Source organism: Bos indicus, chromosome 8 (genome assembly GCF_029378745.1).
Source record: "Bos indicus isolate NIAB-ARS_2022 breed Sahiwal x Tharparkar chromosome 8, NIAB-ARS_B.indTharparkar_mat_pri_1.0, whole genome shotgun sequence".
Classification (NCBI taxonomy): domain Eukaryota; kingdom Metazoa; phylum Chordata; class Mammalia; order Artiodactyla; family Bovidae; genus Bos; species Bos indicus.
Genome location: NC_091767.1, coordinates 10401643 through 10636221, shown reverse-complemented (window position 1 = coordinate 10636221; position 234579 = coordinate 10401643). Strand labels below are relative to the sequence as shown.

Genomic DNA, 234579 nt, shown 5'->3' with positions numbered 1-234579 from the left:
AGGCTGCTGTCCTTAGGGGGTCGCAACCCAGGCTGAGAGGCAGGCTTGGACACAAATAACTGTGACACTAGTGGTAAAGAACCTAGGAGACATAAGAGACACAGGCTTGGTCCCTGGGTTGGGAAGGTCCCCTGCGGGAGGAAATGGCAACCCACTCTAGTATTCTTGCCTGGAGAATCCCATGGACAGAGGAGCCTGGCAGGCTACAGTCCATGGAGTCACAAAGAATGGGACACAACTGAGCGTCTGACCACACACCTGTAGACCTCAGCATAGCTATGTTTAATGTGTAAAAACAGGCGCTCTCACCAAAATGTTGAAGGGGTGATTACCTTCATTCAGGTTGAGATGGTGATGGGAGAAGCATCAGAGAAATTCTAAAAACAATCTGAACCATGGTCCATGGTCAGTTTGTATGTATGCCCTCCCACCCCAGAAACAGAGCGCTGAAGGTCACGTTCATGAACATATGCCCGTTTATTGGTTACAAATTCAGCCTTAGCACTGGAGGGTCTGACCTCGTACCTGAGAACAGTCTGCCAGGGCTCAGCTCTACCCCCCATCCCACGCAGCCACGAAACCACAGCTGAGTCACAGAAGTCTTAGTCACTGTTAGTGACCCCGGGAGGGAGCTACAGTGTGGGGCTCCGAGGCTCTGTTTTACTGGAAAAAGCAGTAATTATATCGTAATGGTGATGATAATTATAATTGGAGGATAAGGAAGAGGGAGGAGGGGAGAGGATGGGGAGAAAGAGGAGGAGGCGAAAGGGGAAGAAGTGAGAGAAAAACATTTCATCATATGTTCCCTGTGCCAGGCAATTCCAAGTGCTTTTCACATATTAACTCATTTAACCTTGATGACAACCCTGTCAGGTAGGCACTGCTGTTGGTGGTGGTTTAGCCACTGAGTCATGTCCGATGCTTGCAATCCCATGGATGTAGCCCACCAGGTTCCTCTCTCCATGGAATTTTCCAGGCAAGAATACTGGATTGCCATTTCCAGTGGGTTGCCATTTCCTTCTCCAGGGAATCTTCCCCTCTGCAGGGATCAAACCAGCATCACTTGCATTGCAGGCAGATTCTTTACCAGTAAGACACCAGGGAAGCCCAGGCACTGCTATTATTCCCATTTTATAGAGACAGAGGAAATAGGTGATTTGCCCAAAGTCAAGCAGCCTGCAAGTGCCAGAGCTTGATTCTACTCCAGGCAGTGTGACTGTAGAGTCTGTGCCCCCAACCACTCCCCTAACTGCCTCTGATGAAAAAGAGTGTTTCAGTCACCAATCAAGTCACCAGTGTTCCTAGGAATGTCATTTTACAAATAGCAGGAAATGTGCTTAAAGTGTCATCTCCGAGCATCTTATTGCAGAGAATGTATGTATTAGCAATAAATGCAGTGATTGGTGAGACCCTGGTGATGTCCTACTTTATGTGAAATAAAGCATTTTTTATTTTTACTGAAGTATAGTTTATTTACACTGTTTCAGGTGTAAAGCAAAATGATTCATTTATACATATATATATTCTTTTAGAATCATTTCCATTATACATTATAAGATACTGAATATAGTTCCCTGTGCTATACAATAGATCCTTGTTGTTTATCTATTTTATATATATAGTATGTATCTGCTAGTCCCAAATTCCTGATTTATCCCTTCCCTACTCCCTTTCCCTTTGACAACCATAAATTTGTTTTCTCTGCCTGTGAATCTATTTCTACTTCAAAAATAAGTCCATTTGTATCATATTTTATATTCCACACGTAAATGACATCATATGGTATTTGTCTTTCTCTTTCTGACTTCACTTAGTATAATAATCTCTGCTGCTGCTGCTGCTAAGTCGCTTCAGTCGTGTCCGACTCCATGCGACCTCATAGACGGTAGCCCACCAGGCTCCCCCGTCCCTGGGATTCTCCAGGCAAGAACACTGGAGTGGGTTGCCATTTCCTTCTCCAATGCGTGAAAGTGAAAAGTGAAAGTGAAGTCGCTCAGTCGTGTCCGACTCTTAGCGACCCCATGGACTGCAGCCCACCAGGCTCCTCCATTCATGGGACTTTCCAGGCAAGAGTACTGGAGTGGGGTGCCATTGCCTTCTCCGATAATAATCTCTAGGTTCATCTATGTTGCTGCAAGTGGCATTATTTCATTCTTTTTTATGACTGAGTAATATTCCATCACACGCATATGTGTGTATATGTATATATATATATACACACACACACACATACACACACACATATAACACTGCGTCGTCTTTATCCATTCATCTGTTGATGGACATTTCAGTGTCTTGGCTATTATAAATACTGCTGCTATGAATACTGGGGAGAATGTATCTTTTTGAATTAGAGTTTTTGTTTTTTACTGGACATATGCCCAGAAGTAGGATTGCTGGATGATATGGTAACTCTATTTTTAGTGTTTTAAGGACCTTACTGTTCTCCATAGTGGTTGCACCAATTTAACAATCCTACCAACAGTGTTCAGTTCAGTCATTCAGTTGTGTCTGATTCTTTGTGACCCCATGAATCGAAGTACACCAGGCCTCCCTGTCCATCACCAACTCCCAGAGTTCACTCAAACTCATGTCCATCGAATCGGTGATGCCATCCAGCCATCTCATCCTCTGTCGTCCCCTTCTGCTTCTGCCCCCAGTCCCTCCCAGCATCAGGGTCTTTTCCAATGAGTCAACTCTTCGAATGAGGTGGCCAAAGTACTGGAGTTTCAGCTTTAGCATCAGTGATTCCAATGAACACCCAGGACTGATCTCCTTTAGGATGAACTGGTTGGATCTCCTTGCAGTCCAAGGGACTCTCAGAAGTCTTCTCCAACACCACAGTTCAAAAGCATCAATTCTTCGGCGCTCAGCTTTCTTCACAGTCCAACTCTCACATCCATACATGACCACAGGAAAAACCATAGCCTTGACTAAATGGACCTTTGTTGGCAAAGTAATGTCTCTGCTTTTGAATATGCTATCTAGGTTGGTCATAACTTTCCTTCCAAGGAGTAAGCGTCTTTTAATTTCATGGCTGCAGTCACCATCTGCAGTGATTTTGGAGCCCAGAAAAATAAAGTCTGACACTGTTTCCACTGTTTCCCCATCTATTTCCCATGAAGTGATGGGACCAGATGCCATGATCTTCGTTTTCTGAATGTTGAGCTTTAAGCCAACTTTTTCACTCTCCTCTTTCACTTTCATCAAGAGGCTTTTGAGTTCCTCTTCACTTTCTGCCATAAGGGTGGTGTCATCTGCATATCTGAGGTTATTGATATTTCTCCTGGCAATCTTGATTGCCTGTGCTTCTTCCAGCCCAGCGTGTAGGAGGATACAAAGCATTTTTCTTAACACTCCTACACTGCTGTGCCCTGGCCATAGGGAAAGGGAAGAATGGGGACGCCAGTGCAGCCCAGGCTCTTGGCTGAGCCTTCCTTTACCATTGGCAATTGATGACACAGACATGGAGTTCTCTGCAAGTGAGACCCACAAATGGATATAGAACCATTAAGCTATAAAATTGCAGGGAGAATGAAGCTTAGCCTTTTAAACTCAGCTTCAAGCAAGAGGAGGTGCCTTTCCCTTGTTCGTTTCTGATTTATTTCACTTCTTCCAGTGATAAGAGTAGTCTTTATTGTTGCCTGGAGCAGTAGTTCATTCTTTGTTTCTTCTTTTTGGCTGAGTAACATTCCATGTTATGCACAGAGCATGATTTGTTTATCCATTCTCCTTTTGATGGGCTTTTGGGTTGTTTCTAATCTTTGTTATGAATACAGCCACCCAAACAGCAAAGAGCTTTCAATCGTTAAGTATAGGAATGACCTGTGAGGCAAGATTTCTAGTGGGTGAGAGTCCTTCATAGGCAGCTCTTAGCTCAGATAACTTCTTGTCAGCTGAAATCAGCATGGTCCACAACACAGCTTGCTTCCATTCAATCGCAGAAGGCCTTTATTTATTTTTTTTAGCAGAAGATGAGAGTTCTGGTTGCTCTTTTTTTTTTTTTTTTTGGTTGCACCAAGTCTTGGTTGCAGCATGCAAGATCTTCGATCTTCATTGCGACCTGTGGGATCTCTTAGTTGCTGCATTCAGGATCTAGTTCCCTGACCAGGGATCGAACCCCCAGGCCCCCTACATGGGCAGCTCATAGTTTTAGCCACTGGACCACAAGGGAAGTCCCAAGAAGGCATTTATAATAGGGATCTCCCCACCCAGACAGTATTATGAAACTGATTTCCCTGAAGGAGAGTGGGATAAACTGAAGTAGCTGCATCTATGGATGCGGAGGCCAGTGAGGTCCATCAAGGTGCTCAAGTGCTTCCCACTTTTTTGAATGATTTCATTTGATTGTCCCAGCAACTCTCTAGGGTGGAGGTGGGGCGTTACCATCCTCAGTTTTCATATGGAGAAACCCAGCAATGCTGAAACTAAGGTCACAGTGCTGGGCTCTCAGACGCAACATCCACAGCAGTCTTCTACTCTGGAGCCTCTTTGTCTGCAGAGATTCCTTCCATCCACTCAGTTATTCATTCAACAAACATCTGTTGTGTAACCTTCTTGCAGCATATCCTGAATGTTTTTACAAACATGAGTTAGACCTAGCCCCTTCCTTCAGGATCTCAGTCCAGGGGGAGAGAAGGTCTGAGAGCCAAGAATCACAGCCTGGCAACCCTCAAGGGATTCCTCATGTCTTCAGGCTAGATGAATCTCAAACCTTCACCCTCAGGCCTGACTTTGTTTCCCTCCACCCCCGCCCAAGAGATTCTTTTTTTCCCCCAACCAAAAAAAAAAAAAAACTTAAAAGTTTAACATACCAAAGGAAAACTGGACGAAACATAATCCAGTTTGTACATTCTTCACAAACTGAATAGGAGCCAACACCTGAGTCAAAAGCAGAACAGACACTCCCTCAGAAGTTCCTCTCTGGCCCTCCTGGTCCCTAATCCCCCGAACACCGGTCACTACCATCCCGTATTCCATCACTATAGATGATCCTGCCGGTTCTTGAACTTCATATACATAGAGTCATTCACCGTATGTCTAATTTCAATAGTATGTTTCAGATTGTTCCCTTTGCTGGTATTTAGCAGGAGTTCATGCATTCTCACCACTGTAGGGCCTCCACTGTGTGAATATCCTTTCTACTGTGGATGGCCATTTGGGTAAGTTCCAGGTTTTGACTAAAGAGTGCCACCATGCCCATTCACATGCATGTCTCCTGGTGAACACATGGGTGTATTTCTCTTGGGTATATACCTTGGGAAGGCGTTGCTGGGTCATCGGCTGGCCCGTGTTCAGCTTCAGTAGATGTTCCCCAGAACTTTGCAAAGTGGTTGTACCAGTTTGCCATCCTCCAGCAAAGCATGAGGGTTTTAGACGGTTCACATCCGTGCCTGTGTTAGTGACATCTGTCTTTTGTGGAGGCATCATACTGTGTTTTGGGATTCCCTGGTGGCTCGGTTGGTAAAGAATCTGCCTGCCAATGCAAGACACGTGGGTTCAATCCCTGGGTTGGGAAGATCTCTTGGAGAAGGAAATGGCAACCCACTCTGGTATTCTTGCCAGGAGAACCCCTGTGGACAGAGAAGCCTGGTGGGCTATAGTCCATGGGGCTGCAAAGAGTCGGACACAACTGAGCAGGCACCTATGCAAACATACTGTGTTTTGTTTTTTAATTATTTATTTAGACTGTGCTAGGTCTGAGTTTTAACTTGCAGGATCTTCATTGTGGCATGCAGACTTCTTAATTGCATGCAGGATCTAAAATAAGACCAGGGATCGAACCCAGGCCCCCTGCATTGGGAGCTTGGAGTCTTAGCCCCTGCACCATCAGTGAAGTCCCAAACTGTGGTTTTAATTTGCATTTCCCTGATGACCAGTGAAGCTGAGCTCCTGTACCCATACTTACTTAGTCTGAATTTGTTTTTTTTAACCTGGGCTCTAGGCCTGAATTCCCAGCTGTCTGTGTACCTCCATTTACACCAGCAGGTCTCTGCTTGATGGATTTGTGTTGACTGTTGTATCTGTGTGCAGTGGTTCACTCACATGTTTCCATGATGAACTCTTGCCTCCTTCCAGTCTTTTCTCAAATGTCATGCTCTCAGCAGAGCTGACCCGAAGGTTCCTGTTTAAAATCACTCTCCAGGACCTGCCTGGAGATTCTCCATACCCTTGGCCTTTTTTTTTTTTTCTCATTACCCCATAGACTTAATTTATGCTTGCTGATGATTATTACTGTATTGTTATGTTCTGTGGAACACCAGCCCTGTGAAGGCAGCACACTCATGCAACCAAATGCCTACACCAGCGCCTGACAAAACAGCGACGGCTGCACAGACGAGCATTGTTGTTGCAGGGAGAAGTCAATTCTGACTCCATGTTGGAACTGTTTGACTTGCTTTCCATTGCTTTTCTTGTTGTAATCACACATAGTGGGCTCCCTCAGAGAATCCTGCCCCTCTGCCTGACTGTTAAAGTGTCTTTGTTCAGAACCCTATCCACTTGTGGATGGCAGGAAGGGAGAAATTAACACATCCTCCTGCCCTAGGCTTGCCATTCTAGGAGATTGTTGGCAAGATTGATGGCCTTTTTACTTTGTTTCCTCACTACCCCCACTCCATCTCGGATCCATAAAAGAAACTGGCATCCAAACTCTGGTAAGAAGATTATTTTGAAATATCAGCCTGCCGTCTTCTTGGACAGTAGCCTTACCTCCGTCACGGATGCTATCGTGCAGCGAGTAGAGCGAGCTTGGACTTGGTAACTGTGTAAAGATCTGGGGTTGAAAGTGTGTTCTAGGCACAAGAGACAAGTAGATTCACAGACCCCAGTATGGAGACAAAGTGGACACGCTGGAGGGGCAGACGAGGCCTGTGTGGCTGAGCACAGAGAATGCAGGAGGAACGACTTGGGTGAGTCTGAGCACAGCAGTTAAACCCAGGCCACTGCTCTTCTCATATCATCCTCTTTCTCCAGGGAGCTTAAAGGTCCCGTGTCATATATTTATGGGTTTGTTTTTTTTTTTTCATATATCTTCACTGTAATTTACTACTTATTTTTTTAAATTGAAGTATAGTTGATTTACTCTAGTGTTGCGCTAGTTTCAGTGTACAGCACAGTAATCTAGTTATATATATATCTAAAGGAGGAAACAGAACAGGCTCTATCTTGAAAGCAGGACTCCATCTTGGGCCGGACTGTGGAGTTTGAGCTATATGCCCAGTATCTATGGAAACGACATATCAACTGGAAAACCAGCCCCCACCCACCCAAGGAAGAGCCCCAGGGCTCTCCATCACCTAAAGTTCAGTTCAGTTCAGTCGCTCAGTCGTGTCCGACTCTTTGCGACCCCATGAATCGCAGCACGCCAGGCCTCCCTGTCCATCACCAACTCCCAGAGTTCACTCAGACTCACGTCCATCGAGTCAGTGATGCCATAGCATATTGGGCACCTACTGACCTGGGGAGTTCCTCTTTCAGTATCCTATCATTTTGCCTTTTCATACTGTTCATGGGGTTCTCAAGGCAAGAATACTGAAGTGGTTTGCCATTCCCTTCTCCAGTGGACCACATTCTGTCAGATCTCTCCACCATGACCCACCCGTCTTGGGTGGCCCCACAGGGCATGGCTTAGTTTCATTGAATTAGACAAGGCTGTGGTCCTAGTGTGATTAGATTGACTAGTTTTCTGTGATTATGGTTTCAGTGTGTCTTCCCTCTGATGCCCTCTTGCAACACCTACCGTCTTACTTGGGTTTCTCTTACCTTAGACGTGGGGTATCTCTTCACGGCTGCTCCAGCAAAGCGCAGCCGCTGCTCCTTACCTTGGACTAGGGGTATCTCCTCACCACTGCCCCTCCCGACCTTGAACGTGGAGTAGCTCCTCTAGGCCCTCAATACCCTAATTATCTGTGTCACCGAATAGAATCATACATTCTATTATGCTTATTGGGCTATGACCACAGGACTATTGATAATTGTCCACTGTTAACTACCTAGGCTTAAGGCATATGAATCACGGGTTAACTTCGATTGTCAGGGAATTTGGGGAGGTGGGTTTGTGCACTTAGGGTATATAAGGTTTTCACAAAAATTGGTCGGGGTCCTTGCCTAAGAGGAGACTCTGCCTTGGGTCCGCTGGTCATGTGGCTACAACACAAGGAAGTGAAACCCATGCTTTAGGCGTCCAGCTCTCAAATATTTATCAGGCTCTGCTGCAGGCTGGTGTGGCAATGGCAAGTGGAGCAGGTGGGACCCGGTCTCCCCCCGCCCCAGGAAGGGGACAGACAGGACTGAATGTCTCCTCCCCACACCCCAGTAGCATGAGCCATCTTCTACTCTTTGACACTCAGAGGAATAAGCCTTATAGTTTTCTGACATTTGTTTTTATTTAAATTGTAAACAAAGCCTTTTCACTACCTTAGCTCAGAATTTCCTTCAGCATCGGCTGTGGAGCACTAGCCTTGTTCTCTGTGTGCACTTAGAAAGGGAGAAACCTTAATACTTTACCCCCCGCCCACTTGGGAAGGTACCATGCTCAGTACCACCTTAAAGGCTCTGATAAGTCCTGCAGTAAGAGGACACTTTTGGTTTGAGCAGAGAACCCTATTTCAAGGGATTCTGAGGAATATCTCATGAAACTGGTGGGCTCACAGCCACTGTCCCATCCTATCTGGTCCTCACAACTGCCCTGTGAAAAGGGGTTATTATCTTTATGTCAGGTGAGAATACTGGGACCAAGAGTTTAGCGCTTTGCCGAAGGACATGCACATAGGAATTCTCCGATTAAGGTCTAGACTCGATAATATGAATCTACAACTTTGTCCGAGTTCAGCCTTACAGTGTCAGAGTCATCTTTTAAAAATGATTATTGGATTTTTCTGATTAACAAAGTATACGTACTTTTTTGGGGGGGGGGTGGATACAGAAAATTGTGCAGGAAGAAATAAAAGTCATACATGATACCAGTCCAATGGCAGAAAGTGAAGAGGAATTAAAGAGCTTCTTGGTGAGAGTGAAAGAGGAGAGTGAAAAAGCTGGTTTAAAACTCAGCATTTAAAAAACTAAGATCATGGCATCTGGTCCTATCACTGCATGGCAAATAGGGAAAAAGTGGGAACAGTGACAGATCTTATTTTCTTGAGTGCCAAAAATTACTGCAAACGGTGACTGCCACCATGAAATTAAAAGGTGCTTGTTCCTTGGAAGGAAAGCTACATCAAACTTAGAATATTAAAAAGCAGAGAGATCACTTTGCCAATAAAGGTCTAGTCAAAGCTATGGTTTTTCCAGTAGTCATGTGCAGATGTGAGAGGTAGACCAAAAAGAAGGTTGAGCACGAAGAACTGATGTTTCAAACTGTGGTGCTGGAGAAGACTCTGGAGAGTCCCTTGGGCAGGAAGGAGATCAAACCAGTCAATCCTAAAGGAAATCAACCCTGAATATTCATTGGAAGGACTGATGCTGAAGGTCCAATACCTTGGCCACCTCTTTGATGAAAAGAGCTGATTCGTTGGAAAAGACCCTCACACTGGGAAAGATTGAAGGCAGGAGAAGGGGACAATAGAGGATAAGATGGTTGGATGGCATCACCAGCTCAATAGACATGAGTTTGAGCAAACTCCGGGAGAGAGTGAAGAACAGGGAAAGCTGGCATGCTGCAGTTCATGGGGTCACAAAGGGTCGAACGTGACTGAGCAACTGAATAACGACAAAAGAGTAACGTAAAGCTGATCAGACACAGACTCTCCCAGAGGCCTGGGCTGATTCAGAAGCCCCCTTCCTTGGGTATATCCTTCCTCCCCCAACACTTAGCTCCTATGGGCAGGGGCAGTGAGGCCTGTGGCTGGAGGTGGTTGCTGGATTTCAGTTAAGATCAGTTGAGATAAACAGTAAGACGACAAGCCAGAAAGCATTTATGTTATTGATCAAACAAACTTGTAGAAAACCACACAAGCCAAATTCCTACATCATTTCCTGTGTGTACAATAACTACTTTTTAAAAAAACTCTGCTGAACAAGACCTAAATTGATTCAATTCACTGTATAATTAAACAATGTTTTCTTTTTAAAAGAGTAAATGTAAATTCTGGGTTTTGAGAGAGTATGTATTTTTCATCAGGACATTCCTACAAAGCCTACAATGACAGAGCAAAATAAACACTGGTTTGGGAACCATGGACAAGTTTGTGGGGTTTTTTTTTTGTATTTATATTTCACCTGAACCAGGTTAAAAAGAAATGAAGACTAAAGGTAAAAATTATAAAGCATATGTATTTGTAGACCAAGCCACAAATGAAATAATAACATATCTAGATTGTCACATTCATGGAGACAGAAAGTATAGATGCTGGCTCCCAGGGACTAGGGAAGGGAGTAAAGGGTTATTTTTGATGGGAGTTTCAGTTTTGCAAAATAAAACAGTCCTGTAGATGGGTCACACAATACTGTGGATTTCCCTAACTACTATGTATACTAATAATTAAAAAGTCAAGATGATGTATTTTATGTTATGTGTGAAAGTTTTAGTCGCTCAGTCATGTCCAACTCTTGGTGACCCCATGGACTGGGGCCTGCCAGGCTCCTCTGTCCATGGAATTCTCCAGGAAAGAATAGTGGAGTGGGTTGCCATTCCTTTCTCCAGGGGATCTTCCTGACCCAGTGACTGAACCCAGATCTCTTGCACTGCAGGCGAATCTTTACATCTGAGCCACCAGGGAAGCCCCGTGTTGTGTGTGTGCTGTGCACAGTCACTCAGTCATGTCTGACTCTTTGCAACCCATGGGGCTTGCCAGGCTCCTCTGTCCGTGGGGATTCTCCAGGGAAGAATACTGGAGTGGGATGCCATGCCCTCCTCCAGGGTACTGTAGCACAGTTAATTTAATTTTAAAAATGAATTAGGTGTTTGGGATTAACAGATACACACTACTATATATAAAATAGGTAACCAATAAGGACCTACTGTATAGCATAGGGAACTATATTCAGTGTCTTGTAATAACCTATAATGGAAAAGAGTCTGAAAAAGAATATATGCACAGACATAGGTATATATCCATATGTTGTAGCCGTAGCCACGCGTTCAAGGAAACAAACTCACTCAGAAGGACAATGCAGATAGTGGAGTGCAGTTTATTACTCTGGCAGGCCCAAGGCAGAGTCTCCTCTTAGGAAAGGACCCTGACCAGTTTTTGTGAAAACCTTGTATACCCTAAGTGTACATGCACAAACCCACCTCCCCAAATTCCCTGACAATCGAAGTTAACCCGTGATTCATATGCCTTAAGCCTAGGTAGTTAACAGTGGACAATTATCAATAGGCCTGTGGTCATAGCCCAATAAGCATAATAGAATGTATGATTCTATTCGGTGACACAGATAATTAGGGCATTCTTTTAGGCGATGGAGAGCCCTGGGGCTCTTCCTTGGTTGGGGTGGGGGGGGCGGTGCTGGTTTTCCAGTTGGTATGTCGTTTCCATAGATACTGAGCATATAGCTCAAAATCCACAGTCCGGCCCAAGATGGAGTCCTGCTTTCAAGATAAAGCCTATTCTGTTTCCTCCTTCACTTGATCAACGCTAGTGACTGCCACTCTCTCCATCCTGTTTTCTTCACCTTGATCCCCACTGACGCCAGTCCCTTCTCACCCCTCCCCACCCACACCCATCTCCCTCAGGCCTGTGCCCCAGACTTTCCAACCAGCCCAAGCCCTGCCCCTCACCGGAAGTATCTTCCGCCTTGCTCTTCTCTCATTGGCTTTTGTACTCAGGGGTTGCCCCACCCCCTCAGGTCCCTGAACAAAGTACTGTAGGGTTTTTTGAGCTCACGAAGGTCAGAGTTCATGTGTTATACTCGTGTGTGTCATCCCTCCAGCATCTAAGCCAGCATCAGCCTCAGGGCTGGTGGTAGCTCAGCACTTACTAATTGATGACCTGACAGTCAGCTTAAAGTTGCCAAAAACACTGGACCCCAAGGCAGGACACTCGACCTTGCCTCCACCTCCCAAGTGCTGTGGGTGTAGACAAATCTCCCAGCCTCTTCAAATCTTACAGTTTCCTCATCTGTCAGACTGGGTTATGACTCCCTGGCCTTCCTGTCTGCAAGGGTTACTACAAGGGAGAAGAATGTTGAAAACTCAAAGCAGTTCACAAATGTTAGCCATTGTCATTTTTCAGGGTTGATAGCTCCTGACAGATGGAGTATTCATCATGATGTGGTTCTCTCTCTGGTGTCCAGCTGCTGACAGCTGGCGCGGAGTCCCGAGACAGTGGGAGCAAGGGCCTCCGCCTCATGGAGTTCCCTGCTCAGCATCCAGTATGGAATCCTCCCAACCATCTGCTTCGTCCCCTTGTGTGCGGCTCATTTTCATTTCCCAGAAGGTGTGGGGATGATGGATTACAGGAGACAGCTCAAGTTTTCTGACACTGGTCCAGGGTTTTAGGCACTGAAGGCCATGGGTGCCTCTCCCCATCATGTGCATAGACCAGAGACCCAAGAGTAGGGCTTGCCTGGACCGCCTTGTCAATAACCCGGGGGACCCAGCATGGGTCGCATAGTGAGGGACTTGAAGAGAATCTGTCTTGGAGCTGAGATGATGTAAATTTTGTTTGGGAATTGAGTGATGAAGTAATTTTAATGTGAGCAATTTGTAATTGGGAGCCAAACATGTTCATTCAAGTGAATCATAAGGAAATTCTCAAAAGCTGGGGGGGGGGAATTGGGGCCAAAACTCAGAAGAAGAGACTTAGTGGGATAAATGTAAAACAGATAGCAGTGCTGGGGAAACTCATCTGTTTACATACAGGATATGGGATAGCAAGCCTCTCAGGAACACATAAGAAAAAAACATAAGCTTTTAAATGACTTCGAGGTTAAGTCAGCAGGGGTTGAAAGAAACAGATATTCAGCTACTTGAAAACTTAGGTTGCATCAACGGAAGTATGGTGAGCCGAAAAGGGGAGGTGGCAGCACCTGCAGTCTCCATCAGTGAGCTCACACCTGGTGAAGTATGCTCAGTTCTAAGATGCCTCTTATTGAAAGAGTAGGTTGCAACTCAGAGGGTGCCCACAGGGATGACTACGATGGAGAAGGGTCTAGAAACCAACAGGAAAGAGAAGTATTAAGCCCAGAGCAGAAACCACTCAAGGGGATGTGTTTTCTGCTGGCAGATACATGAAGAGCTGTCATGGGGAGCAATGTTTGTTTTGTTTTGTTTAAATAATCCAAGGGGGAGGCAGATTTCTATTCAACATATAGACGCTCTGGGTTTCCCAGATGGCACTATGATGAAGAACCCCCCTGCCAATGCAGGAGATGAAAGAGACACAGGTTCAATCCCTGGATCGGGAGGATCCACTGGAGAAGGAAATGACAACCCACTCCAGTATTCCTGCCGGAAGAATCCCATGGACAGAGGAGCCTGTCCATAGGGTCACAAAAAGCCAGACACGACTGAGTGACTTCACACACGTGCACCACAGTGCTGCGTGAGTTTAGGTTTTTATAGAGGCTCTTATTCGTAACAGCTGTTTGGATCTCAGTGTTCTGGCTTATGATGGAAACTTCACATTGTTTAATCACAGCCTGGGTAACCTGTGCTTAATGGAAGTACCACAGAGGGGTCTCCTACACCAGGCAACTGGCTGGAGCCAGTGACCTCCGACGTCTCCCCCAAGTCGATGAGCACCTTTACATGAAAAATTGCTCTGCCTTGTTAAAAAGTAACTTACACTCATTTTTCTGCCTAGATTGTTTTGGCTGGGGGAAGGAAAGAACATTCCATGCATGCTTTTCATATTAAGAACTAAGAACAGGAAACATTATCTTCAATAAATATAATAAGTAATAATAATAAAGATATTTTGGCTGCATATTATGCCAGAAAGAGAGAAAAGGAGAAAAAAGTGGGGAAAGTTGAAGAGAAATTGAGAAAGAATGAGGGAGGCAAAAGAGAGGAAAATGAGTCACATAAGTGGAAAAAAGGAAGGGGAGGGAGAGAAAGGGGAGAGGAAGGGAAAGAGTGAAGGAATCAGACAGAACATGAAGTGACAGAATATATTTCTTTTTGTCCCCCTTCCTGAAGCACTGGATACATATCATAGCTCATGAAAAATGGAGGTTTTCTTTAATTTAGGTTTTACATTTATCAAACGTATGCATGCATTTTATTTTTTATGCAAGCATTTTATATAGTTTTTTAAAATAATCAAATAGTTCTATAGCTTTATTATGAAATCAACAGATCCCTAAATGCTCAAACCCAAATCCTAATTCCCATAGGCACCCATTTCAACTTTTGCAGTTATTTGTTATACTTCTTTCCACTTTTCTGAATAACACAGTTATACTGCTGTTTCTTGATTTTTGTTTGTTTTATGCATTATCTGTTCCCACTATGGAGAGAAGAATTCTTTCTTTACTTCCCACATCAAATAATATTTCTTTCCCTGCTGTCCTAACAGAGCCATCTCATGCTTTTTTTTAAATATCATTTTCAGTTTAATTTGATTATGTAAATCAGTTCTGTTCACAGCCAAGTCATGCCATATATATTATTGCTTAATTTTCTTCTACAACATTTGATTTTTCCCAGAGTGAATAATTATCTTATTTTTCTGATTCTGTAGTTTTCTATTTATCTATCATGAATTCTTCTCTAATCTCCAGGCTCCCCCACATCATTTGCATTCATCTCTTCTCAGTTCAGTTCAGTTCAGTTCAGTCACTCAGTCATGTCCGACTCTTTGCGACCCCATGAATCGCAGCACGCCAGGCCTCCCTGTCCATCACCAACTCCCGGAGTTCACTCAGACTCACGTCCATCGAGTCAGTGATGCCATCCAGCCATCTCATTCTCTGTCGTCCCCTTCTCCTCCTGCCCCCAATCCCTCCCAGCATCAGAGTCTTTTCCAATGAGTCAACTCTTCGCATGAGGTGGCCACAGTACTGGAGTTTCAGCTTTAGCATCATTCCTTCCAAAGAAATCCCAGGGCTGATCTCCTTCAGAATGGACTGGTTGGATCTCCTTGAAGTCCAAGGGAATCTCAAGAGTCTTCTCTAACACCACAGTTCAAAAGCATCAATTCTTTGGCACTCAGCCTTCTTCACAGTCCAACTCTCACATCCATACATGACCACAGGAAAAACCATAGCCTTGACTAGATGGACCTTTGTTGGCAAAGTAATGTCTCTGCTTTTGAATATGCTATCTAGGTTGGTCATAACTTTCCTTCAAGGAGTAAGCATCTTTTAATTTCATGGCTGCAGTCACCATCTGCAGTGATTTTGGAGCCCCAAAAAATAAACTCTGACACTGTTTCCACTGTTTCCCCATCTATTTCCCATGAAGTGATGGGACCGGATGCCATGATCTTCGTTTTCTGAATGTTGAGCTTTAAGCCAACTTTTTCACTCTCCTCTTTCACTTTCATCAAGAGGCTCTTTAGTTCCTCTTCACTTTCTGCCATAACGGTGTTGTCATCTGCATATCTGAGGTTATTGATATTTCTCCCGGCAATCTTGATTCCAGCTTGTGCTTCTTCCAGTCCAGCGTTTCTCATGATGTACTCTGCATATAAGTTAAATAAGCAGGGTGACAACATACAGCCTTGACTCCTTTTCCTATTTGGAACCAGTCTGTTGTTCCATGTGCAGTTCTAACTGTTGCTTCCTGACCTGCATACAGATTTCTCAAGAGGCAGATCAGGTGTTCTGGTATTCCCATCTCTTTCAGAATTTTCCACAGTTTATTGTGATCCACAATAATATCTCTTCTAGATATAGTCAAATACATAAGATATCCTACCAATTCATATTCCTGTAGATATCCCCCAAACTTTTTGATTGCCTTCATGTGGGCCAGTTGCTCTCTACACTTGCTGCTTCTGTTTAGTCACTAAGTCATGTCTGACTCCATGGACTGTAGCCCGCCAGGCTCCTCTGTCCATTGGATTTCCCAGGGAAGAATACTTGAGTGGGTTTCCACTTCTTTCTCTAGGGGATCCTCCAGACCCAGGGATCAAACCTGTGTCTCCTGCATTGGCAGGTGGATTCTTTACCGCTGAGCCACCTGGGAAGCATCTCTACACCTAGTTCATGGATATTATCCAGAGATTTTCCTTCACCGTAGTCCTGGAGCTTCTCCTTAATTCGTTCTTAGGTTGGAACTTCTGCTTTCTTACTATCCTGCTTTTCTCTTCCTTGTTTGGTGGTGCACATTTATGGCAGAACACCTCTATGGAGACTTTGCATGGCTGAAAATATCTTTTACTTTTACCTTCACCCTTGACTAATAGTTTGGGCATAAAATTCCCATTGTATATCCAAGTTGAGATATTTTCTCCTCCAAGTGTTTAAAACATTCTACCATTGTTAGTTTCCAATATTATGACATTCAAAGCCATTCTTATCCCTGATCCTTACCTATGACCTTCTTTCTTTCCTCTTGAGAAATGTTTGAAACTTTCTCTGTCCCCAGTACTTTGAAATTTTACAAATATGAATGTTGATGTGGGCCAGTTTGTACCCATTGTTCCAGGCACAAAATGAGACCTTTCAGTCTGAAATCTCAGGTTCTACATTTTTGGGAAAGTTTCTTGAATTATTCCCTTCACTATTTCCTTCCCTCCCAGGTGCCCTCCCTCCTTTTCTCTTTCAAAACTCTTCTTATTCAGTTATTGTACTTTCTGGACAAGTTCTCTAATTTTCCTAGCTTTTAATTCCCAGGTTCCATCTTCTCATTTTTTGTCCTACTTTTGGGGATATTTCCTTGAATTTATCTTGCAAATATCCTTTTTAACTTTAAAATTTTTTCTGCTAGCAAATTTTTTATTTTTCTAGGAGTTTCTTACTCTGTGATACATTTTTTGTCATAGAACTTTCTTTTCTCATCTATGTAATATCTTTACATGTCTCCCTAAAGATATTAATGATGGCTTCTAAGAAATATTCTCTTCCCCTTCTAACTGTCTCTATTGCCTCTGAGCTGCTTATATTCTGTTTGTTTTGTTCTTATTCTCTTATGTGAGAGATTGTTCTGTTCTCTAAAGTCTTCATTGTCTCTCATATTTAGGAGTGGAGAACTGAAAAAGCTATTTGAAAGAATGGGTCAACTCAGGGTTTTACTGTAGGGTGATCTGGATGGACTATTTTACAAGTGAACCTCCTATATTTGTCTTTAATATTTTTTTTTCATGTTGTTTGATCATCTTCAGCCTTCTCCTTTGAGAGCAGTCAATTTTCTGGGAGCTGAAGGGAAACGAGGGCTGGCAACTGGGCACCAGCATCCTGCTGTGCACTTGATGTGTTTTCAGTATGATATCAGTATGATATATCCAGGCTTGACGTTTCCCAGTCTAGAAACTTCCCAGTGACCAGCCTACAGTTCTCTACTGGGGAGAGGAGGAAACAATTACTCCGGAGTGTGGAGTCAGTGAAGCTCGCTGGGCATTGAAATGCGTGGTGGTGGTGGTGTTCAGTCACCCAGTCGTGTCCAACTGTTTGTGACCCGTGGACTACAGCATGCCAGGCTTCCCTGTTCTTCACTATCTCCCAGAGTTTGCTCAAACTTATGTCCATTGAGTCGGTGATGCCATCCAACCATCCTATCCTCTACTGTCCCCTTCTCCTCCTGCCCTCAATCTTTCCCATCAGCAGGGTCTCTTCCAGTGACCCACAATGTGGTGGTATTAGGAAGTGGGGCCTTTGAGAGGGGACTTGGTAAGAGGGGAGCCCATGTTCTTTTTATTAATTACTCAAGTATAGTTGATTTACACTGTTGTATTCATACTAATTTCTGCTATACAGCAGTGTGACTCAGTTATATATATCTTTTTCATATTCTTTTCCATTATGGTTTATCACAGGATATTGAATATAATTCCCTGTGCTATACAATAGGACTTTGTAGTTTATCCATCCTATGTGTAACAGTTTGCATCTGCTAATCCCAAACTCCCAGTCCATCCCTCTCCCTCCCCATTGGAACCACAGTCTGTTCTCTGTATCTGTCAGTCTGTTCTGTTTTGCAGATAAATTCATTTGTATGATATTTTAGATTCCACAAATAAGTGATATCATATGGTATTATTTGTCTTTCTCTTCCTGACTTTTGTTGTTGTTATTCAGTTGCTAAGTTGTGTCTGACTCTCTGTGACCCCATGAACTGCAGCGCGCCAGGCTTCCTCGTCCTTCACTCTCTCCCTGTGTTTTCTCAAACTCATGTTCATTGAGTCAATGGTGTCATCCAGCCATCTCACCCTGTCACCCCCTTCTCATCTTGTCCTCATTCTTTCCCAGTATCTTACTTTGCTTAGTACGATAATTTCTGCGTTCATCCGTGTTGCTACAAATAGCATTACTTCATTTTTTAAATGACTGAGTAGTATTCCATTGTGTATATGTGCCACATCTTCTTTATCCATTCATCCTCTGATGGACATTGCAGTAGCTTCCGTGTCTTGGCTATTGTGAATAGTGGTGCTATGAACATAGGGGCGCATGTATCTTTTTGAATTATAGTTTTGTCCAGGGATATGCCCAGGAATGGGATTGCTGAATCATATGGCAACTCTGTTTTCAGTTTTTTTAAGGATGCTTCATTACTGTTTTCCGTAGTGACTGCATCCATTTACATTTGAGGGTGGAGCCCTTGTGAATAGGATTAGTGTCCTCGTAAAAGAGGCCTCAGGGAGCTCGCTTTTCCCTTCTGCCATGTGAGGGCACGGGGAGAAGGCCCCGGCTATGAACCAGGAAGTGGGTTCTCACCAGACACTGAATCTGCCACCGCCTTGATTTGGACTCCACAGTCTCTAGAGTTATGAGAAGTAAATTTCTGTTGTTTATAAGCCACTCAGCGTGTGGTATTATTATAGCAGTCCAAATGGACGAGGACACCAAGCACAAGCTTCTATCCCCACTGAAGTCCCATAACTCTTTGGACCTCTCTTTAGGTTTGGTTTGGTTTATAGAGGTCACCCCGACATCTTCACATGATTACAAGCTTCCTTAAGGAGGGATCAACTCTTAGGCATTGGAACCCTTCAGACTTAGTAGGTAGGCAGTATTTGTTGATGCAGTCCAAGCACGTGTTGGTAAGAATTTCCAGACACAAAGCATTTCAGAAGGGAGTGACTTTATCAAAAACAAAGAACAGAGATAATGTGGGCACTCCAACCTCCCAACAGACCAGGGAGATTTGACAGTTTTCATGGGTTAGTAGCCAAATGTGTAGCCTCAAGATGAAGAAAAATCCTGCTGGAAGGTTGGCATTAGGTGATTGGTTGGGGTGCTATAGGCTGATTACCAAGAGGGGGAATTTTTGCCCAATTTGGGTCCAAGAACCTGGCTAGTGATGATTACAGGGGCTCTTATTGGCAGTGGTTACAAAGGGGCTAAGTCAGCTTTGGAGGTGGCCTTTGTTCTGGGCTCTGCCTCTGTGGCCTTGGGGCAGGACTCAACGGTGCTGTGCATGAGTGGAGAAGAGCTGGTGAAGAGCACATGTTCAGGGCACAGAGGCAGCCAGTCTCAGATCTTGTCAAGGATGCACCAGTCCTCCCTGGGTTCTGGGAAGACTGGTCCATTGTCGTGGGCTGAACTGTGTCCTCTTCAAGTTCACATGTTGAAACTCTAACCTCCCCCTACCACTATCTCAGAATGTGACCGTGTTTTTAAAGAGATAGTTGCGTTAAAATGAGGCTGATGGGTAGTCTCTAATCCAGTCTGACTGGTGTCCATGACAAAAGAGGAAACTCAACAATATTATGTTGGGCTCTGCCACATGTCAATATTGTAGAGCAATTGTTCTCCAATAATTGTATTTTGTTCTATAAATATATATATTTAAGAAATCCTTTGAACAACCACCTTAACACAGCCAGTTTAGAATATTAGCTTCTGAAGGTGAATGCTCAGATTATGCCAGATACAGGGAGAACAACTGAATAGAAGCATTGGAATGGAGTCATTTCCCTTTTAATTTAAGGGAGTCCACATTCTTCATTTTCATGAAAAGGAATTCACCCAAAGTTTATTAAAAGTTCAAGTGACTGCGCTTTTCATGGCTTTTGTGGCTGCCATTTACGTTTCATTTTTGAAGAAATCAATTTTATAAAATCAAAAAAAAAAGAAGAGGAAACAAACTCATGGGGAGATAGGAGGAGAGTGCAGACAAAGGAAAAATGGTGTGAGGCTGCAGTGACAAGGCAGTCTTCTATGGAACAAAGAGAGGTCTCCAAGCAACCTTGCTGACACCTTGAACTTCTAGCCTCCAGAATTGAAGAGAATAAATGGCTGTTGTTGTAGCCACAAAGTCTGTGGTATTTTGTTACAGCAGCCCCAGCAGACTAAGACACCCATGAATATGTATAGTGAACCAGGTTCTAATTTACCAAGCAGACACTATTTTCATTTCTATATAGAAATTGGAGCAATTTCTAGGCTCAAATTGGCAAAATCTTCTCTTTGTTATAAACCAGTGATAGAAGAAAACAGAAGATTATGGAGAAAATGTAAATATTTCTCCCCACTGGAAAAGAAAGTGCAGTGTATCTGATTGTTTTGTGGCTGAGGTCTTTATTAGCATCTTTTACAGCAAGGAGTGTATATGTTCCCTTTTCCAGGCATAATGAGATTTCCATAAAAGCTGGAGAAAAACCACGGGGTAGGGTCTGATTTGATCTGTTGCTTATTAGGCCATCACCATTATTTCTAAAACTCTACACCCCAAGAGAACAGCACTTTAAATACTTTTAAAAGGTAGTTATAGATTGCATTCAGTCTCTCTCTCTCTTTTTTTTTTTTTTTATTTGGCTGGACGACACAGCATGTAGGATCTTAGTTCCTCAATCAGGGGTCGAACCTGTGCCCCTTGCGCTGGAGTTTTACCCATTGGACTCCCAGGGAAGTCTCACAATCTCTTTTAATTCCAGTTTTACTGTGATTTACTGTAATTGACACATAGCTCTGTACACATGTAATGTGTATATATATGCATAATGATTTGACTTATATCCATCATGAAATGATTATCCCAATGTTGAGTGAACATCCATCATCTCATATCAACATAAAATTAAAGAACTAGAAACAAAGGTTTTCCTTGTGATGAGAACTCTTAGGATTTAATCTAACTTCCATATATAACGTACAGCGGTGTTAATGATATTAATCATGTTGTTCATTACCTCCCTAGTATTTACTTATCTTGTAACTGAAAGTTTGTACCTTTTGACTGCCTTCATCAATTCTCCTTCTACTTCCCACCTCTGGTGACCACAAATCTTATCTCTTTTTCTATGAATTTTTGAAATATAATTGATCTGCAACATTATGTTCGTTCCTGTTGTACAAAATAGTGATTTGATATTTCTGTGCACTTCAAAATGGTCATCAAGATAAATCTAGTTGTAGAAGTCTGAAGATGAAATATGTTTCCTGCCCTTTTCTCCCTTCTCCCTCTGGGACTCTTATAATACAAATGTTAGTATGATTGGTATTGCCTCAGAAGTCTCTTCAGAGAAGGCAATGGCACCCCACTCCAGTACTCTTGCCTGGAAAATCCCACGGATGGAGGAGCCTGGAAGGCTGTAGTCCATGGGGTCGAGGAGGGTCGGACACGACTGAGAGACTTCACTTTCACTTTTCACTTTCATGCATTGGAGAAGGAAATGGCAACCCACTCCAGTGTTCTTGCCTGGAGAATCCCAGGGACGGCGGAGCCTGGTGGGCTGCCATCTATGGGGTCGCACAGAGTTGGACACGACTGAAGCGACTTAGCAGCAGCAGCAGCAGAAGTCTCTTAAACTGTCCTCATTTCCTTTTTAAAAATTAATTTACTTTGGGGTGTGCTGGGTCTTTGTTGCTGCACATGGGCTTTCTCTAGCTGTGGAGAGTGGGGGCTCCTCCTCGTAGCAGTGCACAGGCTCTAGAGCACAGGAGCTCAGTAGTTGTGGCACGTGAGTTTAGCTGCCTTGAGGGCACGTGGGATCTTCCTGTATCAGGGATCAAACCCGTGTTCCCTGCATTGGCAGACGGATTCTTAACCACTGGGCCACCCGAGAAGTTCATCATTTCTTTTGATTCTTTTTTCTTTCTTCTGTTCAGCTTCAGTGATTTCCACTACTCTGACTTACAGTGTGTTGATCTATTCTTCTGTATCACCTAATCCCCTATTGATTCCATCTAGTGTATTTATCTTATTTCAGTTGTTGGATTCTTCATCTCTGTTTAGTTCTTCTTTGTTTTCTAATTCTCTGTTAAAAGCTTCTAACTTGACTCCATTCATCCATGCTTCTCCTAAGTTCTCTGGGCACCTTTATGATGCTCATTCAAAAAGCATAAATAAATACCATTATCAAAATAATGAAAATTGAACAGTCTCAGTGAGATGTAAAGAAATACATGCATAGATTTATGTAATTGTCATCAATTACTGCTACCTACTGTTAGCTCCACCCAATCTGGGCTTGAGTAGGAATGTTTCGATCACACTGAACTGTCTCACCGGTAGTTCCAGAGTTTCAACAGTTCTACCACATTTTTTAAAATTTCTACAGCAGGTTTTGATTTCAGAGAGAGAAAGAGCCAATCAACAGGCATCCGGTTTCTTTCTACCTCTGTGTACAGCTTTTTCTCATTTCCTAACTCAAAGCAAAATCTGCCTTTTTCTCCATGTGATGCCAAAAGACAAAGGCCACAGTCACGTGACTTGTCTTCCTTCCAGAAGCAAGAACCCACATGTTTCTGCCAGGAGCAAAAATCAATAAAAAGCCCTGTATAAAGACTAGGCAGCATCACTTTAAAATTGAGAATTGAAGGGATTTTTATTACCGAGGGTGTCTAGAACACAGCCTCACCCAGATTTTATGGCTCATTATCAATTTTCTCTTCATCCCTAAATCAGATTAAACCATGTGGCTGGGAGAAGGGAAGATGTACTGAGTTGTAACGTGGTATTTAGATAGAAGAAAATAAACCAGCACACATTTATATTTTTCTGGGTAATTCAATTGGAATGGAGAGAAATGCAAAAGAAACAAAGGAACTGAAGGCCAGCTAGTAATACAGACTATGCATGGTAAGATGCTTTCAAGAAAAAGAGAGGTCACTTCTCAGTTCTCTCCTTGACATGGAAATCCTGATGCGGTTGTATTTTAATAATCACTCTTTTAGGGATTTCCCTGGTGGTCCAGTGGTTAAGAATCAGCCTTCCAGTGCAGGGGTTGCAGGTTTGATCCCTGGTTGGGACACTAAGATCCCACATGCCTCATGGCCGGAAAACAAAAACATAAAAGCAATGTTGTAACAAATTCAATAAAGACTTTAAATGGTCCACATTAAAAAAAAATCTTAAAAAAAGCACTTCATTTATCCCATATTGTCAGATCATGAAGTGCTCCACAAATTACACATTCCACTATGTTATTTAGCACTGAAACATTTTTATTTTTACATGTTTTAAACAAAAAAAAAATTTTGAAGTGTAGTTGATTTACTGTGTGGTGTTAGTTTCAGGTATATAGCAAAGTGATTGAGTTATAAATACATACTTTTTCAATTCTCTTTCATTACAGGTTATTGTTGTTGTTTAGTCGCTAAGTCATGTCTGACTCTTTTGCCACCCCATGAACTGTAAGACCACCAGACTTCTCTGTCCATGGGATTTCCCAGGCAAGAATACTAGGGTAGGTTGCCATTTCCTTCTCCAGGGGATCTTCCCAACCCAGGAATCGAAGCTGCGTCTCTTGCGTGGCAGGTGGATTCTTTACCATCTAAGCCACCTGGGAAGCCCAAGGTACTAAAGGTATTATATATAGTTCCCTGTGCTGTAAAGTAGGTCCTTGTAGAAACATTTTTAATTTTTACAATTTCGGTGCTGTGCATTCTTAAATGATCGTTTCTCTCCTTTTGTAAGCAGAGCTTCTTGGCATAATTTAACATTTTAGGTGAGTCAGAGTCACCATTTCTTATGATGATGATGTAACTGTGGCAGGATCCACATGGCATCTCCTAAGGAAGAGAGCTGGGGATGAGAAAGAAGTGCCATGAACTCAGCCCTGCCAGGTTGAGATGGGAATAGCAGAGCCCATTTCAGTTCGAGCAGTGGCTTTAGTGACATCAGCCCAGAACAGGGTGGATTAGAGGCACCTTAGCACAGTCTTGCCAAGAAACAGAGGCCAAGAGCAAGCTCTCCTCATGTGAAACAAGACAGTGTTGGTTACTACAAGAATAATACTAATAGTCAGTTTTGGACTTCCCTGGCGGCCCAGTGATTAAGAATACGCCTGCCAGTGCAGGGAACATGGGTTTTATCCCTGGTCCTGGAAGATCCCACATGCCTCCGGGCAACTATGCCTGTGTGCCACGACTACTGAAGCCCGTGCACCTAGAGCCCGGGCTCCACAACAGCAGAAGCCACCACAGTGAGAAGCCCACGCAACTCAACAGAGAGTAGCCCCACTCACTGCAACTGGAGAGAGCCTGTGCGCAGCAACAAAGACAGTGCAGCCCCCAGACTCGATTACTTTTAAAAAGTAATAGTTGCTTTGGAGAAGTGTGCTTGCTCACAGATGAGACCATAGTTCCTGCTGGTGGAGATGCTGGAGTTAAGTCTTTAGGACCCATTTCTCCCTGCTTTTGAACTGACACACTTGAGCAGAGGAGCGTCTCCATTACCCTCTGGCCAAACCTGGGCTCTGAGACTTTCCCTGGAAGGTAGACAAAGGGTGGCATTCCCCAAGGAGGGTGTGTGGGGCCTGAAGGGAGCTGCTGAAGAAAGAACGTGAGGAAGAGAGACCACGGGAGGTCAGGAGACGGGGCTGCTGGCAGTAGCAGTCTGGCAGGGTCCTCTGCGCATGCTTAGCTGCTCAGTCTTGTCTGATACTTTGTCATCCCATAGACTGTAGCCCGCCAGGCTCCTCTGTCCATGGGATTTCCCAGGCAAGTATACTGGAGTGGGTTGCGAATTCCTTCTCCAGGGAATCTTCCCAACCTTGAGATTGAACCCACGTCTCCTGCATTGCAGGCAGATTCTTTACCCTCTGAGCTATTAGCGAAGCTTGGCAGGTCCTCTGCTTCGTGGCAGAGGTCATGCCTCCTGCCCTCCTGCTGCTGTGCTCTGAGACCCACCCAGCCCTGCAGGAGGTCAGCCAGTCTGGAAAGTCCAGGAACTTGACCAACAAAGCTTTTGCCTCCTGATGCCACAGGCTGCAATGGAGCTGAGTGCCCCCTGCCTGCTTCCCCATTCTGCTCCGCATTGTGAGAGCGTCGTGGCAGTGCCCCCTCGTCACCAGCAGCCATGGCAGGCAGTATTCCAAGCCTAAGAGACTAAGAGGGTTATTCCAAATCCTCCTCAACCTCCCTGCCCACCCCGCCAAGACTAGCGAGGACCGCCCTGCCGGACAAAAAGGGAGGGACCCGCTTCGACACCCGGGTTAGACTCGCATCTGTGTTTAGTTTCTAGACGCCTCCCTCATCATTCAGCAGTTCTGACTCTGTTCATTAAAAAGGATGAGGCAATTAAGTGGTTGTTTTAGCCAAGGGTATCCAAGTCTAATCACGAAGAAACATCAGACAAGCCAACATTTTATAAAACATCTGGCCTATGTTCCTTGAAAATGTCTGAGATTAAAGGAAGCAAGTGAAATACTTGATCCTGGGTTGGATGCTGGATGAAAAAGTATTGCTCTGCCCAGGCCATAACTGGGCAGTTGAGGAAATTTAGACATAGACTGTGGATAAGGCAATAATATTATACTAATGTTGAATTTCCCGAATTTGGTCATTATACTGGGGTTATGTAAGAGAACATACTTGTTTTTATGGAATACACTAAAATATTATGGGGTGGAGGGGCATAGACATACAACTCCTCTGGAATAGTTGAAAAAGGTATGCACAAGCACACACATTCCCACTGAAGAATAATAAAGCAAGTGTGGTAAAATGCTGGCATATTGATACAGGGTTGATGGGAGTTCTTTGTACTGTTGCAACTTTTCAGAGTTTGAAGTTCTTTCAAAGTAAAAAGAAAAATGAGAAGAAGTGATAGCCACGCCAAAAGAAAAGATTATGAAAGGACAATTCAAGTGGGAGAAACTTCAATAAACACAAAAAAGGGTTTCAGTATCAGTAACAACCCATACAATACAAGATGGTAATATTAAAAATTTGATCCCGTGAACCTACTGAACAAAACAATAATATCCATTTTTTATTTTTTTTAAATGGTATTAAAAAATGGTAACACAGGAAATCTCATTCCTGCTAGTAAGCAGACAGGTTTTCTGGAACAGTTGAGACTTTAAAGTGCTCTTTTACTCAGATCCTATAATGGAATTCTTAAAAAATTTATCCTAAAGATAAAAATCAGAGGTAGAGGAATTTTGGAATTGGGACTCCTCAATTCTATAACTTATCAGTTACACAGTAGAAAACACATATATTTTTTATTTGGGGTTGCTTAAATTTTGGATATCTAAGCATAATTGGCGGAGAAGGCAATGGCACCCCACTCCAGTACTCTTGCCTGGAAAATCCCATGGATGGAGGAGCCTGGTAGGCTGCAGTCCATGGGGTTGCTAAGAGTCAGACATGACTGAGCGACTTCACTTTCACTTTTTACTTTCATACATTGGAGAAGGAAATGGCAACCCACTCCAGTGTTCTTGCCTGAAGAATCCCAGGGACGGGGGAGCCTAGTGGGCTGCCGTCTATGGGGTCACACAGAGTCGGACACGAATGAAGCGACTTAGCAGCAGCAGCAGCAAGCATAATTGGATACCTAGACATAATATGGCACCCCACTCCAGTACTCTTGCCTGGAAAATCCCATGGGCGGAGAAGCCTAGTAGGCTGTAGTCCATGGGGTCGCAAAGAGTCAGACATAACTGAGCGACTTCACTTTCACTTTTCACTTTCATGCATTGGAGAAGGCAGTGGCAACCCACTCCAATGTTCTTGCCTGGAGAATCCCAGGGATGGAGGAGCCTGGTGGGCTGCCGTCTATGGGGTCGCGAAGAGTCGGACATGACTGAAGCGACTTAGCAGCAGCAGCAGACATAATATGGATTTGAGAGTTGAACTATAAAGAAAGCTGAGCACCAAAGAATCGATGCTTTTGAACTTTGGTGTTGGAGAAGACTCTTGAGAGTCCCTTGGACTGCAAGGAGATCAAACCAGTCAATCCTAAAGGAAATTAGTCCTGAATATTCAATTGGAAGGACTGATGCTGAAGCTGAAGCTGTGATATTTTGGCTACGTGACGCGAAGAACTGACTCATAGGAAAAGACCCTGATGCTGGGAAAGACTAAGGGCAGGAAAAGAGGGGACGACAGAGGATGAGATGGTTGGATGGCATCAGTGACTCGATGGACATGAGTCTGAGCAAGCTCCAGGAGTTGGTGAAGGAGAGGGAAGCCTGCCATGCTGCAGTCCATGGGGTCGCAAAGAGTCAGACACAACTAAGCAACTGAACTGAGACATAATTCAAAATTCTTACTAGTTTTTCTTTCTTATAATCACTGTTCTAAGTATCATGGTTACAATTTTCTTCATAAATAAGTTGGAATACTCTCCTTTCATTCTGATTTTTAGAATACTGTGTGTACACAGGAATTCTAATTTTTAAAATTGTATTTGAAATCACCTATAAGGTTGTCTATCTCTTTAAAAAAATCAGAGAGAGAGACAGAGATAGCTGTATAAGAGCATTCTCTATAATATTATCTACAGTGGAGAAAAACAGCACCATCTAAACGTCCAGCAATAGAATAATGGTAAGATAAATGGTAGTATGGGCTTCCCAGGTAAAGAATCTGCCTGCCAGTGCAGGAGACACAGGATACATGAGTTTAATCCCTGCGTTGGCAAGATCCCCTGGAGAAGGAAATGGCAACCCACTCCAGCATTCTTGCCTGGAGAATTCCCATGGCCAGAGGAGCCTGGTGGGCTGCAGTCCACGGGGTCACAAAGATTTGGACATGACTTAGTGACTACACAACAGCAAAACACATCTATACATCAGAATACTGTGCAGCATTTAAAGCTGTGTTTTCGAAAACTATTCTTTTCCCTGCCCACCTCCCAGTCTTCTGAGCAACATACCTTTTCCTCTTGTCTCCTCCAGAATCAAGGGCTACCCTGAACCCCAGTCGTGATGTTTCTGATGGTAGCATTCTGCTTAATTCTAGCCAGTGTCCCATTTCCTGGGCAGATGGATCGGCTATGACTTAGAACTTGTGATGGAGTCCATGGGTCAGACCAAGAACCAAACTAGAGAGTCTTTTTTAAAATTATTATAATTGAAGTGATTATAATAACAATGATTCACAGTGTTGTGATAGTTTCTGTAGTACAGCAAGGTGAATCAGATATATATATATATGTACATATATACACACACACATATATTGTATACATATATATGTATACATACATGTATATAATATATATGCACACACATATGTGTGTATATATGTATATATTCTTTTTCATCTTCTTTAACATAATGGTTTACTACAGGATACCCTGTGCCATACAGTAGGACTTTGTTGTTTATCTGTTTTACATGTAGTATTTTGTATCTGCTAATCTCAGACCCCTAATTTCGCCCTCTTTACCCCACTTCCTCTTTGGTAACCGTAAGTTGGTTTTGATGTCTGTGAGTCTCCTTCTGTTTTGTAAATAAGTGCATCTGTGTCATATTTTAGACTCCACAAATAAGTTTTTCACTCTTTAGGTATTTTTCTTCGGTGAGGCACAAGTTTCTCATCCCTAAAACTTTAGAACTTCCTGAGGGTTTCATTGGCAATAGAATAAAAATGAAATGATGTGTTCTGTACTCGACTTTATGCCAAAAGTAACCATATACGGATTTTCTATTGCCTATAAAGTTCCCAAAGTTGGGTGATGTTCTTTATTAGCTTTTAACCAACACAAGTAAATCTGATTGTCTCTAGGCTGGTATTCCATCCCCTTGGGGCTAAGCCCCAAGAATTAAATCTTATGTTTTTGGGGGGCCAGCTTTGCTGGGGGACATTCTCAGAAGGAAGTTTTGCATGCCCCTCCGCAGCACTGCATTCTCAGCAACCTCTCTCAGGCTTCTGTGCAGCTTCTCCATCTCCTTGTATTCACTTTTGACATCTACAGAAGAGTATCAGGAGTTAGTGTCCTTTTCAGAAATGTCCCCAGGAAACAGATTCCTTGAGAATCCTGTTCTGACTTGGGTCAGCTGTCCCAGAATATGAGCTCAGGAATGGAGCTTAGAGATTAGATGGTCCAATCAGTGTATTTTATGAACAACTTGATCAAACCAGGCATTGTTGCTCTTAAGGCTTATCTGATCATAGTGGGCACCTTCAAAATAAACACAAACCTACCCATAGAATGAGTCTGGGAAATCAGTGGGTCTTGACCAAGGCTTCGCAAGTGCTCAGTGGAAGGAGATACAAAGCACACCCCATGCCAGACCTCCCCCAGTCTTGTCCAGCATCTCTCTCCTACTCCACTCCCTCTCCTCCCAGCTGTCCCCATTCTAAATTCTAGTGCATTTGCTCCATTTTGGCATCTTGGGTTTTTAGCCTATGGTCTGCTACTAGATGATATCCTTGTGATGGTTAATTTTATGTCTCCACCTGTCTGAGTTACGGTGCCCAGATAGTTGGTCACACACTATTCTGGATGTTTTTGTGAGTGTATTTTTGGATGAGATTTACATTTAAATCAGTGGCCTCTGAGTAAGGCAGATTCTCCTCTGCAATGTAGGTGGGCCTCATTTAATCAGCTGAAAGTCTGCCTAGAACAAAAGGCGGGTCTTTCCTGAGCAAGAGGGAATTCTCCTGAAGACTGCTTTTAGACTTCATCTGCAGCAATGGCTCTTCCTGGTTCTCTGAAAGACTGCTCTTGGACTTGAACTGCAAGTCTTTCCTGAGTCTCCAGCCTGCTGGCCTCCCTTATCACATGGACTCATGAACCTTTCCTAGTTGCATGAGCCAGTTCCTTAAAATGAATCTCCTTATGTGTGTTTGTGTGTGTGGGAGACATACACATCCTGTTGTCCTGTTTCTCTGGAGAATCCTGACACACACAGTCCCTGTGAAGGGACAGTTCAGGCTGACCTTGGGGTTGGCTCTGGCATTGATCCAAAAGCCTCTTCAATCCCCTTTGCACCTCTATGCCCCATAGCATGACTCAGACTCCCTACCTTGAGCTGGCCAGTGATGGGAGCCAAGACTGTGACCAAGAAGGGAGACCAGAACCCTGAGGCCGTTTGTCTTGCTCCCAAGTACACAAAGGTTGTATGTATTTACCTGCAAGTTCCTTGTAGAGCCCATCCCCTGGGGACGAAGCCAGGGTCAGCATGGTAGCGATGCTGCCCTTCACCTTCTCCGTGATTCCATTCTACATGACAAAGGACAGTCATTCTGTTACGATGGTGCAGTCTCAAGGGGAAGGAATCTTATGAAAGGGACCCCACCCCATTCCCCAACCAGAGAGTGTAGGGACCAGGGTTGCTGAAACCAAAGTCAAGTCCAAGGGTGGACCCCCTGAGGATACCCTGGGTGACTAGAGTCATCAGGACAACATTTCTGAGGGGTCCCACCTGCCTTCATAGCTCCTTTCCTAGACTCGGTGATTGTACTCTGATGCTGAAGAGCCAAATCAGGAGTAATGAGGATGCAGGGAGGCATAGTGGAGGTGGGGGTTGGGGGGAGGAGAACAGATGCCACACAAGCAGAAAAAGAGGCAAAGCACTGATCATCATCCTCTTGTCCCACCGTGAGTTTAGTCACTGCCTAAATGTTTGTCGACCTCCTGCTTTTCATAACAAACCATTAATACATAACTTTCCAACTGCCTGAGATTTGTCTCCTTGCTACTCTCAGTCCTTTTATCAGCAAAAACCATTTCCTTCTTCCAACCATCTCTTGCTGAAAAACACTCGACTCTCCACTATGCTGACAGAGCCTAGTTCTGAACCTTCGCCTCCTGGCTCCAGGACATGATCTTTTCACCAATGCATTGGACCAAAGTTCTAGTCTCAGCTGCATCTGTGAACCTTGTGCTGGTGACTTTGGCCCTTAGCTTCACTGTCTGTGAGATCGGAGAACGGGAACCCTCTGTGGTCTCGCCCAGTGGCACCTTCTTGCATGTCTGTCATTTAAGATACATTTGTACATGATCAATGTGCTCATCCTTTTTCAGTGCAATTGTTTTCTTAGGCACCTGAAAGGCCAAAAGGCCAGTTTTTATGTACTCAGTGGGGATAGGCAGCTATAGAATTTGGCAGATTTTCTGCAGGTATTTGTAGGCAGCGGTAATATGTGAGATGATGGAAACTACACTGCTACTGGTAAATGAGATACCTCTTAGCCCGATCCAAGAGAAATAACATGCTTCGTGTCGTGGAGAAAGGGATTTTCCAAAACTGCGGTGATGGGAGGAGAGGAGATTGTGCATAAGAGGTTGGAGATGTTTCAGGAAGCAGGTTGGTCCAGAGGTGGACGGAAATAGCAAGGAGCTGGGTCCTTGGGAGGCTGGGAGAGGTCAGCTAAGCCTGGACTGAGGCTGATGAATTTGGAAATGCTATTGGCCAGGGAGGGGCTAGCAGTAGCTTGGACTAAAGCAAAGAATTTATATTACTTGCAGAGGAGGCTGACAAACTAACAGACCCAGGACTGGGGCTGGATGTCCGGGTGTACTTGACAGAGCACTTGGTTTCGAGGAAACTGTCAGGAACTGTCTTCTGAGAGGGGACAGAATCTCACCAAAATCTATGCCAGGTACTGTAATGAGCAGATCTATAAGAGTTGGCTGGCATTTATCTATAGGTATTTTATGTAGACAAGACATTTTCCCTCATTAAAAAAAGATCTGGGGACTTCCCTGGTGGTCCAGTGGCTAAGACTCCATGCTCCCAGTGCAGGAGGCCTGGGTTTGATACCTGGTCACGGAACTAAATCTTGCAACTAAGACTGGGTGCAGTCAAATAAATATTTTTTTTAAAAGTATGTCTTGAGATAATACTATTTCTAGAGCCAGGTTCAGAGAAGGCAATGGCACCCCACTCCAGTACTCTTGCCTGGAAAATCCCATGGATGGAGGATCCTGGTGGGCTGCAGTCCACGGGGTCGATAAGAGTCCAACACGACTGAGCGACTTCACTTTCACTTTTCACTTTCATGCATTGCAGAAGGAAATGGCAACCCACTCCAGTGTTCTTGCCTGGAGAATCCCAGGGACGGGGGAGCCTCGTGGGCTGCCGTCTATGGGGTTGCACAGAGTTGGACACAACTGAAGCAACTAAGCAGTAGCAGCAGCAGAGCTAGGTTACCTGGTCCCAAATTCCCACACTTGTAACTTGCTAGCTCTGTGACCTGTTGATACGCCTCTGTCTGCCTCAGTTTTCTCATCTGTAAAGTGGGAACGACTGTAGCACCTTATCTCACCGACTTGTTGGGGATTCAATAAGCTCATATTTGTGAAGTGCTTAGGGTCCCCTCGAGATATCACAGTGATCTTAGTGATGACTCAGGAAAGAGAAAGATGCAGGAGAGAGCTGGAGGCACTGAGTTTCTGAAGTCACAGACTGAGACAAGCGCGAGCCAGCACGTGATGGCGGTAGAAGTGGAAGCAGGGTGGAGGCTGGCCCCTACCCCGGCATCATGGGCGTCAGTCGAGCCCACTTTGCAGAAGGCATTTGGCTCTATCTGGGCTCAAACAACTACTAATTCCTCCATCTCTGCCCCTCCTTCCCGTGCTCCCCAAGGAGTCCTCTGGGACCGGAATGCAAACTGCATAAGTCGAATACCTTCAGCTGCTGGAACTGGTGCTGCATCCTTTCTTGCGCCCGTTCGAACATGCCCTCAGCCACCTGCCGGTCCACCCCTCTTCTGAGGACATCTTTCATTCTTTCACATGCTTTTTTGCCTGTGATCTGTGCGGCCTCTGGCAAAAATGACAGCCACAGTAACACCTCAACAAGGACTTGCTTAGATATCCTTAGCATCAGAAATAAAGACAAGCAAACCAACTATACATACATACACATATGCATATACATACAGACACACATATAGACACACCTGGGGCTTCCCAGGTGGCACAGTGGTTAAAAAATCTGCCTGCAATGCAGGAGAGTCAAGAGACATGGGTTCAGTCCCTGGGTGAGGAAGATCCCCAGGAGTAGGAAACAGCAACCCACTCCAGTCTTCTTGCCTGAGAAACTCCATGGACAGAGGAGCCTGGTGGACTATAATCCATAGGGTCACAAAGACTCAGACACGACTGAGCACACGTATACACAGCTACATAACCATACGTATTTGTATATATATAGTCACATATGTAGCACCATTTTATACACTGTGGAAATGGAATAACATAATACAAAAAAATCAATATTTGATCATTTTCATGTAGAAAACCTAAGGAGTAAGCAGAAGGTTACGAAATTCCAAACTCCACCTCCCACCCCAGAACAAAATCAATGGGACCAACAAGCCAAGAAAAAGTTGACAAGTGAGTTTACAGATACTTAAAATAAGAACAAGAATTCAATAAATGGCTTTTATAGTTTAATTAGCTGTGATGCAACGCAGAGAGAAGCAAGATGTCTAGATGAAGGGTGGATGGAAAGAAGTGGAAACAGATAAAAGCGGTTCATGACTGACCTCTCCCCACCCGTTTGCAATTGTTGGGTTTTAACTTGCAGACCAAGAGTGTTATGGGGGCTTAGGACATAGAAGGACAAATGCTTTAAGGAGGGAACAGCAGACAGGACGCTAAAGGAGCTGGCAGACCCCGGAGGAGGCAGAAACATTGCCCTTGGGGCCCCCACCTTCATAACAGGGCTTCAGGTCGTTCTGAACAGACGTGGTGAGAGACTCATAGATCTTCCTCTTCTTTCTGAGGATGTGTTCCTCCAGGCCTCCCAGGATGGCACTTATCTGAGAATCCACATCAACAAAAGGCCATTTGTGACAGTCCCTTGACAGAAGCAAGGCAGGGGTTTCCGAGGGCTGTACCATTTCCCCTGCCCGGGTTCCTGTTGGCTGTTCCCATCTCCTCCGCTACCAGGCTGTGAGCTCCTCCCTCACAGGCAGGAACCTTGTCTTGTCTTTTTTTTTTTTTTTTGGCCATGCTTTGTAGCATATGAGCTCTTAGTTCCCCAACCATGGATGGAACCTAGGCCACCTGCATTGGGAGCACTGAGTCTTAACCACTGGACTACCAGGGAAGTTCCAAAACTTTGTCTTAAGCATCTTTACATCCCAAAACGCTTCCTGTAGTGTCTGGTGCCTCAGACAACTCAGTAAGTATTTGCAGAGTTGGACTCAGGGGCACGCATGGTTATGGGATGGGGCATCTGTGGGAAGGGTAAGGGGGCACAGGTGATTCTTGTGTAATTTGGGCTGGGCCTGTGCTGTGGGCCTGTGCATAGTCAGGTCTTCCAAAATTCTTACACTGAAATCTTAAACCCCAATGTGATGGCTCAGATGGTAAAGAATCCGCCTGCAGTAGAAGAGACCTGGTTCAGTCCCTGGGTCGGAAAGATCCCCTGGAGAAGGAAATGACAACCCACTCCAGTATTCTTGCCTGGGGAATCCCATGGACAGAGGGGCCTAGCGGTCTAGAGTCCATGGGTTGCAAAGAGTCAGACACAACTGATTGAGCACAAATGCGGTGTGATGGCTTTAGGAGGTAGGGCCTTTGGGAGGCTTTTAGGACTCAAGATGGAGCCCTCTCAGTTGGGATGATGCCCTTTATAGAAGAGACCCTAGAGGGCTTCTGTGCCCTTCTGCCACGTAAGCACACAGCAAAAAGACAGCCACCCCTAAACCAGCAAGTGGGCCCAAGCAGACACCAAATCTGCCTGCACCTTGATCCTGTACTTCTGGCCTCCAGAATACTGAGAAATGTCTGTTGTTTGTAAGCTTCCCAGTCTATGGTATTTTGTTATAGCAGCCCAAATAGACTAAGACAGCCCAGACTAAGAAAATGAGTCCCACATAAGAGTCTTGAGGATTCAAAACTAAAAAGTAATCTGCAAAAAAATGACATTTCTTTAAACTTCACTGCCGTGGATGGTATTTCATGATATTGGCAAAAATGAAGTCAGTGAGTCTGTTAAAAGTGGATTCAAATGTTTATATAGCTAAAGACTCTTCGAAGATACTTCCTGGGAACTGAGTCTGTATGACAATCTCAGCACTTATGATTGGCTGCTTTTCAGGGGAACAAAGCTTACTGCCTCCAGGATCACTTCTCTCTCCTCCATCCTGCTATGTTCTGGATCTCATGGCATCTGTTATTAGGCCTACCCAGAGCCTAGACACTCCAAGGGAACAAGTAGGAAAAACAGGCCCTCCAAAATCCTGCTGGGAAGAAAACCACTACCTAAACTCATCGCCCTCTTCACTTTATAAGGATCTTACCTCCTGGATCAGGAAAGTCTTTTTATAGCTGTCATATTTCCAGCCATTTCTTATCCCAATTTCAGTCATCTTCTCCTGCAGAGAGAGCTTAAAAGCATCTATGTGGGGGATCAGAGCTGAACCATCAGTGGGCTTCCCAGACCTACTGAGGAAAGCAAAGTAAAATGTTAAGAGATAGCAGCAGCTATTGTGGGATTAAAACAAAGAATCAACTAGCTGGTATTCTTTTACTCATTTTTAAGAGAAGGGGGATGAGATCATTAGTTATAAAATTTCTATAATGTTCCAAGCACTGTGCTGTGCTAGGCCCTTGATATAAAACCTATGAAGTCAGTGCAATGACACCCATTTTATGGATGAGGAAATTGAAGTTTGGAAATGGTTGCTAGAATGTGTTCAAAGTCACATGGCTAGTGAGTAGCAGGGTCAGGCCTTAGACACTGATCTGTTTGACCTCAAAACTCAGAGTCCTTCTGCTACTCAAATGTTCCCACTTGAAAGGGTGGGATGAACTACACCTTAAAAGATGGGCACGGTTTGCTGTTGTTTAGTCACTGAGTCATGTCTGACTCTTAGTCACACCATGGACTGAAGCCTGCCAGGCTCCTCTGTCCATGGAATTCTCCAGGCAAAAATAGTGGAGTGGGTTGCCATTTCCTCCATGGGATCTTCCTGACCAAGGATTGAGCCCAATGTCTCCTGCATTGCAGGCGATTCTGCAGATTCTTTACCACTGAACCACCAGGAAGCCTGTGTAAGGTTTAGGGAGGTGAAAAGGAGGAGGCAGCATTCTCCCCAGGGACGACATAGTGAACTAAGTTTCAGGACATCCCAGGGGTATGAGGTGAGCAGGTGAGCAGAGAAGAGGGCAGAGGCTTGAAGTCCTAGATCTCTACCTGTGTGTCAAGGGGCCGGGGAAAGCTGTGTGATTCCTCCCAATGGCAGTGTGTTCACTTGCAAAAAGACCAGAGCCACTTCAGAGGGTTCTTGGGAGGATATGATAACATGATGCATGCAAAGTGCTTAGCATAGTTCCTGGCATGTCTCAGTTACTCTCTGCTGCCCTCAGATTGGTAAAATGGCGGGGGGCGGGGGTGGCAAGGAGGGGTGGGAAAGGCCAATTGGAGGCAGGTGGAATGTCTTGAAGTCTATTCCAAGGAATTTGGAGTTTACCCTACAGACATGTAAACAGGATGAGTGGGCATAGGTGGAATGGCATCATGAAAAACAAATTTAAAGGAAGGTTGGGGGGCAGGGAGCATTGAGCAAAAGTTGAATGGTTCAAATAGGTGGCGGGCCAGGTGAAGGATGGAGACTGAAGACAGGTGAGGAATAGAAGACTCTGTTTCTGTGGAAGGAGGTTTTGGAGGCCAAGGAAGAAGGGAAGGAGCAGGCGCTGTGAAGGCTCAGGCCCCAAACCCCATGCCATGTGTCAAAGAACAAGCAAGTCATCCTGAGCCATTTTTCCTTTTCTCACTCAGGGAAATTTATGAAGACTGTGTGTTTCCTTAAGTCCACACTCTCCAACCAAAATACCCTATCCTGGGCCCAGGTCCATAAGAAAATGGATCCCCTGCTGCCTGTAGGAGATATTTGAAAAATAACAGGAATTATAACATTAGTCTCAAAGTAGTGTCTCCAGCTGCACTCCGGGTCACCACCGGAAAATTTTAAGTAAACCCAACCAAGAAGGCTTTTGTGTTTTGCCAAAGACTGAGTTTTCCTCCTCAAGTTGCAAGCTACTCTGGACCCTTCCAGATCCCAAGAACAAATTCTTGAAGATGAGACTCTGGCCCAGGCATTCTTAGGATGTTTGTTCAGAGAGGAGCCAAATGGATTCCTTTACCTAAAAATGCGCCCAAAAATGGGATCAATCTGTTCGTAGATGGGCTGTGTGATGGCTTCATTCAGATCAATTCTCGCAAGAGTCCTGGAGGCATAGATGCCATTTTTCAGGCAAACCGCTTTCAGAGTCTGGTGAAAGCCCTGGTTTCCTCTACTCCTCTGGATAAACAGTAAGATAACAGAGTTAGTGGGTACCTAGAATTCATGGAATCAGACGTACCCTGCCTCGTGTGTGTGTGTGCACGTGCATGCTCAGTCAGTCAGACATGTCCGACTCTTTGTGACCCCATGGACTGTAGCCCACCAGGCTCCTCTGTCCAGGGGATTCTCTAGACACGAATACTGGAGTGGGTAGGTATTTTGTCTTCCAAGGGATCTTCACAACAGAGGGATCAAACACACATTCCTGCATCTCCTGCTTTGCGGTTGGATTCTTTACTACTGAGGCACCGGGGAAGCTCATTCAATTAGTCTAAATTTTAGTAAAATGAAATTATCAATAATACTTGAGTACTAGTTTAGGATCTATTGGGGATGTTTTAGTCTAGATCCCAAACACTGTAAGCAAGAATTACTGGGAAGAGTAGAGACATGATCTTCCAATTAAGCTAGTCATTATTAAGCTACACAAGAGGATAGCAGTCACACCTCTGGTCAGCAGGAGCTTCCACTCTGAGCTCCCAAAGCATCCTCTACTGTCTTTGCTCACATACAGCAGCTTCACATTTGTCTCTTTACTCATCAGGCTGCTTCGATGGATCATCAGCTGGTTGAGATTAAGCCCAGCGTCTCATCCATCATGACGTCCTCACCGTCTGGTCCTGGCATATGTCATGCTTGGTAAACATGTGTTAAATGAGCAGTTCTTAAATACAAATGTGCTCTGACTCCACTGCAAGTATGTTTCAGATTTTCCAAGCACAGCCCAGAGTTTTATATTTTTTATTAAATATTTGATAAAATGTGATTTGATGTGTATATCTTTGTCATATTTTTCCCAGAAACATAAATTCACAAATGAGAAGAAAAAAAATTATTATGAAGCTAGAGCTTTTAGAGTCAACAGATTTTAGCCGCATGGTGATTCTCAGTAGAAGAATAAGAGAATATAAAATATGTTAGCACTGACCAGAATGTCAGTAGAGGGCCTTGTGATCGGCGTTGTAGTTATTTAGTTGCTCAGTTGTGTCTGACTCTTTGCAACCCCATGGACTGTAGCCCTCCAGGCGCCTCAGTCCATGGGGATTTCCCAGGCAAGAATACTGGAGTGGGTTGCCATTTCCTCCTCCAGGGGATCTTCCCGACCCAGGGATTGAACCCAGGTCTCCTGCATTGCAGGCAGATTCTTTTACCATCTGAGCCACCAGGGAAGCACTTGTGATCATTAATCAGTGACCTATGTTTTAGGAGAATATATTTTAAGTTAATGGCTGTTGTAGCATGGTACAACTGGCAGCATACTATATCTACCCACATCTATCTATCCTGTCTAGCTATCTGTATTTTAATATTCTGCCATTTCTCCTAATATTATAAAATGAGCATTTCCTGAATTCATTGCAAATACTTCCAAAAAATATTTTAACAACCACATAATATCATATGGATGCATCATAATGCACTTAACCATTCTCTTATCACTAGACATTTAGGTTATTTTACTATATCATATAACGTTATGATGTTAGTATATACATATCTGCCCAAATGTCTGATCACAAAGGCAAGTTGCTTATCCAATAGGAACTGCCCAGGTGTGTCTAGTCCAGAGAAAGAAGCCATTGAAGGGCTAAGGAGAGAGGGGATAGTTCCTAGGATAGAGCCCTAGTGACAGCTGAAGATACCTGATGCTGCTCCTTCCTCCCCAGGTACGTCATCTCAGAGGACTGGTCCCCACTTCCTGCCTTCACTTGCTCAGCACCCACTTACTCATTCACTGTTTTGATCTGGGATCTTCTACCATCCTATGGAAACAGTTCTCCCTAGGGTCACTTAGTTACCTATTGCTATGAAACCAGTTACCCCAAACTTCATGGCTTAAACAACAATACACATTTCTTATCTCCCATCCCTTGTTGTTCAGTTGCTAAGTCGTGTCTGATTCTGCAGCCCCATGGACTGCAGCACACCAGACTCCTCTATCCTCCACTATCTCCCAGAGTTCACTCAAATTCATGTCTGTTGAGTCGGTGATGCTATCTAACCATCTCCTCCTCCTAGCCATCCCTTAGAAACCACGCATAACTAATTAAAAGATAAAACAACAATTTGTACGCCAAGTGAGAGATTACAGGATGCTTTCTTATTGTGTATCTAATTGATACTTACATCAACCCTGTGAAACAGACTAGACAAGTATTTATCATCCCCATTTTATAGAAGAAAAATCCAACAGGCTTAAGTGGGTTTAGGGCCTCACCCAGGCCTACAGAAAGGGTGTTTGGTGGGGCTGGCATTCAAAGCAAGACCCTCAGATCCTAAGTCCCCCTAACCATGTACCTTTCCCTGCGTCCTTGCAACGCATAGTCAAACAGTTACTCAATATGCTTTCCTGTGTGCAATTTTCACTCTCTCCCAATCTCTTCTAGCTCTTTATTTCTCTGGAAAGCAATGGGATAGTAGAAAAGTAGGCAAGGGATCAGACAGACCTCACCAAATATCATGGTTTTTCCCTTTAGGGGGTCACTCACCACCAGGCACGCCCCAAGGATGCGTCGGTAGGAACTCCTGGCGTTCCAGATCCCTTCTTGCAGGGGCCGCGCTATGTGGGCGAAACACTGGTCAATGGCCTTCTCCAGCAACTGTATCTTCTCTTCCACAAATCTCCGCAGGCCACTCATGTGCAAGTATTCATTCTAGGGACAAGGACCATCAGGAGCGTGAGGCTATGCCCTCCCTATAGGCATCGGCTTTTCCAGGTCTGCTTCCTCTGAGCCTGTGCAGATTGAGCTTGAGCTAATCACCCACAGTGGACTTCGCCCCATCGCCCAGTAAAGCATCCTCCAGTCCACAGATCTCCTTAAGTTTTGTGGGATTGGCACACGTATGTGCTTAGTCTCTAAGTTGTGTCTGACTCTTTGCAACCCCATGGACTGTCTCCTGCCAGGCTCTTCTGTCCTTGGGATTTCCAAGGCATGAATACTGGAGTGAGTTGCCATTTCCTTCTCTAGGAGCTCTTCCTAACCCAATGGTCAAACCTTAATCTTCTACACTGGCAGCAGATTCTTTACCATCTGAGCCACCGGGGAAGCCACTTGTGAGATTGGAGAACAGAACAAATATATGCCTCCTACAACTTATTTTAGTGGTATAATCCACTAGGCTATTGGAAAGAGTAAATATTTTTAAAAATCCAGCCATTATTAAAAGAGATGTTTTCCAATGACATCTGATTTGACAGATATTTAATGAACTTGGTGCAGTTTGGGAGGATAGGATTTCTCAAATTTGTGTGAGAAAAAATGTGCATAGAACTCACTGGGCAAGTTGGTTCAAACCCGAGCACCTGGGATTCTATGCTTCTATCAAGTCCCAGGCTAACAGTGACCTTCTGGAATAAATAACAGAGCTATAGGACCACTAAAATAAAGACTTGGTTCCTGCTTCAAAGGAGAACAGCCTAATCAGGGAAGAAATGTCAGTTCAGATATACAAGGGAGTGACCACCAGAGGCTGTCTTGACCTCTAGGTTCCAAACTGGGAACTTTGTAGTGCCTGCCCCTGTATGAGAACCCTGGAGACCATGCAGTGTCCACCTGCAGTGGAAAGAAGCCACACTCCTTAGCTCAGCACTTAAGGCCCTTCTTGGCCAGAACTCAACCAATTTCTCCAGCATCGCCAGCTCTCTCTTTGCCCAAAAGGTCCTCCCGTGTAGCTGCCCATGAACTTGCTGCCGTTCCCCAAATGTGCCATCCTTCTGGCTGTGCACAGGCTCTGCCCACGTTCTTGTCCTCCCAGAAAAAGTTCAAAAGGCACTTCTCATGTCACGCTGTCCCTGACTCCCCAGCAGAGTTGGGGTGAGCAGAGTTGGGGTGCCCTTGCCTGGGCTCCCGTTGCACTTGGCACACCCCTGCTGTGCTGTATCTCCCTCAGGCCATGTGTCTCCCTGCTCTGGGCCAGGACCCTGCTGAGGAGACAGACTGTTATTCGTGCTTGTTTACTCCAGGCATGGCACGGGGAGTGCAGTCCATATACGTTTGTGGAATGAGTGAGTGGCATGGAGAAATGGCTGGATAGCATAGGATTTTAAATTCTATTCCAAACCGGATGACAGAAACAGCTCTTGCATTGAGGTGAGAGTTTCCATGGATGACTTATCATCCCTGAATCCTCAAGGGCATTGTCTGTGAACTAAGTGGAATGGAGCTGAATGATCCTGAAAATAGCCTCAAACTTCTACATTCTGAGTCTCAGAATAGATGAGTTTCAGAACTCTATGGAAACTATCCCATTTCAGGCATGCCCTGGGAAGTTTCAGAGTTTTCACTAGTTAGAATTCTATGCTGTAGCTCACCAGGCTCCTCTGTCCATGGAATTCTCCAGGTAAGAATACTGGAGTGGGTTGCGATTCCCTTCTCCAGGTGATCTTCCTGACCTAGGGATCGAACTCCGGTCTCCTGTGTTGCAGACAGATTCTTTACCACCTGAGCCACGAGGGAAGCCCCAGAATTCTATAAGCAGGACTTTTTTCTCAGAGTGCTTGCTGGGTTCTTTGAAATTTGTGGTGTCGCTGGTAAGCAAATGAAAGAAGAAAGAAGTCATGAAAGGGAACGCAGCAGGCAAGATTCTCACAATGGCTCACTCTCAACGAATCTTTATTGAAGAAGGAAAGAAAGATAAGAAGCAGAAGGGCTGGGAATGAAAAAGCTGGGAATAAAAAAAGGGAAAAAGGCTGACATCTACAATGAATAAATGCAGGACTCATTCAGCATTGAGATTGTCATAATCAACTTCCTATTGATTTGTAAAAATAAAGGTGAGATCCCTGTTCATTTAAAAACAGTAACTGGACTTTTCTGGGGGTCCGGTGGTTGAGAATCCACCTGCCAATGCAGGGGACATGGGGTTAATCCCTGGTCTGAGAAGATTCCACAGGCCACAGAGCAACTAAGCCCGAGCACCACAACTACTATAGCCGGTGCTCTGGGGCCTGGGAACCCCAAGAGAAGCCACTCAACGGAAAGCCTTCACACCCCAACTAAGAGCGTACCCTTGCTTGCCACACCTAGACAAACGCCAGTGCACGGCTGTGAAGACCCAGCACAACCAAAAATGAAATTAATTAATTTTAAAAATATAAAATAAAATAATTATTCTCTAATTTTTGAGTTTGAGTCACAATCTTAAAAAAACTGGTCCATCACATACAATTTTAGGTGTTCCCACCCCCGCCCCGCATACAAAGGAACTGACAAAACTCTGGCCTTCCAACTTTCGATCAAAGAAGTAAGGTTGAGACCGATATGTGAGGCCAAAGAATTTTGAGGAAGGCTGCTGGCAACCCCTCTAAAAGGCTAGGATAGAATTCCAGCCAGCCCCCGCCTCTGTGTCTTCTGTCGCCTAGAGTCTGGATACAGGGAGAGAACTGAGGCTGAACTTCCATATCTCCAGCTTGGACTGCAGAAGGCTTTGTCGCGGTGTGTATCAAGCAAACCAACCACACACAGCACCGCATCTGATTCATTTTCCATCAGCACTTCCAAAAGCAATCTTTGGCTGGGCAGCAAGGCAACTTTCACCCCGAAGAATTTTTTCGGGAAGTTGGAATGTCAAAACCTTCACTAGTATTTCAGAGGACAAAAGTCAAAATAGAAAATCTCAAATTCCAGAAAGGTGTGTTTTTTGTTTTTTTTTTTCTTGTTTTCACAGAACTAGAACAAAACACAGAGTAAGAAATATGAGGGAAAAGATGGTGAATCTTGCTCTATTTGGCACTTTTTATGTAGAATTTCTAAAATGGAAAAGAGGGAGGGATGCTGGGAAAGAGGGAGGGCAGGAGGAGAAGGGGACGACAGAGGATGAGATGGTTGGATGGCATCACCGACTCAATGGACGAGGGTTTGAGCAAGCTCCAGGAGATAGTGAAGGACAGGGAAGCCTGGTGTGGAGTCTCAAAGAGTCAGACACGACTGAGTGACTAAACGACAACAACAAAGATATTTGACCAACACTGCATGGACTATGGGAGAAGGCAATGGCACCCCACTCCAGTCCTCTTGCCTGGAAAATCCCATGGACAGAGGAGCCTGGTAGGCTGCAGTCCATGGGGTCGCTAGAGGTCGGACACAACTGAGCAACTGAGCGACTTCACTTTCACTTTTCACTTTCATGCACTGGAGGAGGAAATGGCAACCCACTCCAGTGTTCTTGCCTGGAGAATCTCAGGGACGGGGGAGCCTGGTGGGCTGCCGTCTATGGGGTCACACAGAGTCGGACACGACTGACGCGACTTAGCAGCAGCAGCATGGACTATTAAAAGTTGACATTGCGGATCTTCCCTGTGGCTCCCTGGATTAAGCTCCCAAAGCAGGGGGCCCGGGTTTGATCCCTGGCTGGAGAACTACATTCCACATGCCATAATGAAGACCTGGCACAGCCAAATAAATAAAATATTGTTTAAGAGTCAACATTGCTCACTTTTCACATTGAAGTCATGTCCAGACCAGCTGCCTCAGCTAGTCCCTCCACTGGGCCCTCCCAGGTTGACTGTCCCATGTTATCGGGACCAACGCGATTGTACATGGCTCTACCCCTTCCCTTTTCTATGTAATAACAGGTCAGACAGCTTGGCTGAGCAAATATGATAGATGACAGCAAGTATGGAAATAAAGAAACACCAACCAAATAAGAACGTCCAAAGGCTGTTAATTCAGAGCTTGCTGTAGTAAGGGAGTCAGTGGGCATCATCTGCATTTGGCAGATAACTCAGAGGCAGGCCAGGGGCTTCCCTGGTGGCTCGACAGTGAAGAATCTGCCTGCAATGTGGGCAGATTCGATCCCTGGGTCAGGAAGATCCCCTGGAGAAGGGAACGGCTACCCACTCCATTCCAGTATTTTTGCCTGGAGAATCTGGTAGACAGAGGAGCCTGGCAGGCTAGGCCATGGGGTCGCAAAGACTCAGACACGACCGAGCGCACAAAGGCAGGCAGAGGGGTGGGAAGGCTTTCAGCACCGTGAACAGAGACCCCTGGCGCGGGGCAGCCATGAGTGGGGAGACCCCTGGGCTGTGCGTCCTTTGCCTCCCAGCCTGGGCAGAACCCTTCCTCTTACCAAGTTAGAGAATTAACTTGGAATGACTTTTCTTCTCTGACCAGAGGAACACCCTAAACTCATAGGGTCTAAAGAAAATAATCTGAGGGTTAACATTGTAACCTTTGAGTAAGGAAAGAAGAGAATGTTTGATCTTTTTTTTTTTTTTTTTTCTTTTTTCACTTGTGACAGATAGGCAGAGAGGGAAAGTTAAAAATAGTCACTTTAAACTCTCCTGAGACTTGAATCAGGTAGACTGTGTTTAATGGTAGGAGAGATGTGTCTTCTTTTGCTGGAATAAGCTGAGCTTTCCCGGTGGCTCAATGGTAAAGAATCCGCCTGCCAATGTAGGTTTGATCCCCAAGTCGGGAAGAAGACTCCCAGCATACCTGCATGTGGTCTGTACAGCTGAAACTGTCTGTGAGGAGCAACAAGCCAAAAGCTTCAGTGACATACTTGGTCACCGTCCTCTTCTTCTTATCCAAGAGCCTTCTCCTGATATACTCTCTTAGCTTGGGGATTTCTGGAATTCACAGGCAACACAAACAGTTTGAAAAGGCCAGAGTTCATAGGAAACAGCATTCATGAAAATGAACAGATCAGGATGGCAGTCTGAATCAACTTCAGTTGAGGTCCTCTGGGGGTGGAATGCTCATGAAACCAACCTTTCTGTCTCCCCCAGTCTAGGATCAGCGACTACAGATGGGAGGTCAGCAGTGAAGCATCAGGAACCACAACAATGCAGAAACACACACATATTTGCTCGTAGGTGTGGAAACTGGCAAACTGGAAACTGGCACAGAAAGTTCTAGGATGGGAAACTCAGCATGCCAAGCTTATTCTTGAGAATTTTAGTGAGTGAGATAAAAATATATGTATTTATATAAGTTACCAGTTTCCTCCTCGGTGAGGACCGCCTGCTGCCAGTACTCCTGGGCGCTGACCGTGTACACCAACTCAGAGGCTTCCAGAACTCTGGAGTCAGCTGGCAGTTTTCTCTGGAATGAGAGAGGCACACAGGGAACAGAATCACTCAGCTGCCACAAAGGCAGCCATGCACCCGCTTCACCAGAGCCGTCAGCAAACTTGAGCTCATCCACTTTCCGTTCTGCACGAGCCCCGTAAAAGGTCAGATGTTCCCATCTGTCCCCCTCGCAAGGTCAGGGGTCGTGAGGACATTGTTGCAGAGATTCTCTGCAGAGTTAAAAAAATAGCAATTCTATTTTTGTATATGGAAATGTATACAGAAAATAGTTCAGAAGTGTATTTAAAAAAACTCTTTAAAACAACAAGAGTTACCATGGGATCCAGCAATCCCACTCCTGGGCATGTATCTGGAGAAAACTCTAATTCCAAAAGATATGTGCTCCCCAATGTTCATAGAAGTCCTATGAATGGATGAAGATGTGCTGTATAGATCCAACCAGTCCATTCTGAAGGAGATCAGCTCTGGAATTTCTTTGGAAGGAATGATGCTAAAGCTGAAACTCCAGTACTTTGGCCACCTCATGCGAAGAGTTGACTCATTGGAAAAGACTCTGATGCTGGGAGGGTTTGGGGGCAAGAGGAGAAGGGGACGACAGAGGATGAGATGGCTGGATGGCATCACTGACTGGATGGACATGAGTCTGAGTGAACTCCAGGAGTTGGTGATGGACAGGGAGGCCTGGCGTGCTGCGATTCATGGGATTGCAAAGAGTCAGACATGACTGAGCGACTGAACTGATCTGATCTGATATGTATATGTGTGTATATATATATACACACACATACACACACAGAGAGCAGAATATTACTCAGCCATTCATCTGCTGATGGCCACTTAGATTGTTTCCATGTCTTGGCAACTATAAATAATGCTGCGGTGAACACTGGGGTGCATATATCTTTTTGAATTAGTTGTAACCCCATTTTTTAAAAAATCTAGCTTTGTCACTTAAATCATTTTGCAGTGATAACACCCTGTCTACTTCTTTTACTTGTATGAACATTTTGATATGCACTCCTTGCACCCTAACCTTCATTTTTAATATTATTCTCTACTCTTGGGCTTTCCTGGTGGCTCAGCTGATAAAGAATCCACCTGCAATGCGGGAAGCCTGGGTTAGATCACTGGGTTGGGAAGATACCCTGGAGAAGGGAACGGCTACCCACTCCAGTATTTTGGCCTGGAGAATTCCATGGATTCATGGACTGTATAGTCCATGGGGTAGCAAAGAGTCAGACATGACTAAGCAATTTTCACTCACTCGTTCACTAAAAGAAACCCAAGTTTCTTTTATAGTAATAGGTCCATGTTTTGGGACAGAGAAAAAAAAATTGGTCTGAATATAAACTTGCTGCAAGGGAGCAAAGATAGTTTTATAACGTCTTGTTGTTTTTAGTTGCTAAGTACCATCCGACTCTTTGAGACCCCATGGACTGCAGGATGCCAGGCTTCCCTGTCCTTCACTATCTCCCGGACCTGGCTCAAACTCACATCCATTCAGTCAGTGATGCCATTCAACCATCTCATCCTCTGTCGCCCCCTTCTCTGCCCAGCAGATCTTTCCCGGGATCAGTGTCTTTTCAAATGAGTTGGCTCTTCGCATCAAGTGGCTAAAGTATTGAAGCTTCAGCTTCAGCATCAGTCCTTCCAGTGAATATTTAGGACTGATTTCCTTTCAGATTGACTGGTTTGATCTCCTTGCTGTCCAAGGAACTCTCAAGAGTCTTCTCCAACACCACAGTTCAGAAGCATCAATTCTTCAGCATTCAGCTTTCTTTATAGTCCAACTCTCACATCCATACGTGACTACTTTAAAAACCATAGCCTTGACTAGATGGACCTTTGTCAGCAAAGTAATGTCTCTGCTTTTTAATATGCTGTCTAGGCTTGTCATAGCTTTTATTCCAAGGAGCAAGCGTCTTTTAATTTCATGGCTGCAGTCACCATCTTCAGTGATTTTGGAGCCCAAGAAAATAAAGCCTGTCACTGTTTCCATTGTTTCCCCATCTATTTGCCATGAAGTGATGAAACTGCCTGCCGTGATGTTAGTTTTTTGAATGCTGGGTTTTAAGCCAGTTTTTATTCACTGTCTTCTTCCATCTTCATCAAAACATTCTTTAGTTCCTCCTCGCTTTCTGCCATTAGGGTGGTGTCATCTGCATATCTGAGGTTATTGATATGAGGATATTGATTTTTAATGTCTGATGCTGAAAGGATTCAGCTTAAATTAAGGGCTTCCATTGGCCAGCATGTGAACTTGAACATCAAACAGAACACAATAATTCTGTGAAAAGCAATGAGTTCATATGATCTATAAACTGAGTAAAACAAGAAGGTATTGTGAAATAATATCTGTCTCTGTGTCTGTCTGTCTGTCAGCTTCTGCCCTGAATTCCTGACACAGGGCTCCTGAGACCCTTATACAAAGAGGTGTTGGGAGAATCTTTCATTCTAAAATTTAGTCTTTGACCCCAGTTCCCGGCAAAGAACTCCCGAATCCCTTGGGATTTCTAAGCACATACCTCCTTTCTCCAGAGAGGAGAGAGGAGCTGGAAATGTAGTTCATAATTGATCATGTCTACATAAATTCCCAATAACATAGGGTTCAGAGAACTTCCAGGTTGGTGAAGACATCCACATACTTGGAGAGCAATGCACCCCAATTTAATGGGACTGAAGCTCTGTTCCTGGGGAGCCTCCCAGAGCTTACCCTATGTATATCTTGATCTGGCTGTTCATTTATATCAAATTCTTTATTAGGTAATAAACTGGTAAATGTGAGTAATTGATCCACTGAGTTCTGTGAGCTATTCTTGCAAATAACTGAATCCAAGGGAGAGGAAGTCATAGGAACCAATTTGTGATGAAGTCAGAAGCAGTGCGTAACCTGGGGACCTACTTCTTGGGATCCATATCTGAAGTGGGGGCAGTCTTGTGGGACTAAACCCTTAACCTGTGGGGTCTGATGCTATCTCCAGGTTGTTGTTTAGCCGTGTCCAGCTGTCTGGCAACCCCATGGACTTTAACCTGCCAGGTTCCTCTGTCCGTGGGATTTCTCAGACAAGGATACTGGAGTGGGTTGCCCTTTCCTCTTCCAGGGGATTTTCCTGACCCAGGGATCAAACCCACATCTCCTGCATCGGCAGGCGGTTCTATACCACTGAGCCACCTCGGAAGCCCTCTCTCCAAGTAGGCAATGTCCAACTGAGTTAAACTGTAAGGCACCCAGCTGAGATCAGGGAGAATTGTTCAGTGTGGGGAAAACGCCACACGTCTGCGGTCAGAAGTGTGAGCATGGTAATTGTGTGCAAGTTAAAAAGAGGGACACACAGGAGCACAGGAACAGTGGTGCAGGTTTTCTTTACAGGTTTGCAAAAACAAAGGCAAAATACTGCATAACAATCGCTCAAAAGGCATGCCTGAACATCAAAACCCAGCTCTCTCTTGCCTGCCACATACAGTTAGCCATCCTGAGCTGTGGAACGGAACTCCCTCTTGGCTCCTGAATGCATCTCGTCTGCTCTGTTTCTGTGGTTACTGCCTGACTCAGGTTCTTATCACTCCTATTTTTATTTTTGTAACACCACCTAGATTACAGAAAAAGCCTCCTAAGCTGATCTCTCTACCTCCAGTCCTCACCAGCCCCTCTTCCCACTATCCATTCTCCCTACTGGGCTTCCCAGGTGGCAGGAGCGGTAAAGAACCCGCCTGCCAACGCAGGAAACGTAAGAGGCGTGGGTTCAGTCCCTAGGTTGGGAAGATCTCTTGGAAAAGGGGATGGCTACCCACTCCAGTATTCTTGGCTGGAGAATCCCATAGACAGAGGAGCCTGGCAGGCTATGGTCCATAGGGTCGCAGAGAGTCGGACACGACTGAGTGACTTAGCACGCACATGTTCTCCATACTGAGAAAATCACCTTTCTAAAATATTTCCAAATTGAGATAAAAAAAATGTAGTCCCAGGAGTCTGTCTTTTCCATAAATATTTTTTTCTAATTTTCATTTTTGTAATTAAAAAAATAAGCATACACATTTCTATGAATGGCTATATAATCAAATTCTGCCTCATTTTTTCCATGGCTAAATTAAATATGCTCCAAATGAAGGCCTGCAGGACAAGTAAAGGTTTCACAACAATTCAAACTGAAAAAAAGGTGTCTGGAGAATGAAGGTGTTAGGTAGCCATCAGAGGGGTAGGTGTGCAAACCTCAAAGAACTTGTGCAATTAAGAGTCAGAACCATAGGCATCCTGCAAGCTGACATTTTTCACAGACCCTATCTCATACACACCAGTTTGCCACATTTATTAGCACTAAATATAATCATGAATTGTAAATTGAGGTATTGGGTTGGCCAAAAAGTTCGTTCGGGTTTTTCCATAAGATGGTACGAAAACCCAAACGAACTTTTTGGCCAACCCAATATTTTATGTTTCTACTTCCAGAAACAATATAATTATGTCCTCCACAATTAATGAGAACAAGAACAGCTCTTCTGAGTTACTGCCTCATTAAAATCAGCATTCAAAAATTGCCTGGTAGAAGACCTTGGCTTATGTATGAGGTCTGATTATTCTGAATTAGAAACAAAAGCTCTGCAATTTTCAGTTCCACATTGTACACCAGACATTTTCTGCATCACAATAATTGAAGTCAAAATACAGAAAGCAGTTAACTATAGAACTGGCCGCAAGGCCATATGCTTTTCCTATTAAACCCAGCCCTGGAGATTGAGTTTCAGCAAAGCCACCTCACCTATCACATCTAACATTGAGGTTGTTTTCTTTATATTTTATCTTCAAGTTGGTTTCAGGTTTAAGGTTGCATAAGACTCTTACAGGAAGGAGTTTTATGTTTGCAACTATTTTAGTAACAGAATAATAAAAATAACTTGAGGAACACCAAGATTCCCACAGACCAATTACTCAAACTTGAAAAACAGAGCTCAGACCTTATATCCCAACACAGCATATGGCCTTTGTTTAGCTGTTCAAACCTATTTGCCTGTAGTTCACCCAGCGTAGCAGATTTTTTTCAATCACGTTCTTCCTTCTGTCTCGAATGCCCTTTCTCCTATTACTTCTCCTCACCCAAGACTACTGGTTCTTTAAAATTCTGCTCAAGAGGCTGAGGAGTTTTCCCTGAACTTCTCAGCATCACCTACCCCAACTGCCAGCATGACTGAGGATCCTTCCTCTGAGTTCCCACAGCCCCTCTGCATCCCTCTAGCCAAGCACGCTTCAACCTGCATGGTAATCCCTGATTTTATCTGCTCATGGTTCTCAGTAAACTATATACTCATTCAATTCTTCCAACAATCACAGGCAGTAGATATTATTATTTCCCAGCTTTATAGATGAGAAAATGGAGGCTCAGACAAGTACAGTAATTTGCCTAAGGTTACAAAGTAAGTAATCAGTAGGACATATCGTCTACTTTAAAGCTTTTGCCCAAACAGGCACTTGTGTCTCAAAAGTCTGAGTGGTTGAAAAGCAGAAAAATGCATAGCAGAATCTGTTCACTCACCTTGAGTTTATCCTTGAGAATTTTATTCCTCTGTAGCTTTATCATTTCATTTCTTTCTAAAACAGCTTCTCGCTGACTTTGAATAGCTTCCTGGATTATAAGAAGAAATAACAGCATGGCCAAGAATGCAGAGTTATCAAGAGTAATAAAGGGATAAGATGAACATTTAGGGGGCTGCTCTTCATTTAACCCAGACAGGTGTGCAGGTGTTCAAATCATATAACACTAGTCATAAAAAGTGAAGTCGCTCAGTCGTGTCCGACTCTTTGCGACCCCATGGACTGTAGCTTACTAGGCTCCTCAGTCCACGGCATTTTCGAGGCAAGAATGCTGGAGTGGGTTGCCATGTCCTTCTCCATGTCATAAAAAGTATTATTTAAAAATAACTAGTCCGAACTTTGGTCTATCAATTATCTCTCAATCGAGCTTTAAAAAAGAAAACAATTAGTCCATACTTACATTTCCCACTTTTCTTTCCCTGAAATGAAAAATGGAATAATTACTTATCTCATGATGCATCACGGCAGTCTTGACTTCCCTTGAAAGCACGCCTTTGTTGCTCTCCCTAAGCTCTTTCTTCAGCCTAAAGGCTCTGGCCCACCTCCAGGGTCCATTTGATAATAGTATCTTAATGTCTATGGAATGAGGTTCATGACATTGTCCAGGAGACAGGGATCATGACCATTCCCATAGAAAAGAAATGCAAAAAGCAAAATGTCTGTCTGGGGAGGCCTTACAAATAGCTGTGAAAAGAAGAGAAGCGAAAAGCAAAGGAGAAAAGGAAAGATATAAACATCTGAATGCAGAGTTCCAAAGAATAGCAAGAAGAGATAAGAAAGCCTTCTTCAGCGATCAATGCAAAGAAATAGAGGAAAACAACAGAATGGGAAAGACTAGGGATCTCTTCAAGAAAATCAGAGATACCAAAGGAACATTTCATGCAAAGATGAGCTCGATAAAGGACAGAAATGGTATGGACCTAACAGAAGCAGAAGATATTAAGAAGAGATGGCAAGAATACACAGAAGAACTGTACAAAAAAGATCACGACCCAGATAATCACGATGGTGTGATCATTGACCTAGAGCCAGACATCCTGGAATGTGAAGTCAAGTGGGCCTTAGGAAGCATCACCACGAACAAAGCTAGTGGAGGTGATGGAATTCCAGTTGAGCTATTCCAAATCCTGAAAGATGATGCTGTGAAAGTGCTGCACTCAATATGCCAGCAAATTTGGAAAACTCAGCAGTGGCCACAGGACTGGAAAAGGTCAGTTTTCATTCCAATCCCAAAGAAAGGCAATGCCAAAGAATGCTCAAACTACCACACAATTGCACTCATCTCACACACTAGTAAAGTAATGCTCAAAATTCTCCAAGCCAGGCTTCAGCAATATGTGAACCGTGAACTTCCTGATGTTCAAGCTGGTTTTAGAAAAGGCAGAGGAACCAGAGATCAAATTGCCAACATCTGCTGGATCATGGAAAAAGCAAGAGAGTTCCAAAAAAACATCTATTTCTGCTTTATTGACTATGCCAAAGCCTTTGACTGTGTGGATCACAATAAACTGTGGAAAATTCTGAAAGAGATGGGAATACCAGAACACCTGATCTGCCTCTTGAGAAATTTGTATGCAGGTCAGGAAGCAACAGTTAGAACTGGACATGGAACAACAGACTGGTTCCAAATAGGAAAAGGAGTACGTCAAGGCTGTGTATTGTCATCCTGTTTGTTTAACTTACATGCAGAGCACATCATGAGAAATGCTGGACTGGAAGAAACACAAGCTGGAATCAAGATTGCCGTGAGAAATATCAATAACCTCAGATATGCAGATGACACCACCCTTATGGCAGAAAGTGAAGAAGAGCTAAAAAGCCTCTTGATGAAAGTGAAAGTGGAGAGTGAAAAAGTTAGCTTAAAGCTCAACATTCAGAAAACGAAGATCATGGCATCCGGTCCCACCACTTCATGGGAAATAGATGGAGAAACAGTGGAAACAGTGTCAGAATTTATTTTTGGGGGCTCTGAAATCACTGCAGATGGTGACTGCAGCCATGAAATTAAAAGATGCTTACTCCTTGGAAGGAAAGTTATGACCAACCTAGATAGCATATTCAAAAGCAGAGACATGACTTTGCCAACAAAGGTCCGGCTAGTCAAGGCTATGGTTTTTCCTGTGGTCATGTATGGATGTGAGAGTTGGACTGTGAAGAAGGCTGAGCGCCAAAGAATTGATACTTTTGAACTGTGGTGTTGGAGAAGACTCTTGAGAGTCCCTTGGACTGCAAGGAGGTCCAACCAGTCCATTCTGAAGGAGATCAGCCCTGGGATATCTTTGGAAGGAATGATGCTGAAGCTGAAACTCCAGTACTTTGGCCACCTTATGCGAAGAGTTGACTCATTGGGAAAGACTCTGATGCTGGGAGGGATTGGGGGCAGGAGGAGAAGGGGACAACAGAGGATGAGATGGCTGGATGGCATCACTGACTCGATGGATGTGAGTCTGAGTGAACTCCGGGAGTTGGTGATGGACAGGGAGGCCTGGCGTGCTGTGATTCACGGGGTTGCAAAGAGTCGGACACGACTGAGTGACTGATCTGATCTGATCTGATCTTAATTTCTTGTCATTTCGTTGTCGGTGGGATTTTCTGTGCCCCCACCCCTCTCCCAGTCAAGATGCAGACCTCTGCTGATGGACAGTTTAGACAGCATCATACAGTGTGTGAAGCAAGTCAGACAGAGAAAAACAAATAGAAAAATGGTACCAATGAACCTATTCACAAAGCAGAAATAGACACAGACACAGAGAACAAATGTCTGGACTTTAAGCAGGGAAGGGGGAAGTGGGATGAATAGGGAGATTGCGAATCACATACATATATGCACTATGTATCAAATACATAACTCTTGAAAACCTACTAACACAGGAAACTCAGTGCTGTGGTGGCCTAAATAAATCTGAAACAGAATCTAACAATTCAAAGCTGCACCACCCAGACTGTTATAGGAAGTGTCTCCTAGCTGTGGGGCATCTACGCTTGCCATATCCGTGGGGGCAGGCAGGTCCATTACACTGTGAAACACCAGGAGCTGCTGTTTGCATCTCAGACTCATGAGTGGCGCCCCTGGAGCTATGCAGAATTCAGCCTCTTGGGCATTAAGCAGCTGCTCTGGAAGATTCTCAAGACAACCTACCTGATGGCCCAGAAGTCACCCAGGCATCTTTTTCATCACCATTGGTCACTTGCCTGAGTCCACAGTGCCCATGAGTCAAAGCTCTGTCGTTACAGTAGTTACGGCACCTGGGACCCACAGAGGGAAACCTGCGTCCCTGCACGCCCAGAGCAGTACCTCAGATATTCCGGCAGGTGGAGCTTGTCGCTCTTGGTGACCACCAGGGCCAGGTCCCTGCAGAACCCTCTTTGGCAGGCCTTCATGCTCTCATTCAGAAGGTCCTCGTGGGCTCTCCCTCCAGAAATCCTTTCAATGTCACTGATCACCCAGATCACGGAGCACTTATCGATGGTCTGTGAAACATGACCACAGCGTGTTTAAGAGCACACACGGTGCCTCGGTTGTAGCATGTTAGTCGCTCAGTTGTCCAAGTCTTTGTGACCCCATGGACTGTAGCCTGCCAGGCTTCTCTGTCCATGGGAGTCTCCAGAAAAGAATACTGGACATGTTTCCTTAATGTGTCATGTCCATCCTCCGTGCTCTGCCCCAGCTCTCTGTCCAGCCCCATCTCTCACCAACCCCCGCCCGTACACTCTCTATGCAGCAGCCACATGAGCTTCTTGCGCATCCCTGGGTGTCAGTTGCGCATCTATCTTGGGGTCTTTGCTCTTGCCACAACCTCTCCTTGACCTCTGTTTGCCCTCTGAGATCACCAAGGGCCACCTGAGGCTAGGTTGGTCACCCCATCTCTGCATCCCACAGCACTTGTACTTACCTGCCCTGGTACTTCTCAGGCAGAGCTACTGTACAGCTACTATACTGTACAGGGTTGGCACTCTGCACCCCTCCCCACCTCCCCACCCAGACTGCCAGATGGGAAGGGGCCACATCATTCAGCTTGGAATCCGTAGCACCTCAAACACAGCACCTTGCCCAAACTAGAAGCTTCATAGATGCTTGTGGCATTAGTCATTGATAGAATTCAAGAAATCAGACCTTCAGCCCCAGATCCCTCACTAGCTTGATTTACTAAGCCATCCTCTAGGGAGAAGTCTTGTTTTTTTCTGGAACTAGTCCTGGTCATGCGTTTATTCCAAAGCTGTCACTGCCAAGCATTATTTTGATGTCTGGCTTGCCCTGCATATGCAGCTCACGACCACAAGGTGGCAGCAGGGAGCCAGAAACCCATATGATTGAATTGAACGTGAAATTGTAACTTAATGATTTGATAGCATAGGTATCGCTTTATCAAATATACAACTTTTATGTGACAAGCAATTGTGACATTTCTCTGACTGTATTGTTTTACCCATCTTATCTCTCCATATAAATGGAAAACTGATCCAACTCCAGGATTGAATTTGTTTTATGGTTCCTCAGAATAGCACTTTGCACATAAAGGTGTGACAAGTTTGTGAGTTGCTAACTAAATCATTATTTGCTCTGTGCCACTGGTTCTTAATTGGTGGACCTTCGACAACGCCCGGAGACATTTCTAACTGTTCAGACTGGAGGGGACGCTAGTGGGCAGAGGCCACAGATGCTGTAAACATCCCATAATGCCCAGGTTGGGCCCCTACAGCAAAGAATTTCTCTGCCCTCTCCACCCCTAAGTCAGAAGAGCTGGGGCTAAGAAACCATGGTGTAGAGCAGGGGGGTTCAAACTTATTTTTAGCAGTGGATCCCTTTTCCAAATGAAATCTTAGGAAGAACTCCAGTGGTCCAACTTGATTTTTAAAAGTAGAACAGCTTTAGTTGAATTTGAGGTGGAGGGTTTGGAGCCCCCATCTTCTCTGCACCCCCCATCCTCTGCCCATGAACCTCTTGGCCTCATGGATCATTGTTTTGAAAGCAAGCATCTCAAGAGTCAAACAGACTTCATTATTTTATGGAAAAGGTACATAGTAGACCCCACAAGGCAAAGGATTGACTTAAGGGCACACAAATCTGGGTTCTGAACCTCCTCCCCTACATGGATGGACACAAATTCAGGCAGGAAAATAAAACCCATCTCTCCCTCCCACTTCCCAAATTATAACCAATTCAGGGAAGCTTCAGACAATTCTATCAGTTGTGGAAGATGAAACCTGCCCGCTCCTCCTCCAGGGCAGGGTCTCTTTTACTTTTACATCCCCCTGGTCCTGGTAAATTGCTGTTATTGTTGTTCAGTCGCTCAGTCGTGTCCAATTCTCTGCAACCCCATGGACTGTATAACTCTCCAGGCTCCTCTGTATATAGGATTTCCCAGGCAAGAATACAGAAGTGGGTTGCCATTTCCTTCTCCAGGGGATCTTCCCAGCCCAGGGATCTAACCCAGGTCTCCTGCATCGCAGGCAGATTCTTTACCATCTGAGCCACCAGGGAAGCCAGACAAAAGAGGACCTCAATCATAAAAGTTGCAGTGGTTAAATTTCAGGCCCTGCCAGAAAAGGCCAATCTATAAGACAAGAGCCTCTGGAACCGGGAGGGGGTGGAATGGCCCCTGCCGCCCCCACCCACCTCCCTCCTTGCAATGAGAATGGGCCTCTGAGAGGCCAGGTGACACTTAGGTGGCAGCACGGGGGAATTTGAGTTAATGGTTTTAGTTTAGGGAGGGCACCGCTGGCAGCTAGAGGGGTAGGGGAGGGGGGTTGTATTCTGTTCTCCCTGGATGGAGGGGAGTCTAGTAACTTCTCCTGAGAGGATATCACAAAACCACAAGAATGTGGGGGAGCTGTTGCCAAAAAGAGCAGGCTGGGAACCATCGCCTCACTTCAGCCCAACCTCCTCAGAGCCCAGGTTCTGAGCCAGGTCTGCTGGCTCCTCTGTTCTGAGTGGCCTTTGATAAGCTGCCCAACGTGTCTGAACTGGCAGCAGCCACAGCTCCATCCTGTGCCAGAGGCCGGCCACCCCCTGAGGCTGTCACTCCCCATGCTGGCCTGGAACTTGAGGAGGTGGCGGATTCCACTCCGAGACCTGAAACCCTGCAGAAACAAAGGCTCTCCAGGCCAGGCCTGAACAGGCCACCAAGGATGAAGGACACTGGGAGACTGCCTCCACCTTAAAGAACTGTTAGGGAAGCTTCCCAGATGGCTCAGTGCTAAAGAATCCACCCGCCAGCGCAGGAGACATGGGTTCCGTCGCGGTCCAGGAAGATCCCACACACCATGGAGCAACTAAGCCCACGCACCACCGCTACTGAAGCCTGCCCCCTCCAGGGTCCGCAACTAATGAGGCTGTGTGTTGCAGCTACTGAAGCCCGTGCATGAAGCCCTACTGAAGCTTGGGCAGCTACTGAAAGCCCATGCTCTGCAACAAGAGAAGCCAGTGCAGCGAGAAGCCCACACGCTGCAACTGGCGACCAGCCCCTGCTCACCACTACTAGAGAAAGCCTGCACACAACAGCAAAGACCCAGCACAGCCAAAAATAAATAAATTTTTAAAAAAGAATCGTTAGGGGACTTTCTGGAGGTTGAGAGACAGAGCCTCAGCTGAGAAGGCAGGAATCTGCTCTCAGGTTTAAATTCTGCCACTCAGTAGCTGTGTGGTTCTGGGCAAAGGACTTCCCGTCTCTGAGCCTTCATTTCCTTAGCTGTAAAATCAGGGCACAGGCTGCTTATCTGTAAGCTGCCATCCAGATCCTTATGGAAAACCACAGTTGCAAAGCTCCCCTGGCCCATAGTCATTCATTTAGCACAAATCTGCGGACTTTAAAGTCTACATACACCAGGGAAGCAGCAGTCCTGCAAAGAGATTTTTGGCAGCCTCTGCGCTGATGATGACTCATGGACCTCTCCTGACCCTCCCAGCCCCTTCCAGCTCTGTCCTGTGCCCCGTGTTCCCCCCCACAATCCTGCACGCCTGAGCTCCTTCTGCCCTTCTTTCTCTGTCACTCACCCCCTTGGAGCTTCCCCAGGAAGCATGTATTAAAGCCCACCCCACCTTCCCCAAGGGCTTCCTAGGTGGCTCAGTGGTAAAGAATCTGCCTGCCAATGCAGGAGATGTGCGTTCAATCCCTGGGTTGGGAAGATCCCCTGGAGGAGGAAATGGCAACCGGCTCCAGTATTCTTGCCTGGGAAATCCCCTAACAGAGGAGCCTGGTGGGCTACAGTCCACAGGTCACAAAGAGTCCAGTATGACTTAGCAACTTACCAACAATTCCTTACAACCAAACCCAGGAGCAGCCTTCTGGTTCCTTGGTGCGTGGCTATTGGCTTCTCTGCTTTGTACCCAAATGTTGCCCTCCCTGTCTCACTCTGACCTTGTCTCCTCTGCTTACTTTTGGGCCCCTCTGTTGCTGGCCCTTCTCATGTACCGCAATTCCAGTTCCAGCTCCCAGGCCTATCTCGTGATTCCTCCCTCCCCGATGTCTCTTGCCACCAATATCCTACCATTGCCCTGAAGCTTAGAACATGGGAGAATTTAACTCTATCGAGCCCATAAAATCCATTAAGCGGAAAGTGGAACATTCTTTGCTGCTTTACAGAGAACGGTGGGGATGGAGAGAGAGGGAATGAAGCCCTGTGGAAGAGAATCACCTTTTTCCACATCTCGTCCCTCTTGCTATTGAAGTCGCCTGTGCCTGGAATGTCCACCAGCACAACCCCTTCAGGAATCAGCTCTGATTTGGGAAGGGTCACTTCCACCAGTTTGATCAAGGGCCAGATGTGTGTCTCAGCGGATCCTCCATCCCAGTCTCTCCTCTGGGTCCGGATGTAGGGGTCCAGCTTGACAGACAGCTCCCCTGCCTGAGGAAGAAGGACATGGTCAGGTACACAAGACAGTCTCCAGCATCTCTGCCCTAGGTGGGCTATGACTCGGGTTCAGCAGCGGTCCACTGAGTCATGTGAGATGCAGTACTGGGTGACAGGCCCCAGGAGGCCTGAGGTCCTACCTGGAAGGGTCTAGACTCAGAACTACAAAGAACACTGGGAGATCAGGAAGTTCAGGCTCCTATGGGCTTCCCTGCTGGCTCAGATGGCAAAGAATCTGCCTGCAATGCAGAAAATCCAGGTTCTATCCCTGGATTGGGAAGATCCCCTGCAGAAGGAAATGGCAACCCACTCCAGTATTCTTGCCTGGAGAATCCCATGGACAGAGGAGCCTGGCAGGCTATTATCCATGGGGCCACAAAGAGTTGGACATGACTGAATGACTATCCATTTAAACATAAGAAAGGGGGCTACTACATTTCTTTGATTTTCTAGATATATAAGAGCTAAGTGCCTTGAAAGGTTTAATTCATTTGACTTCTAAATATGCCTGGTGAAGTAGTTCAGATTTTTTGAGAGAAACAAATATGCTAAATTTGAACTCTTAAGTCTAAGGAATGTTGATTAATTGTGTAAGTAGTATTAACTTTTAAAGGATGCTTTTCTATATTAAGCTTAGGAGATATTTGGACATTAAGTTTTAGAACTGGTGTAAGTAATTATTCTTACTTTATATAAAAAGCACCAGATTTACAAATAGAATAACAATATTTTAAAGGTAAATTTTAAGATGCAAGAAAAACTAGGTTTTTGTAGTATGCAACGTAAGTAAATTGCATATTAGTTCCACATGTATTTTGGTTTAATTTAAAATTGAATTTTAATTAAAAAAAAATATTGATCATAAAAGGAGAGGCTGGTTCTACTAGTTGCTTATCTAATATCCACCCTGCCCCTCAGCCATGCCCCCAGCATCCTGACTGTGTATTTGGGAAGGCAGTGGATTGAGACTGGTCTCAGCCAGCCACAAGTCGGCTTCTCGTTTCCCGAGACTCCCTTTCAGCTCAGAAAACCCACATGGCTCAGTACTGACCAAGAAAATCTACATGGAAATTTGCTGGGTGTGTTTCTAGGAAAGCGTTTACTTCCCAATAAAAGAGGAGACGTGGTTGGTACCCCGCTTAGCCATTTGTCCCTTCCATGGAGCTAGCTGCGAAGGTCAGCACTTCAGTAGCCATCGTGTGACAATGAGGCGACAGGATGTAGAAGGTCAGGGGACCAGGGGTCTGTCGATCTTGACGTCGTTGAGCCCCTGAACCAGCCCACAAACCCAACTGCCCCCAGTCTTCTTATGTGAGAAAGTGGATAAATCCCCATTTGTTTAAGCTGTTATAAACTTGGGTGTTTTTTTTTTAATTATTTGCTGCAAAACACATCCTTAATCCTCAAGTAACTATAAACAGTCTTTCCTGTGCACAAAAGCTCCCCCCTCAGACACGAAAAATTCCCATTTGACTGCAAATTAAAAATCATGGCTACTTCTGATTTTGGTACCAACTTATTTCCAATAAAACACTGTGCCTTGGGACTTCCCTGATGGTCCAGTGGCTAAGACCCTGCACTCCCAATGCAGGGAGCCTGAGTTTAATCCCTGGCAGGGAACTAGATCCCACCTGCTGCAACTAAAGATCCCACCTGCAGCGCTGAAGATCAAAGATCCTGTGTGCTGCAATGAAAACCCAGCATAGCCAAATAAAAAAGTAAATAAAAATGTTTTTAAAAAGCGGAGGTGGGGGGTGTCCTTGGTGGCTCTGTGATAAAGAGCCACCTGCCACTGCAGGGGCTGTGGGTTCAGTCCCTGATCCGGGAAGATGCCACATGCCTCAGGGTGACTAAGCCTGAGTGCTGCAACTGCTGAGCCTGTGTTCTAGAGCCGGTGCTCTGCAACAGGAGAGGCTGCCACAATGAGAAGCTTGAGCACCACAGCTAGAGAGCGGCCCCCGCCTGCTACAACTGGAGAAAAGCCCCGCAACAGTGAAGACCCAGCACAGCCAAAAATAAGGAAATAAAATAAAGAGAGAAAGAGAACCTTGTGCCTTGCACCAATCCCCCAAACGAATTCAATGATTACCCTTGAGGCTCATGATAACAACAAGAGAAACATCTTGAAGCTACCTCTTCTGCCTTGAGGGAGATGACTCTGGAGGTGGGAATCTTTCCTCTGGGCTTGGCCCTTAGTAACTCCTCGTAGCTCTTTCCTTCTGCTCCGTTTCCATAAAACATTTGCAGCTTCCAAACAGCTTCCTCCGCTGCATCGCCCCTGTCCCACGCATCCTCCTCTTCTCCACCCGGCCCCTCCGTCCTGTGCAGGAGAGTTGTCAGGTTCTTCAGCTCCTCCTTCCACTCCTGCCGAGACAGAGGGGGGCCAAGCCCACCCCACAGCCATGACACAGATTCAGCAGACATTGACAAAGTCCAGTGAGCCTGTGGGGGGCAGAGGGCTCCAGGAAATCTAAGATCATCTAATCCAGGCAGGTATCATCTAACCCAACCCACTTGTATGGTCAGTGAGGAAACAGGAACCCAAAGTCCCATAACCAGCTGAGGCAGCACCCAAGCTAGAGCCCCCATCTCGTTCTTTTGGACTTTCTCTTTGTGTATGGCTTATGTTCTTTTCGTTTAACAAAGATGTGAGCTATGTTGACAAGGAATATAATGCGAATCTGTAAGAGAGAGAGAAGGAAGGAAAGAAAAGGAAGAGGGAAGACAGAGCAGGAAGGAAGAAGAAAGGATGGAGAGAGAGGAAAATAGGAAGAATGGGAAGGAAGGAGGGAGAAAAAGAGAGAGGAAGTGAAGGAAGGAAGGGGAGGAGGAAGGAGGGAGAAAGGAGAAAGAGAGAGAAGATAACAGGGAGAGGAGAAGGAAGGAAGGAAGGAGGGAGGCAGCTCTTACCTGGTCGGAGAGAAGGTGGATTTTGGCCTCATACTGCTCACAGCAGCCTGAGCTCACTTGAACGATACATGACGTACATATACTTTCTCCAGACACAGGTAGGAACATGGCTTGCCGGATGATGGCATTGATCAGGGAGCTCTTCCCAGCCCCAGTGCTTCCGAATAATCCAATGTAGATGGGGTCCAATGAAGGTTTTTCAATCAAGGCAAGAAGCCTGTTTCTAGATCAGTTTTAAAACACTCATTGTCAAGGTCATCAAAGCAAGGTTGGGAGAATGTCAGAACATACAGCAACTAATCTCCAATCCTGGTCAAGTCACCCCATCTTTCTGAGTCCTCTCTGCAGTCTCTTTGGTCAAAGGAGAATATTCAGCCCTGTTTACTATACAGAGTTGTCAGGAGGATCAAATGAGATTATGCAAAAAGGGATTTCCCTAATTGGGTGGTGAAGAATCTGCCTTCCAATGCAGGGGGTGTGGGCTGGATCCCTGGTCTGGTCGGGGAACCAACCACACGCTCCAGGGCCACTGAGCCCATGTGCCACAGCTAGGGAAACTTACGTGCCGCAACTAGAGAAGCGTGCGTGCCACAGCCAGGGGCCATGTGCTGCAACCAAGACTCAGCACAGAAAAAAATCTTTTATTTAAAAAAAAAATATGCAAAAATATTTGGCAGTGATAATTCTTCCAGGTAGCACAGTAGTAAAAAAATCTGCCTGCCAATGCGAGAGAGGCAAGAGACATGGGTTCAATCCCTGGGTCCGGAAGATCCCCTGGAGTTGAAAATGGCAACCCACTCCAGGATTCTTGCTTGGGATATCCCATGGACAGAGGAGCCTGGTGGGCTACAGCCCATGGGGTCGCAAAGAGAAGGACAAGACTGAACACACAAGAAGAAATGATAATTCTACACAAACTCTACAACGTCTATATAGATGTGACATCTCCTTGTTTATGTTCCATGAAAATTACACAGGCTTGATCTTAGACATGAACTTTATACAGTGGTGGGAAGTGTTATTAGGAGCAACCCTGAGGGTCTTACTGGGCAGGAGATGTAGCCTCGACCCCACTTAAATCTTTCAAGGCAGCTGGACAGGACCTTTGATGGCACAGGCTCAGAGTCCCACAGCCTGGGCTAGATTCCACCCCTTTTACTCATCAGCAGTGTGACTTTGGTCAATGTCTTGGACTCTTTGAGCCTCAATTTTAGGAAAATACTGGATTGATAATCATGGCTTCTACTTTATTGGGCATTTTGGGACAGTTAAATGGAATCTGATGTATGAATGTAAAGCACTTTCACTTTCCATTTTCAAAATCTTTAGCAGATTCCCTAGCAACGGTAACAGCGCAGTGTGGCAACCACCAGCGTTAACAGAAATGGCCCATAGCAACAGAACTTTCTGGCTTTCTTTGCTTAGTTCCTAACCAGAAATTCTCTTTCATTATTGCAGAAAAGCATCTGCCACCACCTAAGGAAAGACATCCAAGGAATATCTGATGGTAGCCAATACCAGACTCACATGAGGTACTTGATGCTGTTGGGGATGTTATCATCCAGGAACACAGACTGAATAAGTTTCTGGTAAGTGTTGCTCAAAACTCTTCTGGTCCGAGACTCCAGTTTTTCATCTGGAATCAATAGAGATGTATTAGCAGGGATGTATTAATACCTGGCAGGCGTTCCTGGTCACTCAGACAATAAAGAATCCACCTGCAATGCAGGAGACCTGGGTTCGACCCCTGAGTCGGGAAGATCCCCTGGAGGAGGGAATGGCAACCCACTCTTCTTGCCTGGAGAATCCCATGGACAGAGGAGCCTGGTGCGCTGCAGTCCATGGGGTTGCAAAGAGTCGGACACGACTGAGTGACCAAGCACATTAATACCTGGCAGGGATCAAGCACTTGGTCTGCACAGCAGGAGTCTGCTTAATACGGCAGAAAAGGCGGGGCGGGGGTGGGGGATGAAATGAAAAGCCAGTTAAACAAAAGAGCAAGTTATCTGATGGGAGAGGTCACAGATCGTGGGAGAGAGCAATCACTGATGACGAGAGCCCCCCAAGGAGCCAGGCGGCTCTGAAGCACAAGGTAACACAAGTCAGCGTCCACTTCACCATGGGCTACAGCACCTCTACAGTCTTCTCTCCTGTGGTCACAAATAGAAGAAAACTGCAAGCACATCCTATAAATACCCACAAAAGCACCAGACCAACCATTTTCAGTGTTAATCAGGAAGAGATTATTTTTGTAACAAGCCTTCTATCCAGATCTTGAGAGATAAACTGTCAGATCACAGTATCTCTGCAGAGACCAGGAGGCCTCCTGTTTTTTTTTAAATATTTATTTATTTGGCTGTATTGGGTCCTAGTTGCGGCATGCAGACTCTTGGTTGTAGTATGTGGGATCTAATTCCCCGACCAAGGATCAAACCTGGGCCCTCTGCACTGGGAGCTCAGAATCTTAACCACTAGACCACCAGGGAAGTCCCGAGGCCTCCTTTAATGGGATCAAGATCATTCAGAGATGTTCCATCCTGCTTCTGCTTCTCCAAGTACCCTTCTCTTCTTTTGAGGATGTTAACACATCTGGGAAAGGACAGAGCTGCATCAGACAAGCGATAAAGCATTTTCAGGACACTCACATTCCTTGAGGGCGCTTTGTTCCACAGAGGGAAATGCTCGAAACCTCTGGTCTCGATCGGATCGTCTTCTTTTTCTCATTGGTTCTTTAAATATATCATCATCCTCTAGAGATAAACAGAAGTTACATAAAATTACATATAAAATTATAGGTCTTGAGGGCATGGTGTACCGTAGACCAAAAACACAGTCCACTTATATGCAGATTTTCGACTGTGAAGGGGGGTCGTCACTCTCATCCCTGTGTGGTTCAGAGGTCACTGTTTTTGCCTGACCTCTATCGACACACAAACCCCAAGAGGCTAGAAGGATCCCTGCCAGCCCTGGTTGTTTGTGAGCTCATTTCAGAAGCAGCCCTGTTGGGTCATTCCAGTCTGATTTCCAATTCCCAGAGTCCCAGGACTTTGCATCTAGTTCCAAATGCAGCCCAACCTATCTCCCCAGAAGACAAGTCAAGATGACATGAAACGTTCCTGTTTGCGAATCCTGGGAAGCCAAGATGGCTGGATAGGGAAGCCTGAGATGGCTCAGTGTGGGGTGGAGAAAGGCCTCAGGGACATCTTTGCAACCCAGGAAATTGATCAGGAGCAGAATGAGAGAACAGAACGGGCCATGTGACCAAGGCAAATCCCTTCTTCTCCCCGAGCCTCAGTTTCTTCATCTGTACAATGAGTCAGTTGACAAAAATAGAAGGAATACAAGAGCTGTGGAGGGTACCCTCCAAGTGGATGTCCCTCTGAGATTAAATTGCGGAGGGTGAGGCTTTTTCCTCCTTCCTGCCTTAAAGATGTTAGTAGCTGCTTCCTTACATAGGCAAGGAAAAAAGTTGCCAAGAAGCAAATCTTTGTAGTCCTGCAGAGGTCTATTCACTTCAGTGGTTTCTGTTGGTTACCAAGTGAAGGACTGGGAGGCTCCATCATCCTCAGGAAAGGGTTTAACTGAAAACCAAAACAGTGTGTTTAGATGGTTTGGTTTTTTTTTTTTTTTTTTTTTGGATTGTGCTGGGTCTTGGTTACATGTTTATTCTTTAAGCCATAATAATTAAATATGAAATATAAGGAAATACTGAGCACCACTGCGACACAGTTAAATATACATTAAAATCAATTGTAGTATTTTAACTTTTTTTAAAGAAGAATTCATCTGGCTGCATTGGGTCCTTGCTGTGGTGCGCGGGATCTTTCATTGTGGTGTGACGGCTTCTCTCACGTTGTGGTGCTCGGGCGCAGTGGTTGCAGCACATAGTCTTAATTGCCCCACGGCATGTAGGAACGTAGTTCCCCAAGCAGGAGTCAAATCCACGTCCCGTGCCTTGGAAGGTGGATTCGTAATCCCTGGACCACCAGAGAAGTCCCTGGATGGGTTTTAGAAAACACCCCCCTGGCAGGATTCACCTGGTAAGAAAAGGACAGTACGGGGGTCTTTGGGGTCAAGACTGTTGGAAACGGCCGAACCCAGCGCTCCTGGGGGTGGTATAAACCTTAGCAAATGGCCGTGAGGTGACCTGGGAAAACAGTTGACCCCAAGAGTCATAACTCTCTAAGCTCATATAAGGGCATGAGGCCCCCAAACTGAGCGTGACACTGGGAGGTCATCTTCCCTCAAGAACCACAGAAAGGGCGCATCACTCAGGGACCCAGGATGGCAACCTGAGCAGAAGGCCCAACCTCCCGCATGGGGCTCCAGGCCCGAGTCTCCCAGACAGCTCAGGCAGCCTCAGTTGGGCATCTTCCTGCACAAATTCCTCAGTGTTCTGGAGCCAGCTCACACCCCAGGGTACTGCAGTGCAGGACGAGCTGTCTGCCAAGGCCTGAATCTTGGCCCGCTCCTGCTCACGCAGTGACAGGGAGTTGAAAGAGCTTGTCCGTAGACCCTTCCATCTCAGACATTCTAACCTTACAAGTATGCGCCACGCAAAGAATTTATCCTGGCTCAGTTTAAGGACTGCCTTAGAACTAAACACCAAGTGGTTGCTGGCTCAGTGGCTAGAGCTAGAGAGAAAGGGGCAGAGAAGAAGAAAAATGTACGCCACGAGCTAGGTAGTTTGGGATGGACATGTACACACTGCTGTATTTAAAATGGATAACAAACAAGGACCTATTGTATAGCACAGGGGACTCTGCTTAATGCTCTATGATGACCTTAAAGGGAACGAAATCCTAAAAGAGGGGATATAGGTACACGTATGGCTGGTTCTAGATAGCATATTCAAAAGCAGAGACATTACTTTGCCAACAAAGATCCGTCTAGTCAAGGCTATGGTTTTTCCTGTGATCATGTATGGATGTGAGAGTTGGACTGTGAAGAAGGCTGAGCGCCAAAAAATTGATGCTTTTGAACTGTGGTGTTGGAGAAGACTCTTGAGAGTCCCTTGGACTGCAAGGAGATCCAACCAGTCCATTCTGAAGGAGATCAGCCCTGGGATTTCTTTGGAGGGAATGATGCTGAAGCTGAAACTCCAGTACTTTGGCCACCTCATGCGAAGAATTGACTCATTGGAAAAGACTCTGATGCTGGGAGGGGTTGGGGGCAGGAGGAGAAGGGGACGACAGAGGATGAGATGGCTGGATGGCATCACTGACTCGATGGACGTGAGTCTGAGTGAACTCCGGGAGTTGGTGATGGACAGGGAGGCCTGGCGTGCTGCGATTCATGGGGTCGCAAAGAGTTGGACACGACTGAGCGACTGAACTGAACTGAACTGATGGCTGGTTCCCTTTGCTATACAGTAGAAACTAGCACATATTGTAAAGGAATATACTCCTATAAAAATTTTTTTTTAAATGGATAACTAACAAGAACCTACAGAGAACTCTGATCAATACTCTGCAACAACCTAAATGGGAAAAAAATTTGGAAAAGGACATGTGTACAGGCACAAGTGAATCTCTTTGTTGTATACCTGAAACCATCACAACGTTTTTAATCAACTATACGCCATATAAAATTAAAAGCTTTTTTAAAAAATGGAAGCAGTTAAGGTTTTCTGAAGTCCCCAAAGTATTTGATTATAATAAGCAAATATCAATATCTAACTTCAGTAATTTAGCTTAAGGAAATCCACTGTGGGTTAAACTTTTGAACCTTGATATTGATAACAAGGAGGTGACAGAATCACAGGATTTATGAGCTGGAAAGCAATGTAAAATATGTATGGCTTCAGATGTAGAGAAATCAAGAGACTTGTATGGGTGCGGAGCTAGCAAATGACAGAGCAATAACTAGAAGCCAAGAATGGATACCACATGTCCAATGTTTTTCGATGCACAATTACAGTCTTTTTACTTTAAATCATTATCTATTGTGGTTTAATATTCTGGAAGATGTTTATAAATTAGTCTTCTATTTTATTCGTCCCAGAGCTTAAAAAAGAAAAACAAGAATTTTAAATATGTTATGATTAAAGCTATCAAGTGAAATCCTAGAAAACTTACCAAAAAGTTTTACCAAAATAAAACAGATAATTTTTAACTACTAAAAAAATACTACTCCAGCCGCTAGGCCAGTGGTTTGCTGAAGAACACTTTAGAACGCATTATAAACGGTGTCTTGGAATTCCAGAGTGTTTTCACACCTGCTTGTGCAAAGAGTAAAAGGATGGAGGGCCTTGATCTTGACCCTGTAACTCAGGAACTCTTGTTTAAACAACATTTGCAGAGGATCTTAGCCACAAGCATAATAGAGTCTTAGTACAGCCCATGTATCCTGGCCTTTATTTCAACTTTGTAAGGAGTGGCAATTAGTCTGATCAAAGTTTGGAAACTTATTTCTCAACAAAAGCAAACACTGAGAAGTCAGATAAAGCAGGTTTTACACTTTGCCTTTAATATCTAAAATGAAAAAACAGGTGGAAGGGAGAAAGTAGTTCATTTGGGATTTAAAACACTTAATGGTAGTGCATGCAGGGAAAGTCGCTTCAGTGGTGTCCAACTCTCTCTGTGACCTACAGACTGTAGCCCACCAGGCTCCTCTGTCCATGGGATTCTCCAGGCAAGAATACTGGAATGGGTTGCCATGCCCTCTTCCAGGGGATCTTCCCAACTGGTTTCATACTAAATTGTAACCAGAATGAATGGATGTGAACTGGCCATTTCTCTTATCTTCCCTGTAATTGTTCAAGCACTCCTTTCCCTTTTCCACGATATTATACTGATTTATTGGCAACCCACTCCAATATTCTTGCCTGGGAAATCCCATGGATAGAGGAGCCTAGCAGGCCACAGTCCATGGGGTCACAAAATAGTCTGACAGAACTTATGGACTAGACAACATTGGAGGAAAGAGCAGAGGGCTGGGCGGGGCCGTCCCAAGAAGCCTGCCGTGGTCTCTGCTGCTATGGCTCCTTGCTGCCACAAGGTGTCGCTTTTGACAACCGTCTCTATATAGACGCTTTGATCAGATCCTTGAGGGAACCTGCCGCAGATTTTCCCAGCAGGACGCCCCACACCTTCAGGACTAACGTCTCCCAAGGGGGCCCTAAAGTTGCAATTCCTTCAGTTTGCTTGCCCAGCCATGTCTCAGATACCAGCACTACCCCCACTGACCCTTGCCGCTAAGGGAATTCATCCCCAGGGGTAAGAAAATTTTTCCTCTCCAGTTCTCAAAACACAAAGGATGTTTTGTAACTAGGGGTTACTTAAATGCATCTTCCCAGGGGAAGTTCCCTCCTTGTCTCTGGGTGTCCTCCACCCAGGCTTCTAGGAAGGGAGGCCACCCTCAGGGACTCCAGTGTGGTTCACCCTACAGCTCTCCTTCAGAAAGCATGCAAAATGATTCCAGGGGCTTACCTTCTCCATTCCGAGAGCGGGATGCCCTCGGAAAATCCAAGATGATTTCCTGGAACCTTCTTTTATTTATGTATTTATTTTTGAATTTTATTTATTTGAACTTTTAAAGGAGGGTGGGGGGCACAAGTTGAATTTCTGGTCAGATAACCCACTAGATTATTAATGGGCTTTTTTAGTTGTTATTGAAATAATTGATATTCATCCACTGTTAAAATACGTTGTGAGAAAGCAGCTTCTCAATAAAGAGCAGTGAAAAATGATACAGTCCCAACCCCTTTGCCCTTGGTTATAATGGCAAATAGATATTGCTCAGGGCTTCTCCAATGGCGTAGTGGTAGAGAATCCACCTGCAGTGCAAGAGATGCAATTTGGATCCTTGGGTCAGGAAGATCCCCTGGAGGTGGAAATGACAACCCATTCCAGTATTCCTGCCTGGGAAATCCCATGGACAGAGGAGCCTGGTGGGTTACAGTCCATGGGGTCACAAAGAGTTGGACACGACTGAAGCGACTTAGCACACACACACACACACACATATATATAATGGTAAATAGTTCTTGCTCTCTTCATCAGGGGATAGTGAAGGGATGTTACCTGGATGTAGCTCCCGAACCAGAAAATCTTCAGTTTCTGCCATTTCCTGTTATGTAACCGCCTGCCTTTGTCCACTTAGAGCATCAGCCTGAAAAATACAAAGTACAGAGTGGGGGTGGGGAGGAGTAGACGGCAGAAATTATAAATACAAAACAAAAAGATCATGTAATTTTGCTTACGCTTTGTCTCCCCAATTAGATACCAAGCTTCTAAAGGGCAATGGCTATTCTACCTTATCTCTGAATCCTTTATAACAGCTTGTCCACTGCGTGTTGGTTTAAATATGACAAAAGTCCATGTTTGACTCTTGATTTTCAGCAATAGTTGAATCCATAGAATTTTTTTTTTTTTTTGAGCAAAAGAAATGACTATTTATTGCTGATGGTGCTAAATATTACCACTGTTGGAAGACTGTCAACTTGTTACAATACTGAACATACTCAGCATTGATCTGGCAGTTATGAATCAGTATTTATACCAAAGAGTTGACAGCTGTGTCCGCACACAAAACTACACATGAATGTATATAGCAGATTTTTAAAAGAAATTCTTGGAATCTATTCTTTTCGTTGTTACTTTTTATTGGAGTGTCGTTGCTTTACAATGCTGTTACTTCTGCTGCACAGCAAAATGAATCAGCCAGACATACACATATATCCCCACCATTTTTTATCCATTGACCTTTAAACTGAAATGACCTGAGATCTTGAAGGCAGCTCAGTCTGAAAAGACAATAAGCCTCTAACGACCAGAGCCTTGAAGGTGAAGTTATACAGCTTTGCTGTTTTGGGAGACATCAGCGCCCCCATCAGGTAAGCCCGGAACCCCTGGGCCATTGAGTGACACTGAGTCCCAGCGGGTCTCAGCAAGTATCGGGGAGATGGATGGAACATTTGATATTCCTGGGATCCCCTGGAGTTGCTCCGGAGGATGCTGAGCGGGGAAGAAGAGATGCAATAACCGTTAGGTTCTCTGGGTCTTCCTCACCACCCCACCCGGCACTGCAATCAGGGAGACACCCCAGTTGGGGATTATGTCAGCTCTGCCTCATGGGGCATCTGTGGGGGGTGGGTGGGTGGGGGGAGGTACCTCCAAAAAAAGAAGGATCGGATCGAACCTGTCTCCAGCCCTGGGAGACAGGGACTGAACACAGAGGGAGAACTGGATCCACAAAGCCTCAGAAGAGCGAGTGCTGATGTCCTGGAGTGTTTCTGCCTCCACAGATCAGGGAGGATCCGGGGCACACAAGGCGGGGCACCCCACGTGCTTCCTCTCCATTTCTGATGCTGCTGATTGGACTACTCAGCTGCATAATTCAAAAGCAGAGAGTCACCAGCCCTTCTGAAATATGCAAAAGCTCAACTGACCTGTCAACCCCCAGTAGACACACGGCCGTTAGTTAGCAAGACTGTGCCTCATTTACATATCACTCCCAAACGAAAATCGCTGCTCCTCAGTCATAAGAGCCACTCACCCTTAGTTCGGCTCATGGGCATTAACAGAACAAATGCTTTCTCTTCCTGGTGGGTGTTGGTGAGTGTGGTCTGAACTCTGCTCTGTACACGTTCCTGAGCCTTTGCTAGGAGGTGCCTCATCTCTCCATTCCTCACCTGGGCTCAGACCGCCCCAAACTCCTTACAGTCCTCCGAGGCAGGGGAGTCAAGAAGAAATGTGCTCCCCTCTTCTTCCTGGAGAATCGCGACTCTTTCTTAGCATCTCGTTTGCACGTTTCCTCTGTGCAGCTGTGTCCCGGTTCCCATTCGTCCCCCTCTTGTGCCACCGCTGATCCGAGCACACCTGAATTGTACGCTTGTGATTCTTTCTTTACGTCTGAGCTATTCGAGGTCATGGCTGCTTTTGTTTCAATGTCGTATTTCTATCGTGAACGGCAATGATCGATCGTAGTGCTGAATTAATTAATTACAGTGGATGGGAAGCTTTTGATGAGATTCCGCGGCCAAGGGTGTCTAAACACCAAATCTGTTTTTAAACGTTTATGTATTTTGGCTGCATGGGGTCTTTGTTGAAGCTGCAGGATCTCCATTGCGTCATGTGGGAGATTTTCTTGTAGAGCACAAATTCTCTAGTTGTGGTGCTCAGGCTTCGGTAGTTGCGGTGCTCAGGCTTAGTTGCTCCACGGCACGTGGGATCTTGGTTCCCCAACCAAGTATCGAACTCATGTCCCCTGCATTGCAAGGCGAATTCTTAAACCACTGGACCACCAGGGAAGCCACTCAAATTCATTTTTGATAGGACTGCTCCATAGGAACTGGGAATGTTTAGCTTGAGGGAAGGAAGACATGGGCTGAAGCAGAAGATGTGGAGAGGACTGTGTGTGGTCTTGAAATACTTAACCTTAGAGTTGAATACAATAGTGAGATAATGCCTGTTTCCAGTGGTGCCAAGAGGGGACAACTAGATCCACTAGGTGGAAAGTATAAGAAAGTACATTTTTGCTGAACATTTCTCTTGTATTCGGAGTTGTCCAAAATGGAACGAGCTCCCTTAGTAACTAATGAATTTTCTGCTCCTAGAAGTGTCTAAACTTTCACTGTTAGGATCACCTAATAACAGCATTGAACTAGACGGGCTTTAAGGCTTCCTCAAATCCCAAGATACCGTGTTCTTGCTTGAAATGTTCATCAGTAAAGCCGGTGGTGGGAAAACTCTATGAGGTTACTAAAATTCATGACAGTTTCCTGGTTGGAAATGCTGCTGCTGCTGTCGCTTCAGTTGTGTCCGACTCTGTGTGACCCCATAGACGGAAGCCCACCAGGCTCCCTCGTCCCTGGGATTCTCCAGGCAAGAACACTGGAGTGGGTTGCCATTTCCTTCTCCAGTGCATGAAAGTGAAAAGTGAAAGGGAAGTCGCTCAGTCGTGTCCGACTCACTCGCCTTCTCCGGATTGGAAATGCTAAACCTCGGCAAAACCTAGGCAAGTTAGGAGAAAAAATATGATAGTGCCTACCAATAACTTTAGATGTGAAACTAGGAATTGCCCCCTGGAAAGATTTCTGTTGTTTTCTGAAGATGGCAACTCCATGAGCCATAGTCACACACACAAAATATTAAACGTTATATCACAATGGGCTCTGGAGACAACAAATGTATGGTCCTCCCGGGGTACAGATCCACTGTAGACCTTCGATTGGTTGTACTAGCCAGTGCCAGGAACAAATACAGAAGATGGATCAGGCTTCCCCGACTGCCAATGCAGGGGACACAGGTTCAATCCCTAGGTTGGGAAGATCCCCTGGGGAAGGAAATGGCAACCCACTCCAGTGTTCTTGGCTGGGAAATCCCATGGACAGAGGAGCCTGGCAGGCTGCAGTTCATGGGGTCGCAAAAGAGTCGGACACGACTGAGCAACTATACAAACAGTAACGATAGTCAAAAGGAGCACGATTGATAATACGGTGATTTCAGGTTCATTTTAAAGAGCAAAAGACCCAGAGTCCTTCCTCAAATTATGTTGGGCTCCACTTTCTCCCCCAAAGAGGCAGCAGCCGTGGTGTGTTTTGTGAAACCTGTTTCTGCAGAGAAGCAGTTGAAAACGTCCACACGTGTGGCTCACAGGGCAAAGTTTTGATGTGTGGTTTATTTCGCTTGTATTTCAACTGTGCGGTTAGCGTGTAAGTTTTGATTTGAGTACTTATTTACATTCATGTGCAGAGAGCCTAAGAATAGCATCTTTTAAAAGGGACTCTGCATATTTAGCTAGATGTGGGAAGGCTGCACAGCACCAGTTTCCTGTCAAGTAATTGTGACTTTTGACAGTTTTTCTTGCTTCTCTCACTCTCCCTTTCCTCTTTTTGTGTTTGCGTACACTCTTTTTTCCTTAAGAGAACGTAACAGAGGTGACACCAAGGCAGTGGTCACTCCTGTCCTAGAAGAGCTTCCTAGAGTGGAATGAAATAATGTTCTTGAGCCCCTTCTACAGATGTGGACACTGAGGCCTGGAGAGGGGAAGGGACCTGTTCAAGGTCAGACAGTGAGTCCAAGTTCAGGGTTCTCATCATTCCACCAAGAAACCTCTAACTGGTACTATTTAAACCATCTCTGGAGCTTCAGAGTAAGAGATGGAGAGAACAGTGAACACAAATGAGGGGTTCCCTTTAATGCACGAGGAGGCATTTGGGGAGTGAAGGCTGTTGAGTAGGAGCGAGAGTGGTAGCTTGATGAAACTGGGCTTAAGGACACCAACTGAAGCTAGTGACCTCAGAATAAAACAAAGCCAGACTGCCGGGGGCATTGGGGGGTACACGTGAGCATGCGTGATTGTGTGTGTGTGTTGGGGGGGCAGTGAGTAGTTCATTGCTTTCAGTCCATGTCCAGAGCAGAATTTAATGTGTTTATGAAGAATTACAAAAATCTAAGTCTCTTCTCCTTTAGTCTGAATCTTGTCCCACCCTCCCTTGCTTCACATCATTAACCTCTCCCCACACGATTCTTGTTTTCCTTCCATTTCCAGTCCCCGACCCCAGCACCCCTCCCCTGCCCCAAGGCCACAGTAACAGGAAAAAAATTAAAATACTTAAATTAGCAAAGTAACTTGAAGGGGCATTTTGATCATTAACGTTGGTTTCTTCCCTACTTTTAATAAATGTGGAAAGTGCTCAGTACATTGTGAGCGCTGAGTAAATATGTGTTGAATGACGTGTGTCTTTTAAACATATTCTTGGATGGTAAAATTAATAACAGCAGGAATTATATTCATTCATTCAGCAAACATTTGTGAAGTGTTTACTGTGTGCCAGACACGGTTCTAGGGCCTGGGGACACGCGAGGAAAGAAAATGGGCAAGGTGTCTGCACACCCAGGTTTATGTTCCAGGCTGTGAGGGATGCCATGGGGAAAGTACTCAGGATTTGGAGTCAGAATGCCTGGATTGGGGGATCCTGCTCTGGTACTGCAGTGTGACACTAAACAGAGCACTTAACCTGTCTGAGTCTCAGTTTATCCACATGTAAGATGAGAATAGAAAAATACTTAACGTCTGGAGTTCATTGCGAGGGCTGTATGTGACACTGATGCAAAGCTGGCCTATAGACACTTCCATGCGCTCAGTCATGTCTGACTCTTTTTCAGTCCCATGGACTGTAGCCCGCCAGGCTCCTCTATCTGTGTAATTTCCCAGGCAAGAGTACTGGAGTGTGTTGCCCTTTACTTATCCAGGGGGATTGAACCTACATCACCCACATCTCCTGCATTGGCAGGCAGATTCTTTACTCCTGAGCCACCTGGGAAGCCCCATAGACACTTATGCACCTGGACAAATGTTATTGACTTTCAGAATATTTGGTGAAGATAGTTTAACAAGAAATCAGTACTAATATTTACCTGGGCAAAGTCAACTTTTGTGGGCAGGGGGAACAGATGCCACCATAAATGGTAAACTGACCCCCATTCTTGTTCCCATTGATGAAGCATCTTCAGGGTTCTATGCCCTTGGTAGCATCTTGTCCCCTCCCACAGGGAGGTAATTGAAGAAATAAGAGCAAGGAGCAGATTCTTAAAAATGCAATGTTGTGGATTTATCTCCTCTCTCTATTTTTTAATGCTTAAATACTTTTGGTGATGGCAGAATTTCCTAACCACTTTATTGGACATTACACGGCTCTTCCAAACTGGGTACTCTCTAAAGGGACAATTTAAACACATTAGCTTAGAAGCGAAAGTGAAACAAGGGTCATCAAACCCCCGGAGGAAAAGAGTTATGTTTTCAGCATTAATGCATCAGCTTCTGTGTGCAACATTAGGAGCACGGCTGCCAGAGGTAGATTCAGTAGAGGAGGCATGGCTTTTTTCAGTCCTTCTCCCCCAGGTGACTAGATAAGTAAAGTAAGCAGATATTTTCATTACATACTTTATCAGATTTTACGGCAATGAACTTGAATCCTTTCATATTGCTCGCCCAAGCTTGCCAAACTTAATGAGGCATAAGATGACGTTAATACTAAACTCAGTTTCGTATTGATGCATTTAATATTAATGGTGCCTGGAACACAAGTTTTCTTTGGGGAAGAAGGATTGATGACTTGCCTAAGATCACACTGTTATAAAATTCAAACTAAGCCCCGATTCTCCAGATTTCTAGTTCATTGGCCTTTACGCAGCCATAAAATTCACTTAAGTAAAGTAAAATCACTTTCCCTCAAGAAATAACTGACTTTAGGAAAATCATGAGAAGGAGAAAAAATGAGTCTCCCACACAGAAAAATTCCAAACAATTTCTAAAGATGCTTCACCCTGAAGGAAAGGGAACTTAATCCCCCACTCCTTGGGCATGGGCCTCACAGAGTAACTTCCTTCCAAGGGGGACAGGATGGAAAGAAGGGGAAAAAGAGTCGCTTTACAGTAGAAAGACTTTGCAAATACTCCCTCAGCCAGACGACCAAGGTCAACAACAACTGTCGTAAATCATCTTGATGATATGTACCTTTGATGTGACGGGATGAGAATGACCTTTAACTCTCTGATCTTCCACCCTAAAGCCGAAACTCCAGTCTCTTTGTGAATCCTACAGAAGAGCTGACCAGGACTCCTCAAAACTGTCAAAGTCATCAAACACAAGGTCACAGCCAAGAAGAGACACAACAGCTAAATGTAATATGGTGTTCTGGATAGGATTCTTTTTTTAAACAACACCAAAAACATTTTGTATTGGGGAATAGCCAACTGACAATGTTGTGATGGTTTCAGGTGAACAGCGAAAGGACTCAGCCATACATATACATGTGTCCATTCTCTCCCAAATCCCCCTCCCCTGCTGCTGCTAAGTCACTTCAGTCGTGTCTGACTCTGTGCGACCCCATAGACGGCAGCCCACCAGGCTCCGCCGTCCCTGGGATTCTCCAGGCAAGAACACTGGAGTGGGTTGCCATTTCCTTCTCCAGTGCATGAAAGTGAAAAGTGAAAGTGAAGTCGCTCAGTCGCGTCCGACTCTTAGCGACCCCATGGACTGCAGCCTACCAGGCTCCTCTGTCCATGGGATTTGCCAGGCAAGAGTACTGGAGTGGGGTGCCATTGCCTTCTCCATCTCCCTCCCCTAGATAGGATTCTAAAACAGAAAAAAGACACTAGATAACAGCTAAGAAAATCTGAATAGAGGATAACCTTTAGGGTTCCCTGGTGGCTCAGACAGTAAAGAACCTGCCTGCCATTGCAGGAGACCCCAGTTCCCTGGAGAAGGAAATGTCTACCCAGTCCAGTATTCTTATCTGGAGAATTCCATGGACAGAGGAGCCTGGTGGGTTACAGTCCATGGGGGTCACAAAGAGTCAAACACAACTGAGCGACTAACACTTTCACTTTCTTTTCTTTTCACTGTTCTTCTTTTAGTTAATAATACTACTACAAATGTTGGTTCATTAATTATAAAAAATGTACCTTTACTAATGTAAGATGAGAGAGGAAGTTGGTTGTGAATTCTATGGAAACTACCATCATCTCCATTTTTCTCTAAAGCTATTTTTTAATCAGTCATAAGTTACAGCATAAATTGCATAAGAAAAACAACTTACCAGATGTCACTTTGCATGCTACAGCTCCAAGATTCCACAAAGACAGTGGCAACCTCTTTGCCTTGGTCGAGGTATGTTGAACCACCTTTGTGGCCCCTGTCATAAAGCCACATTTACACAAGCAGAAGTGAAACTGATTTGCCATCAGAGAGCTATTTATGACAGTCTCCGCCCTCATAAATAGTTACGTACTATCTGCGCCTTTCATTTAAACTTCAGTTGTATGTGAACTGGGGCGCTCATATTTTTCTCTTCCCTATGCCTACACATTAATCATTTTTCCTTTCCAAATGGATTGCAGCTTCCACCCTGCAGTATCCTTTCCTTGAGGATGAGAGTTATTCTGATGGATCTGATTTAACCTAAGCAGCAAGGAAAATCACCCCAGTCCCAAGAGAGACGAAGTATCGGTTCCCCCCGCCCCAAATAGAAGACAACTGGGAGTGATGGATAATATGAGATGATGAAGATAAGCTGATTCTTGATACACAATCCTGAAATTCACCAAAACCAAACGACATTGGGTCATGTGACTGTAGAAATGAGTGTCATACAGTTTTAAATAACTCTTTCTGGAACTTAAATTTTGCGTCCACATTTTTAAAAACAGAACATGAAAACAAGTATTTTTGAAATGCCGTCCAAGAGAAGAAAGCAGAACCTATTCCTCCTTGCTAACACCCAAACAGTCACATCAAGTACAGGGATAAAATCTGTTTGTTTTTTTTTTTAACCTTCAGCTCAGGTAGTGTTTGACCTTCAAAGACAGAGTCAGTCATTACTAGGGTACCCCTCAGTAACTGCAATGGCACCCCACTCCAGTACTCTCGCCTGGAAAATCCCATGGACGGAGGAGCCTGGTAGGCTGCAGTCCATGAGGTCGCTAGGAGTCAGACACGACTGAGCGACTTCACTTTCACTTTTCACCTTCAAGCATTGGAGAAGGAAATGGCAACTCACTCCAGTACTCTTGCCTGGAGAATCCCAGGGACGGGGGAGCCTGGTGGGCTGCAGTCCATGGGGTCGCTAGGAGTCAGACATGACTGAGCGACTTCACTTTCACTTTTCACTTTCATGCATTGGAGAAGGAAATGGCAACCCACTTCAGTGTCCTTGCCTGGAGAGTCCCAGGGACGGCGGAGCCTGGTGGGCTGCCGTCTATGGGGTCACACAGAGTCTGACACGACTGAAGCGACGCAGCAGCAGCAGCAGCAGCAGCAGTAACTGCAGGTATGTTTTTGGTCCAGAGTGGGAAAGCAACAAAAGGTCAGAAAGAATGTGGTCTTAAAAGTTGCTGGCAACATTTAGCAAGCTGGTGTGCCTCATCCATTAGAAAACCATAGAAATACCAATATGGAGTTCAAAACAAAGAAAATCAACATGAACTACCTTCACTAGAGTTGGATTTCTTTGGGCTGAAATCATAACATATGTTCATGTTGTGTGTGCTTAGCTCTCCCTCTACTGGCTGTTTCTCTACTTCAACAGTTACCTGTATTAACCAGAGGTACTACTGAAGTGTGTGCATGCTAAGTTGCTTCAGTCATGTCTGACTCTCTGCAGCTCCCGTGGACTATAGCCCCACCAGGTTCCTCTGTCCATGGGATTCTCCAGGCAAGAATACTGGAGTGGGCTGCCATTTTCTTCTCCAGGGCATCTTCCCTTGCCAGAGATTGAGCTCACATCGCCTGTGCGATTAAATTGGCAGGCAGGTTCTTTACCACTGAGCCACCAGGGAAGCCCCTAATAACTAACATGAATTTTGGTCATTTTTAAAGCTGGGTTCATTAAGGTGGCCTTTGATACTATTGGACACCTGAATGCTAGCTCCATTAGGAGTTTGGGCAAACTACCAAGCTGAGTTTTCACTGAACTCACTAGAAACATTGAAGCAACTGAAAGAGAACTTCCACAGAGTCCCACGGTCACACCCAACCGCCCCCCGCCCCCGACATGTATCACTGGCTCTGCCTTCCAGCCTGGATATAGATGAACTCCAAATACACCCCATCTTTGGGAAAGACTGAGGGCAGGAGGAGAAGGGAGCGACAGAGAATGAGGTGCTTGAATGGCATCACTGACTCAATGGACATGAGTTTGAGCAAGTTCAGGGAGATGGTGAAGGACAGAGAAGCCTGGCGTGCTGCAGTCCATGGGGTCGCAGAGAGTCAGATACAACTGAGTGACTGAACAGTGCCTACAGCCACCAAAAGCTAATCCTTTCTCTCGGGCACCAGATCCCCTTCCTTCTGTCCAACTGCAGGACAAGGTAGATTACTGCCCCCTCTTCATTCATCAGATTTTCAGTGTCCCCTGGATTATTCCCATCAGCATACAAACATGCTGTTACTTATTCCATTTTAACAAACGCTCCCTCTGAGCCCGGCTTCCCTGCCAGCTGCTGTCCCATTCCTCTGTATTTTATGGCGAACACCCTCAAAGAGTTGTTTCTAAAGCTGCCGTCTCAGAGCTCTCTCCTTTTAATCATCAACCCACTCCAGTTAAGCCTTCACTTCTACCACTCTGTGAAACTGTTTGTGTCAGAGTCTCCGGTGATCCTAGTTAATTTTCAACCCTCCTCTTTGTTGACCCATCAATGGCATTTGATCCAGGGGATCACTCCTTCCTCAACACACTTTTTCCCACTCGGCTTCCAGGAACCACGCTCGCCTAGTTTCCTTCCCACCTCCCTGGTTGCACCTCCTCAGCCTCCTTCCCTACTTATTCCTGTTTCCTGGCGATTATAGAATACCCCAAAGCTTAATCTTTGGTCTCTTTTCTTTCTGTCGCACTCTTTTCTTTCTTTTATTCTCACATCTGTATCACCCATATGCGCATCGCTCTCATTTGGTACCTCCAGCCCCGATCTCTCGCATGTCTTACAGCTCACAAGGTATCCCAAACACAACACATGCAAATTAAGCCCCCATTCCCCTGAAACCCCCCTCCACCTGCAGTGTTCCCCAGTTCAGCTCATGACAGCTACATCCAGCCCCTCCTACAAATCCCTCCATGTCACCCTTGATGTCGATGCCTGTCTTTCTTCTACACTCCACATCTGGCTGTCAGGAAGTCTTGCTGAAACCATTAAAGCATGTTCAGAATCTGAACATGTCTCACCCTCTCCACTGCTTCCTCCCCTACGCAAGTCATTATCATCTCTGGTCTTGGTCAGTGGTTCTCAAATTTTGCTGCACTTTGGGATTACCCAAGAGTTCTATGAAGACCTACATGACCTTTTAGAACTAACACCCAAAAAAGATGTCCTTTTCATTATAGGGGACTGGAATGCAAAAGTAGGAAGTCAAGAAACACCTGGAGTAACAGGCAAATTTGGCCTTGGAGTAAGGAATGAAGCAGGGCAAAGGCTAAAATAATAGTTTTGCTAAGAGAACGCACTGGTCATAGCAAACACCCTCTTCCAACAACACAAGAGAAGACTCTACACATGGACATCACCAGATGGTCAACACCAAAATCAGATTGATTATATTCTTTGCAGCCAAAGATGCGGAAGCTCTATACAGTCAGCAAAAACAAGACCGGGAGCTGACTGTGGCTCAGATCATGAACTCCTTATTACCAAATTGAGACTTAAATTGAAGAAAGTAGGGAAAACCACCAGACCATTCAGGTATGACCTAAATCAAATCCCTTATAATTATACAGTGGAAGTGAGAAATAGATTTAAGGGACTAGATCTGATAGACAGAGTGCCTAATGAACTATGGACTGAGGTTCATGACATTGTACAGGAGACAGGGATCAAGATCATCCCCAAGAAAAAGAAATGCAAAAAAGCAAGATGGCTGTCTGAGGAGGCCTTACAAATAGCTATGAAAATAATACAAGTGAAAAGCAAAGGAGAAAAGGAAAGATAAAAGCATTTGAATGCAGAGTTCCAAAGAAGAGCAAGGAGAGATAAGAAAGCCTTCCTCAGCGATCAATGCAAAGAAATAGAGGGAAACAACAGAATGGGAAAAATGAGAGATCTCTTCAAGAAAATTAGAGATACCAAGAGAACATTTCATGCAAAGATGGGCTCGATAAAGAACAGAAATGGTATGGACCTAACAGAAGCAGAAGATATTAAGAAGAGATGGCAAGAATACACAGAAGAATTGTACAAAAAAGATCTTCACGACCCAGATAATCACGATGGTGTGATCACTGACCTAGAGCCAGACATCCTGGAATGTGAAGTCAAGTGGGCCTTAGAAAGCATCACTACGAACAAAGCTAGTGGAGGTGATGGAATTCCAGTTGAGCTATTCCAAATCCTGAAAGATGATGCTGTCAAAGTGCTGCACTCAATATGCCAGCAAATTTAGAAAACTCAGCAGTGGCCACAGGACTGGAAAAGGTCAGTTTTCATTCCAATCCCAAAGAAAGGCAATGCCAAAGAATGCTCAAACTACCGCACAATTGCACTCATCTCACACACTAGTAAAGTAATGCTCAAAATTCTCCAAGCCAGGCTTCAGCAATATGTGAACCGTGAACTTCCTGATGTTCAAGCTCGTTTTAGAAAAGGCAGAGGAACCAGAGATCAAATTGCCAACATCCATCAGATCATAGAAAAAGCAAGAGAGTTCCAGAAAAACATCTATTTCTGCTTTACTGACGATGCCAAAGCTTTTGACTTCGTGGATCACAATAAACTGTGGAAAATTCTGAAAGAGATGGGAATCCCAGACCACCTGATCTGCCTCTTGAGAAACCTATATGCACATCAGGAAGCAGCAGTTAGAACTGGACATGGAACAACAGACTGGTTCCAAATAGGAAAAGGAGTTCATCAAGGCTGTATATTGTCACCCTGCTTATTTACCTTATATGCAGAGTACATCATGAGAAACGCTGGGCTGGAAGAAGCACAAGCTGGAAGCAAGATTGCCAGGAGAAATATCAATAACCTCAGATATGCAGATGACACCACCCTTATGGCAGAAAGTGAAGAGGAACTAAAGAGCCTCTTGATGAAAGTGAAAGAGGAGAGTGAAAAAGTTGGCTTAAAGCTCAACATTCAGAAAACGAAGATCATGGCATCTGGTCCCATCACTTCATGGGAAATAGATGGGGAAACAGTGGAAACAGTGTCAGAATTTATTTTGGGGGGCTCTGAAATCACTGCAGATGGTGACTGCAGCCATGAAATTAAAAGACGCTTACTCCTTGGAAGGAAAGTTATGACCAACCTAGATAGCATATTCAAAAGCAGAGACATTACTTTGCCAACAAAGGTCCATCTAGTCAAGGCTATGATTTTTCCAGTGGTCATGTATGGATGCGACAGTTGGACTGTGAAGAAAGCTGAGTGCCAAAGAATTGATGCTTTTGAACTGTGGTGTTGGAGAAGACTCTTGAGAGTCCCTTGGACTTCAAGGAGATCCAACCAGTCCATTCTGAAGGAGATCAGTCCTGGGTGTTCATTGGAAGGACTGATGCTAAAGCTGAAACTCCAATACTTTGGCCACCTCATGAGAAGAGTTGACTCATTGGAAAAGACCCTGATGCTGGGAGGGATTTGAGGCACGAGGAGAAGGGGATGACAGAGGATGAGATGGCTGGATGGCATCACCGACTCGATGGACATGAGTTTGAGTGAACTTCAGGAGTTGGTGATGGACAGGGAGGCCTCACATGCTGCGATTCATGGGGTCGCAAAGAGTCAGACACGACTGAGCGACTGAAATGAACGGAAGAATCTTATAAAATACTAATGCCTGGCTGCCACCCCCTTGATATGTTGATTTAATTGGCACAGGGTGTGACCTGGGTACTGGGATTTTTCACCCCTCTCTAGGTGATTCTCATGAGCATCAAAGTTTGGGAATCCCTGGCATAGATGTGATAATGACCACCTAACTGATCTCCCCACTCTGTGCTTCCTCCCTACAATCTACTCTCAACAAATAGACTTAAAATTTTTTTTTAATTCATCTATTTTTTGCTGCACTGGGTCCTTGTTGCTGCACACAAGTTTTCTCTAGTTGTGATGAGCAGGGGCTACTAATTGCGGTGTGCAGGCTTCTCGTTGCAGTGGCTTCTCTTGTTGCGGAGCCTGGGCTCTAGGGCACGTGGGCTCAGTAGTTGTGGCAGATGGATTTAGTTGCCCCATGGCATGTTGAATCTTCCTGGACCAGGGATCAAAACTGTGTCCCCTGCATTGTCAGGATTCTTAACCACTCGACCACCAGGGAAGTCCAGAGGTAATTTCAATTATAAATTACATTATATTTCTGCTAAAAAGCTCTCCAGTGGTACTCCACATGACTGACAGTAAAAGGCAAAGCCTATGCACTGGCCTACAAAGTCTTTCATGAGCTGCAGTGTCCCCCACCCCACCTCACCCCATCACCTCTCTGACCTCTATTACAGTTCCCCTCACTCACTGCTCAAATGCCAGCTACCTCTTTGCTTTCTGTGAACACATCAAGGATCTTCTCACCCTCGGACCTTTACACTAAGTGTTCCCTCTATTTGACAGCCTCTTTCCCCCAGATATCCGCATTATCAAATATTAGCTCAAATATAGCATTCTCAATTATAATTTAAAATCTCCAGCTTCTGTCTTTCTCTTGTGTGAGGTTAAAAAGTGATGAGGTAGAGGATGGTGTCTTCAGATAAGGAAGATTGGGGAAAGGGCAGAGTTGGAGTAAAAGTGTAGTTCCTTTGGAGACGTGTTACATTTCTGATACACATTACACACACAGATCTGACACAGCGTCAAGTAGGGGAGGAGCTGGGGCTGGGCTACAAACATGGGAACAAACAGATGGTTTTTAAAGCTTTGGTTCTCTGGGGATCACTTGGGGGAGACAATTTTAAGAAGTGGCCCCTGTGGAATACCTATATTTTGAGAAGATATACAGGAAGATTGAGAAAAATTAGAAGAAAAACTAAGAGTTTTTCTTGGAGGGTCCTAGAAGACTTTCTAGGTAGCTAACGTATGTCACTTGGTACTAAGATGACAATAAGGACAGATACATGTTACTGAATTTGTCCTGATGGACAATCACAAAAACTGACCAGGAGAGTTGCAGTGTTATGGTGAGGCCAAAGACTTGGAGTTATCTCAATTCTAGTGCAAAGTAAGAGAACTGGAAACAGCACATATTCATGTCTTCATGTGTTAATAAGAGGGTTCTTTCTTTTTTAAATTTATGTATTTATTTGGCTGTGCCAGGTCTTAGCTACAGCATGCAGGGTCTTTTAGTTGCTATCTGAGAGATCTTTAACTGGAGTGGATGAACTCTGAGTTGCAGTATGTGGGATCTAGTTCCCAGACTAGGCATTGGGAACTAGGCACTAGGCATCCTCAGCCCCCTGCATTGGGAGTATGGAGTCTTAGTCACTGGACCACCAGGTAAGTCCTAATAAGTGCATGCCTGCATGCTCAGGTCGCCTCCAATTCTTTGCAACCCCTCTTTCCCTGTGGACTGGACCGCTAGGCTCCTCTGTCCATGGGATTTTCCAGGCAAGAATACTGGAGCCATTTCTTCCTCTAGGGGATCCTCCTGACCCAGGAATCCAACCCGGGTCTCCTACATCTCCTGCATTGGTAGGCAGATTCTTTTACCAATGTTCCACCGGGAAGTCATGTTGCAGTAAGAGGGGTTCTTAATTTCTGGTCTATGAATAAAGGAGATCATGGATGGGTTTCAGAAAACCATGATCCCAGGTCCTGCCTCCAAACTCTACAAAGCTGTCCGTGTGTGCGTCTTTCTGGAGAAACTTCCGAAGCTTTCATGATGGTTATTGATACGTCCCATTTGCCTGAGACCAGAGTGATCAACTGGCGGCCAAGTCTGGACCTCACAGCGTTACTTGACTGCTGCATGGTCTCTTCCAGGCTCTAAATCTAGTCTCCTGCACACTGGTGGGCTTGTCATCACTCTCTTCCCCCTCATATTCCCGCGGACCTAATGCATCCTAGGCTCCTCCACCTTATTTAGACACCATCCACATCCACCCTCTTGTTTTGGCTCCCTGGCGCAGCCTCTGTCCATAAGCTCTGTCCGGTAGCTGTACTGCTCAGGTCAAGGTTTCTAATGCCAGAGCTGCGGTGGCGTTCGGATGCTAGCATCCTACAGCCCTTTGACCCCCGGCTGACTGGCCTCAGTAGCTCTGCTCCGTCTTCCAGGGCCTCCGGGAGCCGCCGCAGGAAGGCGGGGCGGACCCTTGCACTCGTGGTTTTTCTCGGGACAGCTTTACGATATGTTTCCGTCGTTTTACGACAGGACAGGGTTGCTTGGTGGCTGTCAATTTCCCCCGTGGTCCGAGTAGATATCTACATTTTCTGGGGTGGCGGCTGCTACGACAGCGGAGAGATGAGGCAGAAGCGCAAAGGTGCGACAGGGAGAGGGAACGGGTGATGGAAGGGAAGGGGCGAACCCGGGCCATCAGATGCTGAAGTCGGGTTTTCCCGCGGGAATCTGCTGTCTGGCAGTCTCCCCACCACCTGTGGTCAGTTTGTGAACTCGTCTTTCCCTGCTACTGTGCTTTTTAAACCGGCCTATCCTTATTCTTCCTTTTTGGCCATCACTTGGTGTCTTTTGCATAAATGATAAAAGCTCTGTTCCAAGAAATTTACGTGATCGATGGATTTAACACGGTCTCGAACTCTTAATTTGCTAAGATTTTACTACACATTTCACGTCCTTTTTGATTTGAGATTGTTTTAAAGTTCTAAATGTTTTTTAAAAAGGAAAGAGAAATGCCGAGTTATTCTTGGGATTTGTGGGGTAATTAGGCAATTATTCCCATTTGTATTACCTCCGGAGTTAATTACCTCCTGAGCGTGGAGCGATTTCATCTTTAGTTTTTCAACCGGATCGAGTCAAATTTCAAATATTTTCTTGCAGGTGGTAGTGTTATCTCTGTAAATTCATTTGAGAAGTCGGTCTAATAGTAATGATGGTTATGATAATCGTAGCTACCGTTTATTGAGCCTTTGCTAATAATTCTTATGTGGGTATCATCTCCAGATTACAAATGAAGAAGCTGAGGTTAAAAGAATTAAGTAACTTTCCTAGCCCAAGATTATATTTAGGAAACGGAACCGAATTTGTTGGTCAGGCTGTTTCTCCGAATCCCCCAAACAAACAAAAAAACTGCCCTTGATTACTATGCCTCTTGGCATCAGGTACTCCAAGTATCCAAATTACCTTCAGTTGCTTTGTGGGCTCAAAGACTGCTTGCCCCTAATTAGTTAGTTATCTTCTCCCTCTAACTTGCTCCTCTATCTGTAGGCCAGACAGCTTTACTTTTAATTTCATCTATTACCAAGCCCTGCTGGTTCCTACAGAAATTGCCTCTTGCAGTAGTTTATCCTCATTCTAGCCACCATTCCTCTAACCCACCTTCACTGAAGAACTAATATTCGAATAATAGACTTTCACATGTACATTATTTCACTTGGTTCTTGCACTGGCCTTGTGAAATGTGTATGTATTATCCCAATTTTGCCAACAAGGAACAGGGAGCTCAGAAGGCATTGATCTTCCCATTACGACATAGCCAGTAGGATTTGGGAGCTAGGGACTGAGTCTGTCATCCAAGTGTTCTGCTTTAAATCTTCTGTGTTTTTTTTTTAAAGTTATCTTTCAAGAGCCTTTTACTTAGTATGCAGATTATGTGTATTCTTTCATCTTCTGAATCGTTTTTTGTATGCTCATTTTCTGTAGTGTATTTTGTATATAGTTGACCGTTGAACAACCCCGGGGTTGGAGGCACTGCCCCCACCACCATGCAGTTGAAAATCCAAATACTGCTATCTCTGCCTCAAAAGCAAAGAAATTGACAAATGACTCACCCAGGGGCAGTAAGCTCACACAGTTTGGATAGCATTAGGACTCAAATCCTAGTTCTTTTGTTTCCACATATTGTGGTCGCTAATTAAACAAAAACTTTTCCCCATACTTAGTTAATTTAAGGATCTGAAAAATACAGGTACTGTATTTATTGAGGAAAAAAAAAAACACACACATATAAGTGGACACACACAGTTCAAGCCAGTGTTCAAGGATCAATCTGTACTTATTTTCTTTAAACACTACTTTGATCTTTTTACTCCCAAACTCAAGAACATATAATTCTCCACTGTGTATTGCATTTTTTGTCGAGTAGCCAGTGTACCCTGTGATCTGATTTTACCCAACCCTGTCAGAAAGGCTCCATTCCAGTTTGGCAACACTTTCATATAAACATGATCGGTAATTCCTATACCTAACATTGTTCCTTCTGGATTGCCCTCTGTTTTGCTTGTCCAAACCCTGCCCTTTCTCTAAAGATCTCTCTGATTTCCTCCATGAAGACTTTTCTTACTAATTTACTTCTCCAGATAATTTTCGATACACCGAAGAGCTGTCCAAATGTTTTTAAATCTTCATCTCCATGTATGCCTCGTTTCACTGTGTTTAGCTTTAATGTACTTCACAGATACTGTGTTTTGTTTGTTTATTTTTACCAAATGAAGGTTTGGAGCAACTCTGTGTTGAGCAAGTCTGTCAGTGCCATATTGCCAACAGCATTTGCTCAGTTCACAACTCAGTCGTGTTTTGGTAATTCCCACAGTATTTCAGACTTTTTCACTGTTTCTGTGTGTGTTATGGTGCTCTGTACTCAGTGATCATTGATACTACTATTGTAATTGTTTGGGGTCCCACAAACTGCCACGTAAGATGACGAACTTAATCAATAAATGATGTGTTCTGACTGCTCCACCTGTTGGCCATTCCCCCATCTTCATCCCTCTCCTTGGGCCTCCCTGTTCCTTTGGACAATGAGGACTGATAAATGCTACTGAATTAGGCCAGTTAGTACCCCTACAACAGCCTTCAAGGGTTCAGGTATAAGGCAGGGTCATACATCTTTCACTTTAAATTAATAGCCCCAAATGATTAAGCTTAGTGAGGAAGGCCTGTTGAAAACTGAGATAGACTGAGTGCTAACTCAACAGCCAAGTTGTGAATGCAAAGGGAAAGTTCTTGAAGGAATTTGAAAATGATATTCTAGTGAACTCATGAATGATAAGGAAACAAACCAGCCTTATTGCTGCTAATGGAGAAGGTTTTGGGATCTGCATGGATCAGCCAGCCATGGCATTCCCTTAAACCCAAGCCTAACCTAAGACAAGGCCCTAACTCTAATTCTGTGAGGGCTGAGAGAGGTAAGGAAACTGCAGAAGAAAGGTTTGAAGCTAGCAGGGCTCACTTTTGTGAAGTTTAAGGAAAGAAGTCATCTGTACAGCATCAAAGTGCATGGCAGAGCAGCAAGTTATCCAGAAGATATAGCTAAGATAATTCATGAAGGTGGCTGTACTAAACAAGAGATTTTCAGTGTAGACAGAACAGGATTCTATTGGAAGAAGATGCCACCAAGACTTTCGAAGCTAGAGAGGAAAGGTCAGTGCCTGCCTTGAGAGCTTCAGAGGGCAGGATGACTCTCTTGTGGCTCAGCTGGTAAAGAATCCACCTGCAATGCAGAACACCTGGGTTCAATCCCTGGGTTGGGAAGATCCCCTGAAGGAGGGAAAGGCTACCCACTCCAGTATTCTGGCTTAGAGAATTCCATGAGCTATGTAGTCCATGGGGTCACAAAGAATCAGACACGACTGAGCGACTTTCACAATCACAATGCAGATGGTCTGATGGCTCAGTGATAAAGAACCCACCTGCCAAGGCAGGAGATGGGGGTTTGATCCCTGAGTTGGGAAGATCCCCTGGAGGAGGAAATGGCAACCCACTCCCCTATTCTTGCCTGGGAAATCCCATGGACAGACAAGCCTGGTGGGCTATAGTTCATGGGGTTTCAATAGAGTAAGATACGACTTGGCGACTGAACAGCAACAAAATGCTTATTTACCATTCTGAATTATGCTACATCTTCTCTGCCTGTGCTCTGTAAATGGAACAAAGTGTGGATAAACAGCACACCTGTTTACAACATGGTTTACTGATATTTTATGCCCGCTGTTGAGAGCAGAGCCCTTTAAAGTATCACTGCTCGTTGTTGATGTGTCTAGTCATCCACGCGCTCTGGTGGAGATGTAGGAGATTAACGTCTTCATCCCTGCTCACACAGCATCCATTGCACAGTCTCATCCAGGAGTCATTTCAACTTTCAAGTCTTATTATTTAAGAAATCCATAGCTTGTGATTCCTCTGATGGACATGGGCAAAGTCAACTGAAAACCTGGAAAGGATTCACCATTCTCGGTGCCATTAAAAACATTTGTGATTCATGGGAAGAGGTGAAAAAAAAAAAAACTACATTAATAGGAGTTTGGAAGAAGTTGCTTCCAACCCTCATGATGACTTTGAGGGGTTCAAGACGTCAGTGGAGGAAGTCCCTGCAGATGTGGAAACAGCAGGGTAACTAGAAGTGGAGCCTGAAGATGTGTCTGAATTGCTTCAGTGTCACAGAAAACTTTAATGGATGAGGAGTTGCCTCTTACGGGTGAGCAAAGAAACTGGTTTGTTTAGACAGAGTCTGCTGCTGGTGAAGATGCTGTGAAGATTGTTGAAATGATAATAAAAGCTTTAGAATATTAAACTTACTTGATAAAGCAGCAGCAGGGTTTGAGGAGATCAACTCCAGTTTTGAAAGAATTTCTACCGTGGGTAAAATGCCACCCAACAGCATTGCATGCACAGAGAAATTGTTCATGAAAGGAAGAGTCAGGGGATGCAGCAGACTTTCAGTGTTGTCCTATTTTAAGAGATTGCCACAGCCACCCCAGCCTTCAGCATCCACCACCCTGAGCAGTTGGCAGCCTTCAACATCGAGGCAAAACTCAACACCAGTAAAAAGAGTATATTTGCTGAAGGCTCAGATGGTAGCTCAGCTAGTAAAGAATCTGTCTGCAATGAGGGAGACCTGGGTTCGATCCCTGGGATGGGAACATCCCCTGGAGGAGGAAATGGCAACCCACTCCAGTATTCTTGCCTGGGAAATCTCATGGACAGAGGAGCCTGGCGGGGTACAGTCCGTGGGGTCGCAAAAAGTCAGATACAGCTGAGCAACTGAGCACCCACGTAGACCTTGTGACTATTGAGTGCCCATAAGCAATAGGTTTTGGGGTTTCCCAGGTGACTCAGTGGTAAAGAATCTGCCTGTAGGTTGCAGGTTGCTATTGCGGGACATGTCCACAAGGCGGCAGCACGTTTCCATGCCTCTCTCTTGTTACTAAGGTAAGCAGCATGCATGCTAAGTCACTTCAGCAGTGTCTGACTCTCTGCTACCCCACGGAAGGTAGCCCGCCAGATTTCTCTATCCATAGGGTTCTCCAGGCAAGTATACTGGAGTGGGTTGCCATTTCCTCCTTCAGAGAATCTTTCCCACCCAGGAATCGAACCTGGGTCTCCTGCAGCTTCTGCATTTCAGGGGATCTTTATCGCAGAGCCACCGGGGAGGCTTGGGGAAATTCCTGTTATCTCCTTGTTAATTAGAATGCTGTGTAGCGCTAGTGGTTAAGAACCTGCCTGCCAATGTTAGGAGACATAAGAGACTTGGGTTCAATTCCTGTCGGGAAGATTCTGTGGAGGAGGAAATGGCAACCCACTCCAGTATTTTCGTTTGTGAAATCCCATAGACGGAGAAGCTTGGCGGGCTATAGTCTATGGGGTCGCCAAGAGTCAGATACAGCTGGGCAGCTGAGCGCACACGTAGTCTTTATGAATATTCAGTGCCCATAAGCAATAGTTTTGGGGTTTCGCAAGTGGCTCAGTGGTAAAGAATCTGCCTGTAGGTTGAAGGTTGCTATTGCGGGACGTGTCCACAAGGCGGCAGCACTTTTCCATGCCTCACTTGTTAACTAAGGTAAGCAGAGCCTTGGGGAAATTCCTGCTCTCTCCTTGTAGATTAGAGTGCCCTGGCGCCAGTGGTAAAGAACCTGCCTGCCAATGCTAGGAGACATAAGAGACGAGGGTTCGATCCCTGGGTCGGGAAGATCCCCTGGAGGAGGGCGTGGCAACCCACTCCACTGCTCTTGCCTGGGAAATCCCATGGACAGAGTAGCTTGGTGGGCTACAGTCCATGGGGTCGCAAAGAGTCAAGACCGGATTGAAGTGTCTTACACGCACACCCGTGCCAAAAGAAGCCACCCAAAACTTGTGTCTCTCATTTATTTAAGGCATATTGCTTTTGCACACTTAGCAGACTATAGTACACTGTAAATGTAACTTGTGTGTGCACCGGGAAGCCAAAATATTCGTGTGACATACTTTATTGTAGTATGCCCTTTTTTGTGGTCGCCTGGAACCAAACTGCATGAGGTCTGCCTGTATTTTTTTTATCACCTGAAGCCCCTTTTCCCTCCAAATACATTCTTATGCAGAACTTCAATATATAAACAGATGGAAGTGAAGCTGCTTGGGTTGAAATGGAGAAAGAGACCTTCCTTCTGCCCCTACCCCCCACTTTACCTTCCTCACCACCAGCCCTGTCTGTTACATGGCCCCTTGGGCACTTCTGTAGAATACTGAGGGGTTGAGTTACACAGTTTAGAAAGCGTTAGCCTCCTATTATAAATGGACTTCTCTCAAATTGTTTATGGTAGCTGTGTCTCAGGAAATTAGAGGTGCTTTGGCACGGTGGGAAAAAAGCATGTAAGTTGTGAGGGAAAGGCCTGAATTTGAGTCTTAACCATGTCATTTACAGTGATGTCTTAACTTGCCTTGATTATTCACATCTGTGAAATGGGAAAACGGTACCCACCTTCCAGTGTTGTTGTGAGGTCTCAAATGAGATCAAGTAAATGGGAGGGCCAGGGCTTTCTCGTCTTGCCCCCTCTCTGATGACATCGCTATCTTTAGACACCAGCTTTCTCTGCAGGCAGGAAGTGTGCTTGCTAGCAGCTCCTGAGCTGAAATCTCACAGCTTTTACCACTGGAAACGGGCTGGTGTCTTTTTTTGCCTTGAGTAAAAGAGCTCAGATTGGCCCCCACGTGAATAGGTGCCCATCCTTGAACCAGGCAACTGTATTTGTGGGCAAAGGGTGGGTCATGCCATGTCAGCTTCTGCTGTTGCCTCTTAGGTGAGAAGGATGGCCTCATTTGCCAGGAGAAGGTTGCAGTGCTGTTTAGACTGAATCTTAGGGGTGCATTAAAGTCCCTAGGCGAGGACAGACCTCTGCCTTTGTATTTCAAGATAGTGTTACACTGCTGTGTGATTCTGCTTCTGGGGACGCCTGGGTTTGAGTTTCAACTTCATCCCTTGTTAACATTTTTATGGGACAGGCAAATATTCTTGTTCCATCCACCTCACTTTCTTCTGAGAATCAGATGAAGTAAACCAACTAAATGTAATCAAAAAATCTGGAGATGAAGGGAAGCTATTTTAACTCCTTTGGTTCTTTCCTGTGTAATTTGGTTCTTTTCCTTCCTGTTTGTCTCTGCTCTTCCCTGTATCTATCATGCTTTTCCTGTATATGCTTCTAGAGTGAACCCTTCCCGTATGTAGGTGAACTCAGGTTTGTTTTTAAATTAAAGGTATAAGATATATGGCTAAATTGTAAACAATAAAAGTTCACTGTCTGGTAAACTTGAGCTATTATTTCAGCACGATTGGAATGATTTTGGAAGGAAAACTGCTAGTAAATACAAAAACGTTTGCTGAATAATATGACTTTTTACTTTGTCAAATATTATCTTTCTAGGCGACCTCAGCCCTGCTCAGCTAATGATGCTGACCATAGGAGATGTTATTAAACAACTAATTGAAGCTCACGAACAGGGGAAAGACATCGATCTAAATAAGTAAGTGGAGGGGTTCCCTGGTGGTCCAGTGGTTAAGACTTGGCCTTCCAAGGCAGGGCGTGTGGGTTTGATCCCTGGTGTAGGAGCTGGAATCTCACATACCTCAGGGCCAAAGAAGGTAATCTTGTTCTTGGGCAGTATTAATAGATCTCTTTCATGCATGCAATTATCAAATACTACCGGTTCTATCTCATGTTTCATGTTTTAATTGAGAATTTAGTTTTCTGCCCTGCCCTGTTGATTATGTATGGCAAAGTTGCCTCAGAGCCTAATATTGCTAGCAGCGTCTAACGTTTCTTGGGCGCATACTGTAGTCAGGTCACTGTTAGCGGTACACTGGGCATATTAGCCCAGCTGACACTCTCAAACACTGTCTGAGGTCAGGACTTACTGGGACAGATGGATCCCCCGAGATAGAGAAGGTTACGTAATTTTTCCAAGAGTGAATAAGTGGTAATTGGCAGAGCTGAGATTTGGAATCAGACCGTCTGTCTGCAGAGCCCGTGGTCTGTCCTGCTGTCCGTCTCTCTTCACGTTCCTCCTCTCGTTCTGGTCCCTCCGCTGAGACGCAGGAGGTGGCGGCTGGCTCCCAGGAAGACCCTCTCTTTGGGCCTTTTGATGTCATCCAGCCCTTCCCCGCTTCAGAGCCTCCCGGACACGTCCATCCACTTCCTCCCCACAGTCAGGTTCAGCTTGGACTTGGCTGCATCGTCAAATAAGAGTGGTCTCTCCTCTCTGCGTCTGTTTATCGACTGTGTACCTGTTATATAGATCTGCTCTAGTGATCTGCTCCCCCGCCCCAGGCCGTTAGTGGTCTAGTCTCTGTGCACATGACGTTTCTCTAGACCCTGTCTAGAAAAATATGTTTTACCCTTTCTTTGGAACATTGTGCTTAATAAATGTTGGCTAAAGAAATCAATGTTCTTTTTTGCTATGGAGACATTATATTTTATTGATTTTTCTACCATGTGTTTAACTGATTTTTTTTTTTTTTTTTTGTGTGTAATAAAGTTTTATTAAAGTATAAAGGAGATAGAGAAAGCTTCTGACATAGGCATCAGAAGGGGGTAGAAAGAGTACCCCTGATTTTTTTTTTCCCCTATTTTTTTCTCAGCTGTACCCATAATTATACAAATCTTTTGTTTCTCGTGAACGTTTCTGTGTCTTATATATTTTTGTCATCCTCTTTAATGTAGCACATCTAAAGCTAAAGTTAGCATCTTCCTCAAAACCAGCCGGTACTCAGATGGCCCCTTTGCCGAATCGTTTTAACCTTCAGCGGCTTGAAACTCTAGCGTCACCTTTGAATCTTTTTCCTTGGGTCCAGTTCAGGTCACAAGTTTGCCTACTCTGTCTTCATTATAACTCTCTTCCATGTTCACTACCAACTTCCTCATCCATTCCTTTTTATTTTTTACTTTCTTCTTCCAGTTTTATTGATACAGTTGATAAGTAGCCCTGTTTTAAGTTCAAGATACACAGTATGGTGATTCAGCCTACACATTATGAGATGATTACAGTAAGTTTAGTGAACATCCATCCTCTCTCTCATATTGATACAAAATTAAAGAAATAGAAAAAAAAATTCTTCTTCCCTTGTGATGAGAACGTCCAGGATTTACTCTCTTAGCAACTTTCTTTTTTGTTGTAATGTATATACTTTTAAACTTCTTGTTTTGCGGTGGAGTAAAGCCAGTTAACAATGCTGTGATGGTTTCAGGTGGACAGCAAAGGTACTCAGCCATTCATATCCATGTATCCATTCTCCCCCAAACTCCCCTCCCATCTGTGAAGCCTACGCTTTTCTGTGCCCATTTCCATGAATGTCTCCCCAGCACACACTGAGTTCGTCTCGAGCGCTGTAAGCATTCATGGTTGGGTGTGTGTTCTATTACGTATGTTTTTATTATCAGCAGACTTATTTTTGTGCGTGCCTGTCTGCGAACATAGAGCACGGAACAGCTCTGCCTTACACTTCCTGATGTCCCAGGTACTTAGGTAGTCTCTTGTACCTCTTAGGAACTCAGTAAACATTTGTTTAAACGATTTGCACACCTCATAGTATTTCTAGATGGATTAAAGTGACTGTGGGATTTGGCTAGCAGCCACAAAGAAAAGAAAAGTTGGTACAATTATAGAAGAAAACAAGGAACAGTTTTTCTTCTAGATTATAGAAGAAAACTAGTTGGGATAAAGGTTATTTTGGGGGTGCGGATAGGGTTACAGTCAGGAAGGCACACAGGGGTCTTCTGAAATGGTGATCATGTTCTTTTTCTTGGAATGTGGTTACAAGAGTGATTGTTTTATAATTGTTAAAGTATATTACATGGTTCATTGTTCTGTTATTTAGGTAATATTTTATATTAGAAAAATATTTTAAATGCTTTAAAAAATATATGTTGGAGTGGCCAATAAGTTCGTTTGGGTTTTTCCATAACATCTAACAGAAAAACCCAAGTGAACTTTTTGGCCAACTCAATACTTTATTTCCTGTTCGGGTCTACATAGCTTTGTGTTTGATTGTTTTGCTTTTTGGCCTGAGACCATGGCTTGCGACCAGTAATGACGACTCCCACCCCTCCACCCACCCCCAAGACTTTGCAGCGTCTGGAGATAGTTTTGGTTGTTACAGCAGGGAGAGGTGCCCGTTGAGGCCAAGTGTGTGTCTGATCATCCCACAGTGTCCCGAGCAGGCCCCCTCGAGAGGGTTAACCTCATCTCGGATGTGTGCTGCGGAAGCTGGGGGAGGGGTCAAATCCTTTCACGCTGGAGCCCTACCTTGAACGAGACCTCGACTGTGTCACTGTCCTGGGTCCCGTCCCCTGGTCATCTGGCTTCCTCTGGTACTCCAGAGAACAAGAAGTCGTGGATTTTGTTCCCGTTTCCCTGACAGTTACAAGCGTTAGAGCCACTGCGCTCATCTGGTGAGGGGATATGGGAGTCGCGAGCATTGGTGACATTGTTCATAGGTTATTCTTCTGGGAGCTTGTCCTTGGAATATTTTGACCTTGATCATGATGGATGCTCTACGTTCAGGGTGAAGACCAGGACAGCTGCCAAATACGGGCTCTCGGCGCAACCCCGCCTGGTGGACATCATCGCCGCGGTCCCGCCTCAGTATCGGAAGGTCTTGGTCCCCAAGCTGAAGGCGAAACCCATCAGAACCGCCAGTGGGGTGAGTGATCGATTCATCACGTATTGATTGTGTATCGGTTGGGCCACTGATCCCTGCCTCCACGTAGTGAGGTGGAGGTGGGCCATTTGAATTCATAAAATCCACCTGTAGTGATGTGTGCTGGGGTGGAGACGCATGCAGGAGGCTTGGAGAGCACCAGGGAAGAGAGTCACTTAGAGGAAAAGATGGTGTTTGATTTTTAGTGTCTTCAAAAGTGGGGCTTCCCAGGTGGCTCAGTGATAAAGAATCCGCCTGCCAATGCAGGAGACGTGGGTTTGATCCCTGGGTAGGGAAGATGCCCTGGAGAAGGGCATGCAACCCATTCCAGTATTCTTGCCTGGAGAATCCCATGGACAGAGGAGCCTGGCAGGCTACGGTCCATGGGGTCACAAAGAGTTGGATGCAACTGAGCACGAACTCACGGGGCATAGGGTGTTGAGGGGGAGGAGGTCTTTAAAAGTATAGACTGAAACTTGGTGACTACCAGAAGATGATAAATATTGTTGGCCACCTTAAGCTCGTGGCTTATAACATAAAGGGTGTTTTGAAAAGTTAACTGATAGTGCAGAGTCGTTATATTAATACGTATGGTAACTGTGAACCAGTTGACACCATTCAGGAGGGTGTCCAGAAGACAGAGATGTCCCTACAGTATAAGGAACTAGGAAGCGCCTGACTGACCCAGAAGTGGTGCCCGTGTAAGCGGAGAAGAGCAAGCGCAGAGTCGTGGGAGCAAGGGGCAGGAATTAGGGCACAGATGATGTAAGAGGTGTGTGTGGGGGGAAACCGCAAGTGTACCAGGCTCACCAGAGCTGGGCTTCACTTTGGAAAGCGGCAGGACTTCGGGGTAAAGTGTTACTGTGGCATTTGCTTGTCAAAGATCTTAAATGAAGTGAAGTGAAAGTTGCTCAGTCGTGTCCGACTCTTTGCGACCCCATGGGCTATACAGTCCATGGAATTCTCCAGGCCAGAATACTGGAGTGGGTAGCTGTTCCTTTCTCCAGGAGATGTTCCCAACCCAGGGATTGAACCCAGGTCTCCTGCATTGCAGGCGGATTCTTTACCAGCTGAGCCACCAGGGAAGCCCAGATGTCTCACAAAGAAGCCAGATACGAGGAAACTAAAAGATTTTTGAGAAGGGGAGTGATGGAAACCAGATAGATTTTTCAGAAAATTAATTTGGATACAAGATGTAGGGGAGGTCTTCCCTGATAGCCCAGTGGTTGGGAATCCGCCTGCCGGTACAGGGGACATGAGTTCAGTCCCTGGTCCCGGAAGATCCCACATACCGCAGGGCAGCTAACCCCGGGTGCCACAACTGCAGGGCCTAGAGCCTGGGAGCCACAGCTGCTGACACCGTGTGCCTGGAGCCTGTGCGCCACAACGAGAGGAGCCACCGCAAAGAGAAGCCCGCACTCACTGCAACTAGAGAAAGCCTGCGTGCAGCAACGAAGACCCAGTGCGGCCAAAATTGAAAAGAAATAAAATGTTCTTTAAAGATGGAGGGTCAGTCACTTGGAGACAGAGAGACCAGTTGGAATGCTCTCAGTTTGAGCCAGGCATGAAGAGCCTCAGTTGAGGCCAGGCCTCCAGGATAACAAGGATGAGTGTGAAAGACACAGGGTGGGATTTGGGCCCTCCTCAGACTTGGTGCCCAGAGTCGAGTCCTTTATTCCCCGTGTGAACTAAGTTCAGTCTGTTCCTTGGGTGGGGCTACTGCACTTCTCCTGCTTACATGACCTGCCAGGTAGCCGTCTCTCCTGGACCACATCACACTTGTGACTAATTAAACCCCAGAACCTTTGCACAGAGTGTACCATCAATCCCAGTCTCTTCCCTATACTTAAGTGTTTGGGGTTCGTTGGTTGGTTTGTACCGAAGCGTAGAAGGCTTTCAGAAAAATGAATAGTTCCAAACCTCCTCTTTACATTCCCCCTCCTCCTCCCCTACCCAGGGCAATGGCTTTTAAGTCTTAGCTGATTTCTTGGCATTTACTTCCCTAAATAATGTGTTCTCAGGATAAACCTTGCATTGTCAGTTTTCGGCAGTATGCACGGGCTTGCCATCATGCGAGCAAAGGCTTGTCAACCTCTGGGCCTGACAAATGCACCTGGTTTCCACGATTCCGTTCTGTCCTCGTCCTGCCTCGAATCCCTTCTTTTCTTTCTCTGAGAGCTACTCTTGTTCTGCTTGTCTTTAAAAATGGATATCTTCTGCGGTCCCAGGCCCACTGTTTTTAGCGCTGTACACACTTCATTTGGGGATCTCATCCATTGATGTCTTTTGTTTTTTTTTTAATGTGGATCATTGTTAAAGTCTTTATTGAATTTGTTACAACATTGCTTCCGTTTTATGTTTTGGTTTTTTGGCCTCGAGGCATGTGGGATCTTAGCTGCCCCACCAGGGACTGAACCCGCGTGCCCTGCATTGGAAGGTGGAGTCTCGCCACTGGACTGCCAGGGAGGCCCCCCTGGTGTTTAACACTGCCATACGCTGACTCCCAGCTCCAGCCTTTCCCCAAACTTCATGTCCACGTCATATCGCCTGTTAGACGTCTCTCCTTTGACTGCCTGTAGACCCTCCAGTATAGCAAGACCAGACTTGCTTGCTTGCTCAGACTTGCTTTCATCCTTCTTGACCACCTTATTCATGGTGCCCCCATCTGTTTGGTTTCCAAATGATGTGAAATGCGTTGTCCATTCCTTCCACCATGGGTAGGAATGTTCTGACCTTTATTGTTTCTTATTTTGGAGGTTATTGGAGTCGTTTCATAACAGGCCTGCTTTGTCTTAGCTGCAGCAGATCCACCAGAGTAACTTACTAAAAATGTCAAGAGCACACAGCTAATTGTCATCCCCTATCTGTTGTGCATCCTAAACTCCATGCTTTTATCCCTGCTGTTACTGTTGTGCTTTGTTTTTATTTTTTAATAGAGCTTTAGGCTTACAGAACGGTTGAGCAGAAAGTACAGAGTTCCCTTGCACTTCCTCTCCCCTCCCCCAGGTTGCCGTACAATCGACGCATCAATTGTTGTTGTTCAGTTGCTCAGTCGCATCCAACTCTTTGTGACCCCGTGTACTGCAGCTCACCAGGCATCACTGTTCTTCACTATCTCCTGGAGTTCACTCAAACTCAGGTCCATGGAGTCCATGATGCCATCCAACCATCTCATCCTCTGTTGTCCCCTTCTTCTGCCACCAATCTTTCCCAGCATCAGGGTCTTTTCAAGTGAGTCAGCTCTTTGCATCAGGTGGCCAAAGTATTAGAGTTTCAGCTTCAGCATCAGTCCTTCCAATGAACAGCCAGGACTGATCTCCTTTAGAATGGACTGGTTGGATCTCCTTGCAGTCCAAGGGACTCTCAAGAGTCTTCTCCAACACCACAGTTCAAAAGCATCAATTCTTCAGCGCTCAGTCTTCTTTATGGTCCATCTCTCACATGCATACATGACTACTGGAAAAACGGCAGCTTTGACTATAATGCTATCTTTTTTTTTTTTTTTTATATGCTGTCTACGTTTGTCATAGCTTTCTTCCAAGGAGCAAGCATCTTTTAGTATCAGGGCTGCAGTCACCATTCACGGTGACTTTGGAGACCAAGAAAGTAAAGTCTGTCACTGATCCATTGTTTCCCATCTATTTGCCATGAAGTGATGGGACCAGATGCCATGATCTTTGTTTTCTGAAGGTTGAGTTTTAAGACAGCTTTTTCACTCTCCTCTTTCACCCTCATCAAGAGGCTCTTTAGTTCCTCTTGGCCTTCTGCCATTAGGGTGGTGTCAGCTATATATCTGAGGTTATTGATATTTCTCCCAGCAATCTTGATTCCAGCTTGAGCTTCATCCAGCTTGGCATTTTGCATGATGTACTCTGCATAGAAGTTAAATAAGCGGGGTGACAATATACAGCCTTGACGTTCTCCTCTTCCAGTTTTGAATCAGTCCATTGTTCCATATCTGGTTCTAACTGTAGCTTCTTGACCTGCATACAGATTTCTCAGGAGACAGGCCAGGTGGTCTGGTATTCCTATCTCTTGAAGAATTTTCCACAGTTTGTTGTGATCTACACAGTCAAAGGCTTTGGCACAGTCAACAAAGCAGAAGTTTTTCTGGAATTCCTTTGCTTTTTCTATGATCTGATGGATGTTGGCAATTTGATCTCTGGGTCCTCTGCCTTTTCTAAATCCTGCTTGTATGTCTGGAAGTTCTTGGTTCCTGTAGTGTTGAAGCCTAACTTGAAGGATTTTGAACATAACCTTGCTAGCATGTGAGATGAATGCAGCTGTGCAGTAGTTTGAGCATTCTTTGGCATTGCCCTTCTTTGGGATTGGAATGAAAACTGACCTTTTCCAGTCCTGTGGCCACTGCTCAGTTTTTCAAATTTGCTGACATATTGAGTGTGGCACTTTTTTTTTTTTTTTCATTTCAAGGATTTTATTTCTCCAGATAGGAAGGCTACAAAGTTATATCTTTAATAACCAAAATTTCATATAGTACTTCATTCTTCAAAACAGCCACAGACTTTTGAGCTCTGGACACCCAGGTTACACAAAAACCCAAACCTTCATGCTTTCTCAGTAAACGTACATCTTTCTCAAGAGGCCTGGCATGCTAACTCCACAGCTGAAATTCCTGTAACAGGACTGAACCAAACTGAAATCAGGCTGCAGTCAGTCTGCATAGGCCCTGATCTGCACGGGGCTCTGGTCCACTTCTCTCCCAATCCTGGATCCATCATGGTGCATTCAGTGTCTGTTTACTGCCAACGGTGAGCTCCAGAGGTCAGGAGACTGAAGGTTGTGCACGTCTACACGTGGTTCCTTGGAGCCCCAGCAGGGACCCCTCCTCCAAGATTCATTCTGTACCATCTGATCTGAAGGTTAATAACACTGAAAAGAGATCACCCTGGTACCCACGCCTTTGTTTAAGAAACACAGCATCACAAGCACTTTTGAAGCCCCTTGTGTTGCGGCCCTCTCCCATTTTCTCAGCTAACCGCTCTCCAGAATTTCCTGTGAATTATTTCACAGTTGCTTTTTTATTAATCTTTCTTTTATAGATTGCTGTTGTGGCTGTCATGTGCAAACCCCACAGATGTCCACACATCAGTTTTACAGGAAATATATGTGTGTGAGTATGATGATTTTAATAAGTCGTGTATGTGTTTGCATTTTAATGGATATAGCAAGTCCTAGGGCCTTGATCAGTGCATGCTGGTCATATTTAAAACTTTAACTATTAAAGATTCATAAGTCAGTTCTTTGAAATAAGCAGCCATTAATAGGATATTTCAGTGCTTTAAAATAAAACATATAAAGATTTTAATTTGTTTCAATATACAGTACATAGTTACAGAACTCAAAAGAGTAGATAGTCTGTTAACTTGATAAATGAAACATGGAAATATGAGAAGCCTGAATTCCAAATGTCAGAAATTTAAAATGAATTTGGATCAGCAAAGTATCCCCAAAAAGTTACCCTTATAAATAATCTTTAAACTTCTTAAGCTTAGATAATTAGAAAAATTAGAAGAATATGCATGATTCTAGATAGTAAGATCAGTCGGGAGAAAAATTTTCCTAAGTGTAGTTACCAAGAGAGCACTGTGAGTATCAATCCAAACTAGGAAAATGTAGGCACTGTTATCTGCCCCTAAAAGCTTAAACTTCTAAAGTGATAGTGCATTGATACACGATATGTGTTTTTCTCTTTCTGACTTGCTTTCCCCTGTATGTCAGATTCTCGGTCCATCCACATCTCTACAAATGACCCAGCTCTGCTCCTCTTTATGGCAGAGTAATATTCCAGTGTATAGATGTACCACATCATCCTTATCCATTCATCTGTCACACGGAATCTAGAAAAATGATACAGATGAGCCCATTTCCAGGGCAGGACTAGGGATGCGGATGTAGAGTGTGGACATGTGGACACAGCAGGAAGGAGAGGGTGGGGCGGGCTGAGAGAGCGGCGCTGACACACGTACACTAGCGTGTAAAATAGCCCACAGGAAGCTGCTGTACAGCACAGGGGGCTCAGCCCGGTGCTCGCTGGGGACCTGGAGGGGTGGGGTGGGGAGGGAGGCTCCAGGAGGAGGAGCTGTGTGTACACATCAGCTGATTCACTTCATCAGACAGCAGAAACTAACACAGCCTCATACAGCGACTACACTCCAATAAAAAAATAAAATGATAGCGGCTGCAGTACTCTGAAAACTACTGCAATGTTGTTCCTTTATATGTTTACCTTTTTACTTGTTAGTAGAAAATGTAAGTATTTGCAGAGAGCACAAAGGTACAATCTTCTGTCAGGATTTGAAAATGAAGCTGCTTCCAGCAGGGTTCTATGGAGACTGCGGGTCCCGAACTGGACAGTGGAGCTGAGTTCTGAGTCTGACACCCTCACCCTTTTGTTGTGTTGGCAGGTACTGCCCTGGCGGACCTGATTCAGATTTCGAATATTCCACCCAGTCTTACACTGGATATGAGGTAAGGTAATGTGAGGCTGACCGGAGGAGTGTTATGTCATACTTTACTTAGCATATGCTTTTACAAGTACTGGCTTTCTTAAAATTTTTCTTTCTTATTTTTTTCTTGATTGCACAAGTTACTCATTCATGAAATATTTGCCAAGTGCCTCTGTATATTGTTCCAGTCACTGCAGAAATACTTACCTAAGCGCTTATTATGAACATATGTCAACACTGTTCTAAGTGCTTTACAACTTTAAATCTTCCAGCGGCATTTTGAAGGTAAACACTATTATTATCATAGTTTTATGGATAAGGAAACTGGAGCCTAGAAGGCTTTCACAACTGGCCTGGAAGACACATCCCTAATGTAACAGGGCCAGGTCTTGAATTCTGTGCACCTCACCAGGATGTTTTCCTGCCTCTGCAGCCATGGAAAAGACAGGTCAGGTCTTGTGGAATCTGCATTCTAATAAGTGGAGGGTAGATAGTAATGAAGGAGAAGGCAATGGCACCCCACTCCAGTACTCTTGCCTAGAAACTCCCATGGACGGAGGAGCCTGGTAGGCTGCGGTCCATGGGGTCGCGAAGAGTCGGACGCGACTGAGTGACTTCACTTTCACGCATTGGAGAAGGAAATGGCAACCCACTCCAGTGTTCTTGCCTGGAGAATCCCAGGGATGGGGGAGCCTGGTGGGCTGCCGTCTATGGGGTCACACAGAGTCAGACATGACTGAAGCGACTTAGCAGCAGCAGCAGATAATAATGATGCTGGAAAAGACTGAAAGCAGAAGAAGAGGGCAGCAGAGGATGAGATGGTTAGATAGCATCACGACTTAATGGTCATGAGTTGGAGCAATTTCCAGGAGACGGTGAAGGACAGGGAAGTCTGGCATGCTGCAGTCCATGGGGGTCACAAAAAGTTGGACATGACTTAGTGACTGGACAACAAAACAGTAGTGAAACAAACGAAAAAATATCAGGTACCAGTTGAAATGGGAAGCAGGGAAGTGAAGTCAAGTAAGATATAGGAGAGGGTGACTTCAGCTTTGGTGGCTGGGAGGGGTGACGTGGTAACTGAGCCCCGAATGACAAGAAGAAGGCTTTCAAGAAAATCAAGAAGGAGCATCCCTAGCAGAGAGAATAGATAAAACGTGGAGCCAGAGTGAGAATAACGGCAGGGCTCTGGAGCAGAGCGGGTGAGGGGAGAATGAGATCTGGGAGACAGTGACGCAGAGGGTTGTAAGGCAAGGCAAGAAGTTGGCTATATTGGGCTGGCCAGAAAGTTTGTCCAGGTTTTTCCGTAAACTGTCAAGGAAAACCCCGAGTGAACTTTTTTGGCCAACCCAATCGGTGTCACGTGCAGCCATCCAGGTTTAAAGCAGAGGAATGGTATAATCTAGGCAGGTTTTAAGAGGCCTTTGATGGCTCTTGCGGGGGCAAGAGCGAGAGCAGGAGGCCACCAAGCAGGCTTTCCGAGCAGTCAACCCCTTCAGAAGAGGCCGGCAGCCAGCAACCTAAGTGACTTTTTTTATCTTCTTATGTATGGTTTTTCATTTTTTTCCTTTTTTTTTTTAATAGATCAAATTGTAAAAATACAAAAAGAAATCTCTCAGTGAAAAGGCTCCCTCTCATCACTTTCCCTGGCCACCCCATTCGGCTGCAGCCCACTGAACAGTCAGTATCGTCCCTTTCCTGTTCACCCAGCATAGATATTAACAGCATAGACATATAAAGGCAATTCATCTTCTGTATCCTGACTTTGTACACGGCAGGTAGTCTGTCAAGACCTTGCCTTTCTCATTTAACAATGTGTCTTCAGGGAACATTTCCCTTTTATTCTGTTTATTTATTATTTTTGGCTGTGCTGGGTCTTTGCTGCTGCACACGGTCTTTCTCTGCTGCGGTGCACAGGGGCCCCTCTTCATCGTGGCTTCTCTTGTGGAGCACGGGTTCTAGGCACGCGGCTTCAGTAGCTGCCGCACGAGGGCTCAGTAGCTGGGAACATTTTCTACCAGGACGTTGTTTGGTGGCCATTGACCTTTTTATGACAGCATGAAGACTTCATGTTAACCCATCAAAACCTATGTTGTAATTTAATGATCTGGCTCAAAGGTTATTTTCTCAAGGAACTCTTTTTGAGTATGCATGCACACCTCTGTCTAGAGCAGCAAAACAATTTGGTAACTCTGGGAATTCCATCAGCGTTTACACAAAGCTGTAACCATGACCCAGGGAGCTGCCTGCTATTGAATGAAGACCAACCAGATAATCTTCAGGTCATTATTTCAAACTGACCAAACTGAGGAAGGAAGGAAGGAGCCCAAGAGAATTTTAGTTTTTTATACAGCCCTTTTGAAACCACATCTTATTTTTAATTCAATGTGGGCATGACAGGATATTTTTCTTTTTTTAGCCAACCTCCATGCGAGCTATCCGTGCCAGGTATGACCCTTACCTGCAGACAAGACACCGGATCGAACAGGTAAGGTTTTAAAAAGCACTTTTTTTTTTTACATTAGATCTTTATACTTAGGAGGTGCTGTTGCTTGATTTGAGTTGAACCAGAAATAAGAACTGAAAGAATATTTCTCTCCTTCGTAAGTTTTTAATATCCCATCTGAAGGAGAGGACAGTTTTGCAGTTCCTAGCAGGGTCAAAAACACCACTTGCTATAAAGACCATATTATTTTCTGTAAGGACTTTATAGTCTCTAAAGTTCTTTGAGTTTGTAGAAAGTCATGCGTGTTATGAAACTTACGGTGTGTGGCAGTGTCGAAGGTCTTAGGCAGTAGGTGGGTGGATTGCATTTTAGCTTCCATAAGCCAAGTGAGAAGTATAGTGGCTGCTTTGCTGGGGTGAGAATAGGGAATTGCCTACAGGGGAATGAGGGGCTCGTGGGAGCCATGGAATTGTTCTTTATAATGGTGGTTGTGGTGGTTACACAACTCTAAACTCATTTAATTGTACACTTAAAGTTAATGGATTTTATTGTATGGGGTTGGCCAGAAAAGTTGCAACATCTTATGGGAAAACCCAAACGAACTTTTTGGCCAACCCAATCTATAAATTATATCTTAATATGACTGATTAAAAAACAAGTACTATGTCAGTGGCCTTGGTGTGTTCGAGAAGTCTGAACATTAACTTCATTTTAAACTTGCCTACTTTACAACAACGCAAGCACTGTCCGTAGTTTTTATAGTAACATCTAGTCAGGCAACTAGACAGACTGAGATGGAAAGTAACACGTTAACAGAAAGTCACCTCTGTGTTCATTTCTTTTTTAGCCATGGTATTTAATTTATTTAAAATGTGTCAGTAGAGCTTGAAAGGTTTCTGTTTACCAAAAAGGAGTATGGGTTCTGGAAGATGTAGAAAGTACCAGAGAGCAGTGATTTTTTCCCAGCTGTAAATGTACTAGAATCACCTGAATGACTTTGTCAAAACGCGCGCCCCGTTTCGCCACTGGAGTTATGCGGTGCTGTCTGATTTAGGGTCCAGGCAAGATATTTTGAAAAAGCTACCAGGAAGATTTAACTGTGTACCCCTGGTGAACGACCACAGCTGGAGTATTCTTTTAGTGTTGATAGCTATATACACATATATTTGTATGTGTTGCACATGCATGCACATACGCTTATGTTTGTGTAAGGATTTACATATGTATTGGGTTGGCCAAAAAGTTCATTTGGGTTTTTCCATAAGATGTTATGGAAAAGCCGGAGTGAAGTTTTTGGCCAACCTACTATAAGGATGTATGTATTTATAAGTTGCTATATTCCATTTTCAGAAATAAGTATTCAAAAAGATAACTTTTTGCTCATATTAAGTGCAGGTATCCTGTTTACTTAGTACATTAGAGTTCATAATTTGTAGTCCCCTTGACTGAGTTTTTCTCAAGCCTAACACCTGGCAAGAAATCGAAATACCTGTTTTTAAAAAGTAGAATCTTGACTTGTTGTTGAAAACTGGAAAGATCTGTATCATTGTGTCCCCATGTAGAGGAGATATTACATTTCAGACTGATTACTCCCCCACCCGGAAACCAGGCTGAAAAGGTGCCACCTGTATCCAGAATCTTCACAAATCAAAACTGCAAAGTTTTCATGTGAAACTGCTTTCCTAGTGCTGCTTTCTCATCTGGTGTTCCCTTTCTTTCGTTTGCATCAAGTCCTGGTTATACTGCCTATGGGCTTCTTCGTCCTCAATGCTGACCCCAAGGTCTGGCATAAAATACATACTGGGGGGCTCCCCTGGTGGTCCAGTGGTTAGGACTCTGCCTCCAGAGCCGGCAGACAGGTTCAGGCCCCAGTCGGGGAGCTAAGATTCTATGTGCCTCCTGGGCAAAAAAGCTAACGTAAAACAGAAGCAGTCTGGTAACAAATTCAGTGAAGTCTTAAAAAATACATAATCAAGAAAGATTTGTTCATTCTGTTACAATGTATACAATTATATCTTGTGTGATTATATTTGCTGCTAATTTATATCCTCTGTATTTTTGAATGTTCACTTAACTCTGTAAGTTGACATCAAACTTTTGATTATTTTAAATTCTTACTCTTCCTTCTTATTTGAACCGTAATTATTTTTCTTTCAGACTCTGGAGCCTATTTTCTTGAGTCTGTAGAATTTGCTCAACATGTTTGCTTCTCGTTTTTAAACTGTAGTGATAAAAACACTGCCAAGTAAAATTAGAAAATTTCAGTAAGCCACTTAAGAGTAGTTGACTATACCTTGCTAATGCTGACGAATTTATGTCTTTCAGTTAAAACAGCTTGGTCACAGTGTGGATAAAGTGGAATTTATCGTGATGGGTGGAACATTTATGGCCCTTCCAGAAGAATATAGAGATTATTTTATTCGAAATTTACATGATGCCTTATCAGGACATACCTCCAACAATATTTATGAGGCCGTCAAGTAAGAAATCCTAACTTTATCACATTCACCTGAGTGGTTGTTGGTTCATCCTCCTAGCAGCAGTCTGTAAGAATTCCTTCTGCTCTATGTCTATCCTCCTAGTTCTTTGGGGGACAAGGGGAGAGGTTTTTATTCTTTTTACTTGCATGGTTTTCATGGATTGTATGGTTAAATACATTTTTTTCCAATTTTACTGAGATGTAGTTGACGTACAGTACTGTCTACAGGTGTGCAGCATAATGACTTCACTTATATCGTGAAATGATGACCACGGTAAGTTTAGTTAACAGGAATCACCTCAGCAGTCCTGGTGCTTGTTGTTACTGCTATATTGTGGGGAGAAGGATTATGTTTTTTAAAAGTGAGTGTGGTCCATTGGCATTAGTATTCTCACAAGTCACTGTGCAAAAGAATAAAAAGAAAGGAAAAGAAAAACAACAGAACATACAAAATCGCTGCACAGATCTTTTCGGCCTTAGGCTGGTCTAAGCTGCAGGAGTGGCCTGGATTGCAGTTGGTGAGCTCACCCAGAAAGAGCTTGGGCAGTACTTTTAATCTGAGACAGTGAGCTGCTATAAAATTGACAGAACAAATGACTATTATTTAATAGTTACTGTTTTATGACTTACTATCTGATGAGTGTTGAGTCATTTTTATTTGTGAATGGGATCATTTATTTGTTTCAAATTCTAGTTGATAAAACAGAAGACAGCTATGCTTTAGAAAATCAAACCTGTGACCCTGCAGTGGAAGACAGCTATGCTTTCTTTTGATACCTCCTGTCTCCATTTTTAATGAGAAGAAAACTAAAGTTTCCTAAGTTTGGTGATTTTAGAAGGGAAAGTCTTAAAATAGTTTTTATTTTCAGAAATTTCAGGGACACCTGGCTAAGCTACTGTGTACTCTGCCTTTAATTACTGAACGTTAATTGAAGGCCCACTAGGGACCATGCTCTGCCTGGGGTACCGGGAACAAAACGGTGAACAAGACGGATGCTGTCCTTGCCCTGGCAGTGCTCACATTCTGCTGGTTCAACAGATGACAGACAGTAGGTGCCATGGTGGAGACAGGCTGCTGTGCTGGAGAAAACATAGGCTGATTCTGAACGTGACCTGGTGATGTTTAAGCTGAGATCGGAAGTATGCGGAGCAGCCAGTCAGGCCAGGCGCAGAAAACAAATAAGACAGAGGTGCTGAAACAAGGAAGAAGCTTGAGGTGTTCCTCAGAGAGTGGCTAGATTCCGGCGAACCAAGGAGCAGATGTCATGAGGGGAGCTTGAAGGTTGTGCTGGATGTTGAGGACTTAAAAAACTCTGGAATCAGCAGTAGGAAGTAGGTGAATGGTTTCAAGCCAGAGAGTGACGTGTTCAGGTTTGTAGGTCTGAAGACATCCCGGCAAGTGGATTTGAGGGGTGCCAGAGCAGGAGTGGAAAACCGGGTGGGAGGCTGTTGTGCCCACCCCTGCTCAAATGAGGGTGGTGGCCGAAGTGACAGAAAAGGGCAGATGGGTTAGAGCTATATTTTATTGCTGATGGACTTTGAATCAGGTTGGAAATAAGAAAGAGGGAGTCGAGGATGACACCCAGTTTGGGGTTGTAGAAAGCGACCTAGGGTACTGCTGCCTACCCAGATGGAAGAACAGGGGAAAGAACGAGTTTGTGGGAGAAAAGTCAAGACTTTTCCTTTGGCTTCATTAAGTTTGAAATGCCTCAAGTGGGGACATGTGTAGGCGGTACAAGAGATGTCTGGGCTGGCAATAAATTGTCCAGAAAAAAATGTTCTGTAACATTTCATGGAAAAACCTGATTGAACTTCTGGCCAGCCCTATAAAACTGAGGAGTATCAGATTGTTACAGGTGTTTATCATCACACAAATGGATGAGCTTACCTTATGGGAGAGTTGCATGAATCTCCAGGGTACACCACATGATAAAGCAAGTTTTAGAGCAGCTCTTACTGTGTGATCCCGTCTCGTGTGTGGCCATGCCTGTGTGAGTATAAATACGTGGAAGAGGTGATGGAGTCATGGTCATCCTTGGCATCCATTAGAACCGTGCGGAGGGGACGTGGGAAATGGGAGTGAAGGGGACAATCACATTTACACTGTCTGCAGTGTGCTGGGCGCTGCAGTGAGTATTTACTTACTTGATTCTCGCAAAAAATCTTTGAGTTACATATTTAAATCATCCCTGTTTTACAAGTGAGGAAACTGAGGCCCAGAGAGATGAAGCCCCTTGGCCCAGGTCCATAGGAAGTGAAGTGGGGCCTGTGAAACCAAGGCAGCTTTGTTTTCAGAGCCTAAACTTGGCTATAATTATAATGCAGGACATCGTGCCAGGTGTAAAACGAACGAGAGTGCTTGTCTGTGTGTGTGTGAGCACACGTTTGTATACATCACCAGAGCTTCAAAATACTGGAAGAAATATGTGTTTTGTTTTTTTTTTTCCTTGCACTCCCTCTCCCACTGCCTTCAGGCTTTTTTTTTTTTTCTGGCTTCTTTTTTATTACAGTAGGGGTGGGTTGGGTGCAGGAAGACAGCTAATTATAAGGTTGTTCAAACATTGCCCCTCTAAGTTTTTTGCAGGGTCATAAGTAGGACTTGAATGAACCCAAAGATGCTTTCATTATCCTGTAATTAAAATGGTTCTTGGCATGTGGAAGCCACAAGTAAACTGGTGAATGGATTTTGAATGATCATCTGTTGCTTGGATATTGACAACTAATGACCCATGTAGGGGTGCCTCTTGGAATGGGGGGCAGGGTACTGTGCTTACCCTACTTCAATCCCCTTAATGTCTTAATGCTCTCCTTTGGGTTGGTAAAAATGAAAAGAGTAGAGAGACTATGTCATAAGTTTAAATAAATCTCCAGAGTAGTTTTGAAATATGAGGGAAGTGGGCAGGACACAGCCTTTAAAAGAATGAAGTGGGCATGGGTGTGCACGTGCACTCTGTCGTGTCCAACTCTCTGCAAACCCATGGACTATAGCCCACCCGACTCCTCTTCCCGTGGAATTTCCCAGGCAAGAAGACTGGAGTGGGTTGCCATTTCCTTCTCTAGGCGATCTTCCTGACCCAAGGATCAAACCCAGGTCTCCTGCATCTTCTACATTGGCAGGCAAATTCTTTACCGTTGAGCCACCTGGGAAATCCATGACATGGCCATGGGACATGACAGACTGGTTGGAACCAAGATGGTGGAACAGTTAGCCTCTAGTAGACACTGAGCCTTATCATACACTCATTGTAATACGTTAGCATGCTAAATAGCACACCCTCCAGTGCCATAACGGTTCTAAGGCTAACCAAAGAGGTCAAAAAGTGGATGGTGATTCCTGGAAATCTCTGCCTCATCCCCAAAATAATTGGAATAATTCTCCCACTTGTCATAGTTATTGTTCAGTCATGTCCAACTCTGCTACCCCATGGACTGCAGCACTCCAGGATTCCCTGTCCTTCACTATCTCCCAGAGTTTGCTAAAACTCATATCCATTGAGTAGGTGATGCCATCCAACCATCTCATCCTCTGTCGTTCCCTTCTCCTCCTGCCCTCAATCTTTCGCAGCATCAGGGTCTTTTCCAATGAGTTGGCTCTTTGCATCAGGTGACCAAACTATTGGAGTTTTCAGCTTCAGCATCAGTCCTTCCTATGAATATTCAGGGCTGACTTCTTTTAGAATTGAGTGGTTTGATCTCTTTGCAGTCCAAGGGACTCTCAAGAGTCTTCTCCAGCACCGCAATTCAAAAGCATTAATTCTTTGGCACTCAGCCTTCTTTATGGTCCAACTCTCTCATCCATACCTGACTACTGGAAAAACCATAGCTTTGACTAAATGGACCTTTATCAGCAAAGCGATGTCTCTGCCTTTTAATGCACTGTCTAGGTTTGCCATGGCTTTTCTTCCAAGGAGCAAGCGTCTTTTAATTTCATGGCTGCAGTCACCATCTGCAATGATTTTGGAGCCCCAAAATATAAAGTCTGTCACTTGTTTCCCCATCTGTTTGCATGAAGTGATGGGACCAGATTCACTTCTTACCTATCACTTCATTTCAGAATTCTTTTGTGACGAAGCTAGAGCCTCAGATTGAGTAACAGTTTGAGATGCCCGGGTGGCGTGCTCAGCATCTGGGAGAGTGGGTGTGAGCAGCCTACTTTGTGTGATGGCCACCAGAGGAGGTGATCGGTTAAATCTGTGTCCATGAATTGACTTTGAGCAACAGCAGGCCAGCCTGATCTCCATCCTGCAGGGCCTTGAGTAGCAGGATGAAATAGGACCTTATTTTTACTGCTCATTCGGAACCTTGATCATTCATGAATATGAGTCATACTGAGTAAAATGCTGAAGTCTTTCAAACTTCCGAGGGAGTCATGATGTAATCCAATGCCTTTTTCCTAATAATACTGACAAACAGATGACAGCTTAGAATAAAACGCAATTAGAGGAAAAACAGCCTTAATTAGTTCAAAGCCCCATGACGTTAGGATGACAACGGTACCTCAGAGGATTACTGCCTAAAAATCCACTGAACTCTGAGAATTCCCTCTTAGGATCAGATCATCTGTTCAGACCATCACACTTTTCTCTCCCCATGCTTATGTGTTATATATTCTTTTCTCAGTGCAGCTGATCTCTTGTTGCAGACCTTGTGCATTAAGTGAGTTTGAATCATAAATATCTTAGACTTGTTCCACCCCTTAACCCCCCCTCCATGAAAATTTGCTGCAGAGATTTTTAGTCTGTTTTTTGGGTTCCTTAGGTCACGTGAGCTAGCTAGGCCAGTTGAAGATGTGTATAATGTATTTTTAGGATACAGTTAATTTGACATTTTATCAACTGAAACTTTAAAATTTTGCAATGCAAAGAGATAGAGGGAAACAATAGAATGGAAAATACTAGAGATCTCTTCAGGAAAATTAGAGATACCAAGGGAACATTTCATGCAAAGATGAGCACAATAAAGGACAGAAACAGTATAGACCTACCAGAAGCAGAAGATACTAAGAAGAGGTGCAAGATACATAGAAAAACTATACAAAAAAGTTCTTAATGACCCAGATAACCACAATGGGATGTACACTCACCTTGAACCAGAGATCCTGGAATGTATCATGATGAACAAAGCTAGTGGAGGTGATGGAATTCCAGCTGAGCTATATTTAAAATCCTAAAAGATGTGCTGTGAAAGTGCTGCATTCAATTTGCTAGCAAATTTGGAAAAGTCAGCAGTGGCCACAGGACTGGAAAAGGTCAGTTTTCATTCCAATCCCAAAGAAAGGCAATGCTAGAGAATGTTCAAACTGCCACACAATTGCACTCATCTCACACGCTAGCAAAATAATGCTCAAAATTCTCCAAGCCAGGCTTCAACAGTATGTGAACCAAGAACTTCCAGATGTACAAGCTGAGGAACCAGAGATCAAGTTGCCAACATCCACTGGATCAGAGAAAAAGCAAGAGTGTTCCAGAAAAACATCTGCTGCTGCTTTATTGACTACGCCAAAATATTTGACTGTGTGGATCACAACAAACTGGAAAATTCTTAAAGAGATGGGACTACCAGACCACATGACCTGCCTCCTGAGAAATCTGTATGCAGGTTAAGAAGCTACAGTTAGAACCGGATGTTGAACAATGGACTGGTACCAAATTGGGAAAGGAGTACATCAAGGCTGTATATTGTCATCTTGGTTTTTTAACTTATATGCAGAGTACACCATGCAAGATACCGGGCTGGATGAAGCTCAAGCTGGAATCAAGATTGCTGGAGAAATATCAATAACCTCAGATATATAGCTGACACCACCCTAATGGCAGAAGGCAAAGAGGAACTAAAGATCCTCTTGATGAAAGTGAAAGAGGAGAGTGAAAAAAGCTGGCTTAAAATTCAACATTCAAGAAATGAAGATCATGGCATCTGGTCCTATCACTTCATGGCAAATAGATGGGGAAACAATGGAAACAGTGACAAACTTTTTTTGAGGGGGCTCCAAAATCACTGCAGATGGTGGACTGCAGTCATGAAATTAAAAGACACTTGCTCCTTGGAAGAAAAGCTATGACCAACCTAGACAGCATATTAAAAAGCAGAGACATTAGTTTGCCAACAAAGGTCCTTCTAGTCAAAGCTATGGTTTTTCCAGTAGTTGTATATGGGTGTGAGAGTTGGGCCATGAAGAAGAATGGGCACCAGAGAACTGAAGCTTTTGAACTGTGGTGTTGGAGAAGACTCTTAAGAGTCTCTTGGACTGCAGGGAAATCAAATCAGTCAATCCTAAAGGAAATCAGTCCTGAATATTCATTGGAATGACTGATGCTGAAGCTGAAACTCTAATACTTTGGCCACCTGATGTGAAGAACTGACTCCTTAGAAATAGACCCTGATGCTGGGAAAGGTTGAAGACAAGAAGAGGACGGCAGAGGGTAAGATGGTTGGATGGCATCACTGACTCGATGGACATGAATTTGAACAAGCTTCCGGAGTTGGTGATGGACAGGGAGGCCTGGCATGCTGCAGTCCATGGGGTGGCAAAGAGTCGAACACGACTGAATGACTGAACTGATATTCTTTGTGTGAAGTTTTAGCTCTATTTTTACAGAAATGGTCTGATGCCTAGTGGTGTGTATAAATTGTCCTTTTTGGGGGTGAAATGAACTTTTACTCTGTAACTTCAGATCACGGTATGTGTGTAGAAAAAGTCTTTTGAAGAAGAAAGCCTCTTTCTCTAAAGGACAGACCAGAGCTGGCGTTGTTTTGTTTCTGTTCTTTAATTTACCTCAAGGGGGCAACAAACACTTTATTTTCAGATAAAAATTTATATGTGATTTGAGTTTTCATTGCGGCAAATATGAATGGCTCTCGGGAAGTAGTAAAAGTACAGTCTGGGAGCCATAAAGCCAGCCATAAATGCTACACTGAGTCCTGCCAGCCCACTTGGCATGTTTTGCTTTTTTTTCTCCTGGCCTCTATGCTTTTATGAAATAATCTAGAGAAAGCCAATTTGCAGTCTTGTGTTTGTGGAGGTAAATTTTTACTGCCAGCTCCCTATAATAAAGTTGGTATTTGTTTTTTAGGGAAGCTTTGTGTAATTTGAAGAAATAGTTGTCTGGTTGGTACTACAGAACGCAGAAAACTTTTCAAACGTTGACATCCTTGCAAAATGTAGAGCAGCCCAGAGATACTGTGTTTTGGACATAACATTTCCTGCAAAATTTTTGGATGGACATTCATCTCACTGATCTAAATTCTCTTGTATAGATGGTATTTAAGAAAAATATTTGGGTTCCCTAGTGTGGCTCACCTCTCTCAGATGTAAGGTAGTAAATTCATGTTTATTTTCCTAGTCTGCATGCATGCATGCTCAGTCGTGTCTGACCCTTTGCGACCCCACGGACTGTAACCCACCAGGCTCCTCTGTCCATGGAATTCTCTAGGCAAGAATACTGGAGTGGGTTGCCTTTTCTTACTCCAGGGGATCTTCCCCGCACAAGGACTGAATCCGTGTCTCCTGCCCTGGCAGGTGGATTCTTTACCACTGTGCCGCCAGGGAATCCTTATTTTCCTAGTAGTTGGTACTAATATGACCACACAGATACAGTACTGAGTTACATACTGGGACTTCCCTGATGGTCTTGTGACTAAGACTCCACACTCCCGATGCAGGTGGCCCAGGTTCGATCCCTAGTCAGGGAACTGGATCCCACGTGCTGCAACTAAGACCCAGCGCAGCCAAATTTTTAAAAATAAATAAATTTTCTTAAAGTTACTGTTCATATTGTGACAAATGAGTCAACCTCATTTAAAGCTAATAGCCGTTGTTGGAACTCACATCGAGTTCTACTGTTAGCTTGGCTGTGTCCCTGCTTCACTGTCATGTGTCCAATCTAATTCACGTTTTGCTTTTTTCTGAAAAGATGAAGAGTTAGAGTAAGGGAAAACCCTAATGAGGTGAACTTGGTTAACATTTATGGCAGGGTAGTAGCAAGCAGTACGCTAGCTCCCTGCGGCTGGGAACACTGGAAAGCTGAGGAAACAGAGAGTCGAGGACGGAGCAGGTTTGGTTTCTGTGAAGACTTATTAAATCAAGCAAAGTGCTAATCACTGCTGTCACAGACTAAGACTGCAGTAGTGTCTGGAGATCATCAGTTACTGGTGACTCTCGTCCTTCAAAAATCGTCACCCTGGAGAGGAAAAGGACCGGCAGTGGGGTGTGAGTCACCCATTCGCCAGAATGCACATGTCGCCAAATCACTCAAAGCAACCTTTTAACAGTTGTATTCCTTTTTAATCAGTCTTGCCCAGAAGCAGTTTTACACTCAATCTATGTTGCTCCTTGGCTGTTCTCACAAGATGCCATTTAAAAGCGGAGTTACCCATCAAGAAGTGGGTGAGTCATACCTTCTCCCTGTGGAATTTTTAATTCATTTCCGTTCCTTCCTTTTTTTTTTTCCCCCATGTCCATCAATGAGTTTAAAGCCCCCAACTATGTCCTCCTGAGTCCTGGAAAAACTAGAGTGCTAGGTAACACTGGATACCAGGCCCAGAAGATAATTTCATAGATTTGCAGAGTAACAGAGAAAGCAGAGCAACCTGAGAAGCCCTGAAAGTGATCATCTCCTGCCTTTCTGGGCTTTGGCTCCAGTATCGCACCTCCCACCCACCCCTCACTTTGTATATTGATCACCTTTACTACCTCTCTTGGTAAATCAGATTTTCACAGACGGTAACCAGGATCCTTGAGACTGGCAGCACAACCTAGGGTACAATCTTAGTCATCATAAAGAGATATTAGTTTTTCTCCCAACATTTTTTTTTTTTTTTGAAATAAAAGTGGAAAGAATTTTCCAGTGAACATCACATACTTACAACCTATGTTCTATGACATGTGCTTCATCACATACTTAGCTAACTAGCCATTTCTGTGCATTCATCAGTCCCTCTTTATTTATTTATTTTAACACATTTTAAAGCAGGGTGCAGGCTTCAGTACACTTTCCCCAAATACATCATCATGCACATCATTAGCTAGTTCACTGTAGTCTTTTCTTTTCAAGTAAATTTGAATGAATTTACTTGAAAATTAAGTGCACTGATGCTAAGGATACTGCTTGATGGGTTCTAACAAATGCATGTACCTGTGTAACAAAACCCTGCTAAGACAGAGAGCATCATTGCCACCCAGAAAGGTTCCTCCTGCCTCCTCCCTGTAAACCCCACCTGGACTCCCAGAGGCGGCCATTGTTCTCATGTTGTCCCCTTTCATAGATTAGTTTTGCCTATTAAACGTCATGTATTGGCTGGCCAAAAAGTTAGTTCGGGGTTAGTAAGTCAGTAAGATGATCTAGAAAACCCGAATGGACATTTTGGCCAACGAAATAAATGGAACCAAATAATACATATTCTTTTGTGTGAGACATCTTTTCATGAAGAGTTATATTTTGAGCTTCATCCATGTTGAGTTTTATAATAGCCATTATCTTTTTAGTTCTGGGTAGAATTCCTTTGTAGGCGTAGACCATAGTTTGTTTATCCATTCTGTTGATGGATAGCTGGGCTATTTCCAGTTTGTAGCTATCATGATAAAACTTCAGTGAGCATACTTACGCAGTCTTTTTATGAATGTATGTATTTATTTCTCTTGGGTGTAATAACCATCATGCGTTTAGTTTCAAAACTGCCAGACATTTTCCCAAAGTGGTTGCATCATTTGTACTCCCACCGGTAACACATGAGTGTGCATTTGTTCCAGATCCTCACTAGAGAGGGTGGTGCCAGTCTTTGGAAGTTTAGCCATTCTAGTGGGTGTGTAGTGGCATCTCACTGTGCTTTTAATTTGCGTTTTCCTGCTGACTAATGATGCTGAGCACTTTATTATGTACTGATGCTTTCTGTGTATATTTCCTTTGTGAAGTGTGTGTTAAAATCTTCTGCCTATTGCCTATTGTTTTATTTTTTATATGCCCTGGATTCTAGTCCTCTGTTCAATCTCTGTTTTGCAAACATGGAAACCCAGTCTGTGACTTGACTGTTCATTACGTTAAAATCTTTGAGCAGAGTGTTTTGTTTTGGTGAAGTTTAATCTAGCAATTTTTTTCTTTCATACTTACTGCTTATTTTGTATTATCTCTTAAAAAACCTTTGCCTACTCACAAGGCAAGAGGATATTTTCCTGTGTTTTTTTCTAGTTATAGATTTGACTTTTATGTTTCACATGAAGGCTTATGATCCATCTTGATTTAATGTTTTATGTGTAGTGCATGATAGGCGTTGAGATTTCTTTTTTTCTATATACATACCTAATTGTTTCAACATTACTTCTTTTAAAACTTCCCTTTCCTATATAGATTGTATTGGCAGTTTTGTCAAAAATCTGTTGGCGATATAAATTTTGGACTGGACTCTTTTCTGTTCCATTGATCGGTTTTCGGTCTTTATGCCAGTACCACAGTCTTGATTACTGTAGTTTTAGGATATATCCTGAAGTAGTGTAAATCTTCTAACTCAGTCCTACTGTTTTAAGATTGCTTTGGATATTTTAGGTCCTTTGCCCTTCGTATGGAGAAGGCAATGGCAACCCACTCCAGTACTCTTGCCTGGAAAATCCCATGGATGGAGGAGCCTGGTGGGCTGCAGTCCATGGGGTCTCTAAGAGTCAGGCACAACTGAGCGACTTCCCTTTCACTTTTCACTTTCATGCATTGGAGAAGGAAATGGCAACCCACTCCAGTGTTCTTGCCTGGAGAATCCCAGGCACAGAGGAGCCTGGTGGGCTGCCATCTATGGGGTCGCACAGAGTCGGACACGCCTGAAGTGACTTAGCAGCAGCAGCCCTTCTGTATAAAGTTTATGTTTGTCAATTTCTAGTAAAAAGTGTGATAGGATTGGTATTGTGTTTAAAGTATGGAAAAATTTTGATAAAATTGACAATTTAACCTTCCAATTTATGAACATAGTCTGTCTTCTAGTTTTTAATTTCTCTTAGCAGTCTTTGGTTTGGAGATTTTGTAAGCTTTTGGTTAAATTTATTTCAAAATTTGAGGTTGGCCAGAAGTTCATGTGGGTTAAACAGGACAGACTTTTTATAGTCAATCCAATATTTTGTTTGTTGATGTTATATTAAGTGAAATTGTTTTCAATTGTATTTTCAAATTGTTTGCAGTTAGTATCAAGGTACATAGTTGATTTTTGTGTATTAACCTTATAGCATATGAACTTACTAAATTCACTACTCAGTTCTGTAAGTTGTTTTTTGTAGATATGCTAGAATTTTCTTTAAAAATAATCATGTAATCTGCAAATACAGTGAATTTTAATTTTTTTCCTTTTGGTTGTGGATGCTTTTCTTCCTTATTGCAATAGCTTGGACATTTTGTCCAGTGCTAAATGAAAGTGATGAGAATGACTCTGTCTTACTCCCAATAATATAGGGAAAACATTTGATACTGCAGTATTAAGTGCAGTGTTACTTGAGAGTTTTTTTTTTAAGATACTTTTATCAGATTGAAAAATTTTGCAGAGTTTTATTGTTAACTCATTTGTCTAATGATTTCTCTGTGACTAAATGATAACAGGCTTTTCCTCTTTCATTCTGATAATGTATATTACTTTGATTTTTTTAATCTTAAACTAACCTTGCATTCCTAAGATAGACCCTGCTGCTAAGTCGCTTCAGTCGTGTCCGACTCTGTGCGACCCCATGGAGTGCAGCCTACCAGGCTCCTCCGTCCACGGGATTTTCCAGGCAAGAGTACTGGAGTAGGGTGCCATTGCCTTCTCCAAGATAGACCCTATTTGGTTGTAATGTATTTTTCTTTCTACATATCACTGGATTCAGCTTTCTAATACTTTGGAAAGGATTTATTCATGGGGGATGGTGCTCTGAGATTTCATGTTTTCTTTTCTTTGTTACATTCTGGCTTCAGTGTTATGCCAGCCCTATAAAACAAGTTATGAAGCATTTCCTCCTTATTTTCTGAAAGACTTCATGTAAGATGAATATTATTTCTTCTGTGTGTTTGCTGAAATTCATGAGTAAAACTGTCCAAGACTAGAGTTTTCTTTATTGGAGGGCTTTAGATGATTAGATACAGGGCTTCCCTGGTAGCTCAGTTGGTAAAGAATCTGCCTGCAGTGCAGGAGACCCAGGTTTGATCCCTGGATCAGGAAGATCCCCTGGAGAAAGAAATGGGAAACCACTCCAACATGCTTGCCTGGAAAATCCGATAGACAGAGGAACCTGGTGGGCTGCAGTCCACAGGGGTCCCAAAGAGTTGGGCACAACTGAGTGACTCACACTTTAGATGATTAATTCCATTTCTTTAATAGACAAAGGGGTATTCAGATATTATGTTTCATCTGTGTCCATTTTCGTAAGTTGTGTTTTTCAGGGAATTTGACTGTTTTATCCAAGTTGTCAAGCTTTTTGGTATAAAGTTGTTCATAACATTCCCTTCAGTTCAGTCGCTCAGTCGTGTCCGACTCTTTGTGACCCCGTGAATCGCAGCAGGCCAGGCCTCCCTGTCCATCACCAACTCCTGGAGTTCACTTAAACTCACGTCCATCGAGTCGGTGATGCCATCCAGCCATCTCATCCTTTGTCGTCCCCTTTTCCTCCTGCCCCCAATACCTAACATTGCCTTACTTTGTTTTTAATGTCTGTAGGATGTTATTGATCACCCCTCCTTCAATCCTGATATAGATAATCTGTGTTCTTTCTTTTTTTCTCTATCAGTCTAGTTATGGTTGATCAATTTTGTTGTTCTTTGCAAAGAATTAACTTTTGATTTTGTTTATGCCCTCTACTTTATATATTTCTGCTTTTATTCTTATATCGTCTTCTACTTTTTTTGAGTTTACTTTGCTTTTCTTTTTCTTTGCTTAAATAAAGTATAGAAACCTAGCTATCCTATAGACCTTTTTTCTTTTCTAATGTAAGTATTTAAAGCTTTAAGTTTTTCCCATAAGCACTGCTTTGGCTGAATCCCACAAATTTTAATATGTTCTGTTTTAATTATTATTTAATTTACAATGTTTCCTGAAATTGTATTTTTACCTGTGGATTGTATACAAATGGATTGTTTAATTTCTGAGTTTCCAAAAACATGGAGTTTTTCTTGATTTCTGATTTTAATTCCCTTTTGATCAGAGGGGGTTTATTCTGTACCATTTCCGTTTCTTAAAAGTTTTTTTTATTGAGACTTATTTGTGGCTCAGCATATATGATCTCTCTTGGTGAACATACTATGTATATTTGAAAGAAGGTATATTCTGCTGTTTTTGGATGTAATGTTCTATAAACATCAATTAAGTCGAGGTGGTAGATAGTGTTGTTCAATGGTCTTTGGGGATTTTTTTTTCTTTTCTATGTAGTTCTATCAATTGCTGAGAGAAAAAGAGTAAAATCTCCAGCTATGATTGAAGAATGATCTGTTTACCTCTTTAGTTGTATTAGTTTCTACTTCATTTATTTTGAAGATCTTCTAGGTGTATGCACATTTGTGATTGGTGCGTTTTCCTGGTGTATGAACTTTGATAAAACTTTGATTATGAGCTTACTTTTTTATCACATTGAGAAGTCCTTTCTGGTCTTGAAGTTTCCTTTTTTGTTGGCGTTGTTTCCCATTACAGCTGTTACATACATACTTTTCTACCCATTTACTTTCCACCCGTGTGTGTCCCTGTATTGAAAATGTGTTTCTTATAGATAACAGTCTGCAGTAGTTGTGTCTTGTTTCTTTAATCCATTTTGACATTGTCTGCCTTTAATTGGAGTATTTAATCTGTTCACATTTGCTACAATTGAATTTGCAACTACTAATTTAGTTACTCCCTCACTTTGGTTTTTAGTAGCCAAGAGTTGTGGTCTTACGGAATACCATTATTGTCTAATTTCATATAATGCATTTTTTTTTCTGTGTCTTAATACAGAATGTCTTCTTAAAAGAAAGGATCTCATATCAAGCACAGTGCCTTGAGAAGAGAAGGTATTGGGTTGGCCAAAAAGTTCGTTCAGAAACCTAAACAAACTTTTTGGCCAACCCAGTACTTAGAAAGCATTGTTAAGTGAGTGCAGTGGGAAGAACTGTGCAGTAACAATAGGTTCCAGGCTTATTTTCTGTTGTTATCCTACGTTACTAATGAGAAGGTGAGACTAGATTATCTCTAAAGTTACTGCTTTCTGTGACATTCTGTGCTTTAAGGATTTCTATTGGAATGGTGATTTTTATCTAAAAGATGTATTGAGAGGTTATCTTTCATCTAACAGTCACTTCCTGACAATGGCAGCTTTTTTATAAGGTTTTGTATATGTGTATGTATTAGTCGCTCAGTCATATCCAACTCTTTGCAACCCCATGGACTGCAGCCCACCAGACTCCTCTGTCCATGGGATTCTCCAGGCAAGAATCCTGGAGTGGGTTGCCATTTCCTCCTCCAGGGGATCCTCCCAACCCAGGAATCGAACCCGGGTCTCCTGCATAGCAAGCATGTTCTTTACCACGAGGCTACCAGGGAAGCATAATGTTATGTATATAATGTGCTATTAATAGAAAATAAAAAAGCAATCATCATGGTTACCACACATTCTTTCAATATTGTATTCACATTCAAATTTAAGTGCTTTGTATATAACATTCTAGTCCTTGAATTTGAATGTGAATACAGTATTGAAAGAATGTGTGATAACCCTGATTGTTTTTTAATTTTCTGTCAATAGTATTATTGCTGTTGGTTCTTCAGCATTCTGACCAGGTGTACAAAATAATAGCACTCTTGTTGGGTGTTGGAAGAATCAAAACCCAAAATGTTATGGGTTGTTTTTCATGTGTCCTAAACCTTGTCAACCAGCATGATAAGGGAGCAGAGGTCCCTGATTATTCTTTAAGCTATGTTACCAGGTTAGTTTCTCATAGGTTGTACTCAGGTAAAAATCGAAATTCTGCTTCTGTCTGGTACCTCAGTTTGTGTTGAGCAGAACCTTTTGTTATGTATTAGACCCTCCCAACATAACTGCCAATATCCAGGAACCAAACTTGACCACCATCTCAAAAGGAAAAAGTTATTTTATAAATCCCCAAACATCCAACGCAGTCATTCTTCAGTCTAGACCATCATTAGCTCAGCATTAGACAGGACGTAAAATTCTGTTGAGATATTTTCCAGATATGATTATATTCACTCCCCAAAAAAGAATGTGTTTGGTGGTACTTCTGAGGAATTGGGGGACTTCCCCAGTAAAGAATCCGCCTGAAATTCAGGAGACTGTCGCTGGGTTGAGAAGTTCTCCTGGAGAAGGAAATGGCTACCCACTCCAGTGTTCTTGCCTGGAGAATCCCATGGACAGAGGAGCCTGGCGGGCTACAGTCCACGGGGTCTCAAAGAGTCAGATACGACTGAGGACTAAGCACATGCACTGAGGAACTACACCAGTAACCCCAGATATTAGTTGGCAAGTCAAACAAACCTCTGGCTGTCCAAAGAAGTTTATAAATTCTACTTACTCATTTTGGGACTGCAGATGCAGAAGAGAGTTTGTACCTTGTGACTAATGAAAGTTCATATTTCATCTACATACCATACATATCTACTTTGTGGTTTGGTTTGAGCAGGTTGGGTTTGGGTAGGGGGATGTCCATGTAGGAAACGTCTTAAACCTCTCAGGAATTTGGACCTCAACCTCTAGTGAGATTTTACACAGGAAATCAAAAGTAAGGCCCAGCCAACTTCATTAATGACAGAGGTTTCAGAGAGAATGGCAGGAAATTAATAGCAACCAGAAATGTTTTTTTGATGCCACAGACTTCTTGGAGTGAAGCAGAAACAGTTTAAAGAGGCTTTCATATCGTCTTCCTTCAGTGCCCCGCTGGTTGGGCCCTTATTATGAGGGGTCAGTAAGTAGTAATAATAGATGTCACTTTTATAGGTCACTTTCTTCCAGAAATAGAAGCATGCTTTCCAAGAAATCATTTTATCCACTTATAACATCTGCCACTTCTAGCTCTTTGATCTTAAGTGGTTCTTGGTTTTAGCTGTGTGTCTTAGCCCTACAGCTAGACTGCTGGGCCTCCCTGAGACAAAGGACTACTGCGTCTTTATTTTCTGTAGATTACCTGGTCTAGGGTTAAGCGGTTTTTAGGGTTAACTGTTTGGGAACGGTAACTTGTTCCCAAAGGGGAACGGTAGCGAATTAGCTGGAGGCTGCTATTGGAGTCAAGAGAGACCTCCTTCACCTATGTGTCTTTAGCTTTGCCTCATTCATTTACTCATTCTTCATATTTGTATTTTTTCTTTTTTATACTGAAGGAGAGTTTTCAGTGCTGAAGGCCTTACCTCTAAACATTTATGAGCCTACTGCCTTCCAGGAGCTTCCTGTCCAAATGGACAAACAGGCATATCCACAGATGAGACAAACTCATACAGAGTGTGGGCAAGATATTTCGGAATGGGAGCACAGAGTTGCCAAGAGGCACTGGGAAGGCGTCATGACAGGAGAAATGTATTTGAGCTTTGTTTTGAAGGCTGGTAGCATCTGGTTTTTATTTGCTTTGATGTTCCTGGGTTACTGTCCCATTCGCCTCCCACCACCACCTCCCAGTTTAAAAAAAAATGCCATCAGCATAAGATATTGGCTTAAGTTAGCTTCACAGAGAGCATTAGCATCTTTTCTAGTTGATGTTGCTCCTACAGCATGCAAAGAAGTGTGCGTGCATGCTAAATTGCTTCAGTCATGTCAGACTCTTTGTGACCCTGTGGACTAGCCCGCCAGGTTCCTCTGTCCATGGGATTCTCTAGGAAAGAATACTGGAGTGGGTTGCCATGCCCACCTCCAGGGGCTCTTTCAATCCAGGGATCAAACCTGTGTCTCATACATCTCTTGTGTTGGCAGGTGGGTTCTTTACCGCTAGCACCGCCTGGGAAGCCAGATCAGCGTAGTCCCATGATGGTGGAATTTAGGCTTGTTTAGATGGCCCTATAATGTCACAGAAAGAGAAGTGGAGTTGGAATCAGAAAGCCAGAGTTCAGGTTCTGATTTTGTCTCTTAGAAGCTCATGGTCGTGGTTGGAAAATTCGGTATTTCCTAATTGCCCAAGAACTTAAGTCCACCGCCTCTCCCTGCTCCCCAAAGGTATGGCAGTTGAACTTGGTAGTAAAGGAGAGCTGTACTGTTGGATGGCTGTTTAAACGATATGGGGGGTTATATCGGCCGTAAAATACCAGCTCAGGTGTTTTGCTTAGATTAGCTGACTGCCCTTATGCACGTATTTGTGTGTTAACACATGTGTGTGGACTCAGCTCAGTGCTCCGTAAGGACCTAGAGGGGTGAGGCGGGGAGGATGGGGCGACTCATGTCGTTGTGCAGCAGAAACTGACACAAAATATTGGCTTTTAAAACAAGTTATTTCTTATCCCTTCATTTCTGCTGCTGCCGAAGGTATTGATGTTTTCCCCCTAGAGGAAAGACTTGGCGGTAAATTATTGTGTGAGGATAAGGTTTGCCTCTGTGTCCTAGGCTGTATTCTAATTACTTCTGAAGAGACCTTATCATCCTCGCAGCAGCCTTCCCTATCAGTCTTGCTTGGGCCTTTGATGATCCACACAGCAGAGAGGTTCTGTGGATTTAGTTCTCGTTCCTGTAGAGACGTTCTGTCTGTGCGGTTGCCTGTCCTCTCGTTGTCCCAGGAACGCAAGGTACTATTGTGCTGCCACGCTTGCTAACTTAATGGCATCCTTCTCGGAAATATTGTGGGTTTTGTAAAAAAATATCAGTTAATAGAGGGGTACAATTTTGGAATGTCTGACTGTAAGACGTCCTCACTTACTTTGTGAAATATATTCATTTAGAGTTTTCTGCTTCATGGGTTTTTTCAGTCAGCCTTCATGCAGTATGCTTTCTCCATAATACATTAGTGTTTCAGTTTCTTAAAATAATGGCTTTCTCCAAACACGATAATTGATGTTTGAGCCTGAGTTACGTGTATCCTGGGGCAGCGTATACTTTTGTTCCCGCATGCCTTAGGACTCACTTATTAGAAAGGCCTGTGACTTTCTGGTCCGGTTGTCTCAGATAAGCCAGTTGATTTAGTATCATGTCAGAAGCAAGATTTGATAAGATCTGTGTCCTTTTTGTCTTAGGATTCATTGTTTAGTAACTGTGGCCTAGCCCTTTACCTTTAGTTCTTGCTGCCTTTGGTAATCCTATATAAAACCTTAGGAATACAGTCATAGTGTGAAAGACTTGAGTCAGTTCTTCAGTTCAGTGATTCTTAACCACCTTAATAATTATTTTTAAATTAGACAAGTCCGTTTTATTGACAGTGATGAATGAATGAGTTTAAAAGAGAACAGCAGTTACAGAACTGTAGAAATTTTATGAGTTTTCTTTTTCACGACAAAAGCTATGAACTTCTTTGAAAAGAAGGAAATGAAGTGCCAAATAAAGGCTTCCCTCACTCTCCCCGAAGAATTAAGAAAGTCGTAGAAGGGCATTTGGAAGAATGATTTCATTCTAGAAGTTGAAGTGTGAAGTGAAAGTCACTCACTTTCACTCATGTCCGACTCTATGCGACTCCATGGACTATATAGTCCGTGGAATGTCTCCAGGCCAGAATACTGGAGTGGGTAGCCTTTCCCTCCTCCAGGGGATCTTCCCAACCCAGATCTCCCACATTGCAGGCAGATTCTTTACCATCTGAACCACCAGGGAAGCTCTGGACAAAGCATTGGGTTGGCCAAAAAGTCCACTCAGGCTTTTCCATAAGCTGGCATGGAAAAATACAGACAAGTTTTTAGGCCAACCCAATATTTGATCACATTAGGAGCTTCAGGTTCTTAATCTGCAAAACAGGGATAATAAAAGGCACGTGATGGAGCTGATGAGAGCATTCACTGCCCGTGGCATGTTCAGTGCAGTGCTTGGCCACAGTGGCCTCTGTAGGTAAGAGTGTCCTATTCCTGCACGTCAGCATTCCCCTTAGGGAGTCATTTTCATTTTCCTGGGTTTCTGGCCAGCATTAAGACTATTAACTCAAAACAGCTTGAATCTCAAGTGGTGCTCACCACTCTGATACCTGGTTTTAGTGAAAGAGAAAAATGACTCCTAATTTTGTAAGTCATTGCTGAGATTCATAGGCTTGACAAGAAGACGTGTGTGTGTGGGGTGGGGGGAAACATTTCACCTGAATTCTTCCTTTGATCATTATAATCATTATGCATACCCTTCCCTCCCCCTTCTTTTGTTTTCCTTCATTTAACATGACTCTAAAACATGGAGTAGGAAATAAATGATGCAGATGGTTTTCACTTACATGAAAAATCGTTGCTAGGAACTGAAAATGAGGGTTTTCACAGTTGACATCCCTGCTTTTCAAGGAGATTATGGCTGCCGCACGCTGCAGGAACACGATGGTGATGGTGACGATGAATACCGTACACTGTGTACCAGCTCAGGCACGTCTGTCCCATGAGGCGTAGCTGCTATTACCCTCATTTTGCCGAGGATGAAACCGAAGCATGAGGAGGTTAATCACGTTCCTGGTTGCATAGTTAAGAAGTAGCAGAACCAGGATTTGAACTCAGTCTGACCCGAGAGCTGGTGCTCTCAACCACTGGGTTAGATCTGGGAGGACAAGGGGAAGACGTCCTTGAAATGAGAGCCAACGTCCTAAAGCTTTGGCAGGCTATTTACTTTTCTCTTTTCTCTATAGGTATTCTGAGAGAAGCCTCACAAAGTGCATTGGAATTACTATTGAGACCAGACCAGATTACTGCATGAAGCGGCATCTCAGTGACATGTTGACCTATGGCTGCACAAGGCTGGAGATTGGGGTGCAGAGTGTCTATGAGGATGTGGCCAGAGATACCAACCGGTAAGATGGCATGGGCGAACTGCATGAGCCTTCCTCTTCCCCCACCAAGCAGATCGATGTTCCTACCCATCTGAGAGGGAGGGGTCTGGGTGTTCCTCCTATTCATTTTTCTGTCCATGCTCTGAACCCCATCTTCTCCTTCCTTGACTTTCAGTCTTTCTGTGCTGACTCTTTTCTAGTAGCCTATAAACATCATCTTCATCTCTCTTCCTATTCATAAATAGCCTTTCCTGTACAGAAAGCAAAGGCAGGGCTCAAAGTCAATAGTTTAAAGCAGGAGAGAAGGCCAAGGAGACTAGGAACAGAGAAAAGGGTTTGAACAAGAAGGAAGCCAGGGGGACTTCCATAGTGGCCCAGTGGTTGAGAATTCGCCTGTCAGTGTGGGGGACACAGGTTTGATTGCTGGGTGATGGTCATCGTTAACTAAGACCCCACATGCTGCTGGGTAACCAAGCCTGTGTGCCACAATTACTGAGCCCATGCACCTCAACTGCATGGATTGGAGGTGCATCTCAACCCATGCACCCACACGTGGGTGGAGGCACCCACGTGTGCCTCAACTAGAGAGCCAGCGCACCAAAAACTATAGAGCCCACGTGCCCTGGAGCCCGCACACCACAGCGAAGATTCTGTGTGTCACAACTGAGTCCCAACACAGTCGATCAGTTCATAAAGAAATAAGCCCAGGTGAGATCTAACAGATTAGTTTTTATGAAGCAAATGCCAACTGGCAGGGTACTGAAAGAAAGGCTGGTGAGATGATGGGTATAAACTTTGAGAAATTTGAGAGTCTAAGGAAGGAAGGAGTAAGAGCTGATAGAGCCAAGATGAAGTTCTTTTCTGTTCAGAAGTAAAAACAGGTTTCGGGAGTAGGTGTGTGTTGAGTTGGACCTTAAAGACTGCTTCACTTTAATAGGAGTTAGACATGATGGAGGGTTGTGATTGGAGACGGAAGTAAAGGGAAATCAGGGAGACACATGGGTCAGCATCTTGGAAACAACCAAGAAGAGCTCCAGGCTAAGGAAGACAGATGCTTCCCTTAAGGGAATTTGTTGTTATTTAGTCGATACGTCATGTCTGACTCTTTGTGACCCCATAGACTGTAGCCCCTCCAGGCTTCTCTGTCCATGAAATTTCTCAGGCAAGAATACTGGAGTGGGTTGCCATTTCATTCTCCAGGGAATATTCCCAACCCAGGAATCGAACCCACATCTCCTGCATTGGCAACTAGATTCTTTACCACTGAGCCACCAGGGAAGCCCCTTTAAGGTAATAGAGATCTCCAAAATATTTTTGTGCGCAGGAAGAGTCTGATGGATATCAGGCTTGAGAAAGAGCAATGTGAATACGATGCAGTCTTGTTGGGGAAGGCTTGAGCCAGAAACGCTGGTAGGGCTGCTGCAGTAATAAGGCTGTGCTGGAGGGGTACCTTGGGGATGGAGTCTCTCGGAGATCAGAGAAGCTTTCTGAAGAAAATGATGTGGAAGCTGAGACTCACAGGAAGAGTCTGAGTTCATCCGGTGGGGAAGAGGAAGACTCTTTCAGGCTGCTGAGACTCACAGGAAGAGTCTGAGTTCGTCAGGTGGGGAAGAGGAAGACTGTTTCAGGCTGAAAGAAGAGTACAGGCAAGCTCCTGAGAGCGGAAGCACATCATGGCATGTTTAGGGATTTTGGGGTGATTTTGTTTGGTGGAGTGTGAGGTGGGAGCACGGTCAGAGGTGAGGCTGAAAGGGTCAGCAGAGGGACTGAGCCTTCGAAGTTGGCCCAGTGGGCTTAGACTTTAATCCAAGGCCAGCTAAGTCTGCATTTTATTTATTCATTTATTTATTTTTGGCCACACCACATGGCATGTGGGATCTTAAGTTCCCCTACCAGGGATCGAACCCCTGCCCCCTGCAGAGGAAACTGGAAGTCTTAAACCACCGGACCCCAGGGAAGTCCCCATATCCGCATTTTAGAAACATCGCTTTTTAGGGATCACAGTGTGAGGGTGGACTAAGAAGATGGAAGGAAGGCCAGTTCAGAGGCTGTTGCAGGAATTCAAGCAGGAGGTGATGTCCTGAAAAGCAGTGTATGGTGACCGAATGAGAATGAAGGTGAGAAAGAATGGGAGGGAGGGAGGCTGGGAGGCAAGACGAGTTTCACTATGGAAAACTAGGCTTTAGACCCTTACGTGCTGGTGCAGCAACCAGTTGAAGGTTTGCTTTAGAGCCAGGCTGTCAAGCAGAACATTCCACAGTGACTGAAATGTTTAGAACCCACATTGTCCACTGTGGTAGCACAGCCAAGGAACTGAATTACTGATTTGGATCAGTTTCAAGATAAACTTGAATAACCATGTGTGCCTCGTGACTGTTGTACAGCGCAGCAGTAGAGTATTGGGTATTTGGGCGTGGTGTCACAAGAGAGGCCTGACCCAGCCATGGAAATTGAGAAGTCATTAGCAAAAAGAGATCAGAGAGTGAAGCCATGGAAATGAATAGGAACCTTCAGAGAGTGGGCTGGGGTCCACAGTTTCTAGGAGTTTTTTGGTGGTGAATGGGAAGGTCTTTCTGGTGAGAGCCCTGTGGGCTTCAGTTTTTAATAGCCCCTAACTATTAATAGGGCTTGCGTCTTGAATGTAGCGCTAGAATGTTAAGCTGACTTATCCAGCTGGCCCCAAATGATTATACTTTGTCACTCAATTATTCTCTCTTCTTACTAATACTTTTTTAAGGACCTGCCTGCCCACCAGAGTGAAATGTACTTTGCATATTGATGAATCTCTCTGTCTCTCTCTGCCCACCTTTCCCTTCCTCCCTTTCTTTCTCCCAATGAAATTATTTGTAATAAATATTTTTAAAAGAAAGGGCATAACAAAATCCTGTTCTTGTAAGGCTCTGATCTCACTATTCTTGTTTTTAACCTAGGTATTTATATTAGCAGACTTATTGTGACCCATAATGCTAAACCAGGTAATTTTAGTGTATATTAATTCTTCTTCCCTGGTGGCTCAGTCGGTGAAGAATCCACCTGCAATGCAGAAGACCCAGGCTCAATCCCTGGATTGAGAAGATCCCCTGGAGAAGGAAATGGCAACCCACTCCAGTATTCTTAGCTGGAGAATCCCCTCGGATAGAGGAGCCTAGCGGGCTATAGTCCGTGGGCTCACAAGAGTAGGACACAACGAAGCAACTAAACCACCACCATATTAATTGTTGTGACCTCAGTCACTTGCTGTCAGAACTTTGAGGAGGTGCATAAGGAATTTCTGAGAAATATCTTAGAATTAAAATTATTTTTCTCCAGGCCTTCTTAGAAGCAGAGACGTAAAGATGACTTTCTAAGATTTCCTCTTCCCCAACCATATTCCTCATTCCAGAGCTACCGCTACCTGTGTCAGACTTTGTTTTGCTCTGTTGCTGCTGCTCACCTTCTTGCCCGTTTATTTGTGTAACAGGTAGTGAATTTTCTTTCCTCAGGGGCCATACTGTGAAGGCAGTGTGCGAGTCCTTCCACCTGGCCAAAGATTCTGGCTTCAAAGTGGTGGCTCACATGATGCCTGATCTGCCGAACGTGGGGCTGGAGAGAGACATTGAACAGTTCACAGTAAGTGTTGACCCAAACCAGGCTGCCGTGAGAATGCCTGTGCGTCCTGCTGCTACCCGCTCTGCTTTTTTTCTCTTTTTTTGTTTAACTTTTTATTTTGTGTTGGCGTATAGCCGATTAACAATGTTGAGATAGTTTCAGGTGGATAGCGCAGGGACTCAGCCATATGTATACATGTATCCAGTAAGTATAATTCTTCCATCTTTTGGGAATTGTTCTCTGACTGATTCCTCCACTGGATATGAATATTTTTAATGTTAATTATATGAACTTTCTAGGCAATTTTTTAAAAATATTTTCCCCACACTATTAATATTTTTCTTGGTCTTTTACTTTTTTTTCTGTTGTTAAGCTTTCCTGTTTACTTATTTATTTAGTGATTTCTTAAGATGCTTCTAAGCTTAGAACTGCCTTTCTCTTTCAGGATTTCCCTAAACAGGGAAAGAAACTATTCTGTTTTCTTCTAGCCTTTCTGTTCTTTGAATTTTAATACCTAACTCTGGGGTTTGTTTGCTTTTTTAAAAGATAATTTATTAATGTATTTTTGGTCGTGCTGGGTGTTCATTGCTGCACTCGGGCTTTCTCTGGTTGTGGCGAGGGGGGCTCCTCTTGGTTGTGATGCACGGGCTCTCATCGTGACGGCCTCTCGTGTCGTGGAGCTCAGCTCTATAGGCTTCAGCGGTTGCATCTCACAAGCTCGAGAGCTTGGGCTCAGGAGTTGAGGTGCCCAGTCTCCAGTTGCCTGCAGTGTGTGAAATCTCTGACCAGGGATCAGACCGTGTCCCCTGCATTGGCAGGTGGGTTCTTATCCACTGTACCCCCAGGAAATCCTGTTTGTTTGTTTTCACCCTATCACATGTTAGCTTGATCCATGTTAGCTTGGTCTTGGGAAATGAGATTGGTCAGAACTCTTTCTTCCTTCAGATTCTCAAATAGGAAAGTGGCTTAGGGATATCCTTTTAGAGAAGAGGATGAAAATGTTTATCAAGTTATTTCATCAGCAAAAAGACTTTTATGCTCTGTTATTAGAACTGTGGAATTCATCATGATGTTCTTTCTTTCCTTTCAGAAAGTTTATTTTTATTATTTCCAAGCAAATGAAATACAACTAAAAGTCTGTTTTATAAGACAGCATTAATTCACAGATGTTCACAGATGTTACGAATTCCCTCATATTGACTATGTAATAGATTTTGAGTCATATCTTCCTCTCAGTAGTATTAGCTGGGTACTCAGACTATAAGCCTAAAAGGCACCTGAAACACACATTTCTTTAGCACAGCTTCTGGGTGGGCCAGTGATATAGCCAGAGTTCATAACTTTAAGTGCCCTTGGGGGAAAAAAAATGTAATAGCAAATAACTGAGTCTCACAATTTATTTTCTTAGTGTCTTTAAAGAATAGTTCAGAAATAACATTGCAAAGACAGCCCTCCATGTAAACAGATTCATCTTCTTGTTTACAGTCTTTTCAAAGAAACCCACAGGGAATATGAGTAGACTGTATGCCTTTTCTAACTTCATCCCAGCAAATGAATAACACAATAGAGCCAAAATGAGAAAAATCAGATTTCTCTCTAGAAAAAAATCCTCTGAAAAATCAACCTATAGATTATCGTAAATATTTTTACAAATCAATTTTTTTAAAAAGACACCCTAATAGAATGGGGGAAAAAAATCTTGAACAAGCACTTCACAAATAAGATGTTCAGCTACTCAATACCTGTTCAAAAGTCATTTATCTTCAAAGAAATGAAATTTAAAACTACAGTGCACGGCTAGTGTATACTCATCAGGGTAGTGAAAATGAAAAAAGACAATATCAAGTGTTGATAAGAGTGTGAAGCAACTGGAACTCTCATTCACTGTTAGTGGGAATATAAATTGGTACATCAGATTAGAAAGCTGTTTGATAGTATCTACACTTATGATTTGTGTACTTTTCCATACTAAGATATATTTCAATAAAAGGTTTACTAATTAAAAAAAAAACAAACTAGGTTTTATCTAGGAAATCTTGTTTTCTAGAGATTTTCTGAACTAGTAGGCAGCATGTTATTGGCACCCACTCCAGTCCTCTTGCCTGGAGAATCCCACAGACGGAGGAGCCTGGTGGGCTGCAGTCCATGGGGTCGCTAGGAGTCAGAGACGACTGAGTGACTGCACTTTCACTTTTCACTTTCATGCATTGGAGAAGGAAATAGCAACCCACTTCAGTGTTCTTGCCTGGAGAATCCCAGGGACGGGGGAGCCTGGTGGGCTGCCGTCTGTGGGGTCGCACAGAGTCGAACATGACTGAAGTGACTTAGCAGTAGCAGGCAGCATATTTTACACTTTAAAAACTTTTTCCTCGTCTACTTTTATTGTCACATTAGCAGCCCACAGATAGTTCCCTTAGCATGTTTTATTCATTGGAAGCATTGCTAGGTAAGGGGTCTACTTGTAATAATTGTAGAAGTCTATAAAATGTTATCACTCTGGAGGACAAGGCAGCCTTGCCTGGTACACCCATAAAGCATCTACAGCCACTGAGGTATTGCAGCCGTAGTATCTCTAGGGTTGTGTGCTGTGCACCTTAGTTATAAATTGGCTTTGCTCTCACACCTTGTTACTTAGGTTAATTCTGAGTCACTAAGAGCAGAAGTGGTCATTTGCGTCTGTTCAACGTAGATTCACACTCTTATCTAGTGATAGGTGCAGAGCTGGTCAAAGCTGTGTGTGATCAACAGCATTTACTTATATTGTCTAGTAACTCAAATTTCCTTTTGGAATGAAATTTTCTTTTTCCTTATAAAGCTGAAAATCCTGGTTGTGATGGAGAATGTTTAACATCTTAGGACTTTATCCTCCGAGCATTAACTTCACCCTTTCCACCTGTCCTCAGATAAGACTACAAAATGTTGTATCATTTATTACTCATAATGACTTTTTGCTGTTTCGGTCTTTTATTCTTTTAAAATTAGACTGCTTTTGGATATGCAAGCTCAGGGTGCTGAAAATGCTTAGCATTTCAGCTAAGTGTAGCTAAAAAAGTGTTGGTTTCTCTTGAGGAAAAATTATCTCCAGAACCTTCTGTCAATCATGGGAAGTCTTTCAAAGTCCATCCATGTTTGCCCACCTTTTTGACTCTCAGGAGTTGCCCGCACCCCCACTGAGCTTTTTTCCCAAAAACCAAGTGATCAAGTTATAGTTTGGCAGGTCCTCCGCTGCCAACACAGACACACACATACACACAGTCTGCCCTCAAACATTGTGATGTACTTGCTAATCTCCAAATCCAAAGGCTACTTCTCTGCTGACATTTTATCCAACCTTAGCATTTGTTGTTGTTAGAGACTATCTCCAGGGATTTCCCTGGTGGTCCAGTGGTTAAGAATCCACCTCCCGGTGCAAGGAATGAAAGTTAGATCCCTGGTCGGGGAAGGTAGATCCCACGGGACTATCTCCAGTCTTAAATTCTCACTTCCCTGGCTTTTGTGACTCTGCTGCCTCCTGCTTCCCTTTTTACCTCTAGGACTATTTCTTTTCTGCTAGATCTTCTTTTTCTCCTCACTGCATAAATGTGGCTTCTGTCTTTTGCTCTTCTCTCTATATATGTGTCTTGCTTCTGTTGTCCTGATTTTACCACTTACACTTCAACGAATCTCATTTTCTCTGCAGTCTTAAGCCTCAGCTCTTAAGTCCAATTGCTGAACACTCTTCAACAGGCACCAGAGGCCTTACCCGCACTTCAGACGTAATGTATCCAATATGGACATACTTCTCCATTCCCCAGTGGTCTCCTCCTCTTCCGTTTCCTGTACTATTTGTGGCCCCGCCATCCACATACTCTCCCAAGCTAGACATTTAGGAATCATTCAGGAGGAAGTAGAAAATATTTGGACTCCAGAGCCAGACTGGGGTGAGCTTGAATCCTGGCCCCGCCACTTGGTAGCAAACTGTTTGAACTTCTTTGTTCCTCAGTTTCCTCATCTTTAAAATGGGGTGGCTGTGAAGATGGGCAGAGATAATGCATAGTTAGAAAAATGCCTGGCACAGAGCGAGTGCTCATACATCTTTGCTGCTGCTGCTCCTCTTACTGTTCCCTGGACTCTGGGTCTGATCCAACAGGAGGTCCTGTCTGTTACTCCCTCTGAATATCTTTTAAAGCTGTCCCCTCCTCTTCACCCCCACCACCACAGCTTCATGCTTTCGTCAACTCCCTGCAAAGGCAGACAGCTTCTTATCTAAGTCACAGGGCCACCAGCCATGTTCCGTCTAATGTATCATTCACATCACCAGCAGAATGATGTTTATTAATTTTTAAGTTTATAAAATAAGTGGAATTAATAAGCTGTTATTAAATAGTACTTGAGAATCCAGTACCTCCTAAGGGGGTCATATCGAAATGCAGTAGTCCTCTGCCACTTTCAACTGTTGTAGCCTAGTGGTGGGGGCGGGGCTTCTAATATTTACCACTATGTTTCCTTCTTCCGTGTTTGGATTGCTTTTTCCTGAGCATCAGTAGAGAGAAAGTCGCTCGGTTGTGTCTGACTCTTTGCGACCCCGTGGTCTATAGCACACCATGCTTCCCTGTCCATCACCAACTCCTGGAGCTTGCTCAAACTCATGTCCACTGAGTCGGTGATGCCATCCAACCATCTCATCCTCTGTCATCCCCTTCTCCTCCTGCCCTCAGTCTTTGCCAGCATCAGGGTCTTTTCCAATGAATTCGCACCTCACATCAGGTGGCCAAAGTATTGGAGCTTCAGCTTTAGCATCAGACCTTCCAGGTGGTCCAAGTATTGTCAGCTTCAGCATCAGTGCTTCCAGTGAATATTCCTTTAGGATTGACCAGTTTGATCCCCTTGCTGTCCATGGGACTCTCAGGTGTCTTCTCCAGCACCACAGTTCAAAAGCATCTCCTGTGTCTCCTGCATTGCAGATGGATTCTTTACTCACCGAGCCATTGGGGAAGCCAATATATCATACTTACGTTCTTTTCTTAAGTAACTTTTTGTTTTTCTTCCAGTTAACTATAAAATCATCTCTTTTTTTTTCTTGCTTATTAGTTCTCCAAGTTCTGTAACCTTCAAATGTGCCTGTTCAGTGTTAAAGCCCCTCTGTCACTGGCCAACCCTGTCAGATACTCTAAGTTCCATTTTTAGACTCAAAATATAACTCTTGGACATTTAATCTTCCAGCTCCAACCTGGACTGGCAATTCTCTGTCTAGTTCACAGGTGTCTTCCTTAGGGCTCCTCTTCTGACTCTCTACAGTCAGAACCTTTGTTTTGGAAACCAAATTAATCTTTTTATTGGTTTATTCCTTTACTTTTATTGGTTTACTTGGGCTTCCCTGATGGCTCAGATGATAAAGAATCTGCCTGTAATGCGGGAGACCCGGGTTTGATCCCTGGGTTGGGAAGATGCCCTGGAGGAGAAAATGGCAACCCTCTCCAGTATTCTTGCCTGAAGAATCCCCATGGACAGAGGAGCCTGGAGGGCTATAGTTCATGGGGTTGCAAAGAGGCAGACACAACTAACACTAACACTTCACACTTCAACACTTCCTTTACTAAAACACATGCTCCAGCAGCTTCCTAAGAAAGGATTTATCATGGAAAGCAAACCTTTTACATGTGCAAGAATGTCTCTTCTGTCTTCCACCTTCACACTTAACAGAATCCTATAAAGCCATTTTCCCTCCTTTTTTTCTTTTTTAAAACATTATGCCATTGTCTTGTAGCTCTTCTAGTGCTGCTAAGAAGCATACTGTCATTCTTATTCCTAATACTGTATTCCTTATTCCTTAAAAACTACTATATATATAACCTGGGTTTTTTCACTCTGGAGAAAGTGATGTATCACAGTGGTGTATCTTAAGAGAGTTTTTTTTAATTAATCATGCTATATTTTGATCAACTCTTCTGAGAAATTTCTTTGTACTATGGGATACTTTTTCCTGTTTCATTTTCTGTGTTCTGTTTCTAAAACTCATATTAGAAATGTTGGATCTCCCAGGTTGATTATCTGATATTCTTATCTTTTCTGCTTTTGTCTTTTTTTTTCCTGCTTTCTTATTATTTTCTCACTTTATCTTTCAACTTTTCTATTAGATGTTTTTGTTATAGTTTTAATTTCCAAGAGTTCTTTCTTACATTCAGTTCTCTAGCATCCTCTTGTTTTGTGTGTGTGTGTGTGTGTGTGTGCACGCGCACGCGCGCGCGCTCAATCATGTCCAACTCTTTGTGGCCCCCTGGACTGCAACACTCCAGGCTCCTCTGTTCATGGAATTTTCCAGGCAAAAGTACTGGAGTGAGTTTTCATTTCCTTCTCTAGGGGATCTTCCTGACCCAGGGATCAAACAAACCCACGTCTCTTGCATCTCCTACATTGGCAAGTTCTTTGCCACCTAGGAAGCCCTTTATGGATGTACTAGATCTTCTCTCTCTAAAGGAATTACAGTTTGTTTTTTTAAGGTTTATTTTTCCTTCATGCAATGCCTCTGTTTGCTCCAAGTTCCTCTGTTTCTTTTTGTTTGGTCTGCCTTTCCTGTTTTAGACTTCCCCCCAAGTATCTGGTAATCGTTAGCCAAATGGTCATGCCTTAAAGATGAGGAGCTGAAAAACCAGATCACAAACTCTTTGTGGCTTGTTGATGGTATACCTCACAGTAATCAGCCTTCCTTTCTTTAGGGGATTCCCAAATGTCAGTACCCTGAACTCTTATTTAGGACCATTTATTTAATCCAGAGACAAACTCTCCAGCTTGCTCTTGGGGGCTGTGGGGGATATGTGTCTAGGTCACAGCAAACTGGTTACTGGTGTCCAGGGAGCAGGGTGGGGCCCACCATTTACCATGCTGGCTTTCACTTAATCTCCTTGTTTTCAAGCTCTGATCCTCACTCACATCTTCCTTTGCACCTGCCATCTCAGAGTCCAGCAGCTTTCTAGTTTCTCCAGGGAACAAACGGGCACCTTAAAAATGTCACCTTCTACAGGTGACTGCCTGTAGAAGGACTCAGAACTTAGGGGAATTAGAGATAAATCTGTGAAAAGACTTTGATCCAGTGCCATCTTCCCTCCTGCCTGATGCGTGCGGTTTCTGATGTACGTGCCTTCCTAGGACTCTCATGTGGCTGAGCTGCCCTTTCCTCCGTACCCTCCTTTGCAGATGGTTTGTTTGCAGTTTTCTTCATTTGCAGTCATTTCCCAGTCTTCCATTTTCTGTCTTCCAGAAATTACTGCCATCACTTACTCCTCCTCCTCTCTCGTCTGATGTTCCCTTTGTTCCTCCGAGTTTATGCTTTAAAAAAAATTATTTCCTGTTATTTTAGTGTGATTTTGGAAGGAAAGGAAAGAAACACATATTTCAATTCTCTGTGTTTACCAGAAATCCTGCGCCCATTCCATCTATCATCATTCTTATGAAAGGATTATATCAGCCCTTATATCTCCTAAATTTATTATGCAAGTAGCCAGAAGTACTTTGCTGAAATCCTATGTTCCCCGTATGGATGCAGACTAGGTGGAGAGTGACTTGCATACATACTTTTTGTGGATGGCTATAGAATATTTATTAAAGACTGGATGACTCTTTAAAATAGAAATGTTACAGGGAAAATTACACGCAGTTACAGCAGACTGTCCCTCAGAGCCAATGGTGCACAAAGATTACAGCATTTAAGATGATAATAGGAATCAATGAGAGAGATCGAAAACTCAGTAGTTATATCTCTTTGGAAAGCAAGTTACACAATGGGAAGCTCTGGAGTAATAATAGCACAAGATAGAAAGCATTTACTCCATTCACAAGATACAGTACTCTGGCCATTTAGACACTAATGCCAGGTCGGGGTGAGAGGGAACTATATGAATCCACTTTAATTCCTCCATCACATGTCAAGTGGAATCTAGATAAGAGCAGATTTGCAGTGCAAAATCATAGAAAGGAGAAGGCTTGATGTCTCCTTGCTTCATCCCAAGTAAAGAAATAAGCCAGCTGAGGTGATACAATGCAGGAAATGACTGTGTCAAAAGAGATGAATTAGCTGTACTGCTCAGCATCCAGGTGACAAATGGACTGTGTGTGTCTTCTGGGTTAGGAACGGTGCCCGCTGGCCTGAGAGCAACACAGTCATACCCAGGGGTCGGCATACTTTCTCTGCAGAGGGCCACACAGGAAACACTAGGTTTTGCAGCCCAGATAATGATCTACGTCACTTTTAAAAGTCACTTTTAAGTATACTTCATTATTAAAGGAGATTGTGGTCTGGAGGTAAAGGCAGGCATCAGATGAATCTTCAGTGTGATGATGTTAAGAAAGCAATAATACAGAATTCCCCCCCGCCAAAAAAAAAATTTAAGTGAAGCAACTTGTATTTGAAGGTCAGTAAGACCTCGTTGAAGAATTGGCATTCGAGCTGAGACCTAAAGGTGAGCTAGATGAAGAAAACCTGATAAGATTTCCAGGCAGAGGAAATTGCCTTTGCCACGGCAGGAAGGCAAGGTTGGGAGGCTGGCAAGTGATGACCCCGCAGCAGTGGCCAGGAGCTGGGTCAGCCAGGGCTTGGGCACCCAGCACCCAAGTGTCTTGCTCCCGTGAGACTGTAAAAACAGTGAGTTTCTGTTCTGTTTCCCCACGCTTGATGGAAAGTAGTCTAGGGACCAGGCAGGTGTGTGAGAGAAGTCGGCCCAGGATGGAAACTTCACCGTGGGTAATCTCCATGTAACTAATGGAGCTCATCTTCCCTCTCCACAGGAGTTTTTCGAGAACCCAGCTTTCCGTCCTGACGGTTTGAAACTCTACCCTACCCTGGTGATTCGTGGGACAGGGCTCTATGAGCTGTGGAAGTCAGGAAGATACAAGAGTTATTCCCCCAGCGACCTGATCGAGTTGGTGGCCCGGATCCTGGCCCTCGTGCCCCCGTGGACTCGAGTGTACCGCGTGCAGAGGTAGTGTGTTATCTTTCATGCCCGCAGTCATTACTGACAAGTCTGTCTATCCAGTGTCTAATGAGAACAGTGTCATTGAAAATTGATGGGTTTGAATTTTTTTTCATTACAAATGGGACACCAGGAATGCTGTCTGTAGACAGAGGGTCTGGGAACAAATGGGACATCAGGAATGCTCTCTGTATATAGAGGGGTTGGGGATAAGACAGGTGTGCAAGCTGCTTTGCTAGTGTCATCTGTATCCATGTGTTCATTCCTCCACTCATTCATGAGCCAGGAGATGGGTGGAGGGTGATGGTCAGCAGTGTGGTGTTGGGTTGCAGGAGCCTGTGATCTCAATCAGTGTTTCCTCTTCCGGATCTGCTCCAACCCAGATCCTATACTGAGTGTGAGAGGACGCACTGACCATGTGTGTGTTATCCCTGTTCTAGAGCCCCTGAGAGAGTAGCAACAGGCATTCTTCACTGATATTAATGTAACTATGGAGAAAGAGTGACCTGTTCCTGTTGGCATGAAGGAAATCACCTGAACAGTTTTTCCTAGGATAGAGAATCGGAGATCTCGTTTATAATCATGGTTTTGTTTTTTTTCCCTTGTCTGTGCTGAGGCACGCGGAATTTTAGTTCCCTGATCAGGGATCAGAACCATGTCCCCTGCACTGGAACTTTAGTTCAGTGGAGTCGCTCAGTCGTGTCCAACTCTTTGCGACCCCGTGGACTGCAGCACACCAGGCCTCCCTACCCATCACTAACTGCTAGAGCTTGTTCACACTCATGTCCATTGAGTAGGTGACGCAGTCCAACCATCTCATCCTCTGTCGTCCCCTTCTCCTCCCGCCTTCAATCTTTCCCAGGATCAGGGTCTTTTCCTGTGAGTCAGTTCTTCGCATCAGGTGGCCAAAGTATTGGAGTTTCAGCTTCAACATCAGTCTTTCCAATGAATATTCAGGACTGATTTCCTTTAGGGTGGACTGGCTGGATCTCCTTGTAGTCCAAGGGACTCTCGAGAGTCTTCTCCAACACCACAGTTCAAAAGCATCAATTCTTCGGCACTCAGCTTTCTTTATAGTCCAGCTCCATACATGACTACTGGAAGAACCATAACCTTGACTAGACAGACCTTTGTTGGCAAAGTAATGTCTCTGCTTTTTAATATGCTGTCTAGATGGGTCATAGCTTTCCTTCCAAGGAGCAAGCATCTTTTAATTTCATGGCTACAGTCACCATCTGCAGTGATTTGGGAGCCCCGAAATATAAAGTCTATCACTCTTTCCATTGTTTCCTCATCTATTTGTCATGAAGTGATGGGACCAGTTGCCATCATCTTAGTTTTCTGAATGTTGAGTTTTAAGCCAGCTTTTTCACTCTCCTCTTTTACTTTCATCAAGAGGCTCTTTAGTTCTTCTTTGCTTTTTGCCATAAGGGTGGTGTCATCTGCATATCTGAAATTATTGATATTTCTCCCGGCAACCTTGATTCCAGCTTGTGCTTCATCCAGCCTGGCATTTTGCATGATGTACTCTACATATAAGTTAAATAAGCTGGATGACAATATATAGCCTTCACATACTCCTTTCCCGATTTGGAAACAGTCTGTTGTTCCATGTCCAGTTCTAACTGTTACTTCTTTTCCTGCATACAGATTTCTCAAGAGGCAGGTAAGGTGGTCTGGTATTCCCATCTCTTTCAGAATTTTCCACAGTTTGTTGTGATCCACGTAGTCAAATCTTTAACATGGTCAATGAAGCAGGAGTAGATGTTTTTCTGAAACTCTCTTGCTTTTTCAATGATCCAGCAAATGTTGGCAATTGATCTCTGGTTCCTCTGCCTTTTCTAAATCCAGCTTGAACATCTGGAAGTTCCCAGTTCATGTACTATTGAAGCCTGGCTTGGAGAATTTTGAGCATTACTTTACTAGCGTGTGAGATGAGTGCAATTGTGCAATAATTTGAACGTTCTTTGGCATTGCCCTTCTTTGGGATTGGAATGAAAATTTACCTTTCCCAGTCCTGTGGCCACTGCTGAGTTTTCCAAAGTTGCTGGCATATTGAGTGCAGCACTTTCACAGCATCATCTTTTAGGATTTGAAATAGCTCAACTGGAATTCCATCACCTCCACTAGCTTTGTTCATAGTGATGCTTCCTAAGGCCCATTTAACTTCACTTTCTAGGATGTCTGGCTCTAGGTGAGTGATCATACCATTGTGCTTATCTGGGTCATGAAGATCTTTTTTGTATATTTCTTCTGTGTATGCTTCTTTATATCTTCTGCTTCTGTTAGGTCCATACCATTTCTGTCCTTTATTGTGCCCATCTTTGCATGAAATCTTCCCTTGGTAGCTCTAATTTTCTTGAAGAGATCTCTAATCTTTCCCCATTCTATTGTTTTCTTCTATTTCTTTGCATTGATCACTGAGGAAGACTGTCTTATCTCTCCTTGCTATTTTGGAACTCTGCATTCAATTGGGTATATCTTTCCTTTTCTCCTTTGCCTTCCACTTCTCTTCTCTACTCAGCTATGTGTAAGGCCTCCTCAGACAACCAGTTTGCCTTTTTGCATTTCTTTTGCTTGGGAATAGTCTTGATCACTGCCTCCAGTACAGTGTCACAAACCTCTGTCCATAGTTCTTCAGGCACTCTGTCTATCAGATCTAATCCCTTAAATCTGTTTGTTACTTCCACTGTATAATCATAAGGGATTTGATTTAAGATCATACCTGAATGGTCCAGTGGTTTTCTCTGTGTTCTTCAATTTAAGTCTGAATTTGGTGATAAGGAGTTCATGAGCTAAAACAGTCAGCTCCCAGTCTTGTTTTTGCTGATTGTATAGAGCTTCTCCATCTTTGGCTGCAACGAATATAATCAGTCTGATTTTGGTATTGCCCATCGGGTGATTTCCATTTGTAGAGTCTTCTCTTGTGTTGTTGGAAGAGAGTATTTGCTATGACCAGTGCGTTCTCTTGGCAAAACTCAGTCTTTGCCTTGCTTCATTTTGTATTCCAAGGCCAAATTTGCCTGTTATTCCAGGTGTTTCTTGACTTCCTACTTTTGCATTCCAGTCCCCTATAATGAAAAAGACATCTTTTTTGGGTGTTAGTTCTAAAAGTTCTTGTAGGTCTTCATAGTACCGTTCAACTTCAGCTTCTTCAGCATTACTGGTTGGGGCATAGACTTGGATTACTGTGATATTGAATGGTTTGTCTTGGAAACGAACAGAGATCATTCTGTTATTTTTGAGATTGCATCCAAGTACTGCATTTCGGACTCTCTTGTTGACTATGAGGGCTACTCCATTTCTTCTAATGGATTCTTGCCCACAGTAGTAGATATAATGATCATCTGAATTAAATTCACCCATTCCAGTCCATTTTAGTTCACTGATTCCTAAAGTGTTGATGTTTACTCTTGCCATCTCCTGTTTGACCACTTCCAATTTACCTTGATTCATGGACCTAACGTTCCAGGTTCCTATGCAATATTGTTCTTTACAGCATCAGATTTTACTTCCATCACCAGTCACATCCACAACTGGGTGTTGTTTTTGCTTTGGCTCCATCTCTTAATTCTTTCTGGAGTTATTTCTCCTTTCTTCTTCAGTAGCATATTGGGCACCTACTGACCTGGGAGTTTATCTTTCAGTGTCCTACCTTTTTGCCTTTTCATACTGCTCATGGGCTTCTTAAGGCAAGAATGCTGAAGTTGTTTGCCATTCCCTTCTCCAGTGGACCACGTTTTGTCAGAACTCTCCACCATGACCGTCCCGTCTTAGGTGGCCCTAGTTGCATGAGTTAGACAAGGCTGTGGGCTATGTGATCAGTTTGGTTAGTTTTCTGTGATTGTGGTTTTCAGTCTGTCTGCCCTCTGATGAATAAGGATAAAGGCTTTGGAAGCTTCCTGATGGGAGAGACTGACTGAGGGGGAAACTGGATCTTGTTCTGATGGGCCATGCTCAGTAAATCTTAAATCCAATTTTCTGTTGATGGGTGGAGCTGTGTTCCCTCCCTGTTGTTTGACCTGAGGCCAAACTATGGTGGAGGTAATGAAGATAATGGCGACCTCCTTCAAAAGGTCCCCTGGATGCACTGTTACACTCAGTGCCCCCAACCCTGCAGCAGGCCATGGCCGACCCATGCCTCTGCCAGAGATTCCTGGACTCTTAACGGGCAAGTCTGGGTCAGTCTCTTGTGGTCACTGCTCCTTTCTCCTGGATCCTGGTGTGCACAAGGTTTTGTTTGTGCCCTCCAAGAGTCTGTTTCCCCAGTCCTGTGTAAGTTCTGGCAGCTCTATGGTGGGGTTAATGGTGACCTCCTCTAAGAGGGCTTATGCCACAGCCAGGTCTGCTGCACCCAGAGCCCCTGCCCCTGTGGCAGGCCACTGCTGACCTGTACCTCCACAGGAGACATTCAAACACTCAAAGGCAGGTCTGGCTCAGTCTCTGTGGGGCCTCCTGGTGCACACAAGGTTCTGTTTGTGACCTCTAAGAGTCTGTTTCCCCAGTCCTGTGTAAGTTCTGGTGGCTCTTTGGTGGGGTTAATGGTGACCTCCTCCAAGAGGGCTTATGCCATACCCAAGTCTGTTGCACCCAGAGCCCCTGCCCCTGCGGCAGGCCACTGCTGACCTGTACTTCCTCAGGAGACACTTAAACACTCACAGGCAGGTCTGGCTCAGTCTCTGTGGGGCCTGCTGGTGCACACAAGGTTTTGTTTGAGCCCTTGAACCATCTCTGATGGGTATGGGGTTTGTTTCTAAATGCAGTTTTGCCCCTCCTGCCGTCTTGCTGGGGCTTCTCCTTTGCCCTTGGATGTGGGGTATTATCTCTTTTTGGTGGGATCCAACATTGTCCTGTCAATGGTTGTTCAGCAGCGAGTTGTAATTTTGGAGTTCTTGAAGGAGAAGATGAGCACACGTCCTTCTACTCTGCCATCTTATGGATATACTGTAGTGGAAGAGTGGAGCCCTAACCACCGGACACTCAGGGAAGTTCCACCCCCACCTTTTTTTTTCTAACTAGAAACATAACACTGAAGATAAAGTTAAAGGCCATAAAGTTACCTATTTACTACAATCCTGACAAAGCCATTCCTGCATTTCCTGGTTGTTAAGGCACATTTCCACCACCCTGCTCAAAACCACCCAGATTCTAATATTACCAGTAAAAGACCAAATGGGATTAACAAATGGATGTCCTGTCAGCTGTCCTGTGACTAGTACTCTGCTGAGCACAAAGACTGTGCTACTCATAACATACAGCAGAACTGTCAACTATGGGAAGATCATCAAGGATGTAAAATAATGGATTTGCTTAAAGGTCAAAGGGTGTTTGGGCTTCTTAGGTGACTCGGTGGTAAAGAATCCACCTGCCAATGCAGGAGACACAGGTTTGATCCCTGGTTGGGGAAGATCCTCTGAAGTAGGAAATGGCAGCCTACTCCAGTATCCTTGCCTGGAGAATCCCATGGACAGAGGAGCCTGATGGGCTACAGTCCATGGGGTCTCAAAGAGTCGGACCCGACTGAGCAACTAAACAAGAACAACATCAAAGAATGGTTATACATTTCTGCCACAACATATTGATTTCTTAAATTTTTATAATTGTTGGCCCACCATAAGGACCTAAATTGCTTAATGATTATTATTATTTTTTTTAAGTACAGTTAAAAATAAAAAGGAGAAGGACTTCCTTCGTGGTCCAGTGGTTAAGACTCTGTGCTCCCAATGCCAGTCTCCATGCTCCATTATCCTAAGTTCAGTTCCTGATCAGGGAACTAGGATCCTTCATGCTGTATGATGTAACCATAAATAAATAAATACACACCAATTTCTTTAAAAAAAAAATTACTAAGGAGATAGTGATGAGAAAATTCAGTTATCACAATTATTTGCATTCTCCTCCTTCTCTTTCACCTTTCTGGAACAATTCAGTCTAAGAGACATTAGGAGGTACTGAGCCATGCAGGCATCCTCATGGAGATCTAGGGAGCCATGGGACCCAGAGCACGGGGAGGAGGGTGTTCTTGTGAAGGAGTCAGTTGCGGGGTTCAGGCTGGAGCAGCCCAGGTGTGAGGGGGGACATTCTTGCTGATGCCTGCCCTTGGCACCATTTGTCAGCAGGGCAAGGAGAGTGTGTCCAGGGGATCCAGAGATGAGGACAGAAAGAAAGGGTCAGTAACATGCAGGAGGTGGATCTAGTAGGTAGACAGTATTAAGGGTAATGGGCCTGGCTTTTTGTTATCTGAAAAGAGAATTTGTCATTGTTGTGCAGTTGCTAAATAATGTCCAGCTCTTTGTGACCCCATGGACTGTAGCCCTCCAGGCTGCTCTGTCCATGGGATTCTCCAGGCAAGCATACCGCCATTCCCTTTTGTACAGGATCTTCCCAACCCAGGGATCAAGCCTGCTTTGGCAGGCAGGTTCTTTACCATTGAGCCATCAGGGAAGCCTGAAAATGGAACTACAAATATGAAAAAGGAAAAAATTAGAATATACCACATGGTGTTCTGGAATAGGGGATACTGGTGTCAATTTGTGGTTTTCAACCTGTCCGGTAGATATAGAAATAATTGTAACAAATGATAACAAATACAGTGTGTGTGTGTGGACATGTCCTTTTCACAGTCTATTTAACAGGCATGGTTTTTGCAATTCTGGGCTGCTTGTTGGTGAGGTGGCTGTTTGAAATGGCCTCTAAACATCATACTGAAGTGTCGTATAGTGTTCCTGTATGCAAGAAGGCTGTAACTGTGCCTTATGGAGAAAATACCTATGTCAGATTAGCTTCATTCAGACATGAGCTATTTGAGGCATGCTGCTAAGTCGCTTCAGTTGTGTCCAACTCTGTGCGACCCCATGGACTGCAGCCCACCAGGCTTCTCCGTCCATGGGATTCTCCAGGCAAGAACACTGGAGTGGGTTGCCATTTCCTTCTCCACTTTGAGGCATAAGTTCAATGTTAATGAAGCATCTCTCCATCTATTGAGAAAAAGAGCACAAGACCGTACATAGAAACACAAATTTTTAAAAAGTCACGTTTGATCAGCTGATGGGAATGCTGGGACCAGAGGCTCACAGGAAGTTGGGATGGAGTCTAGGATTAGACAGTAGTAAAGTGCCGCTGTCAGTCTCTGGATTTTGGTGGTTGTATTATGGTTACGTAAAAGAAGATCCTTGCTGTAGGAGATACTTAAGAGTATTCTGGGGGGCCATTGGGACATCTTGTTCCCAATTTACTTTCAAATACTTGAGGAATATAGTTATTGGTACCGCACTTGGGAATTTTTCTGTGACTTTGAGATGCAGTAAGTAGTGTTAACAACAGCAAAAGAAAAGTTTCCTTTGCATTTAACTGATTGGGGCCACCAGAGAAAAACGAGTACACTACTTCTCAGCAGTCAAGCGAGGCAACAGGTATCACAGAATAGACATTTCCCAGCCATGGTCACCAGTTTGCTTTTTTTTTTTTTTAGCCAAGAATAACAAGGCATAGCATGGGAAATCAGATGAAGAGTTTGCATCCTCCCCACTGTATTTATCTTTAAATTCCTTAGTGCTGTAACCAGTGAGTCTCAAGCAATGAAGACATTGCTATAACATTAAAAGCTTAATTTTATAGGTTTTATGAAATATCACTGAGGGACATTATCATGGCTTACCATCAACTGAAAAAATAACGGCTTTGAGAAAACAGGAGCAGCAAATATAATCTCTCCAGTAAAACTATAAAGGGGTCATGACAGAAAGAATTAAGAGTATGTATTTTAGACAAGCAAAAGGGCATAGGAGGAGAAAGTCTTGATATTATGCATGACTAACATGAAGCTGATTAAAGAAACACCCATGTTCCCCGTTCTCCTGTCTCGACCCCATTACAGCTCTCTGGAGACTCGAACAGTAGAAGAGGCCCCTACCCGCTTCCCGCCCCCAGCTCTGACCCTAGGGGCCAGACTGTCTTTCTCTATCAGTACATCGCTTACAGGGTTTATGTGGAACACGTAGTACTCGGGGGTGTAGGATTAAGCTTTTGAAGTGACACTCTTATTACCTTACCAATGTGTGAGTGAATTAAAACCTGATAGACTACTGTGAAACAAGAAGTAAAATCTCTTTAAAAATGCCACCTTGGTAATGTCCTCAGTGAATCTCTGGGCAGTTTCTATTTGAAGACAGTGATGATTCAGTTGCCAGCAGTGAAGACCTTTGGTAGAGAGTCATCTCGAGTTTAGCTGTGTGGTCAGATTTTCATGCTTTGGGACTGATAATTTACTTAACTTTTTAATTTATTTTTGATTTGGAGGAAGGTTGCTTTATACTGTTGTGTCGGTTTCTGGCGTACAACACCACGAATCAGCCATAGCTATACATGTATCGCCTCTCTCCCCCACAGAGAGCCAGGCTGGGCTCCCTGTCTTATATAGCAACTTCCCTCCTAATTCTGAAGTTGATTATTTTCTAGTATTTTTAATATAAAGATAAAATCTTTGTCATTTTATTTTTACATTTTTGTGTGTTTAATATAGCTATGATGTTGTTTTTCACGTTTCCATTAGAATTCTGGTTTTTTGTGTAGCTCACTGTGGACTTCCCTGTAGCTCAAACAGTAAAGAATCTGCCTGCAATGCAGGAGACCAGGGTTCGATCCCTGGACCTGGAAGATCCTCTGGAGAAGGGAACAGCAACAGTTTCCAGTATTCTTCCCTGGAGAATCCGTTGGTGGGCTACAGTCTGTGGGGTTGCAAAGAGTTGGACACGACTAACACACATAAACTGTGGAATTCATTCAAGTTTACAATATCTTGCTACTTGTTTTTTAACGATTTTATTGACGTATTTTCTTGGTATGTGCTGCATAATATGATTCAAGTTTGCTTTATATTGACTTGCTTTTTGTTATCAATAGTCACTGACATTCTTGACCAGGCTTTGTGGTACTGGGGTGTGGGGTGTAATGTGGCATCACTGGTCATTGATCCAGTACATTCCTTTTTGATCATGTGATTTTTATGCTTCTTCCCAACAAAGTTCATAGAATAGTACTAATTATCAGAACTTATATTTTCTTCTCAATTTTCAGCCATGTATTTAATTTTTCTTGCAATATAACTATATTTACATCAACAGAATGATATTTCATTTATAAAGGTACTGTAAAAATCACTTTCAATATATGTGGTATGAACAGGCTTACATTATTTTTCTAAAACTTTCTTTGTATAATTGGGATGCAGTACATTTTGTTATCGTTGTTCAGTTGCCAAGTCAAATCCAACTCTTTGCGACCCCACGGAATGCAGTGCGCCAGGCTTTCCAGTCCTTCACTATCTCCCAGAGTTTACTCAAACTCATGTCCATTGAGTCCATGATGCTATCTAACCATCTCATCCTCTGCCACCCTCTTCTTTTGCCGTCAGTCTTTCTTAGCATCAGGGTCTTTTCCAGATATGCCACCCTTCGCATCAGGTGGCCAAAGTATTGCAGCTTCAGCATCAGTCCTTCCAATGAATGTTGGGGTTGATTTCCTTTAGGATTGACTAGTTTGATCTCCTTGCTGTCCAAGGGACTTTCAAGAGTCTTCTCCAGCACCCCAGTTCAAAGGCATCAATTGATTGGCACTCAGCCTTCTTTATGATCCAACTCTGACATCCATACATGACTCATGGGAAACCCATAGCTTTGACTATACAGACTTTTGTCAGCAAAGTGATGTCTCTGCTTTTTAATACTCTGTCTAGGTTTGTCATCCTTTTCCTTCCAGGGAGCAGGTCCTTTAATTTCATGCCTGCAGTCACCGTCCACAGTGATTTTGGAGCCCAAGAAAAGAAAATCTGTCATTGCTTCTGCTTTTTCCCCATCTGTTTGCCATGAAGTAATGGAACCAGATGCCATGATCTTAGTTTTTTGAATGTTGAGTTTTAAGCCAGCTTTTTCATTCTTCTTTTCACCCTCATCAAGAGGCTCTTTAGTTTCTCTTGACTTTCTGCCATTAGAGTGGTATCATCTGCATATCTGAGGTTACCCCCAGAGTAAATCTTCATAGGAAGAGGCAGGTTTCATATTCTTGCTATCACTCCTAGTATTTTATGCTTCTCTTTATACTATGATCATCACCATTTCAGTGTCTTGTGTGATAGTACAATGAGTTCTCTCAATTTAACAGACAGTGGGTCTGTGCGGTACATTTTATACACTGGCAAATAATGCTTTTTGAATTCTATTTCTTGCCAATGACTTAAAAAATCTTCATAGTTATCATTTTAATGGCAGCCTGGTAATCTAGCATTTGAATTTGTCTCATTCAGCAAACTGTTCCCTAATGTTAGACATTTAGGTTGCTTCCTGGTTTCTTCATCTCTCTTTTTTTATTATTATTATCTTGGCCTCTACTCCATCTAAAATTCATGTGCATAGAACTTTTTACTTCTGTTGAAGTAACCTGTTAGAGTAGTAGAACCCAGGAGAAGGATTACTTGTAACAAAGGATCTAAGCGTTGTTGTTACTATTCCTTTTAACATACTTTCTGGAACAAGGAACGTATAAATGAGTGTTATCTTTTTTGCTATGTATATTGATATGGTTTTCCAAAGGAATTATATCATATTAGAGTAAATATGTGGTTTCTGGTTTTATCACAACCTCTACAGAATTAAATGGTTGTATTTTTTATTTTATTTACCTAGGATTTTAATTTGCATTTCCCGAGCTATTGGTGAGGATTAACATGTCTCCCATGAAGCTGATTATTATCTGTGTCTTCTTACATCAGTTGTCTGTTTATATATAATTTGCCAATCATGAAATTTGGATCATAAAGAAGATAGATGGTACTTTTTATTGAGATAGCTCAAAAAGAAAACTTGATAAATTTTAACTTTCAAAGGTCTTGGAATGGTCTTCTCTTTCCTGGGCGGATATGAAGACTAGGAAACCAACAAACTTGTGTTCGTGTTCACATAGTACAGTTCAGTTCAGTCGCTCAGTCATGTCCGACTCTTTGCGACCCCATGAACAGCAGCACCCCAGGCCTCCCTGTCCATCACCAACTGCGGGAGTCTACCCAAACTCATGTCCATTGAGTCGGTGATGCCATCCAGCCATCTCATCCTCTGTCGTCCCCTTCTCCTCCTGCCTTCAATCTTTCCCAGCATCAGGGTCTTTTCAGATGAGTCAGCTCTTCACATAGGTTGGCCAAAGTATTGGAGTTTCAGCTTCAACATCAGTCCTTCCAATGGACACCCAGGACTGATTTCCTTTAGGGTGGACTGGCTGGATCTCCTTGCAGTCCAAGGGACTCTCAAGAGTCTTCTCCAACACCACAGTTCAAAGGCATCAATTCTTCGGTGCACAGCTTTCTTTATAGTCCAACTCTCACATCCATACATGACTACTGGAAAAACCATAGCCTTGACTAGATGGACCTTTGTTGACAAAGTAATGTCTCTGCTTTTGAATATGCTATCTAGGTTGGTCATAACTTTCCTTCCAAGGAGTAAGCGTCTTTTAATTTCATGGCTGCAGTCACCATCTGCAGTGATTTTGGAGCCCCCCCAAAAATAAAAGTCTGACACTGTTTGCACTGTTTCCCCATCTGTTTGCCATGAAGGGGTGGGACTGGATGCCATGATCTTAGTTTTCTGAATGTTGAGCTTTAAGCCAACTTTTTCACTCTCCTCTTTCACTTTCATCAAGAGGCTCTTTAGTTCTTCTTCACTTTCTGCCATAAGGGTGGTGTCATCTGCATATCTGAGTTTATTGATATTAACACTTAACAATTTGGTAGCTATGTTTTGGTAAAACAGCTTCATATCTCTGCATGAAAATGTTATACTCCATTTACTGCTATTTTTAAAGTTATGTTCAGATACAGCTAGAATACGATATGTCTGAAATGGAACCCACTCCAGTGTTCCTGCCTGGAGAATCCCAGAGACGGGGAAGCCTGGTGGGCTGCCGTCTGTGGGGTCGCACAGAGTCGGACACGACTGAAGTGACTTAGCAGCAGTAGCAGACTTCCAGAAAGAAATTTGTATCAAGGTCTCAGTGGTCAAATTTTGAAAGAGAAGCGCTAAGGGAAGTGTTATGGGTAACTCAAGCGTTACATGCAAATGTGTACAAGAGAAGGCTGAGTGTTTAGATGGTGTTAACAAAGGTTCGTCAAGTCAAGGCTATGGTTTTTCCAGTGGTCATGTATGGATGTGAGAGTTGGACTGTGAAGAAAGCTGAGCACCAAATAATTGATGCTTTTGAACTGTGGTGTTGGAGAAGACTCTTAAGAGTCCCTTGGACTGCAAGGAGATCCAGCCAGTCCATTTTAAAGGAGATCAGCCCCGGGTGTTCTTTGGAAGGAATGATGCTAAAGCTGAAACTCCAGTACTTTGGCCACTTTATGCGAAGAGTTGACTCATTGGAAAAGACTCTGATGCTGGGAGGGATGGGGGCAGGAGGAGAAGGGGACGACAGAGGATGAGGTGGCTGGATGGCATCACTGACTCGATGGACGTGAGTTTGAGTGAACTCCGGGAGATGGTGATGGACAGGGAGGCCTGGCGTGCTGCGATTCATGGAGTTGCAAAGAGTCGGACACGACTGAACAACTGAACTGAACTGAACTGAAGTGGCTGAGAAACCTTCTGATTTGGGAAAAGAATCACAGGGTTTTCACTCTGCAGTGTTTCTTCTAGCTTTGGTTTTAAACTCTTAAAATAGTTGTGAAAATGTAGAAAACCGGTATGGTCCAGAAGTACAGCTGAGCACTTCACTCTGCTCACCTGGAAGCTGTTGGTTATATGTTGCTGTAAAGAAACCACTAGCAGAGGAAAAAGCCTCCTCCCAGGGTGTTTAATCCAGGGGATTTTAATAATTCTAGTTTATTTTTGTTTTAAATCATAGCAAAGGAAAATTGTGTGTCTTTGTGTTCTGTGCCTTTAGAAAATCTGGCTTATTCCTATGTAGGTTCACCTCGTGTCAGCTTCTGCTAATTACAGACAATTTGCTTAGTGTTGACTCGTGAATCTAAACTCATACATGGAGAAAATGTTTCTAGGAATGATTTTCTGGACAGGTATCAGAAGAAACGAACAAAGGAAGGAAAGTGGGAAGGAAGATATTTCAAGTAAAAACAATGTTTTACACTTGTCTTTTAAAAAAAAAATTACAATTTCCTCACGCCACCTACCCCTCCTTTTTCTTTCTTAACTATTTTACACTTTAAATTTTATGACGGTTGAGTCAGTAACATCTAACTGGGTGTTTTTATGAAGTAGCACCCCAATGAATCATTCTGTACTGCAGCACGGAAGAGTGGAGGCAATGATTAAATGTAAAATTCTCTCCAGACACATGATGGAGCCACATTAAACTGCCGCTGCCCACAGGCTATTTGACAGCTGTCTGCCTTGATGTGACTTTTAAATCACTGTGAAGCATTAGAATAGAATACCAATTTGCAACCAAAAGATGTTTCTGAGGTATGAGGAACTTCAGACCAAAAAAAGCTCTAGACATCACTTTGAAAGACTTTTGATGAGCAAATTGCAAATATTAGTACCTCTAAGCTTGACAGGTTACCTGTTGAAATAGAAAAGTGAATATTCCTGAATGGAGTATCTCTTCAAGCCAAGAAAGTGAAACTAGACTGATATTGAAAAACCTAAAAATAAGTGAAACTTGCACCTAGATGAATGTAGCAAAGTCCGAGGGTCTATAATCTTACCTGGGCTTTGAACTCCTGGGAGTCTGGAATAGTGTCTGTTTATATCTTCCAGGTTGCTTTATCTACTGTGTTGCACATAGAAGATGCTCAGTGTATACAGAACTCTCTTTCTCTCTTCATTTTCAGTGAAAATAAATTATCTCTGAAAGTGGAGATGGCCACATTTCTATTCCGTAATGAGGAAAAACTCCCGTCTGGTACACTCCAGGCATTTCACTGCCAAAGACCATTAACATCATGTGGCGTGTTGTAGGGACGGACATGAATGTAAGGACATTTATGAACTGTCAGAATCCTTGTAAAGTCTTTTGTTACCAGGTTAGCACTGACTTGTGCTTTGGGGTAGCTAGTCCCAGCTTCAAGGCATATGCAACCTTGTAGTCTCAAGGGTCTTTAACTTGGCTTAATGCTCTGTTCTCATTATCTTGAAATCATGAATGATTTTTTAAGAAGAGACGCTCTGTTCTCATTTTGCACTGGGCCCCATAAATGATTAGCCAGCCCTGCTGGTAATTCTGTGTTCCCTTCTATCAGATCAGATCAGATCAGTCGCTCAGTCGTGTCCGACTCTTTGCAACCCCATGAATCATAGCACGCCAGGCCTCCCTGTCCATCACCAACTCCCGGAGTTCACTCAGACTCACGTCCATCGAGTCAGTGATGCCATCCAGCCATCTCATCTTCTGTTGTCCCCTTCTCCTCTTGCCCCCAATCCCTCCCAGCATCAGAGTCTTTTCCAATGAGTCAACTCTTCGCATGAGGTGGCCAAAGTACTGGAGTTTCAGCTTTAGCATCATTTCTTCCAAAGAAATCCCAGGGCCGATCTCCTTCAGAATGGACTGGTTGGATCTCCTTGCAGTCCAAGGGACTTTCAAGAGGCTTCTCCAACACCACAGTTTGAAAGCATCAATTCTTTGGCTCTCAGCCTTCTTTATGGTCCAACTCTCACATCCATACATGACTACTGGAAAAACCATAGCTTTGACTATATAGACCTTTGTCGGCATAAGTGATGTCTCTGTTTTTTAATATGCTGTCTAGGTTTGTCATACTTTTCCTTCCAAGGAGCAAGTGTCTTTTAATTTTATGGCTGCAGTCACCATCTGCAGTGATGTTGGAGCCCAGTAAAAGAAACTCTGTCACTGTTTCTTTTTCCCCATCTATTTGCCATGAAGTGATAGGACTGGATGCCATGATCTTAGTTTTCTCAATGTTGAGCTTTAAGCCAGTTTTTTCACTCTTCTCTTTCACCTTCATCAAGAGGCTCGTTAGTTCCTGTTTGCCTTCTGCCATTAGGGTCTTGTCACATGCATTTTTGAGGTTATTGATATTTCTCCTGGCAGTCTTGATTCCAGCTTGTGATTCATCCAGCCTGGCATTTTGCATGTTGTACTCTGCCTAGAAGTTAAATAAGCAGGGTGACAGTATACAGCCTTCACATACTCCTTTCCCAGTTTGGAACCACTCTGTTGTTCCATGTCCTGTTTTAACTGTTGCTTCTTGACTTTCGTACAGGATTTTCAGGAGGCAGGTAAGGTGGTCTGGTATTCCCATCTCTTTCAGAATTTTCTACAGTTTGTTGTGATCCACACAGTCAAAGGCTTTGGCATAGTCAATAAAGCAGAAGTAGATGTTTTCCTGGAACTCTCTTGCTTTTTTGATGATCCAACAGATGTTGGCAATTTGATCTGTGGTTCCTCTGCCTTTTCTAAACCCAGCTTGTACATCTGGAAGTTCTCTCTTCATGTGCTGTTGAAGCCTGGCTTGGAGAATTTGAGCATTACTTTGCTAGCATGTGAGATGAGTGCAATTGTGCAGTAGTTTGAACACTCTTTGGCATTGCCTTTCTTTAGGATTGGAATGAAAACCGATGTTTTCTGGTCCTGTGGCCACTGCTGAGTTTTCCAAAGTTGCTGGCATATTGAGTGCAGCACTTTCACAGCATCACCTTTTAGGATTTGAAATAGCTCAGCTGGAATTCCATCACCTCCACTAGCTTTGTTCATAGTGATGCTTCCTAAGGCCCAGTTGACTTCACACTCCAGGATGTCTGGTTCTAGGTGAGTGATCTAGCCACACCATTGTGGCTATCTGGGTCATTAAGATTTTTTTCATATAGTTCTCCTGTGTATTCTTGTCACCTCTTCTTAATATCTTCTGCTTCTATTAGGTCCATACTGTTTCTGTCCTTATTGTGCCCATCTTTGCATGAAATGTTGCCTTGATAGCTCCAATTTTCTTGAAGTCTTTCTCTAGCCTTTCCCATTCTGTTGTTTTCCTCTATTTCTTTGTATTATTTCCTTAAGAAGGCTTTCTTATCTCTGCTAGCTATTCTCTGGAACTCTGCATTCAGTTGGATATGTATCTTTCTGTTTCTTGCTTGCCTTTTACTTCTCTTCTCAGCTATTTGTAAGGCCTCCTCATACAACCACTTTGCCTTCTTGCGTTTCTTTTTCTTTGGGGTGGGTTTGGTCACTGCCTCTGTGCAGTGTTACGAACCTCTGTCCAGAGTTCTTCAGGCGCCCTGCCTATCAGATCTAATTGCTTGAATATATTTGTCACCTCCACTGTAAAATCATAAGGTGTTTGATTTAGGTCTGACCTGAATGGCTTAGTGGTTTTCCCTACTTTCTTCAATTTAAACCTGAAGTTTGCAATAAGGAGCTCATGATCTGAGCCAAAGTCAGCTCCAGGTCTTGTTTTTGTTGACTGTATAGAGTTTCTCCATCTTCATCTGCAAAGAGTATTGTCAGTCTAGTTTTGGTATTGACCATCTGGTTATGTACATGTGTAAAGTCATCTCTAAAGGCAATGATACCTCAGTAATAATGAGCACAGTGAGTGCCCAGATCTTGGTTTTAAATACCATGCTCCACTGAAAGGAAGCAGGACTGCTTGGGTAAATGGCTAGTTCTAGGGTTGGTAAATGTAAGATAAACCTGGAACATTTTGTTGCAGAAAGTAAGGAAATACTCAAAGAATGTTGCAGATATGTCAGAAGGACCCAGAAGCCAGCCTAAGTGCATGCCTACTGGCCACATCTAATTTAAGCAACAAAATAATGTTGATATCAGACTACTACAACTGGTTGAATAAAATAGGAATCTATGAGTTTGTAAATTAGAGAAGGGAATATTCTTCCTTGAAATATAAGCTCAACTAACGCAGAAGAGATGGTAGAAATAATCACCAGTGATGACTGTTGCAGGGCAGGTGGTGTAGAAGGAGTCATCAGCAGATGCTAGACTGGTGGTCAGAGGGTCAGTGAGGAACAGGATATTGGCATGATATTTGTACTTGTGTCAGCTCTCATACTGTAACAGGTATTCTTTAACAATCTACTTAACACCTTATTCACGTTTTTGTGCTTTTTGTTGATTTTACTGTTTAAAATGTCCCAGACTTCCCTGGTGGCTCAGACGGTAAAGCATCTGCCTACAATGCGCAAGACCTGGGTTCAATTGTTGGGTCGGGAAGATCTCCTGGAGAAGGAAATGGCAATCCACTTCAGTATTCTTGCTTGGAAAATCCCATGGACGGAGGAGCCTGGTAGGGTAGAGTCCATGGGGTCGCAAAGAGTCAGACACGACTGTGCGACTTCACTTTCTTTCTTTCATGCATAGTGTTCCTTAGCACAAGAAGATTGTCTTCTTGTCTTACAAAGAAAATAAATGTGTTAGATAAGCTTCATTACAGCATGAATCATAGTGCTGTTGGCCATATACAGTGTTAATGAATGAATTCTGTGTTAAATAAAGTGTCTTTGAACAGAAACACAGAACAAAGTGATGTGTTGATCAGTGGAAGAAAATGAACTGAAAGCTGATAGGAACCTAACCCTCCGTTTTGCTTAGGAGCAGTGCTTCCATATTTGCTCATTCAGTGTTCATGGCACATTATCAGACTTCACTGCAATGAATAACAAGAGTCAAATGTATCTCATGTAATGGGTACTAACTGGTTGCCGTTGATATTATCAGATTAATTTCATATCACATGTAACAGTGTTTTACTTTGCTGTGAAACTACATATATTTGTGAGTAATTTAATAGAATGTTGTTCAGTCGCTAAGTCGTGTCCAACTCTTTGCCCCCTCATGGACTGCAGCACGCCAGGTTTCCCTGTCCTTCACTATCTCCCGGAGTTGGCACAAACTCATGTCCATTGAGTCGGTGATGCTACCCAACCACCTCATCCTCTGCCTCGCTCTTCTTTGCTTGCCTTCAGTCTTTCCCAGAATCAGGGTCTTTTCCAATAAGTCAGTTCTTCACATCAGGTGGCCAAAGTATTGGAGTTTCAGCTTCAGCCTCAGTCCTTCCAATGAATATTCAGGACTAATTTAGTTTAGGATTGACTGGTTCAGGGTTAAAACAGGCATTTGGGAGATTTTAACTTTGGTTTATATAATATGAAATAGTAAAAAAACTTAAAACAGTTTTTTATACATTCCTTCCTAAAATAAAATAAACTGCTTTTTCCTCTGTCACCTAAAAGAATACCCTAATTATCTGTGTAAGCAAATAGAATCATAAATTCTATTACGCTTATTAGGGGTATGAGCACAAAAAAAGAAAAAAAAAAACCTGCTTTTTGCTTCACTCACCTTCTTTCAGTTTCATATGATTACTGATTTAAGATGGACCTGGGGGCTTCCCAGGTGGTCCAGTTGCTAGGACTCTGCGCTTCCAATGCAGGGGTCCGGGTTCTACCCCTGGTCAGGGAATTAGATCCCACATGCCACAGCTCAAGATCCCTCGTGCTACAACTAAGACCCAGTGCAGCCAAATAGATGTGTAAACAAAAATAAATATTTAAGATATATCTGGTTTTCAGTTCAGTCACTCAGTCATATCTGACTCTTTGCAACCCCATGAACTGCAGCACGCCAGGCCTCCCTGTCCATCACCAACTCCCGGAGTGTACTCAAACTCGGGTCCATTGAGTCGGTGATGCCATCCAGCCATCTCATCCTCTGTCATCCCCTTCTACTCCTGCCTTCCATCTTTCCAAGCATCAGGGTCTTTTCAAATGAGTCAGCTCTTCACATCAGGTGGCCAAAGTATTGGAGTTTCATCTTCAGCTTCAGTCCTTCCAATGAATATTCAGGACTGATTTCCTTTAGGATGGACTGGTTGGAAGGAATTACAGTTCCAAAGGAAGAAAGTTTATTTTACTAAAAAGTATAAGTAAACCATAGATACTAACTAATCACTCTAAAGTATATATTTTTATGTCACTTTGAATGCCCTGGTATGTCATTCTCTTAAAGAATTTTGGTTTATCATTTCTTTATAGTAGCTTCCAGAGTCTATTTATAATGTATAGTTTTTAATGCTAATTGATTAGCTTTTGATACTTTTGAATGAGTGGGGAATATCGTATTAGAATCAAATGGTGAATTAGCTAATTGTATTTTCTTAACATTTGGAGGGATAAGTGAGAAGAGAAGGAAAAGACTCAAGTTGATTCGAAAGCAAAAATGAGAAAACAAGATAATTGGTGTATCCTTCAAGTCTTCTAATCCACCAAATATTAGACAAAACAAATTGGGGACTTGTCCTAAGCATATTCTTACTTCAGATTTTTTTTTTTTTAGCTATTTTGTGTTAAGATACTGGTTTTTCTCTAGAAGGGAGGTTGAGGGCTACTAAAATGAAGCTCATAATTTCAACTTTTGATCAAAGTTTCCTTGGTGCCTGGCACTTAACACTGTATTAATGCCAGGAAATAAATTTTATCTACTTCATCTTTAAGCAAGTTCTTATTCCCTTCTAATGAAGTTGTTGTGCTCAGTCATGCAGTCATGTCCAACTCTGCAACCCCATGGACCATAGCACTCAGGCTCCTATGTCCAGAGAATTTTCCAGGCAAGAATACTGGAGTGGGTTGCCATTTCCTCCTCCAGGGGATCTTCCTGACCCAGGGATTGAACCGGAGTCTCCTGAGTCTCTTGCATTGGCAGGCGGGTTCTTTACCGCTAGCACCACCAGGGAAGAGTCACTTCTAATTTAGATTTTTAGGAAACGTTGCAGTGGGTGGTGGGGATATATTCTTTGAGACCAGTTGTCATCTCGGCCAGGCTTTTAAGCTTCCTGGTTACTTGTCATTCAGCAGCTCTACAGGAAAGTGTCTATAAGTTATAAATCAGTGTGTTAATAATTTTTATTTCTTCTCTTTTAAACAAATTGGATTTTATAAAAACAACAACAAGAATTGTGTTTCCTGTTTAGTACAGGTGTCTCTTCAGCCAAAAATCATTATAATGGTTACTGGATATTTGTTTTGTATTTAGTAATCTTCTAAAGTGATTTCATCAGGTATTTCTTAAGAAAACCTTACGTGATTGGTGAAAATCATAATTTCATAGATGGAAAAACTGGGAGGTAGAAAAGCTGTGAATCTGCTTTCCAGTTAGAATATTCAGCCTCTGTTTTCTTGGTCTGTTTTGTAGGGGTTTTTTGAGGGGGGAAGGGTGGTTCTCCTTTTGTAAAAAATATCCCTGCCTTCCTGTTTTAGAGAGTGACTTATATTTTGCAATAACTGATGTTTTTCTCCTGCAGAGATATTCCAATGCCGTTAGTCAGCTCAGGAGTGGAGCACGGAAACTTGAGAGAGCTGGCATTTGCAAGAATGAAAGACCTTGGAATACAGGTAAGAGCCTGACCATAACTGCAGAGATCAAAGTACTCTCAGACATGCGATCACCTGATAAACTTACAGGTTGGGTCAAAGAGCTTTCATGCATTGAAGCCCCTCTTTCTGTACAGCACGCTGAAGCTGAAGTAGTGGTTCCACCATCTGCATCCCTCCCTGCAGCCCTCTGCTTTCTCCTAAAAGAGTATGGGTTTGTCAATTTAATGGTTGTTTTCTCTTGCCTACTGAAATTGTCAACTATGTGTTCAGCTCCTTTTTTAGAAAACCTCTTTTCTTTTGAAATACTGGGTGTTTGATTCTTGACCAGTGGTTATAGATAAATACGACCTTTGAAGAAACAAAGATGACATGCTGAAATAATTACCGACGTTATTGTCCAGATACACCATTCTCCCTTGCCCCACCTTGCCCCTGTGTCTTTTCGTTTGCTTTTTTATTTCAGAAATATTTACTAAGCACCTCCTTTCTGCTTTCCCTGGAAATACAAAGAGCCCAGGAACCTGCAGATGATTTTGAAATCGCGATATGGTTTAAAACTCAGTGCCCTAGGAGCTATTTCTCAGAGCTGCTAAGAGGAAAGGCCAGGGGGTGCCTAGGCCCGAGCCTGCATCCTGGCCTCTGCTTTGAGCTTCTGATTCACTTGGTCTGGTACGGAGCTGAGGGAGGTTCTCACACGCAGTGGAGACATGGACCACTCTTTGAAAGGCACTGTTTTAAGGACTACGTATCATGTTTGTGGACATACCTGAAACATTTTGTTCTCTTAGTTGATTTGTTATGAAGAAGTTTTTCTTTTCTTTTTTTCAGAAAATGGTCTAGAGTTGTGAACATTATTGGCTTATTCTACCAAAATAATAATAACTTAAGTTCTAGAAAAACAGCAACTTTATGTACAGTAATTGTTATATAGTTGCTCCGTCCAGAGAAGGCAATGGCACCCCACTCCAGTACTCTTGCCTGGAAAATCCCATGGACGGAGGAGCCTGGTAGGCTGCAGTCCATGGGGTCGCTAAGAGTCAGACACGACTGAGCGACTTCACTTTCACTTTTCACTTTCATGCATTGGAGAAAGAAATGGCAACCCACTCCAGTGTTCTTGCCTGGAGAATCCCAGGGATGGGGGAGCCTGGTGGGCTGCCGTCTATGGGGTCGCACAGAGTCGGACACGACTGAAGCGACTTAGCAGCAGCAGCAGTCGCTCAGTCATGTCCAACTCTTTGTGACCCCATGGACCATAGCCAGCCAGGCTCCTCTGTCCATGGGATTTCCCAGGCAAGAATACTGGAGTGGGTTGCCATTTCCTTCTCCAGGGGATCTTCCTGACCCAGGGATTGAACCCAAGTCTCCTTCATTGGCAGGCAGTTTCTTTACCACTGAACCACCAAGGAAGCCCCATGTACAGTAATGAATAGCCCCAGCAAGTATGTGACTGCTCTGCTCTCTGGTCTCCAACTGTCCCAGTTCCTCAGCTCCTCCTTCTCCTCCTGGCCTGGTTAGCCTGATAACCTCATTATCCAGCCATCATCTTTAACCCTGTACCCCTCTTAAACCTTGGTAGGCTCTCATAAAGTAATCTAGGATTGAGTCTCAAGACTGGAATTCAGTCGTAGCCAAAAGTTATCTAGCTTACCTAGGCAGTGTCTTTACTAGAAAATAAGGACACACCAATCTCTTTCGTAAAAACCATTCCCCACCCCTCCAAGAAAGGGCAAAAGCAGGCAAGGGTTCTTTAGGAGCATGTGATATGGGTTCCCAGGGCATGGAAATAGCTTAGTTTTTCTAGAACTGAATAATGAGCGCTTATTTTTCCCGTGAAATTCTCTCCATATATACACCAAATACACTATTAGTAGTATGGCTGCAAGACATCATCAGCTTTCCTAGGGTGATCTTTTCTCACCGATGGAAAGCGTTAGAATCTTGGAAATAAGTTCCATAGTTTGTTCTAGGGAACTATCTGTCCTATTATCATAGGACAGATAATAGTCACTGTGAGGATTTTGTAATTATAAGTGTCAGGCTTCACAGCCTGCACTCTGGGTCGTGGAGTAGAAGCGAGAGTTACATCATGTGGCTAGGCCGTGCACACGTCCACAGGCAACTCTGTGCTTCCTGGGACATTCAGAGAGCCAGTCTGCCACCGTGACACCATGATTCAGACCGTATAATAATAAAAGACTGTATAATAATAAAAGCTCTTTCCTCCCTCCCAGCCTTTATTCCACAGAGCCCTTCTCTGCAGAAGATAGCAGTCTTAGTTGCCCTCTTTCTGACATTTCTAAAATTTGATACAAACATGGTGATGCTAAAAACATTGACGGTTATGAAATGGGGAAGGTTTTGGAACATTAGGAATTCAGTTGTTACTCTTCTATAGATAGAGTTTGGGATTGCACTTTCAGATACAGTTATATCCTCTGGGTAAAAACTATGCTCAAATTTTTAGGAGGTATGTTCTTTACTTTCAATATTATGTATCTGTCTCCTTTGGATTCTAAATGCCTTTTAAAAAACAATATGCTGTTAACTTCATATATTTCCATTTTGTTTTTCCCTATCTTCAGATTTATTAAAAATGACTTCATTTTTAAATTCAGTTTTTTTATCTCAATGTAAATTATGTTCAAATGTAATTTTGAGCCCAGAATTTGGTGGAGAAGTTTCAGTAAAAATTGTATTAGTGACCAGTTTTATATTTGCCTCCCCTTCCCTCTTTCTTTTCTCTCTCTTTATTTTTTCCCCATTCCTGTGCCCCTCCTTCCTCCCCTTTCTTCATTTCTTTTGCTTTGTTTTTTTCACAGTGTCGTGATGTGAGAACCAGAGAGGTGGGAATCCAAGAAATTCATCACAAAGTCCGGCCATACCAGGCTAGTGTCTTCATTTTATAGAGAGATTACGTCCTGCTCGTTACTCTTTGTCAAGCCTGGGCCTGTACCTGCTTTTGTATCGTGCTGTGTTTAGTTGCTCTGTTGTGCCCGACTCTTTGCGACCTCATGGACTGTAGCCCGCCAGGCTCCTCTGTCCATGGGGATTCTCCAGCAAGAATACTGGAGTGGGTTGCCATGCCCTCCTCCAGGGGCTCTTCCTAACCCAAGGATCAACCCCAGGTCTCCCGCATTGCAGACAGATTCTTTACTGTCTGAGCCACCAGGGAAGCCCAAGAAAACTGGAGTGGGTTGCCTATCCCTTCTCCAGGAGAACTTCCCGACCCAGGAATCTATTTGGGGTCTCCTGCATTGCAGGCAGATTGTTTACCAGCTGAGCTACCAAGGAAGCCCTATAGTTAGAACCAAAACCAAACTCTCAAAGTTAATAAAGAAACTAAGAGCAAAGAGTCACTGAGAATCAGGTCAAGCCAGCAAAGCCAGATATGAAGATCACTCAACACTAGAAGGGCAGGTTAGGAAGATGAGGTTGGAACTTCATTATGGATCAGTACTATGCAGCAGAACTTTCTGCATTGCTGGAAGTGTCCTGTCATCTGTGCCACCTAATACGGAGTCAGCTACCAGTCACATGTGACAGTTCAGCACTTGAAAGGTGGCTAGTGCAAGAAGAACTTACTTTTTAATTTTATTTAATGTCACAGTGCCAAAGAATTCAAATATAAATAGCCAAATGTGACTAGTGGCTACCTTCGGGTAAAGCTGAGTGTCACATGCTTGTCTCTGTGTTCAGTTATTGCCCGCTGGTGGTAATCAGGTGAAGAGATCACCCTCATCAACAGGGTTTCTATAAAACATATTTTTAATGAATTAACTTCTCTCCTGTAATGTCATCGTGTTAGCTATTTGCCAGATTTTTCTGTGGGGGTTCTCTTTCCTGTGGGAGCCTGTTTGAGAAAGGCTAGAAGAGATGAGATCTGCAGCTGATATTTGTCTTCTCAAAATGAATTGATGGTTTTCACATCTTGGACCTTTTAAGGAAAAAGTAGACCCTGGCACAGTTACTTCTTCTGCCAAATTCTGGTGCAGTCCAGTTACGCAGCAAACAAGAAGCTGAGGAGGCATGTCAGTGTCAATCTGATTGTTCACCCCACTATGGGTCCTGTCTGCCCATTTTTGGAGTGCATCTGAGTGTGACTGTGCCCACATACGTAGCTTTCTCTGCCTGTCAATTGCTTAATATTTGTGCAGAGTACAAGGGCCACTTGAGCAGGATGCAAAAGTCAAAACGCCATCTAGAGTGCTAACACAAAAGCTTCCCCTAAAACCCCTCTCTGATGCTGTATTTTCTTTAACCTGTTAATCTCACAATTAGGCATACTGTTGGGTTGGCCAAGAAGTTTTTTGGGTTTCTCCATAACATCTTATGAAAAAAACCCAAATGTACTTTTCGGTCAACCCAATATTTTAAAGGTCCTGTGGGATACTTTTTCTTAAAATCCCATCAAGGAATGAAACCAACACATTTTTCCCCAAAAAAGCAGGTTTTAGTGGAAGAGGTGAGGACTAAAAACCATTGAGCACCTGACTGTTCTGGGGCCCGGGGGGTGCTCCCAAGAACTACATACATGACATAACGTATAATTTTACCTTAGAGACTTTTCATAGTGGCTGAGAGATTTAAATCCATGGAAGTATTAACTGAGCCAAACCCTGTAAGAATCTTAAGGTTAATGAGGTTCATATATTTATAAAATGGTAAAACAGTTTTCTTCTTACATCATCTATAGACAAGGCACAAATTCTCATTTATAGTCAGTGCTATTGAGAGGAGAGAAGTAAAAAGAAACGTAATTTGTGGTTATTTATTCTCTATCCCTAATTATAGATATTAGTTTAAATGTATATAGTTATAGAAATGTACTTTGTTCTCTAATTCTTTTATAAAAAAAGTTTTGTGTGGCTTTTTATTAAAACAGGTTGAATTGGTGAGAAGAGATTATGTTGCAAATGGAGGCTGGGAAACCTTCTTATCGTATGAAGACCCAGATCAGGACATCTTGATTGGCCTCCTGAGATTACGGAAGTGTTCAGAGGAGACATTCCGTTTCGAATTGGTTGGGGGTGTGTCCATAGTCCGAGAGCTGCACGTGTACGGAAGTGTGGTCCCCGTAAGCAGTCGGGATCCCACTAAATTTCAGCATCAGGTATCCTGGACTGCATTTCTGTTTGACTATGGTTAAGAAGTCGCTCAAAGGAGGAAAAGAGAAAAGGGATTGCAGGGGGGAGAGGGAGGGCAGAGAAGAAAAGGAAGAGGAAAGGAGAAAGGAAAGCATAGAAATAGAGGAACCAACATTACTGTTGTTCAGAGAGGTTTTCTCTTTAAATTGTAGCCCTTTGGGCATGAGGGAAGGGGAGGGAGAGACGAATTGAGACTCAATCAAGTGGAATATAATAATAGACTGAACCATAGGAAATTGCTATTTTTGAAAGTCAGAAATGATCTAATACCAGCAATTTTGTGTGATTCAACTAGTTTGGAATCGAAGGAAGATGATAATGTGAAAGAAAGCACTTATGAAATTTTAAAGCACTTTGTCAATGCAAGCTAAAAGATAGTGGCACACTATTCTACTCCCCCAAACAACCTAAATAAATAACCACTTTTTTTCACTTTCAGGACAGCAAGTTAAAACTGCTAATGGTGGACCTAGCATTAAACCCCCAATCTATTGATGATTTAAGAATATTGCCTGGTTTCCAAAAGCCTTTTAGAAACTGAAAGGTGACTAATAATACAAGATTAGATGCTCCAGACTTTCATCACCTGGAGATTGCCTAGAACTTGTTTAAAAAGCGACAGAAATTGACAGGCAATTCCTCCCTTGCTGCGACTAGATTACATCATCCACAAAATACCTTGGGATGGCTTTTGTTGCAGTTATTCCTAGTCTGCCACTGAGTACTTTTGGTATAATTGAATCATTTCTTTCCTTATGCCTATAAATGGGTTTTTGTCACTTTTAAAGAGTTTAGCAGCTACTAAATATCAGCCTTCTGGTTTTATGGACCCCTCTTAATGACTTCTCTCCTTCACAGTTCCCTAACCCCCTTTATTGCTTCTTTGTAGGGCTTTGGCATGCTGCTGATGGAGGAAGCAGAACGAATAGCCAGAGAAGAACATGGATCTGGGAAAATAGCTGTTATATCAGGTAACTGGGGGTAGGCATAGGGGGAGGGCAAAGTTCATGATTCATTCACATTGTTAACTTGGTACCACAATTAAAAGTATCTCAGGCTGTTGCAGGAGGGGGGACCCCTTCCAGGGCCCAAGAGTGGGCTTTTGTCTGACACTCGGAAATCAATTGTCTAAGGAGACACACATGCTGACGAAGCAAGAGACTTCACTGGGAACGGGCGCCCGGGTGGAGAGCAGAAGGATAAGGAGCCCAGGAGGACTGCTTTGCCGCGTGGCTCAGTCTCGGCTTTTATGGTGATGGGATTAGTTTCCAGGTTGCCTCTGGCCCGTTGTTCTGACTCAGGGTCCTTCCTGGAGGTGCACGCATCGCTCAGCGTAGATGGATTCCAGCGAGAAGGATTCTGGGAGTTTGGTAGACATATGAACTGATGTCTCCACTCTCCTTTTGACCTTTCCCAAGTTCTTCCAGTTCATGGTAGTTTGTTATCTCTGTGTTCCTTATCAGGATCTCTTATTTAATAGAACTCATGCAAGTGGTTACTATTCAGGCCTGGCCAGGGTGGGTGGTTTTAGTCAGTGGTTCCCCTAACAAGGCCTCTCTTGCCTCTGTTTATGATTATTATATTCAGAATTGGGCAGAGCCAAATAGGGAAAGACTGGTGGTGCTCTGGCACAAAGAAAATTCCTGTAAGCAGTCTGGCAGAATAGAGCTTGCAGACACTCTTTGGTGGCAAGATGAGTAATCTGTACCCTGTCTTCCTCATGGTCTCTCTTATCTCCTCATGCTCCCTTTCTTCATGGTACCCTCCTGTACCCTATCTCCTTATGGTCTCTTGTGCTTCGTTGCCCAGTTACTCTGTCTGGGAAAATGAAATTAGATGAATGAATCTAAGAAAATCATAAGTTAATGTGGTAATTGTGAGTATTGTTCAGAAAATTAAAATAGAACGTCGTTGCTAGTACAAGATGTTTCTGGACAGAGTTCCTTACTCCTTAAAAATTGTTTTCAATGACTTTGTTCCTGGGGAACAGATTTCTTCCCTTTTTTGGAAGCGTTCCCCTTAGCCTCACCTAGGACATCAGGTGATTGGGGGAAGTGGGCGTGAAAAGATAAGTCTGGTGTAAGTGGAATAAAAAATAACATGACTACACCCATTCACTTGTATTCTTCAGTGTCATACCCTTACAAAATTTGCTCTTCTCAATAAGCAGCTAACATGGTGAAAGCCCTGATCAAGATTCAGGTTACTTTTCCCTCCAGCATTATTAAATGAAACTTAAAAAAAAAAAAAAAAAAAATCAGTCATTACCAATCAATAAATCAATACCTTTGCCCAGATTTTAATGATTACAGTTATGAAAATGTAATGACCCAGGCTCACTTAATCGATTATTTAATCTGGCTGTGGTTTTTGGCATTTTCCAGACAGATTAATAAAGCATTTTTTAACACTGCTAGCTCTCTCTATTTTTCTATGTTATCTTAAATATTTTTTATTGAAGTATAGGTGTTTTACAATGTTGCGCTAATTTCTGCTGTACAGCAAAATGACTCCGTTATATACATACATAATTCTTTTTTATATTCTTTTCCATTATGGTTTATCCCAGGTTATTGAATATAGTTCCCTGTGCTATGCATGCAGTAGGACCTTCCTAAATGTAACAGTTTACATCTACCAGCCCCACACTCCCAATCCATCCTCTACCTCCCGCCTTGGCAACCACAAGTCTGTTCTTTATGTTTTTTCTGTTACCTTAAACCCTGTAAAGAGGTGGGAATTCAATGAAGCTCACCTGCTTGGTTGCCAGTATTTGTGATTAAAAAAGGTTTACTTCTCAATTGTTCAGCTTGTGGTTGACAAGAAGTCAACCTTCCCCAGTACCAGGAAAGGGCCAGACTGACTCAGAGCTCATTATACATGTGCATCTGTGAATCACCTGAAATTTCAGCTGGCCTCTTTTGCCAGCGAACTGTCAGTGTTTTCAGTAGTACCGTGCTTTCCAAGCCTTAATGGGTTTGTGAATCATCTGGAGATCTTGTTGAAGTGCAGATTCTGACTCGTTGGGTCTGGGTTGGAGCCTGAAGGCCTAGGTGACTAACTGGCTCCTGGTAGGACCATTCTGATTGTCTTCAGATCACACTTTGAGTAGCGAGGTTTTAGTATTCTCTTCCAAATGTAGTATTCTGTTTCAGATCACTAAGGTAAAGGTATTCTGTGTGACCCTGGCAGTGCCTGCATTCCCTAAGTCTGATGTGCAGCTGTGTGATTTTCTGGTATCGTGGGAACCTGATGAATTTTAAAACTGAAGGGCATCTGTATTCTGTCACTTCTCTGCTTTAGTTAATTTGCCTTCATGCTGTCTCTCTCTTTTTTGAAATGTTATATGCAGAGAGGAGCGTCTGATTTGCCCAGGGACACATTCAGTTACCTGTAAGAACCTCGGTTTCTGTTTTTTGAACAGTGTCTTACTAAGTGGAAATTAGCATCTGTGCTCTTTCTAGGTTATTATTCTAATCTAAATAATAGCTCAATTTCAGATCATCTGCTTGTTGAACTTTTAAAATAGCAAGAAGAGACTTGCTAAAAATAACAGGGAAGAACCTTTCTCATTATTAGCTGTTACAGGTAGACTACTGGATTTCTGTACAGGGGTTTCTCATGGCCAGCAGGTTTTTACAGGAGCAGCCCTGGAAATGCGCTTTTGGTACTCAGGTGAGTCCTGTGGGAGGAAGTGGTACTTCCTGTCTCTGATCTATGAGCCCTCACCAGTGCCCTGTACTGAAGAATCCATCTAGGGCCTTGACTTTCTGTTTGACCCAAGATCTGATCCCCCTTCAGATGAAAACACTAAGAACATTTACTCTGTGTGTGATGCATTGTATTTCTCTAATTTAGTAACATGTTAGTGTTCTATTTGAGTTCCTGAATTAGATACCTGAGGTGTCCATTATTCAGAACTTCAAGGAGGGCAGATTTAAAGTGTTCTTGTTGGTTTTTAATCATAATGTGTTTCTTGGTTGGTTGTTTTCCTTCCCTTATTTGTTCAGTTGACTTTGGTCTTCCTGATTTAAGTACAATGCTGTGTGTGTGTGTGTTTTAATTAGTTTTTTGTAAAGAGTCAGTTATTCTCCGTAAGTGATCCTTAGAATGAAAATCTTATGGTAGTGCTGGTGCTTCGGTGCTGCATTTATTCACAGTACTTCATTAGACGTGATGTGTAAGAAGAGACGCTTGGGCCGGGGCGTTGATTCTGTTCCTGCACTGACGGCAGCTCTCCTTGTGATCATCTTGAATAATGTTGCTCCAATCTCCATGGACCTTTATTTCTTTACTAAAAATAAGTGTGTTGGGTTATCATTTGCCATTCTAACAGTCTAGAAATCTGCCCCTTAAATAGCTTCATCTCTTTTAGTTCTCAACAAGATCAATTGTGTTTTTACTGATTTCATATTAAGTAGATTCTTTTATGAAACCATACCAGGAGACCCTTTAATTTCATGAGTAATTAGTCTCCTTCAGTTTGGGTGTTTGATGATAGAAATGATGATAAAGTTTCCCGTAGGTCGCTAATCCTGTCTATGAAAGGAAGTGGATGCCTGTCCACTTTAGTCCCATCTGGCGATACTCTGTGATCCGTGTCCTACCTGGCTTGTTTGTTTTTCTTTTCCTGACCTTGCCCTTGATTTGTAAATCTATCCTTCTGGTCTGTAGGCTTTTGTGTAACTCATACACAGTGCTAGCCTAGATATTCTGTCCTAGCATAACTAGTCGCTTGAAGAAGGGAGAGACGGATCACTTATCATTCTGGTTACACTGACTGTGAGAGGCATGCATTTGTGTAGAATTCTTTTAATTAAATTCTGATTCATTATGATTTCCCTTTATCTTGCCAGCAGATTGTTTCTGTTACTTGGATTTATAGTCTTCTGCCTCTGGACAATATGACTAACTACACAGTAGATCTGATTTGAATGACTAGTCAGAAAGATTCCATATATGCTGTTTTTCCATATTAAAACACAAATTGTTTTTTATTTGTTGTCTCAATATATTTTGTTTATAAAAGGTCCATGTTGTGTATTTTGCAGCTGATTTATAAAAGATTAACTTGATAGCTACATGAGAAAATTGAAAACCCGTTTATCAACATCAAATGAAACACTGTCTCAGAGTGTCTTTTTTTTTTTTTTTTTTTTAATATTTATTTGGCTGTACTGAGTCTTAGTTGCAGCACATGGGATCTTTGATCTTCCTTGTGGCATGTGGGATCTTTTTTTTTTCCCCTAAGTTGGGGTATGTAGCTCTGGAATGTGGGATCTAGTTCCCTGACCAGGTATCAAATGTGGGCCCCCTACATTGGTAATGTGGAGTTTTAGCCCCTGGACCACCAGGGAAGTCCATCAGAGTGACTTTTAAGTTTATTCATTCTGCCTAAGTATATAAAATTGTCTTAGTGAATTGTGTGTTTTCAAATTAACCATCAACTCTGAATGTTAAATTAAAGCAATAATGAATTTCTTAACACCAGAATTGCTGCATTTCTGGAGTGTCTCCTGTGTGCAGGGGCCTAGGGCTGAGAGGGCAGATAGAAGGAGGAGGAGATGATGCCCTGCCTTTGAGGGATGTTCACGTGGACCAGAGCAGCTCACTCAGTCTTCACCCTGCAGCTTGTCCGTAACTGCAGAGGAAGACAGGTTTTTCCCTACTTAGACTATTTCTTAACTCAGGATTAGCTGCTTCAGCATGAGAAAATAATCTCTTTCTACATATAAAAATGGGTAAATCACTAGTATGAGAACAATCAGCTTATGAAATAATATGCAGGCAGGAAATAATAGTTAATTGCTGCTAAATACCCAAGCAATTAATTAGTCCCTATTAAGTTCAAGTGCTATAGTATCTTTCATCAACTTCCTCATATTGCTTCTATCAACATTCATTTGTTTAAGATGAACAAATCATATTTACTTAAAAGCCATGATGTTTATCTACTTGGATGATCAGTTTCTCTCCTTTAAAAATGTTACAATGAAGCAGTTTTTTTCTCTTCCCTCTCTTATAGTGTCAAGTGCAGAGATTTATACTGTAGAACCTAACCATAACATTTGAAATGCCATCACTAATAATCACCATGGAAACTGGAGATCTCTGATGTCACACTGCCCGTACCATTTTTGAAAGGGCAAATATAACTGTCAGTAGCCACTATTTAAAAAGCCACTTAATACCGCCAACAAAATGACCTTTTTTCCTTTAGGCAGTTTTGGCTAGGTTTCAGATCCAATCGTGTTCCTGTTTCATTTTGCCAGGCTAATTGCTATGCATCAAGACGGACGGCTATTCCCCAAGCTCCCCCCACTACCTTCGTCACAAGCAGTATCCTATTTGTGTTCTTTCAAGTAGAAAATTAACATGGCCATTGGCCAAGAATTGCACCAGGCTGACGGATCAAACGATGATGAGAAATGAGGAAAATATCAGATTGTTTGATGACAGAAATCACTGAAGTCAGAGATCAATAGCCATTTTGTTTCAGCCTATTAAAAAGGCAAAGAAGAGGGCAGGGGAAGCGAGTTTAAATATAGGATGAGCAAACTGAGTTTCCGTGGGGATATGATTATTCTAGATCATGGAGCTCAGAGTCACATGACTCTAAAGGCATGTCTACAATCCCAACTAGTGAAAAACATTGTGCCTGAGACTTAAAGCGTCTGATATGGCTTTCTGGAACTGAAATGAATGGTCTTGTGCCCCAGAAACACTGATTAACAAGATAATATTTGGGCAAAAAGTAACAATTATTTTGTTTCATTGGCCAGTGTTCCAGGCTGCACATATCTCCCTCAGTTGGAAGTAAAGGTAGTTTTGTGCTTTGCATTATCATCTAGTTGAAAAAAAGGGCACATTTGTAACTAGATCTGTCTGGTAATGGACTCATAATCTACTAAAATGCCTGGAAAACTTTTCCTCACTTTGGCTTACCTATTTGCTAATGGACACAGGAAGCTTGCCAAAGGCAAACCAGTATGGGCCATGTTAATACAGGACTTCTCAGGAAGGAAGGGAAAAGACTGCTTCATCTTTTCTAACTTCATAATAATTTATCCCTTTACATTTTTTCATAAACCATTCCCTGTAAGTTGCTCAGTCGTGTCCAACTTTTTGCAACCCTGTGGACTTTAGGCCACCAGGCTTCTCTGCCCATGGAATTCTCCAGGCAAGAATACTGAAGTGGGATAGCCCTTTCCTTCTCCAGGGGATCTTTCCAACCCAGGGATCAAACCAGGTCTTTTGCATTGCAGGCAGATTCTTTATCATCTGAGCCACCAGGGAAGTCCAAATTATTTCCTAATACTCCCTTAATGAAATGCACACCATTCAGTTCAGTTCAGTCATTCAGTCATGTCCAACTCTTTGCGACCCCATGAATCACAGCACACCAGTCCTCCCTGTCTATCACCAACTCCCAGAGTTCACTCAAACTCATGTCCATCGAGTCGGTGATGCCATCCAGCCATCTCATCCTCTGTCGTCCCCTTCTCCTCTTGCCCCCAATCCCTCCCAGCATCAGAGTCTTTTCCAATGAGTCAACTCTTTGCATGAGGTGGCCAAAGTACTGGAGTTTCAGCTTTAGCATCAGTCCTTCCAAAGAACACCCAGGACTGATCTCCTTTAGGATGGACTTGTTGGATCTCCTTGCAGTCCAAGGGACTCTCAAGAGTCTTCTCCAACACCACAGTTCAAAAGCATCAGTTCTTCTGCACTCAGCTGTCTTCACAGTCCAACTCTCACACCCATACATGACCACAGGAAAAACCATAGCCTTGACTAGATGGATCTTTGTTGGCAAAGTAATATCTCTGCTTTTTAATATGCTTTCTAGGTTGGTCATAACTTTCCTTCCAAGGAGTAAGCGTCTTTTAATTTCATGGCTGCAGTCATCATCTGCAGTGATTTTGGAGCCCAAAAAATAAAGTCTGACACTGTTTCCACTGTTTCCCCATCTATTTCCCATGAAGTGATGGGACCAGATGCCATGATCTTCATTTTCTGAATGTTGGGCTTTAAGCCAACTTTTCACACTCCTATTTCACTTTCATCAAGAGGCTTTTTAGTTCCTCTTCACTTTCTGCCATAAGGATGGTGTCATCTGCATATCTGAGGTGATTGATATTTCTCCCGGCAGTCTTGATTCCAGCTTGTGCTTCTTCCAGCCCAGCATTTCTCATGATGTACTCTGCAGAGAAGTTAAATAAGCAGGGTGACAATATACAGCCTTGACGTACTCCTTTTCCTATTTGGAAGCAGTCTGTTGTTCCATGTCCAGTTCTAACTGTTGCTTCCTGATGTGCATATAGGTTTCTCAAGAGGCAGGTCAGGTGGTCTGGTATTCCCATCTCTTTCAGAATTTTCCACAGTTTATGGTGATCCACACAGTCAAAAGCTTTGGCATAGTCAATAAAGCAGAAATAGATGTTTTTCTGGAACTCTCTTGCTTTTTCCATGATCCAGCGGATGTTGGCAATTTGATCTAGGTTCTATATATTCCTCTTTCTCATTCATTTTGCGACGTTAACAGTGATCATACATAATCCTTTTTTGGTGCATGTTCCAGTGGGATTGTGCTGTGGTGGTGAACACCTTTCTTTTCAGAAACAACAGGTACAACATAAAATAATGCTTTACTACAAAAACTTGATTAATTTCAGCATCAGTATTAGCCAGACTAGCATTGATGACAGAATACTCTCTTGCTTGATACCACATTAGCTAAATGCTTTCTCAGTGGTGTCTGTATCGCAGCTGGACTATGGAGGCATTGTCACATAGCTCACTTCAGGACTCTTTATTCCTTGACTTGATGTTTATTTGTTTATTCATCTATTCATTCATAGATGAATCAGTACCAGTTATACAGTATATCGTACATCAAGTGCATTGGACCTGTCCCACAGTTGGTATCACATGACTATATTAATTAATGTTTTTTCAAATATTCCCAAGTAGGCCACTAGTCAGTTTCCACTGTTTGGAACTTGCAGGCCACTGAATTTTTGGTGAAGTTTCCTAGGCGGGGGCACTTTCCAGCTGGTGCTGTAGGTAAAGAACCTGCCTCCCAGTGAAGGAGACATAAGACACCTGGGTCCAGTCCCTGGGTCGGGAAGACCCCCTGGAGAAGGGAATGGCAACCCACCCCAGTATTCTAGCCTGCAGAATCCCATGGACAGAGGAGCCTGGCAGTCCATAGGGTTTCACAGAGTCGGACACAACTGAAGCAACTTGGCACGCCAGCACCTTGGTCCATGTGTAGTAGGATCACAAGTTCCTGGGCAGAAGCTGGTGATGCCAGGAGAGATGCCAGCATGGGAGCAACAGGATGTGGCAAGTTGCTATTGCTCTTCCCAGGCCCACGCTGTTGAGTCTTGTGTCGCCAAAACGCGTGCCTGAAAGTCTGGCAAGATCACCTTGCTAATTTAGTTGACACACATACGTGTGTAGACTTTTCCTCCCCATTCTTGTTCCTCTTTGTTTATGGATATTGGGAATGAGAGTTGTATACTCTGCTCCGGTAGAAGAACAGAGTTGGAGTGCATGGTCCCTAAGAACATGCCTGAGCAGTCTAGGAGCTTTGATACAAAGGTTTGCTTTTTTGTTACATGCTTCACAGGCTTTTTTCTGAGGAAGGACACCTTCCGAAGTCTAGCCTGCAATGGTCACCATCTGCTGTCTGTCACAAAGGCTCTTTTATGGTTCGTCGCAGTGTTAACTCCTTATCACTGTAACATTCGTGTGATTAGTACTGTTCTTTTCTCCGAGTGTTTGACATTGCTCTAACCCATTCAGTTTGATAAAGCTCTTCTCTTTGAGATCAATTAGAGGCAGGGATTTGGCAAATTCTTGCCGGTTGGGTGAACAGATAACTAAATAATGCTGGAAAATACTGATGCTGCCTTTTTTAGCGGCAGCCAAGATACTGATATTATGGAGCCTTTTAGCTGGGACGTTTCTGATTCCAACAGGACATTGTTGTTGTTTTCCAGTCAGTAAGTCATGTCCAACTCCATGTGACCTCACAGACTGCAGCCCACCAGGCTCCTTTGTCCTCCAGGAGATGTGCTCAAATTCATGTCCACTGAGTCTGTGATACTGTCTAACCACCTCATCCTCTTCTTTGTTGTTTTCAGTCACTAAGTCATGTCCAACTCTTTGCGACCCTGTGGACTGCAGCACAGCAGGCTTCCCTGACCTTTACCATCTCCCGGAGTTGGCTCAAACTCAGGTCCATTGAGTCAGTGATGCCATCCAACCATCTTGCCCTCTGTTGTCCCCTTCTCCTTCTGCCCTCAGTCTTTCCCAGCATCAGGGTCTTTTCCAGTGAGTTGGCTCTTCGCATCAGGTGGCCAAAGTATTGGCGCTTCAGCTTTAGCACCATGCCTTCGAATGAATATTCAGCATTAATTTCCTTTAGGATTGACTGGTTTGATCTCCTTGCAGTCCAATGGACTCTTAAGAGTCTTCTCCAGCCCCACAGTTCGAACGCATCAATTCTTCGGCACTCAGCCTTCTTTATGGTCCAAAACTCACATCCATACATGACCACTGGAAAAACCATAGCTTTGACTATACAGACCTTTGTCAGCAAAGTGATGTCTCTGATTTTTAATAAACTATCTAGGTTTGTCATAGCTTTTCTTCCAAGGAGGAAGCGTCTTCTAATTTCATGGTTACGGTCACCATCCACAGTGATTTTGGAGCCCAAGAAAATGAAATCTGACACTGTTGCCACTTTTTCCCCATCTATTTACCATGGAGTGATGGGACTGGATGCCATGATCTTCATTTTTTGAATGTTGAGTTTTAAGCCAGCTTTTTCACCCTCCTCTTTTACCTTCATTAAGAGGCTCATTAGTTCCTCTTCACTTTCTAACTGTTGCTTCTTGCCCTGTATACAGGTTTCTCAGGAGGTGGGTAAGGTGGTCTGCTGTTCCCATCTCTTTAAGAATATTCCACAGTTTGTTGTGATGCACAAAGACTTTAGCGTAGTCAGTGAACCAGAAGTAGATTTTTTTTGGAAATCAGTTGCTTTTTCTGTGATCCAGCAGATATTGGCAATTTGATCTCTGTTTCCTCTGCCTTTTCTAAATTCAGGTCAAACATCTGGAAGTTCTCGGTTCACGTACTGGATGAAGCCTAGCTTGAAGGATTTTGAGCATAATCTTGCTGGCATATGAAATGATTGCAATTGTATGGTAATTTGAACATTCTTCAGCATTGCCTTTCTTTGGGATTGGAATGAAAACTGACCTTTTCCAGTCCTGTGGCCACTGCTGAGTTTTCCAAATTTGCTGGCATATTGAGTGCAGCACTTTCACAGCATCAAAATTTAGGATTTGAAATAGCTCAACTGGAATTCCATCATCTCCACTAGCTTTGTTGGTAGGAATGCTTTCTAAGGCCTACTCAACTTCACACTCCAGGTTGTCTGGCTCTAGGTGAGTGACCACACCATCATGGTTATCTGGGTCATTAAGACCTGTTTTGTACAGTTCTTCTGTGTATTCTTGCCATCTCTTCTTAATATCTTCTGCTTTTGTTAGGTTCATACCATTTCTGTCCTTTATTGTGCCCATCTTTGCATGCAATGTTCCCTTGCTGCTACTGCTGCTAAGTCACTTCAGTTGTGTCCAACTCTGTGCGACCCCATAGACAGCAGCCCATCAGGCTTCCCCATCCCTGGGATTCTCCAGGCAAGAACACTGGAGTGGGTTGCCATTTCCTTCTCCAATGCATGAAAGTGAAAAGTGAAAGTGAAGTCGCTCAGTTGTGTCCTACTCTAGCGACCCCATGGACTGCAGCCTACCAGGCTTCTCCATCCATGGGATTTTCTAGGCAAAAGTACTGGAGTGGGGTGCCATTGCCTTCTCCGAATGTTCCCTTGGTATCTCTAATTTTCTTGAAGAGATCTCTAGTATTTCCCATTCTATTGTTTTCCTCTATTTCTTTGCATTGTTAACTTTAGAAAGCTGTCTTATCCCTCCTTGCTATTCTCTGGAACTCTGCATTCAACTCAGTATATCTTTCCCTTTCTCCTTTGCCTTTCACTTCTCTTCTTTTCTCAGCTATTTGTAAAGCCTCCTCAGATGACCACTTTGCCTTCTTGTGTTTCTTTCTTGGAAATGGTTTTAGTTACCGCCTCCTATACAACATTATGAACCTCTCTCCATAGTTCTTCAGACACTCTATCATATCTAATCCCTTGAATCTATTTGTCACTTCCACTGTATAATCATAAGGGATTTAATTTAGGTCATACCTGAATGGCCTAGTGGTTTTCCCTACTTTCTTCAATTTAAGTCTGAATTTTGCAAAAGGAGTTCATGATCTGAGCCACAGTTCCTGGTCTTGTTTCTGCTGACTATATAGAGCTTCTCCATCTTTGGCTGCAAAGAATATTATCAATCTGATTTCAGTATTAACCATCTGGTGATGTCCACATATAGAGTCATTTCTTGTGTTGTTGGAAGAAGGTTTTACCTCTGACCAGTGCATTCTCTTGGCAAAACTCTATTAGTCTTTGCCCTGCTTCATTCTGTACTCTAAGACCAAACTTGCCTGTTACTCCAGGTATCTCTTGACTTCCTACTTTTGCATCCAGTCCCTTATGATGAAAAGGACATCTTTCTTTGGTGTTAGTTCTAGAAGGTCTTGTAGATCTTCATAGAATCATTCATCTTCGGCATTAGTGGTTGGGGCATAGACTTGGATTATTGTGATATTGAATGATTTGCCTTGGAAGCGAACCATTTTGGACCGTTTTATTGCTTATGAGGGCTACTCCATTTCTTCTAAAGGAAGTAGATATAATGGTCATCTGAATTAAATTCTCCCATTCCATCCATTTTAGTTCACTGATTCCTAAAATGTCAATGTAAACTCCAGTTTACCTTGATTCATATACCTAACATCCCAGATTCCTATGCAATATTGTTCTTTACAGCATCGGACTTTACTACCATCAGCAGACACATCCAGAACTGGACATCATTTCCACTTTGCCTCAGACTCTTCATTCTTTCTCAGGCTATCTCTCTGCTCTTCCCCAGTAACATATTGGACACCTACCAACCTGGGGGGGGCACTTATCTTTCAGTGTCATAGCTTTTTGCCTTTTCATACTGTTCATGGCGTTCTCAGGACAAGAATATTGAAGTGGTTTGCCATTCTCTTCTCCAGTGGACCACGTTTCGTTAGGGACAGACGTGCAGGGACATGCCCTTTGGCCACTCCACGTAGCTGGAGGATATGCCTGGTGCCCTGGTTGTCCCACTGCTGGTCTTCGTTGAGCGTGTAAACCTTCACTGGCTGTCGGGTGTCAGTCAGCATGCGGCACAAAGTCAAGGCACACGAGCCTGGCTTAAACTGTTGTCTAACCAGTGGCTCACATTTTCAAGACATTAGGTGATGGATTTAGATTTTAGCTTGTGGTCACAGGATAATGTTTGCTTATGTACCTCACTACCTCCCGAAGCATCCACTTACTCAGTTTGTCCATTTGGTAAAGGACTCACTGATGTTTGGTACACCAGTCAGAAGCACCAGATTTATACCCCGTGTGGTCTGTTAGCTCTTACTGCAAATCCTAATAATTAGTAGTTGTCATTTATTACAGAGGAACACATCACCCCAAAATTTAGTGACTTAAAACAACCATTTTATTTGTTCAGTGATCCTGTGGGTCAGAAATTCAGCAGGGCATAGAGAAGATGGCTTGTCTCTGTTCCATGATGTCGAGGGCCTCAGCTGCAGTGCCTTAAATGGTTGGCAGCTGCTGGGGTGACGCATCTGGAGTCTCTTCTAGGCGGCAGCGAGTGTGCGCGACTGAGACTGTCAACGTGAACACCTTGGTTCTTCTCCACATGGTTGAGCTTCTCCTGGCATGAAGGCTGGCCTCTAAGACGCTTATAAGTTGTAGAACATCTTATGTGCATTATTTATGGCTGTGTAATTTTTTAAAAAACCACAGATGTTAGTAACTGAAAACAACAGTTATTTCATAGTCTTCATAGGTCAGGAATCTAGAAGGAGTCTAGCTGGGTGCCTCTGGCCCAGAGCATCTCATAAAGCTGCAGTTAGGGTGTCAGCCAGGACTATAATTTCAAAGATTCAACTGGGCTTGAAGGGTCCACTTCCAAGTTCGCTGTGTGGTCTTTGGCAGACTTCAGTTCCTCACCGGCTGCTGGTCTCAGGGCCAGTGTTCCTCCTTAGGGCGACCATCTCTTTAGGGCTGCTCATCACGTGGCCGCCTGCTTCCCCCAGCAGAGTGATCACAGAGACAGAGCCCCTTTGAGATGGAAGCCCTAGTCTTAATAACCTGGTCTCAGAAGAGAGCCAGTGTGTCCACCCCACCTTCAAAGAGAAGAGGTCATTTTATTTTTTTTATTACTTATTTATTTATTTATTGGCTGCGCTGGGTCTTTGTTGCCACACCGGCTTTTGTCTACTTGCGGTGAGCTGGGGCTACTCTGTAGTTGTTGTGTTCAGGCCTCTCATCGTGGTTGCTCCTCTTATTGTGGGGCACAGGCTCTCAGCGTGCAGGCTTCAGTAGTAGCAGCATGTGGGATCTCCCCGGATCAGGGATCAAACCTGTGTCTCTGGCATTGGCAGGCCGATTCTTTACCACTGAGCCACCAGGGAAGTCCTGAGGGTCACTTTACCTGCCACGATGTGGCTTCTGCCCCATTCTGTTGGTTAAGTCATTGGGCCAGCCCAGATTTAAAGGGAAAAGGAAAAAAATTCCACTTCTCAAAAAGACAGGATCTGGTAGTGGCTATCTTTGGATACTAAGTGATCAAATACATTTTTATTAACTTGTGATTAATAGGCATCCAGTCCCTTTCCACAGGAAACTTCATTTAGCCTTCTCCCAGGATGGACTCTCTTTGGGCATGCCTGGATTCAAAGGTTCTAGTCCTAATCCTGATATCCAGATTTTCATACAGCCATCGAGGCAGCACAGTTACACCTAACTCAGTCCTAAGCAGAATCTGGCAGGCAGGCCCCACAGGCCACACCTGCAGCTGACCTCTGTCTGCCATCTCTTCCATGAGGATATTCCTCTGTTTCCCCATACAGGCCTGTCTAAAGATCTATGATGTTGACCTTTTATGTCTTCCTCCTGCTGCTACTGCTGCTAAGTCACTTCAGTCGTGTCTGACTCTGTGCAACCCCATAGACAGCAGTCCACCAGGCTCCCCCGTCCCTGGGATTCTCCAGGCAAGAACACTGGAGCGGATTGCCATTTCCTTCTCCAACGCGTGAAAGTGAAGTCACTCAGTCGGGTCCGACTCTAACGACCCCATGGACTGCAGCCCACCAGGCTCCTCTGTCCACGGGATTCTCCAGGCAAGAGTACTGGAGTGGGGTGCCATTGCCTTCTCCGACGTCTTCCTCCTGGGTTATGGAATATAAAAGACCAGTTTTGGACCAAGGGTGCCTGCTTTGAGATCAGATCCTAATCCACATTCCTTCCTCCCCATTAAAAATTGAAGATAGTTAATGCACCTTAAAGTCTCCTCTCCCCCCACGTTTGGGAAAGTAGTAAATTATGTATACTAACATAAAATTTGCCGTTATAACCATTTTAAAGTATAGGGTTCAGTGGCATTAGTTACATTCATGGTGTTGGGCAACCATCATCCCTATTTTCAAAACGTTTTCATCACTCCAGGCAGAAACGCTGCACTTATTAGGCAGCAATTTCCAATTCCCCCATCTCCCAAGCCCCTGGTAAGTTCTAATCTACTTTCTGTCTCTATGAAATGGAATCATACAACATATGTCCTTTCGTGTCTGGCTTATTTCACTTAACATAATGTCTTCAAGGTTCAGCCATGCTACACACACACACACACACACACACTTGCACTTTGGGGCTGTCTCCATCTTTTGGCTGTTGTCAGTGATGTTGCTATCACATCGATATATGAATATCTGTTTGAGTCTCTGCTTTCAGTTCCTTTGCGTCTGTATCCAGAAGTAAGGTTGCTGGGCTACTGGTGCTTCTGTTTAACTTTCTGAGGAATCGCCCCGTTGCTTCCTCCTGCTGCTGCATATCATTTGATTTTCCCATCAACCGTGCACAAGGGTTGTATTTTCTCCACATCCTTGTCTGTACTTATCTTCCTTTTATTTTTATAACCATCCTAATGAGTGAGAAGTGACGTTGTACCATGGCTTTGACTTACATTTCCTCAATGACTAAACTGACATTGGACATCTTTTTGTGTGCTTCTTTGTGTGTTTCTTTTTTTAAAAAGAGTCTGTTCAAGTCCTTTGCTCATTTTGGATTAGGGTCATTGTCTTTTTGCTGATGAGCTGTAAGAATTTTTAATATTTGCTGGCTACTAGACTCTAAAATGATCTGTGATTTACAAATATTTTCTCCCATAGATATTCATAAAGATAGTGGTCTGTAGTTTTCTTTGTAGGGTTTGCCTGGCTTTGATATCATGGTTTTGTTAGCCTCACAGAATGAGTTAGGAAGTGTCCCTCTTCATTTTTTTGGATTTGTTTGCGAAGGATTGGTGTTAATTTTTGGTGTTAACACACTAGGTTATCCAGTGTGTTGGCGTACATACATATTCTTATTGTTATCATACTCTCATAAGTCTTTTTCTTACCGTAAAGTCAGTAGTAATGTTTCCTCTTTCATTTCTAATTTTAGCGATTTGAGTCTTTTTTTTTCTTTGTACTTTCTTCCCCATACTTTGTATGATTTCAGACTTTTTTTAAAATTTATTAGTACTTGTTTTATGGTCTGATAACATGATCTAACTTGAAAAATGTTCCATATCCACTGTGGAAAATGTCTATTTTGCTGTTGCTGGGTGATGTGTTCTGTTAGGTCTCAGTGGTTTAAAGTGTTGTTCAAGTCCTCCATTACTGAAAATGTGTACTGAAGACTCCAGCTCTTATTGCAGAACTAAGTCTCCTTTCAAGTCTGTGCATTTTTGCCTCAGATACTCTGGGACTCTGTTGTTAGGTGTGTATATATTTTTATCAATTTGTGACTATAGCCTGGTGGACCATACTCTATGGGGTTGCAAAGAGTCGGACACGACTTAAGCAACTTAGCACAACTGTGTCACTTAGCATAATGTCCTCAAGGTTCCTCTGTGTGGTTGAAGTGGTGTATAGGTAGCTTTCCTCCTTTCTTAGGACTGAAATATATTTCAGTGTGTGGGTTTTTTTTTAACCCATTACCCATTGACAGACACTTAAGTCATTTCCATATCTTGGCTATTTGAATAATGCTACCAATAAATATGGGTGTGCACATATCTCTTCAACAGCCTGTTTTTATTTCTTTGGGGTATATATCCAAGTATGGAGTTTGCTGGATAATATGGTAATTCTGAATTTGGGAGGAACCTCCTTGTGGTTTTCCATAAGTGGCTATACCGACTTCCACTTCAATAGTGGTATATATAAATCCTCCTTTTTTCTTGGTATCCTCACCAGCACATGTTATCTTTTGTCATCTTGGTGGTGGCCGTGCGGCTTTGACTTGCATTTCCATGATGGGTGGTGGTGTGAACACCTTTTCATTTACTTATTGACCTTTTGGATGTCATCCTTGGAAAAAAGGATGTTTCTTTAGTTCTTCTGCCCATTTTTAAAATCAGATTGTTATCTGTTTTCAGCTTGTGTGAGTTTTGATATATTTTGGATAAGAACCCCTTATCCAATATGTGGTTTGCAGATACTTCCGTTCTGTAGCTTGCCTTTTCTTTTTGCCAGTTATTTCTTCCGCAGTGGAGGCTTTTTAGTTTGATGCAGTCCCATATGTTGGCTTTTGCTTTAGTTGGCTGTGTTCTTTGCCTGTGGTTCCCTTATCTCCTTGAAGGTAATTAATAGTTGACTTTGCCTAGTAATTCGTGTCTAAGGTACCTCACGCATAGTTTCTGTCAGCTTCTCTTCTTCTTGTGAATGAGCCTTCCTCTCCTGTCTTTGGTAGTGAAAAAGTGAAAGTTGCTCAGTTGTGTCCAACTCTTTGGGACCCCATGGACTATACAGTCCATTGAATTCTCCAGGCCACAATACTGGAGTGGGTAGCCTTTCCCTTCTCCAGCGGATCTTTCCAACCCAGGGATCAAACCCAGGTCTCCTGCATTGCAGGCGGATTCTTTACCAGCTAAGCCACAAGAGAAGTCTTTGGTATGCTTTTTAGAACCACACACACTCAAGAATAATAAAAGTCAGATTCTCTCCTTCCTCAGGGATTGCCCTTGAGGGCTGAGTCATCCATTTGTATTTTTTTCAAACTGTTTTTGCAAATTCAGTATTCTTTGTTGCATGTGGTCACTGAAATTTCTGTTTCATTATCTCTGCAGTGGGCCTGTCACCTGATAGGGATTTCCTTAAAATGTCTGGACCTTAAAAAGACAGGTACTGGATTTGTACCAGTACCTACTGTAAGATCTTCAAATCTTAAACAGATACTGCTACTGTCCACTCGCTCCAGCTGGCCACTGGAGGGTGGTAGGTGGTTCTCTCTGCTGCCCTCCTACCAAATTCAGCAGCTTCTCGCTTCATCAAGCACCCCGCTGGTTGCTGTAAGTACCTTATCAGGTTCTGGTGTCCCCAGAACCAAAAACCAAATAGTTGGCTTTAAGTGTTTTTCCAGCTACTGGTTATTTCAGTAGAGGGACTAAATTAGAGAATTTTCTACTCTACCATTTTCCTTCTTAAAATCTACCTTTTTTAAAAAAGACTATAAATAGAAAGGATCCTTCTTCCTACCTGGTCTTTAACATGGCAGTCTTTAACTTCTGCAGAAACACACTGATGATCTGGGTCATGAACAAAGTAGTGGGAAGGATCTGTGACCTAGCAGACTTTCTGTGCTGGTGGGAACAGAGCCACTGACTTGAACTGGATGATTGTAGGCCCTCCTGTGAAGTTATCAGACTCCCTGTGAAGAATAAACCCAAGAGCAATGGGATAACCCTCCAGCATCACCCTATTTTTAAGTTACCACAGTAGCTTCTGTTTAGTCTCTACACCTGCTTTATAAGTTCCCTTGTTTTATTCTTTGTTCATTTTTACTTTGTTATTTTGGTATAGTCATTTCAAAACAGGGGAACATTTAGGTTGCTGGGTAACCGATTGAATCTCCTCTCCTAGGATACTCTCTGTATGTATATGTTCCAAGATACTCTTTGATGGAGAATAAATGTGCTGTGTTAATGACTTGTGATAACCAGCTACTTTGAAGAGCTAAGATTATATGTGGGTAACCTACTAAGAGTTTCTTTTTAACAGAACAGGGGAAAAAAATTATCTTTGAAAGATGCAGGGTCATTGAGTTAATTGGCTCCTTTTCAGCCAAAAGAAAAACGTTTTCAAGCAAAAAAGGAAAGGTTCAAAAGAAAAACCTCTCCCCAACTATGATATCAGTGTGTATTGTTGAAGAGCGAAATATCACCATCCTGCTAAGAGATCAATGAGATGTAATAAAATCTCCTTTCAGTAGCAAGTAAATGAAACTAATGAATACATTTTCCTTGCATTAATGGTGCTAGTCATATATCAAGCACTCGATAAATGGTTGATTAATTGAACCCAAAAGCAATTAAAAGTTTTTTGGGTTTGTTTTTATTTCACTGATTTTTTTTTTTTCCAAATTAAGTGATCATGAATCATTATCTCAATCTTTTCTGTATAATCAGGAAAATCAGAAATTTGAGTATCAATGGATAGATTGAGCATATTTTCTCACTTTTTCCAACTTTGGCTCTAGGAATATGATGTGGGCTCAATTTTAATTCAGTAAAACACAAAACTAGCTGTGAAACACAGCCCCATGTAGTAAAAAGACAAGGTAGTAAAAAAAACAAAAGTAGTGTCAAAGAGCAGGAAAGAACTTCCAGGTTTCTAATTAATTCTCTTTCTTCAAACATGAAAATATCTACATTATTCAGTTCAGTCGCTCAGTCATTTTCAACTCTTTGTGACCCCATGGACTACAGCATGCCAGGCTTTCCTGTCCATCACCAACTCCCAGAGCTTACTTAAACTCATGTCCATCGACTTGGTGATGCCATCCAACCATCTCATTCTCTGTTGTTCCCTTCTCCTGCCTTCAGTCTTTCCCAGCATCAGGGTTTTTCCAATGAGTCAGTTTTTCACATCGGGTGGCCAAAATATTGGAGTTTCGGCTTCAGCATCAGTCCTTCCAATGAATATTAAGGGCTGATTTCCTTTAGGATTGACTGGTTTGATCTCCTTGAAGTCCAAGGGACTCTCAAGAGTCTTCAACACCACAGTTCAAAAGCATCAGTTCTTCGGTGCTCAGCTTTCTTTATGGTCCAACTCTCACATCCATACATGACTACTGGAAAAACCGTAGCTTTGGCTAGACAGATCTTTGTTGGCCAAGTAATGTCTCTGCTTTTTAATATGCTATCTAGGCTGGTCATAGCCTTTCTTCCAAGGAGCAAGCGTCTTTTAATTTCATGGCTGAAGTCACCATCTGCAGTGATTTTGGAGGCCCAAAAAATAAAGTCTGACACTGTTTCCACTGTTTCCCCATCTATTTCCCATGAAATGATGGGACCGAATGCCATGATCTTCATTTTCTGAATGTTGAGCTTCAATCCAATGTTTTCACTCTTCTCTTTCACTTTCATTAAGAGGCTCTTTAGTCCTTCTTAGCTTTCTGCCATAAGAGTGGTGTCATCTGCATATCTGAAGTTATTGATATTTCTCCTGGCAGTCTTGATTCCAGCTTGAGCTTCATCCAGCCCAGCATTTCTCATGATGTACTCTGCATATAAGTTAAATAAGCAGGATGACAATATATAGCCTTTACGTACTCCTTTCTCGATTTAGAACCAGTCTGTTGTTCCATGTACAGCTGTAACTGTTGCTTGTTGACCTGCATACAGATTTCTCAGGAGGCAGGTCAGGTGGTCTGGTATTGGCATCACTTTAAGAATTTTCCACAGTTTGCTGTGATCTACACAGTTAAAGGCTTTGGCATAGTCAATAAAGCAGATGTTTTTCTGGAGCTTTCTTGCTTTTTTGATGATCCAACAGATGTTGGCAATTTGATCTCTGGTTCCTCTGCCTTTTCTAAATCCAGCTTGAACATCTGGAAGTTCTTGGTTCATGTACTATTGAAGCCTGGCTTGGAGAATTTTGAGCATTACTTTGCTAGCATGTGAGATGAGTGCAATTGTGCGGTAGTTTGAGCATTCTTTGACATTGCCTTTCTTTGGGATTGGAATGAAAACTGACCTTTTCCAGTCCTGTGGCCACTGCTGAGTTTTCCAAAGTTGCTGGCATATTGAGTGCAGCATTTTCACAGCATCATCTTTTAGGATTTGGAATAGCTCAGCTGGAATTCCATCACCTCCACTAGCTTGGTTCATAGTGATGCTTCCTAAGGCCCACTTGACTTCACATTCTAGGATGTCTGGCTCTAGTTGAGTGATCACACCATTGTGGTTATCTGGGTTATAAAGATCTTTTTTGTATAGTTCTTCTGTGTATTCTTGCCACGTCTTCTTAGTATCTTCTGCTTCTGTTAGGTCCATTCCATTTCTGTCCTTTATTGAGCCCATCTTTGCATGAAGAGAAGAGCTCTCTAGTCTTTCCCATTCTATTGTTTTCCTCTATTTCTTTGCACTGATCACTGAGGAAGGCTTTCTTTTCTCTCCTTGCTATTCTTTAGAACTCTGCATTCAAATGGATATATCTTTCCTCTTCTCCTTTGCCTTTCACTTCTCTTTTTTTCTCAGCCATTTGTAAGGCCTCCTCAGACGACCGTTTTGCCTTTTTGCATTTATTTTTCTTGGGGATGGTCTTGTCATGAACCTCTGTCCATAGTTCTTCAGGCACTCTGTCTACTAGAGCTAATTCTTTGGATCTATTTGTCACTTCCAGTGTATAATCATAAGGGATTTGATTTAGGTCATACTTGAATGGTCTAGTGGTTTTCCTTACTTTCTTCCATTTAAGTCTGAATTTGGCACTAAGGAGTTCATGATCTGAGCCACAGTCAGCTCAAGGTCTTGTTTTTGCTGATTGTATAGAGCCTCTCCATCTTTGGCTGCAAAAAATATAATCAGTCTGATTTCAGTATTGACGATCCAGTGATGTCCATGTGTAGAGTCTTCTCTTATGTTATTGGAAGAAGGTGTTCGCTATGACCAGTGTGTTCTCTTGACAAAACTCTGTTAGCCTTTGTCCTACTTTATTTTGTACTCCAAGGCCTAATTTGCCTATTACTGCAGGTATCTCTTTTCTTCCTACTTTTGCATTCCAGTCCCCTATAAGGACATCTTTTGGTGTGTTAGTTCTAGAAGGTCTTGAAGGTCTTCATAACCTGTTCAACTTCAGCTTCTTCAGCATTACTGGTTGGGGCATAGACTTGGATTACTGTGATATTGAATGGTTTGCCTTGGAAATGAACAGAGATCATTCTGTCATTTTTGAGATTGTACCCAAGTACTGCATTTCGAACTCTTTGCTATAAAGTCTCCTCCATTTCTTCTAAGGGATTCTTGCCCACAGTAGTAGATATAATGGTCATCTGAGTTAAATTCACCCATTCCAATCCATTTTAGTTCACTGATGCCTAAAGTGTTGATGTTTACTCCTGCCATCTCCTGTTTGACCACTTCCAATTTACCTTGATTCATGGACCTAACATTCCAGGTTCCTATTCAATATTTTCTTTATGGCATTAGACTGTCCTTCCATCACCAGTACATCCACAACTGGGTGGTGTTTTTGCTTTGGCTCCATCTCTTCATTCTTTCTGGAGTTATTTTTCCACTTTTCTTCAGTAGCATATTGGGCACCTACTGTTATTATTAGGCCAGAGTTTTTCTTGCCTTTAAGAAGTCCAGGAGATAAAACCCAGTATATACTCAAAAGAGGAAGAAATTGTTTAATTGATCAAACATTTATTAAGTCACATTGCAAATTTCATGTTTTTTCTATGTCCAGTTGGAATCTCTAACCCAAGTTTCCCCATTTTCATATGCATGAAAGATTGATTTATTTCCCCCTTTAAATAAGCATTCATGTAGGTCAAATAACTTAATCTTATCTCTCTTTTTCATTTTTAAAAGTTGACAGTAAGCTGTAATAAGTAGACAGCAAAGTTCATTAAGTGCTAAAAAATGAATTGTTTAACCAATCCTCATTTAGGTCAAGAACAGAACCAACATCCAATACCCTTGTTAACCCCACCCAGTCTTAATCCCCCTCTCTTGCCTTGCTTTCCTCCTTCCCCCAGGAGCCTCTTTTTTCCTATTTTCTTGGATGTTTCTTTATATTCTATTCCGTAATTATGAATCATTTATATATATGTATAGTTTTGTGTTTAATTTTAGATAAGTGAGATAATTTTGGTGCATTTTTGTTCTGGTTATTTTGGTGCAGCATTGTGAGATTGGGTCACATGGTATGTGGCTGCGTTCATTCATTTTCATTGATTTGAATTGGCAGGATTCCATTATACAAATATCTCACAATTTACCTGTCTTACTCTTGCTGGATATTTGGTTATTTTCCAGTTGGGGTGGCCCATAAACACACATCCGTTTGGAATATATACCCAGGAAAGACATTGTTGGATTTCAGGGAATATATATGTTCAACTATAAGAATCTGCAAAGTAGTTTTCCAAAGTGCTAACATTTTTCACTTGTATTAGAATGTCAGTTGTTCAATATGATGTGTTTAAAACTTCATAGTTTTAATTTACATTCCCTGATGACTAATGAAGTTGACTACCTTTTCGTAAGCTTATTGGCTATTCAGATGTTCTTTTTTCTGCAGTGTCTGTGTATGAGATATATTTTTTAAAAAATCTACAAGATATTATTACTACTGTTATAATTACTGTTAGGTACAGTCAATATTCATTTAGTGTATTTACCACTTTCTTTGTTCTTCAGTCCTTGCTGCATCTAAGAGTAGTTTATTCACCTTCATTGATATATAGGATTCCATGATGTAGATATATGAGATGGCTGCATGGCATCACTGACTCGATGGACGTGAGTCTGAGTGAACTCCAGGAGTTGGTGATGGACAGGGAGGCCTGGCGTGCTGTGATTCATGGGGTCGCAAAGAGTTGGACACGACTGAGCGACTGATCTGATCTGATGATGTAGATATATCACAATTTACTTGTTATACTACTGAGGAGTATTCATTTGGGTAATTTGCCAATATTGATTTCTTTATACCTAAAGAATTTATTTTAGTAAAGTTCTTCTGGTAGCAAATTATTCTAATTTTAATTGTATGAAATATTGTATTCTGGTTATTCTTGAAGTAAGTTTCAGTGAGTATAGCATAGGGCTTGCATTTTCTTTCAGTTCCTTGAAGCTGTCTTCCCACTATCTTCTGCAGTCAGATGTCTGTCTTTGAGGATCTTCTCTGGCTGCTTTTATGATTTTTTAAGTATCTTTATTTTTAGATTGTCTTTATTTTCTCTAGTTTTACTATGATTCTAGATATGCATTTCATCTTCTTAGGATGGCTTAGGTTTCACTGAGTTTCTTTAATTGGTGGTTGACTTTTTAAGTTCCAAGTAATTTTCATTCTCTGATTCTATCCCACTGTCCCCACCCCGCCCCCCTCAACATCCTGGGACTCCAGCTAAACATGTCAGACCTACTCACTGTATCTACTGTGTCTCATGTCCTGTACCCCCACCCAGTTCTCTAAATTCTCCATGCTTTGTTGTTGAAGTTTCTTCTGACTTAGTGACTAAGCAAAAACAGTATAAAGTTAAGTCTTGTCAGACTCTTGCAGCCTCATGGCCTGTAGCCCACCAGGGTCCTCTGTCCATGGGAAGTTCTAGGCAAGAATACTGGAGTGGGTTGCCATTTCATTCTCCACTTTACTAATTAAGTCTAACCTACCATTAAACTCATCCATTGATGCCTTAGTTCTTAATTCTCTGATTTCTGGTATCTTTTTCAACTCTGTTACATCATGTTTTGTAGTTTCTTGTAGCTTTTAAACATTCTTAACTCCGACATCTATCTCCATGTATGTAGTAAGCAGAACTTTTCTACAATCTGTGTCAGATAATTTCAAATGTAGAGTCTCTGCAGTCTCTTTCCTTTTGTTGTCTTGTCTTGATTTGTACCTACCTCACTGTTTTATTATTTGCTGAGCTTTTTATGAGAGAATTTGCTCTCAGGAATACTTCAAGACCTCGATGATGGGCGCTCCTCACCTTCCTTGTACCGTAGAGACAGCTCTTCGTAGAGGGAAGAGAGATACAGGGTGTTGCAGCTGATGCCTCTGGTAGCCATGTGCCTCCTCCCATTCGACTTGCCTTCAGCCGGCCTTTGTGGATCCAGCTGCCCTTTCTGGGTTGGCATCACCACTGAGGCAGAAAAGGCTCTACTCCCCTGAAGCAGAAAAGGCTCTACTCCCTTCTCAGAGCTCACGTATTCTCCCTATTTCCTGCCTGATCATCAATAGCTGTTGGGTATTTTTCTAGTGGAAGCATTTTTAGTTTTGTGTACATTTTTTAATTATCTGCAGCTAAAAAGTTGGTCCTAGCCATTTAGTCTGCCATAAGCCTGAAGTCACCTCTTTTATAAGCTTAAATACTCCTAGGGCTTCCCCAGGTGGTGTTAGTGGTAAAAAACCCACCTGCCAATGCAAGAAAACTTCAGAGATGCGGGTTCATTCCCTAGGTCGGGAAGATCCCCTGGAGAAGGGAATGGCAACCCACTGCAGTATTCTTGCCTGGAGAATCCTGTGGACGGAGGAGCCTGGCAGGCTACAGTCCATGGGGGTCTCAAAGAGTTGGACACAACTGAAGCGACTCAGCACACACTCCTGCCTGGTCTCCTCCTCCAGTAGCGTCTAGTTCCCATCAGTGTTCCATCTTTGTTGCTTTCTTCCCCCAAACCTCTATATCATATGTGTCTTCATTTTAAAAAGGGTGACCACATTTGTCAAGTTATTTCAACAGTGCACCCTTCCCAGGAGCTCTCACATGTGTACGAGCCACGTCTGTTAACACGGGCAGGCAGTACAGAACTATGTTACCAGAACCCTGTATGTGATTATTCTGTTTTTTGCTGAGCCCTTGTTAGTGAAATGGAAATAAACCACTATATAAAACAAACATGGCGACCTTATCAAACAGAGGACAGCGAGAAACTGGACACAGAGAAGGTAAGGTGATTGCGACAGGTCAGCCGTCCTTTCCATGCTGGAATAAAAATGAATGTGCTGTTATCAGGGCTGACGAGATATTCACAGCCGAGCGCAAGGGAAGCAGGGTCGGCATCCCCCACAACACAGGCGCCTGGGCTCCTTGGGAACATGCCATGGAGTCAAGCTGGCTCTGAATTGTGGTTCCTGTACTTCCCAGTTGTGTGATCTTGAGTTAGGATGCTTTCTGCATCTCTCGTGCTTCCCAGGATAGTAATCTCAGTCTCGTTGGTGTGTGTCGAGCATCTAGCGTGCGTGCCTGGTGTGGATGTAAGGGCTCCAAACAGAGCGGCCCTCCTCTAGCTTTGTACTCTACAGTCACTCGGCTCTACATTTGTTGCTGCTTTTATTTTGAGATGGAGTTAGTCAGAATTGTGATTGTGTAACTGATTGTGATTCTGACAAGCGGGGTTGAGGCTCATTTCCTGCTTCTGACTTATTTTCTCTTTTAAAGGAAAAATGTGTTTATTTTCATCTTCTAAGCTTCACTCTGGTATTGGATTTACCCTTAGAGAGAAAGGGCTGTAGTAACGTGGAGAAGCAGAGTGTTGCAGTCTAATCAGGTATCACCTTGATTAGTTGACTTCTTTTGCCTGCTTCCTCTATTTATGTAAAAATAGAATGCATTTTTTTTTCTAATGCATATCAGTAGAATTTAAGGGCTTTACCTGGTGGTGCTAGTGGTAAAGAATCTGCCTGCCAATGCAGGAGACTCGGGTTCAGTCCCTGGGTCGGGAAGAGCCCCTGGAGAAGGGAATGGCAACCCACTCCAGTATTCTTGCCCGGAGAATCCCATGGACCGAGGAGCCTGGCGGGCTACAGTCTCTGGGGTCGTAGAGAGTCAGACACGACTGAGCACACATAGCACAGAATTTGAGTAAACAGGTTTGTTCCATTTTCATCTTTGATTTCACCTTTTTACGGCTGTGTGATTCCCTCCCTCCCCCTTTATTAAACAGCACTGATCAGCTCACAGTTAAGCTGCTCTGTGACCAGTGGCTGAGGCAGTTGGCCTGTACATTTTGGGTAATTTCCTCTCTTTCATCAACACTTAAAGTAGCTGAAACCGTGTTAAGCTAAAATGGTGCCCATCTTTCAAAGAAAGGGAGAGGTGATATGGAAGCAGAGGCATTTTTATCCACCTTGAGGGGCTGGAGCCTCGAAGGCATCTGGTGTCATTTCCTTCTCCAGGGGATCCTCCCAACCCAGGAATCAAGCCTATGTCTCCTGCATCAGCAAGCAGATTATTTACCACTGCACCACCTGGGAAGCCCCTGCAGCCCCAGGCTGAGGGTTTAATCAAAGGACACTGCTGGCTCTGGGTGGGACGAAAGGAGCAGAGGGCGGTCAGGTCAGTACTTGGTGGGAAAGCTGTTTCTGCATTGTGGCCTCTGGGCTTACTGCTCCAAGGCCGACTGCCAAGAGCACCCAGCTCCCAGTAAAGCTGGGGGAGATGCCTCCAGTTCGTGGACTGCCCCCTCCTCCCTGTCCTCGAGGCTCTGCTGCCAGCTGTGGGCTCTGTCAGCCAGGCTCCCTGAGGACAGCTGCACAGAGGTCACCTCTGCTCACCCCCCAGCCCAGGGACTGGCAGAGCCGCACGCAGGCCACCGGGTAGAGAACTCGCTTACTTTGGAGACAGCCCGTTGCCTGTCTGTCCTCAAGGGCAGAAGCCTGTGAGACAGCTGCCCACGTCAGTCCAGGAGCTCGGCTGACGTCAGCTGTGAGATGTAATTGCTTTTTCTTGGCTGTCTCGCAAGAGGAAAGTTACTGTGACGAGGAGCCTTGCTAACCAAGGAGAGCAGAAGGGGCAGAGCGTGGCCTCCACCCACCGCAGTGATGGTGCGTTTTCCCTTCTAAGCTGGCTGAGAATGCTAATACTTTTGCCAGCCCGTTCTGCAGAGGGTAGAAACAGAGGAAAATCTTTCTTTCAAGAAACAGGAGGCACAGAGAGATACAAATAGGGAATATTTTTGTTTAAGTAAGAGGTGAGAGTCCAGGCTGGCTAAAGGTCAAACTTCTCTTCCCAAAATACTGACAGCTTCCCTGGTGGGCCAGAAGTAGGCTTCCCGTCTCAGTGCTACTGATGTTACTGAAAATAAGGATCGGAGCTTGAAATGTGCTGCTGCTGCTAAGTCACTTCAGTCGTGTCCGACTCTGTGCAGTGCTATAGACAGCAGCCCACCAGGCTCCTCCATCCATGGGATTTTCCAGGCCAGAACACTGGAGTGGGTTGCCATTGCCTTCTCTGTGAAAATGTGCCTTTCCTTCAAAAAGGTACATAGCAAGCAAAGCCCGAATGCCTCTCCTCCCTCAAGGTGGTAATGGTTTCCAGGCCCCATCTTCTGTATTAGGGCAGAAGTTGGAACTGGGGAGTCTGTATGCTCAGTGGGACTTTTGTTGTTGTTGCGTGGGGTCTCAGTTACAGCGAGGGCTTCTCTCTCGTTATGGCACGCAGGCTTAGTTGCACCATGGCATGTGGGATCTTAGTTCCCTGACCAGGGATCCAACCCACATCCCCTGCATTGGAAGATGGATTCTCAACCACTGGACCCCAGGGGAGTCCCTCAGTGGGACTCTTAACTGAGGAGTGCTGAGTTGTACTTCAGTAAAGCTGTTCATTGACCAGCACACTTGGAGTGCGCCAGATCGTGGAACTTTGTGGTTGTCCAGGGGTTGTTGAATCCTGTACTATGTGTAAGGAGCAGCTTCTCCGTCACCTCTACAGCTATTTATGGTAGACAGATGTAGGCTGGGGCATGCTTGGGGAAGTAAAGCTCTCTGACCAGCTGCACATCTTCAGTCTGGTGAACTGTAGCCCACCGGACTCCTCTGTCCATGGGATTCTTCAGGCATGAGTACAGGAGTGGATTGCCATGCCGTCATCCAGCGGATCTTCCCGACTCAGGGATCGAACCTGCATCTCTTACGTCTCCTGCACTGGCAGGCACATTCTTTACCACCAGTGCCACCTGGGGAGCCCTCAATCTGGTTATAACTGGTAACACACACACACAGAAGTCGCTCAGTCGTGTCCGACTCTTTGCGACCCCATGGACTATAGCCCATCAGGCTCCTCTGTCCATGGGATTTTCCAGGCATGAATACTGGAGTGGGTTGCCGTTTCCTTCTCCATAACTGGTAAAGAAGATGGTAAAGATTACCGTCATTTGAAAGAGGAGATTTAAACTTGATTCCAGTGACTGAGCTGAGCAGAATCAAAAGGAAACATTGAATCTATCTTGTGACTTCATGTAGGTAGGAAGCTAGAAGCAACAGAAGCCTGATGGAGGGGTTGATCACTGTTGAAGCTGGGTGCTGGGTATTTGGATGTTCAGTCTACTATCGCCTCTACTTTTGTTGTTTGTCTTAAGCCCATGGGAAATGACATCTGTTTTGTAAAATTAGAAGTATAAAAAGCTAACCTCACACCAGTCAGAATAGCCATCATTAAAAAGTCTACAAATAATGAATGCTGGAGAGGATGTGGAGAAAAGGGAACCCTCCTACACTGCTGGTGGGAATGTAAGTTGGTGCAGCCACTCTGGAGAACAATATGGGGGTTCCTTAAAAAACTAAAACTAGAGTTACCATATGATCCTTCAGTCCCACTCCTGGGTGTATATCTAGAGAAAACTAATTTGAAAAGATACATGCAGCCCAGTATTCACTGGAGCACTGTTTACAATAGCCAAGACATAGAAGCAACCCAAATGTGTGTTGACAGATGGACGTATGGGGAGTGTGTCTGTGTGTGTACAAATACACAGTCACTCACATACATACAGTAGAATATCAGCCATAAAGAGAATGAAATACTGCCATTTGCAGCAACATGCATGGACCTATGTAGATGATCATCCTAAGTGAGATCGGAAAGAGACAGCACGTCCATGTGCGATTTTAAAAAATGATACAAATGAACTATTTCAGAGAAAACAAATGTGTGGTTACTAAGTGGGGAAGGGATAAAGTAGGAATATGGGATTAACAGATACACACTATATAAGAGAGCTGTCCAACAAGGACCAACTGTACCTCACAGGGAACTGTACTCAACATCTGTATGTGTGTCTATATAACTGAATCACTTCACTGGATACTTGAGACTAACACAAACTATAAATTAACTGTACTTCAGTTTTCTAAAATATCCAGTTATATTTCTGAAAATTTTAGGGGAAGCTCTACACAGTCAACAAAAACAAGACCAGGAGCTGACTGTGGCTCAGATCATGAACTCCTTATTACCAAATTCAGACTTAAATTGAAGAAAGTAGGGAAAACCACTAGACCATTCAGGTATGACCTAAATCAAATCCCTTATGATTATACACTGGAAGTGAGAAATAGATTTAAGGGCCTAGATCTGATAGAGTGCCTGATGAACTATGGACAGAGGTTCGTGACATTGTACAGGAGACAGGGATCAAGACCATCCTCATGGAAAAGAAATGCAAAAAAAGCAAAATGGCTGTCTGGGGAGGCCTTACAAATAGCTGTGAAAAGAAGAGAACCAAAAAGCAAAGGAGAAAAGGAAAGATATAAGCACCTGAATGCAGAGTTCCAAAGACTAGCAAGAAGAGACAAGAAAGCCTTCCTCAGCGATCAATGCAAAGAAATAGAGGAAAACAACAGAATGGGAAAGACTAGAGATCTCTTCAAGAAAATTAGAGATACCAAGGGAACATTTCATGCAAAGATGGGCTCAATAAAGGACAGAAATGGTATGGACCTAACAGAAGCAGAAGATATTAAGAAGAGGTGACAAGAATACACAGAAGAACTGTACAAAAACGATCTTCACAACCCAGATAATCACAATGGTGTGATCACTGACCTAGAGCCAGACATCCTGGAATGTGAAGTCAAGTGGGCCTTAGAAAGCATCACTACGAACAAAGCTAGTGGAGGTGATGGAATTCCAGTGGAGCTATTTCAAATCCTGAAAGATGATGCTGTAAAAGTGCTGCACTCAATATGCCAGCAAATTTGGAAAACTCAGCAGTGGCCACAGGACTGGAAAAGGTCAGTTTTCATTCCAATCCCAAAGAAAGGCAATGCCAAAGAATGCTCAAACTACCGCACAATTGCACTCATGTCACATGCTATAAAGTAATGCTCAAAATTCTCCAAGCCAGGCTTCAGCAATATGTGAACCGTGAACTTCCTGATGTTCAAGCTGGTTTTAGAAAAGGCAGAGGAACCAGAGATCAAATTGCCAACATTCGCTGGATCATGGAAAAAGCAAGAGAGTTCCAGAAAAACATCTATTTCTGCTTTCTTGACTATGCCAAAGCCTTTGACTGTGTGGATCACCATAAACTGTGGAAAATTCTTCAAGAGATGGGAATACCAGACCACCTGACCTGCCTCTTGAGAAACCTATATGCAGGTCAGGAAGCAACAGTTAGAACTGGACATGGAACAACAGACTGGTTCCAAATAGGAAAAGGAGTACATCAAGGCTGTATATTGTCACCTTGCTTATTTAACTTCTATGCAGAGTACATCATGAGAAACGCTGGGCTGGAAGAAGCACAAGCTGGAATCAAGATTGCCGGGAGAAATATCAATCACCTCAGATATGCAGATGACACCACCCTTATGGCAGAAAGTGAAGAGGAACTCAAAAGCCTCTTGATGAAAGTGAAAGTGGAGAGAGAAAAAGTTGGCTTAAAGCTCAACATTCAGAAAACGAAGATCATGGTATCTGGTCCCATCACTTCGTGGGAAATAGATGGGGAAACAGTGTCAGACTTTTTTTGGGCTCCAAAATCACTGCAGATGGTGACTGCAGCCATGAAATTAAAAGACGCTTACTCCTTGGAAGGAAAGTTATGACCAACCTAGATAGCATATTGAAAAGCAGAGACATTACTTTGCCAACAAAGGTCCGTCTAGTCAAGGCTATGGTTTTTCCTGTGGTCATGTATGGATGTGAGAGTTGGACTGTGAAGAAGGCTGAGTGCCAAAGAATTGATGCTTTTGAACTGTAGTGTTGGAGAAGACTCTTGAGAGTCCCTTGGACTGCAAGGAGATCCAACCAGTCCATTCTGAAGCAGATCAGCCCTTGGATTTCTTTGGAGGGAATGATGCTGAAGCTGAAACTCCAGTACTTTGGCCACCTCATGGGAAGAGTTGACTCATTCGAAAAGACCCTGATGCTGGGAGGGATTGGGGGCAGGAGGAGAAGGGGACGACAGAGGATGAGATGGCTGGATGGCATCACTGACTCAATGGACGTGAGTCTGAGTGAACTCCGGGAGTTGGTGATGGACAGGGAGGCCTGGCGTGCTGTGATTCATGGGGTCTCAAGGAGTCAGACACAACTGAGCGACTGAACTGAACTGAACTGAATAATTGTATAAATCAGGGAGCTACTGTTTAATAGATATAGACTTTCAGTTTTACTGCTGTAGACTGGATGGTGGTGAGGGTTGAACAACAGTATGAAGCTCCTTAATCCCAGTAAACTGTACAGTTAAAAATGGTTAAAATGATGTTTATCTCATGTATTATTACAGTGCGCCAAAGTACCAAACAAAATGGCTTACACCAAACAGAAAACATTTTTCACAACAGCTTCCTAGGTAAGCAGCTTTAAGATTGGCTACTTCATGATTCAACAGCATCAAAAAGGACCCAGGTTGTCTTCAGCTGCCCACTCTGCCAGCCTCCACCCACCTGCTTCATCCTTAGGCAACTCCCTCATAAGCTACCTGCCCCAGCCAGAAATTTCTTTCTAACAGACTCACAGATACAGAGAACACCCTAGTGGTCACCACTGGGGAGAGGCAAAGTAGGGGTAGGGAACTAAGAGGCACAAAGCACCACGTATGGAATAAATAAGCCAAAAGGATATATTGTATAGCACAGGGCATATAGGCAATATTTTATCATAACTGTAAATAGAGTACGGTTTAAGAATTTTGAGTCACTCTGTTGTACGTGTGCAACTAGTATACTTCAATTAAGAAAAAAGGAAAATTAATTTCTTTCCAAAAGAACATTCATGAAAAGAGACCATCTAAGAGCAAGAAAGGCTTCCAGAACCATCACATATCACTCAGCATCCCCACTTGAATGTCTTAACAGCCGTTTCACCTGCAGCACGGCCAAAGCCAAGCTCCTGGTGTCCTCCCCGCCACTTCTCCCAGCATCTTTCAGTCTCACTAACTGGCAATTCATTCTTTCTCCAAATCTATCCTTACTCAGCCAAAAACCTTAGAGTCATCTTAGGCCCCTCTCTTCACATCCATCAGCAGATTCTTCTAACTCTCCCTTTTAAGTATTTCAAGATTCCAGCCACTCTTCACCACTATGATTCTGCTTTGAGGCACCTCCATCTCCTACCTGGATTGTTGCAATAGCTTCTTAACTGGTCTCCCTGTTTCTGCCCTTGGTTGTGTGTATGCGTGCTTAGTCGCTCAGTTCGGTTCAGTTCAGTCGTTCAGTCGTGTCCAACTCTCTGCGGCCCCATGGGCTGTAGCCCACCAGGCTTCTCTGTCCATGGAATTTCCCAGGAAAGAATACTAGAGTGGGTTGCCATTTCCTCCTCCAGGGGATCTTTGCGACCCACGGATTGAACCCTGGTCTCCTGCATTGCAGGAGATTGTTTTACTATCTGAGCCACCAGGGAAGCTGCCCCCTGCCCATGGTTACTTACTTACTGAACAATACGTGCAGGCATTGCTCCGGGTACTAGCAATTCTGCAGGCAAAACCCTGCCCTCCTGGAACTTTGCTTCTGTTCTCAAAATAGCATTCAGAGCCATCTCTTTCAAAGGTAAGTCAGTCATGTCATTTTTCTGATCAGAATCCTTAATTTATGCTACAGTCTGTGCTTTGCAGCTGAAGTGAGGAAAAGCTCGTTTTAATCTTAGGGTGCCTCTGCCAAACGCTGTCATGTCACAGAGCAAAGTTCAGTTTGAATGCAAACTTTAAAGTGGAAGAAAGGATGACAAAAGTCATTTCTAGCATGTTTGTGTGTTTCTAGAATTCTAGAAATAGAAAGCTCTGCGTTGATGACTTCAGAGACATTTCTGTGATACACTGATCCCTCTGGTAATGGTTTCTTAGCCACCTACCTCTCATCCTTTTTCCTTATTTTGTTGAATTCTTTATATAAACAGAGCTGTCAAAACTCATGGAACATCTATTAAATGGATATACACCCTCATGGGATTTTTTTTTAATTGAACTATAATGTATGTACATGAATAAAGTACAGTGTTTTCAGTATACCATGTAATTTGTGTGTATGTGTAAGTTCCCATGTATTAAATAACTTCTAACCCAGATCAAGATACACCATTTTCAGCATTCCAGAACACTCCCTTGTTCCATCTGTCAATCCTTATTGTCTTCCAAATATAACCAGTATTCTGACCTTTATCACCATAAAATTAGTCTTGTCTGTTTCTGAACTTTTCATTGATGGACTCATATATCTAGTTTCTTTTGTGCAAAATTAGATCTGCGAGATTCGTCCATGGTGTTGGAGGTAGCTCTAGTTCCTGCTTTCCTGTTGCCCTATTAGTATTCCATTGTGTGAACATCCTGTACTCTATCCATTCTACTATTGATCGATATTTGGATTATTTCCTGTTTTGGATGTTATGAGTATCCTGTCTTTTGTTGGCTATAAGCATTTGTTTCTCTTTTCACTCTGGGAATGTGATTGCTGGGACATAGGACCTGCTTACAGATACAGAACTTCAGGAGATAATGCAAACACTAAAGTGGTTATACCCTCTGAGGGGGACTTCCCAGGTGGCGCTAGTGGTAAAGAACCCGACTGCCAGTGTAGGAGACATAAGAGACTTGAGTTCGATCCCTGGGTCAGGAAGATCCCCTGAAGGAGGGCATGGCAACCCACTCCAGTATTCTCACCTGGAGAATCCCATGGACAGAGGATCCTGGCGGGCCATGGCCCATGGGATTACAGAGTTGGACAGGACTGAAGTGACTTAGCACGCACGCACCTACCCTCTGAGAGGTATGAGATGTCTTCCTGGATCCAGTGGGTCTGAGCAGCCTGACCCATTATTTGTTCATGCTTCTGTCTTCCCCCAGCTCTACCCCAAACCACAGTGTTGAACAGAAATGATGATTAGAACACAAAGACAAGGTGAAATTGTACAAGACGCAATATCAGTAATCCTGGGAAATTCTCCAGTGACCTCTTACCACAGGACAATTCTGTTGTTACCTCCATCACATCAGTTCAGTTCGGTTTTCATAATACTTGAAAGATTTTGAAAAGGGATGGGAAACAAAACACGATGGGGAGACTGTTCCTAAATAGCAAATGTTTGGGCTAAAGAATGAGGTTAGACTGGAGAGGGCTAGCAGTGGCCTGATTTCACACACAATATTGATCACTAGGAATACAAAGTGACGAACAAGATACATAGAGCTTCCACCACAGGGGGAGGTCAACCAGCATCACAGTGCCCCGTGGTGAGAGCTGTGGGGCAAAGCACTGAAAAGAAGAATGCCAGTGTCTTCCTTTACGTTACACAGAGTAAGACCACAACACTACTGACAGCAGAAGTAGTGTTTCCCACACATCATGTGATTCCGTAGCACCAGCTGGGTGGCCTACAGTTAACTCAGTTCTCACACTAGCTCCCTGGAGATCGTGTCAGACCCCACAGGTTACATGTTCGGTCCCCAAGACCACCCCCACTTTGGATGCGAATCGCAAGTCTAGGTTGTCAGTGTGCCTCTGACCAACCAGTTCCAGATCAGAGGATCCCACGTCCCTCCCCAGGGTTTAATTCATTTGCTAGAGGGCACAGCATGGGCCAAGCCTGGAAGATAGGTAAAGAGCCAGACATACAGGGAACTTAAAACTTCCCCAAGGCTGAAGCATAGTGTTTCCAGGGAGAATGAAGCTAGAAAAACCATCAGCTGTCAGATCATTAGAAGTTTTAAAATACTAACAGCAGCCAGTGTTTCAGAAGAAACAACTCTTTCCAGACTCTTGGACTTAAGCACATCTCAAGGACCATCTCATTTACTATTCACCATCCTTAAGACACAGGTACATTATTACAGATGATAAAATGTAGGTTCAGGGAAATTAAATAATTGGCCAAAGCCACAGCCCTTAAAACGACAGGTCTAGGCCTTAAACCCATGTCTAACTGATCAAAAGCCCATACTCTTAACCACTCATATAGATAATTGGAGAAGGAAATGGCAACCCACACCAGTATTCTTGCCCAGAGAATCCCGTGGACGGAGGAGCCCGGTGCGCTGCCGTCTGTGGGGTCGCACAGAGTCGGACACGACTGAAGCGACTTAGCAGCATATAGATAATACCGCATAAACCACACTTTATCCTCCTGGGAGCTCAGCTTCTTATATGTGTTCGTGTTTTATTAGAGAGATACCATTTACAATAATTTTCTCAAATGGAAGTAATATATAGATTCCTTTTCAAGAAGAAAAAGTTTACAGACCTTTAGTAGTTGACTTAAATCAGCTAATGTTCCTTAAAACGTAGGCAAATAAAAAGTCAGCGTAAGTTCCTGGTGCTTAAATTGCTTGTATATCAAAATAAATACACCAAATTAATACCCCCCAAAACCTATAAAACAAGGTGCAAATTAAGTACCACTAATTTAACGTCACTGACATTGTTTTGCAGAAATGGTTGCTCTGGAGGAGTGGCACTGACACTTCTCTGGGTCAGGGCATCGAGGCTGCAGAGACCCCACGTCCCACACCTGTCCTCTTGTTCAGCCTCCCAGGAAACCATGACGCTGTCTGGCTTCACTCGGAGTGTGGAGATCACACACTTTAGGTCCACCACTCGCCATTCACCTGTAACATCTAAAGCCGTGCTGCGTGGTCCCCACAGGGTTGTAAACCCATCAGCTCTGAAATACAGTTTCTATGCTTTAATGCAACTTGAGTTCAGAATTTATAACAGTTCCAGACTTACTAAAATGAGATTCAATCTGGAATGGACTTTGGTCTGTGAGTGAGTGGGAGGCTGAAGGAGGACAACTCAGAGGGACTCATGTGCTGGCTGTTGAGCTACTAAGGTTACACTTGGGCTTCCCAGGTGGTAGCAGTTGTAAAGAACCCGCCCAACAATGCCAGAGACATGAGAGATGCGGGTTCGATCCCTAAGTCAGGAAGATCCCCTGGAGGAGGAAATGGCAGCCCCCTCCAGCATTCTTGCCTGGAGAAACCCATGGACAGAGGAGCCTGGTGGGCTATAGTCCATTGGGTCACAGAGAGTCAGACATGACCAAGTGACTTAGCACACACGCAAAGTTAAGCTTAATAGAGACTCTGACTTCTGTTTTTTCTGCTTCTTCACAGGGGTCGGCACCAGGAATTATTACAGAAAGATTGGCTACAGATTGCAAGGTCCATACATGGTAAAGACGCTAGAATAACACCACACCAGTCCACCTGGAGGCATCTCCTACCTGGCAGGAAACCAATCCAGGATGTCTTGAAAACTCAGCACAGAGGCTGAGCAAAGCAAATGGACCTCCCTGAGCCCCTGGCAGGAGGCTCCCCCTCGCCCTGAAGCCTGGAAACCTTGCTCAGGGCTGGGTCGGGCTTCTGCTGACCAAGCCCATGGAGCCTGGACACTCAGAGCCCCCCACACCACCCGCTCCTGCATGTTCTCAAGATGTCATCTGTTTTCAAGGCTTAACTCCTGTATCTAGTTTCTCGGTTTTGCATGAGACTTGCAAGTGACCTAACCGTCATGACTCAGGCAAAGAGACAAAAAGCAAGTTAATCAACTCATTTGGACACCACGATTCATGAACTAAAACTGGCTATGTCACTTAAGGAGTAAACTTAGGGGTAGGTTATTTATGTAGAGTATAGACAAAGAGTTGTGTCGGGATCGTGTGAAAGCTGTCAGACGTTGATCTCTGTCCTGTTGCTATAATACGTACGCATTCCAGCACTAGTTTAAAAACTGAGCTTTCGTTTTAATGGCAGTCATTGTGGTTCCTGTGCTGCTGTTTGAAATATCTGTGATGGGGAGAGAACAGGTGAGGGTTCAAGCTTGAAACCAGCCTTTCTCAGTTCACTGGCTGCCATCTACAAAGGGCCATTACAGACATCCATTTATTTCAGGATTTTGATTGCCTGTACTTCTCACACTTGACAACTGCTAAACACCGTGGGCAGCACTTTCGCCCAGAGAAGCATTTGGCATCCCCGTTGGTCTGTCCTGAGCAGGCAGTCTGCCGCACGCACGTCTGAGCTTGTGTGTCCCTAAGTCAAGACACAAAGACACAGCCATTCTTCCCTGCATTTTAATTCTTTCAGTTTTAAATGGAGAAAAGTCAGAGTTAAACTCATATATGAAAGTTTAAAAAAATACTGGAAACAGGTCCAAATCTAAAAATAGGAGAAAGATTGGCTTTTTCAAAGCGTCATCTTCTAGGACTGCCTCTCTGTGACTTCCCAGGTAAGCTATTAAGGAGACTCAGCCTGGAGAGGGTCTGTTCTTAAGAGCATGGCTTAACCTGCATCCCTGGGATTCAGTGGCATTTTACAAAAAGTTAAGAGTAAAGGGAGTTGATGCCTCTAAATGTTTGAAAAATAAAATCTTCAACACACAAGGAAGAATCACATAAGGCTTTTTCTCTCCTCTCCCTGTAAACACGGTGACATTTGCCATGAGTTTACAGGCTTGGGTTTCTTGTCTCCGGTACTGTCCATTTCCTCCTGGGTGCTGTTTGCCATCTTGTTAAAATGCCACCAGGCAAATGGCATCGGCTCCCTTGTCAACTCGCTGCGGAACCGCAGAGGCTTTTCATGAGCGCCGTTTAGGGAATTCAGCTACTTCTCAGTTTTGAGCCAAACTGAGGACACTAGCCCCAGAGACAGCCTCTCAGATAACTGAGAAACTACCTAGAGAAGGATTGTTTTCAGTGCAGTCTTTAGAAGTAACAGATCAGCACGTGCACAGCCAGTCAGTATGGCCTGGACACCTGGGAAAGGAGTCTTATCATTGAAGGAGGACCTGCATGAGCATCACGGGAAGGGGGGCACTTAATCATTATTTTTAATGTGGACACTCTTTACTTCCAATCAGTGTGTCCTTTTCTTTACTAATTAAAGCAGACCTACAATGGATGTCAGATAGGTCACAAATAAGCTGCTCTAGTTAGCATGAAATTCAAGTTCACTCACATTTAAGCAGAATGACTTCCCCTGACCTCCAAAGACTGTTCTTGGCATCTCTGGTGCCTGGCCATTCTAGGGATGTGTGGTCTTGGTCGAATGGACTGCCTCATAAGGAACAGCAGCTAGGCGCGATGCCTTCAGCCTCAGCATGAAGCCTATAAAGCTGCAGTTTGTGTGTCTGATCTGTACTGAGCAGCTCCTTAGCAACCACCTCAAACCCAGTCAGCTAGCTCTGCTTTTGGCTTGAGTTTTTGTTAAATCACTTGGGGAGTTTTTTTACTTTCTTAAATCAAGCCCTTATCAAAAACAGACTGAAATCTATTTGCATTAAAAATGAGATTTTAAAAATTCATTATTGCAAAGTAAAAGAGCCTGGTAGAACTCACTGTTTCTCAGATTTGGGAATGAATGTGGATTCCTTTTAAAGAAATAAATTCCTACTGACCCAGAAGAATCCTGAGAAGTACAACTTAAAAGCCAAAACTTGTTCTATGAAGACATCTTTCAAATTGCAGCTTTTCATTTCCAGAGATTTTTATGGTATTTTTTAAGGTTATCATCTAATTAAAAATGAAATTTGGGGAATTCCCTGTTGGCCCAGTATTTAGGAGTCCGCACTTTCACTTGCCATGGGCCTGGGTTCAATCCCTGGTTGGGGAACTAAAATTCTGCAACTTGCAAGGCTCAACCCAAAAAAAAAAAAAAAGCCATTTTGTTCATAAAGAACTTAGACCCCTAACCTAATAAAACAGCTCAAGATCTAGGTTCTGAAAACCTGGGCTCCTCTATTAACTCTGAAGTGGTGAGCAAGTCCCCTCCTATTTTTGAGCTGCCCTCTCCTCATTTGTAATGAGAGAACTGCCCACCCGTCAGAATGAACTCAATGTTCTGATGTGATCACATTTGATAAGATGCTGCATAAACCACAACATTCTCTGTATAAACCATCCTCACTCCAGTGAAGTGGCTTCTCAATGGGTGTGTGACCTCGAGCAAGAAAACTGCCCCTCAGCAAGTTTCCTGTCTGTAACATGGATCTGATAACAGTTTCTCCCTCGTGCAGTAGCTGTCAAGAATAAATGAGCTCACACGTGTCTATTTCTTTGATCAAGGCCTGTGGGACATAAAACACACTACAAGTACCGGCTATTATAGCCAATATCTAACAAGTGCAGTATCCTGCCTTTTTTTTTTTTTTTTTGGTATTTACCTATTTAATTACTCATTTGGCTGTACCAGGTCTTATTTGCAGCATGCAAAATCTTTAGTTGCAGTGTGCAAACTCTTAGTTGTAACATGTGGAATGTAGTTCCCTGATCAGTCAAACCTGGATCCCCTGCATTGGGTGTGCAGAATCTTAGCCACTGGACCACCAGGGAAGTCTATCTGGCCCATTCTAACATGAGAGTTTCTTACCTGCTGGCAGTAGAACCTGATTTTTTTTTTTTTTGCTAGAATCTCTCAATTTTGCTAGAGGCCAGTGTCAGAAGAATAGCATCACTGGGCTCTGAGGCCTTCTATCTGAGGATGTTCTGACTGGTCCTCTCTCGTTCATGTAAGTCCAGGGTTACAAGTTGTCAACTCCATACTTTGAGGGACAAGAAGCTAGCTGAGACTTTGCAACAGCAAAAAGCATTTTCATGTATCCCTGTGATTCTGGGGGCTTCCTGGAAAGCTGTCCAGCATCAGCGTGGACTGTGGTCTCTCCTGTGTGTGCACAGGTAGCCATGTCCACTTAGGGAGCCCCTGAGGGAGTCTGGCCACCTTTGAGGCCAGGGAGGACGAGCAGGGCCACCTGTGTGCGTCAGCATGTGTACCAGCTGTACCTCTGTGTCTCATCCTGTGATGGCTGTCCCCAAAACGTGAGCTTATGGACCTTTGAAAGAAACTGATTTTAACATAGACAAATAACATGTGTAACAGGGAGCTTCCTTGTGACTCAGTGGTAAAGAATCCATCTGCCAATACAGGAGACGAAGGTTCAATCCCTTGGGTCGGGAAGATCCCCTGGAGAAGGAAATGGCAACCCACTCCAGTATTCCTGCCTGGAGAGTCCCATGGACAGAAGAGCCTGGCGGGATCCCAAAGAGTTGGACACGACTTAGTGACCAAATAACAATAAGCCTGTAACAAGGGGAAAAAAACTACTTTTTTATGTCCAAATTACAGCTTTATCTCCTCCCTGTCACTCGACAAGCCTAGAACACCCTTCTGTCCACCTGGAAAACTCCTCCAAGTGGGGTAACTGACATCTGAGCCCCGCCACGTGCTGCTTTGCTATCTAGGTCACCTTCAAGGTCAATACTCATCTCCCTCCTTTAATAAATGAGGACACGGGCTGGTATCTGCCTCACTGGGCCTGAAGTTCCAGAGCCACCACCTTGCCCAGTGCCATCAGCACCAGCCCTGAGTGTCCACAGATCGTGTATACGGCCACATGCACGGTGCCCATGGAGCAGCCCAGCACCGCAACCCAGAGCTCAGTTACTAAGTGGATTTAGGAGATCCAAACCCGAGGCACCCACTTGGCCTTTCTCACTCCACCCCATGTTTCCCTTTTTAGGGGGGAAGATGTTTCCAGTCAGCTTATGTTTAAAGAGAACGCTAACAAGTATCGAGCACCCAGTCTGCTTTCATATTATCTCAGCCTCACAACAGACAACCTGTAACCGGTTCCTTTCACCAACCAGGTTTTTCCCAAGTGCAGGAAGTGGAAAGTCATGATGTCATCAAGGGAGAACGCAGACCAGAGGAAGGCTGCTCTTTCCATTTAAATGCAAATCGCTGTTTTTCGGTCCCCAAAATTATATATGCTCATTGTAACAGGTTGAAATGAAACAGAAAGGCACAAAATAACCTGACATCTCACCAAGAGACAGCGGTAAGCCCTGTGATGAATGCCGTTTCATGCAATCGCACATGACCGCACACAACCAATCAGCTTTACACGAAATGGTCACACAGCGCATGTCACCTTGTAACTGTCTTCATTCCACAAGATGTAACTACCACCACCATCTTCCCGTGTCAGTACACACGGATCGTGGCCAAGTCCTAACCACTGGACCATCAGGAAGTCCCGATCTCATTCTTTTTAATGACTACCTAAATTCCCATTGGCTGCAGACACCACACTTTATTTCATCGGGTCTTTCATGTTCTTTTCTATTCTCACTGTCACAATAGCTAGAATCATCGATGAAGAGTAGGGGCTGCACACATACCTTGACTCAGTACTAAGATATGCTTGCTTTTTTTTTTTAAGCATTGGTCATCCACTGCAGGCTTCTGGGTCCCTCCCCATGGTCCGTCACCCCCAAGCCTTTCCATCCTTCATCTGTAGCCCAACTTCCAGGAATCAGGGAAGAAGCAACCTGCCTGGGGCCTGGCCTTGCTCTGGCAGAGGCAGCACACATGTGGTTGGGAACAAGTCACATCATGAAGAATTCCAAGCTTGGTGCAGTGGTAAAGAATCTAGGGTCTTAGACCACTGCATGCTTGGGGTGCTGGGACAACAGCCAGGATTATTTGCATCTACCTGATGGCTAGAAAAAGAAAAGCAGAGACATTACTTTGCCAACAAAAGTCCATCTAGTCAAAGCTATGGTTTTTCCAGTAGTCATGTATGGATGTGAGAGTTCGACTATAAAGAAAGCTGAGCACCAAAGAATTGATGCTTTTGAACTGTGGTGTTGGAAGACTCTTGAGAGTCCCTTGGACTGCAAGGAGAGCCAGTCAATCCTAAATTAAATCAGTCCTGAATGTTATTGGAAGGACTGATACTGAAGCTGCAACTCCAATACTTTGGCCATCTGACGCAAAGAACCAACCCATTGGAAAACACCCTGATGCTAGGAAAGATTGAAGGCGGGAGGAGAAGGGGACAACAGAGGATGAGATGGTTGGATGGCATCACCAATGCAATGGACATGAGTTTCAGTAGGCTCCGGGAGTTGGTGATGGACAGGGAAGCCTGGCATGCTACAGTCCCTGGGGTCGCAGAGTCGGACACGACTGAGTGACTGACCTGACTGACTGATGAAAGGAACCCGTGCATGCTAAATAGCACTGAGACTGCCCTCATCTTCCCCAGCTCGGTTTCAGACTGCTGGCAAGATTTTCCCCCCCCACAGGCCAGATGTTGAAAGGCAATTTCAGGGACTTCACTGGTGGTCACAGTGGCTAAGACCCCATTCTCCCAATGCAGGGGGTCCAGGCTCGATCCCTGATCAGGAAACTGGATATCATATGCTGCAACTAAGGGTTTGCGTGCTGCAACTAAAGATCCTGTGTGCCAGGATCTTTAACTGAGACCCAGCGCAGACAAATAAAATATTTTTTATAAAAGAAAGAAAAGAAAGGCCCTTCTAGAGAATAACCGGCCTGAGAGGAAGGACTTAAAAATATAATCATAGAGAGTTCCTCAAGAAGCAACCCAGATGGCCACTCCACATGAAGTCAGTAAGCCCTGTTCCAGTGGGCTAAATGTTTGTGTTCCCCCCAAATTTATATATTAAAGTCCCAACCTCCAATGTGGCTGAATTTGGAGATCAGGCCTTTGGGGGGGGTGGGTAATTAAAGATGAGTGTGGTCATAAGGTGGAACCTTGATTCAACAATATTAATGTCCTTAGGGACTTACTCGATGGTCCAGTGGTTAAGACTACACGCTTCCAATGCATAGGGCACAGGTTCGATTCCTGGTCAGAGAACTAAGATCCCACGTGCTGTGCCACATGGCCAAAACATTTAAGAATTAAATAAATTTTTAAAAATCCTCAGAACTGAAAAATGTACATTTAGATAGATATGTTTAATACATAATTACTATTTTAAAATATTATATATATGCAAAAGTGAAGAAAGTGAAAGTATTGCTCAGTCGTGTCTGACTCTTTGTGACCCCATGGCCCATAGCCTGCCAGGCTCCTCTGTCCATGGAGATTCTCCAGGCAAGAATACTGGAGTGGGTTGCCATTCCCTTCTCCAGGGGTCTTCCTAACCAAAGGATTGAACTCAGTTACCCTGCATTGCAAGTGGGTTCTTTACCCTCTGAGCCACCAGGGAAGTCCATATATCTGTGTGTGTGTTCTTATAAGAAGAGACAACAGAGGACAGTGGCATCACCAAGCTGGTGACATAGGCCATTCCTATAGGCCTTCGCTCTCCCTCAAGAACAACTAACAAGTATTCGTGTGCAGGTCACCACTGAGAAAACCCTGGAACACAGGAGTGAGACCAAAAAAATCCCTGTACCAGACACCAAGACAGGCCACACCAGAAGTGCTAAGAGGAGCTGCTGCATGCTGGTGACACCACCCCCTCCCCAGGCTGGTACAGCATCAGGCGGAGAGATTGCCCCTGGGCCTATAGCTCCCCAGCAGAAAATAGAGCCTAGGGTGCATACCAGCTCCCACTGTGGGTCCCTTCTTAGGAGCCCCCACTCTGGTTGTGCACCACAGGGACTGCAGCGGAACCGGCAGGACTTGAGCCCTGGGCATCTTATTGTGATGAGAAGTGGAGAGGGGCCAGCAAAAACCAGCAGAGTGAGTCCTCCCAGCAGTGTCCAAGGAGTAGTCCCAACCACTGCAGCTGCTTTGTTCATCTGCAGAGCCTAGGTGGGCACAGTCTGATCAGGGAACTCAGCAGGACACAGGCTTGACTGATTTGAGTTCTCAAACAAAGAGCTTGGCCAGCCCTGGAGGCTGGTGTGCTCTGGCCCAGGCAGGGTAGCTGAATCATGGCCCAGCCTACTGCTGGGTGGAGCTCCCAGCCCCTCAGAAAGCCTGATCAGAGACACCTAGGCAGCCAGAATTCAGCAACACTTAAGCAGAGCAGAGGGTATGGCTGGCAGAGCTGATCACCTGCAGAGAAAAGCCAGTGGCACCAAGTGACCAGGGAACTCTGGGAGTGGGTCAGCTTGAGGCAAGACCATGACCAGAATGGCTTGCTGGGCTTAGAGGATTCCCCTCTTCTCCCAAGCAGGAGAGCTAATCCATAGCCCTACTCAATGCTGAGTGTAGTTCCTGGCCCCTTCTGACCAGAAAGCCTGAAGGTTAACACCCAGAAGCTGTGTAATCCAGCAACCCTCAAGCAGAAAATACACTAGGCTGGCAGAGCAGATGATCTGCATAGAGCCTTGTTGGCCTTAGAACTGGGTCTCCCACTCTACCTGGGAAAGGAAGCTAATTTGTAGCCCCACCCATGGTTAGATACAGTCCTCAGCCCACCATGTGTGCGTGCATGCTAAGTTGCTTCAATCATGTCTGACTCTTTGTGACCCTATGGACTGTAGACTGCCCGGCTCCTCTGTTCATGGGTTCTCTAGGCAAGAATACTCGAGTGGGTTTCCATGACCTCCTCCAGGGGATCTTCCTGACCAACGGTTCAAACCCACATCTCTTACATCGCCTGCAATGGCAGTTGGGTTCTTTACCACTAGCACCACCTGGGAAGCCCTCAGCGCACCCTACCAGGGAACCCAGCCAGAGCACGTGGGAAGCTGCATAGCTCACCCAACAACCTGACTTCTAGAGGCACCTGAGCAGAAAACACACCAGCAGTTCTCCCTGTCTACAGAGCAAAACCAGGCCCCATCTGGCCAGGGAATTCAGAGCAGTCTTACCTGATTCAAGTCTCCCAAAGAGTAAGCCATTCAGGTCTCAGGGCCCATCCTGCTGCCCCACCAGAGCAGGGATGCTAATTCATAGCCCCATCTGCTGCTGAGTAGAGTAGTGTACCCAATCCTGACCATCTAGTAAACCTGACCAGAGAACTGAAGCAATCACAGAGCTCATCCTGCAACCTTGCTTAGGCAGAAAATCAAACTTGCTTGGGCAAGGAACCAAGCCAGCAATCCCATCCAATTCTCAGGCAATGGCACCTGAGAATTCTGCCATCTCAGAGCTCAGGCAGTGGTCTCAGCCAAAAACAGACCCTGTCAGCAGGTCTCACCCACCCAAGGACATTTCCAGCACACATATCCAGAAACCCAAACTGAGCTGACTGGTGAAGAACTGTCTCTGCCAAAGGGAACTTGTAAAGTCTGGAAGAGGAGCCCACTTACTCAGATGGACAAATAAGGAATCAAGGATCATGAAAAAATCAAGCAAGCATGACACCACCAAAGAAAACCAATACAGGTATCATAACTGACCCTAGAGAAACGGAGATCTATGAACTGTCAGACAAAGAATTCAGAATAATCCTCAAAGTTTAGTGAACGATCAGATCCCACTGATAACTGAAATTAGGAGAACAATGCATGAACAAAATGGAAAGTTCAACAGAGAACTAGAAACCATCAAAAGAAAACAAACAGAAACCCTAGAACTGAAATATACAATGACTGAAGAAAACAGGATTGAAAAACTCAACGGAGAACTTCAAAAGAAGACTTCACTGTGTAGAAGAATCTATAACCTAGAAGACAAGATGTTTTAATTTATCCAGTCAGAGGACTAAAAGAAAAAAAAGTATGAAAAATGGTGAAGAAACCCTGTGCATTATGAGAACTCCAGAGGAAAAAGAAAGAGAGAAAGGGACAAAAAGTATATTTAAAACAATAATGACTAAAAACTTCCCTAACCTGGGGAGAGAAGAGGACATCCAAATGCATGATGCCCAGAAGACCCATATGCATTGAACATGAATAATGCAACGCCAAGCTGTAATTTAATTGTCAATAGTCAAAGACAAAAACTTTGAAAGGAGGAGGAGAAAACAAAGAAGTTTTATATAAGGAAAACTCCATAAGGTTTTTCAGGCCAGGAGAGAACGGGATGACATATTCAAATTATTGAAAGGGGGGATAAAAAAAAAAAAACAACTGTCAACAAAGTATTCTATGCCTGGCAAAGCTGGCCTTCAGAAAAGGAGGAGATATAAAGTCTTTCCTAACAAAAACTGAGGGAGTTCATCAACTACCTGACAAGAAATGTTAACAGGGGTTCTCTGAATAAAAGTAAAAGAATGCTATTTAACAGACTAAAAACACTAGAAGATACAATAAAACTTGCTAGTAATGATAAATACACAAAGTTAGATTTTGTAATATGATAGTGGTGGTCCATAATTCAAGTCTTGTTTAAAAGTTAAAGAAACAAATATAGTTTAAAAAAAATAACTACAATAATCTGTTATTGTTTACACAATATTTAAAAATATATAAACTGTAACATCAATAATCTAAATTGTGAGAGGGAAGAGAAGTGAAAGTGTAACATTAGGAATGCTACAGAAGTTTTTATCAGCTTAAAATGCAGTGTTATAATTTTAAGAAATTTTATGAAAGCACTATGGTAATCACAAGGGAAAAACCTGTCATAATCAGACAAAAGAACATGATAAAGAAGTCAAAACATACTGATACCAAAAGGTCTCAAAACAAAAAGACAAAAGGATAAGAAGCAAGGAACAACAGATCTACAAACAGCCAGGAAACAGTTAACAAAATGGAAATAGTAAGTCCTTACTATTAATAATTATTTTAAACATAAAGGAATTAAATTCTCCAATCAAAAGACAGAATGAAATTTTTTAAAAAATCCAACAATATTCTACCTGCAAGAGGTTCACTTTAGCCTTAAAAACTGAGAGTCTATGTAAGAGATATTTCAAGCAAACGCTAACCAAAAAACACAGAGGTAGATATATCAGACAAGATAGACTTTAAACTAAAGTGTTAAAAAGAGACAAAGATAATAATTGTAAAAATTTATGCAACCAACATGGGAGTACCTAAACATATAAAGCAAAACCTAACAGAGGTAAAAAGGAGAAATAAACAGCAATATAATAATAATTGCGGAACTTAATACCCCACTCTCAACACTGGATAGTTCATCCAGAGTCAATAAGGAAACAGCAGATTTGAATAATGCTATTGACCCAATAGCATTAAAATGGACCCAATAGAACTAAAGTGGGTTAGAATGGGTGAATTTAACTTAGATGACCATTATATCTACTACTATGGGCAAGAATCCCTTAGAACAAACGGAATAGCCATCATAGTCAACAAAAGGATCCAAAATGCAGTACTTGGATGCAATCTCAAAAATGACAGAATGATCTCTGTTCGTTTCTAAGGCAGACCATTCAATATCACCAAGTCTATGCCCCAACCAGTAATGCTGAAGAAACTGAAGTTGAACAGTTCTATGAAGACCTACAAGACCTTTTAGAACTAATACCCAAAAAAGATGTCCTTGTCATTATCGGGGACTGGAATGCAAAAGTAGGAAGTCAAGAAACACCTGGAGTAACAGGCAAATTTGGCCTTATTGTACGGAAAGAAGCAGGGCAAAGACTAATAAAGCTTTGCCAAGAGAACGCACTGGTCATAGCAAACACCCTCTTCCAACAACACAAGAGAAGACTCTACACATGGACATCACTACATGGTCAATACTGAAATCAGACTAGATTATATTCTTTGCATCCGAAGATGGAGAAGCTCTATACAGTCAGCAAAAACAAGACTGGGAGCTGACTGTGGCTCAGATCATGAACTCCTTTGTGCCAAATTCAGGCTTAAATTGAAGAAAGTAGGGAAAACCACTAGACCATTCAGGTATGACCTAAATCAAATCCCTTACAATTATACAGTGGAGGTGAGAAATAAATTTAAGGGACTAGATCTGATAGACAGAGTGCCTGATGAACTATGAATGGAGGTTCATGACATTGTACAGGAGACAGGGATCAAGACCATCCTCAAGAAAAAGAAATGCAAAAAAACAAAATGGCTGTCTGAGGAGGCCTTACAAATAGCTGAGAAAAGAAGAGAAGCAAAAAGCAAAGGAGAAAAGGAAAGATATACCCATTTGAATGCAGAGTTCCAAAGAATAGCAAGGAAAGATAAGAAAGCGTTGCTCAGGTATCAGTGCAAAAAAATAGAGGAAAACAACAGAATGGGATAGACTAGAGCTCTCTTCAAGAAAATTAGAGATACCAAGGGGACATTTCATGTAAAAATGGGCACAACAAAGGACAGAAACGGTATGGACCTAACAGAAGCAGAAGATACTAAGAAGAGGTGACAAGAATACACAGAAGAACTGAGCAAAAAAAAATCTTCTTGACCCAGATAACCACAGTGATGTGATCACTCACCTAGGGCCAAACATCCTAGAATGTGAAGTCAAGTGGGCCTTAGGAAGCATCACTATGAACTAAGCTAGTGGAGGTGATGGAATTCCAGTTGAACTATTCCAAATCCTAAAAGATGATTCTGTGAAAGTGCTGCACTCAATATGCCAGAAAATTTGGAAAACTCAGCAGTGGCCACAGGACTGGAAAAAGTCAGTTTTCATTCCAATCCCAAAGAAAGGCAATGTCAAAGAATGCTCAAGTGAAGTGAAGTCGCTCAGTCGTGTCCGATTCTTTGCAACCCCATCAAGTGTAGCCTACCAGGCTCCTCCATCCATGGGATTCTCCAGGCAAGAACTACCACATAATTCCACTCATCTCACATGCTAGTAAAGTAGTGCTCAAAATTTTCCAAGCCAGGCCTTGGTAATACATGAACCTTAGAAAAGGTTTTAGAAAAGGCTGGTTTTAGAAAAGGCAGAGGAACCAGAGACAAATTGCCAACATCTGCTGGATCATTGAAAAAGCCAAGAGAGTTCCAAAAAAACATCTACTTCTGCTTTATTGACTATGCCAAAGCCTTTGACGTGTGGATCACCACAAACTGTGGAAAATTCTTAAAGAGATGGGAATACCAGACCACCTGACCTGCCTCTTGAGAAATCTGTATGCAGGTCAGGAAGCAACAGTTAGAACTGGACATGGAATAAGAGACTGGTTCCAAATAGGAAAAGGAGTACACGAAGGCTGTATATTGTCACCCTGCTTATTTAACTTATATGCAGAGTACATCATGAGAAATGCTGGGCTGGAAGAAGCACAAGCTGGAATCAAGATTGCCCAGAAAAATATCAATAACCTCAGACATGCAGATGACACAATGCTTATGGCAGAAAGTGAAGAACTAAAGAGCCTCTTGAGAGGGGGAAAGAGGAGAGTGAAAAAGTTGGCTTAAAGCTCAACATTCAGAAAACTAAGATCATGGTATCTGGTCCCATCACTTCATGACAAATAGATGGGGAAACAGGGGAAACAGTGTCTGACTTTATTTTATTGGGCTTCAAAATCACTGCAGATGGTGACTGCAGCCATGAAATTAAAAGACGCTTACTCCTTGGAAGGAAAGTTATGACCAACCTAGATAGCATATTCAAAAGCAGAGACATTACTTTGCCAACAAAGGTCCATCTAGTCAAGGCCATGGTTCTTCCAGTGGTCATGTATGGATGTGAGAGTTGGACTAAAAAGAAAGCTGAGCACAGAAGAATTGATGCTTTTGAACTGTGGTGTTGGAGAAGACTCCTGAAAGTCCCTTGGACTGCAAGGAGATCCAACCAGTCCATCCTAAAGGAAATCAGTCCTGAGTGTTCATTGGAAGGACTGATGTTGAAGCTGAAACTCCAATACTTTGGCCACCTGATGCAAAGAGCTGACTCATTTGAAAAGACCCTGATGCTGGGAAAGATTGAAGGCAGGAGAAGGAGACGACAGAGGATGAAATCACCGACTCAATGGAGATGAGTTTGAGTAGGCTCCAGGAGTTGGTGATGGACAGGGAGGCCTGGTGTACTGTGATCCATGGGGTCGTGAAGAGTCGGACATGACTAAACAACTGAACTGATCTGATAGACCCAATAAGTAAATCACTTCAGTTGTGTCTGAGCCCACCAGGTTCCTCTGTCCTTGGGGTTCTCCAGGCAAGAATACTGGAGTGGATTGCCATGCCCTCTACAGGGGATCTTCCTAACCCAGGGATAGAACCCGGATCTCCCACATTTGCAGGTAGATTCTTTACCATCTGAGCCACCAGGGAATCCAGCAAAAGCTGCTAACAGTGTAGACATACCCAATGGACATAACATATACAGAACACTTTATCTGACAACAGCAGAATATACATTCATACCCAGTGCACATGGAACATTTTTTAAAATAGACCAAATGTTAGTTCACAAAATAAGTCTAGCAAGTTCAAGAAGACTGAAGTCATACCCAGGTGGCTTCTCTGACAACAATGGTATGAAACCAGACACTAATAACAGGAGGAAAATTGGAAAATATTTCAGGAATACTGGAACTTAAACACTCTTCCAAACCTATGAATCAAAGAAGAAATTAGAGTGGAAATTAAAGTGTCTTGACACAAGCAAAAGTGAGACATGACATACCAAAACTTATAGGATGCAGCAAAAGCAGTTCTAAGAGGGCCATAGCAATAAACACCTACATTAAGAAATAAGCAAGATCTCAAATTAGCAACCTAACTCTATGTCTCAAAGACCTAGAGGAAAAAAAAGAATAACCAAAACCCAGAGTCAGCAGAAGGAAGGAAAATAAAAATCAAAACAGAAATAAAATAGCAGGAAAACAAAAGAAAAGATTAAAAAAACTAAGACTTGGTTTTTGAAAAGATAAAATTAACAAACCTGAAAAAGGAGACATTACAGTTGATATCTTATGAAAGATCATAAGATGCAACTATGAACAACTACATGTCAACAAGCTGGACAACCTGAAAAAAAATCTTGCAAACAAACTTCCAAGACTGAATCAGGATAAAACTAAAAATTTGAACAGACCAATTGCTAGTAAAGAGATTAAGTCAGTAACCAAAAACCACTCAAAGATGAAAAGCCTGAGACCAAATAGCCTCACTGCTAAATTTTACCAAACGTTAAAAAATTAATTCCAGTCTTTCTCAAAGTCTTCCAAAAATCATAGAGGAGAAGACATTCTCAAACTCATTTTACAAGCCCAGCATTACCCTGATACCAAAGCCAGAAAAGGACACTATCAGAAAACTACAGATCAATATCCCTGATGAATACAGACGTTAAAATCTCAATAAGATACTAGCAAACTGAACTCACATTAAAAGGAACATTCACCACGATCAAGTAGCATTTATCCCTGGGATTCAAGAATGGTTCAACACATGTAAATCAGTCAATGTGATAATCACATTAAGAGAATGAAGGAAACAAAATCGTATGATCATCTCTATAAGTGCAGGAAACACATCTGACAAAAGCCATCATACATTCATGATAAAAAAAATTCTTAATAAATTAGGTATAGAAGGAACATAACATAATAAAGGTCATATATAACAAGCTAACATCATTTTCAGTGGTGAAAGGTTGAAAGCTTTCTATCTGAGATCAGGCACAAGAAAAGGATGCCCACTCTTACCACTTCTATTCAACATAACACTGGAAGTCCCCACCAGAGCAATTAGTCAAGAAAAAGAAAAAGTATCGGAATTTGAAGGAAAGAAGTAAAATTGTCTCTATTTTCAGAAGACATCATTACATATATAGAAAATCCTAAAGATTTCAAAAAAAGTTAGATCTAAGCAATGAATTCAGTAAAGTTGCAGGATACAAAATTCATAAATAAAAATCAGTAACATTTCTATACATTAACAGTGAATTATCTGAAAAAGACATACCCATCTCATTTATAATAGCATCAAAAACAATAAAAGAGGAATAAATTTAACCAAGGAAGTGATAGATCTCTGTAATGAAAACTATGAGCCACTGATTGAGGAAATCAGATATAAATAAATGGAAAGATATCCAGTGTTCATGGATCAGAAGAATTATTGCTAAAATATCCATACTACCCAAAACCATCTATAAAGTCAATGCAACTCTTATGAATTTTCCAATGGCAGTTTTTACACAAGTAGAAAAAAATCCCAAAATTTATGTGAAACACACACACAAACTTGAATAACCAAAGCAATCCTGAGAAAGAACAAAGTAGATGATATCACATTTCCTGATTTCAGGCTATATTGTAAAGCTACAATAATCAAAACAAAAACAGACTGAAAACAAAAAACAGACACATAGACAAATGGAACAGAATCAAGAATCCAGAAATACACTCATACTCATTCAATCATCTAATATTTGGCAAGGGCACCAAGAATACTTAATGGAGAAAAGACAGTCTTTTCAATAAATGGTGTTAGGAAAATTGGGCATTCACACAAGAGTATCCTGGTGTGCTGCAGTCCATGGGGTCGCAAGGAGTCGGACATGACTGGGTGATTGAACAACAATGTAAGAATGAAGGTAGAGCCTAAACTTACACCTCACCAAATTAACTTGAGCCAGATGAATGCCTTAAATGAAGACCAGAAACCATAAAACACCTAAAAGAAAATATAGGAAAAATCTCTTTGACAGGGGTCCTGGTAAATTTTCTGGAAATCACACCTAAAGAACCAGCATCAAAATAAAAATGAACAAGTGAGACCATTCAAAACAAAAGCCTCTGCACAACAAAAGAAGTGGTTATCAAAGTGAAAAGACAATCTATAGAAAGGGAAAAGTCTTTGCAAACAATGTGTCTGATAAGATGTAATATCTAAAATATATAAAGAATTCGTACAACTCAAAAACAAAACAAAAAAAACACAAATAATCCAATTGGAAAATAGGTAAAGGACCTAGACACTTTTCTAAAGAACATAAATGGCTAATATGTACATGAAAACATACTCAAGAACAAAAAAACAATGATATATCACCTCACACCTGTTAGAACAGCAAGCATCAGAAAGACGAGAGAACAAAGGCTGGTATGGAGAAAAGGGAAGCCTCGTGCGCTGTTGGTGGGACTCTAAGTTGGTGCAGCCACTGTGGAGAACAGTATGGAGTTTCCTCAAAAAGCTAAACTCTACCATATGATCCGGCAATTCCACTTCTGGGTATATATTGAGAAATATTGGAAAACACTGATTTGAAAAGATACATGCACCTCAATGTTCATAGCAGAACTATTTACAAAACTAAGATATGGAAACAACTTAAGTGTCCATCAGCAGATGAATGGATAAAGAAGATGTGATACATATATACAACGGAATACTGCGCAGTCATAGACAAGAATGAAATTCTGCCACTTACAATATGTGTGGACTGGAATGCAAAAGTAGGAAGTCAAGAGATATCTGAAGTAACAGGCAAGTTTGGCCTTGGAGTAAAAAATGAAGCAGGGCAAAGGCTAACAGAGTTTTGCCAAGAGAACGCACTGGTCACAGCAAACACCCTCTTCCAACAAGAGATGTGGATGTCTCCAGATGGTCAAAACTGAAATCAGACTGATTACATTCTTTGCAGCCAAAGATGAAGAAGCTCTATACAGTCACCAAAAACAAGACTGGAAACTGACTGTGGCTCAAATCATGAACTCCTTGTTGCAAAATTCAGACTTGAATTGAAGAAAGTAGGGGAAACCACTAGGCCATTCAAGTATGACCTAAATCAAATCCCTTATGATTATACAGTGGAAATGACAAATAGATTCAAGGGATTAGATCTGATAGACAGAGTGCCTGAAGAACTATGGACAGAGGTTCATGACACTGTATAGGAGACAGTAATCAAAACCATCCCCAAGAAATGCAAAAAGGCAAAATGTTTGTCTGAGGAGGTCTTACAAATAGCTGAGAAAAGAAGAGATGCTAAAGGCAAAGGAGAAAAGATAAGATATACCCATCTGAACTCAGAGTTCCAAAGAATAACAAGGAGAGAGAAGAAAGCCTTCTTAAGTGAATAACGCAAAGAATAGATACGGGATAGAATATCTATCTAAAACAATAGAGTGGGAACCAGGTGGCGCTAGTGGTTAAAGAACCTGCCTGCCAGTGCAGGAAACCGTAAGAGACACAGTCCCATCCCTGGGTGGGGAAGATCCCCTGGAAAAGGAAATGGCAACCCACTCCAGTATTCTTGCCTAGAGAGTCCCATGGACAGAGGAGCCTGGTGGGCTACAGTCCATGGGGTCACGAGGAGTTGGACATGACTGAAGTAACTTGGTACACAGAGATCTCTTCAAGAAAATTAGAGATACCAAGGGAACATTTTGTGCAAAGATGGGCACAATAAAGGACAGAAATGGTATGGACCTAACAGAAGCAGAAGATATTAAGAAGTGCTGTCAAGAATACACAAAAGAACTATACAAAAAAAGATCTTAATGACCCAGATAACTCACCTAGAGCCAGACATCCTGGAGTGTGAAGTCAAGTAGGCCTTGGGAAGCATCACTTTGAACAAAGATAGGAGAGGTAATGGAATTCCAGCTGAGCTATTTCAAATCCTAAAATATGATGCTGTTAAAGTGCTGCACTCAATATGCCAGCAACTTTAGAAAACTCAGCAGTGGCCACAGGATTAGAAGAGTTCCAATTTCAAAGAAAGGCAATGCCAAAAATGTTTCAAACTACCGCACAGTTGGACTCATTTCACACACTAGCAAAGGAATGCTCAAAATCCTTCAAGCTAGCTTTCAACAGTATATAAACCAAGAACTTCCAGATGTACAAGCTGGATTTAGAAACAGCAGAGGAGCCAGGGATTAAATGGCCAATATCCATAGGGTCATAGAAAAAGCAAGGGAATTTCAGAAAACCATCTACTTCTGCTTCATTAAGTATGCTAAAGCCTTTGACTGTGTGGATCAAAACAAACTGTGGAAAATTCTGAAAGAGATGGGAATATTGGACCACATTATCTGCCTCCTGAGAAACCTGTGTGCAGGTCAAGAAGCAACAGTTAGAACCAGACATGGAACAATGGACTGGTTCAAAACTGGAAAGGAGTACATCAAGGCTGTATATTATCACCCTGCTATTTAACTTATATGCAGAGTACATCATAAGAAATGCCAGGATGGATTAAACTCAAGTTGGAATCAAGATTTCGGGGAGAAATATCAATAACCGCAGACATGCAGATGACATCACCCTAATGGCAGAAACAAGAAGAACTAAAGAGCCTCTTGATGAAGGTGGAAGAGGAGAGTGAAAAAGCTGGCTTAAAACTCAACATTCAAAAAACTAAGATCATGGCATCTGGTCCCATCACTTCATGGCAAATAGATGGGTAACAATGGAAACAGTGAAAGACTTTATTTTCTTGGGCTCCAAAATCACTGCAGACAGTGACTGCAGCCATGGAAATAAAAGACACTTGCTCCTTGGAAGAAAAGCTATGACAAACCTAGACAGCATACTAAAAAGCAGAGACGTTACCTGCTGACAAAGGTCTGTCTAGTCAAAGCTGCGGTTTCCCAGTAGGCATGTATGGATGTGAGTGTTGGACCATAAAGAAGGCTGAGTGCCAAAGAATTGATGCTTTTGAACTATGGTGCTGAAGAGGACTCTTGAGAGTCCCTTGGATAGCAAGGAGATCAAGCCAGTCAATCCTAAAGGAAATCAGTCCTGAATATTCACTGGAAGGACTGATGCCGGAGCTCCAACACTTTGGTCACCTGATGCAAAGAGCCAATTCATTGGAAAAGACCTTGATACTGGGAAAGATTGAGGGCAGGAGGAGAAGGGGGCAACAGAGGATGAGATGGTTGCATGGCATCATCAACTCAATGGACATGAGTTTGAGCAAACTTCGGGAGATAGTGAAGGACAGGGAAGCCTGGTGGGCTGCGGTCCATGGTGTCGCAAAGAGTCAGACACAACTGAGCGGCTGAACAACAATAGAAATATGAATGGATTTGGAGGGCATTACGTTAAGTGAAGTTAGTCAAAGACAAAGACTGTATGGTATCGCTTATATATGGAATGAAAAAATAAAGGGAACTAGTGACGATAGCGGAGAAGGCGATGGCACCCCACTCCAGTACTCTTGCCTGGAAAATCCCATGGACAGAGGAGCCTGGTAGGCTGCTGTCTGTGGGGCTGCATAGAGTCAGACATGACTGAAGCGCCTTAGCAGCAGCAGCAGCAGCGAACATAGCAAAAGAGAAACAGACTAACAGATATAGAGAACAAGCCAGTGGTTACCATTGGGGAGAGGCAAAATATGGGCAGGGGATTGAGAAGTACAAACTATTGTACCATTTATAAAATAAGTAAGTTGAAAAGATGCACGACACAGGGAATACAGCCAAGATTTTATAATAATTCTAAATGGAATATAATGTTAAAAAAAGAACACATGCCAAAGATTTTAACTAATTAATGAGGTAAACAGGAAGATGTGAAAACCTATCAGAGACCAACTGAGAAGCCAGAAATGTACATATAGTTAATTTAATTATGGGTTAAATACAAAACTGGTAAATATTCAACAGAGCCATTAACTTTTCAGGTTATTTAGTCTTCTGGACAGAAATGATTTCCATCTCTACCTGACAGCCATCTGCAAATTAGGTTAACCTCTGCCCTAAGGGCTTGTAAAATATCTAGTCAACAGAATCAGGCCTAAGCATCCCTTGATACCATGCCCTCCTCCAGGGGATTTTCCTGACCTGACCCAGGGATCAAACATTTCTTACATCTCCTTCATTGTTAGGGGGTTCATTATCACTTGTGCCCTCTGGGATGCCCAAACAATACCTCATAACCTCTTCTTCCTATCTCCAAGTTTCTTCTTCCTATTCTCCAACTTTTCCTACAAAATACCAAACATGCAGTAAAATTGACAAAACACAAAGCAATAGGAGACTAACTCACTTATCTTAGAGTAAGAACAGTCTTTTTTCTCTTTTATGGTAGCCATAAATGGAGTATAATCTTTAAAATTGTGAATCACTATATTGTACACCTGTAACTTACATAATATTGTACAGCAACTATATTCCAGTTAAAACATTACAATTTATTTATTTGCTGTGTTGGGTCTTAGTTGTACCACGTGGGGTCTTTCCTGACCATGCAGGCTTAGTTACCCCTCGGCATGTGGGATGTTAGCTCCCTGACCAGGGACTGAACCCACATCCCCTGCATCGCAAGGTGGATTCTTTAACCACTGGACCACCATGGAAGTCCCAAGATCAACCTTTGAAAAAACAAGTTTAAAAAAAAGCTGGGGTTTTAATCTGAAAGCTTATAGGGGATTAATATAAATGAATGAAGTAGCTTTAAGAAAAAGATCAACAGGGACTTCCCTGGTGGTCCAGTAATTAAGAGTCCACCTTCCAATGTAGGGGACGTGGGTTCGATCCCTGGCCAGGGAACTAAGATCCCACGCGCTGCATGACTATTAGGCCCATGTGCTGCAACTAGAGAGGCCTGTGCACCACAACAAAAGTTTTTTAAAAATTAAAAAAAAAAAAAAAAAAACAAAGGACCAAGAAACAAAAGTATAGTAACTTATGTGTAAGTACATCCTTCACACAGAACGTGATGATATTCTTCCTGCCTGCAGAGTTTGAGCTGAAGTCCTGAGGATGTTAATGGCAAAGACCACTATTTGTACAGACAGCTGGGATTTAACAGACTGTAAGGCTTTAATATGCAAGAACCAGTGAACTATAGCCAGTGAACAAATAACCCAGGAAATTAGAGCAGAACCAGTCTAGCTGGACACCCCCAGCCTAGAAAGAGAAGACTGAAAGGGGAAAGGAGAACTACTGGCAGGGAATTCGCAGGTTGAGAGGAGGGAGGCAGGGGCTTCCCATGACCCAGCTGAGAAGTCTCCAGGAAAAGTGATGAGCAGGATGGCGACGCTTCGGAAAGGGGCCCCTGAGGTCTCCCTCCAGCTGTAGGGACTCACTGGGACCATCTTGACAGACGGAGTCAGGGTAGGCACAGAGGTGCTTGCAAAGATCTTTCCAGAGCCCAGAAACAACTTCATGCATTTAGAGTCAAGAGGCGCCCAGGGCCCTCATACAGCACCCACTGCCGCATAAGGCTTTTACCCTTTTCCTCTGTGCCCTTCGCCCTCCTTTGAGGAGCCCAGAGCAGGACAAAGACAGTGTGACAAAGCAAAATGGAGCCATGCCAGACACCATGCCCTTCCTCACGCCTGGGGAGGGACCCATGGGGAACTCAGCATCATATCACAGCCTGACTTAGTCTAACTTTTTTTTTTTTTGCAGCGCACGGGCTTAGTTTCTTCACAGCATGAGGGATCTTAGTTCCCCAGCCAGGGATGGAACCAGCATCTCCTGCTTTGCAAGGCAGATTCTTAACTACTTGGCCACCAAGGAAGTTCTAGCCTAACTTTTAAATGTCTGCAAAGGAGAGTGTTCTTACAGATAAAACACAAATACCACGGGTCTGTCTGAGATGTCATGGGGCGTGGGGGGCTGAGAGGGAGACTGATGGTATCATATGAAGGTGCTGGTGGCAAAAACAATAATAATGAAACTGCTCCTTGACAGTGCCCGCTGAGCTGGTCCCTATGATGAAAGGCAAAAATGGAAGCCCCAGCACGGTTCCCGAGAAGGCAGTGATCCAAGTGAGCACCAGAACTCAGAGTGCTAGACACAGATCTGAAATCGCTTCCCCAGATCAGGAGTGGGACTCAGATGGGAGATGAGGAGGAGATTCTGGAAAAGGAGTGTGTAGAGAGACACTCCCACCCCCACCCCTCTCCTCTTTCCTCAAAGAGGGAGGCCTCTGAATTTGATTTCAGCAGTCCTCTCCGTGAGCTTGCTCTGCCTGCATGTGCACAGTTTGGCCCTCCAGGGAAATCTAGAAGCTTCTGGCAGTCCCTCTAGGGAAAGTGAGAGGACCAGGGGGAGGGAGGAGGGACATGCTCCCAGGATTTGCCTGTACGCAGACGCACAAGTGTTCCCAGGTGCCAGAGGTGAGCCTTGTGGAGAGGAAGCCAGCATGAGGTTCCATGGCTGTGGTCCAGAAGGGCTTCCTAGAGGGGCAACTAGGTCTCTGCCGGGAGAAGCTGCAAGCACCCCCATCTCCCTAGGGCTGCAGAAGGAGCAAGAGGCCCACTGGAAAAGACATGCTCTCTGCCGGCCCAGAGAGCACAAAGCCCAGTTAGGACAGGCCTCCCCACCTGGACTTGTCTCCAGTCCCAGCCCTTCATCCTGCACAGGGTAGGGAGGGGGCCCAACACCCCACTGTAGCGGCACGGCTTCCTCCCACACCGGGGAGAGAGCAGAGCTCACACCCTTGAAGTGAGGCTTTTATACAGGACAGGACATTCTCATGGTTGAAATGAGACTGTGTTCAGGACTCAAAGAAAAGGAAGGGCATCTCATAACCTGAGAGAGGTCATAAAAGTCCCTAAGAACCTCCCATCAACTGGGCTCCTTCAAGATAGCAGTGAGAATCTACAGACTGTTACAAGTGAAGTCAGACAAAGACAAATATCATGTGATATTTGTGATATCATGTAAAATCTAAAAATAATGGTACAAATGAACTTATTTACAAAACAGGAATAGAGTCAGATGTAGAAAAGAAACTTATGGTTACCAGGGGATAAGTGGAGGACAGATAAATTGGAAAACTGGAATTGACATATACACTACTGTATATGTATATACATATAGTAGTGTATATACATATGCTGCTGCTGCTGCTGCTAAGTCGCTTCAGGCGTGTCCGACTCTGTGCGACCCCATAGACGACAGCCCGCCAGGCTGCCCCGTCCCTGGGATTCTCCAGGCAAGAACACTGGAGTGGGTTGCCATTTCCTTCTCCAATGCATGAAAGTGAAAAGTGAAAGGGAAGTCGCTCAGTCGTGCCTGACTCTTAGCGACCCCATGGACTGCAGCCCACCAGGCTCCTCCATCCATGGGATTTTCCAGGCAAGAGTACTGGAGTGGGGTGCCATTGCCTTCTCCTATATACATATACTACTGTATATAAAATAGATAACTAACAAGGACCTACTGTATCACAGGAACTCTATTCAATACTCTGTAATGACCTATATGGGAAAAGAATCTAAAACAGAGTGTGTGTATATATATATATATATAACTGATTCACTTTGCTATACAGCAGAAACTGACACATGGAAAATCAACTATATTCCAACCAAAAGAATTGTTTAAAGAATTCATAATAAAAATACATATTATAGATATGGATATATAGCACTAACATTCTTCTTATCCTGCTCCATCCCTCAGGGCATTCAATTAGCATGAGCAACACTCAACTTCTATTTTAAATTGAAAATTGAAAAACTGAGTAATGAATATTTAACTACCATTTTTGTTTTAATTATTTGTGGTTTGCCCCCTTAGAAAAGAAACATTTTTTTTTTCAGTACCAAGATTTCAGCACCAAGTGTGGAATTTGACACTGCTCTGTAACTGGAGAATGCCAGGCTTCAATCTGTGAGCAAAAAAAATGTTGCCTGCCTTGCTGGTAAACAATAAATTATGCCAGCCATCCAGCCAGCAGCCATTGCAGCCACCTCGTAATGCCCTGAGGGGAATTAAGAATGGAGAAAAACAGGATACTGGCCCTAGAGAGCTGAAGTATGAAAGTGAAAGCATTAGTCACTCAGTCGTATCTGACTCTTTGTAACCCCATGAACGGTAGCCAGCCAGGTTCCTCTGTCCATGGAATTCTCCAAATAAGAATCCAGGGATTGAACCTGGGTCCCCTGCATTGCAGGCAGATTCTTTACTGTCTGAGCCACCAGGGGAGCCCAAGATAGTTAAAGTGCATATCAAAGAAATGATTTCAACCAGCCCAGACTCTTGCATCTTCCCAAATATAAAAAAAGCACTAAAATCATTAACTTGAGACACCTGTTTTTTGTGATTAGCAGTAATCGTTTGATGTCCCACTCCATTTTTTTTTTTTAATCAAAATTCCTCTATATCCTGACTCTTCCCTTATCTCTTCAAAGCAGTCCCTCAGAGCTATGTGAGAGTATGCCTTTCTGGACTATGGTCCTCAGTAATTCATGCATGCTCAGTTGCTCAGTCATGTCTGACTCTTTGTGACTCCGTGGACTATAGCCTGCCAGGCTTCTCTGTCCATGGGATTTCCCAGGCAAGGATATTGTGACTCCGTGGACTGCAGCATGCCAGGCTTCCCTGTCCTTCACTATCTCCTAGAGTTTGCTCAAACTCATGTCTATTGAGTTGATGATGCCATGCAACCATCTCATCCTCTGTTGCCCCCGTCTCCTCCTGCCCTCAGTCTTTCCCAGCAGCAGGGTCTTTTCCAGTGAGTTGGCTCTTCACACCAGGTGGCCAAAGTATTGGAGCTTCCCTGGTAGCTCAGATGGTAAAGAATCTCCTTGCAATGCAGGAGACCATCTGCAATGGTAGGAGACTCACGTTCAACCCTTGGGTCAGGAAGATCCCCCGGAGAAGGGAATGGCAACCACTCCAGTATTCTTGCCTGGAGAATCGCATGAACAGAGAAGCCTGCTGGGCTACAGTTGATGGGGTCGCAAAGAATACTGTAGTGGGTTGCCATTTCCTCCTCCAGGGGATCTTCTCAACCCGAGGATCGAACCCATGCCTCCTGCAGCTACTGCATTGGCAGGCAGAGTCTTTACCACTAGCGCCACCTGGGAAGCCCTCAGTAATGCATGATTCTCAATTTTTAGGTGGGACATCTCTTTTTCAGTTGACAAATACTTAAGAAAACCTACAGAAGCCTAGGAGAAGGCATGCAATGAAAGGAAAACCTTCTGCAAAGAGGGCCATGAGGATGAGCAAAAGCGGCCAGGGCTCAGGAACACAGAGAGAACTCTAGGCCAAGGGAAGCTCAAGAACCTGCAGAGAGGTCATAGAGCAGAGTGCACCCTAGAGGCTGGACGAGGTGGTGGGGGGTGGGTGCAGCCCGGGATGTTTTATCACTACATGGTGTCGACTGAAAAAAAAACACAACTTAAAATTGAGAACTTCGCTTTATTCAGCAGACTTGCTGAGGACTTAAGCCAGGGAAATACCCTCTCAGATAGCTCAGAGGGACTGTTCTGTCCTTTTTTTTTTTCTTTTTTATTTGGCTTATGTTTTCCTTTTTTATTTGGCTTACTTTTTTCTTTTTTATTTGTACTTTTTTTTTTTTTTTTAATTTGGCCATGCCACATACATGTGGGATCTTAGTTCCCCTGCCAGGGATCAAGCCCACCTGCTGTGCATTGCAAGAGCAGCCTGAACCACTGGACCACCAGGGAAGTCAAAGAGGGGGCTGTTCTGAAGAGGTAGGAGAAGAGCCAGGATAAAAGGAGCTTTTGCACAACAAACAAACAACAACAACAAAACATGTTGTTGAACATCAAAAGACTACTGCTAACTAAAGAAAAGGCAGACATCTCAAGTTAATGGATTTAACACTTTTCTTTGTATAGGAAGATGCGTGAGTCTGGGCTCACTGCAATCATTCCTATGATACACACCTATCCAGAGCACGTATCCTGTCTTCTCCACCCTGAATCCCCTCAGAGTGCCAGCTTGTGGCCGCAGCATCCTTTGTGCACTGATGAGGCAGGTGGCAATCTTCCTCCACAGTGAAAACACCAGAGTTACAAGTGGGTTGAACAAGGTGAAAGAAGACATCTGAGAACTCCGAAAGCAGCAGCAAATGGACAAAGGAGGGGGAGGCGGGTCCACAGAGCTGCAAATGCAGTGACAAGTCCTTGACTCCCCCATCTACTCAGATGCAATGACGTGAGTTCTTTACAACCGCATTTGAGTACAGAAGGCAAGTGAGCAGAACCTGGGGGCTCACCCTTGCCCCTCCAGGCTGTAAGTGGCTCCAGTCCCAGCACAGCCCCTTCACCTCCGTGTCCCCAGAGCCCTGCATGTGGGTAGCCTCAGGAAATGTTTGCTGGAGAAAAGGCCAGATAGGCAGTCACTCTCCTGCTGTGGAGTTGTCTGATATTATTAGAGAGAAACTAAGCCGTCTCAGCTCAGGGTGTTGTCATCAATGTGTTGTTTCTCTCTTAATCTTTCTGCCTCTGTCTTGCCAGACACAAAAATAACCGAAGCTATTTTCTATTTTATAGTTTGTATTTACGCATGGACTGTAGCCCACCAGGCTCCTCTTGTCCATGGGGATTCTCCAGGCCAGAACACTTGAGTGGGTAGCCGTTCCCTTCTCCAGGGGATCTTCCCAACCCAGGTCTCCTGCATTGCAGGCATATTCTTTACCATCTGAGGCACCGGGGGAGTCCTATTTAATATTGTAAGTCAGGGAGCTTTTACTTTAAATGTTTTAACAAAAAAGTTTCCTGTGCTATAAAATGTCAACACGGAATCCCCTACTTAATAAATTCTGGGGAACTTTTCTCCAGTATTTTTTCTCTCTCTCCAGGATCACGATGATTCTTCCTGCCTTCCTTGGACTCAGACAATGTTTTATGTTAGACAAGTGAGCATCCCCACCACCCTCCTGTCACCTCTCTAGAAGAACAACAGCCTCTGCTCTGAGCTAAGGCATGTTGTGAATCCATTAGTGACCATCAAGTCCCCTCTTTGTGGGCGCCAGTCACCCTTTTCCAATTGCATACTTGACATTTCCACTGTAATGGCCTGCTGTCCCCTTAAGTCATCGAAAATTAAGCCCAAGTCCCTCCATTCCCACAAGACAGCTGCCCTGCCTGACTTCTACTTCTGCTAATGGTTCCAACAGCCTCCCAACTCCAAATTCTAAGTTCATGGTCATTTTGGACTCTGGCCCACCCCCCACAGCAGATGGAGCCGACTGCTAAGTTCTTTCCTCCACTTTGCTCTAGCATGCATCTGAACTGTCACCACCTTGATCATTTTTTAGGTTCACACTACCTCTGCTGCTAACCTATCTACTTGCCCTCACTTTCTCTCTCCTTTAGTCTGACTGATCAGATTAATCTTCCTGTAATAGCCCTAAAAATAACAAGAGCCAACACATACTAAGCACTTACTATGTGGCAGATTCTAAGATCTCTTGGCATCTATCTGTTCCTTTAATACTCACAGCAATCATTCTGTTACTCTAACTTTACAGATGAGAAAACTTGAGGCACAGGGAGGTTAAGCAGTTGGCCCAGGAACACACAGGTAGGTGTGTGGAGCATTAGGATGACATATGGGCCTGTCCCACCACACTGTCTACAGAGTGTTGACCGAAAAATACCCCCCGCCCAGAGTGGCTCCCAGGTCACTCTCTGCCATACTCATGTCAGCGAGGCCCCTGCCTTTCCCTTGGCCAGATGCCTCTGGCACTTTTCCTCTCCTGTCCTCCTAGATCCACCTCCACCCTCTCTGCACTCCTGACCCGTCCTTCCAGGCACAGTGGCCTGAGCCCTCCTTCCATCCTATCTTTGAGGCCATCATAGCTGAGAGGCATGGTAGCTGTCTCGGCTCTGCTGCTCTCATCGATGCCACTGCATTTGGAGTGTATGTGCCAAGTACAATGCTCTGGCCTCCTGTGTGATGAGCCCATTCTGGCTCAGAAGACGTTTTGAGGTGGCAGGATCCAAACAGTCATATCGCAGTACTGGGTTGGCCATAAAGTTCATTCAGGTTTTCATACCATCTTACAGAAAACCTGAACGATCTCTTTGGTCAACCCAATATAAATACACTGGTGTTTTCACTTTTTTTTTTTAACCTTCTTATATTTCATTTTGGGGGCCTTCCCTGGTGACTAAGCAGTAAAAGAATCCACCTGTCAATTCAGGAGACGCAAGAGACGTAGGTTCAATCCTTGGGTCAGGAAGATCCCCTGGAGAAGCGAATGGCAACCCACGCCAGTATTCTTGCCTGGAGAATCCCATGGGCAGAGGAGCCTGATGGGCTATATTACATGGGGTCACAAAAGAGTTGGATACAACTTAGAGACTAAAACAACAATTTCATTTTTAATAACCAAGAGATATTAATAGACATCCTCCCCCTTTCCCTGTCTCTCCATCCCTCCTGGATCCTGGCTTTTGCTCAGGGATGGAGTGGGGGGTCTGTGGTACACATGACATGACATTTTTTTTTTTTTTTTTTGCTTTCTTAGCTACTTTTTCTACTAGGATATACACACACAGCACAAAATTCCAAAAGTATAAAGGATATATCATGAAAAATAAGTCTCCCTTACTACCTGTCCCCAGTCATCCCATGTTCTCCCAAAGGCAACTACTCAGCTTTTCAGAGATATTCAGGACATGCTCAAACATAAAAATATATGTGCTTCATGTTTTTAAAGATTAAAGTTTAATAATTTGTTTTCTGACACTGACATAGATATTAAGCAAATTCTATATAGACTACTGGGATTTCTAGGTTGCTTAGTGGTAAAGAATCCACCTGCTAAGCAGGAGAAGTAGGTTCAATCCCTGAGTTGGGAAGATACCCTGGAGAAGAAAATGGCAACCCACTCTTGCCTGGGAAATCCCATGGACAGAGGAGCCTGGCGGGCTACAGTCCGTGGGATCGCAAAGAGTCAGACATAACTGAGGGGCTAAAACAACAAAAACACACTACTATATATAAAATAGATGACCAACAGGGACCTGCTGTAGAGCACAGGGAACTCTACTCAATATTCCATAATGACTTATATGGGAAAAAGAAATCTAAACAAAGAATGAATGTATGTATATGTGTAAGTGATTCACTTTGCTGTACAGCAGAAAGTAATACAACGTCATGAATCAACTATGCTCCAATAAAAATTAGTAAAAAATAAAAAAAACATTCAGTTGGGGCAATTAGCATCTAATCAGTATAGTACTGCCGTGTTGCAAGTTTTAGAGGTCTGTTGCACAAAATGCGAATATACTTAACACACTGAACTGTAATTAAACTTGATGAAGACAGTAAATCAAATGTTATGTGCTTTTTACCATAGAAATGATCCTGATGTCAAGATGGCAGCACTGACACAACCATGCACTTCCCTTCCCAACTCTGTAAAGCAACTGTCATTTACTGTCTTGTTCTGGATCTCCGCTCCCGTCTTCCCCAAGGCCCAGTGCTGGCCCAGGGACCAGGCTCAGAGCAGACACTCAATAATCTTGTTTGGTGGAGGGTGGAGGTACCAGTGAAAAGCACAGTCCAGAGCAAGGAAGGGCTCCGAGTGAGAGATGGAGTGGGAGGAGGGGTTAAAGAGAGGGGCAAGACAGAGAGATAAACCAGGAGAGAAACCCAGACATGGAGAAAAGTGCAAGATTAAACTGTATTGCTTCCTGTGCTCACCACCTCATCCATCCGGTGCTAGGCATCCATCCGTGCCAAGGTAGAGGCCCCGTGTTCCTTTCTGTTGGGGTCTCACTCACCCCAGCCTGACTTCCTCAGATAATGGGTCCCAGCTCGGTCCACCCTCATTTGGTTTGTTCATTTTGGAGAACTTGGCTCTGCTGAGCTTTCCCAGTGCCATGCCCCCAAACAATCACCATCCCTTTGAGAAATTGCTTCTGGGATGACTCAGAAGGAGCCATAAAGCCCTGAATCACCACTGCCCCCTCCTGCCCTGCTCCGTAGCTTCTGCTTCATGTTTTCCCTTCCAGAGACAATTTAGGATCTGTTTCTATGCTCTTAGCCCTGAACAATGGCTGCCACTGCCGCTGACTGAATTGAAATCAGCAGTAACCCTCTCGCTAACTCATTGTTTACCCGAAACTGGCTGTCACTGATAAATGCCCTGCCCGGCCTGGCTACTAACCAAGTTGAAAAAGGAAAGCAAATCAGATCAACGAGAGAACAGATCTGTACTTGGCTGAGGCCCACGCTGCTTCTAAATGATAAGCAAGGCATTCATGCCCCTGACTGAGACTGAAAATGATTTCTCTGTATTTAAAAACTGTTTAAGAAAGATTTTAAATGATGTAACTTTGAAAAGGCCCGCATGGAAGGGAAATGAAATACTCCTTTAAAAGATGTGAATTTTTATAAATGCCCAGTAATTCACGTGCAAGAAATATAGACACAGGCCTTACACCTTTCCCCCAAAATTATCTTAAAATGGATCAGAGACCTAAATGTGAAATACAGAATTACCAACTCCTAGAAGATAACACAGAGAAGGAAATGGCAACCCGCTCCAGTGTTCTTGCCTGGAGAATCCCAGGGACAGGGGAGCCTGGTGGGCTGCCGTCTCTGGGGTCGCAGAGTCGAACACGACCGAAGCGACTTAGCAGCAGCAGCAGCAGAAGATAACACAGAAGAAATCCTAAAGACTTTGCATAGGTACTGACTTTTTAGATATGACATCAAAGGCATGATGTGTACGGGAAAGAAGTGATAAGCTAGAATTCATTAAAATTAAAAACTTCTGCTCTGGGAAAGACTCTAACAGAAGAATGAGAAAATGAGCCACATACTGGGAGAAAATATTTGCAACAGACACATCTGATGAAGGTCTGTTTTCCAAAATATACCAAGAACTCCTAACACTAAACAACAATAAAAAAATTTTTTTGGAATAGTACAAAAGAAATAACAGACACTTCAAATAAGATATACAAATGGCAAATAAGGACATGAGAAGACACTCAATATCACAACTGAAATTAAAATAACAATGAGATGCCGCTATACACCTACTAGAATGGCCAAGACCTGGAACGCTGACAACACCAAATGCTGGTGAGGGTGTAGAGCAGCAGGAAGCCCCATTCACTGCTGGCGGGAATGCAAACTGGAACAGCCACTTGAGAAGACAGTTACAAAGCTTACAAAACTAAGCGTTCTCTTAACATACAACCCAGTAATCATGCTCCTTTGGTATCTACCCAAAGAAGCTGAAAACTTATGTCTACCCAAAAACCTAGACATGAATGTTTACAGCAGTTTTAATCGTAATTGCCAAGACTTGG

General features: G+C 43.5%; 2 protein-coding genes across 6 annotated transcripts; one reads left to right on the top strand and one right to left on the bottom strand.

The window, feature by feature from the left end:
- Positions 1-28882: 28882 nt before the first annotated feature.
- On the bottom strand, positions 28883-77538 carry NUGGC (nuclear GTPase, germinal center associated). 5 transcript variants are annotated; one of them, XM_019965837.2, is made up of 20 exons: positions 77404-77533; positions 76320-76431; positions 69881-69968; positions 64502-64606; positions 63384-63492; positions 61857-62079; positions 61080-61310; positions 58731-58940; positions 54391-54566; positions 51496-51514; positions 51037-51126; positions 45416-45521; positions 44913-45046; positions 39966-40130; positions 37277-37434; positions 35431-35575; positions 33834-33942; positions 32805-32941; positions 30304-30394; positions 28883-29137 (listed from the first exon to the last, which is right to left on the bottom strand). In XM_019965837.2, exons 3-20 carry the CDS (start codon positions 69921-69923, stop codon positions 28998-29000), a joined length of 2391 nt encoding a protein of 796 aa, XP_019821396.2. In that variant the 5' UTR covers positions 69924-69968; positions 76320-76431; positions 77404-77533; the 3' UTR covers positions 28883-28997. The 5 variants fall into 5 exon arrangements, with proteins under 5 accessions (XP_019821396.2, XP_019821395.2, XP_019821394.2 ...); XM_019965836.2 differs by lacking the exon at positions 76320-76431 and having other exon boundaries at positions 77404-77538; XM_019965835.2 differs by lacking the exons at positions 76320-76431; positions 77404-77533 and adding an exon at positions 70060-70300.
- An 8060-nt stretch (positions 77539-85598) lies between these two features.
- ELP3 (elongator acetyltransferase complex subunit 3) lies at positions 85599-204427 on the top strand. The gene is made up of 15 exons (XM_019965833.2): positions 85599-85755; positions 93065-93164; positions 96201-96339; positions 101397-101467; positions 102762-102825; positions 105223-105291; positions 107575-107729; positions 127429-127590; positions 131052-131178; positions 139918-140111; positions 160375-160465; positions 163270-163335; positions 165333-165560; positions 166484-166565; positions 203160-204427. Exons 1-15 carry the CDS (start codon positions 85737-85739, stop codon positions 203234-203236), a joined length of 1644 nt encoding a protein of 547 aa, XP_019821392.1. The 5' UTR covers positions 85599-85736; the 3' UTR covers positions 203237-204427.
- The last annotated feature ends 30152 nt before the right edge of the window (positions 204428-234579 follow it).

Excerpts from the sequence above, each read along its gene's own strand:
- NUGGC (XM_019965836.2), bottom strand. The coding sequence starts at position 69,923 with ATGGCAGAAACTGAAGATTTTCTGGTTCGGGAGCTACATCCAG. Across the intron at positions 40,131-44,912 it reads GCTGTACAGACCACATGCAG|AATGAATACTTGCACATGAG; the intron begins GTATGCTGGGAG and ends CCTTGTCCCTAG. Across the intron at positions 37,435-39,965 it reads TCCTTGGGGCGTGCCTGGTG|AGGAGTAGAGGAAACCAGGG; the intron begins GTGAGTGACCCC and ends CTGTTTATCCAG.
- ELP3 (XM_019965833.2), top strand. Across the intron at positions 140,112-160,374 it reads CGAGTGTACCGCGTGCAGAG|AGATATTCCAATGCCGTTAG; the intron begins GTAGTGTGTTAT and ends TTTCTCCTGCAG. Across the intron at positions 163,336-165,332 it reads ACAAAGTCCGGCCATACCAG|GTTGAATTGGTGAGAAGAGA; the intron begins GCTAGTGTCTTC and ends TTATTAAAACAG.